This window comes from Populus trichocarpa, unplaced genomic scaffold (genome assembly GCF_000002775.5).
Source record: "Populus trichocarpa isolate Nisqually-1 unplaced genomic scaffold, P.trichocarpa_v4.1 scaffold_67, whole genome shotgun sequence".
Classification (NCBI taxonomy): domain Eukaryota; kingdom Viridiplantae; phylum Streptophyta; class Magnoliopsida; order Malpighiales; family Salicaceae; genus Populus; species Populus trichocarpa.
The window spans coordinates 52,582-298,400 of NW_026291141.1; the positions used below are offsets into that span (position 1 = coordinate 52,582).

Below are 245,819 nucleotides of genomic sequence, written 5' to 3' on the forward strand. Positions count from 1 at the left end.
CGGTGGAGCACGGATAACATAACTAGTAATAATTGTATCAAGTATCAAGTCCATGTTAGGTGGTTAACTTAGGTGAAGTTGTTAGGCTTTTTAATGATAAGATATTGTTTTGAAAAAAAAATTACAAATTAACAAAAACTAAAGCATGTAGAGAAAATATTATAATATTTTTTATTGTTCATCCTCTCATAGTTCAACATGGATTGAAATGGTACTTTTTAAAAAATTTTATTTTAATCTTTAAACTTTTTTTTGCATGATTGAGCTATTTTAAGCTCAGGTTTGAACCCAATTGCATGTTTTTTTTTGGAAGTAGATGTTGAATTAAAAAAAATGACTGAAGTGAAAAACACGGGTAACATAGCGGCGGCTTTGAAATTTGTTTGAAAAGCTTATTTTCATGTTCCATCTTTTTTAGCTATTAGGTGACCCGTCCCATAATTTTTTTTTTAAAAAAAAGAAGAATTTTGATACCAATATTCATTTCCCTTATTTTTAGTCCTTTTTTTTTTAGTGGAGGAGAGAGATAAATAAAGTTATTGTTTGCAATAGTTTCGGCTACCAAAATAGTTGATTTTTATGTCAAATGGTTTCATATGATGAGGGGGGCTATGATTAGGTGTTTTTTTTTATCTTGAAAACAACTAAAAAAACATATTTGAGCTAGGAAATACCCTTTCTCTGTGATATTTTATTTTTTGTTTTTTTAGCTTTTTTTAATAGAAATTATTTTTTTAATTATATTAGGCGTATTGAATTTTTTAGGAGGTTAGTATTATTCATCTATAATATTTTTATATATTTTATATAGATTAAATATTTATTTTTTTTATAATATTTTTAGTATGTGAAGTCTTGCATGGTATTTTATCTTTTTATTTTATTCAATAAGTTTTGTGTGTATCAATTTCTATTACAAATTAATTTTAATAAACAAATCAATTGAATGCAACCAAGTAAACAACACATGTTGCAATATTAAATATCTCGATCTATATTTGTGTCTTAATTATTCAAATTATGTTTTTATTTATAGTTAATGACTTTTTTTTCATTTACTTAAACAATAGTTTGTAATTTATTTAATTTTTTATGGTTTTTTATGTAAAAAAACACGTTGAAAAATTATATATGTTCAATTTTTTATCTTGTATTGGTGTTTTCAATTTAGATTTTATTCTTATGATTTTTTATTTTCAATTTCACTCTTTAATCTAAGTTGACGGTGTATTGTTTTTTTTTTCATTGTGGTTCTTTTCTTTCTTTCTTTTTAAAATTTTCATTTTTCTTATTAATATATTTTTTATATTTATTTTTTAAAATAATTTTTAAATTTATGTTTAATTAATACATCTTCTCTGTTATTTTTTTTTGGATAAAGCTAGCTTATTTAGTTGATCGGGACTATAACCCGAGTTATTAGATTTCTCTTTTTTTTTTCAAACTTGCTTGGGACACCTAAATATTTTACTGAAAAAATCATGTGGGCCAACAACATAGCATAAATATCAATATTGTAAAAACTAAAACAATATTATTTTGGAGAAAATTCTTTTTTAAAAATAAATATTACTCGGATTTTAATAAAATCATTAGTCGATTCATCAGGGAAACCATGTTTGATCAATTAACTTCCCTTGAAGTTCAAAAGCAAACTTGGCCAAGCTTGACCCTTGGTTAGTAGGTTATTGTATCAACATGTCATGTCGGGTCAACCAAGTTATACTGCTAACATTCAACTATAACACTAAAATAAAGAAAATATCATAATCAATGACATGCTGGGATGAGGTTTATAATTGGAGGGAAAAAAAAGTATGGATAAGCAAATCTATGAAATCATATTTTTAAGTTGAGGAGAAATTATGCATGTCATTTATATCCATTATTCATAGACTTGCGTTCATTACATGTTGAACATTCAGGTTCTTGGACAAGGCCATGATCATCGACAATTTGGATGCCTCAAGCAAGCCAAGAAACCCTTGGCGTTTATGCTCACTCAACCAGGTGGAAGAAGTGAAGCTTGTGCTGCGCCTCCTCCCCATTTGGTTAAGTTGCTTCATGTTCACTGCGGTATTAGTTCAAACACACACTCTTTTCATCAAGCAAGGCAGCACAATGATCAGATCAATAGGACCAAACTTCCAAGTTCCACCAGCATCATTCCAAAGCCTCGTAGGCCTCACGATCCTCTTTACCATTCCGATCTATGACCGCATCTTCGTTCCTGCGGCAAGAAAATTAACCGGACACCGCTCTGGTATAACTATGCTACAACGGATTGGCATTGGCCTGTTCCTCTCTATAGTTGAAATGGCAGTAGCAGCTCAAGTAGAGGCTAAAAGGGTTAGCATCGCAAGAGAGCACGGTCTAATGGACACCCCAAAAGCAACAATCCCGATGAGTGTCTGGTGGATACTCCCACAGTACATGATCAGCGGAATATCAGATGTGTTCACTGTCGTTGGATTGCAGGAACTGTTCTACGATCAAATGCCGGAATCGATGAGAAGCCTCGGAGCTGCAGCCCATATAAGTGTGATCGGAGTTGGGAGCTTTATCAACACTGCTATTATAACTGCGGTGCAGGCCATTACAGCAAGGTCCATTGGCATTTTACTTGGTGACAATCTAAACCGTGCCCATGTTGACTACTTCTACTGGGTGATGGCAGCATTGAGTGCTTTAAATTTTTGTGTTTACTTGTGGATTGCTAGTGGTTTTGTGTACAAAAAAGTTGAAGGTGAGGAGGAACCACGATAAAGCAGGGGATTGAGCTTGGACATTTAGACGCAAAAACACGAGGTTGTATTTGCAATATTTAAGTAGAAATTATTAGAGAAAGTAATTAAGTAAATCGCTCTTTTTTCATTATAAAATTTATATTTCAGTAGCATTTTTTAAGATAATAATTTAATGACAATCCGATAAATAGAGATGATAATGAGTTGAGTCGTAGCACAATGTAGGTTCAATAAAGTCACGTATTTATGTATAATAAAATCATCAATTGAAGTATTTAATTGTTTACTTATTATTAAAATGAGTTGATTATTAAAGTCATTATTAAATTTTGAATTATTTAATGACCTTAATAAAAAGCTTCAATAAATAATTTAAAAAATAATTTATCAATTTAATGACCTTAAAAAATTAAAATAAACAGTAATCAATGAAACAAAATGTAATGATTTAATATTTTATCTATGAGAATAAAAAGTTCACATGAAAGTATTTAATTATTTAGATTTGCCAAAACCCGTCCCGGCCCGCTCGTATTGGGCCAAATGGTCATACATTTTACTTGGGCTTTTCCACAAATTGAAGTCCATATTATTAACTCAGCATGGGATCGCGTTTGGACTTCATACCAAAAGGACCGTGGGAAAAGGGATAAAACTCAAAAAGGTCCCTAATTATTTAGGAGTTTTTGGTTGTGTCCCCAAACATTTTTTTGTCAGAAATCTCAATCAAGTCTCACCATGTATATCTAATACTATGAACTTGTACTTGCATTGAAGAAAAGAAACAACGCCGTTTCTTAATTGAATCAAAAATTTATTTTAAGGGTTAAATTGAAATTTGAGGTATGTTTTGAGGGCTAATGTTTTATGTGTTTAAAGTCATGTGAGATCAATGAATTTCTTTTTCTTGAGAGCACGTGAGATTTTTGCCTTTTTTATTGCAATAAGCTCATGGAGTGTTTATTGTTCACAAGATTTTTTTCTTGCTAGATGGTAGGTATGCTATCAAAATCATCTGGTTCATCATCGTTTTTATAAGGTTTATTTGTATGTAGATAATTATATAATAAATTTAATATTTTTATTTGTAAAAATCAAGTTCTTTGATGATTGGATTTAGAGTTTAAATTTTTTTTTGTCACCAAATCTATTTAAATCAATATATGCGAAAGTCTGATATAATCAATGGTATATAACCTTCAATAATGATTCATAATTATTACAAATAGATTGATAAAGTTTGGACCTTTAAGGGTGTCATTTTCGTGTTTTTTTGTGATTTTGCTTTTGTAGTAGTAATATTTTTTTTATGCTAACTCGGGTATTTTTACACTCTATTTAAAGAGTGAGACTAGTCTCGTTTGGGGTTCGTGGCTATCTTCAATAAATGTGTTTTTTAAAAATTAAACTTGTACGTTCTTATAGAAATATAGTGGTGATTTAAACGTTAAACCATACTTTATTGATTTTGTAGTAGTAATACTGGAGTATAGATCTACTGATTACTATTTATTTTTAATTTTTTAAAGAACATGAAGTTGACTTTAAATATTTTAAACTAAATAGAAGATAAGCAAAAGAGATATTTGATATTTTATCAGCTGCGGCGTCATCAACTAATAATTCCTAATTCTTATAACAGCTAAAAAAAATACATTTTTTTTAGAACATTGTTCAAGTACACATTAATCATCCTTGTCTTGTAGCAATTGTTGGAGCTAAGGAGTAATCTCAGTGTGTTGTTGGTGTTATAATAGTTTTTGGGTGACAATTTAAAAAAGAAAAACTATAAATTATAGTTTTTTAAACTAATATTTTTTTAAAAAAAGCTTTTAGTTGGATTAATATAAAATTATATTTTATCTTAATTAACCAAATATTTTAGAGTAAACATATGTTTAAAACAAAACACGTATCGCACCATAATATTCGTAGTCATGGGAGCCTTGGTATCTTACGATGCCATGGAAGGTTAGAGAGACAATGTTCGTAGTCATATTTTTTTATATTTTTCATCCATCATTGTTTTTTTACTAGAATTGAATTTTAGGAAATTAGTTTCTATGATTAATTGTAGTTATTAGTTTTAATTTGTGAAATTGTTCTAAAATTAGTTTTTACAGGAGGTTCTATTAATCAAAGTTGATATATAAAATTGGATAGAAAGGATTAATTAAAACCATTAGAAAATAAGAAGGATTAAATTTACAGAATTAATTAATTAATTAATTACATAATTCTTACCGCTGCAATAATTAAAGGATGCGTTTATACTTATTCCAAAAGGCATTTTTTCTTGGAAACCAGAGGGTAAATTATGATTAAATCCCTATTGTTTTCGTGATTTTGTATGTCTCTCCTACTTTTAATGTCATAAATTATACCATTGATCACTTGAGTTGATGATTAATTCTTTTTTAGATATATAAACCTTTCTTTAAATGCACTTTTGTTATTTGTAATGGATGATCATGAGATTACACAATTTAACTAGAAACGAAGGACAATTTACGAAAATTAATAAAATAATCTTAGAAAACCATAGATTAATGACTAAATTACAAAATAAAATATAGAAACACAAGGCTTCAATATCGAGGGTTTTAAACTAAATTAATTAGTTAATTATTTTGTTAAGAATATAGGGATTAAATGATAGCTTAGTCTAAATTAGTTCCGTCTTGACTTCTGACCTATAAATCATTTTTTTTATCACAACAATATTATTTCATTTTAAAAAATTAATTTTTTTATATTAATTCAATTTAATTTAAATTGTGTTTAGAGACTATATTAAATATCATGGTATTTTTTATTTTTTTTTCAATTATAAATAAAAAACAATTTAATTTTTCAAATAGCTTATACTTTTTCCACTAACTCTCATACATAATTACATTTCAAACTTTAATTATATAAAAGTTAAAATAATATCTTTTTATTTAATTTATATACAAAACTCCATCTCATAGTAGTTTTAATTATCAAATTTTTTTTAAAAAAAACCTGTTTTTTTACAATCATAACTAAAATTCTACTACCGACAACAACATCAAAAACATACTTAATTAGATTAACCCAGACATGTTTGTTTAATAATTATGAACCAAAATATCAAACAAGCAATTATTTAGCAGGAGGACACCATCACATGAATTATTAGTGCCTTACTGGCACCTGAAGACAACACATCCTGCATGGGATTTTGGAGCGCTCCGACCGCGTCGTTCCGAAGCCGGTGCCTCCCTTCGAAGCAACTGCATTTTTCTACTACTTTTGCTTTTTAAGAATATATTTTTCTTACAAATATATTAAAATATATTTAAACCCCCTCAAAATCCTTCCCATGCACGAGTCCCCTTCACCCCTTTATAGCAAGAAAAATGCAGGGAATCTCACATTGATCAAGAAAGGAGTAAACAAAATAGAAGATCAATATCCCGTACAAAGTGAAAGGTCCAGAAAATAAGCAAATAAAATCCCAAAAAAAAACAAGATCCTTGATACCATGAAGATACTTCGAATTTCTAAATAACAGTGACACAGGGATTCCATGGATACGAATAAGTTCATAGTTAATTAAACAAATCCCACAACGAGGAAGAAGATAAGAGCACATGATTTGGCACTGGAGAGTGATGGCACCAGATCTCCCATGGTGATTTGGTGGGTTCGTGCCCCCACCTCCCATCTCCTGGGTTTTATCTGCTAGCCATTTTGTGAATCTTAATGCTAGTTAATTAGAACTGGACATGCTCTGGTTCTTTGGAACTTCAAATAAAAAAAATTGTTGCAGCTGTCTACCAAGAATGCAATAATTTCTTTTCACTCAAGAAATAATGTATTGTTGTTTTTTCCTGGTTATTATTTTCATGATTTCATCCAATCCCATATTATCAGGATTTGATTTTCATGTTTCTTGGAAGGAATCTCATGAGTAATATCTAAAAGAAAAATATGATTTCAATTCGAAATTGATTTAGGTTTTAATTAGTTCGTTGCCATGGTGATTCTTAGCATCAAATCACTTTATTAATTGAACAATTCTCGCAATTTTCATTAACTATTTAATTAATTGACACCGGTTTTTAATGTAATTTGCGTGTTAATTAATTAAACTAGAATAAGTGGGGGGAAAACGTGTAAGAAAGAAAGATGGATCAACTTTAATGGTCATCATTTTGAGACAAAAAAAAAAAGCAATAATAATAAAAATAGAATAAATATGTCTGATTGTACCTTTTATTTTAAAAATACATTTTAAAATTATATTAGAAACAAATTTATTTCGAGACAAATATTTTTTTGTTTTTTTTATATATATATTTTTGTTATAAAACACTAACCAAAGCGTAATATTTTATATCTCTAATTAAGATGATTAGGTTTGGTGATAGGATCTAATTAGCATGTTTTCTTGTATTTCTTTTTAAGTTTGCCCATAGTTAGGTGGCCCCTCGTTGTCGATCTCTGCTTTGGTGGATTTCCATATTTTATCAGCAAAACAGTTTGGTATAAAAAAATATGTTATCTCATAGAAATACAAACACAACCTTAACAGATACTAAACAAGATAACAATCAGCCCATTATTCCGCGATCTCCTCGAAAGCAACCAAGATCTTAAGACGGCCCTGAGAAGCAAATCTGCCGTAGAATAATGAAAATATTCACGATGATTTTGACCTGAAACCTGGTATTCTAAATTTGGTGGACGGTCCAACAGGCTGCATGGTTAAAAGTCTCCTCTCATGCTGGGTTGTAATTGGATCGTAAGCACCACCATTTAAAATCATATTATATTCATTGAGATTTTATTATTTTTTTGGATCTGTAGTTAGGTTGAGATTTGTTTAGGCTTGATATAGAAGTATTCATGTCATCCTCGGAAATATATATATTTTAATGAATAATGCTAATTTCATGAACCACTCTAAGAAAATTCATGCAGTCCATTCATTCATTGAATAAAATTTATTAGGTAAAATTAGAGTCACTTTTTTGAATTAATAACAATGATATACTTTTTTTTATAGCAAGGAATTCATACCAGTTTTTTTTAAGGAATTGTCTAGCATTGCGGCTCAATCATGATTTTTTAAAAAATTAATTTTTTTAGTTTTAAATTAATGTTTTTAATGTTTTTATTATTATTTTAATGTGTTGATATTAAAAATAAAAAAATATTATCTTGATATATTATTTAAAAATAAAATATTTTAAAAAACAATATTTATTACACTTTTATCTATATTTTTAAATATAATATAGACATGTAAAAGTTATTGTCTGACTTGACTCTACTTTAATTATTATGTTAGAGCCTCCTAGGTCATTTAAGTTTTTTGAAAATTGTTAAAAGTGTAGATTTTTGTAAGGTCTTTATTTATACATTTATAATCAAGACTTCATAAGACATGTTAGGTGTAATATTTGTATTATTTAATTTGAAATGACCTATCAAAATTAAATAATATAAATATTATAAATGATAGTATGTTAAAAAATTTAATGAATCATAAATCAAATGCGGGTTGAGATTTTTAAAACCCACTCAATTCGACACCTAACTTGTATAATCCAGTATAAGTAATCTTAGTCTTTGGTATAGATAATATTTTTTTTTCTTTTTCTTATTTATTTCTCCTCTCTTGCTTTCATACTCGGAACCACCTCTCATTCCTTTAATCTATTTCACTTTAGTTATTTCCTTCAAACTTTATATACTAAATTACTTATCAATTTTTTTTATCTCTTACTTGTATAACTAGTGTTTTTATACAACTTGATATTTTTTTAGGATCGTCAAAGAATAATAAAATTAATATGTCAAACTCGTGAATATCTATAATATCCATAAATTTTTTAACTCAATCCGATATATCCAACTCGTTCATGTTTAAAAAAATAAATAGATTGGGTTTATACTTTATAAAATATAAAAAATTATATTATATATAATTATGGATAAAACCCCACCTGTTATATCCATGAAACCCCTACTTATCCATAGTCACTAATTAATTTGTACACCAAGCAACACACAACAAGACAAGATACAATGTCCCAACAAAAAAAAAAACAAAAAAAAACCCTATAAATTAATTAATTCCCATGGATCGGAATAACATGTGAAGTTTCAATTGCCAAATTCAATTTTTATTTTATTTTTTACCAAGTAATCCTCACATGTTATTGTTAATAGAATCAATTCAGACGATCCTATCCAAAAAGAAATCCAAGTTTTGAGGTTGCCCACTTTGAAAAAATGGCAAATTAGGGTCAAATGCTGCTATTGGCTAAAAAAATTATATTTAATAGCAGTAGCAGGTCATGCACGTCCATGGAACCCTCAAACCGTACCTTAGCTTGTGATTGAAAAGGTCAAGTAGGGGGACCTTCCTAATCACAATTATTAAACCTTATTCAAGCGGCCACTCGTTGTGAGTGTTGTGTTATGACTCGAATAGGTTAACCGACATAACTTGATAAATTAAAAAAAAAATTAAAGAACAAAAAGAAATCAATGGATTTTAAGTGTGTCATGAGTTGTTTGACTGAAAAAAATAAAGTGAAATTTAATTTAATTTACTAGACATAGCTCGGGTTAGAAAACAGATCAACGAGTTGATCTGGTTAACTCGTTATTTCTCATCGAGTAGATTAAATAGTTATCTTGAAAGCTCAACACAAAGGGTTAAAATTTGAAAAATTATTATAATGAGTATGGTTCAATTATTAAAATAGAAAAATGAACCACATAACACCGTCTTTGCTTGTTGTCTAATTCAAAAATCAACGTAGAAGATCCTTAAGATTCTCGAGGAAATCTGCCGGATCTTGCTTTCCAAACTGTCCAGATTTTCTACAGGATTTTCACCTCCTATGGCTTCCCATTTAAAAGTCCTCCACCTTCCCTCCCTTCTCTTCATCCGCTTGTGGCTGCTTTCTTGGTTTCAGTATTCTTTCTTCTTGTTTCTTTTCTTGGCTTGACGCATCACTAGCGGAACTCTGATGGCTACTTTGGCTACTCTGGCTACCGAGACTCAGTTTCATGTTCTGGCTGTTGATGATAGCCTTATTGACAGAAAGTTGATTGAAAGGCTCCTCAAAACCTCTTCTTATCAGGGTATATTGATGTCAAAACCTAAAGGGATTTACTGGATTGTATATTATTTTGAACTTTAGTTCTTGATTGCTGACATCTTTTTGGTTCTGGCTCGTTTTTACAGTCACAGCAGTGGATTCAGGAAGCAAGGCCTTGGAGTTTTTGGGTTTGCACGGGGATGATGAGCAGAGAGATTCAAACCCTTCCTCTGTTTCCCCTGACCATCATCATCAACACATTGAAATTAACATGATCATTACAGATTACTGTATGCCAGGAATGACAGGCTACGATCTCCTAAAAAAGATCAAGGTAATCAATTCTGATGGTTCTTCAAGATATCTAGCTGTTTTTGTCCATTTGATCAACGTTTTTGAGCAAGAATCTGACTACGTAGTTGCATTTTCCCCAGGAATCCAAGTATTTCAAGGATATCCCAGTTGTGATCATGTCCTCAGAGAATGTCCCCTCAAGAATCAATAGGTGAGAATGTCCTCAATTAAGACTGTTTAAAACTTTGTATACTTAATTAAATCCCAATCTGACCTGGCTTATTAATGATCTGTGTTGATCAGATGCTTGGAAGAAGGAGCAGAAGAGTTCTTCTTGAAGCCAGTTCAATTATCCGATGTCAACAAACTTAGACCCCATCTAATGAAGGGAAGATGCAAGGAAGAAGATCAACCTAACAACAAAAGGAAAGGCATGGAAGAAATTGTCAACTCTCCTGGCAGAACAAGATCAAGATACAACGAGGGCTTGGAAGTGGTCTTATCCCAATAGATTTCCCATCTCAATTTTACCTTTTTCAATAGATTTGACAACACAGGCTCAAAGAAAATTTAGATTCACTGAGAAAGATGGGAATCAAGCTATCAATTTTCCTCCGTTATTAGTTCAATTGTAAATTACCACAGGAAATATTCATTTTTGTTCTGTTAAATCTAATCAACAATCATGGAGCTCTTCCCGTATCTCTCTCTCTCTCTCTCTCTCTCTCTCCATTTTTTTTATAAAAAAAAAATTTATACTAGTCAAGTCTATATTCTTTCATTGAATCAATAGGGGTACGCATGCACGTTTTGTGGAAGAAATCATTAATATTGTTTTGCCATTTCCAAGTTCAATGATACATGTTTCCAAGGAGCAGGGTTCAATTCACGTCCAACCACTTTTATTTATTTTATATGAGAAAAAATCCATTTAAAATAAGACACAAGATGATACTTCATTGACTTTCTTCCCCTTCAAATTTCTTTATCCAACTTTTAATAATGAAGATCCTGTACACTTTGTATGAGATTTGTTTCAAATTTAAATTGGTAACTGAGGTTTTGTAGAATCAAAGTTTAAAAATACTTTTCTAATTAAAGAGATTTTATAAAAAAATAAATTTATTTCATATATTGTAAATAAAAATTTTCATTAATGTATACTGTCTTAAAAAATAGAGGTATTCAATATTGGTCCTGACATTGCAATCCAACTGTATTTTTAAATAATTTTGAATTTTTTTAGTTTCAAATTAATTTTTTGGTTTTTTTGGATTGTTTTAATGTGTTGATATTATAAATAAATTTTAAAAAATAAAAAATATTATTTTAATATATTTATAATAAAAAAATATTTTTAAAAAATAATATTAAAATAAAATTAGTTTCCAATTGACTTGCGAATTTTATATCCCCAAGTCATTAGGCAGCCGGGTTATAGATTTTAGGCTTAATGACTTGAAACAACTTTGGCTGACTGATAGTTTTAGGTTAGAATCTAGCCATGTGATATTACTTCTTATTTCTATTCATTAGCAAAAATTTATTATATTCGCATTTTGTATATTTGTAATGATGTTATTATAATTATTAAATTTGCTCAATTTATAATCTTGTTTGGATCTTGTTTTACATATATAAAAAATAAATTTAAAAAATCAATATATTATAATTAAGATAAAAACTCAAATTAATCCACAATTCGATTTAGTGGTGAAAGAACAAGGGTTGGGGCCTGGCACCTAAAAAAAAAAAAAACTTAATAATATTCTCGCATGAAACCAATAAGATTTAAATCTGGAGCTAAAAACTAGTAAAAATTAGATTTTGCCCCCTGGAATTAATTCTTAACTCCATTCTCAGCCTGGATGATTTCATCAAAATCCATCAACTTTATAAAATATATTTTTAAAACAATATTGTTTTAATTCTTTTTATAAAAAATATTATTAAGTGGCCTGACTCATGACCACGCCGTGCACCAAGTTGTTGATCTCCTATCAAGTTTGATAATTATTGATGTCGCAGTGTTAATGCGGTCACAATATCAAATCCATTATCCATGCTGGCAAATTTATACCTAGCTAAAAAAATATATATATTTTTTTTAAAATATTTTTTATGTGAATATTTTTCAGAAACAGATTATTTTATACCCACTATTTCCCATCAAAACGGTCATTGAACTACACAAATCTTCCTTTGATGATGCTCAATCTCCTCATTTTACAACAATACGGTGCCGTAAAAATATATTTTTTTTGCACTAAAAATCATGTGGTCCAAGTTCAGCTAAATAAAACCCACAAAAACAAAAACAAAATAATATATTATAAGCTTGTAAATATTTGATTCAAAAATACAATTTGAATCCAAGATCTTCCATGAGCCTATAACCAATTGATCACCGTCCAAAAAACAAATATCATACGGGGATATCATTGGATCGTGTGGTGCATTAACCATGCTGGTCTCTCGAATCAAGAAGGGCATATTTGAAGAGATTTATCATTGACAGGACCCATTTGTGTCTGCTGTCTTTGATCATGAAAACAAAATAATATTTCGGGGCCCAATATTACTTTATCTTTGTTTCCTAGCCGAGTGGCTGTGGGTCTTCATTTATAAGGTGGCCCGGCCTAGTTTTAATTTAACCCTGGAGGCTATTTCTAAATTGAATCAGCTTCTCCGGGCCCAGAAGGTCAGCTATATAAATTTCGATTTTTTTTTTGTGAGAATTAGTTGCTGTTTATCACCTTCATATGGTTGGATTTGGATTAAAAAACTAAATCGAATAGACTTTAATCAATGAATTTTTAGCTGGGTATTTTTTTTATATGCTTTAATAAATCAATTGGCTCAGTTTGTTCATTTTGGGTTATTTAAAAAAAAAATCTAAAATTTAACTAAACCAATTTTTTTAAAACTTTACAGCCAAAATTATACAATAATTTTGCAACATCATTAAATTCAGTTAATTTTTAATTTTAATATATAAATTTCAAATTAAAAAAATATAAATACCATTAAAAACTAAAAATACCAATAGCAGAGCCAATAATAAGAAAAATATTTCTAGCGGAACCACGGGAAGACAACACAGAACGGTACCGTAAAGCAACAAACAAAAAGTTCCTGCATGGGCCCCACTCTCACATGGCGAAATCTCTATGGTCATAGAACTAATTAACAGAGAGTCGGAGTCAACATCGTTGACTAAAATCAGTTCAATAAATAAACAAATAAATAAATTACCCCAAGGCACGTGCTTGAATCCCATGTGCTTCAAATTAGCAGAAGATATTTTTTTTAGTTTTCGAACATCATATTTTAAAATAATATATATATTTTTATTTTAAATAAGCTCTGAGTTACCTTAATTATATTTTATTTTAATTTTTCTCCATCACATCAAAATTATTCGTGGATTACTTTTCCACTATACTTTTAATTACTCGTAGATTACTTTTAAATACCCTCCCTCAAACTTTTCTTTATTAAATTTAACTTTATTAAATTTTAAAAGTTTAATAAAAGGAACAAAAAATAAAATATTTGTATTGTGATAGATTCTATTTTTTACTAGGTTATAGGAAAAAATTATTTGATTAATTAAATACTTTATATTTTTAGTATTTAGCTTTATATATAATTATTTGTGTTTTAAAATTTGATTTTATTTAAGTTAAAATAATTTATTTTTTATTCATGAAAACATGTTTTTTTATTTATTTTACAAGTAAAAATTCACTCCATAACAGTTTAACTAAATACATATATTTTTTTAAACTATAACTACAAAAACTACTTATATAATCTTATTAATATCTTACATAAAAAAAAATTCAACACTTTTTTTTCTTGTGTTTTAATAATAATAATTTTTGACACTATTTGTCAAAGATTACCATGGTTCATTTTTTTTTCTAAATTTATTAAACAATGTTTGATTATTATCTTCTAATAAAAAAGATTGAGATAATAGAAACAAAGATAAATATCTCATTGTATTTACTATTTTAAAAATATAAATATCTATTCTAAAACTATGCCAAAAAATAAAATTATTTCAAGTTTTTATCGTTGTTTTTTTAATCAAATATATTTTATATCTTTTATGTTTTAAAATATTAGCAAAAACTAATTTTATAATTTACATGTTAATATTATATATGTACAAATCTGTTCTTTAAAAAACAAGTTTTTCTTTATATATAAAATATCTATGAAATTTGTTTATTAACATCTAAATCATATTATAAGATTAGATAAACAACTAGTTTCTATAATATTATTATTGACCGAATTAGATCCATGAAATAATTAATGACATAATTAGTAAAATTCTATTTCCAGAAGAATTACCATATTTTTATTCCAGATTGACTGAGTTGGCAAAGAAAAACTTGAGTGATTTCTTGAAATTGTGCCTTCTAGGGCACAAAATTTAGAAAAGAAAAAAAAGGAAGAAGGAAAGAAATCAAAATCCGAATATCATTTAAAAAAAATAATCAAAATCAATAATTTTCAATAACCCTCTCTCACTCTCTACTTCACTCTCATTAAAACCAAACAGGCTTCACTTTCCCTAATATTTCCTTTTTCTCTCACTTTCTCTCCAACCAAACACCACAAAGCCCAATTCCTCGAATCCAAAGGCCGTCGCAGAATCTTCGTTTTCGACATATTCTCTCGTCGTTTTGTGAAAAGCTAATAATCCTTTCCTTTATTCGTCGATTCCGCCGGGTTTTTTTTTCGACGATTCGAGATTGAATCGATTGGTTTTGCGATTTTGTTAGCTGACCGAGGTTTTGTTTTTGGTAATGCGAGGGTTTGGAGGAGCTGAAAGTGAGTGATTTAGAGTTTAAATGAGGCAATGTGTGTGTTTGTAGGTGGATTTTGTTGCGGTGGTGGTGATGGTGAGATGTGTAGGGTTTTGTTAGAGTTTTGATTACGTCTAAAACGGAGGGAATGGCTGCTTTGGAGCCGACGTTGAGAGTTGGCCCCTTAGAGAGAGACATTGAATTGGTAATTATATATATATTTTTATATTTTGTTGTTGTTTATTGATATAATAAAGTGCTGATGATATTGATTGAGGTTTAGTGAATGTATTTTGATTTATATCTTGGTAATGACTGAGAAGGTTTAGTGTTATGTTTGTATGATTTTTTTTTTTTATGGTTGTGTTTTTGTGATTAGGGTGCAACGTGGTTGTGTTAAAAGCTCAAGCTTGTAAACAGAGATTGCCTATTAATTGCTATGGATTAATAAGTTGAACATTGATTTGAATGTTTAGGCTCATAAATTGTTTGAAATTAGTGAAATGGAATTTGAGTTTTTTTTTTTTTTTTTCAAAAAAGCGAAACCGGGTCAAATGTTGTGGAACTGTTGGTTACTGTTCAAGCTAATAAGAGCATTAAGAGTCTGGTAATATCTGTTATTTCAATGGGATCGAGTAGTATAACCTTTCCTTTTATTTGTTCATAAGTGTTTGCATTGCGAAATGTTAGTATAGGATGTGTGTGGGTCAACATGTTGTCATATGCGGGTTTTTTTTAGCAAGTCTTAATGGACTATTCTAGCTGGCTTTTTCGGGTAAGCTAATTGGTTTTTGTGCATTTTCTTAAGAGTACATAAATGAGTCTTACATGAGCATTAACACATGAGTGCTAGTGATGTTAGGATGCATGGCAAAGCATCGAGAATCAGTGTCAAGACATGCATGCTTTTCTGGATTTTTTCAAAGAATTGCGATAATATATAAATAAATAGTCAACCAAATGTTATTAGCGAGTGTTCATATCTCTCTGGCATCAATGAGTTGTAAATATTCACTCAAATGGAAACCATTTCACGGGCTTAATACAAAATACCTGTAATTGTTACCTCTGGGCTGGGCAGTGCACCATACCCATTTATTTCTATATTAGAAACCAAGTCTTATGTTGTTGTCTGGGATAAGTGAAAAAAGGATTTGAGTAAATCATGGATCATGAACTTAAAAATAACTGAAGAAAAAAGAGACAAGAACCTGCTTATTGTGAGATATAATCATGCGGCTGCACTATTAGATGTTTCTCCAGATGAGAAATATTTCTACATCTCCTGAAATCTGACTTATGCATAGCCTGCTTAGTTTATTTTCAATTGATTTTCTTGCTGCATTCTTTGCCACAGGCCATCACTGCTCTTAAAAGGGGCACTCAGTTGCTCAAGTATGGCCGTAGAGGGAAGCCCAAATTTTGCCCCTTCAGGCTGTCGAATGTAAGATTATATTTAAGGCATGCTTTTAAATGTAACCTTTTCTCTTTCTTATTTTGAGACAAATCAGTATGGGATCAAGAAATTTGTGGTTAGCTATTTGTGTTTGTTTATTTTCCCTCAATGGAAGCTAGCTATGGTACTGCCTCCTCTTCAAGTAGATCGATTCGTAAATTCATTTGCATCTGTTAATCTGTTTTTATGATGCGTGCTCTGATAATAGCATATTATTATGGATGTTCTGTAATTTTTGCTGCTCTTTACCAAGTTTAGATCACGATGCAGTGTTGAGAATTGGATGATTTAGAAAGTGCCTTTGTCTCTGAATGCATTGGTCTCATGGAAGGTTAAATGAATAAAATTAGGTCTACTGTTTCACAAAATCTTAGCAGAATATGCTTCCAGAACAGTTCTAAAATGGTGATGGTATTGTGAATGAATAAAATAAAGGCAGTAGTGGTGTTGTCATCAAGGTAGAAAAGCAAGTGTCCTAACCCTTATATCCATGGAAATAAGGGCCTCCAGGGCTCTATGAAGAAAATACCCTAGTGGCATCTACTTTTACATTGGACTTGAAAACTACTTGAAAGATCTTTAGCTGGTTATCCTGCACAGCACAGCGCCTCTCCTCTGTTTCTATGTAAACATGGGCTTGCTGGAGAAACTGAAGATCTATTAGATTGATTATTGAAGCTGAAAAATATGAGTTAGTGACGAGGCTTATGATGGTGCTGATCTTGCTGGCAGGCCACTTGGTTTTCCTAACCTTGGTCTGTGCTGCTTCCTAATCAAAAGATAAGAGAGCACCTTTCCCTGCAGTTTAAGGTTTCACTATCAATGTCTGAAGGCATGCATGCAATGTAGTAACTTTTTGATGTTTCACCCTATTATTTTTATGCCAAGCTCTATCATGTACTTTCATAGGCGCTGCATTTAATTGCTGCAAGGCAGTTGGTAATTTAATATTTTTTTGGCCATTTCTAAATGGTAAGCTTCTTGCATGCTGCTTCTGGTAATTTATCTAAATGTGTTGTTTTGGGTATATTCTGTTTGATGTTGTTGGATATTGACTATTGAGCTTTGCTGTAATTCACCTTTATTAAATTTATGTATGCTGTAATACGTATGCCTTTGCTTTTGGTTCATTCAGGATGAATCTGTTCTAATTTGGATATCTGGGAAAGAGGAGAAGCATCTTAAACTAAGCCATGTCTCCAGAATTATCCCTGGTCAGCGCACTGTAAGTTTATCCATATTGAGATCCTGGTCAACTTTTGTATGATGCTTAATGCAATAGCCCCATGCTTTTCATAGTTTTGCAGCAAATCATTTTTTTTTCAAGTTAATAATCATTTTAGTATTGTGAATAACTTGGGTTTCCAAAATGGTTGAGGTTCAGCAGCCTTTGCATATTGATGCTTTACTTTGCACTTCACCAGATCAGGGATGAATGTTCATAAATGCAAAGTTTTGATGAATGAATCTGTCTATTTTTATGTGACATAGTGGAAAGGAAATTGCAAGAATACTGGTTATGTTACTTTATCAAATACTATGACATTTGAAACTTCTATTTTAGAATTTACTTTGAAGCAATGTGTTTATGTGCATGTACTGTCTTCTAGCTTTCAAAAATCTGTAATATTCATTCCTAGGTGTTAGAGAATAATATAAATCATATCTTGAAGCCTCACCTAACAGCTTAAGCTATTGGGTTGAGATGGTTCTTTGACATGGTATCAGAGCCTTAATGACCAAGCGGTCATGAGTTCGAATCTTACCATCCCCATTTATTTGATAAAAATTAAGCACAAGGTAATGTGGGCCTGTGCAAGTTTCAAGCTCAAAAGGGCTTTCACTTGAGGGGGTGTGTTAGAGAATAATATAAATCATATCCTGGGACCTTACCTAACAGCTTAAGCTATTGGGTTGAGATGGTTCTTTGACACTAGGAAGAGTCGTGGTGGCATTTTTTGTTATATAGAAAAATGGTTTTTGATGGACACTTCATTTTTGTGATGTTTTCTACATTTACCTTGAATATTGGAGCTAGCAACAAAATCACGAGGGACAGTGAAGCTATGCTTGAAAATTATTTATTTTATTTGTGATTTTTTATTTTATGTGATTCATATATTTTGTCTGCTTCCAGTTTTTATGGCTTTTGTTTTGTTCTTTCTTTCCCCTTGAGAAAATATGGAAATTAAATCCTTTTGCTTGTAAGTTTCTGCTAGTTTTTCAATTATTTTTAATCATTTTATTGGAACCATGATCTACTAACTGATTATTCTCAATTCTGCTTTACTACAGCCAATTTTTCAGAGATATCCTCGTCCTGAGAAGGAATACCAGTCATTTTCTCTAATATACAGTGACAGGTCTTTAGATTTGGTAGGCATATTCTTTTTAAAGGCCAGCTCTTCATTCTTTGTCATCAAAGTCATGCCATGTTCAAAATTTTAGGGAGTCCACTTTCTGTATTTTCACAACACAGTTCCTTTTAAGTATTAGCTGAAAATTTTGATCATCTGCTTATCATGCTCTGTTTTGCCAGATATGCAAGGACAAAGAAGAAGCTGAAGTCTGGTTTACTGGTCTAAAGGCACTAATATCAAATCGCCAGATTTGGAAAAAGAGAGAAGAAACTACAAATGATGGACTTTTATCAGAGGCAAATAGTCCTAGGGCATACACCATTAGAAGTTCTCCTTTGAGCTTTGCATTTGGTAGTGATGATAGTTCACTGAAGGTACTGTTCTATGTTCCTTCGTTCTCAAAATTATGTTTCGCTGCTGTGTGCTTTAATGTAAATTCTCTTGGCACTGATATAGGATGGAATGGATCCTCTTCGTCTTCGTACGCCATATGACAGTCCTCCAAATACTGGTTTAGAGAAGGCATTGTCTGATGTAGTATACACTGCGCCTCCTAAGGTTTTATTTCCATTAGAATCTGCTTGTGCGCCAGCTCAGTCTCAGTTATTAGGAGGCTCAGATGAAACAACAGGGCGTGCAAAGGTTACGAACACAGATAATTTTAGGGTTAGTTTATCAAGTGCTGTTAGCTCATCAAGTCAAGGCTCTGGTCGTGATGAAAATGATGCATTAGGGGATGTTTATATTTGGGGGGAGGGCACTGGTGATGGCATTCTAGGTGGTGGAGTTCATAGAATTGGAGGTTCTGGTGTTCAGATGGATTCTTTTGTGCCAAAAGCTTTGGAATCTGCAGTTTTACTAGATGTTCAGGCTATAGCTTGTGGTCGGCAACATGCTGCTTTGGTAACAAAACAAGGGGAGGTTTTCTCTTGGGGAGAGGAACTAGGAGGCAGACTCGGACATGGTGTAGACTCTGATGTTTCACATCCAAAGTTTGTAGATGGACTAAAAAATTTCAATGTTGAACTTGTAGCATGTGGAGAATATCATTCTTGTGCGGTAACACTTTCTGGTGATTTGTACATATGGGGTGGTAATGCTTATAATTTTGGACTCTTGGGCTGTGGAAGTGAAGCTACTCAGTGGGTTCCAAGAAAGTTGGATGGACCACTTGAGGGAATACATGTCTCATCAGTTTCATGTGGACCATGGCACACAGCTGTTGTAACCTCTGCTGGCCAATTGTTTACTTTTGGAGATGGAACCTTTGGGGTTTTAGGACATGGGGACCGCATAAGCGTGTCAATACCAAGAGAGGTCGAGTCTCTTAAGGGCCTCCGCACCATGCGAGCAGCTTGTGGTGTGTGGCACACAGCTGCAGTTGTTGAAATCATGGTTGGGTCATCAAATTCCAGTAATTGTTCTTCAGGAAAGCTCTTCACATGGGGAGATGGAGATAAATGTCGTCTTGGGCATGGTGATAAGGAAGCTAGACTGGTGCCCACTTGTGTTGCTACTCTTGTTGAACCCAACTTCTGTCAAGTTGCCTGTGGTCACAGCCTCACTGCTGCACTTACAACCACAGGTCAGGTTTACACCATGGGAAGCCCTGTATATGGTCAATTGGGGAATCCCCAAGCTGATGGCATGCTCCCTACTCGTGTTGAGGGAAAGCTCATGAAAAATTTTGTTGAAGAATTAGCCTGTGGTGCTTATCATGTTGCAGTTTTGACCTCAAGAACTGAAGTTTACACATGGGGAAAGGGTGCAAATGGCAGGCTAGGTCATGGTGATGCAGATGATAGAAATTCCCCATCTGTAGTTGAAGCTTTGAAAGACAAACAGGTTAAAGGTATTGTCTGCGGCACTAGTTTTACTGCAGCTATCTGTCTTCATAAATGGGTATCCGGTATCGATCAATCAATGTGTTCAGGTTGCCACATCCCATTTAATTTCAAACGGAAACGGCACAATTGTTATAATTGTGGGCTTGTTTTCTGCCATTCATGTAGTAATAAAAAGTCTCTCAAGGCTTCAATGGCTCCAAATCCTAACAAACCTTATCGTGTCTGTGATAATTGTCTTAGCAAACTTAGAAGAAGCTCTGAAACTGACTCTTCAGTTCACTCTGCTCTTAGTAGAAGAGGAAGTGTCAATCAGGGACTAAATGAAGTCGCAGAAAAGACTGAAAATTCAAATTCAAAATCGCATGCTAAGCTTGGAAGAAACTTCTCTATGGAATCATCTAAAGAGGTGGAAAGTATATCTTCCAGAAGAAACAGGAAGTCAAACTCCAATAGCATTCAGGTTTCACCCTCTGGAAATGATGTTTCTCGGCGCAATACATTTAATAACTCTAAATCATTTGGATCCTCCAAGAAATTTTTCTCAGCTTCTCTTCCTGGATCAAGAATTGTGTCTCGAGCAACATCTCCAACATCAAGACGATCCAGTCCCCCTCGTGCTGCAACACCAACCCCAACTCTCTCAGCTAATGAGTTGCCGAAACTAGCTGTAGATGGTGCTGGGAGGTTAAATGACAGCCTGCGAGAAGAAATTGTAAAATTAAGAGCTCAGGTAGATATAAATTAACTCGTATGATTTCAGTAATCTGTTCCTAAATTTCTTGTTTTGAGCAATAATAGATGCACCCAGGCTGCCATGCATTAACCTAGAAATTTATTGTCCGTGGCTGAACATGTATTCTCTCAAACATTTTTGGTAAGATTGGAAGTGTGTATGTCATGCGGTATGATACTGCGTAAAATTGTAAAGTATATCAAGTCTCCTTATTAACAACTAGAGAAAAACGGTCTTGTCCTGTGGCACAAATCCTTTTGTTGTTGTATTGAGAGTCTCTATTTTATCCTTTGGTTATAGTTTGTTGTGAGTTTCTTTGCTTGCTTCTTTATGCTTTAATTTTCCCTGTTTGGACATGGACAAAGTGTTCTGCAATATTTTTTTTGTCACAATTAACATAAAGACGAAGGTCTGTGCTGGGGACAGGTCTAATTTTGAAACCTCTTATGGTCATTGTAACTATGGTTAATGATTTGGTTAGATTAAGATCCAGTTTAGAGATGCATGGCCATAATGAAACAACAGTATATGTCTTTAGAGACTTTCTACTGGCCATATCATTGTGCTTGAAAAGTACTTTGCTTAGGCCACTTCATTGGTTGATTATGGCTGACTGTTTGTGTAATGTAGGTTGAAGAGCTTACAAATAAAGCTCAGCTTCAGGATGTTGAGCTGGAAAGAACAACCAAGCAGTTGAAGGAGGCTATTGCAGTTGCGGAGGAGGAAACTACTAAATGCAAGGCAGCAAAGGAAGTAATTAAGTCACTCACGGCCCAAGTAAGTAAAAACTCGAGTTTATAACTTCCTAGTCCTACTGTAGATAACTAATTTTACATCACAAGTAACCTTAGGCAAGAAAGTTTAGAAATGTGCGCTAAATATATGCTATCTTGCATTGAATAGACTGGTCCTAGATTTGACACGAGCAAAGTTTGTCTCGAAAAGTAGGTTTAGAGGACAATATTTGCACAATGCTTTTGGTATTATATGATTGTATTTTGGAATCTCTAGGACTTGACCGTTAGATGTGCATCATCATGTCCACCTTAGAGATGTGCTGGCCTTAATGAGTTGCCTGATGAAAATAAATTAAATTGCCTGTGTCGTACTAAATACTAAGGTTGACATGAACTCGGGTTGGAAGTGTCCTTGCCGTATGAATGTTGATCGACAGCGAGCTCATGTGCATACTAAAATTTTGTAGGTTTTTTAATAGGTAAGCTGTCTTCTTAATTTATGTGTGATTAATCTTTTTATTATAGTTGAAAGAAGTGGCTGAAAGGGTACCTGTTGGAGCATCAAGAAACAGCAACTCGCCCTCTTTTTATTGCTCTAGCAACACAACTCCATGGGACGTTTCTCCTGGAATTCTTGAGCAGCTCAGTAGTCCCACGGCATGTCATGAACAAGATTCAAAAGGATCAAACAGCCTGGTAATTTCGAATGTGTCAGGGACTACTACTACTACTAATCAGACTCCACATCACTCCGAAGTGACACAGATAGAAACAACAGTGAGGAATAAGAACAGAATAGCAAAAGTTGAACCCACTAATGGCGATGAATGGGTTGAACAAGACGAACCAGGTGTATATATTACCCTTGTTTCCTTGCATGGAGGTGCGAAGGATCTCAAACGTGTCCGCTTCAGGTATTCTTAAGTCATCACACACTATTATCCTGTTCTCTTCCACTTCTCCCCCACCTGCCCCCCTTCTATGATTGCTTTGCTTCTCCCCTCTTTAACAACAAGGTAACTACTTGGCCCATGATATTTTCCAATAATGTAATGTGGCCCCGTGTCCTTAACTAAGGTGGTAGAGTTCCTGGCTGCTTTCAGGCCCACTTTTTGCAAATAGATGAGTTTGGACCAACAGGTTTCTGTACAGTTGGAAGCCTCCGAGTGGGGAACTAAATCATTGCAACTTAATAATTGCTCTGTCTTTATTGGAAATCTTATGCTATTGTATTTTGAACTCCCTTTGCTGCAGTCGGAAGCGGTTCAGCGAAAAACAAGCAGAACAATGGTGGGCAGCCAACAGAGCGAGAGTATACCAGCAATACAACGTTCCCATGGGTGACAGGTCTATTGTTAGTGTGGGAAGGGAAGGGTTAACTCAATGACCTGCGACGTCTAATATGCAACTTGACTCACATTTTGCCAATGCTATTCTTTGCGAGATCTGAAATTCGTTTTCAATTTCTGCCCGAGGAATATGGAGGAAGCCGATTTTTTTTTCTAGAGGGTGGAGGTGGGTGGAAATTTTTTCTCCCCACAATCTTTTGCTTTCGATTTCTTCCCACAGATGTATCCATATTTTCTCTCTTCCTATAATTTTTTTTTTTGAGGGAAGTGTGAAAACTCGCTAGGGGTATGTAAATTCTTTTTAAGTAGGTCGCTGACTTCAAAATCAAACACAGCTGCCTTGTAAATTCAGAAGCAAAATACTATACAGATTGTCTGCCATTCATAGACTGAATGCATCTTCCACAGTTTTTAAAATCTTAAAATCAAAAGAATATACAGAGTTGTGGGAAAAAAATATTTTAAAAAAATTATGAAGTTATAATTATAAAAATTTTATTGTATCAAAGTTTTTAAAATGTCTTTAGTTAATATTTTATTAAGATTGAATATTAATTAAAATTGCTTAGGTTAATATTATATTTTTTAATGAAAAAAAAGTAATTGTTTCCCTAAATTTATATTTTAAATTAACAATAAATTTTTTTTTTTTTTACACGTTTCGTGTCATATGATGTCTACATGTCCCATAGTTTCTGGGCATATATCAAATTAACAAGTCATCCTTCAAACCCTACAATCCTTAGTCAACACTTGCCAGCTCGTTCCATTCCACCAGTGGTCTAAACCTACACACGCATATATAAAATTTATTTTTATACCTTCATCTTTATTCTTGTTTTTTTAATCAAAGATATTTAATATTTCTATCCCTTTTTTCTAAGATGGGGCAGGGGAGAGAATTTTCCTGTCAATCACAGTAATTTTTTTATGTTTTTTTTTTTTTTTTGCCAATGTTAGAGACAAATAAAGATGCATCTTCCAATCTATCTTTATATCTTGAAAGGTCTGTCGTAGATGCATGTCGGGTGATACAAATCAAGGTTAAATAAATAGCAAACAGTTTCATCCATCTATCTTGTGGAAAAATAAATCAATTCAGAAGCTTTGAAGAACATGATTTTGTCGTTCATTCCTGTACATAACTGGGTATGATTGTTACAAACAATGAAAGGAGTTTCTTCAAGTTCTCTCCCACCTACCAAATATATATACATCCCCCAGGGGACAGAATGGACAAACAGGAGCCAAAAAAAAGCTCTTAGAAAATGAGGGTCAAGGTTTTGTTGCGGGGGTATCCTAAGAGATTAGTCAAGGAATAGATTGAGAAAAAAATTCAATTAGCACTTGTTCCCAGCTGTGAATGGCAAACTCTGCCATTTATACTTTGAGAAACAATGAATCAAAAATAATCTGCCCAGGTTTTTCAAACAAGAGGAGTGGAATTATTTGAATTCAACTGCCACATATATCACTTGATTGAAATCATCATCAGCACAAGATATGGTGGCTCGAGATCATCACAAGAACTGTACAGAGAAAGATAACAGGAGTTTTTGTTACACCAGCAGGATAAGCAAATGAGATTTGCAGTGATAAGAACATATAAGTAAGATAATTAGGTCTCCAGATAAGGAAAAAACATATCGTTACCTTTTACGCTCTTGAACCTGTATGCACAAAGCTAAGGTGGGCCAAGTAGTCGCTCTCAGCAAAATCATGTAGAGATCGGTGGAGCCGTGCCCCTGCATGGTCAGTTTTACTTGACTCTTCTTTCAAAACTCTTCTACAACCATCAGCATCCTAAAGGAAAAGCAAGTCAAAAATCAAACTGGGCCTTGAGTCCTAAATTAGATGAAAAGGGCATGTGATAAAAAAGCCAAAGCAGGGGAAGGGTTAAGTCAGGGATTTAGCAAAAGAAAAATAAAATCTTTTACTAATCCTTTAATGCTGCAGAAAAATACAGACATTAAAGTAATGGTTGCTAACAGGTTAAATAACAAAATAGTGACATAAAAGAAAAGGCAATCAGACCAAAATCAAAACAGTTTGGCTTATATATTCTCATTAAATAAAAAATAAAGGAGCTTCTACATCATCTACCTGTAGGAATTCTAGCATTTGCTCCTCAATTGTACCACGCATGGCTAAAGTCTCCACATTGATGGGGCGAGTAGCACCCATCCGATGAGCTCGACTTATCACTTGTTCTTCCATGCTGATAGCATTCAACAAAGAAGAATTTTTAATTAAAAAAAAAAAGTAAAAGAGGGAGAGACAGAGAGAGGTGTGTCAAGCATTCTATTCAACAAAAACCATTATTTTTCCATATAGCAGCGTGATATTGTGGCTAACAATACTGAAATCAGGATGCAAGATACCTATTAGTAAGAACAGAAAAGAGAAATAATGAACAGTTTAGGATTTGAAAAAAATACTACCTTCTGTCCCAGATTGGCTCCATTAAGAATACATGAGTTACAAAGCTCAAATCAAGGCCCAATGCAGCACTGCCATCCATTAACAGAGCCATACATGTGGCGTCATGCTGGAAGGTGGCCAGTGATTTCATCTGAACAGCCAAAGAATGTATCAAGAAAAAGGAAAAGGAACAAAAAAATAAAAAGAAGACAAACTAATTTCAATACCTTGTTGATTTGAGGCATTGGACTATACATTCCAGCAAATTTAATACCGGCAAATGCTAACTGGCCGAAGAAAAGAAGGCCCAGGATCATTACACTTTTGAGGAAAAGATAAAGCCACACTTGTTAAGAACTCATAATGCAATCATAAGTACCTGCTGTTCAATCACATGTATATGCTCAAGAAATTGAGAAAATATTATAACTTTCTCCATGGCTGCCCTGTTAACACTAAAGCAGTCCTGCTGAAGCACTAAACTAGAAACACTTATTTGAGTATCCTTGTCAATGGACCAGCTACTCTCTCTACTGGCCTCCTGCAATGCTTTCAGCTTCTGTACAAGGTACGCAACTTTACTGCTAGATGTTGACTGCCAATCTGGATCCCAGTCATCCTGTACAAATACCAGAAAAATACATGTGATAACGCTTCCTGCGAATCCTTTATACATAAAAAAAGTATTTCAAAATGAGAGCAAAATACTTGCCTGTTTATAGGAAGGTTGCAACTCAATAAGATCTTTGGGGACAGGCCATTTCGGGTTTGGATTTTCTGGTCGGGTCAATACTTCTGGACTTTGCATCTCATATGAGTAACCACAGCCAGGAAAAGTACACTTTTCACTATTCAAAGCAACACAATCAAGGCACAAAAGATGCCTGCATGGCGTGATGAAAGGTAGACGACACCATTCCTCGCATCTAAACAGCAAAGAGGAAAGAAGAAAAAAACAAATGTGCAAAATCAATGGTGGTAAACCCATGTGAGAAGATATCATTTAATATTCAGAGTGAAGCAAAAAAGAGCTCAAAAAGTTACCTGAGACAGTTACCACCATACTGAAGATAGTATTTTATCAAAGCATGCTCCTCTGAAATGGGATCAAGTCCTTTTTCAATCAGAATATCCATTGTTTCCTGAATATCTTCACCAACTTCTGCCACTTTAATATGCCCTGCCACACAACAAGATAGCCTGACATTTCTAATAAGGGTACTTCGAAACTTCCACTGCTTTGGGTTAAGCAAACTCTCAACATGAGAAGGATCATTCCAGTCAGCAGTTAGAATATTACGTCGCACAGTAACTACCAATTCATTATAGCTTCTTGCATGATCCTTGGTAAAATTGAGGAATGTCACCTTCTTGATGCATGGAGGGATAGTTTTCAAATCTGTCTTCCTAGAACTAATCAAGCATCTGTGGAGCAAATGCAACAAGCGTGTGCGGCCTTCTTCCATCTCGGCTTCAAATGGTCTAAGAACACCGGCTTCCCATGACTTTTGATTCAGCCCATACGCTTCCTCCTGTAGAAACTTAAGCATTGGCTGGAGATGAGACAGCTGGCTATTGGGTGTGTTAGGTGTTGGTGTTCCTGTTAGTAACCAGCGATTTGAAGCCATCAATGACATAGCCATTTGCAATTTGTTTGTCAAGCTCAGACTAGAGCCAAGGGTGTGTCCCTCATCTAACATGACCCGGAGAAAATGCACTTGCATCAGAGGACTTTTTTTCCTGGGACCCCACTCAGCACTTAATCGACTGAAGGTTGTTATAACAACATCATAATCCCATGCCAGACTGTGAGCAGAAGGCTTTTTATGATTAGTCCAGACACACAGCCGCAACTGGCCAGGTTTGACATGCTTTTCTATCTGGGTTTTCCAATGATCAACTAGATTTGCTGGGACAACAACTAGGGTTGCTCTTGATAAATATAACCTGACTGAATCCAACGGCTTGCAGATAGCAATTCTAAAAGCAGCCAAATCAAATGCTAAGTTTTCAAGTTTCTGCGGGTAACACCACTTACTGGCTCCCTTTTCTACTCTCCGTACAAGACCAAATGCTTCAAATATTTTATGAAACCCATGGGAATCTCCACCACCAGATACAGAACCAGTACCTACGACCGGACTTGCCAAACCAATTGTTTCCATTAAAGAAAGTCTTTCTGGAGAAAGTTTAGCCAGCCAAGTCAAAGCTTTCTTGGTTTTAGAGTTTATCATGGAATAGTGCTCCTTGAGAACACTAGTGAAAAATGACACATTTTGCTCCTCCCCCCCTGAAGTTCCTTTGGTGTGAAATCCCGGTACATGAGTTAAGGAACAGCTGTCATCCCAAGCTTCTTCAGCATCTCTACAACTCTGACGTTCAGGGTTTGTATTCATGCTACAAAACCATGCAGCATCAGTATCTGCTACACTGCTTGTAAGCTTCCTCCACTTTCTGCATGCATCGCATTGAACCCAAGTCTCATTAAAATCCCTAAAATGTCCAGTAATCAAATTCAACCTGCGTGCTCTATCATGCCGTTGTTCCTCTGAGACATATATAGGGGCATTAGAACGATGCTTCCTCTTTTTCTTGTTACTAAAAACAGGTGTTTCATCATATTCATGGAGAAGATTTCTCTTCACGCGACTCAATTGAATTACACGTGCTGTTTGATCTGAAGATGGAGCTGGTGACGATTCCATTCCATTAACTGGACAGGAATTGCTAAACCCCTCAATCTGTTGACCTGGATCATTCATCAGAGTGGATTTATCCAAAGATAATTGTCCCCTGCGTGCACTCTGGTTCATTACCCTTTTTGCCAGGGGTGTGTTATTAGGAGTGAAGTTTCTGCCATCAACCTCGTAATAGCCACATCTCTGTTCTCCATTATGTGTACACCAGGTTATTTGAACTCCATCTGGTGGGTCAGCTACTGTTCCTCTTGTCTTCAGAATAAGAGAAAGAGCAGTGATAGTCTTTCCTAAGCCAGGTTCATCACAGAACATTCCCCCATGAAAGTCTCTTACAGTTGGAGCTACTCCAGTAATTATTTCACCAGAAACAGTACTTACATGAAATGTAAACCCATCTTCTGTGGATAAATTAGTGTACAGAGGATGTGGCAAGACTTGAGCATTCCGCTCGCGCTGTAACATCCACTCAACTGCTGCCTGCTGATGAGGAAATAATTTAAGTTTCATACATGGCATAATTGAAACAGCCAGGGATCTCAAATGGTGACAGGTTGCAGCAACCCTGACAAGGTCCTTTGGACCAAGTGCAGAAAGAATGCTCATCAAGATATCACCAGTTAAATCCCAAATACCAGATTCCAAAGAGTTATCTGCTGGTTTTACTCTTGAAGAGTAATACTGTTCCTTATTTTCCGTGCTGGGTAAACCTTTAAAAATTTCATGAAGTTCAAAACGCTTTTTGCTTGAAGAATCAGGGACATCACAATGCAAATTGCATCCAAGAACATGACAACCAGAAAGATTCCAAATGCTCCTATGATCTCCAAGAGCATTTTTAAAATACTCTCCTCCATCAACAAGCATGGACCTCCTCTTCTCCCAATCGCAACTGCAAACTTCAACCATGTTACCAACATAGATAACTAATGAAAAATCAAGAAAGCACTAAATTAAAACATTGCAATTTAACCAAACATATAGTAGTTCAACTACACAACAAGATTCAAGAAAAGAGAAGATGCGTTGCTAAAGGACAACTAAACTATCAAGAACGTAATATATATATATATATATATATAGTGTCCAGATTCTAAAGCTAAAAATGTCAAACTAAGTTAGATCCTATGCATCCTCGAACCAAAAGTCTAAAACCAAGCAGCTAGAGAAATTTTGTTACTTAACGACCATCAGTAATTTCAACAGTCCATCCACTAAAGTACAAAAGGAAAATTAAAAAAAAAAAACCCTCCAGGTTAGCCGCATATTGCTACTTGAACACAAAATTACACTATATATACTCAGAAAAACCAATCTAAACTAAATTGTGAAACGCCTTCAACACTTAGCTAAATAGTGAACAGACAAGTGCAACAAAACTAGAGAAAAAATCCAGAAAAAAAAGAAAGGAAAAGGAAAACCCACATTGTAAAATAAATTCAAAATTGAGTGAAAAAACATTACTCCTTTCGTAAAGCTAGGAGCTTTATCCATCTCATTTACTTAAACACACACATGGAAGAAGACCAAATCATATATTACAGCTAAAATTAGCTAAAAATAAAACAAACCCACGTTATAATAAACGAAACTCAGAAAATAAAACCCAAAAACACAAACCTCAAGTGCCGAAAGAGAGATCCAGCAATTGGCCCAGACTTGGGAAACTGCCCACCGGACCAAACCGAAACCGGCAAATAAACATCAACAAGCACCACCACTCTCACTTCAACAACCTCACCCTCACTCTCAGCAACATGCAACACACGCGCTAAGATCTTAACACACTTGTGCATTACAAGCGCGCGAATTTGATGCACCACGCTCACACTACCATTCACCATCCCAATTACCCTCCTCCCTACTCTCTTCTTCTCCACCACTGAATTACCGCTTTTCTTCAAACAACTCCCCCTCTTCGCCATTCTCTTCTTCTTCGTCGTCTTCTTCCCAACCGCATTACTGTTCTCTTGAAGAGAAACCGCGCCGTTCTGGCCGTAAGGATTGGAAAGCGGAGACAGAACGACGTCGTTTAGGGATTTGAATCTGATTTGTTGGTGGCTTCCGTCTGTGATGAGATGGCAATGAGAAAGGAAAGGGAGTGGGTGTGGTGATGTGAGAACTGTACAGAGGTAACCGCAGAGTTTGTGGTATGGGTAAGGATCATCATCGTGATCGCCCATTGTCAAATTTAAATAAAATTAGGGCTTTTTGATTTGGGGATTTTTATTTTGTAACGTGGAATCGTGGTTTTTATCAGGAAGGGAGGGAGGGAGAAGCGGAAAGCTAAGGAACTGGAGGCGGGTCTTGTTTGGGATAAATTTTCCGTTGGTTTTGATGGTTTTTTTGGGTGAGGTGAGGGCGTGGCGGCGGGCGGTATTTTTAATTAAAAGTGTGAGGTCATTAATTAATATTTGTGTTAGCAGATGCATCTAATCCGTGTAGCTTTCGGAATATTTTGTTTTGCTCCTTGTAATTTAAAATTGATGGAAATTAATCCAAATAGAGAAATAGGCTTATAAAAAATATTATCATAAAAAATTTATTTTAATATTAATATGTTAAAACAATTAAAAAATACAAATTTCAAAAACTTTTAAAAATACGGTTGAACCATGGTGCTAAACATTATCTAAATAACATGAAATCTGATCAAAATAAAGCTTGCTTTTTACTTAGAAAATTAATTAAGTTAAACTATGATAATGCAGCAAATTAGCGTATGATCAAATTAACTCTCCCTAGTCAATTCCAATAATTCTTTTTAGTTTTGATCAAAATCATGCTGTTTTATTTTGATATTTTTTTCCCAACCATATTATTTTAGAATTAATTTAACCAATACACACAGACTTTGTTGGTGTAATAACTATTAAAAAAATATTTATTTACCATCCTTTTTATCCTTATTTTTATTTACTATTTAAGTGACCTAGTTGTCAGTCAAAATCATCTTTTTTAGTTCAGTTTTTATTTGATGGCCGAACTTCAAGAGTAGATTTTTCACATTTTAATTATTCAATAAAAAAATTATTGGGTATAAAATATTTTTTAAAAGTATTTTTCATTTAAAAATATATTAAAATAATTTTTTTGGGTTAACAATGTTAAATCTAATTGGATTAATTTCAAGAATATGTTTTCTTAAAAAATAAAATAATATTATTTTAATAAAAAATCCACTAATATTAACCCGAATAATCTTATTGATTCAAATATTTTTCCGAGTCTCAAACCTGTAAACCTTATCAACAACTGTTAAAAAAATCTGCAAATATTATAAACATTTATCAGCCAACTGGAAGCAAATCCACCAACAATATAATAATAAAAGAGCAATTTCCAGATAAATGAGAAATTATTAATTCATACACTTTAATATAATTCAAAAACAAGAGGCGCTCGTAGGTTTTGATGTGTTTCTACTTCCTACAAGTGCGTGTACATAAAAGATATTGGATGGAAAATATGAAAACATGAGAAGATGAAAGGAAAAAGGTCGGCACTTAGCTTTCGTCATTAGGGGCCAGATTGAATTTTTTTAAAAATTATAGGCTTAATACTGGGAATTTTTAATCTACAGGGTATGAAAATGGAACCGGATTAAAATACTGTTTATTATAATGTTATTTCGTTATTAATTATAAAACATGTATCGGTTTAGTGGGTTGATCCGATAACTGAACTTATTTGATGAAGAAAAAAACAAGAGTAACTCGGTTTGATCTAATAAAAAAATTCAAGTCAATTTTATTATTGATTATAAAACACATACCGGTTCAGTGGGTTGATCCGAGAGCTGGACTTATTCAATGAAGAAAAAAACAAAGCATAACTCGGCTTGTTCTAATAAAATGTATTAAATTGATATTTTTAATGATTTTAATATGTTAATTTTAAAAATAATAATAAAAAAATTATCTTAATATATTTTACAAGAAAAATAATTGTATAAAGTACCCTTCAATATTAAAAAAACATATTTTTTTGATAAAATTATAATTATAAAAACTTAACTTGATAGGCCAACTTAGTAATTATCTACCCAAAGTTTGATCATAATGGATTTTACTTTGACTTAGTTTTCTTTTAACAAAATTAATGGTGTTTTATTTTTTATTTTTAAAAATCATAATTTGAATTTATCCATTAATCCGCGAGGTAAGCTACCCAGAGCCGTGGGTTTTACTTTCGCACTACAAATATTTTAAATTTTTTTAAAGAAACATTTTAAACTATAAAAATAAATTAGAAATAATTACTATTTATTTTTTGGTATTTGAGCCATTAACGTGGGCCAACTTTAATCTTTGAGCCCAAACTATTTAACAAGGCAAAACAACAACAACTAAACCCCCAAGCCATCACCATCACCGCCGGCTCCAACACTCTCTCATCAATAACGATTACAAATGGCCAGGGACAGCTGCTTGGCTAGAGTCACCGCTGGCGTTGCCGTTGGAGGTGCTGTTGGCGGCGCAGTCGGTAAGTTCCTATAATATCTCTCATTATCTCTCTCAAGAAAGAAAAACCCTGAACCCCAGTATTCTATTTAGGTACTCAAAGGATCAAGTTTGCTATTCTTATGGGAATGAAATTTTTTCCTTTATCAAACTACTACTATTCTGTAATCTCTTTGTTTTTTTTAACAAATTAGTGATGGGTTTTTGATGATTGCTTGTGTTCTATGTGTAGGTGCTGTTTATGGGACTTATGAAGCTATTAGGAACAGGGTAATCTCTCCTTCTCGCTGTAGTATTTTCTTTCAAGGGTTTCTTTGATTTTCTTTGTTTTGCTTCTATATTCAAAGCAGACATCTTGAGTATTTGATAGCTTTTGTTACAGAAAAAGGTCATTACTTTGTTGTCATTGCGTCAAGGTTAGGCTATTTAGGAAGAGAATTTGGTATTCCATTTTTGTCATTGCAAATCCTAGACTTTTTACCGACACAATTAGCAAGAGATGTGGAATTTACTCGAGGAGGTCATGCAGATGTATAGTTGTACAATTGTAAGACAGAACATCGAGGATGTTTAGTGGAAATGGCTTGTATGGTATACATATGTTGTTTGGGACAATCTATTAATCTAGTAGCTTTGTATCTTCCAAGAGGAACGAATGTTTCCAGCAGTTTAATTTGTCAAGTCATACCTCCTTGTCCTTTCATTCAAGTGTTGCTAGTAGATACAAGCCTTGAGAAGTTCTCAATAGCTCATGTAATGCAATATTTGTGTGCTTTGTTTTTTCTGCTGTTAATTCTTGGTGCCTTTGCAATCCAGTGGGGCTCTCAAGCATGGGAGGCTTAGCTTTTTGTTAGTGCAGAGTCTTGCTTGTCAGGAGAGAATTTTCCTTGCAACAAATAGACAACCTTGAGTCCACTAGGTTATTTAGAACCCATTCGCTATATCCTTGAAATACACAAGGGGGTGCTTCTTGAATTCAAAAGAAACCAGGGCTCTTAGAAATTGTCATGAAAAGAAAAATTTCAGCACTCAAGCTGCAGAGTCTACTAGGCTCTCAAAACTAAGTCAGCTCTCTGTCGTTGTCCTATCTATCCCTCTATTGATTCTATATCACCTTTATCGTTCATCATTGGTTGAAGTCCTCTGTGCAGGTTAAGGATTTAAGGATAGACACATAATATCTTTTTCACTGTGCTGTGCTGCTAGTTGGGTGACTGGTATCCCTGATGATTCTAAGTTTTGCTTTTTGAACATACAGGTTCCTGGACTTTTGAAAGTAAGGTATATTGGGCAAACCACAGTTGGAAGTGCTGCAATTTTTGGTCTCTTCCTGGGTGCTGGGAGCTTGATTCATTGCGGAAAGTCTTACTGACTTACCATCCATTTTGTAACCATAAGATTGATTCTCAACTAGAGAGATTTTGTATTTAAAGCGAAATATTTTTTTGGTAGCAAATCTCAAACCATATAAGATCAAGCCTCTATTATGTCTGTTTATGTTTGTGGTTGGGACTTCTACCATCCAAAACTGCATTGCGAACTATTATAGGCCTCAAGGTTGGCTTTATATTACAAAGTACTGATCTATTTCATGAATCTGTACTTGACGTGATACATCATTAATCTCAAGTCTGCTTTCTAGACAAATTTAATCGCTGCTAATTTGTTGTTAATCGCACTTAAATGTTCAAATAGTTAACTGTGCTTCTACTCTGTATTAAATTATTTTCAGTTACTACATGCTTGTAAGTAGGATGGCAATGGTTGCTTATGAGTTGTATTCTTTTATATAAGTATAGGATTTCATTTTATCCATTATCCATTAGAGAAGGTAGATTACAAATAAATCACCTATCGTTTTCAACCAGATTTAGGTTAAATTTTCATTCCTATGACTTTAAGATCCACGAAAATATTTATTAGAATATTAAGAAGAGCACCGAGACTAACGGCATTTTTATTTTTACCTGTCAGCTTCATACCAATTGCGAGGATGAGTCGTGTGATTTAGGCCTAGCCCACTTGATAATTCCTTTCGCACGTTAGCCAAGACTGCTGCATTATTTATATGGTGATTGCTAGCAGTAACCATCTCACATTAATCGTCATAGGTAATGAACTTTGATGGAGTATTTTCTTGCTTCCATACTGGTCGTTGAAATGAATTTTAATGGCTTTGTCAGTTTAATCTGGTGCAGTGCTACGCCAGTTGGCAGTTGCAATATTTATAACTCGAAAAAGTCAACTCTTTCCATCTTCTCTGCGATTCCTTTCTCCATGGGCCTGGGCTTAATAACTTTGCTACGTGTGGCTGTGTGTTCTTCCCTTATTCGTGGAAGATGATGGAAGTAAATTACAACGTGGAGATATTATCGTACATACTGTCGTTTGTCAAAAGGGCAAGGCACGGCACCAAAAGGTAGAAGCCTCCAATTTTGAAACAAAATTTAGTCAAAAGTCAAGTTCACCTACATTCTCCTCTGCCGTTTCATTCTCCTCCTTCAATCACTCCTTAATAACAGAGATTACCTTTGCTTCCAGGTTCCAAGTCTTCATGCAATGTTGTTGAGGATTTTGTTCTTCTTTGTTTGTTGTTGATCATCAACTGAGAAACACCACATTAAGTGTGGGTTGAAGAGTTGTTCTAGCAAGCTAGCTAGCTAGCTATCATGGCAATGCAGCCAAGCTTGATCATACTGGTGGCATGTAGGGTTTGGAGGGTTTTGAGTGAGCTGATCTCTGTTTGCTTTATTGTTGCTGATGATGTTGCTGTCTCTCTGAGCCAACAACTAAATGTCGATTCTGATTGAGAGAAATCTTTGTCGTCGGTGGCCAATAGGGTTTGGAAGGTTTTTGATTCTTGAAGATTTGTACTTGTGGTTGCTTGATTATAGGGATTTAAATTCTTATTTCTGCTAATAATTCTGTAATCCCAGTTTTTTTTTTTTTTTTTTTGATAAACCCATAGATTGAAAAGAGTAATGATTTATACCCAAAAACACGAATAATAGATGATGACACAATTGCAACTTTGTGGAACTTTTATGGCTGTATTTTTTCTCTTAATTCATGGTTTTTTGTGATAAAAATTTGTGGTTTGTAGCATTACTCGTCTGAAAATTATATAGCAATAACATAAATCTTTGCAATGGCAAGATTTTCTCATCAGGCTGGGGTAGGTAGGATGAGCTAGGGTTTCTCACTCTGCAAAAACAGCGAAAAAGACAAGTTTTAATGCCAAAACTTTCTTACAAATTTGAATTGTTTTTGCAGCAACTCCTCGTCGAGCTTTGATGCAAAAATCAGTCACAGAAAACTCTTTACATGAGTGTGCATAAGGTTGATCACTCGATTGTGTTAAAGAAAAAGGCCATGAGTACATAATGTTGATATGGCTAAATTGTTGGTGTTTCTGCTGCATCTATCAAGAACCCTAACAATAATAATTTAGGGTTGCTAATGGGTATTCACAAATTAAATTTCAATTATATTTATACCCTATCCAAAAACCTTAAATATATCCACTATGTTTTAGACATTCATTTGACTATGTTATCCAAGTATTATTTATTATTTAACATAAAATATATATTATATGGGGCGCGCACAAAATTATCATTTCAGCATGATTTATAAACAAAATTCTTTATAGAAAAAGATTGTACAAAATGTTCTGCTCGATTAATTCCGTCTCAAAGTATACAAGTATATACGATTTCAATCATACATGGCTATTGAAAAAGGGGCAAAATGGAAAGCAATGAACATGACTACAAGTTAAAGTTGTTAGTATGAGCACAGGCAGCAAGACATTCTCTCTGCACAGGCTGCAGGCCTTTATGATGCGACAATGGTTCTACTGAGGTGTCTGGGAATGTGGTGGGAGACCAGGTGGTAGTGGTGGAGGCATACCAGATTGGTTTCCAGACTGCAATTACGATTAACATATGTTAGCTCTTCTTGAACAAGCATAAATGTTGCATACACACGCCTGCTCAGAAACTAGTAACATTTAGAATTCTGTACAGACTCTCATGTTCGTTACTTGTAAGAGACATGAACCATGATATATGCAACCCGGAAAAAAGAAAAGCATAACAGGAGCAGATAAAATTATGCATGCTTACATCAACAGTTTCCCTCGTCATATTTTAATTGAATTGCTGTGATCATAAGTCAATAAATTCTAGAAATTTTGCCTAATCCAACACACTGTAGACTTCAATAAGAGACAATTATCTCCATGACACAACTCTGCATCTCTCTATTCTTCCCATCATAGTGATCAAAATGGCATGTTTTAGAGGGTTTGGTTTTCAGTTTTGCGAACTGATACCCATTCGGCATGGAAGTCAGTGGACCTTTTTTAATTGATATATTAAACATTCCATGGGTTCCACAATGATCCGTGTTCAAGTACACTGTTTAAATTGTCTATGGGATCTGAAAATGACAGGGACAAAATACCATCACTTTACACTGGACATTTTTTGTGCAAATATGGGGATGGTACATGGTCCATAACAAAACAATGTGATGTCTATCTTACCTGGTAAGGATTAAACCCAGGCATCCTTGGCATCTGTCCACCTTGAGGATGGTTGAATGGACCGCCCTGTGGATACATTTGCCCCCCTGTGGCATTTGATTGGCCCTGCATATTGGGCAGGCCATTTGGAAAGCCCCCGCCGACTGGAGGGGCAGCACTTGTGGGCAAGGATCCTGAGTGCATTGGATTCATGCCCATAAAATGGCCCTGTGGCAACAGAGGTACCATCTGACTCATCGTCCCTTGCATCCCCTAAAAAGGAAAAAGAAAGAGTAAAATATAACATTCCAAATACGCTAAGGAAAGTGCTGAACAGATGTAACTTGAAACTAGAATTACAAAATCTATTTTAAACGAGACCATGTCCTTTCAATCACTAAGCATGTTTCTAAGCAGAAGCCTGCTTTGCATCGTCAACCATGCAGAGAAACTACTTGAGAATCTTTTTAAGATATGCACCAAATTGCAACAATTGGAATTAAAGTGAGAGGGATTAGATGAACTTGGGAAAGAAAAATAAAAGACTGGAGCGCTATATCATACCATTGGACCAGGCATTGATGAAGGCAAAGATCCGGGCATTGAAGATGGGATTGGTGAAGGCATGCCATGAGGAGGCATTTGAGGAGGGCGAGGTAGATGGGGATGAGAAAGCAGGGGTACATGGGATGGAGGCAGTAGCTGTTGCATGTTTGGAGGCGGCATAGGCAAAGGAGGCATGTGCTGAGGGAGTGGTTGCTGTTGCTGCTGCTGCTGAGGACTTTGCTGATATCCCTGCTGCTGATTGGCTGCACGAAATGACGGATGTGGACCAGGAGGAAGAGGAGGCCCTCCAAAGGGCATAGAAACAGGAAGAGGCTGCCTCTGCTCTCCCTGCGATGCATCAAGAGATGTAATTGATAGTGGCATTGCAGCTCCAACACCTGGAATAGTTCCTTCATTTCGAGTCAGTCCAGGAGCAAATGGTCCTGGAGTTATCGGTGGTTCAGGTACATGGAAATTGCCAGGGAAGCGGCCACCAAGGGCAGGATTTTGCTCACCATAACCTGGTAGAGATGGTAATGCTTAGAAAATTAATTAATAAAATATGCTTTTGTATACTAATCATGTAATCATTGAAAATATCATGGCTTCAAATTTTTGGAACATGTACAAGGAGATTTTCTGGCCAACACAACACATGATTGAATTTAATACAAAATATTGATCAAGCCATGTTCGGCTTCACCAGTTTGTAAAGCCTAACCTTGGTTTTGACCCACGTTAAATTTATCACGGGCAGTGTCTCCTGGCCTATTTTGACACCAAAACTTTGTTGTGTGATCATTGCTACCACTGCAGAAAAAATTATGCAGGTTTAGTAACTGGTGAGGTAGAAACACCTTAGAAAGGGTCATAGATTAAAGCAATTTAATCATGTCATTTTTTTTTTTAATTTTAGTCCACCAGCAGAACATTGAAATACAATTATTTGATATTCAAATCTTTCATGAAAACCAAATTCTCAAAGTTGCAACAGCCAAGTACTCATTTAGCACAGCCAAGAACTCTCCTTCCTTTCTTTTAAATAGAAGATCATCATAGATAGAGTGCAAAATTCAGCACAAAAACGAAAATAAGAATCTTACCAAATAAAAATATTGACAAAAGGGTTTCCAATAATATCAACTAATGGAACACCTCAAACATACCAGAAGCAGAAAAGCATAATAAGCCAAAAAATCTATTCCATGATACACTGTTTGCTTCAAAAAACTTCATTCCTTAGGATTTTCAAGTTTCCATGCTTCAAAGGCAGCCTGTACGACTGTTTCATATATTAACGATGCAATTAGAGAGTAACTTGTGAAGCAGTTTGGATAATCAAATCTTTTACAAGTTAGATGACATGCACATTACAATGGCATTGATATGTGCCACTCACATTGCTCTTTAACAAGTTTACAAACCAACTTACGATGCTATAGAACAACAAACAAGACACTGCAACTTCTATATAACTAGAAAAAAGTAAAGCTGCAGTAACTATATTAAACCACATTCAATATTCCAAGCAATGACCCATGTCACCATTTTAACTTTCTTTCTAATAAAATTCAAGAAAGGTAATTTATTTGAAAACCCGTTCAAAAGGGAAGGAAAACTAAAACCAGTTAACATCCCAGGATATTCAATTAACTTGAATTTAGCGCATTTACCTGCAAAGAAGATATCCAATAGGATGCCATGAAAGATCCCAAACACTATTATCATGAGCACTGGAAACTTCAACCTGGGGGGTTTCATGCCTATACATCACAGTCATAGGATACAGAAGCTATATGAGATTACTTCCATATGAGCAGCAAGCAGCACAAATAGCATCAAACAAGAAAATAGAGTCAACCGACACAACCGGAAAAAAAAGAGGAAATAAGATCAAAAGATTGGTTGTTTTCAGTAATCCACCATCCAAAACAAAAAAGGTTTGATTACCAACAAATTCTGAGAAGAAATCTTAAGATCTATTTTCTTGTTTTCTTATATTTTTCCTTGAATAATGAGCCCACAAAAAAATGATGGTTGGAGGACTCCATATACATCCCCTTCCACTGAATTACTTTAAATTACACACACACACACAAAAGAGGGTTCTCTTCAACCTCCGTATACTCATTTCCTTGGCATAGATTTTCAATGCCTTGTAAATATTTTAATGAAAACATATTAAAAACAAATAACATTCAATCACCTAATGTATACCATGATGAGAACTTCAGAAAGAAGTTGTAGAATAATTTAACAGTAAAAAAAATAGAGTTCTATTTGAGATATCAACATTACCCCACAAGCCAATGGAAAATGGATCCGTCATAACTCCCACTAACAAAGTACTCTTCATGGAATGGATGCCAAGCCAATGCTGGAAATAGTAGAGAACATTTTTACGATAAGTATATCCTTGTATACAAATCACACCACAGAAAAGTTACAGAATTAAAACAAACATGCTAGCAATTTTAATCCGAGCTCAGCCAACAGTAAGCATGGCATATAAAAGTGGAAAATTCCCATAACTTTATAATCAAGGGCAGACCATTATACAACTGAATTTTATCCTCATATGATGTGCATAGGTGAAAGGTGTTACTAACCAGTCACGTCCTTCCGATGTCCGCGGAAAGATTCAAGCTCCTTCATTGCCCTTAAATCATAAAGCTGAAAATGTGCAAAAATTACAAAAAGAGGGTCAAGGTAAAAGAGGGTCAACATTCAAGCCCCAACCCTTCATAAAAGAGACCTTTGATGTGAGAAAGAATTTGCAAACCTTGATGATTTGATCTTTTGAAGCAGTCAGCACCCAGTTACCATTTTGGTTCCATTTGACACAAAGAACGGTATTTTTGTGGCCATGACTGCAAAACCCATGCCGAACTTGTCAATTTTTTTATAAAAATCCTAAACCAAACCTTAGCCTAATCACCAAGAAAATATGCACTCACAATGAGCAAAGCTCTCTTCCAGATTTAGCATCCCAGAGTTTTACTAGGTTGTCTTTCCCACCTAAAAAAAAGTCAATTAGCAGCATCAACCACAACAATGCCAACTTAATAAAGAGATCATGAGGTTCCAAAAAGAAATGTATGGCTGACCTGAGACCAGAAGAGATTTTGAAGGGTGCCAATCAACACTCTTCACATCCCAACCATGGCCTGCCTGAGTTCAAAATGATGCAGATAAAACTCTTGAGGTTACTCAGTGCAAATATTATGAGCACAACACACAGACAGTAATCTAAGCCATCAGACTGTCACTTACACCAGAACTAGAAATACATGCAACAGTAAGTAGTCTGATCACATCATGGAAGCAAACCCATTAATATTCCTTGCATTAGTCTCTAAACTATCTCTCGCAGAAGAAAATGACTGAACAACATTCTTAGGCCCATTGCATATTTCAATATTCTTCTTTCAAGGTTAACTTTTCTGACTAAAAGCATGGCATTGTATCAAGCAATCTTAAAGAAACATCATTTGCAATAATTCAGGAGAATGGGAGAAAGAACATCCAATTAAGTACCATAAAAGAATCATCCCACACAAACTTAATATCATATGTTCATTGACCAAAAAACACATTACCCGTTAATGAACGCTCTTCATGGCACCGAGCAAAGTCCCAAACTTTAACAGTAGTATCATCGGAGCATGAACAGAACTTCAAATCTGTCCTGCAGAAACTGTTCGAGAGGTTTACAATACGAACTTCACTAACACCATGTATTAAGAAAAAAGAAGGAAAAGGAAGGGAGATATGAAGCAAATATCTACCTTAAGTCACGCACTGATTCTTTATGAGCAGATTTATTGACCTTAACATTATTCATGTTGCTCTGCCAATACCTAAAACAACATTAAAAAAATTATTAAATGAACAACATATAGGAACATAATAGCAACAAAGCTATAAGAACAATGAAGAACATATGAGAATTACTTAATTGAACCACCATCATCACCAGAGACCATCCAATTGTCATTGTGGCTCCATACCATAGACCTGATTGCTTGATCATGAGCCTGCACATAAAAGAATTCCACAAAAATCATCAATATGGCTTCTTTCCTGGTTAAAAATCAACATTAAATGATCATATCTACACACCTGAAGAATCATTTCAAAATTAAATGACTGTCCATTCCAAAGGGTGAATTCCCCACTTTGAGAACCTGTGATTAGACGTTTCCCATTTGGAGTCCACTACATATCAAGAAAAGGGTCAGAATATGTTTGATTACAAAGTTAAATGTGATGAATCCCAAAAGAAAGAATCAAAATGTTTTGCTGTATTTAAGAAGGGTAAAAATGGCAAGGAAGTTGTAAAGGCAAAATAAATTTAGATCAGGCAAATAATAAACAGCATTCAAACTCATTTCAAATTAGACAACATGCATGTGCACATCTTGCATGTATATGCAGGTGCGCAGGCAGATGCACACACTTTTTTTATTATTATTAAGCAAATGAAGTCATCTGCTCTGCCAAATAGGAATTGGAGACTACTGATTAGAACTCAACAACTTTCTACACTATCACACACGAACTGCAGACTAAGGCCTCAAAGAGCTAACTGGTAGATAATTTAAAGACTAGTAGGATGAGTTCAGTTTGTCGGAAACACCATGGATCACCAGTCTTCATCTAACTTGATTTGTTTCAACAGGCAATTTGCACATCTAGCAACAATTTCTTCTTTTTTTTTTCATTCATATCTACACAATGAAAGGATAAAACTTTATGCTATCAAAATGAAATTACGAAACAGCAAATAAGAATAATTGTGTTTAAGTCATTTTTCATAATGTCATACACAATTATATATTTGACACCTCAGACAAGTAAGAACTAAGTTTGAGGACCCATTAAATGAATTGCACTCTCATTTGACTCTGAGCCTGAAACATGTTTAACAGGGAAAGAAATATGGCAGATAAATTCAGCACATATTCCCTTTCATAAAAACCAAAGCAAATTGACTTTAAACTTCTAACTTCAAAAGAAACAGAATTTCACTTGATGATCCATCAGAGAACAGTATGAGCAGATCATGCTACTTCCTAAGAGAAATAAATGCTTGTCTATTCAAATATGTAACAAAGTCAAGAATTCTGTCACAATCAGACTTACCAAAACCCGATTTATCGAACAACGGTTTTTGTTTAGAGATGTATGAACAAACTTTGTGGCAAAGCTTGTTGATGGATTATCAGAATAGGCAACTGGAGGCAACACCTACAACAGAGATCAAAACATGAAGAAAATTCACATGATTGAAGCATAGAAAGATATTAGGCTAATAGCTACTTTGAGCATATCTCATAAAGAAAGAATATAGATAAACAATGTTCACTAACATCGATCGCAGCTGCTGGGGTATGTTGCAATACTGTCCTGTCCCTCAAGTCCCACTGCCACATACGAGTCTGCAGCAACACTGAAACAAGATTACAAGTGACTCAAATAACAAAAGATCTATTGATACAGGCACCAAGGGGGCACCAACCACTTGCAAAAGCAAAAGAAACTAGCAAGCAAATCATTGATGGTACATCATATAAACCACATAAGAGAATACGTGATCTCTGAAGTTCAATTGTTTAATTCTTCTTTGTTGGAATACTATAAGCGTAAAGTTTGAACCCACGAGTCCTTCAAAGAGTTGAGAGTAGAATCTTTCTCCCAAATACTCTTTGTTCCACTCCACTCTCTTCACGAAACCCAAAATATTAGTAGAGACATACAAAATCCTCTACTTCTCTTTTTTTCCCCTGTAAAAAACCACCACATCTCCAAGCAATTACAAAACCCTATACTTCTCTGTTTTTCCACTGTACAAAAACCACCACCTCTTCTCTTGGTCAAGATCAACTAATCCCACCATAACCCAAAGAAAACCACTAGTCCTGTACAACTATGAATTCAACACCAACACTGATAAGCTTTTATTCTTAAGCAAAACATAAAAGAAACCAACTACAGATTCAGATATTGGAATTAACACGGACAAATAGATGCCTCATCAATTATTCAATTACCATTACAAGAACACCAAATCCGGCCAGAAACACATCCACAACCAAAAAAAATAAAATTCCAAGACCTACATCGCTTCCAATTGAGATACATATCACAAAAATGACCAGCTATCACATATTTCAAGCATTACCTGAATATACCTAACAACCGTGCTTGTATAATCAACTGCTCTCCTCTGCGTAAGCTTCCTCATCCTTTTTCCACCGTAACCATCACCATGATCTACAACAACAACAACAACAACAAAAATCAATCAATCAATAAAATGACAAAATTCCAATCAAAACGCACAATTCATCATCATAACTTAGGTTAAAATTGAAACCTGGTCACTCTAATTAAACTAATCAAAGACAGAATTTCCAAACACTTAAAAAACAACAATGCACTTGTGTAACTAACTAACTAGCTTCGTATTTAGGAGGAGGAGGACCGGGGGCGGCCTGCGGATGGTGGTGGTAATCAAGCGGGTTAAGAGTGGTTGATGAAGCGGAGGGTTGTCGCATCATTGGCGGTGGCTGCCCTCTATGAAAATCACCACCAGGAGGCGGTTGCTGTTGCATATGTTGGTGGTGGTGGTGTTGTGGCTGCTGGTGCTGGTGCTGTGGCTGCTGGTGCTGGTGTTGTTGTAGTGGCTGCTGGTGCTGGTGCTGTGGCTGCTGTTGTTGAGGATCACCGTAATTCATTTTTAACGGATAAATTAAACGGTGATCGGAAGAGGTTGGAGGGAGGAGTGAAGGGGATAAGAAACAATAAAATCCTGAATTGGAGTGAGAAACTGTTTTTATCCAAATTTGTTAACAAAATATGCTAAACATCTACGTTGAAATTTCAAAAGATTAATTAATTTTTTTAATAAAAAAGTTAATTTAAACTAAGATTATGAAAAAAATAAATTCTATTGGATTAACCATGAGATTTAAAGTTTTTTAAAATAAAATTTAAAATATTTTTTTTAAATTAAAATGTTTGAATTGTTATTATTAATGATATTGGAGAGTATAATAGTTATTTTTTAAAATATTTTTTATTTAAAAATATATTTTATATTAATATATTAAAAAAAATTCAATTTTTATTTAACCTCGTGTAAAACGCAATATAAATGGAAGCTTAAACTGGTTAATAAACCGGGTTAAGTTTAATAATTAATTATAATTGAAAATATAAATAAATAAGAGAAAAATCTTCTTTCATTAACAACTGGTGTTCAAGTGTATATTTGTTCCGTACAAAAACAACGTAAGAAGTAGTGACCATAAAAAGGAACCAGCACACCTGGAACAGGTTGGTTACTCTCGATACCAATCCAAGAGAGGCGGCCGCCGCAGCTACCGGTGTATTGCAACCTTGCCCCTGCCTGTAAGTTTTCTCAGATCCCATCTACCAAAATCCTTTCTAACTTCTTAAAAAAAAAATTCTTTTTTACTTCACATATGCAAATATGCAATCTTTGTAAATTTGGAAGACTGAGGACTGGATGTTATGTTAACGTAGTGTTAATTAGAGGCCCTTTTGAAGAAGAATTTCTGTTATCTTGAGTTGTTTGATTATTCAGTTTTTCATGTTTAATTTCAGTTTTATTATGCTCAGTAATTTAAATTTTAGTTGGCCTTGGACCCTGTAAACTATCCAGCCTGTTTAATTATCCAATTTTCTTTAGTCAACATGCATTATAGAATATAGACTGCTGAATATGTGGTAGTAGTAGTGGTCAGAAACTGTGTAACCGTAAGCATAATTTTCTTGTATGCTAAAGATCGATGGTATAGCAATGGAGTAATAAGGGTGTTTTTGGTAATGCGTTTGGACTGCGTTTAAAAGTGCTTTTCAAAGTGCATTTTGATGCTTTTTCATGTGATTTTGGATTTTTGATATGCTTACGTTATAACCATCAAAAAGCACTTGAAAAAGCACCTACACCAAAATACCAAACACACAATGAAAGGAGCTTAAAACACTTCATGGTGGTGAGCCAAAGTGTCAGGCTTATGTGAGATTCGTGGAAATTATAGGGGCCTAATAGAGATAAGAATGTGAATTTTGTGTAATTATGCCGAATGGGGAACCTGCAAAATTGGTTTCTGATGATTTATAATTAGGGTAAAGAAAATTTCTTGTTAGATTCTAGTTAGGTTTTAGGGTTCTGAGATACTTGCATGATTTACGAGACCCTGCATCTCTCTTGAGCAGGAAAATGAAAGATTGTTTAGCGTGTTTCTCATGCTGATCTAAGGTGTGGAGATAATTGATTCACTTTGATGGAGTTTTTTATGAGTGGAGGAGTAAGATATTTGGCTACCTGAATCACTCTTTACTTCGACAAAGGATTTTGGCTAGTGTGAATGGGAAGTATTTGACTGCTTCCCATAATTCACATGCTTGCTCTGTAAATCAACTTATCATTTTGCCTCGGTTTCAGACTTACCTAAAGTGAGGCAGTGTTTGTTTGCAGAGGAGAAGAGAGAGTTACTGTTCTGTAATGACAGCTTCTGCAAAACTCCTTGCTCTTGACAAGCCCTCCCAAAATGAAAACTGGACAGTTGTAATGCCTCGTCGAGGCAAAAAGAGAATACATTCCCTAAGACATAATACTCCAGAAGCAGAACAGCAGCCATGGGTTCCTACTGAGCTTGAATCCGATCCAGAAAGAGAAGCAAAGTTAATACAAAAGATGGAATTTTGTATCAAGAAAGTTGAGAGCTCTCGATTCTATCAGAACTTTTCGGAGCAAGTAGAAAATCCTGAAATCCTGGATTCTTTTCACAGGGTGCTGGGCTTTGAACTGAAGATGCCGATGGTGATATATGGAATTGGCAGCATTGAATCATATGAAACCCCTCGATTCCAGCTTAGTCTTGCTATCTTGATGAAAAGGAAGTTTTGTTGGATTGGGGACGTAGAGGTTTTTGACCCAATTCTTTCTGCAACAGAGTCTCGGGTTCTGGAATCCCTTGGTTGTTCTGTCCTGTCTGTAAATGAGCAAGGTCGTAGACGTGCTACGAAGCCAATGCTTTTTTACATGCCACATTGTGAGGCAGGGCTATATAACAATCTCTTACAGGCAAACTGGGAATTGGAACTGCTTAATCATATTGTATTATTTGGAAATAGCTTTGAGATGTATGAGTTCTTTTCCGAGATCAAGAACTCCATTGTTGTGGAGTCAACAATGCATGTTTTGGCTGCTCGAAAATTTGCTGATGAGTATGTAATCAAGACAGCTTCAGACGATTATTTTGCTGCTTTTCATGATTCAAGCTGGCATTTTTTCAGCCCTGCTCTTGATACAGAGCTGCTGTTGGTTAAAAATTAATTCGTGTGCATGTAATGTGCCTCAGACACTGCATATAAATTGAAACTTGAGATTTTTCTCGATAGTTCAATGGAAATGATCAAATTGTGTGTTTTTGCTGCGTTTGGAGGGAGATGTTTTCTACTTTGCTTTGTACTTGACATGGCAAGGTTATGTCAGGATTCTCGATCTCAACAGAATTACTTCGACCCTTGTTTTTTGCTGCATTTGGAATGAGATGTTTGCTTTGCACTTGAACTATTCAAGTTAAGCTCAGGATTCTCAAAACTGTCTAAATTTAAAATATCATCATTATTTCTGTGGCATTGTTTATTAGCTCAACTTATGATTTTAGGCTGATCTTGGTTGGTTTGTTTCCGTTGGGTACAGCTTCTATCAAGATGATTGTATTCCTGCAGTCATAACTCGATTGCCCTTGTACCTCATTTTGTTCTGGAACTAAGTGTGCAGTGATCTTGACAGCTGTTGTCTCTGACCCGGCATGCAATTAATGATTTCAGTTTGATTTCTTGATTTCGAAATTGCCCATTTTCCATGTTGATAATTTGTCTTGTGTTCGAGATGTTTTGCCAAAACCCCGCATGGCTGCGAGGGATAACCCTTGCTGATTTCATGTGGTATTTACTTAAACATGTTGATGATTTGGACAAAAGTCCATCAATGGCTGTTTAGTTCATCTTGCCTGCCAAGAAAATCCAAAAAAAAAAAAATTCCAGCCATGAAATTAACGTATGAGATTGGAGAAGTGATTTGGAAATAATATGAGGTAAAATTAGCGTTACTCCTGTCATTATGCTTTTATGCTGTGACGACTTTAGAATATTGGGCAAAATCCCATCAAGATATAAACTGAAAATGACTCAGATTTTTCCTTTTCCTTCTATGAACAATGAATTGACTCAGATGGAAATAAAATGAAAGCCAGATTAGGTTCATACCTGATATATCTGCAAAACCAAATATGCTTATACAACATTCTCCACTTTCCTAAATTGGCTTTGAATTATTTGAATTACCGGATTATTAGACCGGCTTAGTAAGTCAATCTACAACCTACAAGTTAATGAAAAAACCCATGATATTTTTTTAAAAATATATTGTTTTGAAGGTATTTTTTTTAAAAAAAAACCTTAGATAGACTAACCTAGATTAATATGCTTAATCAATGATCCCGGCTTTTAGCAGGCCGACTACGGATCTTATGATCTTATAACTATGTTGAATTATCTATTGTACATTTATTGAGCTAACTAAAGTTGGGAATTTTAATCCCGACTATTAAGATTTAAAAGTTAAAACTCTTTTTCAGTAAGTTTAATAAATCATAAATGCAATGCATGCTGCTTTTACTGTGAAGGTATCACTTCACAAAAGAGTAACTTAAAAGAATAATTCTTTTCTCAATTAAAGAGCATTTGAATTAATGAAAATGAGGGGAAAAATACAGAGAAATACACTAAATTAATCTATAACTCTTGTGAAATTGTAAGCTTTATAGTTTATACAGTAAATTAACAGCTTTTGTTTCCTGTTCTGGATGCTTTAATTAGGTTTCAACAGCAAATAAAAATGACAAATTTATTTGGCAGGTAAAATATAAAAAATATTTATTTCTCTAATATTAATAATTAGAGTTCGAGCATCATAAAATCTCTCAATAAAATAGTTTGTAAATAAAAAGGATAGATCAACTGAAAGTTCAAAGTTTGAAATTAAATATTGTAATCTAAAACTGTTGTGAATTTATATATTATGTATTTGGGATTAAGATTCAGAGTATTTTTTAAAATAGTTTTTCGTTTAAAAATATATTAAAATAAATTTATTTATATTTTTTATTTTTAATACCAATATATCAAAACCATTAAAAAAACAATAAAAAAAACAATTTAATTTTTTTTTCAATCCAAAAACATTTTTTAAAAAATACTCAAACAGAAATAGAAGCTATCACAATAAATCTCTTGATGCTTTTCATATTACCTGATTTATTGATGATATTTTAGATGGTAATTTTCCTACAGAGCCCCTAGACATGAAAAAAATATATTATATATTAGTGCATCCATTCATTCCAGTTATGATGAAATCTTTGAAAGCGATGTTCCTATAGAGCCCGCAGACGTTAAAATTCAGCAAAATTAATTCACCCGCTTATGTGCTAGTTTCCGCCATGGTTATTGAACACTGACCCCAAGCCGGGTTAATCTCGGAAATTCCTAATACAAAGCCATAAATTGTATTTTAAGTAGAGCCATAAAAAAAATACCCGAGCCATAAATTCTGAATATTCAATCAGAATTTTAGTAATTTAGATAATTTTTAATAAAATATTTTTTTTGAAAATATATTAAAATAATATTTTTTTATTTTTTAAATTTAATTTTAATATTAACAAATCAAACATCAAAAAATCTAAAATAACAAAAAAAAAACTAATTCAAAAAAATTTAAATTTGTTTTTTAAAACACAAAAAAAAAAACTCCTGATACAATAATCTTCCGAAAGTAATTTTATAATTCACCCCGAAGAATTCTGAAAACTATGGTTTCAACCCAACTAACATCAAAAGTTAACATTCAAAAAAGGAAAAAAAAATCCAAAATTTAATATTGGGCATAAATTTAAAAAGCAGCCAGGAATCACAGATCGAATGAAAAAAGATTTTTCTTTTCACGTTCACACATGAAAATATTATATTTTTTGAAGAAATTGGAACCATCCAAAAGCAATTGTCATCATCACCCTTCTTCTTTTTTTATCATATGGTCCACGCTAGATATCTTTCCCAAAAATCCATGAGATATTTTAAAGTGATACACACACAAATCAGTTGACCCAATCACAATTAAAAAAAATAAGTAAGCAGAGATTATTTTTTTTAAAAAAAAGTAAGCAGAGATTATTCCTCTGGTATTGTTTTTTTTTTCCTTTCAAATTTTCAATTTCTTAGACAATAAAGCAAACACATGACATTCCAGCTTCAAACCCTCCAAAGAATTGAGGGGTCTGTACAGAAAATAGTATGTATTTAAATTTGAATACAATTTTGGTCATGATATATATTGTTTAATACTAGAATAACATTAAGTTACTATTTTGAAATAAAAATAAATAAAAATAGTGGGAATATAAGCCTGATTAGGGTTGGGATTTAAATCGAATGAAGATCTAAAAAAAAAAACTAATTAACCAAGCAAATTAATCTTACTTAAAACTCGAGTAAATCTGTTTTTTTTAATATAAAAAAACAACATTATTCTAAATTGATTAAGATATATTAACATGTATAATTCGTAAACCAAGCGTAGTTTTACAATGATACCCTTGAGTAGAATCATTTGTTACAGCACACACTAGGGAGGAGGAAGACAAGAAAACATTTGAAACATCCAACAAAATTCAAACGAGAAAAAAAAAAAAAAAAACAACCGCGTATGTTTCAAACTAGGCGGTGGTGGAGCTGTCGTATCGTATGTATCTGTCTGTAACTCTGACGTCATTATCACCCCCAACGAGTAGTCTCTGTTATGTAAAGCCCCTCTCTCTCCTCTGAAATTAATAGCATTATATATATATATATGTGTGTGTGTGTGTGTAACGCGGAGTTATGGTTTATTCTTTGCCTAGCTTGGTATCCAATTCAAGCCTCCAAAATCGTCTCCTCCACAATTCTCTCTAACAGCAACAAAAGCTGGCTAACCCGAAGCTAAAAACCATCTCTTTTTCTCTTTTTTGCTTCTTTGTTTTTCCACTTTTATCTCTCTCTATCTACCTGTCTATCCTCCTGTATACAAAGAAAGACAGGAAAGCAAGCCAGAAAGCAACGGAAAGCAAAAAAATAGAAAGCAACTTCAAGAAAACAAAAACTGAAAGCAAAAACCCCAAAATTATTTTCACCTGCCTTAATCAAAAAGCAAAGAGCAATCCTCCACCGTCAGTTTCTTTATCCCACGGTTAGAATTCTCTGATCATTTCATCTCCGTCACCATCGTCAGCACCGGATTTGAACGGGTTCGGATTGTTTTTTAAGGTAACGGAAAAGGTTATCTTTTTTGGTTTTTGGCATTTCTAGAGTTGAATTGTAGGGTCAAGGTTGTTTTAATCTTGATCTAATCAAGAGCCCCAGAGAGGAAATCGTTGAAATTCTTGATATTGAGTTGATTTTGTGATCTGGGTCGATGGCTGAATTTGAAAATAACCAGGAAATCACACCCAATTCGAAACCCACCACCAATAAAATGACCTCTAGTTCTATATTCAATAGGTCTCTTACAATTCATTCAACTTCAGTGACAAAGCCTTACCTTCAATCAACATCAGGATTCTACAATTCTTTTGAGTCCATGAAAGGAAAGGTCAAAAAGCTTCGGTCTTTGTTTGAGTCCCCGAAACCGAATCCCAATGAATTGCAAATTCAAGCAACTAAAAAGCTACAATCTGTGAAATCAATGGGGCCTGATTATAATAGGTTCCCTGTTAATGATAATAGAATTCGGTTGCCTGGTACTGAGGATAGGATTGTGGTGTATTTAACGAGCTTGCGAGGGATTCGGAGGACTTATGAGGATTGTTATGCGGTGAAGATGATATTTAGAGGGTTTAGAGTGTGGGTTGATGAGAGGGATATTTCGATGGATTCAGCTTATAAGAAGGAGCTGCAAAGTGTGTTGGGAGAGAAAAATGTGAGCTTGCCGCAGGTGTTTATAAGGGGGAATCATGTAGGTGGTGCTGAGGTGATTAAGCAAATGTTCGAGACGGGCGAAATGGCAAGGGTTCTTGATGGGTTTCCAAGACGGCTGGCTGGGTTTGTTTGTGCAGGTTGTGGGGATGTGAGGTTTGTGCCATGTGGGAATTGTAGCGGAAGTAGGAAGTTGTTTGATGAAGATGAAGGGGTGCTTAAGAGATGCTTGGAATGTAATGAGAATGGATTGATTCGGTGCTCGGATTGCTGCTCGTGATTGAACTCGGATGCACACACCTGACTTGGTGTGCTCTTTTAGTTGTCTCGTTGCTGTGTGTAATCATTGTGAGGGTTGGATTCAAAATGCTCTTTTGGATTCACGGGCTTTTTTTCATTTTTTTCGTTGTATTTACATCGGTCAAGGAGACTGGTGTTGGTTGTTTTATGAAGAGTGTCTTGAACAATAATAGTTACTATGTGTTATCAAAACTCCAAATTGGTCTTGGTAGTTTTGTTTGTATTTTATACAGGGGGGATTATTTCTCCTTTGTGGGAATGTAAATATGTAGTGCTAATGCATTGCAAAAGGATTTGCAAATGATGTATTGTAATGAAAATGGGTGCTTTTAAACCCTAACTTACTATACGTGAATACTGTGTCATTGAAAATGTGGATTTTTCTTTTTATTCATGTTGTTTAGATGAATACTGTCGACATGAATACAAGATTAAACTACAGGTTTATTTGCTTTTGTGGATTGTTTATATACTTGGAGATTTTGTTCTCTTTCTGAATAGCAGTACATGGCAGATTTGGCTCTGTATATTGTTTTCACTTTGCTGCTTTACAGAGAATTTCCTTTTCTTTTGGGAATGCAAAATTGTCTAGGAACATACGCCGAGGAAGCTATTGCAAAATTTGCTTGTGGATGTTGTGTTACCTTCATGATTGAGAGAATATTTTCTTCACCTGACAGCGTAAAAAATTTATATTTGTGATATACATATGAACCAGGTGATCGCTTTCTTTAAGAATCGGCAATGCAGTGCTGTGCCCTGATTATTGTTATGTGATTCCTTGAATTCTCTGCAACCTTTGTTGGATTTGGCTCATCCTTTCTGCATCAACAATCGAAAATATGGTGAGGTAAGTGTGGTTATATGCAAATTTTGCACTTTGTGGAATGCTAGATGTTTGTTTAGGTTGCTCGCAAGACTGAATTAGCCTGCAAGTGTGTTGTGCTCATAACTTCTAGTTTATGTATATTGCTTCTGTAATTAACTAGAACTGCCTTGATCCTTGCATCAACAGAAATTCATGTGTATTCCTGTAAAAAAAGAAAGTATTTCAAAATTTAAATCCTTGTATAATTATCTGAGCAAACCCCGGGTTGCTCATTATCTCTTCTTATTTAATTTTTACTTTCAACTTTGACTATATTTCTTTCAATTATCCAGTCATTCTGCTTTCCATTTGAATCCTGTTGTATGAAATGTTTCCTTTTTCCAAGGCAGTTGATCTTCAGTTCTTTTCAGGGGATTAATGTAAACCCTCGTCGGATGCCTCAGCACTGCCCAGTCCTGAGTACTGTGCTATGGCTTGTTTGTTTTCTTGCATCTACATCTTCCCTAAATACTAGAAACAAGACTGAACTGTCTGAGCTTGTATCATATCGATGGACATATCAGACCATTCTTATTATGTTTGCAAATTTCTGTCAAACAAACAAGGAGAATAGTGAGACCGAATGGATTAATGATCTTATAGCTGTCTGAGCTGGTGAGCTTCCCTGGGTCAAATCCACTTTGGTTAACTTATAGCTGTCTAGCTTCCATCATACTGATTGACATATCACACCAGTCTTGGTGAGAATTGATTGATGATCTTATGTAAAAACCTTTTTTTTCTTCAACATGAATCATAAGGATCTGTGTATCTTAATTTTTTTTGTTCAATTTCTTCAAGAGTGATAGGGATATATGCTCCAACTTGAAATGTTTCCTATTGAACAAGTTTCAGAATGACAACTCAAATGAATGGTTGGTGCTCACAGATAAGCTGGCGTTGTCTAGACAATCTCCTGTTATGGCTGCAACTAATCTGTCAAACTTGCAACTATCTGTCAAGCAAATAAATTGGAAGATGATAGGGCATTCATTTATGGATAAATATACCTGAAAGTCTCTATCCAGGGACAAAAACTTTAAAGAATGAAGCAAGAAGAGTCAAGAACAATAATGCCATTCCAAGAACTAGTTGAAATGAAAAGCAAATTTAACATGATAACATCAATAAGGAGATTTGATTCACTCATTGCTGTTTCAATATAATTGAAAATAACACATTCTTTTTCTCATCGGGGCAATTTCCCAGATCGAAAAACTGCAAACTTGTTGGCTTCCGAGTAGGAAAACTCAATCCCATTATCCTTCAACAATCCTTCAATCAACTTCTTATCCTTCTCAGGCTCTTTACTCTCACATTCAATCTCATAACTGGTTCCAAAATCATAAATTGTCTCATCAAGCTCTAGTTTCAGTCCTTTCCAGTCAAACACTTGCCTCACATTCCTAAACATACCCAAACAAACAAGAACCTCGTTTTCTCCAACCCCAAACTCCCTTCTGACTCTCTGTATTATCTTTGAACTCTCTAATAATCCCAGTAACTGACCGGGCTCAGCCACGCACATGCGGCCAATCTTGGGGTCAATGGGCTCTTCTTGCTCTTCAACGCGGCTAATGCCATCTGACATGATAGGTTTAGCTTTGAGAGAGAGGATGCAGTAAGAATCAAGATTGTAGAAACGAAGACGGAGAGCTGCGAAGTTTGAGGAGAGTTTGGAGTTGGTGGTGTCAAAGAAGATGTTTTCTTGGATTAAGGTTTTGGTGTGGAAAGAAGAGAGGATGATGGACAGTTTTTGGTGGGAGTCTGAGTCTGGAAGCCGAAGTTTTACCTCAACTTCCATTGTAATAATTATCGATTGATTGGTTTCTGAGAAAATGGAGGTAAACACTGATGGGTTTTATGATTGCCTCTCGTTTCTCATCAACCTAGGAGAGAGAGCTGTACTCTATCTTGACTACTGAAGTGGAACTTCCTCATTCGTTGGGTTGTTTATTTATTTTGATCGGCAGTGATGAGTGAAGTGAGGAGTTAACCTCAAAAGGAGAGGATAAGGGAACCACAAGAGTTCAATTTATTTATGCCTACATGGGCACAACTACACTGCCCTAGACAAACTACAAGACATTGTTGTATACATTATACTATGTTAACTTGTAATAGCATCTCCAATTTAAAAAGTTAAAATAGTTTTTTAAATAGTATAAATATAGTTTTTTTTATATATACATTCCAATGATAAAAAAATATATTTAAAAAAGCTAATTATATTTTAATATATTTTATAATAAACTAATTTTAATATAATTATATAACTAATTTAGTTATTTTTTATATAATATAATCATGATGTTATTAATACAAAATAAAAGAAAAATATGCTAGCCAAGGGATGCATTTCATTTTATTTACTTTTAACTTCTCTGTAAAGAAATGTAGAAATAACTTTTCAGAACAAGATATGCATTTTAGTTATTAATATAACTTACTCGTTGGAATGGTTAAAACTAAAAATAAAAAATAAATGTTTAGTTTTTTTTATTTTAATTTTTTTTTTAGTTGCTATGTTGAAGATGCTCTAAGTAAATTTTGTGACCTATCAATCCATGAGTTGCTATGAGCCGAATTTCAAATTAAAATAGTTGAAAATTGACTCGGTAAGATAATCGACTCTTAAGATTAACTCTCCACCTAGCAAATCAGTTAATAATAACCTTGTTTAACTTTTTAAAAAAAAATCTTAAGAAAAAAAAGCATATTGCAACCAATCATCATAAAATGTTTTAAGATATGATTGTTTCCCGAGATGATTTTTGAACAGGCACACCTTTTTGAAACAAATGTTGACATTCTCCGAAACAGATTCGTTGTATTTACTATCTGCATCCTGATCAGATATAATGTTCAGACAACCACGAGGACCAATATTTGTGTGTGTAAAATCACTATTAGACTCAACTTTTTCTTGGTTTGGCCAGTGGAATGCTCTCCCAGTGCACTTTGGTTGAGGCGTAGCTGTCTAAGCTTCCATCATGCTCATTGATAATATATTAGACCGATCTTGGTAGAATAACAAGAGTGAATGCATCGATGATCTTATCTTGAATTATTTCTGTCCCACTGTGAATTTATATGCTACAGCTTGAGATGTTTTCTGTTGGTGCTTGCATCGAATGGAAATCAGTTTCAGGGTGACAACTCGATTGAGTTAGTGCTTGCAGATAAACTGACATGGTCCATCCAAATCCTATCATGGTTGCAGCCATTTGTCAAACAAATAGGGTAGCTGTGGAGCATGCAGTTGTGGATAATCTAAAGACATACCAGATCGTCTCTATCCAGGGACAGGTTTAGCCATTGTTATAAGACTCAGCCCAACGCGATATGAGTAAGTGAAAAGATCAGATTTTTTTTCTTTAAAATGATGTCTTTTTATAAATAAATAATCCAGGTGAACCCGCAATTCAAGCTTTGGAACAAGTCTAACTCAAGTCTAAGTTTTATAGCTATGTTTTTAAAGAATTTAACAAGTATTGTCTCGGGATCATGGTGTTTTAGGACTTGAAATCCCACCTCACACTCCAACTAGCTATCTGATTTCTTGGCACTGATATGAGCTTTCAGGAAATTTCAGCGCAAAACAAGAACAGGAACTATTTCCAGAAAATAAAACTGAGAATAAATATGAAATAACATAGTTTCACTAACAAAGCACATCCAGATAAATGAAACCATTCAGCTCATTCGAGTTGTTCCATTTTCTTCTCTAGGTTTGAATTCCCTTCCTGGAGGCCTATGTTTCTGAAAAACCATGGAACCTGTTAGTTTCTTTACCTGTCATCTGATTTTCTGGCCTTCATATTTCTTCAGATTTTCCTGTTATTATACATTTCCTAAACAGCTAGTTTTGTTGAAAAGGATTTCTGTTCCCTCAGAAGAGTGATTGTTGCATAACAAAATGGCATTTGGTAAACACTACTCTATCATCAGGAAAGCTGCAGAAGACTATTTTTTAATCAACCAAACAAGGATTCGTTGGAACTACTAACCACTTGGTCATTAAAGTTTTGATTTGAACAACCATCTCAATTTAAAAACTTAAGTTGTTAGATAAAGCCCTATAAATGATTTTATATTACTATCTACCAGCAAATTTGGAATCAGAATAGAGGATACCCAGCCTGACTACTTTTTTTGAGCGCTCATTGATTAAAGCAAACAAACTATATACAATTCGTTAATGAAAATCCTAACAATCCCTGTATATTCGTAATGAAACAATGGCTAAAACAGCTTATTACAACAACAGCAGGCTAAAAGGTTTTTCCATTGCGAGTTCACCACTCAAAACCGGTTTAAAATATGGCATCACAATGTTTGAAGTTCCGTACTCTCTATGTAACTATTGAGTGAGAGGAACACATTCAAGCTCAATCTCCAGCACCCCTCTCTCAACGTTCTTTAGCTTGAGACTGATTTCTTGTTTTACCTTTCCGTCTGCTAGTGAGATAATGCCATCTTTAACAAGGGTGTTATCCTGGCCTGCTATCCATTTACCAAGCTGCATCGACTCGGTGATGGTTGAATTCTCATAAGCTTTGGCAGCAGAAACAAGTGGTTGAATGTCTATCTCAGCCTCACCCATGAAGTCATCAGTTGTGAATTTATCCTTGTCGTAAACAAGCTGCATACAGCCACCTGGAATTTTAAGCATCCAAAACCAAAGACCAAAAAGAAGACCTTGCTAATATGATTGATATATTTTGGTATAAAATTACAAATAGGAATAAAAAATTAAGAAAAGAAATGATTAATATTTCTATCAGAAGTGGCAAGTGTCATGAATCATGATCATCGAATTTATGATTTTCGAATTTGTGTTAATTCCACACCATAAAAATTTGAAACAAGTTACCACTTTTAGAGGAGGAATCTGTTCTGGAATTGACAACATTAGACTTTCATTCCAAATTGGATTCAAATTGTTCTTTATGACGCGAGTCCTCACTGACTGCAACAACAATTAACAAAAAAACAGCATTGTTAACAGGTTTGTTGCACCACAGACCATTGAAAATCAACAGAGTTGTAATGCCAATGAGGCCAAAATGAAAGGGAGGAGAGTCTCACTTGCTGGCCCAATGTAAGGACAACATATGGGTCACTAGTCAACACATCCCGGACAGCTAGGTTGGTTCCTTTGACTACATTAACCTTGATTAATCCAACAAATTCAACCATAGCTGCCTATAAACATAACATTTCAGCAATAGAATCAGCAAGTTTCACTGAAATTTCAAGATAGGATGCATCACATTTTTCCATCCACGGCAAACCATGCATAATGATGGCTTGTGATCAAGTTATTTCAGACTAGTATATTTGTAACAGATCTCATTCTAGTTTGCTTCAAAAAGAAAAGGTGAGCTCATAACCCTCAACATAATATAAATACATTAATGAAATTGGAATTCATTACCAGAGAGTTGCTCTTTTTATTGTTCTTGTACTCAGTGTCTTTTCTTCCCCAGCTGTTACGAAATGCATTCCCAATACGATGCCTGGTTGCTTGTTTTTCATACTGTTTCTTATCTTGGGGTGAACAATGACTTGAACAACTAGAGGATAATGTACTTCTAGGACCCGGAAATGGGCAGGACATTTGTCCATCACAGTTTGAAAATTGCTTCTGCTCATATTTTCTCCTGGGTATTCAGAAAGTAAATATCTGATTTAGAACACCCTGTGTTTTTTTTATAAAGATATGATCAGTGTGGTACTGACATTACCTAATAAAATCAGATCGCTCCTCTATTGAGGCATCTGATTTTGGTTTTTGATAATCATCAGGAATAAAAGCTTCATATTTCTTGTTTGCAGCAGTATTGCCACCCAAATCTATCAGAGTGTTCACTTGTTCATCTGTCCATTCATCTAATTTGATTGATAGAACCTGACGGAAATAGAAAAAACTATAGCATCAGCAAAACAAACCATTATGGGAGACACAGACAGCACCAAGTAGCTGTGTTGAAAATGTTAGTTTTTGTTAACATTGCATCGGAAAAGCTCATTATCGAAAAGCTGTGATTTCTCCTCAAATTAAATTTCACATGCCTGTGTGTACTAAATCACGAGAGTACAAGATCTAACAGTATAAAATTCTAAAATTTTGATTTTACAGACAAGGCCAACGAGTCAAGTTTCAAAACTGCACCTTCGTTAGATGCACCCCGAGGCTTCTATGAACGCCTGAACACTTGATACAAATAAAAACTCCAAAACTTATTGACCTGACAGCCAAAAATGATTCAGTCAAAAGGAAAATAGATAACCAAGCACAAGAAACACAGTTATCAGGAGTTGAGGAAAAGAAATTGCATCTGCTGCAGTTGTAAATGGGTGGCACAAAGTGTAGTTTTGGTACTAACCGAAAAGACAAATATCCCTTGCTTTTATGTGAAATTGTGACCAAAACAGTGATAAGAGTAGAAGCATATTTTGCTTTCGAGATAATGATTTCAAGTATATGTGTGTGCTAAATCTGCAATTTCCTTTGCATTATCCATTCATTTGCAGGAACAATATTTGACACTGATTCTAATGTTATAAGACTATGTTCTGATATTCAAGTATTTTTCACTAGGCATTCATACTCCAACTACTACGTTTTGATATACAGTTACAATTAACAGAGAGTGAATTGAAAGAGTATAATTCTGTGCTAATAAAAAGAAAATGGGGCATAACACAACACAGTTAAATGTGTGAAAAACAGTACCGCATTTATTATCATAAACTGTACATTAGGTGAATAAAAGTACATGGAAATGCATCAGGTTCAGTCTTAACAACTTACACCCATTTTGGATCTGGAGATCCACAATCAGCACAAATCTTGTTCCCTGATTGACTTAGCAATTGCTCCAGTCTTTTTTGTGGACCTGATTAATGAACAGAAAGATAAAATATATGACTTTCTTACATGAAATTCATAATTTCATTTCAATATAAGAGTATATCACTATTGCCTCTCTTTTATAAACCTAAATAGGAAACTAGTCCGCTTAGCACATCATATCCCTGCATGTAAAGCTAAATTGCATAACCCTGAGAACCAAATTTTGGTAGACATAAATCACATAGTGAAAGAATTTTGAGTCTGTTAATGACTTCGTAATATACTTCAACTAATATTTTTTAGAACGTTGAGCTATTGGAATCACAAAGAGTTTCAAACAAAAAGGTTCATAGATTAAAGCTCAAGATACCAGAAGATTTCTGTGGATCTCTACTGCTGCGGCAACTTCTTCTGCCAGAATTTAAGAGATCATCTAGACAAGGAGCCGATCCTATTAGTGCAATGCATTTAATCAATTATCAGATCATCATGGAATACTATAATGTCAGGAATGACCAGGATGCAATTATTTTGTGCGGGTCTTTATAAACATAAATAGGGGGGGGAAAGAGGATAATTGTAGAAAAATAGAAAACGAGTCCTCTTGATAGACATATCCCTGTATGTAAGGTCATTATATTGGCATGACCATGAGAACAGAATTTTGTAAGAGATAAATCATAGAAAATTTCAACTTATATTCTGCAAAGTGATGAGCAATTGGAATAACAAATAAACTCAAACAAAAAATTCAAAGATTAAAACTCAAGATACCAGAATGTTTCCGTTGATCTTTTTTGCTGCTGCAACTTTGTTCATCTGAATTTAAAAGATTATCAAGCCAAGAAGCCGATCCTAAAGAAAATGCAGTACATTTAATCAAATATCAGATCATCGAGAAAGACTATAACATTAGGAATGATGAGAATGCAATCATTTTGTGCAGGTCTTTATGAACCTAGGTGTGAAAAAAGAAGATAATAGTACAAAAATCAGAAAATGAGTCCTCTTAATGGATCATATCCCTGCATGAAAGGTCAATATATTGCAGAACCTTGAGAGCTGAATTTTGCAAGAGATAAATTATATAGTAAGAGAACTTCGAGTTTGTTTAAGCCTTTGCAATATATTTCAACTTCTATTCTGCAGAGTGGCAAGCTATTGGAATAACAAAGATTTTCAAATAAAAAGTTGAATGATTAAAGCTCCAGATACCAGAAGATTTGTGTCGATCTCTTCCACTGCTGTCACTTTGTTTGTTTGAATGTAAGAGATCATCTGGACAAGGAGGCGATCCTAAAATGCAATATGTTTAATCAAACATCAGATCATCATGGAAGATTATAATGTTGGGAACAACCAGAATGCAATAATTTTTATGAAGGTCTTTATAAACCTAAATAGGAAATACAGAAGACAACAGTAGAAAAATTAGAAAACAGATCCTCTTATTAGATCATATCCCTAAAGTAAAATTAGTGCATAACTTGAGAACAGAGTTTTGTTACAAATAAATCACTCATACTGGATATTGAGTTTGTTTATGCCTTCACTATACCTCAACTTCTATTTTGCAGAGTGATGAACCATTAGAATAAGGAAGATTTTCAATCAAAAAATTGAAAGATTAAGGCTCAAGATACCAGAAAATTTTTGTTCCTCTTTACTGCTGCTGCAACTCTGTTCGTCTGAATGTAAGTGATCGTGTAGGCAAGGAACCAAACCTAAAAATCCAAATAGCCAATCACTTATCGGACAATCATGGAAGATTATAGTGTTGGGAACTATCAGGACACAATCATTTCTGTAGGTCTTTTCATCATGGAATAGATCATACCAAATCCATATTAAAAATCAAAGCACAACATACACCAAGCTGAAAAGTATTAGCAAAGTCATTAACTGCATGAACATCGTAGCAAATATCACATTTCACAGTTCTCAAGTTCTGAGAACCAGAAAACTATTAAGAAAAGATCCATCGAAAAAGGACTTTTCCCGAGTACAGCCATGCTTGACTCTCAACACCATGCAAGTACAAATATAGAGATTTCGTCCCTTGAAAAAATTAGGGGATAAGACAACTTTCAAGAAGAGAGGTTATCATATATATCATGAGATCTAGAAGAAGACATAATATATGACTGATTGATCCATGCAACTTAGAGAGAAAAGATTTAAATCTGGTTGTTAAAGGGTTGGAGGCTGATAATAATGGGGAAGGTAACCTTAGAAAAGAAATAAACTTACAGTAGTCTGCACTGCAGATGAAAGCATGATACAAAATTGGAATCAAAGAGAAGTGAACGGAGACAATTAGTTAAGAACAACAACAAAAATCGTGAACAGACTTCGATAGAGCTTAAGAAAGATATCAGTTACTTTCTGGCAACCAAGAAAACATAAACTCAACACTCAAACTATAAATCGACTATGTCTATATCTATAAATCTTGTAAGTGGTACAGCATGCTTGTAATTTCTAACCCCAGTTGACCATGAGCTTGATTCTACCAGACGATCAAGGGAAAAGAGAGAGCCCATCTATGCAATTGGCAAAAAGTTGAATAAAAGCAAAGAAACATTGCATCTCTATCAAAATCTGAAGTCATTTACTTTCCTATGGCAAAAGAGTATTGATATCATATCTTGTTAGAATCATTTGACAGCAACTGAGATGATGTTCGGTCGTTTTTCATTAAGAAAATGAACCATAGAAAATGTTAACGAAAAGAAAGAAAAGGGGAAGGGTACAAAACATGTTCGCCATAAATTTATGCACAAGATTTTCACAGGACACGTAGATTACCTTCAGAATTCTTGTGACTGATAGGCATCTCCATCCTCCAAACAATGGAAACAGAAATTACATGAATCGCTGCTATAATCTCATCATAGCCAAAGAAAATCCCCTTTTCTGTGTCAAATAAGCAATCAACTGCTCATAAACATAAACTATTCTAAATCCAAGAAAGCTAAAATTCAAACAAGATTAGATCACAAGAATCAATAATTGAAAAAATCAACAGGAATCAAAAGGGTTCTTACATATTAAAGGAATCTCTACGAAAAAGAAAAGAAAAGGAGGGCCTTGATCAGCTTCTTCTCTGCATCAAACACGTTGGCATATGTTAATATGTAAAAAAGAATTTGAAATAATCAATAGAAAAACATCCTAAAAGCAAGAATTCAAAAAGGGTTCTTACGAAATCGACAAAGAAACCAGAAGGCAATGAAAATTTGGAAAAACAAGGCATCGCCTTGATAGAAGTGGTGGTTAATGGATTAGCTGGCCAAAACAATGCAAAAACAAATTTCCAAAAAAATGCAAGTTTTGGATAATGTAAGAAACAATTATTAAAAGGAAACACAACAAAGCAAAGATTCAGAGCATAAAGTTGAAATGAACTGGATATGATTAGAAGAATCTACCATATGATGATTGTATTTTATTCTGTCAGTCTTTTCATTTTTTTCTATTATTTGCAGCACACGGATATGAAGTCAACCAACCAGATTTATTTATGAGGATGTTGTAATTTCCGTTCATTGCTTAAACTTACCAGACAAAACTAAATCCTGGTCCCACGCGCTTTTACTTGCTCGTGTCGTGCACATCGTTCATCACTCGTGTCCGTAATTATTAAACGACTCAATAAATTAAGATTCAATGAAATAGTCTTAAAAATTTAAAATTCAGACCTTCGTTCAAACTAAAATTCCGTTTATTTTCGTGTATTTTTTTTAAGAAAAAAATTAATTTTTTTTTTTTTTTACTTGAAGAAATCGGGGAGGCTTATAATTTATTCAAGTGATCTCTCATCGTCATGAAAGAAATATTTATTGATATCCTCTTGGACAAGTGGTGCGTCGACTTGGATAATGCATCCACGTTGGCTCATTTTCCACATGCTCGGGACCCATTTTGAGCTGTCTTTTTTCGGTTTGATTTTTAAAATATTTTTTATTTAAAAATATATTAAAAAAATATTTTTATATTATCAAAATAAAATTATCTAAAATAAAAAAAATTAAATAAAAAATCAAATTTAAGAATAGAACACAGTGAGGTCGGGCAATGTCCCTTCTCCACACTCACACACACGCATACACGGTTTCCATCCCAGTCTCCAAGGATGGAAGAGGTCAAGGCTCTGAATTTTAAAGTTTTCATGCCTAACCTTTCTTTTATTATTAAATTAGTTTGATATTAGAATACTCTAAGACTAATTTTATCATATTAATATCTAAATCGATTTGGCTTAATGGTTAATTAAGTATGTTTTTTTTATTAAAAAAATAAAATTTCAAAATCATCATGTAGATGAATTTATTGAGTTTTTCTTGAATGCAACATGTAAATGTTGATGATGGCTTCTAAAATCATATGAATAAAAGATTTAATTTTGATTGAAAAGCAAACTGGATTGAAGATATACATAAACCTGTAATTTGATTTTATTAAGAAACAAATTTAAAATAAAATTATTTTAATTATTTAAAAAAAATCTTCAAACGGTATTATTTTAATTTAATTGACCTGTAAGCTGTTCATGATTTAATAACTTTCAAGGACCCTGGTGACTTAAATTTAGTTTCTATTGGGATACATTATAATTTATTCTTTTTAAGTAGTGTCATCCATTTATGCTTTAATGGTGGACCACTGATACAGAAGCGTTAATGGCGTAAAGTTTTTCCACTTTATGGAGACATCAGGCCATTATCTCCATCATAGCATGCTACAACATCCATCGCTATACTGTTTTTGCAGAATATAATTACATGGTGTGGAAGCCCATCAATTTATTCCAGCTGATTTCTCGAAACTGGTATTTGACCTCACTGTGTACTCTGCTACAAGTTGGGAGAATGACGATGACTTGTTCTCTAACAACCTTGTTGGAGAATCATATTCCTCAATGAGACCTGAGACATGGTTGCAAATACTTAGAGAAAATTGAGGATTCATATCATTTACAGGCAATGCTACATCAAGTTTCCATACTCACCATGACTTAGAAGCAAAACCATGTCACTGTCAAGAACAGAGGTTATTCGATGTGCAATGGTTATCACTGTACAGTCAGAGAAATGCTGCCTGAGCGTTTGCTGAATAAGATTATCAGTGGCTGTGTCAACTGAGGCAGTAGCTTCATCAAGGACCAGGACCTTACTTTTCTTGAGTAGCACACGCCCTAGACAGACTAGTTGCCTCTGGCCCATACTCCAGTTCTCCCCATTCTCGATAACTGCAGCACCATCCAGGATGACCATTTAAAAAGATGTGCACAAAAACGGGGTAGCGGTGATTGGTGAGAAAGACAAACCTGTGGAATCTAGCTTCCTTTCCTTTTTCCTAACTTCATCTCCAAGTTGGCACTTATCCAGAACCTGGGATCATAACAAATTTAAGTTAGCATTTGTGCTATGTTTCAATCATCAATCCTTGAAATACTGAACATCAATTCTATGAAAAAACACACAGGCACGTGTATAACAGCATTCACACGTCCCTCATTGAGCTAACATAATAGAGACAACACACCTCCCAGATCTGTTCATCTGTGTACTCTTCAAGTGGGTCCAAATTACTTCTAACAGTCCCTTCGAACATGGTTGGATCCTGGGGAATAATGCTCAGTCTTGACCTTAAATCATGCAGGCCAATCAGTGAGATATCAATGCTGTCAATCATAATCTGACCAGCTGCAGGTTCTACGGTTCGGAAAAGAGCCTGTATGAGAGTAGATTTACCACTGCCTGTTCTCCCAACAATACCAGTTTTCTTTCCTCCTGGGAAAGTGCATGAGAGACCACGCAGCACAAGTGGCATGTGTGGGGCATATCGGACCTGCATCGTATCCAACCATTAGTAACATAAAAATAATGCATGCCAATTGGAGCAACAAACAGAACAAAATTACCTGCAGATTATCGATGTCAATTTCGCCATGTGATGGCCATGAATGGCCAGGCCTGTTCGCTTCAATTACAAGAGGAGGCTCGGCAGGTATAGAAATGTACTGAAGAATTCTCTCTACTGATATGAGTTTGTTCTCGCAATTGCAGAAACACCATATCAACACATATTGTGCCATGTGTAGGCCAAGCGCATACGTAACAGCTAAGCCTGCAATGGCTATGGAAAAGAAAAAAAAACGTGTGTTTCAGGTTCACTCATTGGTTGACAATAGGAAGGGAAATAGAGAACAGGTGCAAGACAAGAACTGCCAACCTGGATTAATTTTTTCTGGAAAAGAGACTAAAAGAAACAGACAGAAAGCAAATGTAATAGAACTGAACATATCCATTCGGAAGCAAAGCCATTGCATTGCAGCAGAATTATGAAATTTGGGCCGAGAATATGCATCTGTTAGTTTCATATTTATTTCTTCGAATCTTGATTCTTGATCAAAGCTCCTGATCGTTGTTGCTCCTGAAATTGTTTCTGCAAAATTTTGGATAACTGGAGCGTTGCATACTCCAATCAACCGTGAAAGCTCTCTTGCTGAGGGAATGTAATATTGCTGCAGGCATCAATAAATATGTTAGAACTCCTCTCTTTCTAAATGCTAAATCATATTATATGCTACTTGTCATAATGAAACAGGGGCTGCATCTAATTGCATGCCATTGACACTATTTTTAAAATTTTCTTGCAAGCTCAGCATCTTGGGAAAAGAAACGCTAATAAGAGACATATGAAGAAATTATAAGAAACATCAGGAGATCTAATGATATTATTAGATTTTTTTCACTGAAGTAGAGCTCGGAAAACAAAATGAGATTTTAAGAAACCACAAGGAGTACCTGATACCAGATACAGGCAGCAATCACAGGGATGGAAACCATAAAAACTTGCCATGCCACCTGAGACATCACCGCAATAATTCCCAGAAGCGTGATTGCTTGGATGGCAAGTTCCCCAATTATATATGGAATTTCCATCTCTAATGCACTTTGATCTGTAGAAGCCTACGTGAGAGGAAATAGATCAATGAGGTAAAAATACTGAACATGGTACTCTCCCCTAATTAATTATAATCACTTATATAAAGAGCACAAGACACACTGAAATTGCTTACTCTGTTAATGATTCGTCCACTAGGGGTCGCGTCAAAAAAGGACATGGGAGCACGAAAAATGCACAGATGCAATCTGTTGAATAGTAGAGTTGCAGTTTTGTACCCTGCTGTTACAAGAAGCATGACTCGAGCCAGGATGCCAAAAGAACTTCCAATAACCAGAGATACATAGACGATTAACAGTCTAGATCCACTAACAACAGGTTTCACATCCTTTGACACAGGAGTTGCCCATGCCATCCAATAAGTGCTACCAATTTGAAGGATCTGAAAGAGAAGTTGTGCCAGTAATATAAAGGGCACCAGAGCTCCTCCGTATGCTGTTGTGATATATTTCCAATAGATTTGAAACCCAACTCTGCCTTTCTCTCTCTCTTCTTCTTGAATGAGTTGTGCTTGTGGCTCAGCTACCTCATCTGCTTTACCAATTTGTGAATCTTTATTTCCTTCGTTATGTACAATCCCATCAGTACTGTTCTCGCCTCCATTGTTGTCTCTGACACTTTCATTTTCGGAAACTGGTCCTGCCTGTCTGGAATCAAGAACTGATAAAGCTGCCTTATGTGCACCAACAAGAACCGTAAAATCAGATCCTGAATTGAGAATGTCATCATACTTTCCAGCCTGCGCGATCCTTCCATCTTTCATGACCTAACCAGAAGGTACAGTTGAAACAAATGAAATAATAGGAGACATGATAATCCCACAAGCAATGAAGAAAACAAAGCATATTACTCACCAAGATTAGATCAGCAGTGGATAAGAACTCAACCTGATGAGTAACATAAATAACAGTTTTTGAACTTAAAAGACCAAGCAAAACTTCCTGTCATGCAAAATCGAACAAGTATAATGTAAGAGAAATGCCATTTTTTTTTATTAGGCATGAAAAGAAGAATAAAAGAGGAAGCAACTAAAAGGAAAATTAAAACAAAGGGTGGTGCTTTTAGCTGGACTAGTGATTTTTTCTACAGAAATCGAAAGCAAAAGTTAGCATCCACTGCAAGCAATGGTTTCAAGGAAGAAGGGATAGTTTACTTTAAACAAATGAGATCCAGTATGAGCATCCACGGCACTGAAAGGGTCATCAAATAGATAGATTTGGGCATCTTGGTAGAGAGCACGTGCTATCTGTATTCTTTGCTTCTGTCCACCACTCAAGTTGATACCCCTCTCACCAATTACTGTTTGATCACCGAATGAGAGGATTTCCAGGTCCTTCTTCAGGGAACATGCTTCAAGTACCTTCTCGTACCTTTCTCTGTCCATCTCCTTACCAAACAATATGTTCTCTTCTATCTTACCACTCTGTATCCAAGGTGACTGAGCAACGTAGGCCTTTGTCCCGCACAGCTTAAGTGTCCCTGAGATCTTGGGTAATTCTCCTAAAATGGAGGAAAGCAAGCTCGACTTGCCTGATCCAACAGTACCACATACAGCTACCTTCATACCATTGAACACTTTGAAGTTTATATCTTTCAATGTTGCACAGGGTGAAGACAAATCCCAAGAGAAATTTCCATCAACAATCTCAATTGCTGTATCAGAACTGCCTACTGGAAGCTTCTCTATAGCATCAGGCTGCAAGTCATCGAGACAAAGAAAAGATGCAATTCTGTCGAGAGAAACCTTTGTTTGAATTAGCATAGAAACTGTATTGGGAAGGTTATAGATTGGGGATTGAAGAATCTCGAATGTTGCAAGTGCAGATAAGACCTTCCCTGAGTCAAGCGGGACTCCCATAAGCATGCAAGTACCAAAGGTGGCCACAGCCACAACAGTCGGAGTAACCCAGGCGACAACAGTGATCACTTCTGAAGTATATAAGTATTTTTTCAACCACCGTGTCTCTACTTTCCTGAGTTCAAGAATCTTAGACAAAAACTTCATTTCCCATCCCTGAAGCTTGAGAATTCTCATATTTCTCAAAATCTCCGTGGTTGCCTTCATTCGTTTATCTTTTGATTCCATTAACTTGTCTTGAAACTTCTCCTCCAGTCTCCCGAAAGGATAGTTTAACGACATGACAATTACTGTCGCAACAAAGCCAGCAACTGACCCGAGTCCCAAATTTCTGTACAGTATCAGCAAGGCCAAACAAACTTGCAAGATGACCAACCATGGATCGTGCATGTACCAACTAAAGATGCCAAGTCTATTAGCATCAATAGTCATAATATTGATTATTTGTCCACTCGAATGCCCTTGCTTCGAATGACTGGAAATGGTCAAGCTTTTGTTGTATATCATCGTGGCTGTTACTGCGCGGAGCCTTGTTCCAATTTGCTGCAACCTAAAGCGCAAATGCCTCTGTGCGAGGCACTCAGCGAGCTTTGCAACCACAAAGGCGGAAGCCAAAATGTAACCTTGATTCTTGAATTCTCCTCGCCCGTCAAGGCATTGAACAAAAACATCGATAAGGTAGGGACCAACATAAGAACTTAACGTGTGAATCAACGCCAATAAAGCTGTCCATAAAATTTCTTTCCAGACTAACAGGAACAAAGCTTTTGCGAACTTGAACCTTGTAACTCTACCACAATCCGACTCAAGCTTATTTTTAAAAACTGGAAAAGCTCCAACCACACTATCGACACCGTGAAGTTGAGGAACATCTTCAAGGTCTAAGGTTTTCTTGTTGCCAGCAGCAATTAAAGAATTCATCCAAGAAAAGGTTAGAATACTGAAAAGACCAGCGTTTCCAAAAGGAGTCACCGTATCTGCCCCCCTGTTCTCTAAATTATCAATCGAGCTAGAATCACCATTCAAAAGGGGTTCTTCAAGTACATCTTGAATATCACTTCTCAAAGACCCAACATAACAAAGAAACAATCCAGTAAACACAGAGACCACATCAGACACTAAATACCACTCTATCTCCAAAGACACATGTTTGTGATGAAGGAAAAGATCTACAAAAAAGCAATAACAAGAAATAGCCAAATAGAAACCCCACCAAACTCTCAATAACAAAGGGAACATCTTTTCACCTGAGTTAAAAAACTGGGTATGCAAGTAAACAACAAGTGCACCCCAAGAGAGTGTTCTGAGCCCAAAATCCAAAAGGGTCATTGCTTCACCATCAGACCAGACATTTCCATACAGATAAAAGTAGCTCAACAAACACAAGATGAAATTAAACACTGAGACACCCAAACAACAGACCATAGTCTGTTTATACCACATAAACCTCCTCTTTATCTTTAACGTCTCTTTAGAGCCCTCCCCATCACCCCTCCTGCTCAGTTTCTTGCACACATATGAGACAGATAAAGCGAGTAACAAAACCAAGTGCAATGATCCACAGAACCCACGTATGAAAATGGATTTAAGAAGAAAATCAATGTTAGAACCTGGCGCATGCATGATGGAAGATGAGCTTGAAACAATGGCTGCCACACCGCTCTGTTGACTCGAAAAGTTTTTCCTTGATCTGTGGGTCTTCGCAGGGATTATAATTTATAAGTCCACAGACAGGGAGAAAAAACAGAACACGAGACAAAGTCCCGCCTAATAAGCAAGTTTCTGTTGCAAAGGGGCTGTGAAGACTTAATCAAAATACATACTCATCCCTAGAATACCACATATTTGTAAATTTGATACCCAAACAAAAATATTTCTCTATTGGATCCCTATTAATTGGACATTTATGAAACCATCAACTCTCACCTTACAATTTTCCTTTCAATCTTAAGTTAATCATAAAACCTGAGAGCTTTTTCTTCTTAAAACAAAGTTTTTTTTGTTGTAGAATTTCGTGATGGGGTTAAATGAAACCAAATAAATTTTAGATACGGGAGGATGTTTTTATAGTATTTTTAAAGTTTTAATGATCTATTTAATTTCATAATACTTTTAAAAGGGTTATCATTCCATCTACATAGTTGTTGTTTAATCCAAGAACATTCTAAATAATTATTGATGAAGGATTTGATAAATAATTCATGCAGCCTTGGTATTATCGTGATAAATTCATCTGCACATGTAACAGTGGTTAAAGGTCTGTTTCTTCCTCGTGTTTTTTATCCTCAAATGGAAGAAGCTTGAGGCGTTTGCAAAGTTGTTTGCATGAGCATGCTCAGGCATTCTTTCAAGGTGCTACATCGTCATATACCGTCATCTCACTGTGTTGAACAGTCGTGATGGGGATGATTGGTTTTTAGGTGACCTAAACTCAGTTTCTATCTTGATGGGATGCCCGACTTGACTAGGACCATCCATTTCTACTTTAATGGTGGATCATTGATATTTTCTGCACTGATGGCATGGACACATCAGGCCATTGTCTCTATTATTATAGAATGCGATACTATGTTGTTTTTAAAGTGAAAAGAATTGGATTAGGGCAACAGTTTTTATTTTTTTTTATTATTAATATAGGTATTCGGATTAGCTTACGCATATCTCGATTAATTTTATGTACCTTAAAGTTAATAACTAGGTAACTCTTCAGTAATTTTAAAATTTATAAAACTCAAACCGGTAACTTTTAAAAATACAAATAAATTTTTTATTTTAATTTTATTTTAATTAAATTTTGATCAAAAGTTGCTCAAAGATAACCTAGATGTTGAAAGTTTTTAAATGATTGTTTTGTGGTTATAATACCTATCAATCCGATATAATAATCGGGTTATAAATTAAAATGATTAACTTGCAAGTTAATGAGTATTATTGGATTTTTTTAATAAAATAATATTGTTTTAAAAACATAAAATAAAATAAAATGCTAAAATAATATTTTTTAGATAAAAAAATTATTAATCAAATCATATCCAAGTTTTGATTTGGTCTAATCCACTAGATGACCTTTGGTTTGACTATTCTAATTTTCTAAATAAATAAAAAATAAATCCGATCTAGATTTCATATTAATAGATTATTAGATTGGATGGAGCCATAATTATATGTCCCTCATATTATTTATATACACTTATTTAAAACCCATCAAAAAATTACCTTTAACAATTACTACGATTCTAAAAGGAAAAGGAAAAAAAAACAAATATTGTGATAAACAATTACTCGTCATAAAAAAAAAAAAAACTCGTCATAAAAATATCCAATTAAGAAACAACCCAGGGAGCAACAAGTAAAAAGAAAAAAAGAAAAGGGACGACGATAACTTTCATTCCTTCCATAAACCCTTCCGTTTCCACTTAACAGTGACACTTGCTCTCTCTTTCCCTCGCTTCTCTCGGCGCAACTACTGTTATCGCCACCACCGCAAAATGTCCTCCATGGAATCCCTAATTCTCCAACTCCACGAGATCTCCGCAGTCAAATTTGGTTCCTTCAAACTCAAATCCGGTATAACCTCTCCAATCTACATCGACCTCCGCCTCATAATTTCATACCCCTCCCTCCTCCGCCACATTTCCCAAACCCTGATCACCTCCATCCCTGCCACTACCACTTTCGACCTCATATGCGGCGTCCCCTACACCGCTCTCCCAATCGCCACCACCGTATCAGTCTCGAACAACATCCCCATGGTAATGCGCAGGAAAGAAGTGAAAGATTACGGTACCTCTAAGTCTATCGAGGGTAATTTCCAAAAGGACCAGACTTGTTTGATAGTTGAAGATTTGGTTACGAGTGGGACTTCTGTTCTTGAAACGGCTTTGCCGTTGAGGGCGGCGGGGTTGAAGGTGACGGATGCAGTGGTTTTGATTGACAGGGAACAAGGAGGGAGGGAGAATTTGGAAGAGAATGGGATTAAGTTGCATGCGATTATTAAGTTGAGTGAGATGGTTAGGGTTTTGAGGGAGAAGGGGAAATTGGAGGAGGAAGTGGAGAAGGGGGTTTTGAAGTTCTTGGAGGAGAATAGGAAGGTTAGTGTTGTTAAAGGGGTGGATAAGAGTGTTAGGGTTAAGGTTTCAGGGTTTGAGGAAAGAGCGAAGTTAGCAAAGAATGAGATGGGGAAGAGGTTGTTTGAGGTTATGGTTAAAAAGGAGAGCAATCTGTGTGTTGCAGCTGATGTTGGTACTGCTAAGGAATTGCTTGAGCTTGCTGAAAAAGTGAGTGTTTTGGTATTGGGTTGGTTGGGGATGATTGGAGTGCTATGTTTGTTTGCTTTTGTTTGGCTGACATGGTTTTCTATATATTTTATTTTATTTTTTGAGTGTAGGTTGGACCTGAGATATGTTTGTTGAAAACCCATGTCGATATTTTGCCTGATTTCAATCCTGATTTTGGTGCAAAACTTCGTGCGGTATGTCTCTAAACTGTGGTATTTTGAAGTTTGCTGCTTTTATGAGGTTTTTGCGGTGTTATAATAAAAGTTATTTGCATGGAGGTTTTGTTCTTCAGATTCTCTGGAAGCATGAAAATTCTGCTACATTATGTTTTGCCAGGTGATGTTGAGGATGTGTCAATTCTAACCTTTGACCACCAATTATCATTTTGGATGGTGCAAAATGATAATTGTATGTTATGAAGCGGGGCTGTAAATTTCATTATGTTTTCAACTGATAACTTAGTTAGCCAAGGGGCAGTTTGAGTTGACTTGTTTGATGACTGTTCTTCATATGTTTGGTAATTATGAGAATGAATCTTTTGAAGTTGTTGATGATCTGTAAATACCAGAGTACAAAATTAGCATATACAAACGTTCTTAATTTTTTGAATGCTTGTGGAATTTGGTTTGGTTGGTAATTAGGTTGAAGAAGTATTGATAACATGACTATATTTTTGTTAGATGTCTTGGCAATCGAATGGTATTTTCCTCATCATTTTTCTACTATTCCCGTTTTCTTCTAGGTGCAAAGTAGTTGTTATTTCCTCGTAGCTCATTGTGCTTTTGCATCCTGTAGATTGCAGATAAGTACAATTTTTTAATTTTTGAAGATCGTAAGTTTGCTGACATCGGTAACACAGTGACCATGCAGTATGAAGGGTGAGCATCAGTGTTATGTGACTTTTCTGGTTTCCTTTCTGCTGGTATCTTTACAGTAGTCTGAGGTTTCTTTGCTCTGTTATTTGCAGGGGTATCTTCCATATATTGGATTGGGCTGATATAGTTAATTGTCACATTATTTCTGGTCCTGGAATTGTTGACGGGTTGAAATTGAAGGTATGCCTCACACACAACTTTTATCTGGAATCATATTACTGAATTAGTCCTGGCAGTATCTAACTTTTGCTTACTCTTGGACTCTATTTAGGGTTTGCCTCGTGGGAGGGGCCTCTTGCTGCTTGCAGAAATGAGTTCAGCCGGCAACTTTGCTAAGGGAGATTACACTGCTGCGGCAGTAAAAATTGCTGAAGAACATTCTGATTTTGTGATTGGCTTCATCTCGGTAAACCCAGCCTCATGGCCAGGTGCACCAGTAAATCCAGCATTTATTCAGGCAACACCTGGAGTTCAAATGGTCACTGGTGGCGATGCGCTTGGCCAGCAGTACAATACACCATATTCTGTACGTTCAAATGACTGTTTCACTGTTTTTTGTTTCCTTCATAAATTGCTGGATTGGTGCATTTTCATTATGTCTATTTCGTTGGCATGCATTAGTGAAGTATGTAATATGCTAGCTTTATTGAAACTTGCTATAAACTCTTACTGAAAGGGGAATTATTATAGCTCTGATAATTGTGGGATAAATGATGTTTCAGGTCATCTTCGATAGGGGCAGTGACATCATAATCGTGGGACGTGGGATTATAAAGGCAGCAGATCCTGCAGAGGCAGCTCGTGAATACCGTCTTCAAGGATGGGATGCATACCTGGAAAAATGCACATGAGATTGCATTTAGGTTGTTTTTATGTGGTTTTTGCTGATGAACAGATCAGCCCAAGTTTTGATTGAATTTTGCCAGTCTTTTATTACGAGTTTGGAATTGCAGTAATTGTTGGTTGTTTTTTAAAGTGTTTTTTTATTTAGAAATACATTAAAATAATATTTTTTTTATTTTTGAAAAATTATTTTTGATATTAATATATTAAAATAATTTAAAAATATATATAAAAAAATAAATTAAAACTAACAAAATTAAAATTTTATGGAATGTGGTTAACAGTCTTTCACAACTGTGTCGATATTTCCAATGAAAAAGATGAAAAGGTTTTAAGCCCTTTTTGGATTTTGTATACCAGTGGTTACAAGGTTCATGGTTGACTTGTCAGCACCTAATATCTTCCTAAACAAGTTAAATGTTATTCTGATTGAATTTCAAGTCTGACAAAACGTGGAAAGGCCAATATGAAGAAGCCAAGAAGCTTGGTCGTCTCCTCCTTGGTCTATGAACAACTGGGTCAACAAGTTCGACCTCCATTGACTGACCTTGGTCGCGTTTTCGGGACTTGCGTGGTTTACCAGGCAGGTTGACGCCCTCTTGGGCCAGGTAGGACCTTTCCCGCTTCCATGTACTTCAGAGGGATAAAAAAAGGTGATGCTATTAAGCTACCATCACGCAGGACATTGTTTTGAGCGAGATGCAGCTTTTGTACACTTGAATGCTTGCGCTGCCTCTATCCCAGCACCATATCCCCACTTGCTTCAGGTTGGCAAGTTCAGTTTAGGCTGATCTGACCATGGTACTAAAACAGTGTTCACAGCACCAAATGTTGAATAAGCTTCACAGATATTTATATTACAAAAAGAGACTGGAGACCACAGTATCCTACCATGCTCCCTCACGAGAGAGAACTTCAGCAAAACAGCTCCCAGCCATTCTGCAAGTATTGGGCATGCCTAGTCACTCTTTTCACATGGCCAATGACTAATATTGAGTTTCAAGAAGTCGGTGTTAATTAAAATGCCGCCAAAGTTCATGGATCTACTAGCAATGCAATCATTCATTAATTGTCCGTGCGAGCAATGTGGCACATCTAAATCTACATAGATAAATATTATAATTGCAGGGACAAGAGTCGTGCCTCCCACTCATGTATTGATGGCTAGACAAGCAAAGAGAGTTTGCCTCCTACAATTCAAAACAGTACATGAGCAGAAGATCATGGGACTACAAGAAGAAACCAGTCACTAGGTGTGAAGGTTAACTAAAATTGAAAGTTGTGACAGAAATTGGATATCCTGTCACTGTTCTTTCCAAATTCGACCAGTCACCCTAAGCTTCAATTCCTTCCTATCCCCACCAGAGAAGAAAAGGGCCATGTTGCGTTGAATGATCAGACCATCAAAACTGTCTCGAACCTTTCGGTGGCTGTCCCTTATGCTCCTTGGTACCCCTTGCCATATCATCTTCCTCCCACCACCACCCACTTCAAGACTGTAACTATAGTTCTTTGCCTCATTGTCATCCCCCATAAACCGTAGGAATGCTATGTAGACCGGGGCCATCCCAAGCTGGAATGCTTCAAAATGTAGACAAAAATACTGACCAAAGCAGCTAAAGACCTAAAAATCAGGGGAGAAAATAGTGAGCAATCTTTTATATGTCCAAAAGCAAGTTTCTGCAATAGAATCAAACAACAAAAGTTCGACCCAACAATAACCTAGAATGCCACGTCAAACTTTGATGACAGGTCCCTTTTAACTACTACAAAAAGAACATTTTTGTTCACAAGGATCGCTAATTGAAAGGTGTCCAATTTTCACAAATATGGTACTGTGCAGATGATTGTATCCACACACATTCTACATATAAATACGAAAACCCTTCTTTGCTAAGGATTAAGGAAAGGACAAAAAACAGAATAGAAACAAGGATAAAGCAAAACAATACCGTCAGCATCCATAATACATTTTCAACACGTGGACAAGGATTGTTAATTGAGAGATGTCCAATTTTCACAAATATGGCATTTAAAGGGAACTATGCAGATAATTGTATCCACACACATTCAACATATAAATAAGAAAACCCTTCTTTGCCAAGGATTAAGGAAAGGACAAAAACCAGAATAGAAACAAGGATAAAGCAAAACAATACCGTCAGCATCCATGTTGCATTCTCAACTTCGTGTGGATTTGATTTGACATATCTGTGATTGAAAGTACTGCCATTATGCATGTCAACTTTGTGATCATCTTTCAAATGGGCCACCAGATAAGGAATATCACCAATAACTGTGCATTCTGATCCAGCATATGGGCAGTTATATGGTCTAAAAACACATTGGGATTCATGTTTTAGCTTGCTGTAATAAGGGTATATGCCTATGCACCCAAAACTCTGATATTTACATGGAAGTTCAAGAGATGCAGCAACTTTCTCTAGTGCAAGACATCTAATGTTGCCGAGTTCGTGCCTGCAAGTGGGGCATCGGTTTTGAACCCTGGGCTTGCAACCAGAACATAATGTGTGGCCATTTGAACACTGCAACAAAAGAGAACACCAATGAGATGACCAACATGCAAGCTGGACTTCTTAACCGGAGGGGGGATATCAAAAGGTAGAAGCCTTATAAGAATTCCACAGGAATAGAATTTCATAAGGTTATCAAGAATGGGGGGAAAGGCATAAAACAAACCTGGTGAATTGGAGGATACATGGCATTTAAGCACACAGGACACTCCAGTAATTCACGAACACTGCTAGACACAGTCACGTTAGGTTTTAGAGCTGTCTGAGCAGGATCATTTACACTTTCACCAATATCTGTCAAGTCTTCATTTTGAGGAGGATCAATAACCTCAGGTTTATTTCGGATGTCATCAAAAAACAGATTGCTTGATGCCATGGTAGTATGGTCAACCTATGAGAAAAAACAAACAAGTCAGTTTCCAACTCCATAAATGCTAACATTATTAATTATACTCAAGCAAAAATGACATGTATGAAAAGAAGGAGACAAGTTTGACATATATGTTGTCAATAAATCAATCAAAGTCAAAATGGCAAATTCCACAAGGAGTGTTTTCTCTACAAAAAAGAGAAGAAAAAAAAATCTTCCCCCGACTCCCAAAGCAGACACGCCAGAAGAAAAACACAAAAATGAGGAACCTGATTACATCAGTATGTTAAACATATCAAAGTGGGAAAAAATCTATTATTTACGTGGATGCAACCACAGTTAGCTTTTGTATATCTATTTTAAAAGATATTCGATAAAAGATGCCAGAATTTGACAAAAACTTTCATTTATGAAAGATACTCAGGACTGTTATTAATTTACAGGCTTCTACTTACAGATCAACATATAACAATTTACTCAATTTCATGACAATAATGTCCTAGCAACAATACCATAGGTGGATAATTTAAAAGCATTTTCCTGGCAAAATTAAAAGCATTTTCATTTTCCCCGTGTCCAGTTTAGTTCATAACTTAAAAGGTGGATAGTTTAAGGAATATGGTAAAATTTATATTTCAATGAATCCCACGTTCAGATATGGAAGACACACAAAGTTAATTGTATTTAAAAACAAATCAAGAGTAGCAGCTTGTAGACCCTAAAAGGAAGGTTTGTTACTTTAATTATCCCAACTAAGAAGACCAATTCATGCATTAACTTTCTAAGACAAACAAGAGAAAGAACGAAAAGCAATTAAGAAAACAGCAAGGAAAAGAAATTGCCCGGCATTGGCAGAACCAACAAGTTTTATGAAGAAACAGACAGCTTAGTGTTATACCAGTTAGCAATCTCATATGCTATTATGATCAGTCATTTATTTTTGTTAAGTCTAGGTCAAATCTAAATACATATCAAGCACATATTAGAAGATATTCTAACAGCCATAACAACGTCAGTGTTCATGTTGAAGTAAATTAATGTCACTGAAAAAATAAATAAAAAAACAACTGGCTTTTAACAGGAACTAGCATACACTTCCACTGACAAGAAACTCTTAGTCTTACCACCAAATCTTGTTCTCTCCTTTATCTCCTTCACTTAATTCTTTCAGCGTATTGACAATTTATGGCTCCTCGATCTATCAAAAACATTAAATAAAAAGTTAGGAATAGAAGGCAACAATATGTACCACAATTAACACAGGAAAAACGAGCAATTCATGACAGGTGATGAGCAAGACAAATTATAAAGATCAATCAGTTCACTCACTCAAAGCAACCAAGTGGGACCCTTTATAAAGATCACAGAAATGGCAACATATCTCCCAAAAACAAGGCTCATAACCTAACCAGTCATCATATGATTCATCTACTCATGCGAATCTAAGGAAACGCCCTTATAGACCATAAAGAGCATGGAATTGAAGATGTACAACACAAATTACTTAGTTACTCTCACCTTCCCAAATTAAGGAATTTATTCCCCGTGACCTAACTAGTCATCATATATACAACACGAATGCATGCATTTGAAAAAAGCCACATCAGGTTTACACACCGGAATTACCACATTACAATCATTACCACAGTGTGACACCATAAGTTCCTAATCACGCTCCCAGCATTACACACCAGACAAAAAAAATCACCACAGCAAGACCATTTCCAGTAAAAACTTTGCCAAGTAGAGAACTATAAAAGGAGACTGGATAATAATATCCACTCAAGCAAAAACTGTACTTGACATGAGAGATATACAGTATACATTTCCTCAAGACTACATCATAACCACTAAGTAGATCAAATAAAACAAAAGGAAGAATCATCAAATGCCAAAAAAAAAAACGAAAAAAAAACACACACATGCAAATCTAAAGGAAAAAAATAGATCTAGAATATTCCAAAAGGAGCTTTGACATCAAAAAAGAAGCAGACTTTACGACTCCAAATACTAAAAAAACCAAATCAATCAACAAAAAATCAAAACCCAGATAGGATACTCGAATAACATGCTCAAAAACTAGATTAACTTACAAAAAAGATGTTACCTTGGCACAGTTTGGTTGCAATCGAAACCCCACTAAAGAGACCATTCAAGATCCGAGTAGCCCTTTAAAAGAGATCCAGAGATAAGGGGGGGGAAACCCTCTATTGAAAGATAAAAGGCAATAAATGCACGGAATGCGCCTAAATATACAGAGATGGAAATGAAGAGAGAATTTTCAAATTAAAGCCGGTGAGAGAGGGGAGCGTGTAGAGAGGGAGAGAGACAAGGGGTAAGGAGAGAGAAATTTCTCGAGAAAATACAAAAAGGAAAGGTTAAGTTTGTGGGTCCTTTACACCTGAGTGTTGTCTCTTTCTTGCGTTTTATGGTCGTGACTCTCTACAATTATAGAAAATTGTTGAACTTTAAAAGTGGAGCTTATATTATATTTTTATGAAAATATAGAATATAAATTAATATATTTTGAATTCAAATTGTGAAAAGACAATGCTATAAAATATTTTAAAAAAAAACACATAAATTATTAGATTAATATGATTTATTAATTTATTTTACAATAAAATCAAGATTTAATGACATAAAATCTTATTTTTAAGTTTGTTTATTGCAGGGTAGATTTTTTATAAGCTATTAATGCATGAAAAAACTGTTGGGGATTTATTTTAAAAAATACAGAATTTTTAAATCTAGTCCGAGTTCTAGGTTTATAAGTTAACTCGAATCAATCTAAAATAATATTTTTAAATTTAAAAAACAAAACCATTGTTAAAAAAAAAATTAAAAATTAAAATTCTAATCATGGTTGATCTATTGTATCAATCTAGTTATATTATATAAACTTGTCCTAAATTTCAAACCTAAACTAAGTTAAAAACAAGATTTGCCTGTCATCAGTTTAATCTATCATATAAATAAAGTTTAATAATAGTGATGTAAACATACATTGAAGTGGTATAACAAAATTATAGCATTTATAATAATAATAATAATAATAATAATAATAATAATTTACGACTTTAATTGGTCGATTAAATTAGAGCACGTGTTACACTACAGGAAGCATGGTATGGTCGAGTAATATTTGCAAACGAAACAGAAAATAAAAAAGCAATTTCTTTTAATGGATGTGACATTACTAGATTCGATTAATTAGGAGAGAATAGTAATCGTTGTGAACATTTTTAATAAAAGTTAAAAACTTAAAATTATGTAAGTTATTTTTTATTTTATAGTTTTATATTTCATAACATTTACCATGTATAACTGAAAAAGTTACAAAGGGAACTGAATAGGATCAGATGGTCTAGTTTGGATTTACAGTGTGTCTAGAAATATGATTGTGGTTATTTTTCAAAATATTTTTCATTCATAAATGTATTAAATAATATTTTTTTTGTTTTTTTTAATTATTTTCAATATCATCATATCAAAATGATTCAAAAATACTAAAAAATATTAATTTTAAATAAAAAATTAAATTTTTTAGGAATACGGGTTAGACAACGTTCCCAAATACTAAAAAAATATTAATTTTAAATAAATTTTTTTTTTTGAAAATACGGGTTAGACAGCGTTCCCAAACAGTTTTTAATCTTGGTTTAACATTGCGGTGTAATGCGATGAAGTTGTTTTTAAAATAATTATAACTTTAAAAGTTGTTTGATTGTCACTATTTAAATATGTTTTTCATCTCAAATTATAGTAAAAATTTAAATAACAAAAATTATTACAACACCAAACACATACTTAACTTTTAATAATTCAACCCCTAAAAATATCACTAGAAGCCAATCTATCTTAAATGTCTTTTTTTTTTTTTCTATTTTTTCTTTTTGTGTTTTGTTAAGATCTTTATTTTTTTCTTGAATAATTTGATATTGAGATTTAGATATGTTGTACACCAAGAGCTCGTTTGTTTTTATATTTCAAATAAAAAATTGTATTTTTTTTTGTTTTTTTCTCCTATTCAAATTATTATTTTTTGTGTATTTCCGGATCATTTTAATATGCTAATATTAAAAATAATTTTTAAAAAATAAAAATATTATTTTAATGTATTTTTAAGTAAAAAATATTTTAAAAAACAATAACAATCACAATATCAAACAAGTTGTAAACTTGGAAAAATGAACCTGCATAACACACAACATAGATCTCTAACTAATTTTAGTTTTTAATAAAATCAAGGAAGGATTTTAAAGACCTGGAATGTAATAGATATTTATAAATTAATTTTATAAAAAGAAACTAAAACCTATTAAAAAAAAATATTGCAGCTCTACACTAAAAAACACTGTTGAATTTCAAAATTATATATATATATATATATATATAGAGAGAGAGAGAGAGAGAGAGAGAGAGAGAGAGAAAGAGTTAGTTCTGGATTTGAATAAAGTTTAGATCCAGTTTTATTGATATTTATACCAGATATTATTACTTATCAGTAAATAACCATTTTTTTAAAAAATATCTAACCATGGAAAGTTTGAATTTCTCTTTCTTTTTTTGAAATTTTAAATTGGAAAGGCTTTGTGTAAACTGTAGAGAGATGGAGGCAAGGGGCCGGGAATACTGTGAACGGCAATAATAGTGTTTCGTGGCCCTGCTGTTCAGCTGACAACAAATCTCCAACGCCTGAGTCTGTGCGCGTAGCTTCACGCTCTTCCAATTGGAATGCTAGACAAGATTTAAATCCTGGTTTAACTACATTGACGTCTACATGTATTCGTTGATGCTCCAACTCTATATCTATAGTTTAAATTTTTTTAATATTACCCCTGTATTATCTAGGAAATAAAACATCATTTCTTTCTTATACTCTCTCTTATTCTTCGATAATCTATCATTTCTCGTCAAAGTAATTTGAAATATAGAAATTGAAAAACTTTAAAGGTGGACTCGTAATTAGGATTCGGTATGTATTTAATCATTAGGGGTAAAATTGAAACTTTTAGAAAACTATAAGGATTGTATTGATAGATTCTAAAAGGCTGTAAATCAAACAATGATGAAACTATAGAGATCAAACTGTAGTTTTTCCAAATTTATTTCCCTGGTCCAAACGATTGAACCACCCAATATCAAGGGTGATTTGCTTCCAGATGAGTTATAAGTGATGTTTTTTATTATTATTTTTGGATTATTTGATGTAATAATTAGAAAAAAAATTTAAAAAAAATTAATATATTTTTAAAAGTAACCATCACTACTATAAAATGTATTTTATCACTAGAATAAATTAAACTAGAGGGAGAGAATTACAATTTAAACAAATATTCATTGAAATGCTATAAACCAAGCAACGTACAATTTGCATGAACAGCGCGAATAAATGATGAGAAGGATTGACTTGCGTGAAAAAGTCACGAGACAAAGAAAGTCAATCATTATTAATTATCATCTTCAATGTTACACCAGATATCACCATCGTGAAAGGATGAAGTTATCATTATCATTACACTTCGTAACTTTTATATCCCATAAAAAAAAAAACAGTTCCTCACTTTTACCCTCTTGAAATCTTCTCTTTGCTCCCTTGACTCGTGCATGGCTGGAAAGTCGTAAGACATGAGTAAATAGGCCATGAGGTTCAACAGCATTAATTGTTTTGAATTATGATAGCATTTATAATTTAAAATATATTTTATTTATAAATTTATAAATGATATATTTTTATATTTTTAAAATTATGTTTTAAATCTGTATATCAAAACAATATAAAAATATATAACAAAATTTATTTTAAACAAAAATAATATTAAACACGGCTTTAATTTATACGGGATAACTCAAGTAATTTGTGATCCAAATATAATATATGTTGTTTTAAATTAAACTAAAAAATATTTTTATCTGATTGAAATCTTAATGACCCGTTGAGATTCGAATTGAAAGTAGTTAGGTAAACTCTAAGATTTTTTTAAAAATAAAATCATAGTTTTTTAAACCAGGATGATTGATGCAAGTTGACTTTGACTTATAAAATAAATGTGGTGGTTCAAGACTCATCCGTGAAAATAAAACCATGGTAGTTGTATGATGGTTAATGCGTGGATTGAGATTTTAGTAATTACATATATTTAAATAAAAAAATAAAGATACTTATAGTATAAAAATTAATATACCAGGTTATAAAAAATTTAATACACTCGCATCAAGTGTACATGTCTGCGTGCCATGTGTTGATTCAATAAATGTATCATTTTGTATTTATCAGAATATAAAAATATATTTTATCGCACGAAATTTGCAAACTTATATATATTAAAATGATTTATTAGGTTGCGTTGAATCATTTTATCAAAATATAATAAATCACAAGAACATGAGGACCTTGCTCTTGATATACGATAACGTTTGAAAAACCATGTTTTATAAAAAATTTAATTTTTTGTATTAACAATTTTTTTTTACATTTTAAATCGTTTTAATACGATAATCTTAAAAATAATTTTTAAAAAATAAAAAATATATTATTTTAATGTATTTTAGCATGAAAAACACTTTGAAAAGCAACCGCAACCACACTTCCAAACAGCCCCGCTAAAACTGTATGCTTTGGATCTTTTATTTTCACAATTTTATTGTTTAATGGTAACTATAACTTTCCGTAGCTAATTCAATTTGCTATAATGTTCTATACAATGCTGTTTTAATACCATGGTGGAAATAATTCTGGTAGAATAACTGGTGGTCCACGCGTCAAAGCACATGATTGTGATGAAACACTAAATGAATATATATAGTACAACTTAATTATTATAAAAATTATTTAAATACTTTTAACTGTTCATGCAAGCAAACTATTATTAAGTTCATGATAATCATCACCATCACCATGTTATGCACAGTTTCGAGATCATAATCATATGCACTCTATAATTCAAACCAACCAAAATGGGGCCATTTGAAGCTGCAGCTTCGTGATATTTTGCCTTCCACGGAGTATGCTCTCACACGAGGCAACATTTCCTCAGTCATTTTTTTTCTTTAATTATTTAAGATTCAATTTGAAATGTTGAAACTCAAGCCTTGTTTTAATATTAAACTCTTCACGCGTTTTTCAGTGGAAATTTCTTGGTAAAAAACAAATTCATAGTTGTAATTCTTGTGCTTTTCTGGGGTGTTTGTGTGTGTGTGTGTGTAAATTATAATGAGGGTAAATTTTTGTTATATGGTGGTACAAAAAAAAAAAAACATTGCTGAATAGAAGTTGTTTCCCTTAAATGGCGATGAAGGCCTGAAATCAAATACAAATTGATTCTCTGTAGAAGAGGAGATGCTATAATTAATTATATTCCTGGATAACACTTCGGTGATTGTCTTTTCTACATGGTAACGATGTTAATTTTTTGTTTGAATATTATTTTTTATTAACGTGGATGTCCAAGCTAATTTGTATATACCTCGACTAATTTCACGGGTCCTGAAGTTAATGACCATGTAAGCCTCCAGTAATCCTGAAATTTATGTAGCTCGAACTGGTGACCTCTAGAAAGTAAATTCAGGACCTCACCAGTTAAGTTATACCATGATTATTTTTTTCAATATTATTGCTTAATGAATTGACTCTATTTTTTTTTCTAGTTAACAGTTCTCGTCTTAAAGAAGTGACTTGATTTGGAGCGGTGATAGCATGACTCTTCGAAGGTATTTGTTTACACGGTAGCTTTGACTTTTAAAACCAACCGGGTAAACATTATGTTTAGTAACGAAAAAAAAACACTTGACCATTTGTGTGGGACCTGTGTATTTTGGGTTGAAACTGCCGGTTCGCACACAGCAGCAGAGAGTTGCTTCTCGCATCTGCCAAGTGAATAATTCACTTTCACGTAAATAGTGCCGTGATTCTAACTACATGGCACTGTTCACGTAAACATTGTCTCCATTATTCACTGGACAGTGTTAGACCCGATAAAAAAAATTTATTTTTTAAAATTGTATTTTACTCGAAAAACTGGTGTTTAATATTATCTAATAACATTACATAAATTAGAAGAACATCACATGATGATATAATATTTGTGGAATTTGATCGCAATTTCAATTTTGTTTCTGATGATATTTTACCTGATTTTGTTGCACGCTCAAAAAACCATGGAAATTATAGTCCTTATCAGATGAATTTTATACGTGATTGAATTGTATATAAGTTAATGGAATAATAAAAAATATTTGATATAAAGTATTATTTATTTAATAATGTAATAATGGTAGTTAAATTTACAACATTTAAATTAAAAACTATCAATATTAATATATATATATATATATATATTAATTATTTTACAACTTCAGTTTGAAAATCATATTTAATCAAACACATTAAATTATTTTTTATTTAATTTTAATTTTAATTATAATTTTATCCAAACATATATAAATATCGTTTGAGTTTCTAGCCTCTAATTCTTCATGCATTTGTTAATGGTGAATTTCCTGGTAAGAGACAATTTCATTTATGTAAATTCTTGTTCTATTTTGGTGTTTATATATTTTAAATATAAATATAACACAAATACTTTTTTTTTTGTTTGACACTAGTTTCTTAGTAGTTAATGGTGGTGATAAATATGTTTATGTCAACAAATAAAGCTGAATCTTGAAAAAAAAAAAATTAGTTTGCTCGGCGCTATAATTGAATTTAAGGTATAAATTAATCCCGATACCAAATAAATTTTTTTTAACAGCTGTTAGATAATTATTTATGTTGCTTCTTGTTTTTTTTTTTTTAATTATAGAACCATGTTTTCTATTTTTATTGCGTGTTTGAGATTAATGTGATGTATAGTGTTTTTAAAATATTTTTTTTTATTTAAAAGTGTATGAAATAATTTTTTAATATTGATATCATCACTTTAAAATCACTTAAATGCATTAAAAAAATATTAATATAATTTTTTTTATATATTAAATGTATTTTAAAAAAATTTAAGAACAATTTTAAACGCATTTCTAAATATTTTTTTAGTTGAGTTAATTGAACACTACGAGATAGCAATAATAAAAAAAAAAGCACCTTTTACCTAAAATCGTATAACATCATTGAACTAATCTACTAATGTAATTAATCACTAATAATAGAGATATTTGATCAATAAAGATAAACAACAAATAGCTGCGTCTACTAATGTAATTAATCACTAATAATAGAGAAATTTTATCAATAAAGATAAACAAAAAATAGCTGTGTATCATTAATTATCATCGCTGATATTATATATACTCAAATAAAAAAATAAAAATGTATACACCCAAGGAATACAAAAAAAAACACAAACATTAGAATTAAAAATAAAATGAAAGTTCATAAGCATTTGACATACATATTAGCATATCTTATATCAATTAATACCTATGTTAGTATTTATTTAACAAAATCTAACAAATCATTTTATTTTTTAAATATATATAAACTCATTTATTCAAATTTAAAAAAACAAAACTAAGTACATCTATTTAAAAAAATCATAGAAGAATTTGCAGTAATTAACACGTCAAAACAGTCATTAAGATAGAAAAAAAAAACAAACCCCACCCAGTCCAAATCGAGTTAAAAATATTACTCTCCCAATTAGATTCCTAAACTCTCAATAAATCTTCAATCAAGTATCGCCATCTATTTCCGTTAACGGATTCCATCCACCCTCACACACTTTCTCATAATTTGCAAAGAGCATAGATGGAGACTTGAATTTCTAATTTCGCAACACTTTAAGGACCCAATTGAATACAAAAACTCTTCAAGGACTCAGTCAAGACCACCCTTATACCTGGAGTACTCTTACAAGGCTTGCCTAAAAATAGTCCCCGTTGTCGCAACCCGTATTGCTATCCATTTCATCCATACCGGGTCGAAAAAAGAAACCATTTCCTTTCTCCGTTGTAAAAAAAAATGCTAAAAAAAAAGCTTCACTGTGAAGCTCTTAAAACTCTCGCTCGCTCGCATAAGCAAAAACCTCTTCTCTCCTCTCTCGTTCGCGTTCGCATGCTTCTTCGATCTCCGCTCTAGGTATCTCTATAGTCTCTCTCTCTCTGATTTATCTTTATCTCCTTATTTTTTCCTAATTTTATCTTAAATTTCATTTCAGGTGAAATTTGTTGATTTTTTAATCACTAGCAGTTTTTCTATTTATTTATTTTCTTTTTTACTCTGCTTGATTGCCTCGGAAACTGTAGAAATGCGAAGAAATATTAGCTTCTAAATTACTATCGCGTTTTTTCAATTTCGCAAAAAAATATTGAAAACCACAACATTTTTTTTTGCAGAGGAAAATCATGCCGGACGTGCAAGCTCTTGTCAATGATTTTCTTATCAAGCTTAAAAAACGGTGATTATTTTTATTATTGTTATACTACCGTGCATAGAGTGATTTTTGTTTGTTTGTAAAAATGAGATTATAGGCTTACTTTTGGTTTCGTTTGGTTATTTGGCAGTAAGATTGAGGGTTCGCAGGCGACGGCGAGGCAGGCTGCTGAACTGTTACGATCAGTTATTTCGCAACAGCGAGTGCCTTACACGAATCAGGCTGGAGCTTTAATTGATGCCGTGAGGGCTGTTGGGGAGCAGCTGATTGCTGCCAATCCTGTCGGTAAGCATTTCATTTACTTTAATAAATAGATACTATATTTGAGTGTTTATGTCCTGGATTGGCGTGTTTTGTGGTTTTCATTGATGTTTGTGTTGTTGGTTGGTTGTGTGTGCTGTTTGCAGAGTTAGCTGTGGGTAATATTGTGAGGCGCGTTTTGCATATTATTAGGGAGGAGGATCTTTCTCTGACGACTGCTGCTATTTCGGGTTTGAATTTATCAGCAGCAAGTGATGGGGATGATGATGATGATGATGGCGAGCGAGATGAGCATACAGTTCTATCAGCTGCTGCTGTTGCTGCTGCTGCGAGAAATGCTTTGCGTCCGCCTTCCTTGCAAACCCTACTGGAGGATATGCCTGAGTCAGTGGCTATTCCTCATACTTATTCATCGGGAGGTGATTCTGAAGGAAAAAGCAAATGTAAGTCTCTCATGGTTGTTCAGAGTTTTTATATCACTGCATCATATCATATGGCAGATTACCACATGCTTCGAAGTTGGATAGATTTTGATTTGGTTGAACGAGTATTTATTGCTGAAACTTGGCTGATTGTTGTGGCATGGCATGTGGGGTGCATGTGCGTGCGAGGAGTATCTTGACATGTAAAGATTTTTTCTATAACAGCTGCTGATAAAAGTTCAAGAACTCGAAGGTTGAAGCATGATGTCATTGAAGCAGTTAACGAGCTTATTCAGGATATTAACACTTGTCATGAACAGATTGCTGAACAAGCAGTGGAACATATTCATCAAAAGTAATTTTTTGCCATCAAGTTCATTTTTTTACCCTATTAGCTCCTTTTCTTTGCTTTGGGTTGCTGGCACTAAAGTTATGGTTAACATTCAAGAATCAATATGATGGTCTTTAGTTTATTATGGTTTTCACTCTAATTTCGCTATGCATACCATGTTTCATTCACGAGCATCCATGGACAAGCTTGTATTCCATAATTGGCTCTCATATTTCACCAGTTGTGTATCTAGTTTGATTCTGAATAGTGCTTTTTGTTTTCACCTAGCATTTAGCATTATGAAAATCATTTTGCTCGAATTAGTAGTATTTGAGTTGAGGTGATTGAGCGAAAGAATTAGAGACAATTGAGTCTATACTGTGGGTTATCATGGGATATTTGGATGTCTTCATTCACCAATTGAGTTCATCTGCTGGTTATTATGGCTAATGGGGTAGCCATTTTTAAATTGGGTGTCATTGCATCACTTTTACTGTCTAGTGAGCTCCTTTTTTGTGCCTTAAGTGTTGGAGTGTGATCTTTGAACTGAAAATTGGAGTTTCAAATGTGGGTGTGACACCATCTTTCAATTTTTGTTATCTTTCCAATATTTTCCAGTCCTAATGTTTTCTGTCAAAGAGAAAAAGTCCTAGGTTCAAGTAAAGTTTCAGATCAGTCATCTCAATTGCATGGATTCTTAATTGCTTATTATATTAATCCATTGCTTTTGACACTTTGTTTTACTGATTCGATTATTAAACATCTTTTCAGTGAGGTGATATTAACTTTAGGTAGTTCAAAGACAGTGTTAGAATTTCTTTATGCTGCAAAGGAGAAGAAAAGATCATTCCGGGTATTTGTTGCTGAGGGTGCTCCAAGGTTTGTACAAGTCACTTTATGTTAGTTACATTGCAAAATAACTTTTTTTAGCTGGTTGGATTTTAGTCTTCTCTTTGTTAAATACAAATTTTCTCATTGGCAATTGGTATTCAACTAGGTATCAAGGGCATCTTCTTGCAAAAGAACTGGTCACAAGAGGTTTACATACCACTTTGATTACTGACTCAGCAGTTTTTGCCATGATTTCCCGTGTGAACATGGTATGAGAGAGTTTAGTTTTTTTCTTTTCTTGTCTATTTTTTTGGTATTGGTCTGCTTACTATTTTGATCCATCTTAAATTTGTTATGGAAAGGTTATAGTTGGAGCTCATGCTGTAATGGCCAATGGTGGTGTGATAGTACCTGTTGGGCTGAATATGGTTGCACTTGCAGCTCAAAAGCATGCTGTACCTTTTGTCGTGCTTGCAGGCAGTCACAAGGTAATTTAGCACAATAATATCCCTTAGAGTTTTGGTAGTGAGCAAGTAAACAAACTGCCATATTTGAATTGCTTGTTCTGTTTTTGCTATTGAATGGCATGCTGCTGTCATACTGCTTAACTTGTGACGGAAAATAATGGCAACTATATAGCAATAAATGGAATGTCTCTTCTGTGGCCCAGAAGATGTTTGTCATTTCCTTCTCTGCATCTTTTTTCTGTTAGTGTTGGTGTTTGTTGCAGGGCCATGTGCCAGCTCATACTGACCTAATGAAACCCAAATAGGCTATAATTTGATTGAACTACAAGCATAAGAATTGCAAGTTATAAAAAATAAGTCCTGCCTTTGGTGCTCCTAAAATCTTAACATTTTGTCTTTTTCTAACTTGTTGCGTTCTTCTGAACTCAGATCATTGTTTATTATATTGATTTCTAGATTTTTTTTTCTAATGTTTAATTTATAGAAATCTAGTACACATAACAGGGATGAAAATGCCCAGGGAGGACAGAAATTTTTTATGAATCCAAACACGAAGACAAATGAAGAAAAACAAATATGGAATTTCTTTGTTTAATTGTAACTGGATGGTGTCAATAGTTAATCCTTGTGTGTTTTGTCTCTGATTTTGTGGCCTTGCTAATTATACAGTCAGTAAAACGACTTGGATAATGTTAATGACTTTTGTGATGGTAGACTTTGAATTTTAAATACTGTTCTGATTCTTGCTTTAATCCTTCGTACACTTGGCTGTTTTTCTTGGATGGCAGCTGTGTCCCTTGTACCCTCACAATCCTGAGGTCTTACTAAATGAATTGAGATCTCCATCCGAGCTTCTGGATTTTGGAGAATTCTCAGATTGCTTAGATTTTGGGAGCGGCACGGGCTCTCCTCTTCTTCATGTTGTCAATCCAGCATTTGATTATGTGCCACCAAAGCTTGTTAGTCTGTTTATCACTGACACGTAAGTTCTAGTACTTTTGAGGACATCTTTTAATGTTAACCACTGATGCAAATCATTGATTAGAATAATACTTATTCCACTAAACAGTGTTAGGTCTCTGGTGCCAAATCAGATGGATTTGATATAATTATGTCAAGTTCCAACTTCCAAATCTTAAATTATTTATATTTTCATCTCATGCAATTCTAACCGCTGTTAATTTCTAATTACTTCACAGTGGAGGGCACAATCCATCATACATGTACCGACTCATTGCAGATTATTACTCCGCCGATGATTTGGTGGTGCGAAGAAGGGTTGCTTTGGGAAATTGAGCTCAAGTCACTTTTGTTTACAATATTATCTGTAAGTTTCCTCATTCATGTTGCTTTGTTAATGGAAGAATAGAGTTTGCCAAGTACATACAGATTTTCACCATGAAGAAAGTTTGCTATCTGAAGCACAAATCATGCTATCTTTCTTGTAGTCTTTCACTGAACAAATGGAAATGGAATCTGTTAGTTGCTAGAATGACATTTCTCATCATCTCAATTCCCTCTCAGTTATTTCTTGTCTTTCTCTGTATGAATTTGCTGCCCCCTCCCCCTGCATTGTTGCTGAAGTTGTTTTCATTTCTCTCATCTACCGTGGCTGATCTCAATTCAGATTGCTTTTCACAAATTATGCATCGCAAAAGGATAAATGTTTGGGTAATGCCTGCCCTTATGTTGTATATACATTGCGATTCCATTATGGAACATAAGCTGTATCCATAGTGTCCACATGAGGGTATCTCATGACCACTTAAAACTCAACTTCTTTGTTTCTCTTTTGTTGCAATTATGGTAAATTATGATAGCTTATAATGCTTAGCAAGTGGTTGCAAATACCAATAACTTCAACTTTCTTGGGACATAATAGGGCCATTGCTCGTTGTCGCCTCTTTTCTGATATTTTCCTGTTTTCACCTTTCAGGTAGTTTAGGAGTTACCATGGTAAGAAGTGATGGATGAGGATAGAGTAATTTTGTCTCAGTGTATGGAAGCATTTAACCATTGTTTATGCTGGAAGAGAAGCAAACTTGTTGATAGGGGGCAATGCGAGGGGTAGACTAGCCAGGAAATGACCATTTTTTTTAAATTATTATTGAAGCAAAGGGCTAAGAGCTAAGAGCTACACTGAGAAGGAACGAATGCCATGATGGTTGTAGCAAGTTATAAACTGTGAAAAGGAAAGGAAAAAGGAGCAACAGGTTATATCGAGTTTAATCGAAAACTTGAGAACAATTTGCACGTGGAGAATGCGATGGTTAGTGGGCTGTGTCGTGTGAGCACATTTGAAAGTACTATGGTTTATTAGTTTTTGTTAGGAGGAGTTTTCGGTTTCCAATACCTGAAGTTTTTTGTTTTTTTTTTAAAAATCTTTGTATTTATATTTACTTCTCCTTTTATCTTTAATTTCTCATGAATATAAATAAAAGTACCAGATTAATTTGAAAAACTTGAGCTTGATTAGGGTTGGGTTTTAAGAGACTCTTTTCAAGTGTGTTTTTTAAAATATATTTTTATTTAGAAATGTATTAAAATATTTATTTTATTTTATTTTTGATATTAATATAATTAAAAAGTAAATTAAAAATTAAAAAAAATATTTTTTTAAAAAAACATGATATAATTGTAAAATAAAAAAAAATAACATTGATAAAGTCAAAACCTAGTTGATCAATAGGGTTGATTTATGTTCTAGTTGCCAAATAAACCCAGTTCAAACTTGTTGAATCAATATTAAGGAAATTGGAATTTTGAAGTTCAAATTTATTTGATCAACATGAAGTACTTTTTTTTAAATGAAAGATGTTTTAAAAAAATAATTAGCTTGATAATATGTGAGTTTATCCAATAACCTAATAATTTGGTTTTTTAGGAGCAGTTACAAACCACTCTGATAACATCCATGTTGAATAAGGAGAGAGACTATTGATCACTTGTAAATTCTTCGGAATGTTCAAACTGACAAAAAGAGAGTATAGAAGTTGATTTGATGAAATATTAAAATATAGGGACCAAACATGATTTTTATCAACATAGTAGTCACTCACATACACGTGCTTTCACCTAGCAAGCCGGCAACACAATTCCCAGTCCAACTTCCATCCTTGCCGGTGACGGAATATAGCCCCCACCAATCACATTCCTCCACCTCATCCTTTCCCTTCCGTTCCTCTCCCATCACTTGTCTCCTCTTCACCGTCACCGTTTCTTTCCCGTCAACCATAAAAAACCCCACACCTTGAAAAAAAAAAAAAAACCTGCTCTCTCTCATCAGAATCATCAAAATCAGATCTGATTGTTATTTCATCGACTGCCGATCATGGAAGACGACGATGAGATACAGTCACACTCAAACACCACCGAATATTCCTCACCGTCACCACCACCACCGAACGGAAGAATCACCGTATCTGCTCCCGCCGCCGTGCATCCACAGCCGGCACCACCGCCACCGCAACAGAACAACAAGAACCGCTTAGCACTTGTTTTGCCGACGAAGCCGAAAGTGAACGGAGGCGGAGGAGGAGGAGGAGGAAGAGAGGACTGCTGGAGCGAAGGAGCAACGGCGGTGTTGATCGACGCCTGGGGAGAAAGGTACTTAGAGCTAAGCAGAGGGAATTTGAAGCAGAAGCATTGGAAGGAGGTAGCGGAAATTGTAAGTAGTAGAGAGGATTATTCTAAGTCTTCGAAAACTGATATTCAATGTAAGAATAGAATTGATACCGTGAAGAAAAAGTATAAATTGGAAAAAGCTAAAATTGCTTCAGGTGGAGGGCCGAGTGGTTGGCCTTTTTTTGATCCTTTGGATAGATTAATTGGCTCCACAGCCAGGATTCCTGTTGTTGGAAATGGTAATGTGGGCAGTAAAATTCCTACTAGGGTTCGTAGTGGTAGTAGGAGGGGTGGTGTGAATCAGTATCATTTTCGGAATCAGAATGTGAAAATTCGGATTCTGAAACATGAGGATGATGAGGATGATGAGGAGGAGGGTGAGGAAGAGGAGGGGGGTGCGGAATCGGATGATAGTTTTCCGCCGATGAAGAAGAGGAGAGTGGTGGTGGAGAGGGAAGTGAGGGGGAAAGTGGGGAAGGAAAAAAGAGGAGGAGGGTGGGGGAATTCGATCAGGATGTTGACGCAAGCAATGGTGAAGTTTGGGGAAGCCTATGAGCAAGCTGAGAGTGCCAAGTTGCAGCAAGTGGTGGAGATGGAGAAGACGAGGATGGAGTTCGTGAAAGAGTTGGAGTTACAAAGGATGCAGTTTTTTATGCAGACACAGATGGGGATTTCGCAGTTGAAGAACGCGAGAAGGGGAGGGAATGCTACCAGTAATCATTACCATCATCAATACCATCGTCATCATACTGGTAACAATATTAATGCTAGCAATAATGTTAACAACAGTGATAGTGATAATTAAGTTAATGTAGAGTTGTTGGTTAGTGTTAAAATTTTAGAATCTTAGATTTTATTAGGTTTGTGTGTTTTGTAGTAGAAGAATGCCCCATTAAGGGTGGAGATTTATAATGTTAGCTGTGTTGCTTCTGGTGTTTAATTTGGAGTACAGTGATGTGATTTCATACTTATTTGTGTCAGCATGCATTTTGCAAAGGGCGCTAGCTTGATTAATAGTTTTTTAGAGAGTCTGTTAACGTAGCAGATGTGAAGTTTACATTTCAAGGGACGAGTTCTAGTTCTACAGTTACTGCTTTAATTTGTCAGCGGCATCTTTACTCAATTTCAGCAAGCGATTGTCTGATGTTCATCTATAATAGCAGCAGATAACTTATTGTAGCCGAAGAAAAGCTATTATAAAGAATGGTATGCGAGAGCGATTTCAGAGTGACCCATCAAACGAGAGAGAATTTCTGTCTCTTCTCAGCACTGTGTCCTCTCCTCTCTCCCCTCTCTTCTTGCTTCCTCCCCATGAACCCCCATCCTCCTTCCGTTCTTTTCTTTCAATCTATTGGAGCAGCTGTTGTATTGAACTTCATTGGTGAAACTGCTTGCCTACAATATTTGTGTTTTGACCTTCATTGGTGTTCTATGGCTTTGTTGCCACCTTCTAGCCTTTTGGTGTTGCACGGTGCCGCTGCTTTTTGGCTCTTGATTTCTTCATAGAAATGCTGTTCCCTCATCCCTGGTGTTACACAGGCAGCTGCTGGCTCCTCTTGTATCTTTTGGGTTTTGGCTTCGTTTGGTTCCTGCCATTGTCTATTCTCCGGTCTGTTCTCATAGTCAGATGCTTCCTCTGTTTTCTCCTGGCATTAAAATTACAGCTCACCGTCAAATCTTATTGATGATATATACCTTTGGTCATTTTCATGAATGGTGCTTGGTGATGTCTTCTAGTGTTCGCAGTATCGTAATTTGCTGGAGTTTTTGTAGTATTTGAATTGTGGGTGACTGAGCTGCAGAATTTGTGCAATTGAATTGAATCCGTGCTATGGGTTATCATGTCATATCATCATTCATCAACAATTAATTGAATGGGTTTCTACATGAAATATTTTTAGTTTCTTAATCAATAATTTGAAGTTTTTAATTGGAAGTCAAATTATTCTCAGAGAATGATATAATTAAACTAAATCTTGGTTAATTGATTGCTAGCAGAAGTGTAAATTTACATGGCTTGAAAATGAAGCTTATCTTCCACTTAGTTTTATCAAATAATATAATTTTTAAATAAATTATTTATAGAATAATTTTGAATGATATAAATCAATAGATGTCAAAACATTCAGTTTTGTTGTACCTAGGTCCCTTTATATTACTAACAGCAATATTACGTGTCATGTTTATAAATTCCAAACCTCTCATTTGAAACTAACGCTTTGTATGTTTTTTATAAAATAAAATAAATCCTAAACTTCTTATGGACTAAAATGTTTTTATAGAAAATATGAGGATTAAAAAACATTCATGAACATATAAGAAAAGCTATTTTTTTTCTCTGTGGGCTAGGTATGACGTATGCAGGTATGGATATGGGTCTGGGCTTAGAATGATAGATATGGGTCTAGTAGGAGCACAATATTTTTTTAATGGTAAGGAATGAGCTACGCCTACCAGGCTGGTTGCTCAGTCCATTCACCTCTCTACTTGAGGCTTGTATAGTTTATTGAAAAAAAAATAAACTTGTATTGTTTTTTTTTTTCTAGAATCATTTCTTTATAAAGCATGAAATTGTAACCAAATTTGCAATATCTATATAAAATAAAAGCAATAATCTTTTTTCAAAAATTCTACCATCTTCCTCGACCAAAATATTTTTTTATGTTTCTATACATATTATAATTAGTTACAAATATAATACCCAATTTAATAAAATCATATGAACAAAATTCCAAGACTTTCCATGGACAAAACCCAATTTAATATATATATATATATATATATATATATATATATATATTTAAATTTAATCACGTCAATTTATTTTCTCTTTACATTATAAATAAAAAATTCAATAAGAGATGAGAAATAAAATTAGAGGAAAAAAATAAAAATAAAAAAATCTTAAATGAAAAAAAATTAAAGGGAATGAAATTAATTATCGGTGTATTAGGCGCTGCTTTGCTATGTATTATTTATAGTGCCACTCTAAAAAATACTTTATTTGAAGATAATGATGGTGCAAATATACGAATTATTTGCTAATTTTTTTCATATATGGTATTAAATCAAGAAATATTTTTATAACTTTTTTAGATTGACACGAGATGAACTGAATTCATCCAAGTAACCTGATACTTAACCAGGCCAGAATGAATAAATATGCTTTTCATTTGTTCGTCTTGGTCGTTTTTTTTTATTCTAATAAGTAAGAGACTCAGACAGACAAGTCTTAAATAAAATGAGTCACTGACTCTTCGTGATATACAAACTCATTTATTAAATCCCTTACCAAATAACCTCTTCGTGACTCCAAAAGGCAGATAGCTAGATAGTTAGAAACAAAGCGAGCTCAATCGACCATGTCTCTCATGGTTAGGCCTCCAAACTGAGGCTGTAACGAGCCGAGTTAAAGCCTGGATCTACAAACACTGAAGAAATTTCATGGGAAATGGGTTGATGTCAGAGGGAGAAATTTCTGTGCTGATCCCAGCCATGTTGTTGACACTGGACAGCTTGAGAGACTTCTTCAACCACCAATCAAATTATTCTTATTTACTTTCTGTGCAGCTTGGCACGGTTTTGCTGTCAAAGTTCAGAAACCCTAGCTATTAGAATAGTCAAGTGTTTATCTTTATATTTTAAATTATTTTTTTAAATTGACTCCACAAGAGAGAGATGCCATCCACGCAATACAAAACTCTCGAAAAAATAATGATCGTGCCACCGCCGGTGGTTGTGCTGTTCTATCAAATCACAAGCCACACGAGTAGCTGATTAGAAAGATTTTTTATGGGACCCAGTCGTGACAGGGGCTGTTTTTGTGTTTTTTCTTTCAATCATGGCTAGATAGTAGGCATGGCATGATTGACGAATGATTGGGGAAGGGGCAATGGGAGCCACATGATCCTTTTCATGGTTGTTTCTTGCCTGTAGAAAGAAGATCATGCCATCACGGATCTTACGGGATAGGTATCTTGCTCGGTGTTGATTTACAATAATGGCTGCACATGAACCCGTCCAGCAGAACAAATCCCAACAAGTAATTTTCCTCACTGGTTCTATAATGTCTCTGGGTGGGTGCATCTGTGCAAGTGCCTTGTAAAATTGCCTTATTCAGTAGTATTTGTAATTTTGTGTAGAGCTGGTATCATTCTTTGAAATCATAGTTATTACGTCATTGAGTTAACTCGTGTGTTAATTATAGGATCAATCATTTTACTTTGTTTTTTTTCTTTAAAAAGAACAAAATTTCTTGTATTGACCTCAGTGTATTTAGATAAGATTTTATCAGTACAGTTGGGTAATTAAGAATCTAGTTGAGTCAAATGGTTTTTGATCATATTAATGTTTTTTCTAGTTGAATTTTAAACATGATCTAGATTAGACTCTAGATTATGAATTCCATGTATTAACTCACCATCAAATTTAACAGCTTTGCTATATTTTGGAATAACATATATATAAATAAAAAAATTAATATATTTTTAAAACATATTTAAAAAAACAAACAATATTTTACTCACAAACAGATTGCATCTTAAACTCCAAGTTTCCAACAACTAAACAATATCTACATTCAATTAGAACTTGTGGTATAATTACCTGACAACGAAATAAAAAAGAAGAAGTAGGAACCCCCCTGGATCTAGGAAATTTCTATTAGGCCTGCAACCTGAGGCTATAACGAGCTTTGGATCTACACACAGGGAAGCGTAATTTTAAAAGACCATGATCCAGATCAACGGCTGAAATCCAATAACTCAAGTAATGGTGACACGTTGCCAGAAGTGAAAGACAGCTGGTCTCCAGTACGAAGAGAGACAGCAGCGTTTTCTCGTTGTTTATTTTGGAGTGTTTGTCTTCATTGTTTCATGGGAAATGGGCTGATGACAGAGGGAGAAATTTCTGTGCCGATCCACTGGACAGAGAGACTTCAACCACCAATCAAATTATTCTTATTGACTTTCTGTGCAGTTTGGCACTTTCCTATGCTCATTCTCTCTTAGCACCACAAACACTTGGTATTTTAAAAAGAGAAACTAAGCACGGTTTCGCTCATTCTTGTCGTTGTTTTCGTATTTTAAAAGAGCTTTTAAGGATTTTAAATTTTTTTTATTTTCAATCAAATTTTTAATTGTCTCCATAATAGAAAGATACAAAACTCTCGAAAAAAACAATGATCGTTCAACCACCGGTGGTTGTGCTGTTTTATCGATATCACAAGCCACGCGAGTAGCGTGATTAGAATGATTTTGTATGGGACCCAGTTGTGACATCAGCTGTTTTTGTGTTTTTTCTTTCAATCATAGCATGATAGTAGGCATGGCATGATTGATGATTGATGGGGGAAGGGGAAATGGGAAATGGGAGCCCCATGATCCATTTCATGGTTGGTTTTTTTTTTATTAACGTGGTTTTACTGTCGGTTTGCTTCTATTTTAACTAATTTTACAAATCTAAAATATAACCAATTAACCTGCTCTTGTATTATTTTATTTCACGGTTGTTTCCTGCGTGTGGAAGATCATGCCATAACAGATCTTACGGGTTCGATATCTTACGGGTTTGATTTGCATTTATATGGATCACTGACCTGCTGGTGAGCATTACCAAGCATGTTCTGCAGCCGAAGCTGGACATACTACCTGCTGAGCAGAAGCAAAAACTGGTGGATAAGTATAAGATGAATAACATTATAAAAGGGGACATACTCTTGCTTTCAGCATCCTCGTGTGGATTTAACTAGCACTCGTCTCATTTCACAGTTACAGGCCTCCCTGTTCCCAGAAATTAGCTCAATGCTCCTTTTAGTTCCACAAGATTTAATTTTGGTGGAATCTAATTAATAACAGATAAAAGCAACATTCATAAGCAGATTGTTTCAGAGCTCTTAACTGCAAGTTCAGGGGAAATGCATTTAAGCCTGGAACGGTGCGGGGCCTGTATCTATGTTTATGCCTAAGAATAGTTTCTCTTAAGTTATGATTAGAAGTATAAATTTGAAGTCACAAGCTAGCAGTGATGGTGAATTGTGTTTGAACTCTTTGCATTTCATCATCCTCTACTGCCATGACACGTCCTAGATGACTGGATGCTGTGGATGTGACCTGGACCATAGCTTGATGTAAACAGGTCAGTTTCCTTTCCTACCCTTTTGTGCAGGTGCCTTGTTAAATTGCGTGAGTCATTATCGGTAATTTTGTGCAGAACTGTTATTATTCTTTGAAATCATTTTGGTCGATGAATTTGGATTATTTGGTCGATGAATCATTTTATTAAAATGATTTTTTTTTTTTTTTAAACAAATTCCTTAATATTTATTTAATCAAGTTTAAATCAGATTTTTATCAGGTCAAATAAATCATTAAAAATTCAATTGAGATAATAAGATTTTATCATATCACCATTTTTTCTAATTCAATTTTAAACCTGGTTTATATCAATATCTGGAGGATGTGCTTTCTATATGAAATCAGTATGCAGGAAAGAGTTTAAAAACTATATTATATATAGAAAAAAGATTTTGAAATAAAATGATCCATATATATATATATATATAAAACCCTCAAGGTCTAGTGTCCACAGGTGAAAGCATGAAGTGAAGGGTTCTTCTGCATTATTAGCACAAGTGAAAAGAAAGATTATCTTGGGCCTATAATAAAGTTATTCCAACCAAACCCTCTTTTTCGACCGATGGGGTCTCTTGGCAAATAAAACAAGGACAGACCGATGGGGTCTCTTGGCAAATAAATTATAATTAATTTTTTTTATAGATATTTTATCTTTTGATTCTGTAAAATTTAATCTTTCCTTTAGCTTCTACAACAATTTGATATTTGAATTTAGTTTTTATAATTTTTGTTATATTTTGAAGTAATCGTATAATTTCAAGAAGATATTTATTTATTTTTTACTATATCTATTCACTTTCTGCAATTTATTATTTTATTTTTTTGTTGCTTTTGCGTTCTGTTTTGTTATGAACAAGCTCCCATTGCTGTTTCTGATGACAAACATTGATAAATTTGTTATTGCCTCCTTGACTTTAGGTATATATTTAAAAATTATAAATCATTTACATATATAAATTTGAATACCAAAATTAATCAAGTTGGAGAATATCACTTCCACCTTCATTTTCAAACAAGGAAGGTTTTTTTTTATCCATTATTATGAAAACAAAAATCTCTCCTATTCACTTTTATTCAGGTAAATGGATGTGAGCGGGTTCAATTATCATTTCTAAAATTAATTGAGCTCAAGTTATCGATAAATGTACTAGGAAATCAAGTTTAGGTATCTTAAATTATTCATTCTGAGCGTTGTTGCCACCCACCTTCCCGTGGCTCCATGTTCCTGCTCCAAACCATTCATATAGGTATCTTAAATAGTGTAGCCTGAGCTTTACCGGTTATGCTTTTTAATATATTTTTAAATAAAATATATTTTTTAAAAATATTAAAAAAAACAAACATTACTATACTGTCAACATTGCATCTGACGCTTTAAATTCCAACAATGAGTACCCGATTAAACAATATCTACATTCAATTAAAACTTATGGTATAATTACTTGACAGCGAAATAAAGAAAAGTAGGAACCCTGTAATATCTAGGAAATTTCTCTGCTCTTTAAATTAGGCGTACAAACCGAGGCTGTAATGAGCCCTGAATCTACACAGAAGAAATTTCGTGGGAAATGGGTTGATGTCAGAGGCAGACAGGGTAAAGTAATTTCAGAAGACCATGACTCAAATCAGCGGCTGAAATCCAATCACTCAAGGGATAGCGGCACGTTGCCATGAGTGGGAGACAGCTGGTCTCCAGTACGAAGAGAAACAGCAGCGTTTTCATTGTTTTAAAAATGGAGTGTTTGTTTTTTTGAGTGTCTTTGTTCTCGTGATAGCTATTGTGGTGGTGGATGTTTAAAAATGATTGGGTATCTTATTAATTGTAAAAACAATTGATTGTTTTTTTTTTTTTGATGAAGTTGTCGGTGTGGATGAGAAAATACTGAGATGCTGTTTGGTAATGTGGTTGCGGGTGAGGTTCACCCGCAACCACATATTTGAGTGTTTGGTAACAGAGGAAAAATTGATTTTTGTTGGTGGACCCACCAATTTTAACTGTTGCACCACAGGTTTGGAGAAGCAGCAAAATGCTGCTTCTCGTTGTGATTTTCTCTTAACAGTGGAGCATGGCTCCACTGTTCAGTGAACAGTGGAGCCATGCTCCACTGTTGCACTGTTCACGTGAACAGTGCTTCATACTGTTCACGTGAACAGTTGTTATTTATTTTTTTTTTTTGAAAAACTAGTGTGGTTAATTTATTTCACCCGCACTGTTCACGTGAACATGAACTTCTAATTTTTTTTTTGTTTTTTAAAAAAATTAGTTTAAGGTGAATTAAATTTACTCGTACTGTAATTTCAATTTTATTCCTGATAATATATTACCTAATTTTATTGCACGCTCAAAAAATCATGAAAACTGTAGTTCTTGTCGAATAAATTTTGGACGTAATGAAATTATAATTTTTTTTAAAAAAAATTGAGTTTTACTTGAAAAACTAGTATTTAATATTATTTAATAATACTATATAAATTAGAAGGATATCGCATGATAACGTAACATTTGTGAATTTTGATCGCAATTCCAATTATGTTCTTGCCGGGTCCGACTCAGTTAAAAAAAATTCAGTTTTTATTTTTATTTTAATTGTGTTTTATTCATTAAATTAGAAGGATATCGCTTGATGACGTTACAAAAAAATTCAATTTTTGTTGTTGCGTGCTTAAGAAACCATGAAAAATATAGTCATTGTTGGATAGATTTCGTATGTGATGACATTGCATGTAGTTTAATGGAATAATAAATAAATTTTGATATCAATATTATTTATTTCATGATGTAATAATAATAGTTAAATCTACAATATTTAAATTAAAAATATTTTTAATTATTTTATAACCTCAATTTGAAAAGCATTTTTTTAACCAAACACATTAAACTACTTTTTCTTCAACCTCAATTTCAACCACAGTTTTAACCAAACACCTATTTTTTCAAACCAACCTCAACTAAAAGTACTTTTTTTAAAACAACTTTTTTTAAACCACAACCACAACAGCAACCGCAATACCAAACACACCCTGAGTTTGTAGCTTAGTAAAAACATGTTGATGTTACTTTTTATTAGCTCATGGTTGGCCCGTAAATTGTAATGGGTCCCACAATCACAAACCTATGATTCACATGTAATTTATGTTTTATATATTTTTTTTTAATTATTATTTTTATATTTTTATACCATTTTCATTTTAAAAATTTTAAAATTAAAAAATATTATTTTAATATATTTTTAAATAAAAAATACTTTAAAAAACAATAATATCAATGAATGTTTTATAAATTCTTTACAATCGCTTTTACATTTTTTTAGATCACATTTAAGAATGAGGGACACCACAATAAAGTCCGTTGTTGCTACATGATTAAAGGTAATTGTCTTGCATTTACCTTTAAAACTGCTATCAAGAATTAATTAATTGCGTCAATTCAATTCTTGCTATTGACATTGATACCAAACATGTTAATTCATGGTATAATTAAGCAATTCAATACAAATTTACTAATATAATTTATTTCGGCTTAAACCTTTGAATATAGCCAAACTCAGAGGTTATGCAAGTGAAATACCTTAATAATTAAATTAAAAAAAGAAAACAAAATATAATGTATAAAATATAATAATACAATGTATAATTTATAATTTATTTATTTGCTTTATCAATGAAAAGTGATGGAAGGAGGGAGAGAGAAGAAATAAAGTGAAGTCTTCTGTTGCCTGATCACATCACGTGAAGAGCTTGGCATTTAGTGAAGTTTTTCCGATCAAACCCACTTTTTTCAAAGATGGAATTTCTTGGAAAATAAATGAAAGACAAACCGAGTAAAATGGAGTCCACAGCATAGAAACAGGAGCCGAGATTGAAACAGGAAATGCAAGAAAAAGAAGATGGGCCCTTGTTTTCTCTTTTTATGGCCGGCGACCGGATATTTACAATTTTGCGGTCACTTATTGTGTCCATGTCATTTTGTGTAATCGCCCAGCTACCGGTACTATTTTAACACTGTTAAAAGTCTAAATAATCAACATTTCCCCAATTTATCTCTAAAAAAAATTCACTTCAATTAATAGCAACTTTTTTTTATTTCTTATGTCAATGTTTACCTCTTTTTGATAAACTCGTATGTTTTTGTACCAGAGGTCTAAAATTATTCTGTCCAGTTATTGCTTATTTAAATTCATTAAAATGTTTTAAATAACTTTTTTAAATTTTAATCCCAGAGTTTACATACATAATACATGAGTTATATACATTATGATTCAAAATATTGTTATAACTAAATTAAAAAAAAATACAAATGATCAAACCATTGATGCTGGTGATGCTCTCGTCTCCAGAATGGTCCGCTTGTACTTGGCTGATGGAGCTGAGGGAAAGCCATTGGCTGCAGAGTGCGCACTGTGATTTTCGCGAAATGAATTAGGGCAGGGAGCTTTTTAGAAGCAAATTTTGTTCTCCATCATTTTGTAAATTCTCGCAGCTGCTTGTTAGACGCCATAAATAGTCTAATTTTGTTGTTGAGATTTTTTATTTTCTGTATATGAATTTAGAGTTAATTTCTTGAATATTAAGTTTTCTGATTTTTCTATATGATTAATTTTTTAAGTTGATTTGATTAGTATTATTGTACTCTTCTCATTCTCAATAAAAAAAAAAAGAAAAAAAAACCAGAAGAGTATTTTCTTTCTATTGAAAACATTTGTGGTTAGAACAAAGTAATTTTCACTGGAGTGTCGTTTTGGGATGCAACATGAACTTTACCTGTCTAATTTGTACGGCATGAGAAGATGTTGCTTTCCATGGCTTCCCCCTTAAAAAAATTCCATCACATTTGAGAATTTTGATATAAAAAAGATATATCTCTTTTAAAGAAGAGAAGTGATACCTAAAATTTATAAATGATCTAAACTCTTAATTTTTAATCGATGTAAAATGTTAGAGTATCATGTTCCTGAAAAAATCTTTTTAAGTGTATAATATGTTGCATTGATAGGTTTGAATGTTTTTATTACTGAAATGCTTTTGAGAAGCGGCGTGCGTGCGGCTCCTTTGCAGGCCAAAAACCGCCCTCTACCTTGTTGTTTGGAGAGGAGCATTAAGAGCTGGGGGTGGTGGTGGGGGCACAAGTCAGTTTTTTTTTTGTTATTGTTGTATTTTTTAATTTATATTATTAAAATTATATAAATTTATTAAACTCATTCGAATAAATAAAATATGTGTCTGAATTGTTTTTTCTTTGAAAATGCTTATGTCTCCTTAACTTACTTTATTTTACAATAGAAAAATGTAGGCCGGCTCGCGGGACCTTATCTAGTAATACATAAGACCAGTATCATTTTTAGGCTTAAATTTTGATTAAAGAGAACATTAACATGTTTAGTAGTAGTGCATACTGTTTATTTTTGCGTTTCAAAAATATTCTTGAAAAAAATTAAAATATATTTTTTATTTTTTTGCTTTAAATTAATATTTTTTGTGTTTTCAAATCATTTTGATGTGATGATGTCAAAAATAATTTTTAAAAAATAAAAAAAATATTATTTTAATATATTTCCGAGTAAAAAATACTTTAAAAATTAACCACAATCATTAAAAAAAAAAAAAAAAAAGAAGAAGCAAGAGCAGCAAGTTGGAAGCGCTTATCTTGCTCCCAAATCTTCTACATAACCTTTCAATATAATGCTATTCCACCAAGGGAGTTTTTCAGAATCTCCAATCTTTTCAGGATAAAAACATCGATTACATCTATACAATCATTTATGGGCATCTTCCCCATCAAAGCTGGGAAAGTCACATATGGGTTTGTGCATCCTAAACTGAGAGTGTCACAGCCTTAGACGCAAAGGCACGTCAACAAGTCGCTGCTAGGCAATGGCAACACGTAGGTGAAGGGGCAGCATATGTAGGCAGTACAGATTTCGACAGCGAGTATAACAGGTGCATGCGAACAGCAGGTTCATACTTTGCACCATGCTGGACTTAGGCAATGGACTGTCTAAAACATCTTGAGTTGCACGTGAGGACTGACAGCTTGGGAAATCATTTTGGGCAGTTTGGTTTGTTGAATGGCAGACCAAGAAAGTTACTTGTTGGCAGTTACGAAACAGTTATGAGGAAGTTGGTTGTCTTTAAAATGTGCTGTCTAGAGTTAATGAATCTGTCAAAGAGCATTTTTATTTGTAACTTCCATTGTATGTAGGTGTATTACATAGGGCCTAAACATGTGTAACATGTAGATCGGATTGTGCATAACACACATACATTGTTATTGTGTATTCCCTTTGTTGATGGATAAATATAGGTTGGGTTGTTTCCTGTAAATTGCTTGTGTTGTGTTGATCATTGGCTTGTGTTCTTTGTCGCCGAAATTGGTAAGAGGTGTGGGGAAAACCTCTAGGTGTGTGAAACACTTAGACTCTAGACAAACACGAGTGGCTTAGGAGGAAGGTTGAGTCTAGTAACGGGACTAGACGCCCGCGCTGGGATTAAAATTGTGATGAAAATTTTATCGTGACAGAGAGTGCTCGCCTTCACTAGGTATTAGCCTCCCCTGTGGAAAGTTGTAGTGTTTGAAGAAGGGATGTTTGTTGATAAGCTATTCCCCTAATGAGACCCTGAGTTCATTAAACTGTAATATGTTGCATTTAATAGTTTGGGGCAAAATTATAGTAACCCTGATTATTTTTTAAGTGTATAATATGTTGCATTTGGGGCAAAATTAATAGTTTTGAATGCGTTTATTACTTAAATGCTATTGAGAAGCACTTACAGGGTCCTTTGCTGGCCAGAAACTGCCTTCCATTGTAGTGTTCACAGCAGAGCATCAAGGGCTGTCTGATGGTGGGGCACAAGTCCATTGACGATTTTCTTCTTCACCTTCTTTTTTTTTTTCTTCATCTTCTTTTCTTTCTCCTCTCCTCAGATACAAAAGTTTCCTTTTATTTTTTTAAACAATTTAATTCTTTTTTTATATTTTTTTTTATCTTTTTATATTTTTTTCTTTAATTTTATCTTTCATTATTTAATTTTATTTAATTTTTACATCAAATTTTATCTTTATTCTTTTAATTACTATTTTTTTTTCTAATTGAATTTTATTTTTAATTCCATACATCAACACCTGATTTCCATTTATTTTAATGTCAAATTCGATTAATTTTTTTTATTACTATTTATTTTATTTTATATCATTATTTAGTTGCAATTTTTTTTTTAATTTTATCCCTCATTATTTTGTGAAGAAGAATTTAACTTCATTATTTTTTAGGGTTTATCTTCTATGAAATTAGTCTTGACTCTTGAGTTTATAACTAAGGTCACGAGTTTCAAATATTAACACATATTGACTTTGATTGTTTTTTAGGTTTAAATTTAATTCTTTTTCTCATCTTATCATTCAATGTTTGATTTATAGAGAATTGGTCTTTATGTTTTTTTTTTTTATCTTCTATGGGGTCAACGCGTTAGCCCATTTTGACTTATATCATTTTTTCTCATTGTTTTTTTTAGAAAAAATAATTTTATTCTAATTTTTTTCCTTTAACATTGAGTTATTTGATAATTGAGGTTTATTAATTTATTTAATTTCTTTCGACAGGGTTGCTCCAATATCACGATCAAGTCTCAGATTTGACATGGTAACTTGGATGGACTTGAGTCGTGTGTTTTTACCTTTTTTTTTTTCTTTGTCATTTTCTTTGTTAGTGTTTTTCTTGTCCTTGTATTTTTTAATTTATTTTATTAAAATTACATGAAATTTCTAAACTCATTCAAGTAAATCAACCGAGTTTTTCTTCTTTGAAAATGCTTATCTAGTAATACATAAGACCGCAGGTTTGCTAAAACACACTTTATTGTTGGTGTGGGACCCATATAAAATGGGTTCGAATAGCAGGTTTGGGGAAAGCAGCCAAGAGCTGCTTCCCTGCATCCTGCAAACAGTGGAGAGTGAATTACATGAACAGTGGAGTCACTTTCTATTGTTCCGACCGGATCGGGTCCGGTTTAAATTTAAATGCATTGAACCGGATCCGACCCAGTTAAAAAAATCAATTTTTATTTGTGTTTTATTCAAAAAAATTAGAAGGAAATCGCTTGATGACGTAGTATTTGCAGAATTTGATCGCAATCTCAATTTTGTTCCTGATGTTGTTGCGTGTTTAAGAAATCAAGGAAACTGTAGTCCTTGTCGGATGTATTTCGTACGTGATGGAATTATAGATAATTTAAATAATCAATAAAAAATATTTTATATAAATATTATTTATTTCATGATGTAATAACAATAGTTAAATCTATAATATTTAAATTAAAAACCATCAATATATATATATATATAATTATTTTATAATCTTAATTTTAAAAGTATTATTTTTATTTAACAAAATAATTTTTTTCACCACATCACTAAAATTTCCCTTAATAACATAATCACTCTAAAATTTCACTTTCACTGCGTGTTGTGACAAGAATCAGACTCCTTTGTGCTCCGTACTTCAGGGGGGGGTAAGCAACGTGTCCCACTCAGAATATTCTAAAACACTGAGTTGGAGCTATTGGAGGAAGGAGAGAAAAGAAATAAAGTCTCCAGCTGAATGATCACATCACGTGAAAAGCTTAAAAAAATATATTTTTAATATATTTATAAAAAAGTATTTTAAAAATCAACAACTAATACACTATCAAACACCCCTAAATATTTTATAAATTCTTCATAGTAGCTTTTACATTTCTTTAGATCTCATTTGACAATGCTTTACACCGCAATAAAAAAAATAAATCATGTTTTATGTTTTTATTGGCAAAGTGTAACTGCAACCGAATTAAAGTTCGTTGTTGCTGCATGATTAAGATAGCGTTTGGGAACGCGGTGCAAACCGTATTTTTAAAAAATTCAAAATTTTTTTGTTAAAATTTAATATGATTTGTATGTTTTGGATCGTTTTGATGTGTTGATATCAAAAATAATTTTTAAAAAATAAAAAAAATCATTAGCATGCATTTCGGAACGAAACGTTATTTGAAAAGCACTCGCAACCACACTGTCAAACAAGCTTTAAAGGTAAATGTCTTGCATGGATTGACTAACAGTCATATTTGTTTTCCTTTTTTTTTTTGTAAGTTACTAAATTTATAATGGTATCATTTTAAGAGATTTTTTTTTAAAATAAAACTATGTTAAAAAAAATTATAATTATTTTTTATATCAGCATATCAAAATAATATAAAAACACTTAAAAATATTAATTTGAAGCAAAGAGAAAATAAAAAAATTTCAAAATTTTTCAAACGAGCTTTTGAAACGCAAAAATTTATGAAACTCAATTAAAAAAAGAAGGTAAAAACTGTTGCATAAAAAGTGCGTTTCAAACTCAATTTCTTGATGGCCCCGTAATATAAAACATATTTGGTTTGTTACCAAATATTCTGTTACGTTTGTTTCACCGTAAACATAAAAGCTAGCGAAAAACAGACACAGTTTTAAGCTCTGTTTGTTTTATGGAGAGTAGTTTTCTTTTGAAAAATAGTTTTCCTTGGAAAGTGGATTCCTAAAAAGTGAATTATTTTTTGTTTGGTAGCGTGATAGAAAATAAATTGAAAAACATCTAGTGTTTGATTATGTCATGAAAAATGAGGTGAAAAAGATTTTATTAATATTTTTTTTCAAGTTTATTAAAATAATGAAGAATAAATCTTACAAATTAAAAAGGTGAATGAGAATGAAATTGAAAAAAATCTAATTTCATAAATTATCTCAAATAAAATAAATAACAATTAAAATAATGGAGATCAAATTTAAAAGATAAAAAATTAAAAGATGATGAAATTAAAATAATAATAATTATAATTTTATAAATTATTTCAAATAAAATAAGTAATAACCAAAAGAATGAGGACCAAATTTGATAGATAAAAAATTTTAATTAAAAAAACAATAAGAGAAAAACAAATAACAATCATAAAAATAAACACTAAAGTTAATATAAAAATCAAATTTAATCAAATTCTAAGGAGTGAAATTGAAGAAAAAAAAATTCAAAACAAAATATATAGCAATCAAAAGTTTAAGAACCAAATTTGTTATAATTAGCAAATAAAATGATATTTTTAATTTTTTCACAACTTTTAGAAAGTATTTTCTGCCCGAAAAAAAAGTAAAACACTTTCCTGGAAACCAAACCAAATTGTTTTTTTGACCAAAAAATATTTTTTGTTGATTAATTTTTATAATGACATATAAATACAAAAAAGTTTGAAAAATAATTTTAAAAAAACCACTTTCCACCAAACAAACAAACAAAGCATTAATAATACTACTTTCTGCATCGTCTTAATAGTAGGAACCTCTTATTTGAACTCTAGGCGTTTGTTTCTTGGAAAGTGGTTTCCGAGAAATTATTTTCCAAATTTTTTTGTGTTTATTTGCCATTAGAAAAGTTAGTCAACGAAAAATACTTTACAGTCAAAGAAAAATTTGGCTTGATTTTCAGAAAAGTATTTTCCTTTTATTTTGAGTGGAAAACACTTTTCGGAAGTTGTGAAAAATTTAGAAATGTCATATTATTTGCTAATTATATCAAATTTAGTCCTCAAACTTGTGATTGCTATATATATTTTGTTTTGAATATTTATTTTTCAATTTCATCCCTTAGAATTTAATTTTTATATTAACTTTGGTTCTCATTTTTATAATTGTTATTTACTTTTTCCTTATCATTTTTTTATTGAAATTTTTTATCTATCAAATTTGATCTTCATTCTTTTGATTGTTACTTATTTTATTTGAAATAATTTATGAAATGGTAATTATTATCATTTTAATTTCTTCATCTTTTAATTTTTTTAGTTTTTAGATTTGATCTCTATTATTTTGATTATTATTTATTTTATTTGAGATAATTTATAAAATTATATTTTTTTTCAATTTCATTCTCATTTAACTTTTTAATTTGTAAGATTTTTTTTTATTATTTTAATAAACTTGAAAAAAATAAAACATTAATAAGTTATTTTCCAGCTCATTTGCTATGACATAACCAAACATTGGTAAGTTTTTTCCAACTTAATTTTTTATTATACTATTAAATATAAAAAAATAATTAACTTTTTTATTATTTATTTTTTTAAAATTTATCTTTAAAAATAAATTATATTTCAACAAATAAACGGACCTACGTCTCCCACTTTGATGCATCACCTGCTCTCTGTTTTTTATTTTAAGTTTGCATGTAAAGTGTTTTTAAAATTTATAAAAGAAGTTACTGTTTACATTGCTTCAGCCTTGACTATACAAAGTGGTATTCCTGGGACGTCGCTTTATGCCACATCCCTTGAATATCAAAGAATTCCTCGTAATCTTTGCATAAATTTTTTTATTAAAAATTATTTTTAATATCATATATTAAAATAATTTTAAAATATAAAAAAATTCAATTTTAAAAAAAAATCTAAATTCGAAACGCATAAAAATGCTTCATAAGAAAGAGCGAAGGTGACATTCATTATAATTTACTGCCCCACCTCTCTCGCCTACCTGCAGCAACCACTACTAGATGTTCATGGCGTCTTCTTCTTCTTCTTCGTCTAGACCTGGTTGGGTTTACGATGTATTTCTAAGTTTTAGAGGTGAAGATACTCGCAAAAATTTTACGGATCATCTTTTCACTGCTTTACAGAAAGCAGGAATCCGTACATTTCGAGATGACGACGAACTTCGTATAGGTGAAGAAATCTCCTTCCAACTCCCCAAAGCAATACAAGAATCCAAGATTTCTATAGTGGTTTTCTCCAAGGGCTATGCTTCCTCCACTTGGTGTCTTGATGAACTTGAAAAGATTCTTGATTGCAGACAACCAACTGGTCAGATTGTTCTACCTGTTTTCTATGATATCGATCCTTCTGATATTAGAAAACAGACGGGGAGTTTTGCTGAAGCCTTTGATAGACATGAAGAACGTTTTAAGGAAGAAATGGAGAAGGTCCAAAAGTGGAGAAAAGCTCTTGTGGAGGCTGCAAATATATCTGGGTTGGATCTTCGCAGTTTCGCAAATGGGTACTTTTTTTCTTTCCCTATATCGATAGCAAATGCTTATAACTTTTACTCTTATTACATTTTGTATTTTAAATTTGCTTTAAATTCAAAAGATTATCTTTCATCCATGAGTGATGACTTTCTTTTTCTATGCACAGGCATGAATCAAAATTAATTCAAAAGATTGTTGAAGAAGTTTCTAGTAAACTGAATCCCAGATTTTTGTTTGACGATATGCCGCTGAAGAGGTTGAAGACAACAATGATATCTGGCAGTGGGCTGCTTGACGATGCTGAGGAGAAGCAGATAACAAATAGAGCTGTGCGGGATTGGCTGGTCGAGTATAAAGACGCTGTCTATGAAGCCGACGACTTCTTGGATGAGATTGCTTATGAAGCTCTACGGCAGGAGTTGGAAGCTGAAGCTCAAACCTTCATTAAACCACTTGAAATAATGGGGTTGAGAGAGATAGAAGAAAAATCAAGAGGCCTCCAGGAGAGTCTAGATTACTTAGTAAAACAAAAGGATGCCCTTGGTTTGATCAACCGCACTGGAAAAGAACCATCATCGCCTAAAAGACGAACAACTTCTCTGGTGGATGAACGTGGTGTTTATGGTAGAGGTGATGACAGGGAAGCAATACTGAAGTTGCTTCTATCAGATGATGCAAATGGACAAAACCTAGGTGTCGTTCCCATAGTGGGAATGGGCGGGGTTGGTAAAACCACGCTCGCTCAGCTTGTATACAATCACAGCAGAGTACAAGAGCGGTTCGGTCTCAAAGCTTGGGTTTGTGTTTCAGAAGATTTCAGTGTTTCGAAGTTAACCAAGGTTATCCTTGAGGGGTTCGGTTCATACCCTGCTTTTGATAATCTGGATAAGCTCCAGCTTCAGTTGAAGGAGAGATTACAGGGAAATAAATTCTTGCTTGTTTTAGATGACGTTTGGAATGAAGATTATGATGAATGGGATAGGTTTCTTACCCCCCTGAAGTACGGAGCAAAAGGGAGTATGATTCTTGTCACAACACGCAATGAAAGTGTAGCATCTGTCACGAGAACTGTTCCAACTCATCATCTAAAAGAATTGACGGAAGACAACTGCTTGCTCGTGTTCACCAAACATGCATTTCGTGGTAAAAATCCCAATGATTATGAAGAGTTGCTACAGATTGGAAGAGAAATAGCGAAAAAGTGTAAAGGCCTTCCTCTAGCTGCAAAAACACTCGGAGGTCTGCTACGCACCAAAAGAGATGTTGAGGAGTGGGAGAAGATATTGGAAAGCAATCTATGGGATTTACCCAAAGGCAATATCCTCCCAGCCTTGAGATTAAGTTATCATTATCTCCCGCCACATCTGAAGCAGTGTTTTGCTTATTGTGCCATATTTCCAAAAGACTATTTATTTGAAAAGGATGAATTAGTGCTCCTGTGGATGGCAGAGGGCTTCTTAGTCCGCTCCGTAGATGATGAGATGGAAAGAGCAGGTGCTGAGTGCTTTGATGATCTCTTGTCAAGGTCGTTTTCCCAGCAATCAAGCTCATTATTTGTGATGCACGATCTCATGCATGACTTGGCTACCCATGTGTCCGGTCAATTTTGCTTCAGCTCCAGGTTGGGGGAAAATAATTCTTCCGAGGGCACCAGAAGGACTCGACATTTATCACTCGTAGTCGATACGGGAGGCGGTTTTTCAAGCACAAAATTAGAAAACATCCGTGAAGCCCAACATCTACGCACATTCCAAACTTTAACTTTTGTAAATGGTGGTCCTTCTCCTGATTTTTATATTGAGATCTTTCATATATTGTCAAAACTTGGGCGCCTACGTGTGCTATCCTTGTCTAACTTTGCCGGTGCAGATAAGCTGCTTTGGTCAACTAGCAAGTTGAAGCATTTGCGGTATTTGGATCTCTTTGGGTCAAATTTAGTAACGTTGCCTGAAGAAGTGAGTGCTCTTCTCAATTTGCAAACGTTGATCTTGCAAGAGTGCTCCGAACTTGCTAGTCTACCTTATCTTGGAAATTTGAAGCACTTACGACATCTGAATCTTGAAGGAACAGGAATCGAAAGGTTGCCTGCATCTCTGGAAAGGTTAACCAACTTGCGGTATCTTAACATCTCAGACACGCCTTTGAAAGAGATGCCACCACATATAGGTCAACTGGCAAAGCTCCGAACGTTGACTCACTTTCTCGTGGGAAGACAGAGTGAGACTAGCATTAAAGAATTGGGAAAGCTACGACATCTACGGGGAGAACTTCATATTGGGAACCTTCAAAATGTGGTGGATGCACGGGATGCAGCTGAGGCAAATTTGAAAGGTATAAAGCACCTTGATAAGCTGAGGTTTACATGGGATGGTGACACTCATGACCCGCAACACGTAACAAGCACACTTGAGAAATTAGAGCCAGATGGAAATGTGAAGTATCTTGAGATTGATGGTTATGGAGGTCTAAGGTTTCCGGAGTGGGTAGGAAAGTCCTCTTTCTCAAGAATAGTGTCCTTGGAGCTCAGTAGATGTACAAACTGCACCTCCTTACCACCGCTCGGGCAATTAGCTTCTTTAGTGCGTCTCTCCATTGAAGGATTCGATAAAGTTGAGACCGTGGACTCTAAGTTCTATGGGAATTGTACTGCTATGAAGAAGCCATTTAAATCCCTCAAAACATTATCTTTTAGAAGGATGCCAGAGTGGCGCGAGTGGATTTCAGACGAAGGCAGCCAGGAAGCCTTCCCTCTTCTTGAGTTTCTTTCAATCAAAGAATGCCCCAACCTTACAAAGGCCCTACCTGGTCACAACCTTCCACGTGTAACAGAACTTAGAATTGAAGGATGTAGGCAGCTCGCGACTCCACTTCCTAGGTTTCCTAGGTTGCACTCTCTCAAAGTTTTTGGATCCACCTCCCTAGAGTCCCTACCCGAGGAAATTGATCAAATGGGTTGTTCACCCTCTGATTTAGGGATTGAAATCAGCTTCTGCGCTTCTCTCAAATGCGTCGCCCTGGACTTGCTCCCCAAGTTAAAATCTCTTCGTATCTCTCACTGTCCAGATCTCGAATCACTATGTGCACATGAAAGACCTCTCATTGATCTCAACTCTCTCCATTCTTTGATAATCTGCGGGTGCCTTAAATTAGTTTCATTTCCCAAAGGAGGGTTACCTGCTCCAGTCTTGACACAACTTTACTTATATGATTGCAAAAACTTGAAGCAGTTGCCTGAGAGTATGCCTTCCCTCCTCCCATCCCTTAACCGTTTGGTAATACATGGTTGTTCAGAAGTTGAGTTGTGTCCAGAAGGGGGTTTTCCCTCCACATTACAATCACTTGATATCTGGAATTGCAACAAACTCATTGCTGGCCGCATGCAATGGGGCTTGCAAACGCTCCCTTCTCTTTCACACTTTACAATTGGTGAAGACGAAAATGTTGAATCCTTCCCTGAAGAGATGCTTCTGCCCTCAAGTCTTACATCTCTTAAAATCTATAACCTAAAACACCTGAAATCTCTTGACTATAAGGGGCTTCAACACCTCACCTCTCTTAGAGAATTGACTATAAGTAACTGCCCTCTGATTGAGTCAATGCCAGAAGAAGGGTTGCCCTCCTCCCTTTCTTCTCTTGTAATTAACGGTTGTCCTATGCTGGGTGAAAGTTGTGAAAGGGAGAAAGGTAAAGATTGGCCCTAGATTTCTCACATTCCTCATATTGAGGTACTTGCCTAAATAGTTTATTCTGTTTTCAGTAATCAAAGGCAATTTCAGTAATACAAATTTGGATGAATGAAATACAGATATTGTCCTAGAAAGTTGTATGTTTTTATTTGTTGTATGTTGAAATACAGATATTTTCTTCCTCTTGTAAATAATAATAATCATCATTCTATTTCAATATATTTTTTGCTATAATTAATGATACTATTGTTCCTCCATCAAATGCCGGCAAATAAACATCACATGCTTCAGATTTTGAACTGCCAGCGCCACCCTTAAAAGACAACGGGCCTAGCAGAGCTGAAAAGGACTAAAAAATATTTAAGTAATCTGCAACAGATTTTTCATTGTTGAAAAATTTAAGTTAATCAAAATTCTCTCCTTTTCTCTTTCTCTAATCTATTCCCCTTCTCCAAAAATTCAAAATTTAAGTAATCAAAATCAAAATTCAAGTAATCAAAAGGATTGAAATAAGTAATTCAGGCAAATTCAAAATTTAAGTAATCAAAAGGATTAAAATCTCCATTCTCTCCTTTTCTCTTTCTCTAATCTATTCCCCTTCTCCAAAAATTCAAAATCCAAAAACTTTTGATTTATCTATTTTGGAATAGATATAAAAAGAAGAGATAATATAAAATTCATCCAGAGAAAGTGGCCAATGTCACTCAAGAGAAAGGATTAAAGCACAGACAGTCATCAGCTTGAGAACTCACAGCAAAGAGTTCATTGTTTTGCAGTAGATACGTAGCTATATTAACTACACTACTTCCAGCATGCACAAATGCGACTTCTTGATGGTTACGCTGCTAAAGACATTTACAAATCCCCATCAATACTGGTGTTTATTCCTCGTGATGATCCAGTGAGCTGACAATAAAAGAAAACCTTGGCATTACTAGTAAATCGTCACTGCAAGCATAATGCAAGCATGGAAGAGATTCAGGTAGGAATTACCCTTGTCTTCATTGAGAGGCTTTAACCTCCCTAGCTCCTTCATCAGCAGGCCCATTGTTTGATGCATCCTCTGAAGCGTCTAAGCAAGGATTGCTTTTACACTGCCTGACAGGCTGAGCATTGGTCAAGAGACTAGAAAGTTGAGACCCCCTTTGCGAAAAGTTTGGTTTACCTTTCGGAGTCTCAGACAGGCTTCCCGTTGACAGCTTTGCTAGGCCCATTGTCTTGTGCTCACACGGGAGCTTAGTTGAAAAAGGTGATTCAGGTGTATCAGGATGCTTCCCAGGAATATCCATCGGTCTATGAAACAGCAAATGAGCCACAGTCCGGTCTACGGGATTGGTCTGTGTTTCCACCTCAGGCATCTTAACCACCCTGCAGTATACTCATAAAATCCATGAGGAAAATGACAGGAAAGTTTGAGATTGCCATACTCTAAACAAATTGATAAAGACTTGATTAATAATTTTGTGCAAACAAATTGAATAATTTGAAATGGGAAGGACGAGATGTAAAGGAACAAACCCATTGGAACAAGAAACAATCACATTGTCGCTTACAACAAAAAATCGAGTTTCAGATCAAAAGAGCTTATGGTTTTGGCTGGAAGTATCCCATTTAGACATAGATGAGCCGATTAGAAGATGATTTGAGTTCTTAAATTTTCTTGCTTAAAATGTAATGTAACATGAATCTGCAGATGATCATTAAATTTGAAGGGAAATTTAATATTTTTGCCCTGTTTATCTAAAGTTGTGCAAGTTCTCTGCATTGATGATTTCAGTGAATTTGTACAGATCTTGTTTTCCTTCTATTCGTCCTTGAATAAACTTATTGCACTTGTTTAACATTCTTTGTCTCTCTCTCTTAGTTAAATCTAGTAAAATTTATCATGTATGTTGTGCCACTCATTTAGACTTGGATGTGTGTGTTTAGCTCTCCTTTTCGGATTAAGGTGATTATGCACAAATTCACTGGAATCAACATTGCAGAAAACTTGCATAGATTTTGTTAATATTGGAAAAATTAAATTTATTTCTAGAATGAGAATGGAAAACAGAAAATGGTGATGGCATTAAAAGATCCTAATTTAACATTTCCATTGAGCAAAAATGTTAAAAAAAAAGAGAGAGGATAGATTAAATTTGAAAACAGAAGCATGAGAAATGCATTGCCTTAACCAACCTTCTTTGACTGCTGGTTTTCTCTTTTGCAGCAACTTGTTCGTCCCTGCTACTATTGTTTGTACTGCCAGTATCACTAGCATAATGCCTTTGCATTGCACTTTGAGCCAGCCGGAACAAGCTATCCCGAATACAAAGTCTAATTCTGACATCCAACTGTTGTAAAACATTGGTTTGGAATCGTAACCAAGCACAAATTATTTAGCAGGGAATGCAATAGTACGTGAAGCATACCTTTGAAATAATATCTTGAAGCCTGTAGAGTACTGTGTCCTCCATTGAATAATCATTAACCGCCAGAGAGACTGTATTGGAATCGTCTTGCTCAATAGGCGAGTTTGGGTCAAATGAAGCAAGTGTACTTAGATCCTCTACTTCAAGGTCAGCTCCTTCAACATGCTGAATTTGATTTTCTTGGGAACACTTTTGATGAACAAGCTGCTGCTGCTGTTTCTGAATGGCAAGCATCGCCTGAATTTGTTGCCGCCTCCTTAATTTTTCAATCTTTTCCTGAGGTGTCATTCTCTGGGGTTTCACTGGACAGTCAGCTAACTTGTTTATAGGATTTGCATTGCCTGAAGAAACTTCATAACCAGAAATTTTAGGTCGATGATTAAATGACTAGAAATTTTGTTGGAAAGTCAGAAAACTTTAACAGGATTCACATTACCTGAAGAAACTTCATAACCAGAAGCTAAAGGTTGATGCTTAAAATCCCCAGACTGAATGTGGGACAACCCAGGCATAGAATATGGATTTGTAATACTCCCGTATGCAGAAGGGGCCACAAATGGAATGGAAATCTGCTGGTACTGCAACTGCTCGGAACCCTGTAGCTGCTTCTGTTGGCTGAGAATTGAAGGGGGAGAAGATTGCATAATTTGGGGTGCTAAATGATCCTTAAGTTGACAGGCTGGGATTCCAGATGAAGTCCAGTTTCCATAAAAATCTTGGTATGATTTCAGTTCACCTTTTTCTTCCAGTTTTTCCCGACCTTTCAAGATCTTCTTTTGCCTGTAAGTCTGATCACAGAACTATAAACATATAAATAGACAAATTACTTAGAATAGATCATCGTTTTAACCATCTAGACCTGCAGGGGAGTGACTAAGGCACAGTTAGTATTTTAATTCAGTACATGGTTTGTAAGGATAAATTCAATGTTATTTTTTTTTTTTTAACTGTAACTTATGATCCAAAGGGCTTCTATTGTTCAGAATATATTGAGGTATTAGCTAATCTATGCCAAGCAAACAGAATTTGCATGTCCAGGATAACTTAACTGATGTCTCCTGAATTTTCACATGTTATTCCTTTCTCCTTCCTACAATGGATTTACTTCAGGCAATCGATATCATGGTTAAGTAATGGATTTGACATCCAGGATAACTTAATTGATGCATTATTGAAGTCATGACTAAATCATGTAAATCCATATTCACCCAACATCCAAGTTTATTCTCATTCCAAAAAATAAAACTAAAAATAATAGCAAGAAATATGAAGAGACGAAGAGGAATTTAAATAATATAATTTCTCTTTTCTGTCGCCATTTTCCATTCCAGAGAAGTACTCAGGAAGTTTTCACAAGTTCAAGTGTAAGGTAACTTTTACCCTTCCCAGCTCTAATTAGGTTTCGCTGTCCCTCCAGTCTAATTTAAGATCTAACATGTGGAAACCACACTGTATTAGTGAAAGGATTATAATATCAAGATTTTCCAATTTCAATTCACTGATATAACTTTTCTTGAATCCTGGACAAAAGAACTTAGAACATCAAAAGATCATAGCAGGATTCTAAGAAACAAAGATTGTATTTGGTGCTTATTGAGTCTAAAAGTTATCCTGGATGAAAAGGGTAAAAATCAGTAACATGTCTGGTTCAGTATCAAGATTTTGAAAATATCAAAAGGAAGAAAAAAAAAAGGTAACTTATTCGCTAATTCATTTGGAAAAGCACCATTTTCCTCTGTCAGTTGAGAGTTAGCCGCCGTGTTCTTTCCCACAACAGCCAAATCTGTCTGCAAAAGCACAAAAAAAAATTTAAAAAAAAATGCTAAGCTTCTCTCAGCTCCAGCACTTGAGCATGGGGCATTAATAAGTGAACTCATTACTGAAAATTGAGTCGCTATACCTGCTCCTTCAGTATAGGCTTGTTTTTACCTTCATCATATTGCACCGCATCAACTGACCCACAAATAAATTTGCATTTTTCCATCAGTTCCAAGCTACTTTGTAAGGAAAAGGGAGGGAAGTGCCTTCAAAGATACCTTCTTCATAGCTTCTTTAGATATGAATCCACACGACTTTCGTAATCACCAATCACTATGCGCAGCTTCTCTTATCATCACAAGTTCCCAAGAAAAATTATATTCTTCCCTCCTCCAGCCCTTTCCCTACATATTTCCACCAGCTTCATAGCAATGCGGCCCGTGAAAACGACTCCCAAATTAAAACACTTGAGAAGCTCTAATAGTTTTCCACAAAGACCTACTTTTCTTATTATTTCTTCCTCGTCACAACCACTCACTTTCCCCTAAATCCCATACCACAACCACTCCTTAATCTTCAACTAAATCGATATCTCTTATCACTTATGAAAACTCCATCTAATTTCCAAATGAATCACACCATTTGAACACTTTGCCAATTCCTAATTCCTTCAAAATTTTCATCCATTAAAAAAAAAACTGCAAGTCATACTTTTTCACTTTAACACAGTTGTCCTTATAATCAATCTTCCAATATAACCATACTCTTGCCTCTAAATCTGGCACGCAAAGCTTCTACATAACCTTCCAACGTTACTTCTTGCCTCCCAAACTCCTCAAAGTTCTGGTGCCAATATAATGCTATTCCATCAAGGGAGTTTTTCAGAATCTCCAATCTTTTCAAGATCAAAATGTTGATTGCATCTATACAACCACTTACGGGCATCTTCCCCATCAAAGCTGGGAAAGTCACATATGGGTTTGTGCATCCTAAACTGAGAGTGCTCACCTTCACTAGGTAGTCAAGTTATTGCAACTAAAGAGTTGTTTGTTTGTCTCGGGTAGTATTAGCCTCCCCTGTGGAAAGTTGTAGTGTTTGAAGAAGGGATGTTTGTTGATAAGCTATTCCACTAATGAGACCCTTGAGTTCATTAAACTTAGCTTCATGGTTGCTTTTTGCGGTCACCAGTTTGTGATTGTAACTCCAACATTTTCATCATTTGTTCATAATCTTATGCTTGATCCTTGCTGACAGCTTCAAGGGAGCTCTCCAGCTTTTTGATGTCTTGAGATCTAGTGTCAGGAGCCATATTCCAAAGCTACAATGGAGTCTACTAATCAGAGGAATCAATAAACTCGCAGTTGATGAATAACAGAAGAAGAGAGAGAAGGACATAAATTGGTTAAGCCGATATTTTTCATTCTTCTATTTTCACGCTGGCATTCTGTTACCAATACTAACTGAAAGAGCGGCTAATAACAACTTCCATTTATACCTTCGCAATGTTTGTTTACCGGAAATTCATTCCAAATTTTTTTATGTTTGTTTATTATTAAAAAAAGTTAATCAACAAAAAAATTCTGGTTGTTTATCGTTAGAAAATTTCAACAACTTCCAATTATCAAGCAATAGCCAACACGTGCCAGGAGTCTCAGCTAAATAATTGAAACACCAATCTGGCCTTTTGGTGTTGCACGGTGCTGCTGCTTCTTGGCTCTTGATTTCATAGAAATGCTGCTCCCTCATCCCTGGTGTTACACAGGCAGCTGCTGGCTCCTCTTGTATCTTTTGGGTTTTGGCTTAGTTTGGTTCCCGCCGTTGTTTGTTCTCCGGTCGTCGAAGCTTGCTGCAATCATCCGACTCTGTTCTCATAGTCAGATGCTTCCTCGGTTTTCTCCTGGCATTAAAATTACAGCTGACCCTCAAATCTTATTGCCTCTGGTCATTTTCTTGAATGGTGCTTGGTGTTGTCTTCTAGTGTTTGCAGTATCGTAATTTGCTGGAGTTTTTGTAGTATTTGAATTGTGGGTGATTGAGCTGCAGAATTAGAGGGAATTGAATCCGTGCTATGGGTTATCATGTGATATCATCATTCATCAACAATTAATTGAATGGGTTTCTACATTAAATATTTTTAGTTTCTTAATCAATAATTTGAAGTTTTTAATTGGACGTGAAATTATTCTTAGAGAATAATATAATTAAACTAAATCTTGGTTAATTGATTGCTAGCAAAGGTGTAAATTTACATGGCTTGAAAATGAAGCTTATCTTCTACTTAATTTTATCAAATAATATAATTTTGAAATAAATTATTTATAGAGTAGTTTTGAGTGATATAAATCAAATAGGAATTAAATCATGTTAAAACATTTAATTTTGTTGTCCCTTCATATATTACTAACAGCAACATTACGTATCCTAACGCTTTATAAATTCCAAACCACTCATTTGAAACTAACGCTTTGTATTATTTTTATAAAATAAAATAAATCCTAACACTGATGTGGACTAAAATGTTTTTCATATAAAATATGAGGATAAAAAAACTTTCATGAACATTTATGAAAACCTATTTTTATCTAAGTGGGCTAGGAATCCGTATGCATGTATGAAAATGAGTTCGGGCTTAGGGTGATAGATATGGGTCAGTAAAATGAATTATATTTTAATAAATTTTATCTATATATATTTTCTAATCCAAGTAAAATGAATTATATTATTTGTTTAAAATAAAGTTAATCTCAAATAAAAATTTTACTTTCTAAAATAAAATATGAATTATATTATTTTAAAAATTTGCTTGAGTTACTTTAGGTTTTATGGCAGCCCAATAACGATACTCTTAACAGAATACTGAGTTATTGGGCCTAAAAGGCTAAAAGGTCCTGCGTCAGGATTTAATTTTCATGGGTCCTTTGTTAAGATTTAGGACTATTGGATCTTGGGTTTCTAAATATAATAATTTCTCTAAAAGTATTAATATTAAATATATTATAATTTGTGTTCTAAATATTATTAGTTCAATTGTAATAAAAAAGATAATATTTATACTCCAAATAATAATATTGTTGATATTAGAACTTTGAATTATAATAAAAATCATAATATTCAAAACATAAATAATACTATTTTTCATATTAATACTTTCAATTATAACAATAAAAAAAATATTTATACCGCAAATAATAATAATATTTAAACCGCAAATAATATTGTTTTTAGTATTAATACTTTCAATGATAATAAAAATAATAATCTTTGTACTACAAATAATAATATTTTTGATATTAATGCTTTGAACTACGGTAAAAATAAATATTAATATTTTCAATTATAATTAAAATAAAAATATTTGTACTGCAAATAATAATATTTATACCACAAATAATAATATTTTTCATATTAAAGATTTAAACTATAATAGAAATATTAATATTTATAACACAAATAATACTATTTTTAATATTAATATCTTCAATTATGATAAAAATAATAATATTTAAGGCGAGGCTATTGCCCTCGCACTGGGTCAGGCCCGAGAACCACGTGGTGTTGGTGTTGGTGATGGCTTGCCCTTGTCCTGGGTGGGAGCCAGGCCCGCGCCCCCATGTGGGACACATGGCGCGTGGACTAGCTGCCCTTGTGCTAGGTCAGGCTAGCGCGCCACGTGGCGCTGCGGCCGGCTTGCCCTTCTCACAGGGCTAATGGGTCCTACATTTGGACCTAATTTTCTTAATTCTTTGTCAAGACCTGAGGCTATTGGGTTTTAGGTTTCTAAATATAATTATTTTCCTTATAAATATTATTATTTTTATTATAGTTGAAAGTATTAATATCAAACATATTATAATTTGTGTTCTAAATATTATTTGTTCAATTCTAATAAAAATGATAATATTTATACCCAAAATAATAATATTGTTGATATTAATACTATGAAGTATAATATAAATCATAATATTCAGAACACAAATAATACTATTTTTAATATTAATACTTTCAATTATAACAATAAAAAAAGATTTATACAGCAAATAATAATAATATTTAAACCGCAAATAATATTGTTTTTAGTATTAATACTTTCAATGATAATAAAAATAATAATATTTATAGCACAAATAATAATATTTTTTATATTAATACTTTGAACTACAATAAAAATAAATATCAATACTTTTGATTATAATAAAAATAAAAATATCTATACTGCACATAATAATATTTTTACTACAAAATAATAATATTTTTTATATTCATGCTTTAAAATATAGTAGAAATATTAAAATTTATAACACAAATAATAGTATTTTAATATTAACAAATAATAATATTTATGGTGCTTGGGTTTACCCTTGCACTGGGTCAGACCCTGAACTGAGAGACTTCAACCACCAATCAAATTAGAATAGTAGAAATATTCATGCTTTGAAATATAGTAGAAATGTTAGAATTTCTGTGCCGTTGCATTTCATGCCAGCTATGTTGTTGACACTGGACTGAGAGACTTCAACCACCAATCAAATTATTCTTATTGACTTTTTGTGCGGTTTTGCCGTCAAAGTTCAGAAACCTTGGCTATTAGAATAGTCAAAGTGTTTATTTTTGTATTTTAAACGTGTCGAGACCTGGCGTGTGAGCTGTTCTACTTGTGCGCCCGTGTCAGCACCCAATGACAATGGATCGGGTGTAAGGATTGAATGGCAATGGGTCTGCTTGTAGATCCAATTCGCTTTAATCCTTGCCGGATCTAAATAATTTATGTTTTAAATATTTTTTATTTTTTATTTTTAATATAATAATATATGTTATAAATATTATTATTTTTTTATAATTTAAAATATTAATATAAAAATGTTATTATTTATGTTATAAATAATATTATTTTTATTATAACTCAAATTATTAATATAAAAAATATTATTATTTCTGTTATAATCATCCTCAGAATTTTTAATATAATTAGATATGTTATACATATTATTATTTTGATTATAATTAATAAAAAATTAATAAATTAAAAAAATATTAAAAAATATTATTTTTTGTATTATAAATTTTTACAATATTTTTTATAAAAATAAAAAATAAACCCACCACCACGTAGCAGGCATCCACCTAGTTGGGTGCAACTGTGCAATTGCCTTGTAAAATTGCCTTATTCAGTAGTATTTGTAATTTGGTGTAGAGCTGGTATCATTCTTTGAAATCATAGTTATTACGTCATTGAGTTAACTCGTGTGTTAATTATAGGATCAATCATTTTACTTCATTTTTTTCTTTAAAAAGAACAAAATTTTCACAAACAGATAATCCTATTGCATCTTAAACTTCAAGTTTCCAGCAACTAAACAATATCTACATTCAATTAGAACTTGTGGTACAATTACCTGACAGCGAAATAAAAAAGGAGGAGGAGGAACCCCCCTGGATCTATTACCGGACATAATAATAATCATCATTCTATTTCAATATCTTTTTTTGCTATAATTAATTTTTAAAGTTGATTTGATTAGTATTGTACTTTTCTCATTCTAACATTCAAATCCTACTATTGTTCCTCTATCCTGTTCTGCTGCAAATAAACATCACAAGATCCTTGTCTTCGATCTAGGAATTGCTGGTTCTACTATCTTGTTCTGCTGGAGGATCATCACGTGCTTCAGATTTTGAATTTAGTAATAGAAAATCCATTGCTAAAAAGGATTAAAAAAATATTAAATTATTTAAGTGATCTGCAACGGATTTTTCATTGTTGACGCGGCAACATCAAATCTGCAACTGATTCAAAAAATAAATTAAACCCTTAATTATATAAAATCTCCATCCTCTCCTTTTCTCTTTTTCTGCATCTTCAAAAATTCAAATTTTTTTCTCCATCTCTTTCTCTAGTCTATTCACCGCCTTCAAAAATTCAAAATCCAAAAACTTTTTCATATTAAGTATGAATTTTTTATATCAAAATCTAACTCAATCAGGTTTCAAGTATTCATGAACGACTCCAAACAATTTTGATATCAAGAACAAACCAACATCAAATCAGAACAAATTGTTCATAACCGAGAAAAGTAAAGCCCAGAACAAAGAAGAAAATATAAAAAACCGTTGGTTCCCTGATGTGCTCCAGTTTCCGGCTTCCATCAACGGTTTTCTTGTGTTTCACAAAAGAGGTTACTATCTTGGGTAACGTCCAAATTCCATCTATGGAATGATGCAGCCAAAACTTGGCAAATTCTCGTAATCGTTGTTCTCTGTAATCTGTAAAGAAGCTATCAATAGCTATGGCCATAAACGGTGTAGGAGTTCTAAATCCTAGCACCCACCCAGCATTGTTTTGAAGAAGTATATCTTCTTTGCCTGTTCTTTACCCTTTTTTATGTATGTAATACGTATATACAAGCATTCAGATTGCTTTGATTTTTTTGTTAGGAAAGTATTATGTAAACTAGATTCATAATTTCTAATTTGTAAGAGAATATATGATCTTATTTAAATACATTAAAAAATTAATTTCTTCATTTCTCTTAATTTTTAAGAAAATCTTTCTTCTCTTATAATTATAGTTATTGTTTTTTTAAATCTAAAATCAATGTCATGGTTAAATAGAATGGTATGTTGTCCTTATTTTTATTAAATTAAATTAAAAAAAAAAACTAAATTTCTTAAAGAAATTGCTGTTTACCATGACCATGATAAAGTTGTTCTTTAACCATTAAACCTTTTAAACCTCTATGATTTTTTAATTTACAAATTGTTTTCAAATTAAGGAAATTCTTAAGAAAATCTATCATATTATATATTTTTTTAATTTCACCCCTATAATTTTTTTAATCTTTTAAATTTAATTTTTATTATTTTTAATTACTATTTGTTTTTACAGTTTCATCTTTCTTGGATTTTTTTTGCCTATGAAATTATATCCTTATTTTTTTATTGTTATATTTTTTGTTTTTGCAAGTCATCCGAGTTTACTTGATTTTTTTTCTTTTTTAAGCTGATGTTTTTTTTTTTTTAGTTTTGTTTTGTTATTTTTACTTTATAGAGTTAGCTCTAAGTTACCAGATTTAAAATTATTTTTTTATAGTTTCACCTTTAATATTGAATTATTTGATAATACAGGGGGTACAGTTCTAGGGTTTTTTTAATTTTTTTAATTCTCATTGTTTTAGTTAATTTATTGTAGTTGTATTTTTTATATATATTTTGAACCAATTAGTTGTATCTCAAATTTTTTATTATGTAATATTATTTTTTTAAGTTAAAAAAATACTTCCTCTCGCAGTGGAGCACGGACAAATGTTCCAGGGTACATTTTATAAGATATGATCCCAGGATACGATGTAGATCTTGTTAAGTAGGTTGTGGAACTTGCAGGTTCAAATGGTTTGAAGATTCTGAAGACATTATTTATCCAGATTTCAAAGAAGATAACATAATGGTTTTGGTGAATTGTGCTCGAACTCTTTGCATTTCAGGATCCTCTACTGGTCGATACAGGCCTTGACACGTCCTGGATGACTGGATGCTGCCGGATGTGACCTGAACCATAGCTTGATGCCACCGACCTTTCTGTGGCTCCTGGCTCCATGTTCCTTATTCAAACCATTCATAAAGGTATCTTAAATAGTGCAGCCTGAGCTTTACCGGTTACGCTTTTTTTTAGGAAGATTATTGTTAAATTATTATTTTTTTAAATATATTAAAATAATTTTATATTTTTTATAATTTTTAATATTAACACATTAAAATTATCAAAAATATTAAAAAATCAATAATTTAATATATTTTCAAATAAAATATATTTTAAAAAAACATACATTACCACTATTCTCTCAAACAAATAATCCTATTGCATCTTAAATTCCAACAATGAGTACCCCGATCAAACAATATTTACATTCAATTAAAACTTATGGTATAAAATTACCTGACAGCGAAATAAAGAAAAAGGAGGAACCCTGTATCTAGGAAATTTCTATTAGGCCTACAATCCGAGGCTGTAACTGGATCTACACTGAAGAAATTTCGTGGGAAATGGGTTGGGAGAAATTTCTGTGCTGATGCCAGCTATGTTGTTGACACTGGACAGAGAGACTTCTTCAACCACCAATCAAATTTGCTTGTAATGTGAGGGAGTGTGGGATACAATTGGTTGCAGGCAAACACAAGTAAATTTGTACAGATCTTGTTTTCTTTCTATTTGTCCTTGAATAAACTTATTGCACTTGTTATCCCACTTTTTCGACGATGGGATCTCTTGGCAAATAAAGCGAGGACAAACCGAGTAAAATGTGGGACCTAACTCCATTTTCCTGGAACACGCAACTCACGCATACACTAACTCCCGCCCTTTTCCTCGCTGGATCCTTGATATCTTCAAGGGGTGCAAGCGCCTTGTTCGAGGATTGAGCATAAAAGACTAAAAGAGTTAAAGAAATACTAAAAGACATAAAGTGAAGTTTTTTATAATATTCATAGCAATGTTCATCAGCTAATTTATAATTTATAATTTATAATTTATTTATCTGCTAATTATCAATGAATGAAAAGTGATAAAAGAAAAGGAGAAAAGGAGAGAAGAAATAAAGTGAAGTTTTCTTCCGCATTATTAGCACATCACGTGAAAAGAAAGATTGGCATCTACTAAAAGCAATCCCAATCAAACCCATTTTTTCGACGATGGGATCTCTTGGCAAATAAAGCAAAGGACAAACCGAGTCAAATGGAGTCCACAGCATAACAAGGGTCGAGAGAGAAAAGGCTTTTGCGAGTTCTGTGTTCTGTATACTTCTCAAGGGGAAAAAATAATGTTTTGTTAGGGATTTGTTTTTGATAGAATTGTTAGAGATCTTAGCCGATGCATCTGGATTATAATTTTTAGCATTTATACTATTTTATAGCGCTAATATCTTAAAAAACTTATTTTCTAGCTTTTTTTATGGTATGATGAAATATTAAAAAATATTTTTCAACTCATTATCCTTAATACAATTAAATTTCATAGAATAGTCTATTTTTTAGAAATATAGTTTACTATAAGATTTATTTGATAAAAGAAATTCACTTTGTAACAATGCACTAGAAACTAAAAAAAAAGAAGCTAATGATCATTTAAAAATATAGTATATTGGAATCATCTTGCTCAATAGGTGAGTTCGGGAGTTTGGTTGCTTAACAGGTGAGTGAAGGTTAAATGTACCCAATTAAATAATATCTATATTCAATTAAAACTTATGGTATAATTACTTGACAGCGAAATAAAGAAAAGTAGGAACCCTGTAATATCTAGGACATTTCTATGCTCTTTAAATTAGGCGTCCAAACTGAGGCTATAATGAGCCCTGAATCTACACGGAAGAAATTTCATGGGAAATGTAATTTCAGAAGACCATGACTCAAATCAGCGGCTGAAATCCAATCACTCAAGGGATGGTGACACGTTGCCTTATGTGGGAGACAGCTGGTCTCCAGTACGAAGAGAGACAACAATATTTTTTTTATTAAAAGCGAGTGTACGAACTTCCACGTATTTTAATTTATTTTATTAATTTTAAATTTAATAATTATATAAATTTTTAGTAATTCTAAAAAAATTTAAATTCATAACTATTAAAATACAAATATAAAACTTAATCAATTAGGTGACTCCACAATAGTATTTTCATTAAATAGAGTGTTTATTTTTCTCAGTGTCTTTGTTCTCGTGACAGCTCATGATGATGGGGGCTTAAAAAAAATTAAAGAGATTATTTTCACTTGTGATTTATTTGATTTAAATAAGTATTTAATTAAAATTATAATTAAAAATGTTGTTTAATAAAAAAATATTTTAAAAATATTTAATTAAAATTATAATTAAAGATATATTGTAACTAAAATTACTATAAAAAAAAAGATCCTAGTGAAGGTGGAGAGGATGAGAATAATGATTGGATATCTTAATAATTGTAAAAAGAAAGTATCTTTTTATGGTGAAGTTATCGGTAAATGAGAAAATACTGAGTTTTGTAGCTCAGAAAAAAAACGTCATTCAACTAATAAAATGATCCATCTACATAAAAAAAAAAAAACATCATTCCCAGGTGTGGAAGATAAAATTAATCAACATAATCTTATTGGATTGCATTTTATTATTCATATCAAACAATCAGTATCCTTAATAGTGATTTTTGGATATTTTTATTTTTGCAACTCAACTATACTTTTTAATATAATAATTTTTTTACCTAATTTTTTATTATTATTATTTCAGTATCATTTTGTTATTTCTAACCGTTTGCATTTATGAGGTTAGTCCTGAATTCATGAATTATCGATTTTTAAAATTAATGTAAGTTGATTTTTATTATTTTTTATTTTTTTATTTTTTTAAATTAATTTATTTAAATTTTATCATTTAATTTTTTTTTTCAAGATTTCTTTTTAAGAGACTAACCCTTCATTGACAAGCACTAATGTACTCTGAAAAACATAATCTCATTGCATCTGACGCTTTAAATTCCAACAAGGAGTACCTTCACAACGAAATAAAGAAAAGTAGGAACCCTGCATCTGGGAAATTTTTATGAGGCTCCAATCTGAGGCTCTAACGAGCCCTGAATCTACACACAAGAAATTTCGTGAGAAATGGGTTGATGTCAGAGGGAGATCAGGAAGCGTACTTTCAGAAGACCATGACACAAATCAACGGCTGAAATCCAATCACTCAAGGGATGGTGACATGTTGCCATGAGTGGGAAACAGCTGGTCTCCATCTGAATGTTTAAAGATGATTGGGTATCTTAGTAATTGTAAAAACAATTGATTTTTTTTTTTGATGAAGTTGTCGGTGTGGATGAGAAAATACTGAGTTTGTAGCTTAGTAAAAACATGTTGATGTTACTTTTTATTAGCTCATGGTTGGCCCGTAAATTGTAATGGGTCCCACAATCACAAACCTATGATTCACATGTAATTTATGTTTTATATATTTTTTTAAAATTATTATTTTTATATTTTTATACCATTTTCATTTTAAAAATTTTAAATTTAAAAAATATTATTTTAATATATTTTTAAATAAAAAATACTTTAAAAAACAATAATATCAATCAATGTTTTATAAATTCTTTACAATCGCTTTTACATTTTTTTAGATCACATCTAAGAATGAGGGACACCACAATAAAGTCCGTTGTTGCTACATGATTAAAGGTAATTGTCTTGCATTTACCTTTAAAACTGCTATCAAGAATTAATTAATTGCGTCAATTCAATTCTTTCTATTGACATTGATACCAAACATGTTAATTCATGATATAATTAAGCAATTCAATACAAATTTACTAATATAATTTATTTCGGCTTAAACCTTTGAATATAGCCAAACTCAGAGGTTATGCAAGTGAAATACCTTAATAATTAAATTAAAAAAAGAAAACAAAATATAATGTATAAAATATAATAATACAATGTATAATTTATAATTTATTTATTTGCTTTATCAATGAAAAGTGATGGTAGGAGGGAGAGAGAGAGAGGAAATAAAGTGAAGTCTTCTGCTGCCTGATCACATCACGTGAAGAGCTTGGCATTTAGTGAAGTTTTTCCGATCAAACCCACTTTTTTCAAAGATGGAATTTCTTGGAAAATAAATCAAACACAAACCGAGTAAAATGGAGTCCAGAGCATAACAAGAGCCGAGATTGAAACAGGAAATGCAGGAAAAAGAAGATGGGCCCTTGTTTTCTCTTTTTATGGCCGGCGACCGGATATATAAAAGGGAGGAGATGAAGCTTTCAAATTATTTACAATTTTGCGGTCACTTATTGTGTCCATGTCATTTTGTGTAATCGCCCAGCTACCGGTACTATTTTAACACTGTTAAAAGTCTAAATAATCAACATTTCCCCAATTTATCTCTAAAAAAAATTCACTTCAATTAATAGCAACTTTTTTTTATTTCTTATGTCAATGTTTACCTCTTTTTGATAAACTCGTATGTTTTTGTACCAGAGGTCTCAAATTATTCTGTCCAGTTATTGCTTATTTAAATTCATTAAAATGTTTTAAATAACTTTTTTAAATTTTAATCCCAGAGTTTACATACATAATACATGAGTTATATACATTATGATTCAAAATATTGTTATAACTAAATTTAAAAAAAATACAAATGATCAAACCATTGATGCTGGTGATGCTCTCGTCTCCAGAATGGTCCGCTTGTACTTGGCTGATGGAGCTGAGGGAAAGCCATTGGCTGCAGAGTGCGCACTGTGATTTTCGCGAAATGAATTAGGGCAGGGAGCTTTTTAGAAGCAAATTTTGTTCTCCGTCATTTTGTAAATTCTCGCAGCTGCTTGTTAGACGCCATAAATAGTCTAAGCTTGTTGTTGAGATTTTTTATTTTCTGTATATGAATTTAGAGTTAATTTCTTGAATATTAAGTTTTCTGATTTTTCTATATAATTAATTTTTTAAGTTGATTTGATTAGTATTATTGTACTCTTCTCATTCTCAATAAAAAAAAAAAGAAAAAAAAACCAGAAGAGTATTTTCTTTCTATTGAAAACATTTGTGGTTAGAACAAAGTAATTTTCACTGGAGTGTCGTTTTGGGATGCAACATGAACTTTACCTGTCTAATTTGTACGGCATGAGAAGATGTTGCTTTCCATGGCTTCCCCCTTAAAAAAATTCCATCACATTTGAGAATTTTGATATAAAAAAGATATATCTCTTTTAAAGAAGAGAAGTGATACCTAAAATTTATAAATGATCTAAACTCTTAATTTTTAATCGATGTAAAATGTTAGAGTATCATGTTCCTGAAAAAATCTTTTTAAGTGTATAATATGTTGCATTGATAGGTTTGAATGTTTTTATTACTGAAATGCTTTTGAGAAGCGGCGTGCGTGCGGCTCCTTTGCAGGCCAAAAACCGCCCTCTACCTTGTTGTTTGGAGAGGAGCATTAAGAGCTGGGGGTGGTGGTGGGGGCACAAGTCAGTTTTTTTTTTGTTATTGTTGTATTTTTTAATTTATATTATTAAAATTATATAAATTTATTAAACTCATTCGAATAAATAAAATATGTGTCTGAATTGTTTTTTCTTTGAAAATGCTTATGTCTCCTTAACTTACTTTATTTTACAATAGAAAAATGTAGGCCGGCTCGCGGGACCTTATCTAGTAATACATAAGACCAGTATCATTTTTAGGCTTAAATTTTGATTAAAGAGAACATTAACATGTTTAGTAGTAGTGCATACTGTTTATTTTTGCGTTTCAAAAATATTCTTGAAAAAAATTAAAATATATTTTTTATTTTTTTGCTTTAAATTAATATTTTTTGTGTTTTCAAATCATTTTGATGTGATGATGTCAAAAATAATTTTTAAAAAATAAAAAAAATATTATTTTAATATATTTCCGAGTAAAAAATACTTTAAAAATTAACCACAATCATTAAAAAAAAAAAAAAAAAAAGAAGAAGCAAGAGCAGCAAGTTGGAAGCGCTTATCTTGCTCCCAAATCTTCTACATAACCTTTCAATATAATGCTATTCCACCAAGGGAGTTTTTCAGAATCTCCAATCTTTTCAGGATAAAAACATCGATTACATCTATACAATCATTTATGGGCATCTTCCCCATCAAAGCTGGGAAAGTCACATATGGGTTTGTGCATCCTAAACTGAGAGTGTCACAGCCTTAGACGCAAAGGCACGTCAACAAGTCGCTGCTAGGCAATGGCAACACGTAGGTGCAGGGGCAGCATACGTAGGCAATACAGATTTCGACAGCGAGTATAACGGGTGCATGCGAACAGCAGGTTCATGCTTCGCACCATGCTGGACTTAGGCGATGGACTGTCTAAAACATCTTGAGTTGCACGTGAGGACTGACAGCTTGAGAAATCATTTTGGGCAGTTTGGTTTGTTGAATGGCAGACCAAGAAAGTTACTTGTGGGCAGTTACGAAGCAGTTACGAGGAAGTTGGTTTTCTTTAAAATGTGCTGTCTAGAGTTAATGAATCTGTCAAAGTGCATTTTTATTTGTAACTTCCATTGTATGTAGGTGTATTACATAGGGCCTAAACATGTGTAACATGTAGATCGGATTGTGCATAACACACATACATTGTTATTGTGTATTCCCTTTGTTGATGGATAAATATAGGTTGAGTTGTTTCCTGTAAATTGCTTGTGTTGTGTTGATCATTAGCTTGTGTTCTTTGTCGCCAAAATTGGTAAGAGGTGTGGGGAAAACCTCTAGGTGTGTGAAACACTTAGACTCTAGGCAAACACGAGTGGCTTAGAAAGATGGTTGAGTCTAGTAACGGGACTAGACGCCCGCGCTGGGATTAAAATTGTGATGAAAATTTTATCGTGACAGAGAGTGCTCACCTTCACTAGGTATTAGCCTCCCCTGTGGAAAGTTGTAGTGTTTGAAGAAGGGATGTTTGTTGATAAGCTATTCCCCTAATGAGACCCTGAGTTCATTAAACTGTAATATGTTGCATTTAATAGTTTGGGGCAAAATTATATTAACCCTGATTATTTTTTAAGTGTATAATATGTTGCATTTGGGGCAAAATTAATAGTTTTAAATGCGTTTATTACTTAAATGCTATTGAGAAGCACTTACAGGGTCCTTTGCTGGCCAGAAACTGCCTTCCATTGTGGTGTTCACGGCAGAGCATTAGGGGCTGTCTGATGGTGGGGCACAAGTCCATTGACGATTTTCTTCTTCACCTTTTTTTTTTTTTTTCTTCATCTTCTTTTCTTTCTCCTCTCCTCAAATACAAAAGTTTCCTTTTATTTTTTTAAACAATTTAATTTTTTTTTATTGTTATTTTTTTTATCTTTTATAAATTTTTTTCTTTAATTTTTTCTTTAATTATTTGATTTTATTTAATTTTTACATCAAAATTTATCCTTATTCTTTTAATTACTATTTTTTTCTAATTGAATTTTTTTTTTAAATTACATCCATCAACATTTGATTTCCATTTATTTTAATGTCAAATTCAATTAATTTTTTTTATTACTATTTGTTTTATTTTATATCATTTTTTAGTTGCCATTTTTTTTAAATTTTATCTCTCATTATTTTGTGAAGAAGAATTTAACTTCATTATTTTTTAGGGTTTATCTTCTATGAAATTTGTCTTAACTCTTGAGCTCATGACTAAGATCACGAGTTTCAAATATTAACACAGAATTACTCTCTATTGTTACTCTCTATTGTTCCGACCGGATCGGGTCCGATCCAAAGCTAAATGCATTGAACTGGGTCTGATCCAGTTAAAAAAAATTAATTTTTATTTTTATTTTTAATTGTGTTTTATTCAAAAAATTAGAAGGAGATCGCTTGATGACGTAACATTTGCAGAATTTGATCGCAATCTCAATTTTGTTCCTGATGTTGTTGCGCGCTTAAGAAATCAAGAAAACTGTAGTCCTTGTCGGATGTATTTCGTACGTGATGGAATTGTAGATATTTTAAGGAAACAATAAAAAATATTTTATATAAGTATTACTTATTTCATGATATAATATCAATAGTTAAACTTACAATATTTAAATTAAAAACCATCAATATATATATATATATAATTATTTTATAACCCTAATTTAAAAAATATTATTTTAACTAAACAAATTAAATTAATTTTTATTAACAAAATAATTTTTTTTCAAACTAAAAGTTACCGCAATAACATAATCACTCTAAACTATCACTTTCACCACTCAGAATATTTGTCATCTAAAACACTGAGCTGGAGCTATTGGAGGAAGGAGAGAAAAGAAATAAAGTCTCCAGCTGAATGATCACATCATCACGTGAAAAGCTTGGCATTTTAAAAAATGGAATCTCGAGGTAAATAAATCAAAGACAAACCGAGTAAAATGGAGTCCAGAGCTTAACATGTTACCAGTTACAGAGCCGAGAGAGAAACTTTTTGCGAGTTCTTTACACTAAACTTTTTTGCAATATTGTTTTAACGGGTTAGTATTAAAAATAATATTTTTTTTTTAAAAATATTATTTTAATATATTTATAAAAAAATATTTTAAAAATCAACCACTAATACACTATTAAACACCCCTAAATATTTTATAAATTCTTCATAGTAGCTTTTACATTTCTTTAGATCTCATTTGACAATGCTTTACACCACAATAAAAAAAAAATCATGTTTTATGTTTTTATTGGCAAAATGTAACTGCAACCGCATTAAAGTTCGCTGTTGCTGCATTATTAAAGGTAAATGTCTTGCATGGATTGACTACCAGTCATATTTTTTTTCCTTTGTTTTTTTGTAAGTTACTAAATTTATAATGGTATCATTTTAAGAGATTTTTTTTAAAATACAACTATATTAAAAAAATTTATAATTATTTTTTATTTCAGCATATCAAAATAATATAAAAACATCCAAAAATTATTATTTTAAAGCAAAAATAAAATTAAAAAATTTCAAAGTTTTTCAAAAGAGTTTCTGAAACGCAAAAATCCATAAAACTCAATTAACAAAAGAAGGTAAAAACTGATGCACAAAAACTACATTTCACACTCAATTTTTTAATGGCCCCGTAATATAAAACACATTTGGTTTGTTACCAAACATTCTGTTACGTTTGTTTCACCGTAAACGTAAAAGCCAGCGAGAAACAGACGCAACTTTAAGTCTTATTTGTTTGCTGAAAGTAGTTTCCTTTTGAAAAATGGTTTTCTTGGAAAGTGGATTTCTAAAAAGTGAATTATTTTTTGTTTGGTAGTGTAATGAAAAATAAATTGAAAAACATCTAGTGTTTGGTTATGTCATGGAAAATGAGGTAGAAAAGATCTTATTAATATTTTTTTTCAAGTTTATTAAAATAATAAAGAATAAATCTTACAAATTAAAAAGGTGAATGAGAATGAAATTGAAAAAAAATTCTAATTTCATAAATTATCTCAAATAAAATAAATAACAATTAAAATAATGGAGATCAAATTTAAAAGATAAAAAATTGAAAGATGATGAAATTAAAATAATAGTACTTACAATTTCATAAATTATTACAAATAAAATAAGTAACAACCAAAAAAATGAGGATCAAATTTGATAGATAAAAAATTTCAATTAAAAAAATAATAGGAGAAAAGCAAATAACAATCATAAAAATAAACACCAAAGTTAATATAAAAATCAAATTTAATCAAATTCTAAGGAGTGAAATTGAAGAAAAAAAATTCAAAACAAAATATATAGCAATCAAAAGTTTAAGGACCAAATTTGTTATAATTAGCAAATAATATGATGTTTTTAATTTTTTCACAACTTTTGAAAAGTGTTTTATGCCCGAAAAAAAGGAAAAAACTTTCCTGGAAACTAAACCAAATTTTTCTTTGACCAGAAAATATTTGTGGTTGATTAATTTTTCTAATAACATATAAATACAAAAAAGTTCAAAAAATAATTTTAAAAAAACCACTTTCCACCAAATAAACAAACAAAGCATTAATAATACTACTTTTTGTATAGTCTTAATAGTAGGAACCTCTTATTTGAACTCTAGGCGTTTATTTTTTGAAAAGTGATTTCCGGAAAATCACTTTTTCAAATTTTTTTGTGGTTGGTTGCCATTAGAAAAGTTGATCAACAGAAAAAACTTTACAGTCAAAAGAAAATTTGGCTTGATTTTCATAAAAGTGTTTTCCTTTTATTTTGAGCGGAAAACACTTTCCGGAAGTTGTGAAAAATTTAGAAATGTCATATTATTTGCTGATTATATCAAATCTGGTACTCAAACTTGTGATTGCTATATATATCTTGTTTTGAATATTTATTTTTCAGTTTCATCCCTTCCAATTTAATTTTTATTTTAACTTTGATCCTTATTTTTATAATTGTTATTTGCTTTTCCTTTATCATTTTTTAATTGAAAATTTTTATCTATCAAATTTGATCTTCATTCTTTTGATTGTTACTTATTTTATTTGAAATAATTTATGAAATGGTAATTATTATCATTTTAATTTCTTCATTTTTTTTTAAAGATTTGATCTCTATTATTTATTTTATTTGAGATAATTTATGAAATTATATTTTTTTTCAATTTCATTCTCATTTAACTTTTTAATTTGTAAGATTAGTTTCTCGTTATATTAATAAATTTTTAAAAATAAAACATTAATAAGTTCATTATCATTTTCTTTGACATAACTAAACACTGAAAAATATTTTCCAACTTTTTTTTTATTATATTACCAACATCAAAAAATAATTCACTTTATCAAAATTTATTTTTTACTTTTCATCAAATAAACTACATCTCCCACTTTTATGCATCACCTGCTGTCTGTTTTTTATTCTAAGTTTGCATGTAAAGTGTTTTTAAAATTTATAAAAGAAGTTACTGTTTACATTGCTGTAGCCCTCGAGTATACAAAGAGATATTCCTGGGAAGTAGCTTTATGCCACTTCCCTTGAATATCCAAGAAGATGCATAATTTTTTTAAAAAAAACATTAAAAAAAAACATAATAATTTACGATGGAAGTCCTCATAATCAATGCATAAAATGTTTTTTTTTTTGTTAAAAATAATTTTTAATATCATATATTAAAATAATTTTAAAATATAAAAAAATTCAATTTTTTATTGAAAAACTAAAAGTGCTTCATAAGAAAGAGCGAAGGCGATATTCATTATAACTTTACTTCCCCACCTCTCTCGCCTACGTGCAGCAACCACTACTAGATGTTCATGGCGTCTTCTTCTTCTTCGTCTAGACCTGGTTGGGATTACGATGTATTTCTAAGTTTTAGAGGTGAAGATACTCGCAAAAATTTTACGGATCATCTTTTCACTGCTTTACAGAAAGCAAAAGTCCGTACATTTCGAGATGACGACGAACTTCGTATAGGTGAAGAAATCTCCTTACAACTCCCCAAAGCAATACAAGAATCCAAGATTTCTATAGTGGTTTTCTCCAAGGGCTATGCTTCCTCCACTTGGTGTCTTGATGAACTTGAAAAGATTCTTGATTGCAAACACACAACTGGTCAGATTGTTATACCTGTTTTCTATGATATTGATCCTTCTGATATTAGAAAACAGACGGGGAGTTTTGCTGAAGCCTTTGATAAGCATGAAGAACGTTTTAAGGAAGAAATGGAGAAGGTCCATAAGTGGAGAAAAGCTCTCGTGGAGGCTGCAGATTTATCTGGGCTGGATCCTCACAGTATCGCAAATGGGTACTTCTTTTCTTTCCCTGTATCAATAGCAAATGCTTATAACTTTTACTCTTATTATGTTTTGTATTTTAAATTTGCATTAAATTCAAAAGATTTATCTTTCATCGATGAGTGATGACTTTTTTTTTCTATGCGCAGGCATGAATCAAAATTAATTCAAAAGATTGTCGAAGTAGTTTCAAGTAAATTGAATCCCAGATTTTTGTCTGACGATAGGCCGCTGAAGAGGTTGAAGACAACAATGATATCTGGTGGTGGGCTGCTTGACGATGCTGAGGAGAAGCAGATAACAAATACATTTGTGCGGGATTGGCTGGCCGAGTATAAAGACGCTGTCTATGAGGCCGAAGACTTCTTGGATGAGATTGCTTATGAAGCTGAAGCTCAAACCTTCATTAACCCACCTGGAATAATGGGGTTGAGAGAGATAGAAGAAAAATCAAGAGGCCTCCAGGAGAGTCTAGATTACTTAGTAAAACAAAAGGATGCCCTTGGTTTGATCAACCGCACTGGAAAAGAACCATCATCAACTAAAAGACCAACAACTTCTCTGGTGGATGAACGTCGTGTTTATGGTAGAGATTATGACAGGGAAGCAATACTGAAGTTGCTTGTATCAGATGATGCAAATGGAGAAAACCCAGGTGTTGTTCGCATAGTGGGCATGGGCGGGGTTGGTAAAACCACGCTTGCTCAGCTTGTGTACAATCACAGCGAAGTACAGAGGTGCTTCAATCTCAAAGCTTGGGTTTGTGTTTCAGAAGATTTCAGTGTTTCAAAGTTAACCAAGGTTATCCTTGAGGAGGTCGGCTCAAAGTCTGATTCTGGGAGTCTGAATCAGCTCCAGATTCAGTTGAAGGAGAGGTTTCGGGAAAATAAATTTTTGCTTGTTTTAGATGATGTATGGGAAGAAAATTATGCTGAATGGGACACGTTGCTTACACCCTTGAAATCTGGAGCACAAGGGAGTAAGATTCTTGTGACAACACGCAATGAAAGGGTAGCATCAGTCATGTCAACTGTTCAAACTCGTCACCTAAAAGAATTGACGGAAGACAGCTGCTGGTTCTTGTTTGCCAAACATGCATTCGGTGATGAAAATCCCATTGCGCAAGAAGAGTTAAAAAAAATTGGTAGAGCAATAACGAAAAAGTGTAAAGGCCTGCCTCTAGCTGCAAAATCACTCGGAGGTCTGCTATGCAACGAAAGAGAAGTCGAGGAGTGGCGGGATATTTTGGAAAGCAATCTATGGGATTTACCCAAAGACAATATCCTCCCAGCTTTGAGATTAAGTTATCTTTATCTCGTGCCACATCTGAAGCAATGTTTTGCTTATTGTGCCATATTTCCAAAAGACTATTCATTTCGAAAGGATGAATTAGTGCTCCTGTGGATGGCAGAGGGCTTCTTGGTCCGCTCTGCAGTAGATGATGAGATGGAAAAAGCAGGTGCTAAGTGCTTTGATGATCTCTTGTCAAGGTCGTTTTTCCAGCAATCAAGTGCCTCTCGCTCATCATTTGTGATGCACGATCTCATGCATGACTTGGCTACACATGTGTCCGGTCAATTTTGCTTCAGCTCCAGTTTGAGGGGAAATAATTCTTCCAAGGCCACCAGAAGGACTCGACATTTATCACTCGCAGTAGATACGGAAGACACGGATGGTGAAGATACCGAAGATGGAGATACGGAAGGTGTTTTTTCAAGCACAATATTAGAAAACATCCGTGAAGCCCAACATCTACGCACATTCCGAACTTCTCTAGACAATCAGATGTGTCCTCCCGAATTTGATAAGATCTTTCAGTCAACACATTGTCGCCTACGAGTGATATCGTTGTCTAATTGTGCCGGTGTAGCTAAGATGCTTTGTTCAATTAGCAAGTTGAAGCATTTGCGGTATTTGGATCTTTCCTGGTCAGATTTAGTAACGTTGCCTGAAGAAGTGAGTGCTCTTCTCAATTTGCAAACGTTGATCTTGAAAAGGTGCCAACAACTTGCTAGTCTACCTGATCTTGGAAATTTGAAGTATTTACGACATCTGAATCTTGAAGCAACAAGAATAGAAAGGTTGCCTGAATCTCTGGAAAGGTTAATCAACTTGCGGTATCTTAACATCAAATACACGCCTTTGAAAGAGATGCCACAATATATAGGTCAACTGGCAAAGCTCCAAACGTTGACTGACTTTCTCGTGGGAAGACAGAGTGAGACTAGCATTAAAGAATTGGGAAAGCTACGACATCTACGGGGAGAACTTCATATTGGGAACCTTCAAAATGTGGTGGATGCTCGGGATGCTGTTGAGGCAAATTTGAAAGGTAGAGAGCACCTTGATGAGCTGAGGTTTACATGGGATGGTGACACTCATGACCCGCAACACGTGACAAGCACACTTGAGAAATTAGAGCCAAATAGAAATGTGAAGGATCTTGAGATTGATGGCTATGGAGGTGTAAGGTTTCCGGAGTGGGTAGGAAAGTCCTCTTTCTCGAATATAGTGTCTTTGAGGCTCAGTAGATGTACAAACTGCACCTTCTTACCACCGCTCGGGCAATTAGCTTCTTTAGAGCGTCTCTCAATTGAAGCATTCGATAAAGTTGAGATTGTGGGGTCTGAGTTCTATGGGAATTGTACTGCTATGAAGAAGCCATTTGAATCCCTCAAAACATTACGGTTTGAAGGAATGCCAGAGTGGCGCGAGTGGATTTCAGACGAAGGCAGCCGGGAAGGCTTCCCTCTTCTAGAGGAGCTTTTAATCCAAGAATGCCCGAACCTTGCAAAGGCCCTACCATGTCACCACCTTCCACGTGTAACAAGTCTTACAATTCGTGGATGTAAGCAGCTCGCGACTCCACTTCCTAGGTTTCCGGAGTGGGTAGGAGAGTCCTATTTGTCAAATATAGTGTCCTTGAAGCTCATTAGATGTACAAACAGCACCTCCTTACCACCGCTCGGGCAATTAGCTTCTTTAGAGCGTCTCTCAATTGAAGCATTCGATAAAGTTGAGATTGTGGGCTCTGAGTTATATGGGAATTGTACTGCTTTGAAGAAGCCATTTGAATCCCTCAAAACATTATCTTTTAGAAGGATGTCAGAGTGGCGCGAGTGGATTTCAGACGAAGGCAGCCGGGAAGCCTTCCCTCTTCTAGAGGAGCTTTTAATCGAAGAATGCCCGAACCTTGCAAAGGCCCTACCTTGTCACCACCTTCCACGTGTAACAAGTCTTACAATCGGTGGATGTGAGCAGCTCGCGACTCCACTTCCTAGGTTTCCTGGGTTGCTCTCTCTCATTGTTTTTGATTTGCACTCCCTAGAGTCCCTACCCGAGGAAATTGATCAAATGGGTTGTTCACCCTCTGATTTAGGGAAAATTATAATCCACCGCTGCGCTTCTCTCAAAGGCGTCGCACTGGACTTGCTCCCCAAGTTAAATTTTCTTCGTATTCTTGACTGTCCAGATCTGGAATCACTATGTGCAAATGAAAGACCTCTCAATGATCTCACCTCTCTCCATTCTTTGGAAATCGAGGGGTGCCCTAAATTAGTTTCATTTCCCAAAGGAGGGTTACCTGCTCCAGTCTTGACACAACTTGATTTATATGATTGCAAAAACTTGAAGCAGTTGCCTGAGAGTATGCCTTCCCTCCTCCCATCCCTTAACCGTTTGGGAATATATGGTTGTTCAGAAGTTGAGTTGTGTCCAGAAGGGGTTTTCCCTCCACATTACAATTACTTTGGATTCGTAATTGCAACAAACTCATTGCAGGCCGCATGCAATGGGGCTTGCTAACGCTCCCTTCTCTTTCACACTTCGAAATTGGAATGGACGAAAATGTTGAATCCTTCCCTGAAGAGATGGTGCTGCCCTCAAATCTTACATCTCTTAGCATCTATGACCTCCAACACCTGAAATCTCTTGACTACAAGGGGCTTCAACACCTCACCTCCCTTACACGTTTGAGAATAAGTCGCTGCCCTCGGATTGAGTCAATGCCAGAAGAAGGGTTGCCCTCCTCCCTTTCTACTCTTGCAATTTACAGGTGTCCTATGCTGGGTGAAAGTTGTGAAAGGGAGAAAGGTAAAGATTGGCCCAAGATTTCTCACATTCCTTACATAAATATTTCCCAAGATTAAAAGAAGGTTTTCTTTCAATCGTCCAACATATTGAGGTATTGCTACTAAATAGTTTATTTTCCTTTCAGTAATCAAAGGCAATTTCAGTTAAAATTTGGATGAATGAAATACAGATATTGTCCATTTTGTCTGTTTTTATTTGTTAAATGTTGAAATACAGATATTTTCTTCCTATTGTCTCTCATTCATCTTCATATATAATAATCATTCTATTGCAATATCTTTTTTGCTATAATTAATGCTACTATCAAATGCGGCAAATGCGGCAAATAAACATCACATGCTTCAGATTTTGAACTGCCAGCGCCACCCTTAAAAGACAACAGATTTTTCACAAAAACTGACAATGGCAAGGGCAGTAATGGACTCGTTAATCCATCGATGCTTCTCGAGAAGATGACCAATCAGAATGCAAGCACAAAGGAGTGCCACAAACAAGGTAATTGAATGGATTGGGGCTTGATCAGGTTCCATACCATCCTCAAACCGAAATTCATCGTATCAGAATTGGACCCAACCCTATAACTATACAAGGAAAACGAAAACAAAAACAAAAACTGTCAAACAAACTGAAATCAATCAAATTCAAGGTGATCGATCACGCAATTAATACACAGAGTAACTAGGGTTCCAAATTACTTCTACAAAAGAAATTAATAAAAAAAATGAAGTGAGAACCTAGAAAGACTCCTTCTCTGATCTTTTTAGTTTTTACCTTGCAGTTGCAGCCTTGAGATTCTCTTCAGATAAAAAGGAAAAGGAAAGCGTTTGGAATAATATATATATATTTGGTTCGAAGAAAGAGGGAGAGAAAACTTAAAAGCCAAGCAAGAGAATATGTTGTCCTTTCTGAGAGAAAGCCAAGTGTGAGGAGTGGAATGGAGACGACGTCAACGTGTGTGGGCGTGTGTTCGCCTGGAGAGAACGATTTTAAGTATATATTCCCCCACTTCTGCTGCTGCTGCATCTGACTAAACGAGAGATAACCCGGATTTATTTGATTTTGACTTGGAGAGACAGTTTGGCCGTTTGGGGGATGGAGGGAATCTTAATGCAAGCAAAAACCGCGAAACTGCTTCCCTTCCTTTATTTATTTATTCCTTTATTCATATCACGTGATTTCGAGGGTTCCACACAGGATATCACGTGATTTCAAGGGTGCCGGAATGTCTTTAAAAAGATTGTTTTTTAAAAGTATTTTTAAAAAACAATATATTAAAAATAATTATTTTCAACATTGATAAATTAAAATGATAAAAAAAAACATCAAAAAATAATTTTAAATAAAAAAATAAACTTTTGTGAAACGTTTTTTTGTACCTTGTCCCTAAACCTCAATTTTCATTGCCTAGCAGAGCTGAAAAGGATTAAAAAATATTTAAGTAATCTGCAACAGATTTTTCATTGTTGACGCGGCAAAATCAAAATTCAAAATTTAAGTAATCAAAAGGATTAAAATCTCCATTCTCTCCTTTTCTCCTTTTCCGCATCTCCAAAAATTCAAAAAATTTTCCCCACCTCTTTCTCTACAAAAATTCAAAATCCAAAAACTTTTGATTTATCTATTTTATTATTACTTAACTTTGATTAAAAAACTTTTCTTGAAGTTTACTTTCACCAAAGATCTTTTATAGATATAAAAAGAAGAGATAATATAAAACAAGTAGATACGTAGCTATATTAACAACAATACTTCAAGCATGCACAAATGCGACTTCTTGATGGTTACGCTGCTAAAGACATTTACAAATCCCCATCAATACTGGTGTTTATTCCTCATGATGATCCAGTGAGCTGACAATAAAAGAAAACCTCGGCATTACAAGTAAATCGATCGTCACTGCAAGCATAATGCAAGCATGGAAGAGATTCGGGTAGGAATTACCCTTGTCTTCATTGAGAGGCTTTAACCTCCCTAGCTCCTTCATCAGCAGGCCCATTGTTTGATGCATCCTCTGAAGCGTCTAAGCAAGGATTGCTTTTACACTAACTTACAGTGTCACGACCCGAATCCCGGATCCATGACCGGCACATAGACAAGGTTCTCATCCAAGGTTCCATACCTATACGAACCCAAACTTACACACAAACTTATCCTAACTCAATCAGAGTTCAACGCAGCATTAATAACAAAATCAACTTCATAATATAATTGAATTGTCTTAATACAAGAGTTCATATAATTCATAGTTTTGGAGCACTAACTTGACAAAAAAAAAAGGTACAAATTACAACCAAAAAGCAGGTTTGGAAGGTTCAACAAAAGTAACCTGCTATCAAGCAATAAGCCTGAAAAGAATAATAATGAGAGGGTGAGTTCAACAACTCAGTGAGTAGATAGCGTTCAAAATACACACACGAGGTAATACAGTAATGAGAAATATATATACAAGTATGACTCTAGGTTCTTATAGAAATGTTTCTCAAATAGGCCATAACAAGAATATCATATGGTAAAACTCGTCAGAAAATCAAAATGCAATGAGCATGAGGCTCCGTACTGTGGGATGATCAGTCCACACAGGTTGGTGACTCCCCCGACCAACTAAGGTTCAGATACGATGTGCACAAAGACTAACACTACCCTGTTAGCATGGGTATTCTGACTGACATACCATAGGTTCATAATCATAATCAAACAGACATATTCATATCTCAAAGCTCAACTCATGACATCAATCAAATGAGGAGCTATCAATTCAGAAGTCAATTCAGAATATATATACTGGTTCATATCAATAATTCGGATTCAACAATTGATCATGCTTATCATAACAAGGATAATAATCAACATATATATTATCAAGAAGCATGATCCAATTCATATTAACAAATCAAATATTTATAATATTTCTCATGCATATGGAAAATTATCCACTCACCTGACTAGAAAGCAAACAGAAGTAAAAATAAGACACCGAAGAAAATCCTACTGACGTCCCGCCGATAGAATATCAGGATTATCTGAATACAAAGGAGGCATATTCAAGAACGACTCGAAAGAATATTTAACTTATTTAATACACTTAACTAGGTGTATTCCGTAATCCTATATGTTTTTGAACTAACTAGTCAATTTTCTCAAAAACCCAAAACTCTAACGGTTTTTCCGAAATCTAATCCATAACAAAACAAATAATAAAATTGGTAATAATTTACTAAATAACCCTCAATTATTCATCAAACCAATCTGAAAAAGGTAATATTACAGCTAGGGACTAATCTGTAATTTATCATATTTTTAAGGCCAAATTGTAATTTTCGTCTAATTAGAGGACCAAACTAAACATATCATAAATTCATGAATATAGTGGAATTATGTCCATAATTCATCCTCATTTCTGTCCAGATCATCTCATTATACTCCAGGGACCATTCTGGAATTTTACCAAATTTTTAGGGTCAAATTGTAATTTTTGTCAAATTGGAGGACCAAATTGAAAGTGTTAAATTCTCTTATCTATACAGTAATTCTGTCCATAATTCATATGTTATTCTGTTCAGAATACCGGAATATGCTCCAGGGACCAATTTGTAATTTTCCAAAGTTCAGGACTAAACTGTAATTTTCGCAAATTGAGGGACCAAATTGAATTTTCGTCATCTTCAACCTCCAATCCAGAATTTTAACAGAAACCTACTGTTCTCCCCTGATTTTTAACTCAAAATTCACCATTCAAACAAAATTATAACTCAAAATCATCACAATCTTCCATAATCAACTAAATCATCAATTAACCACAACAATCAACCCCTAACATTCAATTTAATTCATCAGTTAAACTCAAAACACAAATTTCATAACCCTAACATTTATCAAAACCGAAATTAAAGCTAAAGAAAACATATTATACACATTAAAGCATAATCTTACCCCTTTTTACTTATTTCCTCCAACTCCTTTTCTTTTTCCCTTATTTTCCTCTCTTTTCTCTTCTTCTTCTTTCTCACTTCACTCCTGTGGTTCTCTCTAAATTTCAGATTTCTCTCTTTCTTTTTTTTCGTTTTTTTACTTTGTATTTATATTTATCAAGTTTTATTGAATTACCACTATACCTCTCATTTATTTATTCTAACTTTTAAACCTTCAAAGGTTTTATTGTATTTTTCATCTCATTAATTCAAGACATTACATACAGGCTGAGCATTGGTCAAGAGACTAGAAAGTTGAGACCCCTTTTGCGAAAAGTTTGGTTTACCTTTCGGAGTCTCAGACAGGCTTCCCGTTGACAGCTTTGCTAGGCCCATTGTCTTGTGCTCACACGGGAGCTTGGTTGAAAAAGGTGATTCAGGTGTATTAGGATGCTTCCCAGGAATATCCATCGGTCTATGAAACAGCAAATGAGCCACAGTCCGGTCTACAGGATTGGTCTCTGTTTCCACCTCAGGCATCTTAACTACCCTGCAGAATACTCATAAAATCCATGAGGAAAATGACAGGAAAGTTTGAGATTGCCATACTCTAAACAAATTGATAAAGACTTGATTAATAATTTTGTGCAAACAAATTGAATAATTTGAAATGGGAAGGACGAGATGTAAATGAACAAACCCATTGGAACAAGAAACAATCACATTGTCGCTTACAACAAAAAATCGAGTTTCAGCTCAAAAGAGCTTATGGTTTTGGCTGGAAGTATCCCATTTAGATATAGATGAGCCCCAGTGGCGGAGCCACAGTGGGTCAAAAGAGAGCAATTGTCCCCTTATTTTTTTTAAATATTAATATATTAGTGAGAGTGAATTATTGCTACAGCCTACAGGTAAGGAAAGTTTTTAACTTTTATTATTGTTGACTAACTTGACTTATATATACATATATATATATATATATATATATATATATATATATATATATATATAATTACAGCTCCCCAACTTTTCCCCTTTTCCTTTTTGTTTCTCCTGTCTAACAAAACAAGGGTTTTTTTTCAGCTGCCGTTCTTGCCTCTCCTCGTCTCCTGAATGCAAATTTCTCATGGATTAATTTTTTTTTGCGTTTTACTTTATACTTTATTTTTTCTATTTATTTTATTGTTTAATTTTAGTTTTATTCTTTTATAATTAGTTATTAAAAATATTAGGGTTTATGATAATTTAGGGGTTTTGTTATAAATATGTTCAAAATAAATATTTAAATCTGCTAATTTAATTAATTAAATATTTATTTTCTTATTATAAATAAATAAATTAATATTCATGCAAAACCACTATTCTTGACATCTCTTGCATTGATAGAGTAGTTTATTGAAATTTAATATTTTTACATGATTTGTTTGTAAGTAAAATATCAAGTAGAAAACATGTTTTTCAAGCATTGTCCCTCTTATACATACACTAGGCATTGTTCCTTAATTAAATGTCTAGAAATGATTAAGTATAATTTAATCAACATACTTATTATATGCATATAAATATGAATTGAAATAGGTTTTGATTTTGATGAATTGACGTGTATTTTGCTATTAATTTTATATGAAAGATGTATAATTATTGTGTAACTCAACTGACTTTTGTTTAATAGTGAATTATTATGTAGTTGTGTTAATTATTATGTAGACACTAATGATAAAAAAATCCAGCAGGTTCATATTAAATTAACATGTTACTAGACAAATATTTCAAGCGTAAATCTATTGAGGATGAAGAGTCAATCAAAGCTTCAAGTCATGTAACTCAATCAAGTTCAAAGAAAAGTCATATTGAAATCAACCCCGACACTCTCCTTGTTGACCCTGGCTTAAGAAGACCAATTTATAAGTACCATATAAATGATAGGGATGCAATCCGAAGAGCTTATCTACAAAAAGATCCTTGTCAACCTTCACACTATGATTTTCCATATATGTTTGAATTGATTTCTAATGCATGTCTATATAATATAGTATTTGTTAATAATTTGCCTCCTCATTTAAAAAACTCTGGCTCCGCCACTGAATTGAGCCGATTAGAAGATGATTTGAGTTCTTAAATTTTCTTGCTTAAAATGTAATGTAACATGAATCTGCAGATGATCATTAAATTAGAAGGGAAATTTAATTTTGCCCTGTTTATCTAAAGTTGTGCAAGTTCTCTGCATTGATGATTTCAGTGAATCTGTACAGATCTTGTTTTCCTTCTATTTGTCCTTGAATAAACTTATTGCACTTGTTTAACATTCTTTGTCTCTCTCTCTTAGTTAAATCTAGCAAAATTTATGAGGTATGTTGTGCCACTCATTTAGACTTGGATGTGCGTGTTTAGCTCTCCTTTTTGGATTAAGGTGATTATGCACAAATTCAATGGAATCAACATTGCAGAAAACTTGCATAGATTTTGTTAATATTGGAAAAATTAAATTTCCTTTTCTAATTAAATGAAAATCTCTACTAAATAATATGCTATTTGAATTGTCACTGCACTCATGAATGCTGCACCAGGGTAAAGCTACAAATGTCAGTTTAATATCTGCCTCTACCTAGCTCGGCCTACAATACCAAAGCTTCTCTCCTACAAATGCCAGTTTAATATCTGCCTCTACCTAGGTTGGCCTACATACAATACCAAAGCTTCTCTCAACTAAACATGATGACCAGCACTCACAACCATAACAGAACCAGTGGAAGCCAACTACTACATATTTGATCAACAAGGTCAAATTCAGTCAAGTTTTTAAGGAAATCCAGTGAAAGAGGAACCTAAAATTTTCTGTTTAGATTTTCTTCTACTGCTAAGAACAAGCGCGGCCTTAAATTGAATTGTTTCAGTCACTACTCCTCCATTGTAAATAGAGGATACCGCTTTCAATATTTATTTCTAGAAGGAGAATGGAAAACAGAAAATGGCATTAAAAGATCCTAATTTAACATTTCCATAGAGCAAAAATGTTAAAAAAAGAGAGAGGATAGATTAAATTTGAAAACAGAGGCATGAGAAATGCATTGCCTTAACCAACCTTCTTTGACTGCTGGTTTCCTCTTTTGCAGCAACTTGTTCGTCCCTGCTACTATTGTTTGTACTGCCAGTATCACTAGCATAATGCCTTTGCATTGCACTTTGAGCCAGCCGGAACAAGCTATCCCGAATACAAAGTCTAATTCTGACATCCAACTGTTGTAAAACATTGGTTTGGAATCGTAACCAAGCACAAATTATTTAGCAGGGAAAGAATGCAATAGTACGTGAAGCATACCTTTGAAATAATATCTTGAAGCCTGTAGAGTACTGTGTCCTCCATTGAATAATCATTAACCGCCAGAGAGACTGTATTGGAATCGTCTTGCTCAATAGGTGAGTTTGGGTCAAATGAAGCAAGTGTACTTAGATCCTCTACTTCAAGGTCAGCTCCTTCAACATGCTGAATTTGATTTTCTTGGGAACACTTTTGATGAACAAGCTGCTGCTGCTGTTTCTGAATGGCAAGCATTGCCTGAATTTGTTGCCGCCTCAATTTTTCAATCTTTTCCTGAGGTGTCATTCTCTGGGGTTTCACTGGACAGTCAGCTAACTTGTTTATAGGATTTGCATTGCCTGAAACTTCATAACCAGAAATTTTAGGTCGATGATTAAATGACTAGAAATTTTGTTGGGAAGTCAGAAAACTTTAACAGGATTCGCATTACCTGAAGAAACTTCATAACCAGAAGCTAAAGGTTGATGCTTAAAATCCCCAGACTGAATGTGGGACAACCCAGGCATAGAATATGGATTTGTAGTACTCCCGTATGCAGAAGGGGCCACAAATGGATTGGATATCTGCTGGTACTGCAACTGCTGGTACATCTATAATCAAAGTAAAAGGCCAAGATTCAAAATATCCAAAAGAAATATTACCTACTTATATGCCAAAAATGGCCAAAACTCTGAATCCTGAATATGTGAATCAAAGGTATCTCTAACTGATGCACCATCAGCAGTCTCCTATTTTGACTTGTGATTAATGACCTAGCAGTTCACTTCAACAACATCATTGAAAGGTCCCTAGTGAACATAAGTTTGAATTTCAGACCCAGCAAGAAGAAGTTCATTTTCCAGTAGGCATGCATATCACCTTTTTATCAATATCCATGGAAGACAAAAACCAAGCAATATCAAGTTTTTTTCTGCTGGATATCCAATAAAAAATACCTCAAAGTGTGAACATCTTTAAGAAGGAGGATATCGCATTGCACCCCATCAACTGATCCACAAATAAATTGGCATTTTTCCATCAGTTCCAAGCTACTTTGTAAGGAAAAGGGAGGGAAGTGCCTTCAAAGATACCTTCTTCATAGCTTCTTTAGATATGAATCCACACGACTTTCGTAATCACCAATCACTATGCGCACCTTCTCTTATCATCACAAGTTCCCAAGAAAAATTATATTCTTCCCTCCTCCAGCCCTTTCCCTACATATTTCCACCAGCTTCATAGCAATGCGGCCCGTGAAAACGACTCCCAAATTAAAACACTTGAGAAGCTCTAATAGTTTTCCACAAAGACCTACTTTTCTTATTATTTCTTCACTCTATATATGTCAGTGTGCCATATTCAAATACTACTGATCGATTCTTCCTCCTCACAACCACTCACTTTCCCCTAAATCCCATACCACAACCACTCCTTAATCTTCAACTAAATCAATATCTCTCATCACTTATGAAAACTCCATCTAATTTCCAAATGAATCACACCATTTGAACACTTTGCCAATTCCTAATTCCTTCAAAATTTTCATCCATTAAAAAAAAAACTGCAAGTCATACTTTTTCACTTTAACACAGTTCTCCTTATAATCAATCTTCCAAAATAACCATACTATTGCCTCTAAATCTGGCACGCAAAGCTTCTACATAACCTTCCAACGTTACTTCTTGCCGCCCAACAAGGGCGGCGGCATGCATGGGCTAGGGTAGGCTCTAGTACAGGTCAAGATTTTATCAATATTTTTGTATTAGTTTTATGTAAAGAAAATATGATGCTTTAGTTTGGGTTAAAATTTCAGAATTTTTAAAGAAATTCAGAAATTTGATAAAAAAAATCATAATTTGACCAGTTTTACGTTATTGAGTGTAATTTTTAATCTGATTATCAGATTGAGCTAAAATTTTACGAGGGATCTTAAAATATATTGAATAAAATCTGGTTTAAATTTTAGAATGAACAGAGTTTGGTAGTGCTAACAAAAAAAAAACATCAAATAAAAGCAAAACGACTCATTAAAGGTAAAATTGTTATTTGCCATTAAAAAATAAAACAAATCAGTTCTTCCTTCCTTTATATGTTGCCGACTGGGCAGAAGCATAATAGAAAATGAAAGAAAAGAAAAGGCGAGAGAGAAAGAGAGAAAAATAAGGGAAAAACATAAAAAAAATCCTAGAAAAAAAGATAAGAAAAGTGAGAAAATAACCGTGTAAACTTACAAAGTCCAACTTATAAAATATTAATCTAAGTAAGAATCAAGTGAAGAAAAGAGGAATTGAGAGAGAAACAAAATTTAATTACTCTATTTTTAATTAATATAAAATTATTATTTTATCCCGATTAAGAGATTGCTACAAACTCCTCAAAGTACTCAAAGAGGGACATAAATTGGTTAAGCCAACATTTTTCATTCTTCTATTTTCACGCTGGCATTCTGTTACAAATACTAACTGAAAGAGCGGATAAAAGAACAACTTCCAATTATCAAGCAATAGCCAACACGTGGCAAGATTCTCAGCTAAATAAAAGAAACACCAACATTTAAACGATGTGTCTGGGTGGTAATTGAAACGGTGTGTTTTGTGACACAATACCCCTACAATCGTCTAACAGCCATGCGGTGCATTTAGTAGGATTCAAACATCTTGCAACGGTCACTAGATTCAAATGCTCTCCATCCTCGCCTCCTCCCCTTGATGATTCTTTTGACCCTGCAAGTTCTGTGACAATCTCTCTCTCTCAATTAAATCTAGCAAAATTTATTCTTTCCAACTTTATTTGTTTTGACTGAAAAATAATCTTTTATTTTTGTACTTCACAGGCATGTGGTGGCAAAAGTCGAGCACTATATATATATATATATATTCCTGAAGATACATATGGCTGGTGATTAGCGGATGATGGTGCCATTAAGACTCTTGGTGTGTACCCTCATCCTTTCTGCTTATAGTTGAGTCCATTTGCAGCTTCAATGGCTACTATCAGTTGCTTTGGAACCTGATATCACTAGTCTCATTATGGTACAGACAAGCTCAGGATGATCAATCCTTGAGAATCCACATCCAACCAGAAATAAACCGAATTTCGAGCATAAATGACTCGAACTCGCTGGAATGCTTTGGCACCTCCTTCAATCCTAGTTTGGGAAACAGAAACACTATCACCATTAGTTTTCACCGAGGAAGACAGCACCCCCATTCTCTCCTGCTGTGCTGATGATGGGGCATGAGAGATAGTCCAAAGGATTTGCCTCCCTCCTGCCGCAAGCAATTAGAATGGTTATCACCAGACCTATAAGGATCAGTTTTTCTTTTCGGACTGAAAAAAACATGAAGAGAGAAGTCACCATATGTGTACCTAGCCGCAGAGACAGCTGTTTCAGTGCTGGGGAAAACTCCAGGCTCTGATAAATCTTTGGCAGATCGTTCTGTGGCGAACGAGGGCGGTGGTATACTGCAAACTCAAAAGCAATTTGTGACACAGATTACTCAAAATTATGCCACAAGTGTCAAGGGTGTAAATCTATCATGAAATCATCACGTCGTTGTTTTCCACTCGGTATAAAAAAGAAGTCACACGCCTTAGAGGTTAAATAAATTTATGAAGTTCACCAGCATAATTCACACTAATTCCCCTCTCCAACTTGCACCTCATCAATTTTTATACCTTTACTCTCGAACGAAAATAATAATATCTAAGTTATTAAACCCAACTTGAATTATAATTCAAGCAGTGGGTTAACATAAATCAATACAAAGTGATGTGACTTTTAAGAGTTTTTTGAAAAAACAAATTAAAATGATGTGAATCTTTTTTAAATTAAACTGAGTTTTAATTGATTAAATAAGTTGGATTACACCAGTCAAATCCTATCCGATTTAATTTAAAATCCAATCCAATCTCTTAACTTACCTTGAGTTGGGTTAACACTATTATTGACAGACCAAATTCTCAATCTTTATTTATTATAATCACGATCCAACTCATTAATTTTAAATGGGCCTACAAAACCTTCAACTTGCCATAAAAAATAAAACTTCATACTCATACTCATTAGCGGTTCTGCATCCTATTTTATAAAAGACACTCCAACATAATTAAAGTAGTATTTAATATTTTGGTAGTAATTATTCTTTAAAGTATTTTTTATTTAGAAATATATATAAATAATTTTTATTTTTTATTTTTAAAAATTAATATTTAACATTATATATTAAAACAATCTAAAAACATAATTTTTTTAAAAAACTATTATTATTTTAAAAAAACTGTATCACCATACAAACAAATCCAAAAACACAATTATTTTAAAAAAATTATATCACCGTAAAAACAAATAATTTTTAAGAGTGACAGTGAGCAACAGAAATAAACCATGGCAGAAACTAAAAACACCTTTAATGAAAATTGCGCTTCGATTCACAACGTTTTCATCCTTGACCAATGCTCGACAAAGTAGACGATGGGTCAAAATAGGGCTAATATGCTGTGTATGTTTGATAATGCAGTGAATATAATTTTCTAAAAATATTTTTCGATTAATAAAATATTTCTTAAAGAAATTTTCAATAATTTTGTTAAGAAATTTGCGTGGACAGACATTTTAAAGAATGATGCTAAATTTGGTGTTACATAGGCAGCTGCTGGCTCCTCTTGTATCTTTTGGGGTTTGGCATCGTTTGTTTCCTGCCGTTGTCTATTCTCCGGTCGTCGAAGCTGACTGCAATCCTCTGACTCTGTTCTCATAGTCAGATGCTTCCTCTGTTTTCTCCTGGCATTAAAATTACAGCTGACCTTCAAATCTTATTGATGATATGCCTTTGGTCATTTTCATGAATGGTGCTTGGTGTTGTCTTCTAGTGTTTGCAGTACTGAATATGAAATGAGCTACGCCTGGTTACTCAATTCATTAACCTCCCTACTTTTAATTATATATATATATATATATATATATATATATATATATATATATTTTCTAATCCAAGTAAAATGAATTATATTATTTTTTAAAATAAATTTAATCTCAAATAAAAATTTTACTTTCTAAAATAAAATATGAATTATATTATTTTAAAAATTTGCTTGAGTTACATGAGGTTTTATGGCAGCCCAGTAACGGACTCTTAGCAGAATACCAGGCTGTTAGGCCTCCCTTTTCATCATTTTGAGCTTTACCGGTTACGCTTTTTTTGAGGATGAATATTCTTATTTATTTTATTTTTTCAACTTAAGGATGAACAGTATGTTTATTAAAGACTGCATTAACAGCCGGCTGCTATTTTGAGTTCTGCGGGGCTTTTTGGAAGTGCCTTCCGTTTAGGGAAAATTTGGATTTTTTATTTAATTTTTTTTTACATAATGTTTAAAATAATTTTAAAAAATAAAAAAATTATGGTAATGTATTTTTACTTACTTTAAAAATCATCCACTTGATTAATGGGCATTAGCTGTTTAACACCACATGGTAAAAACTTCGGGTTCCTTCCCTACGTACCCTTTTCCTCACTGGTTCTACAATGTCTCTGGGTGGGTCCATCTGTGCAAGTGCCTTGTAAAATTGCCTTATTCAGTAGTATTTGTAATTTTGTGTAGAGCTGGTATCATTCTTTGAAATCATAGTTATTACGTCATTGAGTTAACTCGTGTGTTAATTATAGGATCAATCATTTTACTTTGTTTTTTTTCTTTAAAAAGAACAAAATTTCTTGTATTGACCTCAGTGTATTTAGATAAGATTTTATCAGTACAGTTGGGTAATTAAGAATCTAGTTGAGTCAAATGGTTTTTGATCATATTAATGTTTTTTCTAGTTGAATTTTAAACATGATCTAGATTAGACTCTAGATTATGAATTCCATGTATTAACTCACCATCAAATTTAACAGCTTTGCTATATTTTGGAATAACATATATATAAATAAAAAAATTAATATATTTTGAAGTAAAATATATTTTTAAAACATATTTAAAAAAACAAACAATATTTTACTCACAAACAGATAATCCTATTGCATCTTAAACTCCAAGTTTCCAACAATGAGTACCCCCAACTAAACAATATCTACATTCAATTAGAACTTGTGGTATAGTTACCTGACAGCGAAATAAAAAAGAAGAAGTAGGAACCCCCCTGGATCTAGGAAATTTCTATTAGACCTGCAAACTGAGGCCGTAACGAGCTTTGGATCTACACACAGGGAAGAGTAATTTCAATAGACCATGATCCAAATCAACGGCTGAAATCTAATAACTCAAGGGATAGTGACACGTTGCCAGGAGTGGAAGACAGCTGGTCTCCAGTACGAAGAGAAACAGCAACGTTTTTGTTGTTTAAAATGGAGTGTTTGTCTTCATTGTTTCATGGGAAATGGGCTGATGTCAGATGGAGAAATTTCTGTGCCGATCCACTGGAGAGAGAGACTTCTTCAACCACCAATCAAATTATTCTTATTGACTTTCTGTGCAGTTTGGCACTTTCCTTCGCTCATTCTCTCTTTGCACCACAAACACTTGGTATTTTAAAAAGAGAAACTAAGCACGGTTTTGCTGTCAAAGTTGTTGTTTTCGTATTTTAAAAGAGTTTTTTTAAAAAATTAATTTGTTTTTTATTTTTTATCAATTTTTTAATTGTCTCCATAATAGAAAGATACCATCCCCACAATACAAAACTCTTAAAAAAAAAGATACCTGTCGTTGTGCTGTTTTATCGATATCACAAGCCACGCGAGTAGCGTGATTAGAGTGATTTTGTATGGGACCCAGTTGTGACATCAGCTGCTTTTGTGTTTTTTCTTTCAATCACAGCTTGATAGTAGGCATGGCATGATTGATGATTGATGGGGGGAGGGGAAATGGGAGCCACACGATCCATTTCATGGTTGGTTGGTTTTTTTATTAACGTGGTTTTACTGTCGGTTTGCTTCTATTTTAACTAATTTTACAAATCTAAAATATAACTAGTTAACCTGCTGTTGTATTATTTTATTTCACGGTTGTTTCTTGCTTGTGGAAGATCATGTCATAACGGATCTTACGGGATCGATACCTTGCTCGGTGTTGATTTACTACAATGGCTGCACGTGAACCCGTCCACCAGAACAAATCCCAACCAGTGTCCGTCTATCACACTCAAATTAATTTGAGATTTCTGTTCCAGTGCCTCCAGAGAAGAGTATAGTTGTTAATCATCTTTTATTTTTGTGTTTTATAATTTTTTTAGGGTAAATTCTCATATAACTTATCATAATATCTAATCTCTACAAACCGACTGCATCATTAAATTTAATTTTCTTGAAATATTTTTTATGAACAAGCTCCCATTGCTGTTTCTGATGACAAGCATTGCTTAATTTGTTATTGCCTCCTTGATTTTAAATATATATTTAAAAATTATAAATCATTTACATATATAAATTTGGATACCGAGGTTAATCATGTTGGATAATATCACTTCCACCTCCATATCCAAACAAGTAAGGTTTTTTTTATCCATCATTATGGAACAAAAATCCCTCCATATTCACTTTTATTCAGGTAAATGGATGTGAACGGGTTCAATTGTCATTTCTAAAATTAATTAAGCCCAAGTTATCGATAAATGTATTAGGAAATCAAGTTTTTATTATTTATTATGATTTTTAATATATTTATATAGTAAAATCCCTCGTATATATATTGAATGCTCTTTCTCCATCAAAGCTAATGGAAATGTGTATAAATTATCATTTTCTCCCCCATTTAAGTTTTTGACAATCAATCGATGGTTTGATAGCATTTAATATATAGATCACTGACCTGCTGGTGAGCATTACCAAGCATGTTCTGCAGCCGAAGCTAGAAAGACTACCTGCTGAGCAGAAGCAACAACTGGTGGATAAGTATAAGATGGAAGACAAACAGGTATTATATAGCTCTGAGGTGTGATGGCAAAGATTGAATAACATTATAAAGGGGACATACTCTTGCTTTCAGCATCCTCGTGTGGATTTAACTAGCACTCATCTCATTTCACATTCACAGGCCTCCCTGTTCCCAGAAATTAGCTCAATGCTCCTTTTAGTTCCTCAAGATTTAATTTTGGTGGAATCTAATTAATAACAGATAAAAGCAACATTCATAAGCAGATTGTTTCAGAGCTCTTAACTGCAAGTTCAGGGGAAATGCATTTAAGCCTGGAACGGTGCGGGGCCTGTATCTACGTTTATGCCTAAGAATAGTTTCTCTTAAGTTATGATTAGAAGTATAAATTTGAAGTCACAAGCTAGCAGTGATGGTGAATTGTGTTTGAACTCTTTGCATTTCATCATCCTCTACTGCCATGACACGTCCTAGATGACTGGATGCTGTGGATGTGACCTGGACCATAGCCATGACAGTCTCCTTTCCTACCCTTTTCCTCGCTGGTTCCTTGACATCTTCGGGTGGGTGCAGGTGCCTTGTTAAATTGTCTGAGTCATTATCGGTAATTTTGTGCAGAACTGTTATTATTCTTTGAAATCAGACCGGGTTCGAGGATCGAGTATAAAAGAATTTGGAATCATTTTATTAAAATGATTTTTTTAAAAACAAATTCCTTAGTATTTATTTAATCAAGTTTAAATCAGATTTTTATCTGGTCAAATAAATCATTAAAAATTCAATTGAGATAATAAGATTTTATCATATCACCATTTTTTCTAATTCAATTTTAAACTTGGTTTATATCAATATTTGGAGGATGTGCTCTCCATATGAAATCAGTATGCAGGAAAGAGTTTAAAAACTATACTATATATAGAAAAAATATTTTGAAATAAAATGATATATATATAAAACCCTCAAGGTCTAGGGTCCACCGGTGAAAGCATGAAGTGAAGGGTTCTTCTGCATTATTAGCACAAGTGAAAAGAAAGATTATATTGGGCATATAATAAAGTTATTCCAACCAAACCCTCTTTTTCGACCGATGGGGTCTCTTGGCAAATAAATCAAGGACAGACCGATGGGGTCTCTTGGCAAATAAATTATAATTAATTTTTTTTTGGAGTGATTTTTTATCTTTTGATTATGTAAAATTTAGTATTTTGTTTTTCCTTTAGCTTCTGCAATTTGATATTTACGTTCAATTTCTATAATTTGTGTTGTGTTTTGGAGTAATCATATAATTTCGAGAATATATTTATTTAGTTTCTGCGATATCTATTCACTTTCTGTAATTTGATACTTTATTTTTCGTTGCTTTTGCTTTCTGTTTTTTTATTTGTTAATTATGGCTACCGAAATAGATGATTCGTTTCAGTCTGTGAGAGGTTGGATGAAAATAATTATTCGTACTAGTAATGAGAAATTTCTTTAAGGGTAAGAAGATGTGGGTGTATGTTAGTGGAACTTATATGATACCCAAGAATACCGAGAAAAGTGATGTTATTTTGATAGATATATGGGAAGCAAATAATACAAAGATTATTATTTGAATCAACAATTCTGCCGAGCATTCTATAGGTATATAGTTGGCGAAGTATGAGACAACAAAGAAGATTTAAAATCATCTGCAAAGATTATTCATGCAATCAAATTTTATAAAGCAATATAATACCCCCAAAAGTCATGGTAGTAATGAATATTTGATTTTTTTTTAATGAAAACTAGAGAACTATATTAGAAGAAAAAAACCTGCTATTTAGGATTAATTAATTGCTTTAATTCAATTCTTTCTATTGACATTGATACCAAACATGTTAATTCATAATATAATCAAGTAATTCAATTCAAATTTACTAATACAATTCAACTCCACTTAAGCCTTTGAATATAGCCAAATGCAAAGGTTATTAAAGTGAAGGATCTTAATAATTTTTATGCTTTGCAACCCTAGGAGCCACACAAAATATAATGTGTTTAGACCATATTTATTTGCTGAAAAGTAATTTCTTTTTATAAAGAGATTTTATCATAAGTGAATTATTTTTTTATATTTGATAATACCATGAAAAATAAGTTGGAAAATATCTTTTAATATTTAATTATGTCATGAAAGATGAGGTGAAAAATAATTTTTTTATTTTTTATTTTTTTTCAAGTTTATTAAAAGAATGAGAAACAAGTCTTACATATAAAAATATTAAAGGAGGATGAAATTGGAAAAAAAATTTATTTTCATAAACTATTTCAAATAAAATAAATAACAATAAAAAGAATTAGGACCAAATCTGATAAATAAAAAAATTTAATTAAAAAAAGATAAGATAAAAGAAAATAAAAATAAAAATAAAAAGAATGAGAATCAAAGTTGATATAAAAATAAGATTAAATCAAATTATACGGGATAGAATTGAAAAAAAAACATTCAAAACAAAATGTATAGCAATCAAAAGATTAAGGACTAAATTGGATACAATCAATAAATAACAAGATATTTTTAAATTTTTTACAATTTCTAGAAAAATTTTTCAGTCCAAAATAAATATAAAATAATTTTCTAGAAATCAAATCAAATTTAATATTTTTTATTTTTAAAAAATGATTTTTAATATAAAATATCAAAATAATTATATGTAAAGTAATATAAATAATGTTTTTTTCATTTTAAAATATTAATATATTAAAATAATATGATAACATAAAAAAAATATTAAATTAAAATAAAAAAAATAATTTTAATATTTTTAAAATACGTTCAAAAAGAAATTCCAAACACTAGCAATATGGGTGCTTCATAAGAAAGATCGAAGGTGACATTCATTATAACTCTACTGCCCCACATCTCTCTCCTACCTGCAGCAACCACTAATAGAATGTTCATGGCGTCTTCTTCTTCTTCTTTGCCTAGACCTGGTTGGGTTTACGATGTATTTCTAAGTTTTAGAGGTGAAGATACTCGCAAAAATTTTACGGATCATCTTTACACTGCTTTACTCCAAGCAGGAATCCATACATTTCGAGACGACGAAAAACTTCGTAGAGGTGAAGAAATCTCCTTCCAACTCTCCAAAGCAATACAAGAATCCAAGATTTCTATAGTGGTTTTCTCTGAGGGCTATGCTTCCTCCACTTGGTGTCTTGGTGAACTTCAAAAGATTCTTGATTGCAGACACACAACTGGGCAGATTGTTCTACCTGTTTTCTATGATATCGATCCTTCTGATATTAGAAAGCAGACGGGGAGTCTTGCTGAAGCCTTTGGTAAACATGAAGAAAGTTTTAAGGAAGAAATGGAGAAGGTCCAAAAGTGGAGAAAAGCTCTTTTGGAGGCTGCAAATTTATCTGGGTTGGATCGTCGCAGTATCGCAAATGGGTGCTTCTTTTCTTTCCCTATATCGATAGCAAATGCTTATAACTTTTACTCTTATTACATTTTGCATTTTAAATTTGCATTAAATTCAAAATATTATCTTTCATCGATGAGTGATGACTTTCTTTTTCTATGCACAGGCATGAGTCAAAATTAATTCAAAAGATTGTCGAAGACGTTTCAAGTATTTTGAATCCCAGAAACATAAACGATAGGTTGCTGAAGAGGTTGAAGACAACAATGATATCTGGCAATGGGCTGCTTGACGATGCTGAGGAGAAGCAGATAACAAATAAAGCTGTGCGGGATTGGCTGGCCGAGTATAAAGACGCTGTCTATGAAGCCGACGACTTCTTGGATGAGATTGCTTATGAAGCTCTACGGCAGGAGTTGGAAGCTGAAGCACAAACCTTCAGAGATCAGACGCAGAAGCTTCTTTCTTTCATTAACCCACTTGAAATAATGGGGTTGAGGGAGATAGAAGAAAAATCAAGAGGCCTCCAGGAGAGTCTAGATGACTTAGTAAAACAAAAGGATGCCCTTGGTTTGATCAACCGCACTGGTAAAGAACCATCATCGCATAGAACACCAACAACTTCTCACGTGGATGAATCTGGTGTTTATGGTAGAGATGATGACAGGGAAGCAATACTGAAGTTGCTTCTATCAGAGGATGCAAATAGAGAAAGCCCGGGTGTCGTCTCCATAAGGGGAATGGGCGGGGTTGGTAAAACCACGCTTGCTCAGCATGTATACAATCGCAGCGAATTACAAGAGTGGTTCGGTCTCAAAGCCTGGGTTTATGTTTCAGAAGATTTTAGTGTTTTGAAGTTAACCAAGATGATCCTTGAGGAGGTCGGTTCAAAGCCTGATTCTGATAGTCTGAATATTCTCCAGCTTCAGTTGAAGAAGAGATTGCAGGGAAAGAGATTTTTGCTTGTTCTAGATGACGTTTGGAATGAAGATTATGCTGAGTGGGACAAGTTGCTTACCCCCCTGAAGTACGGAGCACAAGGGAGTAAGATTCTTGTCACAACACGCAATGAAAGTGTAGCATCAGTCATGCAAACTGTCCCAACTCATCATCTAAAAGAATTGACGGAAGACAGCTGCTGGTCCTTGTTTGCCAAACATGCATTTCGTGGTGAAAATCCCACTGCTCATGAAGAGTTGCTAGAAATTGGTAGAGCAATAGCGAGAAAGTGTAAAGGCCTTCCTCTAGCTGCAGTAACACTCGGAGGTCTGCTACGCACCAAAAGAGATGTAGAGGAGTGGGAGAAGATATTGGAAAGCAATCTATGGGATTTACCCAAAGACAATATCCTCCCAGCTTTGAGATTAAGTTATCTTTATCTCCTGCCACATCTGAAGCAATGTTTTGCTTATTGTGCTATATTTTCAAAAGACTATTCATTTCGAAAGGATGAATTAGTGCTCCTGTGGATGGCAGAGGGCTTCTTAGTCCACTCTGTAGACGATGAGATGGAAAGAGCAGGTGCTGAGTGCTTTGATGATCTCTTGTCAAGGTCGTTTTTCCAGCAATCAAGCTCATCATTTGTGATGCACGATCTCATGCATGACTTGGCTACCCATGTGTCCGGTCAATTTTGCTTCAGCTCCAGGTTGGGGGAAAATAATTCTTCCAAGGCCACCAGAAGGACTCGACATTTATCACTCGTAGATACGAGAGGCGGTTTTTCAAGTACAAAATTAGAAAACATCCGTCAAGCCCAACTTCTACGCACATTCCAAACTTTTGTACGCTATTGGGGTCGTTCTCCTGATTTTTATAATGAGATCTTTCATATATTGTCAACACTTGGGCGCCTACGTGTGCTATCCTTGTCTAACTGTGCCGGTGCAGCTAAGATGCTTTGTTCAACTAGCAAGTTGAAGCATTTGCGGTATTTGGATCTCTCTCAGTCAGATTTAGTAATGTTGCCTGAAGAAGTGAGTGCTCTTCTCAATTTGCAAACGTTGATCTTGGAAGATTGCCTCCAACTTGCTAGTCTACCTGATCTTGGAAATTTGAAGCACTTACGACATCTGAATCTTGAAGGAACAGGAATCGAAAGGTTGCCTGAATCTCTGGAAAGGTTAATCAACTTGCGGTATCTTAACATCTCAGGCACGCCTTTGAAAGAGATGCTACCACATGTGGGTCAACTGACAAAGCTCCAAACGTTGACTTTCTTTCTCGTGGGAGGACAGAGTGAGACTAGCATTAAAGAATTGGGAAAGCTACAACATCTACGGGGACAACTTCATATTAGGAACCTTCAAAACGTGGTGGATGCTCGGGATGCTGCTGAGGCAAATTTGAAAGGTAAAAAGCACCTTGATAAGCTGAGGTTTACATGGGATGGTGACACTCATGACCCGCAACACGTAACAAGCACACTTGAGAAATTAGAGCCAAATAGAAATGTGAAGGATCTTCAGATTGATGGTTATGGAGGTGTAAGATTTCCGGAGTGGGTAGGAGAGTCCTCTTTCTCAAATATAGTGTCCTTGGTGCTCATTAGCTGTAGAAACTGCACCTCCTTACCACCGCTCGGGCAATTAGCTTCTTTAGAGAAACTCTTAATTGAAGCATTCGATAAAGTTGTAACTGTGGGCTCTGAGTTTTATGGGAATTGTACTGCTATGAAGAAGCCATTTGAATCCCTCAAAAGATTATTTTTTTTAGATATGCGAGAGTGGTGCGAGTGGATTTCAGACGAAGGCAGCCGGGAAGCCTTCCCTCTTCTTGATGAGCTTTACATAGGAAATTGCCCCAACCTTACAAAAGCCCTACCCAGTCACCACCTTCCACGTGTAACAAGACTTACAATTAGTGGATGTGAGCAGCTTCCTAGGTTTCCTAGGTTGCAGTCTCTCTCTGTTTCTGGATTCCACTCCCTAGAGTCGCTCCCCGAGGAAATTGAGCAAATGGGTTGGTCACCCTCTGATTTAGGGGAAATTACAATCAAGGGCTGGGCTGCTCTCAAATGCGTCGCACTGGACTTGTTCCCCAAGTTAAATTCTCTTTCTATCTATAACTGTCCAGATCTCGAATTACTATGTGCACATGAAAGACCTCTCAATGATCTCACCTCTCTACATTCTTTGATAATCCGGGAGTGCCCTAAATTAGTTTCATTTCCCAAAGGAGGATTACCTGCTCCAGTCTTGACACGACTTAAGTTACGGTATTGCAGAAAGTTAAAGCAGTTGCCTGAGTGCATGCATTCCCTCCTCCCATCCCTTTCGCATTTGGAAATAAGAGATTGTTTAGAACTTGAGTTGTGTCCAGAAGGGGGTTTTCCTTCCAAATTACAATCACTTGAGATTTGGAAATGTAACAAACTCATTGCAGGCCTCATGCAATGGGGCTTGCAAACGCTCCCTTCTCTCTCACGTTTTACAATTGGTGGCCACGAAAATGTTGAATCCTTCCCTGAAGAGATGCTTCTGCCCTCAAGTCTTACATCTCTTCACATCTATGACCTAGAACACGTGAAATCTCTTGACTACAAGGGGCTTCAACACCTCACCTCTCTTACAGAATTGGTGATTTCTAGCTGCCCTCTGATTGAGTCAATGCCAGAAGAAGGGTTGCCCTCCTCCCTTTTTTCTCTTGAAATTAAATATTGTCCCATGCTGAGTGAAAGTTGTGAAAGGGAGAAAGGTAAAGATTGGCCCAAGATTTCTCACATTCCTCGCATAGTTATTTTCCCAACATCAGCGGAGCAAAAAAGTAGCAGTTAAAAGGAGCTTTTCTTTCAATCGTCCAACATATTGAGGTATTGCTACTAAAGAGTTTATTTTCTTTTCAGTAATCAAAGGCAATTTCAGTTAAAATTTGTCATGTTCCACTATTAATTCTATGCTTATTTTTGGCAGGATCCAAATCCATCTTTCTACTTACAGTTCATGAAGGCTCTGTCACCCTTCCTTCTTGCCAGAACGATATGCACAGGATAAAATTGATCTGCTTGCTCCCTCAGCTATGACTCATTGTGAGCTTTTCCATTTGATGTTCTTTCTCAGTTACTCTGTATTTCTCCACCATTATTAATTCTTTGCATTTTCATGTCAGTATTACCAATTGCCCATTTTCACTAAACAAGATTGTTTTTCAAATATCATTACGTAGCTATTTGTGTATTTTACATATCCTTTTCATGCTCTTGGTCTAAATCCTCTATTGTTTCTTTGCAGCATTCTGATCCAAATTTTCCTCTACAAGCATGGGCGGCTCATAAGTTTGGATGAATGAAATACAGATACTGTCCATGTTGTATGTTTTTATTTGTTGGATGTTGATATACAAATTTTCTTCCCATTGTCTCTCATACATCTTCTTTCTCATTTTAAAATGTTTAATGAGTTCTTTAAAATAACTAATTTATAATTTTATTATTGACCATGCTTTATTGTAGGTCAAGTTAAGTTTTTCTTAAAAATAAAAAATTATTTAAATTGTGAATGTTTTAATTTTTTCTGGTAAAAAAAATTTAAATCGTGTGGTGATATATTTGGTGTGAGTTGATTCAATTTGCAGTTTAAAAAACAACCTAGATAACCAATAAAAATATAATTTAACTTATAAAAAATTTCAAGATTACATATATTTTTTTAATATTAAGATAACAACAAATTAAATTGATTTGGGTCAACTCAAGTTAACTTGTTAAATTCATAACTTGAATTATGAGACTATGATAACTATGTAGAAAATAAATTATTAAGTCTAATTTTCAACCAACCAAATATTAAAAGATAAAATTAAAATAAATAAATAAGCCATTTGGAGATTGACCTGATGCGACTTAATTGATTTAGCTTGTTTGAAAGCAACCCTGACAACCAGTAAAAATATAGTCTGACTTAGAAAAAATTTCAAAATGACACTTTTTTTTAATATGAAGATAACAAAGTAATAGATTGAATTGGGTTAACCAAAGTTAACTTGTTAAAATTTTTATCCAGGTATGAGACTATGAAGTCTAATTCCTAATCAACCAAATATTGAATGATATAATTGAAAAAATAATCAATTAAAAAAATAATCTAAAAATATGAATTGAGTTAACTTGTCAAGTCCATAGCCTTGGTTATAATAGAGATATAATCTTATAGAAAAAAAATAAAAATAAATTATGAAGTTCAATCTTAATTAGCCAAATGTTGAAGGATAAAATTAAAAAAAAAGAAATCAATTTTAAAAAGAACATAAAAATAACTCAAGTCAATCCACCAAACCCATAACTAGCTCGTCATGAGATCGAAATAATCTTATAAAAAAATTACATGATTTAACTCATTAAATATGTGACTTTGGTTACAAGACCGAGACAACCTCTTAAAGAGTGAATAAAAATAAATTAAAAAGTGCAATCCCTAATTGACCATGTCAAACCCGATGTGAATGATGCAATTTCTAGAAATTTGAATTAAAAAATAACATAAAAATGATTTAGGTCAATTAGGGTTAATCGGTTAAGCATCATTTTTAGACAATGAGGCTAGGATAACATAATAAAAACAAAATCAAAACAAACCATGAAGCTTAATTCCTAATAAAACATAATATTAAATAATAAAATTGAAGAAAAAAGATCAATAAAAAAATTGAGTCAATCGGGTTAACTTGCTAAGCTTGCGAGTTAGGTTATGAAACATAAATAATCCAATAAAAAGCAAATTCACTATTGAAGGACTCGTGACCCAGATCATGAAATCAAGATAACCTCTTATAAACAAAATTAAAAAACAACTCAATTTAATTTGGATTAAAATGCCAAAACCCCCGTCTCTAATCATGAGACTAGGATAACCCTGTAGAAAATAATTTGAAATAGATTATGAAGCTTTATTCCCAACTGACTTGATATCGAATGATAAAATTGAAAAAAAAATTCAATTAAAAAACATAAAATACAACTCGAGTCAACTTAGGTTAACTTTTTAAGTATTATTTCTGGGTTACGAGGTTAAAATAATCTAATATAAAACAAACAAAACAAAACATGAAACTTAATTTTTAATTAATCTAATATTAAAAGATAAAATTATAAAAATTAAAAAGTTAGCTAAAAAAATCAAGTTAACCGAATTAATCCATCAAATCCACAATTTTTATTATAAAAGTGAGACACCTTAATAAAAAAACATTCATTAAAAAAAGCACTCATTCAAATAATTGTATAAAATATAATAATATAAAGTATAATTTATGATTTATTTATTTAATTTATCAATGAAAAGTGATAGAAGGAAGAAGAGAAAAGAAATAAAGTGAAGTCTTCTGCTGCATTATCATATCATGTGAAAAGCTTCGCATTTTGTGAAGTTTTTCCAATCAAACCCCTTTTTTTAAAAGATGTAATTTCTAGGAAAATAAATCAAAGACAAACCGAGTAAAATTCCAAAAGAAGAGAAAGATGGAATAGCGTTTCAGTTGCGGCTTGTATACGTGTTTCAAAAATAATTTTTTTATTTTAAATTAATATTTTTTTTAATGTTTTTAGATTTTTTAATTTGTTAATATTAAAAATAATTTATAAAAAATAAAATAATTTATTTTAATATATTTTTAAATAAAAAACAATAGAAACCCGTGACCCCTTAAATGTACTCCTAAGCATAACAATTTAAGAGTTAAAGAGCCGAGAGAGAAAAAGCTTTTGCCAGTTCTTTACACAAATTCTTTCCCCTTCTGTCAGCTGAACAAAATCCCCTCTTCTTCTTCTTCTTGTTTGTTTACTCTTCCTTCGTTACTTTGCAAAGAGGAGAAACCATGGCCGGGGCTTTAGTAGGAGGAGCTTTTCTTTCTTCTTTCCTTAATGTTTTGTTCGACAGGATGGCCTCTCCCCAGGTGGTTGCCTTCTTCAGAGGCCAAAAAGTCAACAATTGGCTGCTAACGAGGTTGGAGACAGCAATGACATCTCTCAGGGTGGTGCTTGACGATGCCGAGGAGAAGCAGATAACAAACCAATCTTTCCTGGGAACTTGCTTAGTTAAAGGATTATCCATACGATACTATTTTTATATATATAGCAGTTTGTAATGAAACGGTTGAAGACTAGCAAGACGACGACACAAGAGAACAGTTGGGTTCCGTATGATCAAGGATCTGATGGAGTGGTGATTTCTTCAAAGAAGTTAGATTCGGTGACTGTAATTTCTCGAGGGAGAATTGATGAAGACCCTGATAATGGAAGAGAAATACAGCAAGGGGATAAAGATTGACACCCTATTTTGACTTGGATAGGTGTTGTGACATGATGAGTTGCTGTCAAACATAAGCAAGGAATGGGGAGAAATTTGGAGAACAGAAATTGCACGAGGGCACATGGAGATTGTGTAGGAGTACCCGTGATCCAACGAGGTACTGTAATGAGACAACAGATGCAAGGAGAAGAAGTGTTCCCGGATGAAGCTCAAAGTAAAGATTGTGAAAAGGATGTACAACAGGAAGTCTCTTGTGCTCTTGATGAAGACAACAGGCGAGGACCTTTCCAATACATGCAAGGATAGAAAGAGAGCTATTGCAGAGGCACCTAATTGAGGGGGTGCGAACGCCTATGATAAAAGACGACCGCCTATGATGAAAGGCGAAGACACCAAAAAGAGTTGGTGTAGGTGGAGCTGTCAAGCAGAAAGGCGCAAAAGCTCCAAACATAGAAAATGAGATGGAAGATTGCGAGGAGTGTACCACAACTCTCTCTTTCTATGTGTTCAATGGAAGTGATCTCTCCCATAGTCCACATGGTGGTAGAGAATCTTAGAGCCACATTGAAGCATCTCCGATGAAGGAGGATGAGAACGCATCATGACGAGCGGAGACACCTCAGACAGAAAGTGTGCGGGCCACGATATGAGCCTAGTTCAGACCGCCTTATGATAACAGGCGAAGACACCTTAAAAAAGGTGTGAGAGCCACGATAGGAGCCCCAGTTCAGAATGCTCCAAAGCCAATGTAATGGTTGGATATGAGTGGACAAGTGTATGGATAGCCAATGAAGTGGCTATGATGAGTATGGAGACAAATGCCAGATTGACTTTCATTGCCTCTAGGTTAAAGATCAATGAGCTAGATAACATATGCCTTGGACAATAAGTGGATGACTTATGGAGCATTAAGACGCGACTGATAAGAATGAGCAGAGTACATGCGCAAGTTCCGGGAATAAGTTGACTCTTGTCAAGGTGGTGAGCTCGGTAATGGCATTGTAATACTCAGAGTATGAAGAAAGATATGGATCAACCTTTAATGGGCTGCCCCCATGGTTAAAGGTGGAGAACTACCTGGACTCTTAGAACTAAAAGCGAGAGACTCATGGAAAAGTAAGGTGTGGTTCCTAGAGTGGAACAGAGGGCAGACACAACTTCGGGATGAGTAGAATCTTGGAAGAGTGGTGAGCTCGTGATCACATTGAAATACTCAGATAATGAATGTCGCACTCGGAAATAGATAATTCCATTTGAGGGGGTGTTGTAAGCCTTGATGTGAGGCTTGATAAATCATTTCGGATTGAGCATGGTTAATACGCTCGAAGGGGAATTTTATCCCAGAGACAAGCGTTAACACTCTTCAGATGTAATGTGACAGACCATCTGGTTGTAGTGATCCTTTTGTGTAAGAAAAGGTGTGCTTTGGTGACTCTGGTGATTGAAAGGTTTGGCGAGTACCTGTAAACTTGGCCAAAGATGCTCTCAGAATGGTAAGCTTGGAAGAGTTGCAAGATGCAAGCATGTGCTGAAGAAGCAAGAGGACAATTACCCACATAAATGGCAAAGGGGGTGATTGTTAGAATATTACCAATTATGTGGCTGCCATTGTCAAAGAAGATGGCTGCCATTGTCAAAGAAAAAAGGCCAACTTGTGAGAGTCAAAGAGAGTTGTTGATGCAGCATTTGCAGCCTTTTAACATTGTCAAAGAAGGAGGCTATAATGGTGGGTTGTTGGTGGCAGCTGCTAATGTCAAAAGAAGCTGCAACAACCATTAACAAAGAGTAGCCACCATTGTTGACAAAGGAGCAAGAGGAGTTGTTATTGAAGCCTATAAATAGACACCAAGAGTGCAACACAAAGTGAGAGAGAGAGTCTTGTAGTAGAGCTACAAAAGAGAGAAGAAGAGAGAAAAAAAGAGAAGGGCTGCAACCAGCAGCCCTGCTGCCTTATGCAGCTACTGCCCTATGTAGCAATGTGAGATGGGAGTTGAGTGGATGTGATCCTCCTCCGTGTGTTGTATTCTTTCTCTATCTCTAATAATATCGATCTCTCCAGTGGATGTAGGCGATTTGCCGAACCACGTTAAATATTGTGTTAGTGTGCTTAGTCTCCTTTAAGCAATGATCATGAACACCACCGTTCCGCAAGGGGGAGCAGAAATCCCCAACAATACAGAAGTTGCTTCTACCAGACGATGCCAATGGAGAAAACCCAGGTGTGGTTCCTGTTACAGGGTTAAATTCGTCAGGCTGTAGGTTGACGAAAGTATTGCTGGACAGTAGCTATGAGGTGGCAGCCCGCATGACGGTAGTGAAAATCGGCAGCATGCAACAGCAACGCAGCAGTGTGCTGACAAGAGCTGGAGACTTGGACTATGGATTGTCCAAGGCTCGATGAAACAGTGCTGGAATGACGTGATGGGACAGTGTCGAATTCGGCAGCATTGATGAGATCAACAGCGTCGACAAAATTGGCAGCAGGGGCTGACGATAGGTCTAGGCGATGGACAGTCCATGACTGGACATAATACACTACTGGCATGAATGGCAGCACGCATAGGTAGTGGCAACGTGCATGGGCAGATTCAGCAACAGTGTGCGTCAACGATTCGACAGGACATGGGTTGATGTTCGACAGGAATCCTAACTTAGACCATGGACAGTCCAAGGCATACAAACACCTACTCTGGCAGCGTGGAAGTTGGCAAAAGGGACAACTGGCTTGTTGGGTGGCAGGCTATGGAAGAAGCAGCAATTGCAGGCAATTTTCGACAGTTATCAGCAGTTTTCCAGGAGGCCAAACTGACCAGAACGTGGCCCATGTCTTGGGAGGCAGTTATGTTGTATTATTCCATGTAATAGGTTGTACATAGGGTGTAGCATGCAATGTTCTGGTAGGCAGCAGAACACTTGTGCATGGCACACACGCTAATAAACTTGTGTATCCTTTGTTGACGAGACTAATGAAGGTTGGGAATGTTTTCCTGTAATATCTTGTGTGCTTGGTTCTGTACAGCTTTGCTTGTGTATTCCGCTTGTCTATGTAATGGGAGTGAGTGTGGGAAACCTCTTGGTGAGGGAAACACGAGTGAGGTGAGGGAAAGGCTGAGTCTAGCTAGTCATCAACCTCCTGTCACGACCCGATCCCCGGATCCATGACTGGCACATAGGCAAGGTTCCCCTCCAAGGTTCCATACCTATGCGAACCCAAACTTACACACAAACTTATCCTAACTCAATTAGAGTTCAACGCAGCATTAATAACAAAATCAACTTCATAATATAATTGAATTGTCTTAATACAAGAGTTTATATAAGTTCAGAGTTTTGGAGCACTAACTAGACATAAAGGAAAGGTACCAAGTACAACCAAAAAGCAGGTTCTGAAGGTCCAACAAAATGACCTGTTATTAAGCTATAAGCCTGAAAAGGATAAATAATGAGATGGTGAGTTCAACAACTCAGTGAGTAGATAACGTTCAATACACACACACAAGGTAATACAGCAATGAGAAATATATATACAATTGGCTTTAGGTTCTTATGGAAGTTTTCTCAAATTGGCCATAACAAGAAGATCATATGGTAAAACTCGTCAGAAAATCAAAATGCAATGAGCATGAGGCTCCGTACTGTGGGATGATCAGTCCACACAGGTTGGTGACTCCCCCGACCAACTAGGGTTCAGATACGATGTGCACAAAGACTAACACTACCCTGTTAGCATGGGTATTCTGACTGACATACCATAGGTTTATAATCATAATCAAACAGACATATTCATATCTCAAGGCTCAACTCATGACATCAATCAAATGAGGAGCTATCAATTCAGAAGTCAATTCATAATATATATACTGGTTCATATCAATAATTCGGATTCAACAATTGATCATGCTTATCATAACAAGGATAATAATCAACATATATATTATCAAGAAGCATGATCCAATTCATATTAACAAATCAAATATTTATAATATTTCTCATGCATATGGAAAATTATCCACTCACCTGACTCAAAAGCAAACAGAAGCCAAAAGCAGACACCGAAGAAAATCCTACTGACGTCCCGCCGGTAGAATATCAGGATTATCTGAATATAAAGGAGACATATTTAAGAACGACTCGAAAGAACATTTAACCTATTTAATAAACTTAACTAATAATGTATTCCGTAACCCTATATGTTTTTGAACTAACTAGTCAATTTTCTCAAAAACCCAAAATTTAACGGTTTTTTCCGAAATCTAATCCATAATAAAACAACTAATAAAATTGGCAATAATTCACTAAATAACCCTTAATTATTCATCAAACTAATCTGCAAAAGCTAATATTACAGATAGGGAATAATCTGTAATTTATCCTATTTTTAAGGGTCAAATTGCAACTTTTGTCTAATTGAAGGACCAAACTGAAATTTATCATAAATCCATGAATATACTGAAATTCTGACCATAATTAGTCCTCATTTCTGTCCAGATCATCTCATTATACTCCAAGGACCATTCTGGAATTTTACCAAATTTTTAGGGTCAAATTGTATTTTTTGCCAAATTGGAGGACTAAATTGAAAGTGTTAAATTCTCTTATCTATACAGTAATTCTGTCCATAATTCATATGTTATTCTGTTCAGAATCTCGGAATAGGCTCCAGGGACCAATCTGCAAATTTTCCAAAGTTTGGGGACTAAACTGTAATTTTCCAAAATTGAGAGACCAAACCGAAATTTTGTCATCTTCAACCTCCAACCCAGAATTCCAACAGAAAACCCACTGTTCTTTCCTTATTTCTAACACAAATTCACCATTCAAACAAAATCATAACTCAAAATCATCATCTTTCAATTCAATCTCTCAAATTCAACCAAATAATCAAATACCCACAACAATTAACCCTACAACATCCAAATTAACTCATAAATCAAACTCAAAACACAAATTTCATAACCCTAACATTTATCAAAATCAAAATTAAAGCTTAATTAACACATATTTATACATAATCTTACCTTTTTACTTATTTCCTTCAATTCCTTTCTATTTCCCTTCTAATTTCCCTCTTTTCTCTTCTTCTTCTTTCTCCCTTTCTCTCCTGCCGGTTCTCTCTCAAAATTCAGATCCCTCTTTCCTCTTTTTTTTTTACTTCCTATTTATATATATTATCTCTTTATACAATTATTATTATACCCCTCATTTAATTTATTCCTACATCTAAGCATTCAAGGGCCTTGTTGCCATTTCCTATCTTTTAATACAAAACATTACACCTCCGAGGACAGATTTCTCTCTAAGGTCTGTTTTTGGGATAAAAAATTGACCCTGTGACAGTTCCCATAGTGGGAATGGGCGGGGTTGGTAAAACCACGCTTGCTCAGCTTGTATACAATCACAGCAGAGTACAAGAGTGGTTCGGTCTCAAAGCTTGGGTTTGTGTTTCAGAAGATTTCAGTGTTTCGAAGTTAACTAAGGTTATCCTTGAGGGGTTCGGTTCAAAGCCTGCTTTTGATAATCTGGATCAGCTCCAGCTTCAGTTGAAGGAGAGATTGCAGGGAAAGAAATTCTTGCTTGTTTTAGATGACGTTTGGAATGAAGATTATGATGAATGGGATAGGTTTCTTACCCCCCCTGAAGTACGGAGCACAAGGGAGTAAGATTCTTGTCACAACACGCAATGCAAGAGTAGCATCAGCCATGAGCACTGGTCCAACTCATCATCTAAAAGAATTGACGGAAGACAGCTGCTGGTTTGTGTTCGCCAAACATGCATTTCGTGGTAAAAATCCCAATGTTTATGAAGAGTTGCTAGAGATTGGAAGAGAAATAGGGAGAAAATGTAAAGGCCTTCCTCTAGCTGCAAAAACACTCGGAGGTCTGCTATGCACCAAGAGAGATGTCGAGGAGTGGGAGAAGATATTGGAAAGCAATCTATGGGATTTACCCAAAGGCAATATCCTCCCAGCCTTGAGATTAAGTTATCATTATCTCCTGCCACATCTGAAGCAGTGTTTTGCTTATTGTGCCATATTTCCAAAAGACTATTCATTTCGAAAGGATGAATTAGTGCTCCTGTGGATGGCAGAGGGCTTCTTAGTCCACTTTGTAGATGATGAGATGGAAAGAGCAGGTGCTGAGTGCTTTGATGATCTCTTGTCAAGGTCGTTTTTCCAGCAATCAAGCTTATCATTTGTGATGCACGATCTCATGCATGACTTGGCTACCCATGTGTCCGGTCAATTTTGCTTCAGCTCCAGGTTGGGGGTAAATAATTCTTCCAAGGCCACAAGAAGGGCTCGACATTTTTCACTCGTAGTAGATACGGAAGACACGGATGGTGAAGATACCGAAGATGGAGATACGGAAGGTGTTTTTTCAAGCACAAAATTAGAAAACATTAGTGCAGCCCAGTTTCTACGCACATTCCAAACTTATCCACACTATTTGAGGTGTCCTCCCGAATTTTATAATGAGATCTTTCAGTCAACACTTGGGCGCCTACGAGTGCTATTCATGACTGGTTGTAGAGATGCAACTTTGAAGTTTTGTTCAACTAACAAGTTGAAGCATTTGCGGTATTTGGATCTTTCCTTTTCACAGTTCTTAGTAACGTTGCCTGAAGAAGTGAGTGCTCTTCTCAATTTGCAAACGTTGATCTTGCAAGATTGCTCCAAACTTGCTAGTCTACCTTATTTTGGAAATTTGAAGAATCTTGAAGGAACAAGAATCGAAAGGTTGCCTGAATCTCTAGAAAGGTTTATCAACTTGCGGTATCTTAACATCCAATATACGCCTTTGAAAGAGATGCCACCACATATAGGTCAACTGACAAAGCTCCAAACGTTGACTGACTTTATTGTGGGAAGACAGAGTGAGTCTATCATTAATGAATTGGAAAAGCTACGACATCTACGGGGAAAACTGTATATTCGGGTCCTTCAAAATTTGGTGGATGCTCGGGATGATGTTGGAGCAAATTTGAAAGGTTTAAAGCACCTTGATCAGCTGTTTCTCATTTGGGATGGTGACACTCATAACGTGGAACACGTAACAAGCACGCTTGAGAAATTAGAGCCAGATGGAAATGTGAAGTATCTTGAGATTGATGGTTATGGAGGTATAAGGTTTCCGGAGTGGGTAGGAAACTCCTCTTTCTCAAAAATAGTGTCCTTGAAGCTCAGTAGATGTAAAAACTGCACCACCTTACCACCGCTCGGGCAATTAACTTCTTTAGAGGATCTCTCAATTGAAGAATTCGATAAAGTTGTGACTGTGGGCTCTGAGTTCTATGGGAATTGTACACAAGAAGCCATTTGAATCCCTCAAATGTCTATTTTTTAAAAGGATGCCAGAGTGGCGCGAGTGGATTTCAGACGAAGGCAGCCGGGAAGCCTTCCCTCTTCTTGAGAAGCTTTACATCCAACAATGCCCCAACCTTGCAAAGGCCCTTCCTAGTCACCACCTTCCACGTGTAACAAGACTTGTAATTAAAGAATGTAAGCAGCTCGCGACTCCACTTCCTAGGTTTCCGAGGTTGCAGTCTCTCTCTGTTTCTGGATCCCACTCCCTAGAGTCCCTACCCGAGGAACTTGAGCAAATGGGTTGTTCACCCTCTGATTTAGGGCGAATTACAATCCAGGGCGAATTACAATCCAGGGCTGCGCTTCTCTCAAATGCGTCGCACTGGACTTGCTCCCCAAGTTAAATTATCTTTCTATCTGTGACTGTTCAGATCTTGAATCACTATGTGCACATGAAAGACCTCTCAATGATCTCAATTCTCTCCATTATTTGTTTATCGAGAAGTGCCCTAAATTAGTTTCATTTCCCAAAGGAGGATTACCTGCTCCAGTCTTAACACGACTTGAGTTAGAAGATTGCAGGAACTTGAAGCTGTTGCCTGAGAGTATGCATTCCCTCCTCCCATCCCTTTCGCATTTGGAAATAAAAGATTGTTTAGAAGTTGAGTTGTGTCCAGAAGGGGGTTTTCCCTCCATATTACAATCACTTGTCATTTGTAGATGCGACAAACTCATTGCTGGCCGCATGCAATGGGGCTTGCAAACGCTCCCTTCTCTTTCACACTTTACAATCGGTGGCCTTGAAAATATTGAATCCTTCCCTGAAGAGATGCTTCTGCCCTCAAGTCTTACATCTCTTAAAATCCATTCCCTAAAACACCTGAAATCTCTTGACTACAAGGGGCTTCAACACCTCACCTCTCTTAGAAAATTGCATATAAATTACTGCCCTAGGCTTGAGTCCATGCCAGAAGAAGGGTTGCCCTCCTCCCTTTCTACTCCTCTTTATATTTACTTTTGTCCTATGGTTGAGTCAATGCCAAAAGTAGGGTTGCCCTCCTCCCTTTCTACTCTTAGAATTAACGATTGTCCTATGCTGGGTGAACGTTGTGAAAGGGAGAAAGGTAAAGATTGGCCCAAGATTTCTCACATTCCTCACATAAAAATTATGTATTGATGGCTATTGATTTTTCCAACATCAGCGGAGCCAAAAAGGAGGTATTGCCACTAAATAGTTTATTTTCTTTTCAGTAATCAAAGGCAATTTCAGTAAAAATTTGTCCTTTTCCACTATTAATTCTATGCTTATTTTTGGCAGGATCCAAATCCAACTTTGCACTTACAGTTCATGAAGGGTTTGTCACCCCTTCCTTCTTGCCAGAACAATATGCACAGGATAAAATTGATCTGTTTGCTCCCTCAGGTATGACTCATTGTGAACTTTTCCATTCGATGTTCTTTCTCAGTTACTCTGTATTTCTCCACCATTATTAATTCTTTGCAATTTCATGTCAGATTACCACTTGCCCATTGCAGAGTGGAGCACCATGGTTTCACAAAACAAGATTGCTTTGCATTGTTTAGCTATTTGTGTATTATACGTATCATTTTCATGCTCTTGGTCTAAATCCTCCATTGTTTCTTTGCAGGATTCTGATCCAAATTTTCTTCTACAAGCATGGGCGGCCCATAAGTTTGGATGAATGAAATACAGATATTTTCTTCATATTGTCTGTCATTCATCATTCTATTTCAATATATTTTTTGCTATAATTAATTTTTAAAGTTGATTTGATTAGTATTGTACTTTTCTCATTCTAACATTTGTGGTTAGAACAAGGTAATTTTCACTGGAGTGTCATTTTGGGATGAGATGATTTTGGTTCAAATTCCATAAATTGTTTCTTAAAAAAAAATAACAATTTAAACAAGACAAGGAGAATGATCTATAGGAGCGGTGAACCTTTGGCTTCTTTCCTTTGAATCCAAATTCAAATCCTGTTCTGCTGCAAATAAACATCACATGCTTCAGATTTTGAATTTAGTAATAGAAAATCCATTGCTAGAAAGGATTAAAAAAATATTGAATTATTTAAGTGATCTGCAACTGATTTTTCATTGTTGACGCGGCAAGATCAAATCTGCAACTGATTCAAAAAATAAATTAAACCCTTAATTATATAAAATCTCCCTTCTCTCCTTCTCTCCTTTTCTGCATCTTCAAAAATTCAAATTTTTTTCTCCATCTCTTTCTCTAGTCCATTCGCCTTCTTCAAAAATTCAAAATCCAAAAAATTTTGATTTATCTTTTTTTATTATTATTTAACTTTGATTAAAAAAAATTTATTCCATATAAAGCTGAAGTTAAAAAATAATTTTGGAGCGTAGGAAAGGCCCTTTCTAATAAAATTTATTTCATGGTGTTCAGGAATAATTAATAATATTTTATTAGTTATTTTTAAAATTTATTTTCATAAAACAAATAAATACAAAAAGAAAAAATAATATAAAATTCACCCGCGTTTTGGAATCACAATTCAGAAGCAAGTGAAAGTGGCCAATGTCACTCAAGAGAGCAGGCACTTGCAAATCTACTAATGATTTGTTTGGCATGGTGTTGGTAAATTGTTTTTGAAAAAATTTAAATTTATTTTTATTTTAAATTAATATATTTTTTTATGTTTCTATATTAAAATATTATTTTAATATATTTTAAAATAAATAATACTTTGAAAAATAATCAAATAAATATGGGAGCATCACCCTTTCGCACAATCAACAGAAAGGATTAAAGCACAGAAAGTCATCATCTCGAGAACTCACAGCAAAGAGTTCAATGTTGTAGTAGATATGTAGCTATATTAAAAACATTAATACTTCCAGCATGCACAAATGCGACTTCTTAATAGTTAATATTGGAAAAATTAAATTTCCTTTTCTAATTAAATGAAAATCTCTACTAAATATTATGCTATTTGAATTTTCACCTCATGACTACAAGCTGCACTGCACTCATGGATGCTTCACCAGGATAAAGCTACAAATGTCAGTTTAATATCTGCCTCTACCTAGGTCGGCCGACAATATTACCAAAGCTTCTCTCCTACAAATGTCAGTTTTTAAAATCTGCCTCCACCTAGGTCGGCCTGCAATAGAATACCAAAGCTTCTCTCAACTAAATCAAGACATGATGACTAGCACTCGCAACCATAACAGAACCAATGGAAGCGAACTACTACATATTTGATCAACAAGGTCAAATTCAGTCGAGTTTTTAAGGAAATCCAGTGAAAGAGGAACCTAAAATACTACATGATTGTGGAATAGAAAGTTTAACGGCCTTAATTGAATTGTTTCAGTCACTATTTTTTCAGTCACAAAGTAACAATTTCTGTATCAACTCTTCTCTTCTTCTTCTTCTTCTATCACATCTCAATGGATTGCAACAGATTGTAACAGCCCCTGTAGTTTCTCTGTTTTGAATTATTCAAATAAGTTGCACAGATTGCAACAGCCCTTAAAGATAGGAAGCAGTTTTGAACTGCTCTATAGTTTAGGATTTCAAAACAAATGTTCGTTATCATGTATGTGTATTTAACTGCTGCAAAATGTAAATGAAAAATATGATTGATTTCATCATTCCTTTATGGTATCAGAGCACTAAACCGATCCACTTTATTTTTATCTTTTCTTTTCTTTTTCCTTCCCTTGTTCATTACCACTCATGGCTACAGAGTCTAATCCTGCAACCATTCTCAACACCAATGAATCACACCAAACTCTCATCAGCATCAATGTTGCTGCTCAAGCCCCTCTCAAACTCAACTCTACCAATTACCTCTCTTGGAAACTTCAATTCCAAACCTTATTCATTGGATATGATCTTCTTGGCTATATTGATGGCTCCAAACCATGCCCGCCAGCTACCTTGACTCAAGCCAATACCACCATTTCCAATCCCAATTACACTCTATGGATCCGCCAGGATTAATTGATTCTCAACGCTGTTATTGGCTCCATTTCACCTACTATTATACCTTTCATTGCTCAAGCCACCACCTCTAGCCAAGCCTGGACAATTCTAGCAAATACCTATGCTAAACCCTCTCGTGGTCGTATTAAACAAATCAAAAACCAACTCAAAAACACCACCAAAGGCTCCCTTGGCATCACTGAATTTATGCAAACTATCAAAACGCGAGCAGATGATCTTGCTCTTCTTGGTGCCTCCCTTGATGCAGAAGAAATCACGGACAAAATACTTGATGGTCTCGGTGATGATTACAAGGAATTAGTTCGTGCTGTCCAGGCCAGAGATACCTCCATCACATTTGTAGAACTTCACGAAAAACTTCTCAATTTTGAGGCCTCCCTTCAACATCTCCCATCTGAGCCACACCATTTTCCAGCTACAGCCAATCCCACATATCGAACCAACACCAAAAATTGGCGTCCTTCTCCACCTCGTAACAATACCACAAACTATTGGCGCCCATCCTACAACTTTTCCAACCGCTCACCTATTGTACCCATTACAAGACCCATTTCAGCACCGGCCTCTCGTCCTCACCACAAACCATACCTTGGTCACTGTCAAATTTGCAGGATTCAGGGTCACACTGCCAATCGGTGCCCTTCCTATCGCCTTGTACCCATTCATCCTTTACCCACTTCCAGCACTCCCCAACAAGGAACACCCTGGCAACCACAAGCTCACCTTGCCACCCATCCCTCCACCACGCCATCCTGGCTTTTAGACAGTGGTGCTTCACACCATGTCACCTCAGATCTAAACAACCTCTCCCTGCATGCTCCATATAGCGGTACTGATGACATCATGATCGGAGATGGATCCACTCTTCCCATCACTCATACTGGTTCCACCTCTCTCACCACTCCTCTCCATACATTTCAATTACACAATGTTCTTTGTGTTCCCTCTATGGAAAAGAACCTCATCTCTATTTCACAATTCTGCACTTCTAACAATGTTTCCATAGAATTCTTACCATCAACTTTTCTTGTTAAGGAACTTCATACCGGGACAACACTGCTACAGGGACAGACTAAAGATGGTGTCTATGAGTGGCCCTCTTCCTCTCCTTTCATTGCTTTCTCAACAATAAAGCCCACGTCCTTCGACTGGCATCATCGCCTAGGCCATCCAGCTTTTTCAATTCTCAGACATATTGTCTCTAGCAATCATTTAGGCTTGTCTTCCTCCTTATCTTCCAATTACTCATGTAATGCGTGTCTTTGCAATAAAAGCCACAGGCTGCCCTTCTCCAACTCTACAATTGTCTCCACCAAACCGCTTGAAATTATATTCTCTGATGTGTGGACCTCGCCAATTTTCTCTCATAATGGCTTTAAATATTATGTAATATTTATTGATCATTTCACTAAATATATCTGGTTTTACCCACTCAAAAACAGATCTGATGTCAAAGAAGTTTTCATTCGATTCAGAGCCATTGTCGAAAAACACTTTAATTCCACCATTAAAACACTCTACTCTGACAATGGTGGTGAGTATATCTCTCTAGCTAATTTTCTTTCCACCAATGGTATCTCTCATCTCACAACTCCCCCTCACACGCCTGAACATAATGGTTACTCTGAAAGACGACATCTTCACATCGTTGAAACTGGTCTAGCCCTACTCACGCATGCTTCTTTACCCCATTCCTACTGGACTTATGCATTTTCCACAGCTGTCTATCTCATTAATAGATTGCCGACTCCCACTTTAAACTTGTCCTCACCCTACCACAAAATATTTCAAACAGCCCCAAACTACTCCAAGTTACGCATCTTCGGCTGCCTATGCTACCCTTGGCTCCGCCCTTACACCTCCCATAAACTTGAATCATGGTCCAAGCCATGTGTTTTCCTTGGGTATTCTCTTACTCAAAGTGCATACTATTGCCTTGATCCTTCCACCTCCAGAATCTACGTCTCAAGACATGTCAAATTTATTGAGTCACAGTTTACCTTCTCTTCACTATCTGGTTCATCCTCTACTTCCCTTTCCAATCCCATCACTACTTGGATTCCTGCACCAATTACAGTTCTTTCACCCGCTTCAGAACCACCACTCCCTATGCCATCTGCAGTTTTCAATACTCAGCAACCCCAAAGTGCAGCTCCCCCATCCAACCCCATTCAGCTTCCAACCACCATCGCCACCCATACAACCTCCCCTTCCATAACATCTTCAACAGGTACAACCTCAACCCTCCATTCCCCACCTAAAACTCCTACCCTTCCCACTCATTCTATGACCACTCGCGCTAAAAACAACATTCACAAACCCATCACTAAGCTGAATCTTCATACCCGACTATCCACTTCCAGTGATCTAGAACCAACCACCGTGACTAAAGCCCTTCTTGATCCCAGGTGGCGTCAAGCTATGTCTGCTGAATGTGATGCCTTAGTCAGAAATGGAACATGGGAACTTGTTCCACCAGATTCTTCACAGAATATAGTTGGATGTAAGTGGATATTTCGGATTAAACGTAACACTGATGGTTCTATTGATAGGTTCAAAGCACGTTTAGTCGCAAAGGGGTTTCACCAAAGACCTGGTGTTGACTATCTTGACACATTCAGCCCTGTAGTAAAACCAACAACAGTGCGTGTGGTCCTCAGCCTTGCAGTTTCTCGGGGATGGACTTTACGCCAACTTGATATCAACAACGCTTTCCTTCAAGGCCATCTCTCTGAGACTGTACACATGCAACAACCACAAGGTTTTGTTGATCAAGATCATCCATCCTATGTCTGCAAACTTCGAAAGGCAATCTATGGCCTCAAACAAGCACCTAGAGCATGGTATCATGAACTTCGCACTTTTCTACTTCACTCAGGTTTCAAAAATTCTCATACGGATACATCATTATTTGTTCTCAATACTGCTGGAAAGAAAATGTATATCCTGGTTTATGTGGATGGCTTAATAATTACTGGTGACCACACTACCATGATCGACTCCTTTGTGGTTGTTCTTGCTCATCGGTTTTCCATTAAAGATCTTGGACAGTTATCGTGTTTTTTAGGCGTGGAGGTAGTTCACAATCAGCATGGAATTTTGTTATCTCAAAGGCGTTATATTTTGGATATTCTAGCTCGAACTCATATGGCAGATGCAAAACCTGTGTTCACTCCTATTCCAACTAGTCCACCTTTGTTAAAATCAGGCACTGCGTTGCCTGATCCCTCTGAGTACAGAACGATTGTTGGCAGCCTTCAATATCTCTTGATTACCAGACCAGATCTTGCATTTGCAGTTAACAAGCTCTCTCAGTACATGCACACTCCAACAACTGATCATTGGAGCTTTGTTAAACGCCTCTTACGCTATCTATGTGGCACTATTAATGATGGCCTCCAAATACATCGCAGGTCTCCATTAAATCTACATGCCTATTCAAACGCAGATTGGGCGGGTAACAAAGATGATTTCTCATCTACCAGTGCCTATGTCATATATCTTGGTCGCAATCCCATTTCATGGAGTTCTAAGAAACAGAAAACTATTGCAAGATCTTCAACTGAAGCGGAATACAGGTCAGTAGCAAATGCAGCAGCTGAGCTCAACTGGCTTTGCTATCTTCTGTCTGATCTAGATGTTCAACTTCCGTGTTGTCCGGTCTTATACTGTGACAATGTTGGAGCTACCCAACTCTGCTCCAATCCTGTTTTTCACTCCAAAACGAAACATGTTGCCATCGATTATCACTTCATCAGGGACCAAGTACAAAATGGTGTCCTTCGTGTTGCCCATGTATCCTCAGCAAATCAACTTGCTGATGCACTGACCAAGCCTCTTCATCGTATCCGTTTTCTAGATCTCAAATCCAAGATTGGACTTCTATCTCGAGCTCCATCTTGAGGGGGCATATCACATCTCAATGGATTGCAACAGATTGTAACAGCCCCTGTAGTTTCTCTGTTTTGAATTATTCAAATAAGTTGCACAGATTGCAACAACCCTTAAAGATAGGAAGCAGTTTTGAACTGCTCTATAGTTTAGGATTTCAAAACAAATGTTCGTTATCATGTATGTGTATTTAACTGCTGCAAAATGTAAATGAAAGATATGATTGATTTCATCATTCCTTTATCTTCTACTTCTTCTCTCTTATTCCTTTCTAAAGACAGAAAGACAGAAGATAAGGCTGGATTAGGGTTAAACACAAAAAATTCTAAAACCGTATTTTATTTTTTAATTACTATTATGTTCAAGTCGGCCTCTTGAAAAGGTTTACGCTAAAAAAATTGACCTACACTAGAGAACAAAATTAGAATCCCTAAACATAAAGAAAATTAGCATAAAATCCGAAATAAACAATAAATCTAAAAATATCAGATGATGCTGGTCCGTGTTTGCCAAACATGCATTTGGTTATGAAAATCCCATTGCTCATGAAGAGTTACGGGAAATTGGTAGAGCAATAGTGAGGATTGTCTGATGTTCACCTATAATTGTAGCTGAAGAAAAGCTAGAAATGAAACTGCCTGTATTGGAAGTGAAACTGCTTGCCTACAATATATGTGAACATTCTATGGCTTTGTTGCCGCCTTCTAGCCTTTCGGTGTTGCACGGTGCTGCTGCTTTTTGGCTTTTGATTTCATACACTATCAGAAAATTGATAAATACAAACGGAAATATCAAGGAAATATTTCTGTCGGTAAATTTTTGAGGGATTTTACCGACAGAAATATTCCCCGGTATATACCGAGGGAATTACCGTGGGAAAAAAATTAAAACAAAGCAAAAAAAATGATGACGTGTCATTTTTACCAACAGAATTACCGACGGATTTTTCAATTCCGTCAGTATTTTCCAAAGAGCTCCAAAATTATTCACTTTCCAATTGCACTGTTAATTGTTATTCTTTACGGACAAAATCACCGACGGATTGAAAAGTCGTCGATATTATTTGGCGGTTTTCTGAAAAAATTCAATTAATTTAAAATTTTCATTTAAATATTACAGACGGAATCACCGACGAATTGAAAAATTATCGGTAATTGTTGGCGATTTCTGAAAAAATTTTACAAAATTGAAAATTTAAATTAAATATTACCGATAAAATTGCCGATGAAATAATTAAAAAATATTAATATTCAATTATTTGTCGCTAACGCGCCTCAATAAAAAGCCTGAATCCCTTTATTTCAGACTTATTTCTTATTATTCTTCTACTTCTACTTCACTATATGTAAAAAACATCAATATCTATTTCTTTCTCTTCTTTTCTCTCCTCACCTCCTTATCTTTTTCTCCATACTTGGGTATGTCTTCTTCTTCTTTCTTCTTTTATCCTCTTAGTTTTTTTTTTTTAATTAATATGCTTTACGAAATTTTTTCTCTCTCCTTAGCTTCACTTGCAACTACATTAAGGTAAGATTTTTCTTTTTTCTTCTTTTTTCATGATTTTTTTCACTATATTTGTTTTTTATTTTATTTTTAATTGTTTTTGTTCTTAATAATTATATAAATGTTGTTGTGAGATTTTTTTTTCATATGAGATCAAGTTTTAGTTGATTTATTTATAGGATTTTTAAATTTTTAGCAATTGCAACTTCATTTTTTTCATATGAATTTTTTTAGTTGAATTTATTTTTTCATTTTATTTATTTTTTGCAAATTTGTTTGAGTTGATTTTCTTATTCTTTTTTTCCAAGCATTTTGAGTATATATTATAGAGTGTTGATTTATGTTAATTTAATTATTTTATAATTTTTTAAAATGAATATTTTAAAAATATTTTTAAATTATTACCGACGGATTTATTGACGGAATAGACGTGTCGGTAATAATATTTTTTTATTACCAACGGATTTACCGACGGACAAAAAATTACCGATGAAAGATGCACAGACAGAGCATTTCTGTCGGTGATTTTGTTGGTAAATTAATTACCAACGGAATATGTATCTTACGCCGATAGAAAAATTCCATCGATAAAATTGTTAAATGTTGTAGTGATAGAAATGTTGTTCCCTCTCATCCCTGGTGTTACATAGGCAGCTGCTGGCTCCTCTTGTATCTTTTGGGTTCTGGCTTCGTTTGGTTCATGCCATTGTCTGCTCTCCGGTTGTCGAAGCTGACAGCAATCCTCCAACTCTGTTCTCATAGTCAGATGCTTCCTCTGTTTTCTCCTGGCATTGAAATTACAGCTCTCCCTCAAATTTTATTGATGATGTGCCTTTGGTCATCTTAATAGCTCTTTTTTTCTTGGGATATTTCATTTGATTCCTTTTTTCTCTTTTATTTTAATTATTATCTTCATAGTTTTAACATTAAGTCTCTTTGAAAATAGAAGCAGCCTATCTTTTATATTTGTAAATCTTGTTCCAAGAGAGAGAGTAGAAGTTTATTAAAGAAAAATGTACATTCTCATTCGTCACATTCCTTGTTCGTTTATATATGAAATGTTTTTTGTTTTTCAATAAGCGAATCTTCAATCGGAAGGGAAATTATTTTAGTGAATAGTGTAATGGAACTAAATTTTGGTTAATTTATAATAAATTTAAATAGCTTGAAAGTGAAGCTCATCTTCTATTTAGTTTTCTCAAATATATAATTTTAAAATAAATTACTTTTAAAATAATTTTGAGTAAATTTGACATTAACTTTGTTGGATGAATTCCAAACCTATAATTTGAAACCAAATGTTTGTATATTTTTTTTGTAAAAGACTAATTTGAAAAAAAAAATTCTAAAAAAAATGACAAAGAGTTTTTAAAAATTCAAGAACTAATGAAAAATTACTTTTTTGTCGACAAGGGTGCCTCCTTTTAAGTTGCCACCCACCTTGATGTGGCTCCATGTTCCACTCCAAACCATTCATATAGGTATCTTAAATAGTGTAGCCTGAGCTTCACCGGTTATGTTTTTAATATATTTTTAAATAAAATATATTTTTAAAAAATATTAAAAAAAAAACTAACATTATTATACTGTCAAACAGATAATCTCATTGCATCTAACGCTTTAAATTCCAACAATGAGTACCCGATTAAACAATATCTACATTCAATTAAAACTTATGGTATCATTCCTTGACAGCGAAATAAAGAAAAGGAGACAGAGAACCGTACTTTCAGAAGACCATGACACAAATCGACGGTTGAAATCCAATCACTCAAGGGATGGTGACACGTTGTCATGAGTGGGAGACAGCTGGTCTCTAGTACGAAGAGAAACAACAGCGTTTTTATTGTTTAAATTTAGAGTGTTTGTTTTTCGGAGTGTCTTTGTTCTCGTGATAGCTCCTGTGATGATGGGTATCTTAGTAATTGTAAAAACAATTGATTTTTTTTTTGATGAAGTTGTCCGTGTGGATGAGAAAATACTGAGTTTGTAGCTTAGTAAAAACATGTTGATGTTACTTTTTATTAGCCCATGGTTGGCCCGTAAATTGTAATGGGTCCCACAATCACAAACCTATGATTCACATGTAACTAAATATCTTGTTTTTGTTATCTGCATTAAAAATGCAAGAGCTGCTAAAAAAACAAACATATTTGATCGTTGAACATGTTTTTAAATTGTTTTCTTAATTATTTTTTATTTAAAAAAACATTAATAGATGAAGTTTAATAATTATTTTATAAAGAAGTTTTGGAATAAAATGATCTATCTGCATGAAAAACAAGGTCATTTTTACAGGTGGAAGATAAAACCAATAAGACCTAATCCTATTGAACTGCATCTTGTTATTCAAAGCAAACAATCAGTATCTTTAATACTGATTAAGGATATTTTTATTTTTGCAATTCAACTGTAATTTCTAATATAATGATTTTTTTATTATAACTTGCTCCACAATTAATCTTTTAGAGTTAAACAAATACTACGCAACATTCTAGAATGTGTAATGAAGTTTTTATAATATTCATAGCAATGGTCATCAGCTAATTTATAATTTATTTATCTACTTTATCAATTAATAAAAGTGATAAAAGAAAAGGAGAGAAGAAATAAAGTGAAGTCTTCTTCTGCATTATTAGCACATCACGTGAAAAGAAAGATTGGCATTTAATAAAAGTTATTCCAATCAAATAAAGCAAGGACAAACCAAGTTACTCCATTTTCCTCTCACTTTTTCAACCGATGGGGTGTCTTGGCAAATAAAGCAAGGACAGACCGAGTTGACGCGCTCCCTAACTCCATTTTCCTGGCCCGCGCAATTCACGCATACACAAACACATCCGGAACAATATTCATAAAATTAATTAACATCCCGTAAAAATATACTTTAATACAGTATAAGGCTTCCCGTCTACCTCTGTCTTTTCATAATTTCGATCCTCTAATCATGTATTTTCAGTCTAAAATATAGTATAAAACTTTTCTATACCCAAGATCCTCTAATACTAATAAGACTGAAAATTTGAGATTTGGATAACGAGAAAAGGAGAGACTGGGGAGTGGGAACTATGTAGTGGAATGTCAGGGGACTCGGATAAGGAGACAGTAAATTTTTTAACTTTTGCAAGTTAAAACTCAAAATCAATTAACGAGAACAAAAACGTACAAAATAACATCAATTTAATCTCATGTCACCTCACCTTCCACCTTTTTTTATGTTAGTAACAAGTTCTAGAAATAATATCCTAATATCCCACCAAGCAAGACATGCATTTCAAGTTCTCTTTGAGTCTTTGTCGTCTCTCTTTGTAGTTAACAAATAGTTAGTCTAAAACACAATATTTCTCTCTCTATATAAGTATTCCTATCTTTTATTTTGCTCATTTGATTCCTCGCCATCTACCTCTGTCTTTCCATGGTTTTGATTTTCCGATCATGCCTTCTCGCCCTAAAATACAGTATAAGAATTTCTCATACCCAAGATCCTCTAATGCTGGTGTTAGTCTACTAAGATTGAAAATTTGAGATTTGGGCAACCGGGAAAGGGGAGACTGGGGAGTGGGGACTATGTAGTGGAGTGTCAGGGGACTCGGACAGGGAGACAGTAAATTTTTAACTTTTGCGGGTTAAAACTCGAAATCGGTCAAACTCGGTCAAACTCGTAAAATCAGTTCGATTTTACCGATTTTAACCGATTTTGATCGATTTCGAGTTTTAACCCGATTTGACACGTTATATACATGTTGACTCGTAAAATCATAAGATTTTAAGAGTCAACTCGTGATTTTAATAACCTTAGAAACAACAACGTTTCCATTGTTTAATTTGTTTTTCTGAGTATCTTTGTTTTTGTGATAGCTCTTGTGGTGATAAAGATTAAAAAAGATAGTTTAGATAAATTATTTTTACTCGTGATTTGTTTGATTTAAATAAGTATTTAATTAAAATTATAATTAAAAATGTTTAGGTAAAATTATGATTAAAATGGATGTTTTAACTTAAATTACCACAAAAATACTGCTGAAGGTGGAGAGGATGTGAGATGCGATTGGGTATCTTATTTAATTGTCAAAACATCAACTGTTGTGGTCAATAAAGCAAGGACAACCCGAGTAAAATGTGGGACCTAACTCAATTTTCCTGGCACACGCAACTCACGCATACACCCAAACACGCTATAACACTAATGTGAGATGTTTTTTGAACTTCGGAGTTTACAGGCAAATAAAGTGATGGAAGAAGGTCTTCTTCTGCATCATCACATCACGTGAAAAGCTTGGCATTTAATGAAGTTTTTCCAATCAAACCCATTCCTTTCAAAGATGGAATTTCTAGTAAAATGGAGTCCAGAGCATAACAAGGGCCGAGAGAGAAAAGGCTTTTGCGAGTTCTGTGTTCTGTATATTTCTCAAGGGGAAAAAAGGAAGACGAAGAAAGGAATATCATATTTCTTGTAGGAGTATGGTTAGCACGAACTATAAGAGATGTACATGAGAGAAAAGAAAAGGGAAGGCCTATCGACTCTCTTTTTTTCTATATTCACAGGTAGTACGGATCGCTTACCATGACTAATCCAACATCAAGCCTTATCGTTCATGAACTGTGCCTAGACTTCTTTAATCATTTACATATATAAATTTGGTTAATCAAGTTGGAGAAGATCGTGTCAAGAACCATGCTGTGTATGTTTGATAATGCAGTGAATATAATTTTACAAGAATATTTTTCAATTAATAAAATATTTCTTAAAGAAATTTTCAATAATCTTGTTAAGAAATTTGGGTGGCCAGACATTTTAAAGAATGATGCTAGTTTCTGGCCACAAGAGGTCATGCTAGTCACTTTTTGATCATGTCTGTGATCTTTTTGAATGCTCTGTTCTCCATCAAAGCTAATGGAAATGTGTATAAATTATCATTTTATCTTTATGAAGCATATTGTCAGATCACTGACCTGCTGGTGAACATTACCATGCATGTTCTGCAGCCGAAGATTTCAAAGAAGAAAACATAATGATTTTGGTGAATTGTGTTCGAACTCTTTGCATTTCACCATCCTCTACCTTTTATCATTTTGAGCGTAGTTGCCACCCACCTTTCTGTGGCTCCATCATGTTCCCGCTCCAAACCATTCATATAGGTTATCTTAAATAGTTTAGCCTGAGCTTTACCGGTTATGCTTTTTAATATATTTTAATTTAAGTAAAATATATTTTTTAAAAATATTAAAAAAAAACATACCATTAATGTACTCTCAAAAACATAATCCAATTGCATCTCACGCTTTAAATTCCAACGATGAGTACCCAATTAAACAATATCTACATTGAATTAAAACTTATAGTATAATTACCTGACAGCGAAATAAAGAAAAGTAGGAACCCTGCATTTGGGAAATTTCTATAAGGCCTCCAATCTGAGGCTGTAACGAGCCCTGGATCCACACAGAAGAAATTTCGAGGGAAATGGGTTGATGTCAGAGGGAGACAAGGAAGCGTACTTTCAGGAGACCATGACACAAATCAACGGCTGAAATCCAATCACTCAAGGGATGGTGACACGTTGCCATAAGTGGGAGGCAGCTGGTCTCCAGCACGAAGAGAAACAGCAGCGTTTTCATCGTTTAAAATGAAGTGTTTGTTTTTCTGAGTGTCTTTGTTCTCGTGATAGCTCGTGGTGGTAGTGGATATTTAAAGATGATTGAGTATCTTAATAATTGCAAAAACAATTGATTTTTTTTTTTTATGATTGACACACAAAACCCTATTTTCATAGTTATGTTAATTGAAGGATAATAAATGGAAGAATGACAAATTGCCAGGTGGAAAGTTATAGCTCATCACAACAAATACTTTCCAGCAAATTGATTAATGGCTGTTACAACTAATTACAACGAATACTCTTCATTTCTTCTCTATAGTTATGTTAATGGTAAAAAAAAGTTGGAAATTATAATTTTGAAAAATAAATTAAAAGATAAGTGATGATCAAATTAGAACTTGATATTTGATATAAAATATAATTTTTTTTAATTAAATCCTAACAACAAATCACAAATCAGTTTCAAATTAGTGAATGTTGCCGAAGAGAATGGCAAAAAAGAAGAAAATTATATTTTAAGAAAGTCATGGAGCCGTATATTTTTATTAGAAAAGAAAAAACATTAGAATTGATTGTTATATTTCTTGAAACAAATAAAAAGAAACAAAAAACAAAATATAAATCATGGATGAATTAAATCCTCTTGAAGACCTGCTTCAAATAAGAAAGAGGTAAATACTATTGGAATTTAATTGATATACGTTTCTTGCATGTTGTTTCAAGTTGCATAAATACAAGCAAAATACATTTATACATATTATATTACAATTGATATATTTTTGGTGCAGAACTGATATTATCTTTTGAAATTAAATCCGGTTCAAGGATGGAGCATAAAAAAATTTGAATTATTGAGTCATTTAATTAATCAGCAAGGATTAGGGGATGATAAAAAAATCAAAACACCGATTAAACTGAGAAAACTGGAAAAAAAATAATTCAAAAAACTAAACCTTAAAAAAACCCGATTAGAATATTTAAAAAACTGGCCAATTCGGTTTGGTTTTGGTTTTATAAGCCTGAAACTGAAAAACAAAACCGAACCAAAATTAATAACCGAGCCAAACCCGAAAAAACCAAGCTAAACAGAAAAAAACGAGCCAAACAGCAAAAAAACGAGCCAATCGGTTAGGTTTTGGTTTTTACTCTAAAATAACCAAACCGAACCGAAACCGGTCGGTTTGAACCGATTTTGATTTTTTTGTTTGTTTTGATTTTTAAATTTGGTTTGGTTATTATTTTAAGGAAAAACCAAACTGAATAAAAAATAATCATCTCTAGTAGGGATCATCGATGAATCATTTTATTAAAATAATATTTTTTTAAAAAAATATTTGATATTATTTTAACTAAATTTGTATCAAGTTTTATTAAATAAAATAAATTATTAAAAAACCAATCGAGATAATAAAATTCATATCAACATTTTTTCTAATTCAATTTTAAAATTGTCTATGTCAAGATCTGGAGGATGTGCTTTCTACATCAAATCAGTATGCAGGATGGAGTTTCAAAACTATATTATATATAAAAAAAGATTTTGAAATAAAATGATCCATTTATATATATAAAAACAAAAACCTCGAGGTCTCGGGTCCACCGGTGGAAGCATGAATGGCGGTCTTCTTCTGCATTATTAGCACATGTGAAAAGAAAGATTATATTTTCCTGTGCATATAATAATGTTATACCAATCAAACCCTCCTTTTCCTGTGCATATTTTCCTGTGCACATAAGTGTGCTTGTAACGTTTTTTTATTAAGAAATGTATTAAAATATTATTTTTTTATTTTTTAAAAATTATTTCCATATTAACATATGAAAATACATAAAAAAAAATTAATTTAAAATAAAATTTTTTAATACATTTCTTAATAAAATAATATTTTAAAAACTGAGTTCACATTGCAGAAAGCCTTGGCAGTTGGCACAAGTGGAAGGCAACCTAGAAACAGGTTTATTTCAACAATCCATGTACTGACATCTGTGTTTGTGGAAACAAAGTTGAAAAGGGCTACATTTTCCTGTGATGTGATATTGATTCAGAGATTTGTAGAATAAGACGTGGTGCAGAACTGTAGAAGATAAGGTACAAGACTATGAAAGTCCTCAGGAAAACTGTAGAATTGCACAGTTTGAGTGAGAAGTATTAGACACCGCACTAGCCGCTGCTGTTTTTGGTATTGTAATACATTCCGTAATCTGAAAAAAATTATTTTATAAAAAATATTTTTAGTTGAAATTTATTTAAAAAAAATATATATTTAATTAAAATTATGATTAAAATTAAAGTTGAATGAAAAATAGCTTAATATATTTAGTTAAATTTTTTTTTAAATTAAAGTTATATATATAGTTTTAAATTTAAATATTATAGATTTAAGTATTGTTATTACATCATGAAATAAATAATATTGATATCAAATATTTTTTATTATTTTATTAAACTATGTGCAATTTCATCACGTTCGAAATCTATCCGGCAAGGACTACATTTTCCATTGTTTATTAAGCGCGCAACAACATCAGGTAAAAATATTATTAAGAACAAAATTTGAATTGCAATCAAATTCTGCAAATATTATGTCATCAAACGATCTCCTTCTAATTTTTTAAATAAAACACAAATAAAAATAAAAATAAAAACTGAATTTTTTAATCTGGGTCGGACCCGGCAATAACAAAATTGGAATTGCGATCAAATTCTGCAAATACTACGTCATCAAGCAATCTCCTTCTAATTTTTTTAATAAAACACAATTAAAAAATAAAAATTAAATATTTTTTTAACCGAATCCAACCCGGTTCAATATATTTAGCTTTGGACCGAACCTGGTCGATCCGAAACAATAACAGTAATAGTGGAGAGTGAACTCCAGTGGAGTTCACTCTCCACTGCGTAGAGAAGCAGCTTTTGATCAACCTGCGGTGCAACCTTAATAAAATGATGGGTCCTATCAAAAGAAGTTGTGTTTTTTACTTAACCAAACAAGAAAAATTGTGGTTGCAGGTGAACTTTACCTGCGACCACAATACCAAACAACTATAAAAAAAAATTATTTGATATTATAGTTGAAAATGTGTTTTGTTCCAACCACAAAAAAAAAATAATGGTTCGGTAACCATTTGAAACGTAAATTTTGAAGATGGGTCTCACTAAAAATTAAGTTTACACAACCGGTTTTGTGAAGCAGAAAATTACTGCTTTTCAATTTACTTTTGCCCGCTGCTGCCAAGGGAAAGGAAAAAGGGCCCACCCAATTTCTTATTTGCTTCTTTTCTTCTCAGCTCAAGTAAGAGTATTTCTTTTACTATCATCATTTGTGCACTGCCAAGTGGATTTATCCGGCACTGTTCACGTAAACAGTACCCCTACTATGAACAGTGTTTATTGAACTGCGTCCAACTCAAAAAAATTTAATTTTTTTAAAATTATATTTATTTAAAAAATTAATGTTTAATATTATTTAATAACACTATATAAATTAGAAAGAGATTCTATAATAATATAGCATTTGTGAAATTTGATCGCAATTCTAATATTATAATCTTAATTTGAAAAGTATCTTTAATCAAACACATTAAACTACTTTTTATTCGATCTTAATTTCAACCACAGTTTTAACCAAACATATATAAATATGAAACCAATCTAAACAGTTAAATAAATACTAAAAGACATAAATTGAAGTTTTTATAATATTCATAGCAATGTTCATCAGCTCATTTATAATTCATAATTTATTTATCAATGAATGAAAAGTAATAAAAGAAAAAGGAGAGAAGAAATAAAGTGAAGTCTTCTTCTGCATTATTAGCACATCACGTGAAAAGAAAGATTGGCATTTAATAAAAGTTATTCCAATCAAATAAAGCAAGGACAAACCAAGTTACTCCATTTTCCTCTCACTTTTTCAACCGATGGGGTGTCTTGGCAAATAAAGCAAGGACAGACCGAGTTGACGCGCTCCCTAACTCCATTTTCCTGGCCCGCGCAATTCACGCATACACAAACACATCCGAACAATATTCATAAAATTAATTAACATCCCGTAAAAATATACTTTAATTTAGAAAAGATTTTAAAATGTTATTTTTTTAATTTAATAATAACAAAGTTTTATATTAAATTGTTTCAACTAAGTTAACAGGTTAGATTTATAATTCGGGTTATGAAATTATAATACCTAGTTCCCAAATAAACAAATATGGTGAAGTTTTTCCAATCAAACCCCCTTTTTTTTTAGATGTAATTTCTAGAAAAATAAATCAAAGATAAACAGACTAAAATTTCAAAATAAAAGAGAAAGATGGAATATCCCACCAATATTTAACCCACTTAAATTGAGCATATAAAAGAGTGTTAAATGAAAAGTTAAAAATTAAAAAATATTATTTTGACTCTTTCAACTTTATTTTATACACCTCAAAAAAATATTAAATAAAATGTCAAAATATCTTTTCTTTCTTATAAATACTATTTCTACATGTCTATTAAAAAAACCAATACTAAAAAAGTGGAGCCATCAAAAAAATAAATCAATTAAATATAATCATTAAAAAAATAACATCAAACTCATTAAAAAAAATAAAACACTTATTTCTCTCACTCCAATACAATTAGCTTTTCAAATAGTTTTTTCCATTAAAATATATATAATAAAAAAAATTATATTTATATTATTCAAAATACTATTTTATCAATTTAGCTATTCAAAACATTGTTATTAAACCCAGACCGGCCCGACAAATCGACCGGGTGGCTAGACCGGTTCGGGTTTGTCAAAAGACCGGTCAGTGCAACAACCCGGCAAAACTCAGTTGACCCGATGAGTTGACCCATGACCTGGGCGAACCCGGACGAGACCAGTTTTTGTTTTTTAAATGTGGTTTTTCTCCTATACCCTTCTTTTTTCATTTTTTTTTTAGTTGGTTATTAACACTTTTTAAAGTTTACTATATAAATATTATAAAAATATTTTATTTTTTCAATGTAGGATTTGAAACCCTTTAGTATATATACTATATTTTTTCAAGAAAAAAATTATTTTTTCAATGTGAGATTTGAAACCTTTTGTAGATATATTTTATGTTCACAAGAAAAAAATTATTTTTTTTCAAAGTGTGATTTGAAACCTTTCAGTTTATATACTGTATGTTTCAAAGAAAAAAATTATTTTTTCAAGATGAGATTTGAAATCCTTTAGTATATATACTATGTGTTTTTAGATTATTTAGATGTGCTGATATCAAAAATAATTCTTAAAAAATAAAAAAATATTATTCAACCAACTTGGGTTAACCCATTAAGCATTATTCTCGTATCATGGTTCAGAATAACCTAATAGAAAATAAATAAAACAAATCATGAAGTGTGAACCCCGGTTGAAAATTAGGCAGAAAAGTAATCTAAATGTTTATACAATAAATTTAACAGAAGTACCAAATAAGCATTAGAACAAACCAAATACAGACAAAAGAAAATATATACGTAAATATGAATAAAATATTGTTGGGAGTGAGTTACCTGGAAATAAAATTATCAATATGTAACTAAATAAAATTCAAATTCACCCAGGTAAAATTTTTATATAGACAAATGCCGGGAATTAGGAATTTTATCCCGGGAACATGAAATTTAATATTTGGGATATAAAGGGAATTTGGTAAAATTTAAGAGTGCGTGTGCGCGCACTCTCGGGTAAAAAGAAAAATGGAGAGAAAAAAAGGAGAGGGGAAACTACCATTTACATGTGAGAGAGATAGAATTGTAACAAAAACATAAAATCTTAAAGGAAGATCTTGAGGGAACATTACCCAAGCCTAGTGAGCATTAATTGGAAGGAATAAAAATCAAGTGAAGGTGAGTATAAAAGGAGAGAGGAAGTTCAACCAAGATTAAAGAAGAGGAGTTGAAAGCTTGATTTAGGAAGTGTTTAGAGTTTAATTACTTGCTTGGTAATGCATTCTAAGGACTTTTGATCTGAATTTTAATGGCTTAAAGTTCTTAATTGATTGAATTTTTAAAATTAAAAAGTTAGGGTTCTTGAATAAATTAAAAGGAAATAAAAATTTATTGTAATTTGTCATGGGGAATAATGTGAAAATTAGAGTAAAGTGATTAAATTATTGTAATTGAAGTAAAGATTTTGATAATTAAATAGAGCTAGTGGCCAACCAAATGACGAGAGATTTTATGGGATTTAATTGTTAATAAATGTTGTGAATTGATGAATAATGTAGTAAGTAGAACTGTTTTTTGAATATCTCTTTATAACTTTTTAAATTTCATGGAACATTTGTGTTGATTATTGAGATGGTGTTAAATATTACTATCATGAAAATCAAAAAAGGAATTGATGTCTAGATGAGGAATATCATTGAATTGTTGGTTCTTATTAGATTTTGGTATGTAATGGAGTCATGAGACGTTAAAAATTCTTGAGAAATGTTAAATTAATAGCTAAAATTCATAGAATGGTATATTTTTTAGAAATATAGTTAACTATGAAATTTATTTGATAAAAGAAAAGCAGGAACTTATGGTATATTTCCTTGACAGTGAGTACCCGATTAAACAATATCTATATTCAATTAAAACTTATGGTATATTTCCTTGACAGCGAAACAAAGAAAAGTAGGAACCCTGTAATATCTAGGTAATTTCTATACCCTTTTAGGTTATGTTTGTTTTTGAGAATTCACTTTCTGGAAAATCACTTTTCACATTTTTCTGTATTTATTTGCCATTAGAAAAGTTGGTTAACGGAAAACACTTTCCACTCAAAGAAAAATTTGGCTTGGTTTTTAGAAAAGTGTTTTCCTAAAAAATTTGGGCGGAAAACACTTTTCGGAAGTTGTGAAAAATTAGAAATGTCATATTATTTGCTGTTTATATCAAAGTTGATCCTCAAACTTTTAATTGCTATATATATTTTGTTTTGGATATTTATTTTTCAATTTCATCTCTTAAAATTTAATTTTTATATTAATTTTGGTCCTCATTTTTATAATTGTTATTTGCTTTTCCCTTATCATTTTTTTATTGAATTTTTTTATATATCAAATTTGGTGCTCATTCTTTTGATTGTTACTTATTTTATTTGAAATAATTTATGAAATGTTAATTATTATTATTTTAATTTCTTCATCTTTTATTTTTTTTATTTTTTAGATTTGATCTCTATTATTTTGATTATTATTTATTTTATTTGAGATAATTTATGAAATTATATTTTTTTTCAATTTCATTCTCATTCAACTTTTTAATTTGTAAGATTTGTTCCTCATTATTTTAATAAACTTGAGAAAAATAAAATATTAATAAGTTATTTTTCAGTTCATTTTCCATGACATAACCAAACACCGAAAAATGTTTTCCAACTTATTTTCCATTACACTGTCAAATATAAAAAAATAATTCACTTTTCTGAAATTTATTTTTCTAAAATTTATATTTTTTAAAAAATTATTTTTCAATAAACAAACAGTTCTTAATAACTACTACAAGCTGAGGCTGTAATGAGCTCATGACAGAGGGAGATCTGAAAGCGTAATTTCAGAAGACCATGACACAAATCAACGGCTGAAATCCAATCACTCATGGGATGGTGACATGTCGCATGAGTGGAGACAGCTGGACTTCAATACGAAAAGAAACATAGCGTTTTCATTGTTTAATTTGTTTTTTTGGAGTATCTTTGTTCTCATGATAGTTCTTGTGGTGATGGAGACTTAAAAAAGATAGTTTATAAAAATTATTTTCACTCGTGATTTGTTTGTTTAAATAAATGTTTAACTAAAATTATGATTAAAAATGTTTAACTAAAATTATGATTAAAATGGATGTTTTAACTTAAATTACCACAAAAGATACTGGTGAAGGTGGAGAGGATGTGAGAGACGATTGGGTATCTTAAACATCAACTGTTGTTGGTGGACTAAAAGCCATCCGCTTGATTAATGGTAAACACTTCAGGCTCCTTTCCCGCCCTTTTCCTGGCTGGATCCTTGATATCTTCAAGGGGTGCCAGCGCCTTGTTCGAGGATTGAGCATAAAAGACTAAAAAGAGTTAAATAAATACTAAAAGACATAAAGTGAAGTTTTTTATAATATTCATAGCAATGGTCATCACCTCATTTATAATTTATCAATTAATGAAAAGTGATAAAAGAAGAAGAGAGAAGAAATAAAGTGAAGTCTTCTTCCGCATTATTAGCACATCACGTGAAAAGAAAGATTGGCATATGATAAAAGTTAATCCAATCAAACCCACTTTTTCGACGATGGGATCTCTTGGCAAATAAAGCAAAGGACAAACCGAGTAAAATGTGGGACATAACTCCATTTTCCTGGCACACGCAACTCACGCGTACACTAACACTAATTTGCGATATTTTTTTACTTGGGAGTTTACAGGCAAATAAGGGCTTCTTCTGCATCATCACATCATTTAATGAAGTTTTCCAGTCAAACCCACTTTTTTCAAAGATGGAATTTCTAGTAAAATGGAGTCCAGAGCATAACAAGTGCGGAGAGAGAGAAGGCTTTTGCGAGTTCTGTTTTCTGTATATTTCTCAAGGGGATAAAATAATGTCTTGTTACAGATTTGTTTTTGGTAGAATTGTTAGAGATCTTAGCCGATGCATCTGAATTATAATTTTTAGCAATTATACTATTTTATAGCCCTAATATCTTAAAAAAAACTTATTTTCTAGCTTTTTTTTATGGTATGATCAAACATTGCATGCTTACTCTCTGGTCTATATGACCATTAACAACAATCACTCGAAACCCACAGTCATTGCCATACATATTTAACTTGATGTTTGAGAATGTGATAATGATTGTTTTTTAAAGTGTTTTTTATTTTAAAATATATTAAAATAATATTTTTTATTTTTTAAAAAATTATTTTTGACATCAACACATTAAAATAATATGAAAACATCAAAAATATATTAATTTAAAATGAAAAAAATAAAAAAAATTTAAATTTTAGTCAAAAATATATTAGTCAATATCTGAATGCATGATTAATTATGCACTTTGTAACCATAAATCTTCCTTTAATCATTCCAAATAAGAAAAAAAATAGAAAAGATTTTCTCTAATCTGTATGGTGAGTCCCAATTATCACTGGCTTCCAATTTCCATCCCGTGCTTTCTAGCTGGATTGGGTGTTTTTTCTCTTCTTTTCTCTTTGTTGGAATACAATAATGCATCACAACGGTTAATTCCTTATCGGTTCGTGTTGCAGTAATTATGAACGATGAGTCCATTTGACCTTAAAAGTAAAAGTATCTGCTGTTCATAACGACTCACTTAAGTTTGCAATTGAGCTAATTGTTCTATAATTACTGTAGCTATGAAAGGTGAAGCACAATTTCATCCAAAACAAAACTCGTTATTTTCAAAAAGAAAAATTACCCCAATTTTTTTCTTATATTTTAGTATTTCTTATATTTAAAGGCAGTATAGTTGTAATATTTTCAAGTAATCGAAACAACCACCTATATATCAATTATATGATATACTGACTTGACTTTCCAAGTGTTTTGACTTTTGAGTACTAGAAGAAGAAAATATACTTCTCTCTAAAAAATAAGGAAATTTCGGATGTATTTTCTTTTAACTGGCGAAAAAACAGGAAGACGAAGAAAGGAATATCATATTTCTTGTAGGAGTATGGTTAGCACGAGCTATAAGAGTTGTACACGAGAGAAAAGAAAATGGAAGGCCTATCGACTCTCTTTTTTTCTATGTTCACAGGTAGTACGGATCGCTTACCATGAACATCAAACCTATCGTTCATAAACTGTGCCTAGACTTCTTTAATCATTTACATATATAAATTTGGTTAATCAAGCTGGAGAAGATCGTGTCAAGAACCATGCTGTATTGTTTGATAATGCAGGGAATATAATTTTACAAGAATATTTTTCAATTAATAAAATATTTCTTAAAGAAATTTTCAATAATCTTGTTAAATTCCAACAATGAGTACCCGATTAAATAATATCTACATTCAATTAAAACTTATGGTATAATTATCTGACAGCGAAATAAAGAAAAGTAGGAACCTTGCATTTGAGAAATTTCTATTAGGCCTCCAATCCAAGACTGTAACGAGCCCTGGATCTACACAGAAGAAATTTCGTGGGAAATGGGTTGATGTCAGAGGGAGACAAGGAAGCGTCTTTCAGAAGAACATGACACAAATCAACGGCTGAAATCCAATCACTTAAGGGATGGTGACACGTTACCATGAGTAAAGATGGAGACACTCACGTTTGGGAACGCTGCTACGGCTGCGTTCTCAAAAAATTTGATTTTTTTTTTTTTACTAAAATTTAATATGATTTGTATCGTTTTGATGTGATGATATCAAAAATGATTTTTAAAAAATGAAAAAATATCATTAACATTCATTTTGACACGAAAAGTAATTTAAAAAACATCCACAACTACACTGACAAACATGACAAGGGAGACAGCTGGTCTCTGGTACGAAGAGAAACAGCAGCGTTTTCATCGTTTAAAATGGAGTGTTTGTTTTTCTGAGTGTCTTTGTCCTCGTGATAGCTCGTGGTGGTGGATGTTTAAAGATGATTGCGTATCTTAATAATTGCAAAAACAATTGATTTTTTTTTTTTTTTTGATGATTGACACACAAAACCCTATTTTCATAGTTATGTTAATTGAAGGATAATAAATGGTAGAATGACAAATTGCCAGGTGGAAAGTTATACCTCATCACAACAAATACTTTCCAGCAAATTGATTAATGGCTGTTACAACTAATTACAACGAATACTCTTCATTTCTTCTCTATAGTTATGTTAATGGTAAAAAAAAAGTTGGAAATTATAATTTTGAAAAATAAATTAAAAGATAAGTGATGATCAAATTAGAACTTGATATTTGATATAAAATATAATTTTTTTTAATTAAATCCTAACAACAAATCACAAATCAGTTTCAAATTAGTGAATGTTGCCGAAGAGAATGGCAAAAAAGAAGAAAATTATATTTTAAGAAAGTCATGGAGCCGTATATTTTTATTATAAAAGAATCAATAGAGAAAAGAAAAAACATTAGAATTGATTGTTATATTTCTTGAAACAAATAAAAAGAAACAAAAAACAAAATATAAATCATGGATGAATTAAATCCTCTTGAAGACCTGCTTCAAAGTAAGAAAGAGGTAAATACTATTGGAATTTAATTGATATACGTTTCTTGCATGTTGTTTCAAGTTGCATAAATACAAGCAAAATACATTTATACATATTATATTACAATTGATATATTTTTTTGGTGCAGAACTGATATTATCTTTTGAAATTAAATCCGGTTCAAGGATGGAGCATAAAAAAATTTGAATTATTGAGTCATTTAATTAATCAGCAAGGATTAGGGGATGATAAAAAAACCAAAACACCGATTAAACTGAGAAAACTGGAAAAAAAATAATTCAAAAAACTAAACCTTAAAAAACCCCGATTAGAATATTTAAAAAACTGGTCAGTTTGGTTTAGTTTTGGTTTTATAAGCCTGAAACTGAAAAACAAAACCGAACCAAAATTAATAACCGAGCCAAACCCGAAAAACCAAGCTAAACAGAAAAAACGAGCCAAACAGCAAAAAAACCGAGCCAATCGGTTAGGTTTTGGTTTTTGCTCTAAAATAACCAAACTGAATCGAAACCGGTCGGTTTGAACCGATTTTGATTTTTTTGTTTGTTTTGATTTTTAAATTTGGTTTGGTTATTTTTTTAAAGAAAAACCAAACTGAATAAAAAATAATCATCTCTAGTAGGGATCACCGATGAATTATTTTATTAAAATAATTTTTTTTGAAAAATATTTGATATTATTTTAACTAAATTTGTATCAAGTTTTATTAAATAAAATAAATTATTAAAAAACCAATCGAGATAATAAAATTTTATCATATCAACATTTTTTCTAATTCAATTTTAAAATTGTCTATGTCAAGATCTGGAGGATGTGCTTTCTACATCAAATCAGTATGCAGGATGGAGTTTCAAAACTATATTATATATAAAAAAAGATTTTGAAATAAAATGATCCATTTATATATATAAAAACAAAAACCTCGAGGTCTAGGGTCCACCGGTGGAGGCATGAATGGCGGTCTTCTTCTGCATTATTAGCACATGTGAAAAGAAAGATTATATTTTCCTGGGCATATAATAAAGTTATTCCAATCAAACCCTCTTTTTCAACCGATGGGGTCTCTTGGCAAATAAAGCAAGGACAGACTGAGAAAGATATCCAGAACAATATTCATAACAATATTTATAAAATAATATATATAATCTTTCTCAACCGATCGGCAACTCACGCATACATAAACATATCCAGAACAATATTCATAAAATTAATTAATATCCCATAAAAATATAATTTAATTAAAAAAAAAAATTAAAATGATACTTTTAATATAAAAATAACAAAGTATTAGATTAAAATGACTTGTTATCAAGTAATCAAATATTAACATGATCATAAGATTGAGATAACTTCATATAAAATAAAATAAAAATAAATTATAAAGTTCAATTTATAATTAATTTAATATTAAAGGATGAGATTAAAAAAATTAATTTAAAAAAAACATAAAAATAATCCAAGTCAATCTGTTAAACCCATAATTCGTCATGAAACAAATATAACCTCATAGAAAAAAATAAAAAAATAACTTGATTTAATTCGCTAAATCCGCAATTCTGATAACGAGAACGAGAAAATCTCATAAAGAGCAAGTCAAAATATATTATAAAGTTTAATTCTCAGTCGATCAAATATTGAATGATAAAGATGGAAAAAAATTCAATTATAAAAACACAAAAAAACAACCTGAATTAACTCAGGTTAACCCATTAAGTATTATTCTCAGGTCATGTGGTCAGAATAACCTAATAGAAAATAAACAAAATAAAATTTATAACTTAATTTTCAATTAACCTAATATTAAAAGATGAAATTATAAAAAAAAAATTAAAAAAATCAAGCCAACTAAATTAACCTATCAAAACTATAATAATAATTATTATAAAAGTGAGATAACATACAAAAGACAAATTTAATAATAAAAAAAAACACATTGATTAAAAGAAAAGGCAAAGCACTTATTCAAATAACTGTATAAAATATAGTAATATAATGTATAATGTATAATTTATTTTTTTAATTTATAACTGAAAGTGAGAAAAGGAAGAAGAGAAAAGAAATAAAGTGAAGTCTTGTGCTGCAAGATCACCTCACCTGAAAAGTTTGGCATTTAGTGAAGTTTTTCCAAATCAAACCCACTTTTTCAAAGATGGAATTTCCAAGTAAATAAATCGAAGACAAACCTAGTAAAATGGAGTCTAGAGCATAACAAGTAGTTACAAAGCCGAGAAAGAAAAAGCTTTTGCGAGTTCTTTACACAAACTCTTACTTCTTATGTAACCTGAACAAAAATCCCTCTTCTTCTTCTTCTTCTTCTTCTTCTTTGTTTACTCTTCCTTCGTTACTTTGCAAAGAGGATAAACCATGGCTGAGGCTTTAGTAGGAGGAGCTTTTCTTTCTGCTTTCCTTAATGTTTTGCTTGACAGGATGGCTTCTCGCCAGGTGGTGAACTTCTTCAGTGGCCAAAAAATCAACAATAGCCTGCTGGAGAGGTTGGAGACAGCAATGAGATCTGCCAGTCGGGTGCTTGACGATGCCGAGGAGAAGCAGATAACAAGTACAGATGTGTGGGATTGGCTGGCCGAGATTAAAGACGCTGTCTATAAAGCCGACGACTTCTTGGATGCGATTGCTTATAAAGCTCTACGACAGGAGTTGAAAGCTGAAGATCAAACCTTCACATGTCATATGCAGAGATTTCTTTCTTTCTTTAACCTATGTAAAAATGGGCTGGGAGAGATCGAAGAAGAATTAAAAGTCCTCTTGCAGGATCTAGATCGCTTAGTTGATCGAACGGTTGCCCTTGGTTTGATCACCCGCACTGGAAAAGAACCATCATCGCCTAAAACACCCGGAGAAACTTCTCTGGTGGATGAACGTGGTGTTTATGGTAGAGATAATGACGAGAAAGCAATACTGAAGTTACTTCTATCAGACGATGCAAATGGACAAAGCCTAGGTGTTGTTCGCATAGTGGGCATGGGCGGGGTTGGTAAAACCACGCTTGCTCAGATTGTATACAATAACAGCGAAGTACAGAGGTGCTTCAATCTCAAAGCTTGGGTTTGTGTTTCAGAAGATTTCAGTGTTTCAAAGCTAACCAAGGTTATCCTTGAGGAGGTCGGTTCAAAGCCTGATTTTGAGAGTCTGAATCTGCTCCAGATTCAGTTGAAGGAGAGGTTGCTGGAAAAGAAATTTTTGCTTGTTTTAGATGATGTATGGGAAGAAAATTATGCTAAATGGGTCAGTTTGCTTGAACCCTTGAAGTCTGGAGCACAAGGGAGTAAGATTCTTGTTACAACACGCCATGAAAGGGTAGCATCAGTCATGCCAACTGTTCCAACTCATCATCTAAAAGAATTGACGGAAGACTTCTGTTGGTCCTTGTTTGCCAAACATGCATTCGGTGATGAAAATTCCATTGCGGATGAAGAGTTGCAAAAAATTGGTAGAGCAATAGCGAAAAAGTGTAAAGGCCTGCCTCTAGCTGCAAAATCACTCGGAGGTCTGCTATGCAACGAAAGAGATGTCGAGGAGTGGCGGGATATTTTGGAAAGCAATCTATGGGATTTACCCAAAGACAATATCCTCCCAGCTTTGAGATTAAGTTATCATCATCTCCCGTCGCATCTGAAGCAATGTTTTGCTTATTGTGCCATATTTCCAAAAGACTATTCATTTGGAAAGGATGAATTAGTGCTCCTTTGGATGGCAGAGGGCTTCTTGGTCCACTCTGCAGTAGAGATGGAAAAAGCAGGAGCTAAGTGCTTTGATGATCTCTTGTCAAGGTCGTTTTTCCAGCAATCAAGTGCCTCTCGCCCCTCATTTCTGATGCACGATCTCATGCATGACTTGGCTACCCATGTGTCCGGTCAATTTTGCTTCAGCTCCAGGTTGGGGGAAAATAATTCTTCCAAGGCCACCAGAAGGACTCGACATTTATCACTCGTAGTAGATACGGAAGACGGAGATACTGAAGGTGTTTTTTCAAGCACAAAATTAGAAAACATCCGTAAAGCCCAACATCTACGCACATTCCGAACTTTTCCACACAATCGGATGTGTCCTCCTGAATTTTATAAGGAGATCTTTCGGTCAACACATTGTCGCCTACGAGTGCTATTCATGACTAATTGTCAAGATGCATCTATGTTGTCATGTTCAACTAGCAAGTTGAAGCATTTGCGGTATTTGGATCTTTCCGGGTCAGATTTAGTAACGTTGCCTGAAGAAGTGAGTGCTCTTCTCAATTTGCAAACGTTGATCTTGGAAAGTTGCCACCTACTTGCTAGTCTACCTGATCTTGGAAATTTGAAGCATTTACGACATCTGAATCTTCAACGTACAAGAATCGAAAGGTTGCCTGCATCTCTGGAAAGGTTAATCAACTTGCGGTATCTTAACATCTCAGACACACCTTTGAAAGAGATGCCACCACATATAGGTCAACTGACAAAGCTCCAAACGTTAACTGCCTTTATCGTTGGAAGACAGAGTGAGTCTAGCTTTAAAGAATTGGGAAAGCTAAGACATCTACGGGGAGAACTTCATATTCGGAACCTTCAAAATGTGGTGGATGCTCGGGATGCTGTTGGAGCAAATTTGAAAGGTAGAAAACACCTTGTAAGCTTGAGGTTTACATGGGATGGTGACACTCATGACCCGCAACACGTAACAAGCACACTTGAGAAATTAGAGCCAAATAGAAATGTGAAGGATCTTCAGATTGATGGTTATGGAGGTTTAAGGTTTCCGGAGTGGGTAGGAGAGTCCTCTTTCTCAAATATAGTGTCCTTGAAGCTCAGTAGATGTAAAAACTGCACCTCCTTACCACCGCTCGGGCAATTAACTTCTTTAAAGGATCTCACAATTGAAGCATTCGATAAAGTTGAGACTGTGGACTCTGAGTTCTATGGGAATTGTACTGCTATGAAGAAGCCATTTGAATCCCTCAAAACATTACGGTTTGAAGGGATGCCAGAATGGCGCGAGTGGATTTCAGACGAAGGCAGCCGGGAAGCCTTCCCTCTTCTTGAGTTTCTTTCAATCAAAGAATGCCCCAACCTTACAAAGGCCCTACCTGGTCACAACCTTCCACGTGTAACAAGACTTAAAATTAAAGGATGTGAGCAGCTCGCGACTCCACTTCCTAGGATTCCTAGGCTGCACTCTCTCTCTGTTTCTGGATTCCACTCCCTAGCGTCCCTACCCGAGGAAATTGAGCAAATGGGTTGGTCACCCTCTGATTTAGGAAAAATTAATATCAAGGGCTGGGCTTCTCTCAAATGCATCTCACTGGACTTGTTCCCCAAGCTAACTACTCTTTCTATCTCTGACTGTCCAGATCTCGAATCACTATGTGCACATGAAAGACCCCTCAATGATCTCACCTCTCTCCATTCTTTGGAAATCGAGCAGTGCCCTAAATTAGTTTCATTTCCCAAAGGAGGGTTACCTGCTCCAGTCTTAACAGAACTTACGTTACGACATTGCAGAAATTTGAAGCAGTTGCCTGAGAGGATGCCTTCCCTCCTTCCATCCCTTGACTTTTTGGGAATATTTGGTTGTTCAGAAGTTGAGTTGTGTCCAGAAGGCGGTTTTCCCTCCACATTACACTTTCTTTGGATTCGTAATTGCAACAAACTCATTGCAGGCCGCATGCAATGGGGCTTGCAAACGCTCACTTCTCTTTCAGTGTTTTTTATTGGTGAAGACGAAAATGTTGAATCCTTCCCTGAAGAGATGCTGCTGCCCTCAAGTCTTACATATCTTAACATCTCTGACCTACAACACCTGAAATCTCTTGACTACAAGGGGCTTCAACACCTCACCTCCCTTAAACAATTGAATATACATGACTGCCCTCTGCTTGAGTCAATGCCAGAAGAAGGGTTGCCCTCCTCCCTTTCTGCTCTTTTTATTGTAGATTGTCCTATGCTGGGTGAAAGTTGTGAAAGAAAAGGTAAATATTGGCCCAAGATTTCTCACATTCCTATCCTAAGTATTAACCGAGCAAAAAGTAGCTTTTCTTTCAATCGTCCAACATATTTTTTGAGGTATTGCTCCTAGAAAGCTGTATGTTTTTATTTGTTGTATGTTGAAATACAGATAATTTCTTCCATAATTATTGTCTCTCATTCATCTCCATAAATAATAATCATCATTCTATTTCAATAATAATCATCAAATGCGGCAAATAAACATCACATGCTTCAGATTTTGAACTGCCAGCGCCGTCCTTAAAAAACAAGTGTCCATCTTAAAAGATTAAAAAATATTTAAGTAATCTGCAACAGATTTTTCATTGTTGACGCGGCAAAATCAAAATTCAAAATTTAAGTAATCAAAATTCAAAAATCTCCGTTCTCTCCTTTTCTCCTTTTCCGCATCTCCAAAAATTCAAAATCCAAAAACTTTTGATTTATCTATTTTATTATTACTTAACTTTTCTTGAAGTTTACTTTCATAAAAGATCTTTTATAGATATAAAAAGAAGAGATAATATAAAATTCATCCGTATTGGAATCACAATTCAGAATCAAGTGAAAGTGGCCAATGTCACTGAAGAGAAAGGATTAAAGCACAGAAAGTCATCATCTTGAGAACTCACAGCAAAGAGTTCATTGTTTTGCAGTAGATACGTAGCTATATTAACAACAATACTTCCAGCATGCACAAATGCGACTTCTTGATGGTTACGCTGCTAAAGACATTTACAAATCCCCATCAATACTGGTGTTTATTCCTCATGATGATCCAGTGAGCTCACAATAAAAGAAAACCTCGGCATTACTAGTAAATCGTCACTGCAAGCATGGAAGAGATTCAGGTAGGAATTACCCTTGTCTTCATTGAGAGGCTTTAACCTCCCTAGCTCCTTCATCAGCAGGCCCATTGTTTGATGCATCCTCTGAAGCGTCTAAGCAAGGATTGCTTTTACACTGACTTACAGGCTGAGCATTGGTCAAGAGACTAGAAAGTTGAGACCCCTTTTGCGAAAAGTTTGGTTTACCTTTCGGAGTCTCAGACAGGCTTCCCGTTGACAGCTTTACTAGGCCATTGTCTTGTGCTCACACGGGAGCTTAATTGAAAAAGGTGATTCAGGTGTCTCAGGATGCTTCCCAGGAATATCCATCGGTCTATGAAACAGCAAATGAGCCACAGTCCGGTCTACGGGATTTGTCTCTGTTTCCACCTCAGGCATCTTAACCACCCTGCAGTATACTCATAAAATCCATGAGGAAAATGACAGGCAAGTTTGAGATTGCCATACTCTAAACAAATTGATAAACAAATTGATAAACACTTGATTAATAATTTTGTGCATACAAATTGAATAATTTGAAATGGGAAGGACGAGATGTAAAGGAACAAACCCATTGGAACAAGGAACAATCACATTGTCGCTTACAACAAAAAATCGAGTTTCAGATCAAAAGAGCGTATGGTTTTGGCTGGAAGTGTCCCATTGAGACATAGATGAGCCGATTAGAAGATGATTTGAGTTCTTAAATTTTCTTGCTTAAAATGTAATGTAACATGAATCTGCAGATGATCATTATATTAGAAGGGAAATTTAATTTTGCCCTATTTATCTAAAGTTGTGCAAGTTCTCTGCATTGATGATTTCAGTGAATCTGTACAGATCTTGTTTTCCTTCTATTTGTCCTTGAATAAACTTATTGCACTTGCTTAACATTCTTTGTCTCTCTCTCTTAGTTAAATCTAGCAAAATTTATCAGGTATGTTGTGCCACTCATTTAGACTTGGATGTGCGTGTTTAGCTCTCCTTTTCGGATTAAGGTGATTATGCACAAATTCACTGGAATCAACATTGCAGAAAACTTGCATAGATTTTGTTAATATTGGAAAAATTAAATTTCCTTTTCTAATTAAATGAAAATCTCTACTAAATATTATGCTATTTGAATTGTCACCTCATGACTACTTGCTGCACTGCACTCATGAATGCTGCACCAGGGTAAAGCTACAAATGTCAGTTTTTAATATCTGCCTCTACCTAGCTCGGCCTACAATACCAAAGTTTCTCTCCTACAAATGCCAGTTTAATATCTGCCTCTACCATAACAGAACCAGTGGAAGCGAACTACTACATATTTGATCAACAAGGTCAAATTCAGTCAAGTTTTTAAGGAAATCCAGTGAAAGAGGAACCTAAAATTTTCTGTTTAGATTTTCTTCTACTTCTAAGAACAAGCGCGGCCTTAATTGAATTGTTTCAGTCACTATTCCTCCATTGTAAATAGAGGATACCGCTTTCAATATTTATTTCTAGAATTAGAATGGAAAACAGAAAATGGTGATGGCATTAAAAGATCCTAATCTAACATTTCTATAGAGCAAAAATGTTTAAAAAAAGAGAGGATAGATTAAATTTGAAAACAGAAGCATGAGAAATGCATTGCCTTAACCAACCTTCTTTGACTGCTGGTTTCCTCTTTTGCAGCAACTTGTTCGTCCCTGCTACTATTGTTTGTACTGCCAGTATCACTAGCATAATGCCTTTGCATTGCACTTTGAGCCAGCCGGAACAAGCTATCCCGAATACAAAGTCTAATTCTGACATCCAACTGTTGTAAAACATTGGTTTGGAATCGTAACCAATTCTTGAAGCATGTAGAGTACTGTGTCCTCCATTGAATAATCATTAACCGCCAGAGAGACTGTATTGGAATCGTCTTGCTCAATAGGCGAGTTTGGGTCAAATGAAGCAAGTGTACTTAGATCCTCTACTTCAGGGCCAGCTCCTTCAACATGCTGAATTTGATTTTCTTGGGAACACTTTTGATGAACAAGCTGCTGCTGCTGTTTCTGAATGGCAAGCATTGCCTGCATTTGTTGCCGCCTCCTTAATTTTTCAATCTTTTCCTGAGGTGTCATTCTCTGGGGTTTCACTGGACAGTCAGCTAACTTGTTTATAGGATTTGCATTGCCTGAAACTTCATAACCAGAAATTTTAGGTCGATGATTAAATGACTAGAAATTTTGTTGGAAAGTCAGAAAACTTTAACAGGATTCGCATTACCTGAAGAAACTTCATAACCAGAAGCTAAAGGTTGATGCTTAAAATCCCCAGACTGAATGTGGGACAACCCAGGCATAGAATATGGATTTGTAATACTCGTATGCAGAAGGGGCCACAAATGGATTGGATATCTGCTGGTACTGCAACTGCTCGGAACCCTGTAGCTGCTTCTGTTGGCTGAGAATTGAAGGGGGAGAAGATTGCTTAATTTGGGGTGCTAAATGATCCTTAAGTTGACAGGCTGGGATTCCAGATGAAGTCCATTTTCCATAAAAATCTTGGTATGATTTCAGTTCACCTTTTTCTTCCAGTTTTTCCCGACCTTTCAAGATCTTCTTTTGCCTGTGAGTCTGATCACAGAACTATAAACATATGAATAGACAAATTACTTAGAATAGATCAACGTTTTAACCATCTAGACCTGCAGGGGAGAGTGACTAAGGCACAGTTAGTATTTTAATTAAGTACATGGTTTGTAAGGATAAATTCAATGTTATTTTTTTTTTTTAACTGTAACTTATGATCCAAAGGGCTTCTATTGTTCAGAATATATTGAGGTATTAGCTAAACTAGGCAAAGCAAACAGAATTTGCATGTCCCTGGGAAGAGTGGATGTCATGCTAGAAATATAAATAACTGATGCCTCCTGAATTTTCACATGTTATTCCTTTCTCCTTCCTACTCACAGAAAACCACACAATGGCTTTACTTTAGGCAATCGATATCATGGTTAAGTCATGGGAAGCTGAAATGACATCTCTGTCAGGCATTTCAGCTTCCCATGACTTAACCATGATATCGATTCCCATCTTGATAATTATAGAAGTGATGACTAAATCATGTAAATCCATATTCACCCAACATCCAAGTTTATTCTCATTCCAAAAAATAAAACTAAAAATAATAGCAAGAAATATGAAGAGACGAAGAGGAATTTAAATAATATAATTTCTCTTTTCTGTCGCCATTTTCCATTCCAGAGAAGTACTCGGGAAGTCTTAATAAGTTCAAGTGTAAGGTAACTTTTACCCTTCCCAGCTCTAATTAGGTTTCGCTGTCCCTCCAATCTAATTTAAGATCTAATATGAGGAAACCACACTGTATTAGTGAAAGGATCACAATATCAAGATTTTCCAACTTCAATTCACTGATATAACTTTTCTTGAATCCTGGACAAAAGAACTTAGAACATCAAAAGATCATAGCAGGATTCTAAAAAACAAAGATTGTATTTGGTGCTTATTGAGTCTAAAAGTTATCCTGGATGAAAAGGGTAAAAATCAGTAACATGTCTGGTTCAGTATCAAGATTTTGAAAATATCAAAAGGAAGAAAAAAAAAAGGTACCTTGTTTGCTAATTCATTTGGAAAAGCACCATTTTCCTCTGTCAGTTGAGAGTTAGCCGCCGTGTTCTTTCCCACAACAGCCAAATCTGTCTGCAAAAGCACAATAAATAAATAAAAATAAATGCTAAGCTTCTCTCAGCTCCTGCACTTGAGCATGGGGCATTAATAAGTGAACTCATTACTGAAAATTGAGTTGCTATACCTGCTCCTTCAGTATAGGCTTGTTTTTACCTTCATCATATTCTACATGATCAAGGCTTGCCTGAGTATTCTGCAGACCATGAGATGCAGGATCGTTCATTTTTCCATAGCCAAGGGTAAACAGCCGGTCCTCTTCTTGTGCATACTCTTCTCTCGAAGCCACAGATATTGGAAAGGGCTTTACCGGGCTTTTAGTTATATCTTTAGAAGAAGACTGTTAGAGGTCTAGGCGCGGGGCGCGCCAACGAAGGCACATTGCCTAGAATTCGGCAGCGATGGACTGCGGCAGAAACGAATTCGGCAGGCAGCGTGCATGGTCTGTGCAAGTCTTTGAGCTGGCGACTTGGCATGGACGTGGGGCTTAGACAATGGACCTTCTAAGTCAGCAGCTGATGCAGCAGAAATTGGCAATTGGGGGCTGCCAAGTAGACAGCCAGGAAATGGGGGAAGTGGCAGCTTCATGGGAAGCAAAACGTGGGAGCATAAAATGGGGTGTTCTCCATGCCACTAAGTCCTGGAAACATGGGATCATGGATGAGAGGTAGTGCTCCACTATATCCTGAAAACATGGGATCATGGGTTCGAGAAAGTGCTCCACTAGGTCCCGAAAATAGGGGTTAATGGGGGGGAGCTTGCTGCTCATATTTGTCTATAAATAGGCTGCCAAGCCTCTGTTGTGGAGCTTGCGATTTGTGCATAGCACACACCATATTTGTGTATTCCTTTGTTGATGAGATAAATAAAGGTTGAGAGGGATTCTTGTAAAACTCTTGTGTGCTTGTGTTGCTTGTGTTTACTTGTTGTCTACGACGAGGCGAGTGTGAGAACCTCCTTGGGTGAGCGAAACACATAGTCGTAGGAAAACACGAGTGAAAGGGTGAGGCAAGGCTGAGTCTAGTTGGGACTAGACTGCCGCATTGGGTTAAGTTTCGTTGCGAAAAATTAACCCCGTGACAATTGGTATCAGAGCACGGTTGATTCTAAAAACGTGCAGCGAAAGTCATGGAAGCTATTCGGGAACGGTTGACGCGTCTTGAGACCTTGATAGGGTCGGAGGAAGAAGACGAAGAACGTTCTATTGTTGATCGCTTGAAGGAAGCTGTGGAAAGCGCTGAAAGGGCTGAGAGCTTGTACATTTCTCTTGCGGCAGAATCGAGTGAACGATTGGCTACTATCGAAGAGACAATTGCCATTCTGAAGAAGGCAGTGACAAGCGCTCCTATTGGGGTAAGTACTTCTAAACCTAAAGTGCCTGAACCAAAGTGTTTTGGTGGGGCAAGAAGTTCCAAAGAGCTTGAGAATTTCTTGTGGGACATGGAGCAATACTTTAGCGTTGCGAAGATTAGCGTGGCTGAACAAGTGGATCTTACCGTGATGTATCTCACGGGTGATGCAAAGCTTTGGTGGCGGACGAGAACCAAAGAGGACTTAAGTGCTGGACGTCCAAAGATTGAGACATGGGATTGTCTCAAGAAGGAGCTAAAGGAGCAGTTCCTTCCGAACAATACATCCTGGATAGCGCGGGAGGAATTGAAAAGGCTCAAACACGATAGATCAATTCGTGAGTATGTTAAAGCTTTCAGTTCCTTGATTCTCGACATTGAGAATATGTCCGAGGAGGACAGGTTGTTCAACTTCATGTCCGGATTGCAAACTTGGGCGCAAGCGGAACTAAGGCGACAGAACGTAAAGGATCTGTCCTCCGCTATTGCTGCTGCGGACAGCTTGATTGATTTTAAATCAACTACAAGAGAGGGCTATACATCAACCTCCTTCAAGTCTAAGGGAAGAAACAAGGAGGAAAGAACGAGGAAGAAGTTCGGTGGGGGTGCATCGAGGGCTACTGCCGCGGAGAAGGGCAAGGCCAAGTTTATGGGTGCACAAGGTAAGAGTACTAAACCGAACTTTACTTGCTTCATTTGTGATGGTCCTCACTTTGCGAGGGAATGTCCGAAGAGGGAGAAGTTGAATGCTATTCGGGCTGGGGATAGCGATGAAGGGGAAGGGGTAGTTACGCACGTCAATCCTATGCGTGTGATAAACTGCCTGGTAGCTAAATCAGAGGATGGGGCTGCCGAAACCCGCCCTGTCGATAAAGACTTGGCGAGGATTGATGCACTGCGGAAAGGGAAGTCAGGGGCTACGGACAATCTAATGTATGTGAAGATTGGGATAAATGGCAAAGACGTGAATGCTATGCTGGATTCAGGCGCAACCCACACGTTTGTGGCAGATCGGCTGGTGAAAGAACTTGGCCTGCGGCTGAGTGACAGCCACACATCAATGAAGGCAGTAAACTCGAAGGCACAGAGGATTGCTGGGATGTCTTATGATGTGCCGATAATGCTGGATCAGTGGAGAGGCAAGCAGGATGTGCTGGTCGTAAGTCTTGATGATTACGATATTATTCTTGGCCTTGATTTCTTACGAAAAGCCAAGGTTGTTTTGATGCCATATCTCAATGGAATGATGATTGCGAGTGAGGGATGCCCTTGTTTTGTCCCATGTTGTAATATCGCAGCTGTGAATGTTGTGAAAAGGGGAAAAAGCGTGGTCTCGGCAATTGCTATTGATAAAGCATTGCGGAAAGGAGGGGAAGTGTTTCTAGCGACAATAGTCGACGAGAAGGCAGACTGTTGTGGTGAGGTGCCGAAAGAAATTGCTAGCGTGCTGCAGCAATTCGAAGATGTGATGCCGCCTCAGCTACCGAAGAAACTCCCGCCCAGGAGGGCCATCGACCATCGAATTGAGCTGGTGCCGGGGGCAAAGCCACCATCTCAAGCCCCTTATCGAATGTCGCCAAGGGAATTGGCAGAATTGAGGAAACAATTGGAAGAGCTGATTGACTCAGGGTTTGTCCGGCCTTCCAAGGCTCCGTATGGTGCTCCGGTTTTGTTTCAAAAGAAGGCGGATGGAAGCCTTCGCATGTGTGTGGACTACCGAGCGCTAAACAAGGTAACAATCAAAAACAAATATCCTGTTCCTTTAATTCAGGATTTGATGGACAGATTGTGTGGAGCCTCAATCTTTACGAAATTGGACTTGCGATCGGGGTATTGGCAAGTGCGGGTTGCTGACGGTGATGAGCATAAAACTACTTGTGTGACAAGGTATGGCTCCTATGAGTTTCTAGTTATGCCATTTGGCCTAACAAATGCTCCAGCAACATTTTGTAATCTAATGAATGACGTGTTATATGATTTCTTAGACAATTTTGTGGTAGTCTACTTAGATGACATTGTAATCTATAGTAGAGGCATTGAAGATCATGTAACTCATCTCTCTAAAGTCCTAAGTAGGTTGAAAGAATATGAATTGTATGTAAAGAGAGAAAAGTGTGAGTTTGCAAAAGCTGAAATTATGTTCTTAGGCCACTTGATTGGAGAAGGACAGGTGAAGATGGATCCACGGAAGATTCAAGCCATCGTTGAATGGTCAGCACCAAAATCAGTCCCGGAATTGAGGTCATTTTTGGGGCTTGCAAACTACTACAGACGATTCATTGAGGGTTATAGCAAGAAGACAACTCCTCTCTCGGATCTCCTCAAGAAGAGTCGGAGATGGGAATGGACGGTTGACTGCCAGCAAGCTTTTGAGAAGCTGAAGACAGCGGTAGCGTCAGCTCCCGTTTTGGGGCTGCCTGATTTTGAGAAGCCTTTCGAAGTGCATACTGATGCTTCAGATAGGGCTATTGGTGGAGTGCTGGTGCAAGAGGGACATCCGGTTGCTTTCGAGAGTCGGAAGCTAAATGACGCGGAACAGAATTACTCGACGCATGAGAAAGAAATGACGGCAGTAGTGCACTGCCTTGGCATATGGAGAGTATATCTGTTGGGGCCGAAATTCGTTGTCAAGACTGACAATGTTGCCAACACATTCTTCTGGACGCAGAAGAAATTGTCGCAGCGACAAGCTCGGTGGCAGGAATTCTTGGCCGAATATGATTTTGTATGGAAGCACAAACCGGGAAGCCACAATCAGGTTGCGGATGCTCTTAGCAGACGCGAGGTAATTGCTACTGTTCTTGCTATTGCTCAGGTGGAGTCGGACATGCTGTGTCGACTTCGTCAAGCTGCGGGGGAAGACGCAGCGTACAAGAAACTGGTTGAGCTTGTACAAGAAGGGACAATACGGAGGTATTGGCTGGAACAAGACCTACTCTATGCAAAGGGGGGTCGAATCTTCGTGCCAAAGGGAGAGCTGCGGAAACATTTATTGATGGAGACTCATGATCCGCAGTGGGCTGGACATCCAGGTAGAGAAAGGATGGTTGCTCTCCTATCACAGACTTATTATTGGCCGAAGATGGAGGAGGACGTAGAACTCTATGTCAGGACTTGTCTAGTGTGCCAACAAGACAAGACTTTGCGGCAGCGTGAGGCAGGCTTGTTACAGCCGCTGCCGATTCCAGAAAGACCGTGGGTGTCGGTCTCAATGGATTTCATTGTTGGTTTTCCAAAGGTGGATGGCATGAACACAATCATGGTTGTTGTGGACAGATTCACTAAGTATGCGGTGTTTGTTGCTGCCCCGACGGTGTGTACAGCCGAAGTGGCCGCTGAATTATTCTACCGCAACGTGGTGAAGTACTTTGGAGTACCTTCTGACATTGTAAGTGATCGTGATGTGCGATTCACGGGCAGATTCTGGACAGCATTGTTCAACATGATGGGAACAAGGCTGAAGTTTTCCACTGCCAATCACCCGCAAACTGATGGGCAGACGGAAAGGATAAATGCTTTGTTGGAGGAATATTTGAGACACTACGTGACAGCGACGCAGCGAAACTGGCTGGAGTTGCTGGATAGTGCGCAGTTTTGCTATAATCTTCAAAAATCCTCGGCAACGGAAGCAAGTCCGTTTGAGCTGGTTTTGGGAGCCCAACCCCAAACTCCTGCGGAGATTGCAGTGCAGGTATCGGGTGGGAAGAGTCCAGCGGCATACAGGTTTGCGATGGAGCGGCAGGAGCTATTCGAGCAAGCGCAAGATAGCTTGCGCAAGGCAAGGAAAAGAATGCTCAAATATGCCAATCAAAAGCGGAGATTGCTAGAATTCAGTGTGGGTGACAAGGTGTTGCTCAAGCTAACTCCGCAGATTTGGAAGAAAATTCTGGGGACGAAGCACCGAGGGCTGGTGCCAAGGTACGATGGACCTTTCGAAGTCATCGAAAAGGTAGGCGCTGTTGCCTATAGGCTGAAGCTGCCCGAACGGCTGAAACTTCATCCTACGTTTCACGTAAGTTACTTGCGGCCTTTCTATGAAGATCACGAGGATCCGAAAAGAAGTAAGTCGCAACGAGCTCCTCCTACGATTCATAAACAATTTGACGATGGGATTGTCAAGATTATGGATCATCGTAGACTCGGCCAACATCGAAAGAATCGGCGGACAGAATTCTTGATAAAATGGAAGAAAAATGAGGAGGTTTCATGGGAGAAAGACACTGACTTGTGGCAATTTGAGGATCAAATACAAGACTACCTCACATCTATTCCGACGAGGACGTCGGACTCTTCTAGTGGGGGTGGTTTGTTAGAGGTCTAGGCGCGGGGCGCGCCAACGAAGGCACATTGCCTAGAATTCGGCAGCGATGGACTGCGGCAGAAACGAATTCGGCAGGCAGCGTGCATGGTCTGTGCAAGTCTTTGAGCTGGCGACTTGGCATGGACGTGGGGCTTAGACAATGGACCTTCTAAGTCAGCAGCTGATGCAGCAGAAATTGGCAATTGGGGGCTGCCAAGTAGACAGCCAGGAAATGGGGGAAGTGGCAGCTTCATGGGAAGCAAAACGTGGGAGCATAAAATGGGGTGTTCTCCATGCCACTAAGTCCTGGAAACATGGGATCATGGATGAGAGGTAGTGCTCCACTATATCCTGAAAACATGGGATCATGGGTTCGAGAAAGTGCTCCACTAGGTCCCGAAAATAGGGGTTAATGGGGGGGAGCTTGCTGCTCATATTTGTCTATAAATAGGCTGCCAAGCCTCTGTTGTGGAGCTTGCGATTTGTGCATAGCACACACCATATTTGTGTATTCCTTTGTTGATGAGATAAATAAAGGTTGAGAGGGATTCTTGTAAAACTCTTGTGTGCTTGTGTTGCTTGTGTTTACTTGTTGTCTACGACGAGGCGAGTGTGAGAACCTCCTTGGGTGAGCGAAACACATAGTCGTAGGAAAACACGAGTGAAAGGGTGAGGCAAGGCTGAGTCTAGTTGGGACTAGACTGCCGCATTGGGTTAAGTTTCGTTGCGAAAAATTAACCCCGTGACAAAGACCATAGCTCATCAGCATTACCAAGATTTACATTGCCAAATATTGGGTCATCATTGCTGCAAAATCACCACTTGTGAGGATATTGAGTCAGATGGTTATCACTGTTCTCCAACAAAATCAAGATAAAATATAAGAACATTAGTGAAGAACAGAAATGCAGGAAAGCCCTTCCACAATTGAACACGCTCACCAATTCCTTGCAAATCCTCAAGTCATATTTTAGATTTTTTTTTTTAATTAACTTGAATATCTTGATGAGTTTGTGTCCATCTCAACTAAATCTCACAAATTTTAAAATTAATAATTATATAAACCTTCAATAATTTTAAAAGTACTCAAACTTGAAATTATTAAAGAATAAACTAAATGTATAATAAATTAAACTACTTTTCATAATTCTTTTTAAGTGTATAATATGTTGCAGTTGGGGCAAAATTAATAATTTTTAATGTTTCCATTACTGAAATGCTTTGGAGAAGCGCGTGCGGCTTCTTTGCTGGCCAAAAACTAACTTCTACTTTGTTGTTTGGAGAAGAGCATCAAGGGCTGGGTGGTGGTGGGCCACATGTAAGTGGATTTCTTTTTCTGCATTTTTTTCCCCTCTCTTATGGTAAATTACAAAAGTTTTCTTTTATTTTTTTTTATAAAGAATTTGATTTTTATTATTTGATTTTTATTTATTTTATTTTTATTTTTTATAAATTTATTTTTTTTTAATTTTATCCCTTATCATTTGATTTTATTTAATTTTTATACCAAGTTTGGCCCTTATTCTTTTAAGTGCTATTTATTTATTATCTTTTTTCTAATTAAATTTTCTTTTCAAATTCATTTCTTAATATTTGATTTCAATTTATTTTAATGTCAAATTTGATTAATTTTCTTTTTATTACTATATGTTTTGTTTTAAATCCTTTTTAAATTATATTTTTCTCTAGTTTTATCTCTTATTATCTTGTGATAAAAAATTTAACTTCATTATTTTTTAGGGCTTGTCTTTTGTAGAGTTAGTGTTAAGCTCATAATTAAAGTTACAAGTTTTAAATATTAATACAGATTAACTTCGGGTTTTTTTTAGTTTTGTTTTATTAAATTTGTTTTTTTTTTCAAATTTTATCCTTTAATATTTGATTTATAAAAAATTTATCTCCATATTTTTTTTATATTTTTTTTATATTGTTTTTTACAAGCTATCTTAATCTTATATCCATAATTATTAGGATAAAAAAATTAACCTATGTTAACTTAAATATTTATTAAACTTATTCAATAAAATGAACGGAGTCTTTGAAAATGCTTATGTCCGATTAACTAATTATTTTCTACAATAAAAAAATCTAGGACGGCTAAAATCTTGATTAAAGAGAACATTAACAAGTCTAGTAGTGTCGTTTAGAAAGAAAGCAAGAGCAGCGGATTGCGAGCGTTTATCGGGTCTTTCTGGCCTCTACATAACCTTCCAATGTTACTTCTAGGCCTCCCAAACTCCTCAAAGTTCTGGTGACAATATAATGCTATTCCGTCAAGGTAGTATGATGCTAACTTAAGTTTTTTAGAATCTCTAATCTTCTTAAGATCAAAATATTGATTGCGTCTATACAAACCATTTATGGGCATCTTCCCCATCAAAGCTGAGAAAGTCACATATGGGTTTGTGCGTCCTAAACCGAGAGTGCTCACCTTCACTAGGTAATCAAGTTATTGCAACTTATGAGTTGTTTGTTTGTCTCGGGTAGGTATTAGCCTCCCCTGTGGAAAGTTTTAGTGATCGAAGAAGGGATGTTTGTTGATAAGCTATTCCACTAATGAGACCCTTGAGTTCGTTAAACTTAGCTTCATGGTTGCTTTCAGCTTCATGGTTGCTTTCTGTGGTACCCAGTTTGTGATTGCAAGACTCCAACATTTTCATCATTTGTTCATAATCTTATGCTTGATCCTTGCTGACAGCTTCAAGGGAGCTCTCCAACTTTTTGATGTCTTGAGATCCAGTGTCAGGAGCGATCGATATTCGATCATTTGTTCACATTCCGAGGATCGATCGCTCTAATACCACTTGTAGCAAGTATGATAGAAAGATATCATATAAATATTTTTTTTTTGTGACATAATACCCCTACGATCTTCTAATGGCCATACGGTGCGTTTAGTAGGATTCAAACTTCTTCCAACGGTCACTAGATTCAAATTTGGAGCAAAGATATCATATTAATATATATTTTTTTTCTTTTATGAAAATCTTAAAAACATATCTTTCTCACTAGCACATATATAGTCATCACAACTAAAATATACATTTTTAATAACGTGATTATATAATGAGAAGGATTAATTTGTGTGATAAAGCCATCACAAATATCTGATGTAAGAACAGAGGAAGTTACAGCTTCCTATCATAATTATCATGGCCAATTAAATTTGCATCATCATGATGCATTATCCAAAATCCGAAACGTACATATTTATCTTGCGCTGCTAATTCATTTTATTCTTTCCAACTTTATTTTTTTAACTGAAAAATAATCTTTTATTCTTGTACTGCACAGGCATGTGTTGGCAAAAGTCGTGCGCGATATATATTTCTGAAGATACATATGGCTGGTGATTAGCGGATGATGGTGTCATTAAGCCTCTTGGTGTGTCCCCTCATCCTTTCTGCTTATCGTCTAGTCCATTTGCAGCTTCAATGGCTACTATCAGTTGCTTTGGAACCTGATATCACTAGTCTCATTATGGTACAGACAAGCTCAGGATGATCAATCCTTGAGAATCCACATCCAACCAGAAATAAACAGAATTTCGAGCATAAATGACTCGAGGAAACACTATCGCCATTAGTTTGGGAATCAGAAACACTATCATAAATGCTAGGTCCCCACTTGCCAGGACTGCTTTGGCACCTCCTTCAATCCTAGTTTGGGAAACAGAAGCACTCTATCACCATTAGTTTTCACCGAGGAAGACAGCACCCCCATTCCCTCCTCCTGTGCTGATGAGAGAGAGATACAAAGGATTTGCCCAACATTGAAGTATGCAACTGTCTATGGTTAGCCTTCCACTTTCGTGATGCAAGCAGCAACCAAGCCCTTCCTCACTGTCAGGTTTGCTATTTTGCAAGTAGACAAGAACTCCAGGGCACTGCATAAAGAAATGATTGATTCACGAAGCCTGACTCCTTCGAATTTGAAAGGTTAGAATCATTGGAAGAGAAAGAAGAAAGGGTGTAAATGACAGCGGAATGCTATTATACCATCTGCCAAGGTAATGCCAAGTCTAGTTGCGAGGTATTTATATCATAATTGTTAAATATTAGATTGTTGCCGCATACCAAGCAAAGAGGTTTGTTTCTTTGAATATTAGAGGCAAGATGCCTCCCTCCTGCTGCAAGCAATTAGAATTGTATCACCAGGCCTATAAGGAACAGTAACCAAGATCAGTTTTTCTTTTCCGACTGAAAAATACATGAAGAGAGAAGTCACCATATGTACCTAGCCGCAGAGACAGCTGTTTCAGTGCTGGGGAAAACTCCAGGCTCTGATAAATCTTTGGCAGATCGTTCATCTCGGAGCCACATGCGAGGATGACATGCCAAGTAACGGTTGGAGTTCTTTAACATCTTGAAAACCACAGAGCCAAATGTAGTGTCACCTAATATAATCATTGGAAACCTATGCAACCACTGCCAATCCAGTTCTTTAACTTAAGTCTCTCATTGAAAATCTATCAAATCTTCCTCAGTTTTCGAACCTTAAGTAAGCAATGCGAAAGTTAAATAAATTTATCAAGGTCACTGCCATAATTCACACCAATTCCGCTCTCCAAATCTTGTTGGAGTGGGTTAACTTAAATCAACTAAATTGATGTAACTTTAAGATTATTTTAAAAAAATTAAACTGATTTTTTATAAAATTAACTAAGTTTTATTATATCAAATTAAATTATATCTAATTTAATTTAAAATTCAATCCAAGATAACAAATTATTATATTAACCTACATTAAACATTAAACGTACATAACTTTATTACTTTAGATGGGTAGGGCATGTCTTAGACAGAGTCAAATCAAATTGTTAATCTTTTTTCATCAAGGATGATCATATCCAGCCCATTAATCTTAAATATGGCTATAAAACCTTTCACTGGCCATAAAAAATAAAATCATAGAGGCCCATCAATGATTTTAGGTTCAATTTTATAAAAGACACTCCAACACAACACTGTCTAATCTTTATTTTTTAAAATATTTTTTATTTAAGATATATTAAAATTATTTAATATATATATATATATATATATATATATATATTTTTTTTTTTTAAAAAAAAAACTTTGTTTCACCCCAAAAACGAAGTAACAGTGAATAATAAAAGTAAACCATGGCGGAAAGTATGGACACCTTTAACGGCAACCGCGCTTCGATTCACGGTGTTTTCAGCCGTGCGATCGATGCCTGGCGGAGTTGGTAGACGACAGGTCGACACAGAGCTACAGGTACTACATTTCTTGAAGGACAGTTTTGGAAATGCACAAAGACCGTGGCTATGATGTGGCTGACACAGAACTCACTCGCTCACTCATGGAGTTCCGTTCCATTTTTGGAAATTGCCCTGATCTTGATAGCCTCTGCTTCTCTATTTCTCTCCGCTCCAATCCGTACAAGAAGGTACGCTCATTTCGATTATTTTGTTGAATATTTTAACCACGTTTATGATATGGATTCTTATAATAATATTTTAATGTTTTTTTTTTTAATTTAATTTGTTTATTTTCATGGGGGGGGGGTATATGTAGAGAACATAGGAAGTGTAAAGGTGGCAACTTTTTTGCTTTATTTTATACTGTATTTAAAGCCAGTGCCTTTTGATTTGGTTTGGAAGTATACTGTTTAAAATTAATGTGTTTTGGTTTTGTTTTGATTAATTTAAAGAACCCTTTTTGAAGAGAAAAAAGGCAAAGGAATTAGCTTTTTGAGTTTTGGTTTGTTGAAAATGGGTTGGTGCATATGCAAACAAAAGGGTGTTCTATGATTTTTGTTTTTTAAGATTTATTATGGGTTTTGTTTGTTTAATTTAATAAAGAAACATTTTTGAACTTTGAAGAGAGAAATTCAATCGTGCTCTTTTTTTATTGCTTATTTCTTGCAGTTTTATGACTTATTCTAGGGGTAAGCATCCTATTTTTTTTACAAGTTTTGCTCTTTGTAGGAAACATTGCTTGATGAATTGTTAAGAAATTTTGGGATCAGTTTTTTTTTTTTCTTTTTTACTCATTTGAAGTTTTCTTAAAAATCTCATGCTTGTAGGAACTTGTAAAGGTTGGAATTCTGATACAAGAACAGCTCTTGTTTAAGTAATTTCTGCAAGCAAAATTTGTATGGAAATCCTAGTCATAATTTTTTTTTTAATCTGTTCTGCAGAACCTGGTCATCTTCATGGGAACTGATGAAATTAGAACAGCAAATATCAGGGCTGTATATGGTCAAATTCTTAGCAAAGAGAGTATACAAGGGCTGATACTGATCTTGCAAAGCAAAATGAACCACTTTGCCAAGAAAGAGCCGGAGAAGTTTCCATTCAAAGTGAAGGTTTTTCAAGTACATCCCCCTGTTGTCTAAATAAATTTTCATACTGCAGATTTGTTGTAAGACAATTAGAAAGAACTTTGGGTGGCCAGACATTTTAAAGAACGATGCTAATTTCTAGCCACAAGGAGGTCATGCTACAACCGATTAGTTGTCTAAATGCTAATTTTCATACTGCAGTTTTTTTTTTTTTTTGGTGAAGTTGTCGGTGGATGAGAAAATACTGAGTTTGGACCGTAAATTGTAATGGGTCTCACAACCACAAATCTATGATTCATATGTAACCAAATATCTTGTTTTTGTTATCTGTGTTAAAAGCAAAAGCCGCTAAAAACCAAAAACACTTGCTTGTTGAACATGTTTTTAAATTGTTTTCTTAACTATTTTTTTTATTTAAAAAAACATTAATAGATGAATTTTAATAATTATATTTATAAAGAAGTTTTGGAATAAAATGATAAGAGAAGAGGAGAGAAGACATGAAGTGAAGTGTTCTTCTGCATTATGAGCACATCACGTGAAAAGAAAGATTGGCATATATATATAATAAAAGTTATTCCAATCAAACCCACTTTTTCGACGATGGGATCTCTTGGCAAATAAAGCGAGGACAAACCGAGTAAAATGTGGGACCTAACTCCAATTTCCTAGCACCCGCAAGTCCGCAACCCACGCATACACAAGCCCGTACTTTATCAATGAATGAAAAGTGATAAAAGAAGAGGAAGATAGAAGAAATTATGGCCCTGTTTGTTTGCTGGAAAGTAGTTTCTTTTTGGAAAGTAAATTCCAGGAAAGTGAATTCCGGGAAAGTATTTTCCGATGTTTGGTAGTGTAATGGAAAATAAGTTGGAAAACACTTTCCAGTGTTTGGTTATGTCATGGAAAATGAGCTGGAAAATAACTTATTAATGTTTTATTTTTCTCAAGTTTATTAAAATAATGAGGAACAAATCTTACAAATTAAAAAGTTGAATGAGAATGAAATTAAAAAAAATATAATTTCATAAATTATCTCAAATAAAATAAATAATAATCAAAATAATAGAGATCAAATCTAAAAAATTAAAAAAAAATAAAAGGTGAAGAAATTAAAATAATAATAATTAACATTTTCATAAATTATTTCAAATAAAATAAGTAACAATCAAAAGAATGAAGACCAAATTTGATAGATAAAAAATTTCAATAAAAAATGATAAGGAAAAAGCAAATAGCAATTATAAAAATAAGGACCAAAATTAATATAAAAATTAAATTTTAAGAGATGGAATTGAAAAATAAATATTCAAAACAAATTATATATAGCAATCAAAAGTTTGAGGATCAAATTTGATATAATCAGCAAATAATGACATTTCTAAATTTTTCACAACTTCTGGAAAGTGTTTTCCACCCAAATTTTTCAGAAAAACACTTTCCTGAAAACCAAGCCAAATTTTCCTTTGACTGGAAAGTGTTTTTCGTTGACCAACTTTTCTAATGGCAAACAAACACAAGAAAGTTTGGAAAGTGGTTTCCCGGAAATCACTTTCCGGAAAACAAACACAGCCAAAAGGGAAAACACTTTCCTGAAAACCAAACCAAATTCGAAAAGTATTTTCGTTGACTAGAAAATGTTTTCCGTTGACCGAAAAGTGTTTCCGTTGACCGGAAAGTGTTTTCCGTTGACCAACTTTCCTAATGGCAAACAAACACAGGAAAGTTTGGAAAGTGGTTTCCCGGAAAGTGAATTCCGGAAAACAAACATGGCCAAAGTGAAGTCTTCTTCTGCATTATTAGCACATCACGTGAAAAGAAAGATTATATTGCGTATATAATAAAATGTGGGACCTAACTCCATTTTCCTAGCACCCGCAGCCCACGCATACAAAAGCTCATACACACACATTTTTTTTTTATTCGAGAAAACCTCACCTTCCGGAAAGTGTATTTTGTGGGTCCAGGTGAGTGAGTAAAACCCCGGTTATCCCAGGCTCTTACAAGAGGTGCACGCCCTGACTCGAACTCGAGACCTCCTGTGCAGATCTCAAACCCTTTGCCATCACGCTACGCCCCTTGGGGACTCATATACACACATCCAAAACAATATTCATAAAATTAATTAACATAGATTATGATATAAAAAAATTACATTTGTTAGCAAAATACACGTATTATATATACATATACACACACACATGCCCACACTCCGCCATGATATTTTTCTTCTATTATTGTATTGGTTGTCAAACCCAAGTCATTTGGGTCCGACTTGATTCCAGACCCATGACACTTGGATCTGACATGCATAATTGCGAGACCCAAGTCGCTTGAATCTGACCTAATTGCTAGACTTAAGCCACTTGGGTCTGGCGTGGTTACCAGACTCAAGCTGTTTGGGCCTTTATTTTTTTTCTTTTGATAATTGTGCGGATGACATGTCGTTCGCCACAGTTGAATTAAAAAAAAAGACATGTTGCTCATCATACCCAAATTCTGGCCACCATAGTTGCCGAAAACTCAGGGTAGCTAGTTTTTTTCTTTTAGAAATCTATTCTCAACCCAAAACACCTAAAAATCACATTAATAACCTTTTTAAACCAATTCTTAACTCCATAAGTGCAAAAAACTGGTCACAAACCCAAAATCAACCAAAAAACCAATTTCTTCTAGATATCATATCCAATTGTTTTAGGCACTTTAAAAGTAAAAAACACTAAAGCCAAACTTCCATCGTTATATGCAACCATTTGAAACAAAACTCTAACATTTTGGTAGTCGGAATCAAAGAAATGATGTTTTTCTCCTTTTAGACCATCCCCTCTCTCTCTCCTCTCACCCATCAGTACTTAGATCTGGAAAACCCTGACAGCCCAAGGCCCTTGGGCCTGGTGTGGGTGTTAGACCAATAGCGCTTGGGCCTGACGCCTAAGATTTGCATAATTTTCATGAGCCAGATAAATGTAATGGTTTTGTTAAGGACCAAAATAGTCATGAAAAGTGCTGAATGGCCTGAGGATAACTGATAATTCCTTGTGAACCTCTGATGTATTGTTAAGAAAAAAAATAAATACCTCTGCCAAACACCTTGGGTCTGACAAGATTTGGACTTGACATAGTTGCCAAACTCGTAACGCTTGGGTCTAGCATGGTTGCAGACCCATGGTATTTAGGACATGTTAGAAGTTTAGGGAAAGTTACACTATGGTTCTCTAATTTTTAAATAAACATAAATTATATAATTTTTGTATATAAACAATTGTCGAATTTATTATAGCAAAAATATCTGGGCAAGTATTTTGACTTGTGAGACATCAACACATGCCTCTTGTTTGTTGAACATAACATGGTTTGAACTTAAAGATTTTTTAAAAATTATTGTGAAAGCGTAGGTAAGGCATTTAGTTTGAAATCATGAAAAAAAAACAACAATATATGAAAGAATAAAATAATGAGAAAAATTTGAAAATACAGGTAAGAAACAAACCTAGAACGCAAGAGTAGAAAAGTTTGGAGCTAAAAAGAAAAGAAAACCACGGGTAAATAAAATCACATATAAATATATTTTCATAACAAAAAAATAAAATACTTGTTGATGTGTGTATCAATGAGCTAAACCCAGATGGCTAATTAATCAAAATATGGAATATGTAATGTTATGTTGGTTGTTGCATGGTTATCATGCAAAAGAAATGGGCCACACATATTAAAAAAAAAAAAACAACATAAAATGAACCAATCAAATCCAAGAGAAAAGGTCTAGAAATTTATAGAGCAAACAAATTTATGAGTCATAATATAGTTGATTAATATATTAAAGAAACCAAATAATCGTAACCGAACAATTTTAAAGCTATTTGAAGTGTCGAAAAATGTTGTTTTTAAATAAAAAAAAAATTGTCATAGCAGCAAATTCTAATCTAATCAATGAGCAGAAACCAAACCTAACAAGCCATTTAAGAGGAAAATAAGATGATGATATTTTCTAAAAAAATAAAAAATTTAATTTAATTTTAATCAGGTTAATTTATTCTTGGATTTACGTACTATATTATAGATCAATAAATCATCAGCAGTTTAATTCATTCATTGAAGCGAGCCGGGTTTAATGGTAGTGCTTTCTTTACGGTGTCTTTGTTCTTGTGCCTCAGGGTTCTATCTGAGCTCTACATCTCCTGCTTTCATGCATCACCTGCACTCTTTGTTTTTGCTCTTGTTTTTTTCTATTTTATCGCAACTTTGTAAAGTTTGGATATAAAGTGTTTTTAAGATTTATTTATCGAAGAAGATACTGTTTACAAGTGTATGAAAGGTACGTAGTAATGAATATTTGATTTCTTTTTTATGAAAACTAGAGAACTATATTAAAAGAAGAAAAACTGCTATTTATCAAGAATTAATTAATTTCATCGATTAATCAATTCTTTCTATTGACATTGATCGATACCAAACATGTTAATTCATAATTAATACAACCAAGTAATTCTATACAAAATTTACTGATATAATTCATTTCGGCTTAAACCTTTGAATTAATATAGCCAAATGCAGAGAGGTTATGAAAGTGAAAGGACCTTAACAATTTTGATCCCATTTAATTTTATGAAAACTAGAGATTAACTATATATATTAAAAGAGATGTGCTAGGTTTTTTTATTTAAAAATATGGTAGCGTTTTTTATTTAAAAATATAGTAGCTTTTTTAAAATACTTTTTATTTAAAAATATATTAAAATAATATTTTTTATTTTAAAAAAATTATTTTTAACATATAAATATTAAAATAATTTAAAAACATAATTTTTTAATTTTTTTTTACCGAACTTCCATATGTAAAGCCATACTTAAATGGGCGCTTCAAAAGAAAGAGGGAAGGTGACATTTTACTGCCCCTCGATCCTCTCTCTCCTACCTGCAGCAGTCAGCAACCCTTACTAGATATTCATGGCGTCTTCTTCTTCTTCTTCTTCTTCTTTGTCTAGACCTGGTTGGGGTTACGATGTATTTCTAAGTTTTAGAGGTGAAGATACTCGCAAAAATTTTACGGATCATCTTTACACTGCTTTACACCATGCAAGAATCCATGCATTTCGAGATGACGACGAACTTCGTAGAGGTGAAGAAATCTCCTTGCAACTCCTCAAAGCAATTCAAGAATCCAAGATTTCTATAGTGGTTTTCTCTAAGGGCTATGCTTCCTCCACTTGGTGTCTTGCTGAACTTGAAAAGATTCTTGATTGCAGACACACAACTGGCCAGATTGTTCTACCTGTTTTCTATGATATCGATCCTTCTGATATTAGAAAACAGACGGGGAGTTTTGCTGAAGCCTTTGATAGACATGAAGAACGTTTTAAGGAAGAAATGGAGAAGGTCCAAAAGTGGAGAAAAGCTCTTATGGAGGCTGCAAATTTATCTGGGTTGGATCTTCGCAGTTTCGCAAATGGGTACTTTTTTTCTTTCCCTATATCCATAGCAAATGCTTATAACTTTTACTCTCATTACATTTTGTATTTTAAATTTGCATTAAATTCAAAAGATTATCTTTCATCCATGAGTGATGACTTTCTTTTTCTATGCACAGGCATGAATCAAAATTAATTCAAAAGATTGTTGAAGAAGTTTCTAGTAAACTGAATCCCAGATTTTTGTTTGACGATATGCCGCTGAAGAGGTTGAAGACAACAATGATATCTGGCGGTGGGCTGCTTGACGATGCTGAGGAGAAGCAGATAACAAATAGAGCTGTGCGGGATTGGCTGGCCGAGTATAAAGACGCTGTCTATGAAGCCGACGACTTCTTGGATGAGATTGCTTATGAAGCTCTACGGCAGGAGTTGGAAGCTGAAGCTCAAACCTTCATTAAACCACTTGAAATAATGGGGTTGAGAGAGATAGAAGAAAAATCAAGAGGCCTCCAGGAGAGTCTAGATTACTTAGTAAAACAAAAGGATGCCCTTGGTTTGATCAACCGCACTGGAAAAGAACCATCATCGCCTAAAAGACGAACAACTTCTCTGGTGGATGAACGTGGTGTTTATGGTAGAGATGATGACAGGGAAGCAATACTGAAGTTGCTTCTATCAGATGATGCAAATGGACAAAACCTAGGTGTCGTTCCCATAGTGGGAATGGGCGGGGCTGGTAAAACCACGCTCGCTCAGCTTGTATACAATCACAGCAGAGTACAAGAGCGGTTCGGTCTCAAAGCTTGGGTTTGTGTTTCAGAAGATTTCAGTGTTTCGAAGTTAACCAAGGTTATCCTTGAGGGGTTCGGTTCAAAGCCTGATTTTGATAATCTGGATCCCCTCCAGCTTCAGTTGAAGGAGAGATTGCGGGGAAAGAAATTCTTGCTTGTTTTAGATGACGTTTGGGAGGAAGATTATGCTGAGTGGGACAATTTGCTTACCCCCCTGAAGTGCGGAGCACAAGGGAGTAAGATTCTTGTCACAACACGGAATGAAAGTGTAGCAACAGTCATGAGAACTGTTCCAACTCATTATCTAAAAGAATTAACGGAAGACAGCTGCTGGGCCGTGTTTGCGACTCATGCATTTCGAGGTGAAAATCCCAATGCTTATGAAGAGTTACAAGAAATTGGTAGAGCAATAGCGAGAAAGTGTGAAGGCCTTCCTCTAGCTGCAATAACACTCGGAGGTCTGCTACGCACCAAAAGAGATGTCGAGGAGTGGGAGAAGATATTGAAAAGCAATCTATGGGATTTACCCAATGACGATATCCTCCCAGCTTTGAGATTAAGTTATCTTTATCTCCTGCCACATATGAAGCAATGTTTTGCTTATTGTGCCATATTTCCGAAAGACTATTCATTTCAAAAGGATGAGTTAGTGCTCCTGTGGATGGCAGAGGGCTTCTTAGTCCACTCTGTAGATGATGAGATGGAAAAGGCAGGTGCTGAGTGCTTTGATGATCTCTTGTCAAGGTCGTTTTTCCAGCAATCAAGTGCCTCTCCCTCATCATTTGTGATGCACGATATCATGCATGACTTGGCTACACATGTGTCCGGTCAATTTTGCTTCGGCCCGAATAATTCTTCCAAGGCGACTAGAAGGACCCGACATTTATCACTCGTAGCAGGTACGCCACATACTGAAGATTGTTCTTTCAGCAAGAAATTAGAAAACATCCGTGAAGCTCAGCTTCTACGCACATTCCAAACTTATCCACACAATTGGATCTGTCCTCCCGAATTTTATAATGAGATCTTTCAGTCAACACATTGTCGCCTACGAGTGCTATTCATGACTAATTGTAGAGATGCATCTGTGTTGTCATGTTCAATTAGCAAGTTGAAGCATTTGCGGTATTTGGATCTTTCCTGGTCAGATTTAGTAACGTTGCCTGAAGAAGCGAGTACTCTTCTCAATTTGCAAACGTTGATCTTGGAATATTGCAAACAACTTGCTAGTCTACCTGATCTTGGAAATTTGAAGTATTTACGACATCTGAATCTTCAAAGAACAGGAATCGAAAGGTTGCCTGCATCTCTGGAAAGGTTAATCAACTTGCGGTATCTTAACATCAAATACACGCCTTTGAAAGAGATGCCACCACATATAGGTCAACTGGCAAAGCTCCAAAAGTTGACTGACTTTCTCGTGGGAAGACAGAGTGAGACTAGCATTAAAGAATTGGGAAAGCTACGACATCTACGGGGAGAACTTCATATTGGGAACCTTCAAAATGTGGTGGATGCTCGGGATGCTGTTGAGGCAAATTTGAAAGGTAGAGAGCACCTTGATGAGCTGAGGTTTACATGGGATGGTGACACTCATGACCCGCAACACATAACAAGCACACTTGAGAAATTAGAGCCAAATAGAAATGTGAAGGATCTTCAGATTGATGGTTATGGAGGTTTAAGGTTTCCGGAGTGGGTAGGAGAGTCCTCTTTCTCAAATATAGTGTCCTTGAAGCTCAGTAGATGTACAAACTGCACCTCCTTACCACCGCTCGGGCAATTAGCTTCTTTAGAGTATCTCTCAATTCAAGCATTCGATAAAGTTGTGACTGTGGGCTCTGAGTTCTATGGGAATTGTACTGCTATGAAGAAGCCATTTGAATCCCTCAAAACATTATTTTTTGAAAGGATGCCAGAGTGGCGGGAGTGGATTTCAGACGAAGGCAGCCGGGAAGCCTACCCTCTTCTTCGGGATCTTTTCATCAGTAATTGCCCCAACCTTACAAAGGCGCTACCTGGTCACCACCTTCCAAGTTTAACAACACTTTCAATTGGAGGATGTGAGCAGCTCGCGACTCCACTTCCTAGGTGTCCAATCATCAATTCAATTTACTTGCGCGATGCTTCTCGTACTCTGGGCTGGAGGGAATTAGATTTACTTTCAGGGTTGCACTCTCTCTATGTTTCTCGATTCAACTTCCAAGACTCCCTACTCAAGGAAATCGAGCAAATGGTATTTTCACCCACTGATATAGGAGATATTGCAATCGACGGCGTTGCTTCTCTCAAATGCATCCCACTGGACTTTTTCCCCAAGCTAAATTCTCTTTCTATCTTTAACTGTCCAGATCTCGGATCACTCTGTGCACATGAAAGACCTCTCAATGAGCTCAAATCTCTTCATTCTTTGGAAATCGAGCAGTGCCCTAAATTAGTTTCATTTCCCAAAGGAGGATTACCTGCTCCAGTCTTAACACAACTTACGTTACGACATTGCAGAAACTTGAAGCGGTTGCCTGAGAGCATGCATTCCCTCCTCCCATCCCTTAACCATTTGCTAATAAGTGATTGTTTAGAACTTGAGTTGTGTCCAGAAGGGGGTTTTCCCTCCAAATTACAATCACTTGAGATTTGGAAATGCAACAAACTCATTGCAGGCCGCATGCAATGGGGCTTGCAAACGCTCCCTTCGCTTTCACACTTTACAATTGGTGGCCACGAAAATATTGAATCCTTCCCTGAAGAGATGCTTCTGCCCTCAAGTCTTACATCTCTTACAATCCATTCCCTAGAACACCTGAAATATCTTGACTACAAGGGACTTCAACACCTCACCTCTCTTACAGAATTAGTGATATTTCGCTGCCCTATGCTTGAGTCCATGCCAGAAGAAGGGTTGCCCTCCTCCCTTTCTTCTCTTGTAATTAACAATTGTCCTATGCTGGGTGAAAGTTGTGAAAGGGAGAAAGGTAAAGATTGGCCCAAGATTTCTCACATTCCTCGCATAGTTATTTTCCCAACATCAGCGGAGCAAAAGAGTAGCAGTTAAAAGGAGCTACTAAATAGTTTATTTTCTACTAAATATATTGAGGTATTGCTACTAAATAGTTTATTTTCTTTTCAGTAATCAAAGGCAATTTCAGTTAAAATTTGTCATGTTCCACTATTAATTCTATGCTTTTTTTTAGGCAGGATCCAAATCCAACTTTCCACTTACAGTTCATGAAGGGTTTGTCACCCTTCCTTCTTGCCAGAACAATATGCACAGGATAAAATTGATCTGCTTGCTCCCTCAGGTATGACTCATTGTGAAAATTGAACTTTTCCATTCGATGTTCTTTCTCAGTTACTCTGTATTTCTCCACCATTATTAATTCTTTGCATTTTCATGTCAGTATCACCAATTGCCCATTGCAGAGTGGAGCACCATAGTTTCACAAAACAAGATTGCTTTGCCTGCAAACCAACAGGTTTTTCAAATATCATTACGTAGCTATTTGTGTATTTTACGTATCCTTTCCATGCTCTTGGTCTAAATCCTCCATTGTTTCTTTGCAGGATTCTGATCCAAATTTTCTTCTACAAGCGTGAGCGGCTCATAAGTTTGGATGAATGAAATACAGATATTTTCTTCCTATTGTCTCTCATTCCTCTTCATATACAACATAAATAATCATCATTCTATTTCAATATCTTTTTTGCTATAATTAATTTTTAAAGTTGATTTGATTAGTATTGTACTTTTCTCATTCTAACATTTGTGGTTAGAACAAAGTAATTTTCACTGGATTTTGGTTCAAATTCGTTACATAAATTGCTTCTTAAAAAAAATTAACAATTTAAACAAGACAGGGAGAATGATCAATAGGAGCTGCTGCTGCTGTTTCTGAATGGCAAGCATTGCCTGAATTTGTTGCCGCCTCCTTAATTTTTCAATCATTTCCTGAGGTGTCATTCTCTGGGGTTTCACTGGACAATTTAAACAATTTAAAGGTCATTTCAATACCTTTGGCTTCTTTCCTTTGAATCCAAATTCAAATCCTACTATTGTTCCTCTATCCTGTAATTCTGCTGCGAATAAAGACATGCTTAGTGAAATATTAAATTCAATACCTTTGGATCATCACATGCTTCAGATTTTGAATTTAGTAATAGCAAATCCATTGCTAAAAAGGATTAAAAAAATATTAAATTATTTAAGTAATCTGCAACGGATTTTTCATTGTTGACGCGGCAAAATCAAATCTGCAACTGATTCAAAATATAAATTAAAGCCTTAATTATATAAAATCTCCATTCTCTCCTTTTCTGCATCTTCAAAAATTCAAATTTTTTTCTCCATCTCTTTCTCTAATCCATTCGCCTTCTTCAAAAATTCAAAATCCAAAAACTTTTGATTTATCTTTTTTTATTATTATTTAACTTTGATTAAAAAACATTTATTCCATATAAAGCTGAAGTTAAAAAACAATTTTGGAGTGCAGGCAAGGCTTTTTCCAGTCAAATTTATTTTATGGTGCACAGGGTTATTCTTGAAGTTAACTTTCATAAAAGAAGCAGATACAAAAGGAGGAGATAATATAAAATTCGTCCGTATTGGAATCACAATTCAGAATCAAGTGAAAGTGGCCAATGTCACTCAAGAGAGCAGGCACTTGCAAATCTACTAATAATTATTGGAGCATCACCCTTTCGCACAATCAACAGAAAGGATTAAAGCACAGAAAGTCATCATCTCGAGAACTCACAGCAAAGAGTTCAATGTTGTAGTAGATATGTAGCTATATTAACAACATTAATACTTCCAGAATGCACAAATGCGACTTCTTGATAGTTACGCTGCTAAAGACATTTACAAATCCCCATCAATACTGGTGTTTATTCCTCATGACCCTCATTTGGTGATGATCCAGTGAGCTGACAATAAAAGAAAACCTCGGCATTACCAGTAAATCGATATAATCGCCATTGCAAGCATAATGCATGCATGGAAGAGATTCAGGTAGGAATTACCCTTGTCTTCATTGAGAGGCTTTAACCTCCCTAGCTCCTTCATCTGCAGGCCCATTGTTTGATGCATCCTCTGAAGCGTTTAAGCAAGGATTGCTTTTACACTGACTGACAGCCTGAGCATTGGTCAAGAGACTAGAAAGTTGAGACCCCTTTTGCGAAAAGTTTGGTTTACTTTTTGGAGTCTCAGGCAGGCTTGCCGTTGACAGCTTTGCTAGGCCCATTGTCTTGTGCTCACACGGGAGCTTAGTTGAAAAAGGTGATTCAGGTGTATCAGGATGCTTCCCAGGAATATCCATCGGTCTATGAAACAGTAAATGAGCCACAGTCCGGTCTACGGGATTGGTCTCTGTTTCCACCTCAGGCATCTTAACCACCCTGCAGTATACTCATAAAATCCATGAGGAAAATGACAGGCAAGTTTGAGATTGCCATACTCTAAACAAATTGATAAACAAATTGATAAACACTTGATTAATTTTGTGCAAGCAAATTGAGTAATTTGAATTGGGAAGGACGAGGTGTAAAGGAACAAACCCGTTGGAATAAGAAACAATCACATTGTCGTAGACAACAAAAAATCGAGTTTCAGATCAAAACAATTTAGAAATGCATTAAAATAATATTTTTTATTTTTTTAAAATTATTTTTAACACCATCATATCAAAACGATATGAAAACATAAAAAAATTTATTTTATGCAAAAAAAAATTGAATTTTGAGGGAACCAAACATGCTCTAGCTACAAATGTCAGTTTAATATCTGCCTCTACCTAGGTCGGCCTACAATACCAAAGCTTCTCTCCTACAAATGTCAGTTTAGTATCTGCTTCTACCTAGGTTGGCCTACATACAATACCAAAGCTTCTCTCAACTAAATCAAGAAATGATGACCAGCACTCACAATCATAACAGAACCAATGGAAGCGAACTACTACATAGTTGATCAACAAGGTCAAATTCAGTCAAGTTTTTAAGGAAATCCAGTGAAAGAGGAACCTAAAATTTTCTGTTCAGATTTTCTTCAACTTCTAAGAACAAGCACGGCCTTAATTGAATTGTTTCAGTCACTATTCCTCCATTGTAAATAGAAGATACCACTTTCAATATTCATTTCTAGAACGAGAAAGGAAAACAGAAGATGGTGATGGCATTAAAAGATCCTAATTTAACATTTCCATAGAGAAAAAATGTTAAGAAAAAAGAGAGGATAGATTAAATTTGAAAACAGAAGCATGAGAAATGCATTGCCTTAACCAACCTTCTTTGACTGCTGGTTTCCTCTTTTGCAGCAACTTGTTCGTCCCTGCTACTATTGTTTGTGCTGCCAGTATCACTAGCATAATGCCTTTGCATTGCACTTTGAGCCAGCCGGAACAAGCTATCCCGAATACAAAGTCTAATTCTGACATCCAACTGTTGTAAAACATTGGTTTGGAATTGTAACCAAGTACAAATTATTTAGCAGGGAAAGAATGCACTAGTACGTGAAGCATACCTTTGAAATAATATCTTGAAGCCTGTAGAGTACCGTGTCCTCCATTGAATAATCATTAACCGCCAGAGAGATTGTATTGGAATCATCTTGCTCAATAGGTGAGTTTGGGTCAAATGAAGCAAGTGTACTTAGATCCTCTACTTCAAGGTCAGCTCCTTCAACATGCTGAATTTGATTTTCTTGGGAACACTTTTGATGAACAAGCTGCTGCTGCTGTTTCTGAATGGCAAGCATTGCCTGAATTTGTTGCCGCCTCCTTAATTTTTCAATCTTTTCCTGAGGTGTCATTCTCTGGGGTTTCACTGGACAGTCAGCTAACTTGTTTATAGGATTTGCATTGCCTGAAGAAACTTCATAACCAGAAAGTTTAGGTCGATGATTAAATGACTAGAAATTTTGTTGGAAAGTCAGAAAACTTTAGCAGGATTCGCATTACCTGAAGAAACTTCATAACCAGAAGCTAAAGGTTGATGCTTAAAATCCCCAGACTGAATGTGGGACAACACAGGCATAGAATATGGAATTGTAATACTTCCGTATGCAGAAGGGGCCACAAATGGATTGGATATCTGCTGGTACTGCAACTGCTCGGAACCCTGTAGCTGCTTCTGTTGGCTGAGAATTGAAGGGGGAGAAGATTGCATAATTTGGGGTGCAAAATGATTCTTAAGCTGACAGGCTGGGATTCCAGATGAAGTCCAGTTTCCATAAAAATCTTGGGATGATTTCAGTTCACCTTTTTCTTCCAGTTTTTCCCGACCTTTCAAGATCTTCTTTTGCCTGTAAGTCTGGTCACAGAACTATAATAAATAGACAAATTACTTATAGAATAGATCAACGTTTTAACCATCTAGACCTGCAGCGGAGAGTGACTAAGGCACAGTTAGTATTTTAATTCAGTACATGGTTTGTAAGGATATATTCAATGTTATTTTTTTTTTTTAACTGTAACTTACGATCCAAAGGGCTTCTATTGTTCAGAATATATTGAGGTATTAGCTAAACTATGCCAAGGAAACAGAATTTGCATGTCCCTGGGAAGAGTGGATGTCATGCTAGAAATATAAGTAACTGATGCCTCCTGAATTTTCACATGTTATTCCTTTCTCCTTCCTACTAACAGAAAACCACACAATGGCTTTACTTTAGGCAATCGATATCATGGTTAAGTCATGGATTTGACATCCAGGATAACTTAATTGATGCATTATTGAAGTCATGACTAAATCATGTAAATCCATATTCACCCAACATCCAAGTTTATTCTCATTCCAAAAAATAAAACTAAAAATAATAGCAAGAAATATGGAGAGACGAAGAGGAATTTAAATAATATAATTTCTCTTTTCTGTCGCCATTTGCCATTCCAGATTAATATGTGGAAACCACACTGTATTAGTGAAAGGATCACAATATCAAGATTTTCCAACTTCAATTCACTGATCTAACTTTTCTTGAATCCTGGACAAAAGAACTTAGAGCGTCAAAAGATCATAGCAGGATTCTAAAAAACAAAAATTGTATTTGGTGCTTATTGAGTCTAAAAGTTATCCTGAATGAAAAGGGGGGAAATCAGTAACATGTCTGGTTCAGTATCAAGATTTTGAAAATACCAAAAGGAAGAAAAAAAAAAGGTACCTTGTTTGCCAATTCATTTGGCAAAGCACCATTTTCTTCCGTCAGTTGAGAGTTAGCCGCCGTGTTCTTTCCCACAACAGCCAAATCTGTCTGCAAAAGCACAAAAAAATAAAATAAAAAATGCTAAGCTTCTCTCAGCTCCTGCACTTGAGCATGAGGCATTAATAAGTAAACTCATCACTGAAAATTGAGTAACTATACCTGCTCCTTCAGTATAGGCTTGTTTTCAGCTTCATCATATTCTACATGATCAAGGCTTGCCTGAGTATTCTGCAGACCATGAGATGCAGGATCGTTCATTTTTCCATACCCAAGGGTAAACAGCCGGTCCTCTTCTTGTGCATACTCTTCTCTCGAAGCCACAGATATTGGAAAGGGCTTTACCGGGCTGTTAGTTATATCTTTAGAAGAAGACCATAGCTCATCCGCATTACCAAGATTTACATTGCCAAATATTGGGTCATCATTGCTGCAAAATCACCACTTGTGAGGATATTGAGTCAGATGGTTATCACTGTTCTCCAACAAAATCAAGATAAAATATAAAACATAAGAACACAGTGAAGAACAGAAATGCAGGAAAGCCCTTCCACTATTGAACAAGCTCACCAATTCCTTACAAATCCAGTGCTGCTATATTACATTCTTTCTGCCATTTATACTTGTAATTGAGGATATTGTGCTGCTAAAAACTGGCTTCCTTCAGGTTCTTTTCCCAATTAACCAAATCAAGCCAAGGATCAAAAACCACAAATTTTCAAACAACTAGTCATTTTTTGTTAGTGTTGCTTTTAGCAGACAGCACTTATTTGGAAAAGGATATAGATCCAAAACAGAAGAAACTACATTTATTAAAAGAGTCTGGTTGTTTTTCCATCACAACAACACTCCTGTACTACATGATTCTTTTCTTCTGAAATGAAAATAGACAGTGAGCAAAATTATTTTGTTCGCGAAACTTTCAATTCACTTTCAGTAATAAGAAATTGTTCAAATTATCAGAATAATGAGATGTACAAGCTTCCATATCAGGGTGCTGCTGACCATCTTTCATTTAGGTGCAGAAAGTAAGAAATGGTAACTGTGCTTTACCTAAAAATTCGATCAAGATCATCAAAGCTTCCAATGCTAGCCCAGCCATAATCAACAAAATCACCTTGCTCTTTACCTTCATGGGAATTTTGAAAAATCTCAGTGTCCTTATCAAGATGATCTGTCTCCACATTAAAAAAAAAAAAGGAATTAGAATGACAGCAGCATGTACTATGCTATGAAAACATCACCAACTCATCACCCTATCTACATTTTTTCCTTGTAATTGAAATCTCATCACCTGCTGATGAATCAAGTTTGGTAATGTCAGTTAAATTGTTAGAGATTGAAGTTTCCAAGGAATCCTGCTCAGTTTTGGCAGCATTAGATGAGGACAAGTTAGGCCATCGGTCCATGTCAAGTCCTAAGGAAGAAGTTCCTTCACTTGTGTCAACATTCGAAATGCTCTCCAGCTTTCTGCCATCAGTATCAACTTTAGCCCCAGGTGCCTTCTGCTCACTAGATTTAATGGTGCTAGCTTCTTCATTCGATTCCTTTTTCTTGCAATAATCTTCACTTGCCTCTGGATATGGCACGATATGGTCATCACTATCATCAGCCTCACCCCATATTATGTTCGTAAGCTGAAAGGATAGTGAGTAAGCATCATCACTAAATGTGGGATACATGAGAAGAATGAAACAGTCACAAGTTAATCTCTGGGTAACTTAGCAAGACTATTTTTCCCAACATAATATTCTGAATAATGCACTAATTAATCAGTTCAGTTCCTTGTAAGGTGTGCGTGGGCACATATGAGCACACATGTGTGTACGAGAGAGAGTTGCTAGTGTCAATGAGTTGGGAACAAAATATTTAATTGAGTCATGCAGAAAATACTAAAATGTTCTCAATTGTGTTAAAAATAAAATAGAAAGTAGAAGCCGTTGGCATGATTCATTTAAAATTTGCAACAAAATTAAAAAGAGAAAAGAAAATAAAAGGAGGAGATGGCCCAAAGCATGCTCTCAATAAGATGAAGTACGACCTAAAGCTTCATTGCATGTACAGAGCACTTTGGAAACTTCAGTCTGGACAAATAAACCAAGGCAAAGTATCTTCTTTTTGGAACTAATTTCTTCACAGTAAGATATAACATCTAACGCTACCTGCATCACTTTCTCAAGGTCCTCTCTGACTCGAATGATCATAAACCTTCTCAAATCCAATTTAAAGAAGATTCCCTTTCTCACTATTCGTTGGTATTATTTGACACCAAGTTCACAACCAAACTTCACCAATAAGTGTCACCGGAGAAAGAAACTTAGGTGCCCTAATACCATAAATAAAACCTATTCAATAAAAATTAGACAATATTTTATAGCTGTACATCTATAACCAAAGTAAAAGGCCAAAATTCAAAATATCCAAAAGAAATATTACCTACTTATATGCCAAAAATGGCTAAAACTCTGAATCCTGAAAATGTGAATCAAAGGTATCTCTAACTGATGCACCATCAGCAGTCTCCTATTTTGACTTGTGATTAATGACCTAGCAGTTCACTTCAACAACATCATTGAAAGGTCCCTAGTGAACATAAGTTTGAATTTCAGACCCAGCAAGAAGAAGTACATTTTCCAGTAGGCATGCATATCACCTTTTTATCAATATCCATGGAAGACAAACCAAGCAATATCAAGTTTTTTTCTGCTGGATATCCAATAAAAAATACCTCAAAGTGTGAGCATCTTTAAGGAGGATATCACATTGCACCCCATCAACTGATCCACAAAAAAATTTGCATCTTTCCATCAGTTCCAAGCTACTTTGTAAGGAAAAGGGAGGGAAGTGCCTTCAAAGATACCTTCTTCATAGCTTCTTTAGATATGAATCCACACGACTTTCGTAATCACTATGCGCAGCTTCTCTTATCATCACAAGCTCCATCTCTTTACGCATCCTAACTTCAATCGCCGAATTCTTCCCTCAGTTCCCAAGAAAAAATATATTCTTCCCTCCTCCAGCCCTTTCCCTACATGTTTCCACCAGCTTCGTAGCAATACGGCCCGTGAAAACAACTCCCAAATTAAAACACTTGAGAAGCTCTAATAATTTTCCACAAAGACCTACTTTTCTTATTATTTCTTCACTCTATGTCAGTGTGCCACATTCAAATACTACTGATCGATTCTTCCTCGTCACAACCACTCACTTTCCCCTAAATCCCATACCACAACCACTCCTTAATCTTCAACTAAATCAATATCTCTCATCACTTATGAAAACTCCATCTAATTTACAAATGAATCACACCATTTGAACACTTTGCCAATTCCTAATTCCTTCAAAATTTTAATCCATTAAAAAAAAAAAACTGCAAGTCATGCTTTTTCACTTCAACACAGTTCTCCTTATAACCAATCTTCCAATATAACCATACTCTAAAACTAACCCATAATCCTAAAAAAAAAAACATTTCTTCTTCAAATTAGTCCTAAAAAACTTCAAAATACAAGTAACTATCCATTTTAAACAAGATCAGTGAAATCTAAAAGCAACCCACAAATCCAATTCACAAATCAACTGCATATTCCAAAATAGATAATGGAAAAAAAATGATTTAGTTACCTCTTCGTCGTTCCAATCAAACATAGCTAAAGAAACCAGAACAGATCACAAAACGAAAACCCAATTCACATATTATATCTTGAATTATCTCACACATCGCCAATCCTTCAAAACCTTCACCAAAAAAAGAAAAAAAGAAAACATTAACTTACGTTAAAACAAAAACATCAAAACCCCTTAACCCTAAAAACCAAACCAAGACAAAAACTTTACATGCAAAACAAGAAAACAAGAACCTTAACAGTTGTTAAAGAAGCAACCAAAAGAGTTTTCCAGAGACTGAAACAAGAGCATAAAAGAAAGGGAAAAGCCAAAGGGTTGTAGAGCACGTGAGAATCACGTGAGTTTGATTGGCTATTTGACTGACACGTGTGTTGACGACAGTATCTTAGTGTGTGGTTAGAATTTAAGGATAGATCTAATACTTGAACGTGATTGGTTAATTCGTGAGGAGTTTGATTTGAGTTTGATTTGGGTTGAATGTCATGTGAATTTGGAGAAATTTGGTAGGCAGGTCTAAGTTGTGGCTGTGGTTGCTTCGAGGGTTGGTTTCGCGCGTCGGTTTCTTGGGCCCATGTTGACCAAGTGGTGTTTTTTGGGATAGCCACGTTTTTGGATTTAAAAAAAAAACAGGAGAAGGATTATGAGAGTGGATTAATTATTAATTAGGTAATGATTGAGGATTAGGGTTTAAAGTAGGGGGTTAGGCCTTTTCACTCTTGACATAGGCCCTACGCATGTGATTTGTTGTTATTGTGCCATTTCATTAAATTCGTTCAAAATGTTTACAGACAAAAGATACCTATAAAATTTAAAAACGTTAGCTCTTTTTTCTTATTTTTTGAAAAAATTAAAATCTCACAACTAACCTATCCAAACATTGTTATAAAATCTAGGTTGCTCAATGGGTCAATTTGGATCCTATTATTGTCTTCAAAGTTGCACTAGTTTAAGTTTAAAAAATTAAAAACAAATTAATTCATTTAAAAACCTGGTTTTGATCTATAACCTTGTCAACTTGATTTAAACTAAATTCTAATTTTTTTATATTTTAATATATTTTTTATAAAAAAAATATATTTAAATTTGACGATTTTCATCAGTATTTCAACTTTACTTCATGTTAGATTTTATAACTACTTATCAAAATATTTTAAAAATCAATATAGGAATACTTCCTAAAAATTAAAAAAAAAATAAGATTTAATTTTAAATAACATATGAAGTACTTGGATATATCTCATAAATTTAAAAACAAATAAAAAACATTTTCACATCTCCCAAAAGAAAGAGAGTTCAAACCATAGTTTTTAGACTCGGCTTGATGGGCGGTCCAGTCCAAGGCTTGGGTTCTAGATTTTGACCAGGTCATTCGGGTCAATTTTTTTTAAAAAAAATCAAAACGACGTCATTTTAGTAAAGAAAACAAAAAACAAAAGTCAACGGGTTGCAATCGGGTTTTGTTGAGTCAACCGGGTCGCCGAGTCAACCCATCAGGTCACACTGGGTTTTTCTTTCCCCTAGTTTTTTCTTCAACTCGACCTGGTTCCAACCCCGGGTTCCGGGTTAGCCTGCCGGCCGGACCGGATTTCAAAATTATAGTTCAAATACCCCTACTCATGAACGCAAGAAAGCAAGAAAATGACACTTGAGGATCGAGCTCAGTGGTCAACTGTGTGACTTGTTCCGCCCCCGTCCCGAGTTCGATCCTCTATGTGCACGCCTGTCACCCCCGCGGTGCCTTACCTGCTCATTGGGCTTGCAGGATGCTCAGTGGGCCGTGGGGAATAGTCGTGGTGCCCGCAAGCTGGCCCGGACACCCCACGATAATTAAAAAAAAAAAGCAAGAAAAGGACTAAAAATACCCTCATGGGGATTGTTAAGAATATAGAAATATAACTCAAAATCATGATTAATATATCACCTCGTTTATCTTCATATCAAATATATCCTAACGTGTGTAGACGGGCGTGAAGAATTAAGCTATATTCTAACATCCAAATTATCTTCTTTTTTTTTTTTTATCTTTTTGATTTGTACAAAATTCAATAATTTACGTGTCAATCACTTAAAACCCAATAAAAAATCCTTTAAAATACAAAAAATATATAATTTTGAAAAGAAAAAGGGAATTTCAATTATTCCTTGAAGCATAATTTAGACTATTATATATCATTGTAATCACAGTTATAAAATTTAGCCTGGAAATTTAATTTAAAAATCTGTCAATTTAAAAATAAAATAATTTAATTTAAATTTGGTTAACTTAGGAGGTTAATATGTAAACAGTTGACCCGACCAAAATTAAGTTGATTTTTAAAATAAGTAATGGAAAACAATATCATTTTGGCTTTATTTTAAGAAAAGGTTAATCCACCTGACCTAATCTGGTTCTAGAACAAGTTTAATTACATTGACTCCAATAATTAGCCTTGAACCCAGTTGTAGAAAAACGAAGAAGGGAAGTATAACAAAACTGGGCTGAGAGGCCTATGGACATTAAATTGATTCTAGTCTTTATTAATGGGCTTGAGGCCTCAGCATGAACACCGGAAAAACAGTAAAAAAAAATTTTTAAAAAAAAAAGAAAAGAAAAGGAGGAGTAAAAATCAACCACGACTCCACTGGGGATCGAACCCAGAATCTCTGGTTCCGTAG

At 34.4% G+C, this 245,819-nt stretch overlaps 19 protein-coding genes and 1 long non-coding RNA gene across 54 annotated transcripts in view; 12 read left to right on the forward strand and 8 right to left on the reverse strand.

Moving 5' to 3' along the window:
• LOC18097184 (protein NRT1/ PTR FAMILY 5.4) overlaps nucleotides 1–2,860 on the forward strand; it is a 6,764-nt gene extending 3,904 nt beyond the window's left edge. The window contains exon 5 of the mRNA XM_006385928.3: nucleotides 1,926–2,860. Coding sequence (XP_006385990.3) covers nucleotides 1,926–2,766 — 841 coding nt within the window. The 3' untranslated portion in view covers nucleotides 2,767–2,860. The remainder of the gene's footprint in view (nucleotides 1–1,925) is intronic.
• A 6,674-nt stretch (nucleotides 2,861–9,534) lies between these two features.
• LOC127904845 (two-component response regulator ORR9-like) lies at nucleotides 9,535–10,828 on the forward strand. The gene is made up of 4 exons (XM_052449807.1): nucleotides 9,535–9,875; nucleotides 9,979–10,166; nucleotides 10,267–10,337; nucleotides 10,430–10,828. Exons 1-4 carry the CDS (start codon nucleotides 9,761–9,763, stop codon nucleotides 10,635–10,637), a joined length of 582 nt encoding a protein of 193 aa, XP_052305767.1. The 5' UTR covers nucleotides 9,535–9,760; the 3' UTR covers nucleotides 10,638–10,828.
• Nucleotides 10,829–14,581: 3,753 nt separating this feature from the next.
• LOC7460236 (PH, RCC1 and FYVE domains-containing protein 1) lies at nucleotides 14,582–23,825 on the forward strand. 2 transcript variants are annotated; one of them, XM_002304757.4, is made up of 9 exons: nucleotides 14,583–15,154; nucleotides 16,307–16,393; nucleotides 17,541–17,630; nucleotides 18,701–18,781; nucleotides 18,945–19,139; nucleotides 19,222–21,342; nucleotides 21,976–22,122; nucleotides 22,608–22,996; nucleotides 23,337–23,825. In XM_002304757.4, exons 1-9 carry the CDS (start codon nucleotides 15,098–15,100, stop codon nucleotides 23,467–23,469), a joined length of 3,300 nt encoding a protein of 1,099 aa, XP_002304793.3. In that variant the 5' UTR covers nucleotides 14,583–15,097; the 3' UTR covers nucleotides 23,470–23,825. The 2 variants fall into 2 exon arrangements, with proteins under 2 accessions (XP_024453562.2, XP_002304793.3); XM_024597794.2 differs by lacking the exon at nucleotides 16,307–16,393 and having other exon boundaries at nucleotides 14,582–15,154.
• A 684-nt stretch (nucleotides 23,826–24,509) lies between these two features.
• LOC127904849 (F-box protein At3g54460-like) lies at nucleotides 24,510–30,914 on the reverse strand. Its single transcript, XM_052449841.1, has 9 exons — nucleotides 30,169–30,914; nucleotides 26,897–29,440; nucleotides 26,565–26,778; nucleotides 26,232–26,471; nucleotides 26,080–26,139; nucleotides 25,873–26,003; nucleotides 25,535–25,649; nucleotides 25,085–25,234; nucleotides 24,510–24,960 (listed from the first exon to the last, which is right to left on the reverse strand). Exons 1-8 carry the CDS (start codon nucleotides 30,729–30,731, stop codon nucleotides 25,088–25,090), a joined length of 4,014 nt encoding a protein of 1,337 aa, XP_052305801.1. The 5' UTR covers nucleotides 30,732–30,914; the 3' UTR covers nucleotides 24,510–24,960; nucleotides 25,085–25,087.
• Nucleotides 30,915–32,868: 1,954 nt separating this feature from the next.
• Nucleotides 32,869–34,607, forward strand: LOC127904844 (uncharacterized). Its single transcript, XM_052449806.1, has 3 exons — nucleotides 32,869–33,033; nucleotides 33,244–33,281; nucleotides 34,270–34,607. The coding sequence occupies exons 1-3, from the start codon at nucleotides 32,961–32,963 to the stop codon at nucleotides 34,381–34,383; spliced, it is 225 nt and encodes a 74-aa protein (XP_052305766.1). The 5' UTR covers nucleotides 32,869–32,960; the 3' UTR covers nucleotides 34,384–34,607.
• Nucleotides 34,608–36,640: 2,033 nt separating this feature from the next.
• LOC127903891 (flowering time control protein FY-like) lies at nucleotides 36,641–44,917 on the reverse strand. 4 transcript variants are annotated; one of them, XM_052449803.1, is made up of 18 exons: nucleotides 44,573–44,917; nucleotides 44,270–44,361; nucleotides 43,458–43,526; nucleotides 43,231–43,335; nucleotides 42,208–42,303; nucleotides 42,040–42,122; nucleotides 41,874–41,945; nucleotides 41,685–41,782; nucleotides 41,193–41,252; nucleotides 41,043–41,103; nucleotides 40,868–40,955; nucleotides 40,695–40,758; nucleotides 40,384–40,462; nucleotides 39,759–39,848; nucleotides 38,807–38,895; nucleotides 38,104–38,606; nucleotides 37,561–37,812; nucleotides 36,641–36,939 (listed from the first exon to the last, which is right to left on the reverse strand). In XM_052449803.1, the coding sequence occupies exons 1-18, from the start codon at nucleotides 44,823–44,825 to the stop codon at nucleotides 36,868–36,870; spliced, it is 2,226 nt and encodes a 741-aa protein (XP_052305763.1). In that variant the 5' UTR covers nucleotides 44,826–44,917; the 3' UTR covers nucleotides 36,641–36,867. The 4 variants fall into 4 exon arrangements, with proteins under 4 accessions (XP_052305763.1, XP_052305762.1, XP_052305764.1 ...); XM_052449802.1 differs by having other exon boundaries at nucleotides 44,546–44,917; XM_052449804.1 differs by having other exon boundaries at nucleotides 44,542–44,688.
• Nucleotides 44,918–45,353: 436 nt separating this feature from the next.
• On the forward strand, nucleotides 45,354–47,548 carry LOC7462785 (protein SENSITIVITY TO RED LIGHT REDUCED 1). Of its 3 annotated transcripts, none has more exons than XM_002304755.4 (2): nucleotides 45,354–45,501; nucleotides 46,333–47,548. In XM_002304755.4, the coding sequence occupies exon 2, from the start codon at nucleotides 46,622–46,624 to the stop codon at nucleotides 47,453–47,455; it is 834 nt and encodes a 277-aa protein (XP_002304791.4). In that variant the 5' UTR covers nucleotides 45,354–45,501; nucleotides 46,333–46,621; the 3' UTR covers nucleotides 47,456–47,548. The 3 variants fall into 3 exon arrangements, with proteins under 3 accessions (XP_002304791.4, XP_024452785.2, XP_024452786.2); XM_024597017.2 differs by having other exon boundaries at nucleotides 46,582–47,548; XM_024597018.2 differs by having other exon boundaries at nucleotides 46,595–47,548.
• A 3,490-nt stretch (nucleotides 47,549–51,038) lies between these two features.
• On the forward strand, nucleotides 51,039–52,809 carry LOC7460233 (uncharacterized protein At5g39865). The gene has a single exon (XM_002304754.4). The coding sequence runs from the start codon at nucleotides 51,638–51,640 to the stop codon at nucleotides 52,415–52,417; it is 780 nt and encodes a 259-aa protein (XP_002304790.1). The 5' UTR covers nucleotides 51,039–51,637; the 3' UTR covers nucleotides 52,418–52,809.
• A 1,555-nt stretch (nucleotides 52,810–54,364) lies between these two features.
• Nucleotides 54,365–55,373, reverse strand: LOC7460232 (triphosphate tunnel metalloenzyme 3). Its single transcript, XM_002303885.4, has one exon. It carries the CDS (start codon nucleotides 55,107–55,109, stop codon nucleotides 54,495–54,497), a length of 615 nt encoding a protein of 204 aa, XP_002303921.2. The 5' UTR covers nucleotides 55,110–55,373; the 3' UTR covers nucleotides 54,365–54,494.
• A 2,046-nt stretch (nucleotides 55,374–57,419) lies between these two features.
• On the reverse strand, nucleotides 57,420–63,700 carry LOC18097185 (probable ADP-ribosylation factor GTPase-activating protein AGD11). 6 transcript variants are annotated; one of them, XM_006385931.3, is made up of 14 exons: nucleotides 63,599–63,700; nucleotides 63,215–63,273; nucleotides 62,976–63,083; nucleotides 61,811–61,891; nucleotides 61,383–61,463; nucleotides 60,942–61,022; nucleotides 60,538–60,618; nucleotides 60,126–60,210; nucleotides 59,484–59,559; nucleotides 59,056–59,219; nucleotides 58,746–58,971; nucleotides 58,397–58,513; nucleotides 58,182–58,277; nucleotides 57,420–57,950 (listed from the first exon to the last, which is right to left on the reverse strand). In XM_006385931.3, the coding sequence occupies exons 3-14, from the start codon at nucleotides 63,007–63,009 to the stop codon at nucleotides 57,669–57,671; spliced, it is 1,404 nt and encodes a 467-aa protein (XP_006385993.3). In that variant the 5' UTR covers nucleotides 63,010–63,083; nucleotides 63,215–63,273; nucleotides 63,599–63,700; the 3' UTR covers nucleotides 57,420–57,668. The 6 variants fall into 6 exon arrangements, with proteins under 6 accessions (XP_006385993.3, XP_024452775.2, XP_006385992.3 ...); XM_024597007.2 differs by lacking the exon at nucleotides 63,599–63,700 and adding an exon at nucleotides 63,373–63,592 and having other exon boundaries at nucleotides 62,976–63,078; XM_006385930.3 differs by lacking the exon at nucleotides 63,599–63,700 and adding an exon at nucleotides 63,373–63,592 and having other exon boundaries at nucleotides 60,538–60,600.
• A 1,047-nt stretch (nucleotides 63,701–64,747) lies between these two features.
• Nucleotides 64,748–70,730, reverse strand: LOC127904851 (ABC transporter C family member 3-like). The gene is made up of 10 exons (XM_052449842.1): nucleotides 68,293–70,730; nucleotides 67,994–68,080; nucleotides 67,255–67,905; nucleotides 66,980–67,144; nucleotides 66,405–66,696; nucleotides 66,094–66,308; nucleotides 65,715–66,020; nucleotides 65,497–65,560; nucleotides 65,179–65,418; nucleotides 64,748–65,095 (listed from the first exon to the last, which is right to left on the reverse strand). Exons 1-10 carry the CDS (start codon nucleotides 70,618–70,620, stop codon nucleotides 64,968–64,970), a joined length of 4,476 nt encoding a protein of 1,491 aa, XP_052305802.1. The 5' UTR covers nucleotides 70,621–70,730; the 3' UTR covers nucleotides 64,748–64,967.
• Nucleotides 70,731–72,385: 1,655 nt separating this feature from the next.
• On the forward strand, nucleotides 72,386–75,105 carry LOC7460230 (uridine 5'-monophosphate synthase). The gene is made up of 6 exons (XM_052449839.1): nucleotides 72,386–73,274; nucleotides 73,385–73,468; nucleotides 74,070–74,152; nucleotides 74,242–74,329; nucleotides 74,421–74,675; nucleotides 74,872–75,105. Exons 1-6 carry the CDS (start codon nucleotides 72,486–72,488, stop codon nucleotides 74,998–75,000), a joined length of 1,428 nt encoding a protein of 475 aa, XP_052305799.1. The 5' UTR covers nucleotides 72,386–72,485; the 3' UTR covers nucleotides 75,001–75,105.
• A 931-nt stretch (nucleotides 75,106–76,036) lies between these two features.
• LOC7462783 (E3 ubiquitin-protein ligase DIS1) lies at nucleotides 76,037–80,306 on the reverse strand. Of its 2 annotated transcripts, none has more exons than XM_024597015.2 (5): nucleotides 80,004–80,306; nucleotides 78,990–79,094; nucleotides 77,693–77,917; nucleotides 77,152–77,538; nucleotides 76,037–76,616 (listed from the first exon to the last, which is right to left on the reverse strand). In XM_024597015.2, exons 3-5 carry the CDS (start codon nucleotides 77,900–77,902, stop codon nucleotides 76,296–76,298), a joined length of 918 nt encoding a protein of 305 aa, XP_024452783.1. In that variant the 5' UTR covers nucleotides 77,903–77,917; nucleotides 78,990–79,094; nucleotides 80,004–80,306; the 3' UTR covers nucleotides 76,037–76,295. The 2 variants fall into 2 exon arrangements, with proteins under 2 accessions (XP_024452783.1, XP_002303919.1); XM_002303883.3 differs by having other exon boundaries at nucleotides 79,021–79,094; nucleotides 80,004–80,305.
• Nucleotides 80,307–87,803: 7,497 nt separating this feature from the next.
• Nucleotides 87,804–93,039, forward strand: LOC7462782 (uncharacterized). Its single transcript, XM_002304752.4, has 11 exons — nucleotides 87,804–87,971; nucleotides 88,229–88,290; nucleotides 88,397–88,551; nucleotides 88,674–88,970; nucleotides 89,175–89,304; nucleotides 90,052–90,159; nucleotides 90,278–90,380; nucleotides 90,474–90,599; nucleotides 91,367–91,560; nucleotides 91,778–91,905; nucleotides 92,515–93,039. The coding sequence occupies exons 2-10, from the start codon at nucleotides 88,238–88,240 to the stop codon at nucleotides 91,872–91,874; spliced, it is 1,263 nt and encodes a 420-aa protein (XP_002304788.1). The 5' UTR covers nucleotides 87,804–87,971; nucleotides 88,229–88,237; the 3' UTR covers nucleotides 91,875–91,905; nucleotides 92,515–93,039.
• A 519-nt stretch (nucleotides 93,040–93,558) lies between these two features.
• LOC7462781 (trihelix transcription factor ASIL2) lies at nucleotides 93,559–95,169 on the forward strand. Its single transcript, XM_024597013.2, has one exon. It carries the CDS (start codon nucleotides 93,910–93,912, stop codon nucleotides 95,005–95,007), a length of 1,098 nt encoding a protein of 365 aa, XP_024452781.1. The 5' UTR covers nucleotides 93,559–93,909; the 3' UTR covers nucleotides 95,008–95,169.
• A 16,655-nt stretch (nucleotides 95,170–111,824) lies between these two features.
• On the forward strand, nucleotides 111,825–208,846 carry LOC18097187 (putative disease resistance RPP13-like protein 1). Of its 8 annotated transcripts, none has more exons than XR_008058278.1 (5): nucleotides 111,825–112,388; nucleotides 112,526–114,715; nucleotides 141,792–143,617; nucleotides 165,899–166,014; nucleotides 166,217–166,352. XR_008058278.1 is itself a non-coding variant. In XM_052449821.1 (5 exons), exons 1-5 carry the CDS (start codon nucleotides 111,889–111,891, stop codon nucleotides 208,789–208,791), a joined length of 4,113 nt encoding a protein of 1,370 aa, XP_052305781.1. In that variant the 5' UTR covers nucleotides 111,829–111,888; the 3' UTR covers nucleotides 208,792–208,846. The 8 variants fall into 8 exon arrangements, 5 of the variants coding, with proteins under 5 accessions (XP_052305779.1, XP_052305782.1, XP_024452773.2 ...); XR_008058280.1 differs by having other exon boundaries at nucleotides 111,827–112,388; nucleotides 112,526–115,452; nucleotides 142,937–143,617; XR_008058279.1 differs by lacking the exon at nucleotides 141,792–143,617 and adding an exon at nucleotides 165,684–165,798 and having other exon boundaries at nucleotides 111,828–112,388; nucleotides 112,526–116,043.
• LOC18097188 (protein LNK2) lies at nucleotides 117,029–243,561 on the reverse strand. Of its 16 annotated transcripts, XM_052449833.1 has the most exons (12): nucleotides 243,398–243,555; nucleotides 243,162–243,275; nucleotides 240,832–241,174; nucleotides 240,591–240,711; nucleotides 239,700–239,967; nucleotides 239,499–239,588; nucleotides 238,297–238,648; nucleotides 237,861–238,210; nucleotides 237,624–237,778; nucleotides 147,782–147,984; nucleotides 146,465–146,546; nucleotides 145,706–145,871 (listed from the first exon to the last, which is right to left on the reverse strand). In XM_052449833.1, exons 2-11 carry the CDS (start codon nucleotides 243,183–243,185, stop codon nucleotides 146,512–146,514), a joined length of 1,941 nt encoding a protein of 646 aa, XP_052305793.1. In that variant the 5' UTR covers nucleotides 243,186–243,275; nucleotides 243,398–243,555; the 3' UTR covers nucleotides 145,706–145,871; nucleotides 146,465–146,511. The 16 variants fall into 16 exon arrangements, 15 of the variants coding, with proteins under 15 accessions (XP_052305796.1, XP_052305792.1, XP_052305789.1 ...); XM_052449836.1 differs by lacking the exons at nucleotides 145,706–145,871; nucleotides 146,465–146,546; nucleotides 147,782–147,984; ... (3 more) ...; nucleotides 239,499–239,588; nucleotides 243,398–243,555 and adding exons at nucleotides 117,029–117,413; nucleotides 118,224–118,378; nucleotides 118,457–118,806; ... (2 more) ...; nucleotides 242,266–242,314; nucleotides 242,398–242,582 and having other exon boundaries at nucleotides 243,162–243,281; XM_052449832.1 differs by lacking the exons at nucleotides 145,706–145,871; nucleotides 146,465–146,546; nucleotides 147,782–147,984; ... (2 more) ...; nucleotides 238,297–238,648; nucleotides 239,499–239,588 and adding exons at nucleotides 117,032–117,413; nucleotides 118,224–118,378; nucleotides 118,457–118,797; ... (1 more) ...; nucleotides 212,067–212,130; nucleotides 213,115–213,204 and having other exon boundaries at nucleotides 243,398–243,561.
• On the forward strand, nucleotides 138,888–235,475 carry LOC18097194 (putative disease resistance RPP13-like protein 1). Its single transcript, XM_052449818.1, has 8 exons — nucleotides 138,888–139,371; nucleotides 161,943–162,016; nucleotides 162,154–163,635; nucleotides 206,616–207,463; nucleotides 233,029–234,443; nucleotides 234,541–234,648; nucleotides 234,748–234,822; nucleotides 234,911–235,475. The coding sequence occupies exons 1-5, from the start codon at nucleotides 138,949–138,951 to the stop codon at nucleotides 234,399–234,401; spliced, it is 4,200 nt and encodes a 1,399-aa protein (XP_052305778.1). The 5' UTR covers nucleotides 138,888–138,948; the 3' UTR covers nucleotides 234,402–234,443; nucleotides 234,541–234,648; nucleotides 234,748–234,822; nucleotides 234,911–235,475.
• On the reverse strand, nucleotides 172,492–174,356 carry LOC127904848 (uncharacterized). Its single transcript, XR_008058283.1, has 3 exons — nucleotides 174,250–174,356; nucleotides 173,249–173,330; nucleotides 172,492–172,657 (listed from the first exon to the last, which is right to left on the reverse strand). It is a non-coding gene; the product is annotated as an uncharacterized LOC127904848 (long non-coding RNA).
• LOC127904847 (DNA-directed RNA polymerase V subunit 5C-like) lies at nucleotides 223,944–225,361 on the forward strand. The gene is made up of 2 exons (XM_052449838.1): nucleotides 223,944–224,250; nucleotides 225,004–225,361. Exons 1-2 carry the CDS (start codon nucleotides 224,110–224,112, stop codon nucleotides 225,199–225,201), a joined length of 339 nt encoding a protein of 112 aa, XP_052305798.1. The 5' UTR covers nucleotides 223,944–224,109; the 3' UTR covers nucleotides 225,202–225,361.
• Nucleotides 243,562–245,819: the final 2,258 nt, after the last annotated feature.

Bases quoted from the DNA above. Each gene is read 5' to 3' on its own strand.
- LOC18097194 (XM_052449818.1), top strand. From the start codon at position 138,949: ATGTTCATGGCGTCTTCTTCTTCTTCGTCTAGACCTGGTTGGGATTAC. The intron at 139,372-161,942 runs GTCCATAAGTGG...GAAATGGAGAAG, and splicing joins TTAAGGAAGAAATGGAGAAG to GTCCAAAAGTGGAGAAAAGC. The intron at 207,464-233,028 runs GTTTAAGGTTTC...ATGGTTATGGAG, and splicing joins TCAGATTGATGGTTATGGAG to GTTTAAGGTTTCCGGAGTGG.
- LOC18097187 (XM_052449819.1), top strand. From the start codon at position 111,889: ATGTTCATGGCGTCTTCTTCTTCTTCTTCGTCTAGACCTGGTTGGGTT. The intron at 112,389-112,525 runs GTACTTTTTTTC...TTCTATGCACAG, and splicing joins CTTCGCAGTTTCGCAAATGG to GCATGAATCAAAATTAATTC. The intron at 114,716-141,791 runs GTTTACATGGGA...TGATGAGCTGAG, and splicing joins AAGCACCTTGATAAGCTGAG to GTTTACATGGGATGGTGACA.
- LOC127904849 (XM_052449841.1), bottom strand. From the start codon at position 30,731: ATGGGCGATCACGATGATGATCCTTACCCATACCACAAACTCTGCGGT. The intron at 29,441-30,168 runs GTTTGTGTTTTT...TGAAGTTTGCAG, and splicing joins TCTCTCTTTCGGCACTTGAG to TTGCGATTGGGAGAAGAGGA. The intron at 26,779-26,896 runs GTAACTTTTTGA...TTTGCTGTTTAG, and splicing joins TATGGTGGTAACTGTCTCAG to ATGCGAGGAATGGTGTCGTC.
- LOC127904851 (XM_052449842.1), bottom strand. From the start codon at position 70,620: ATGCATGCGCCAGGTTCTAACATTGATTTTCTTCTTAAATCCATTTTC. The intron at 65,419-65,496 runs GTTTGTCTTTCT...ATGGTGCTGCAG, and splicing joins AAGGAAGCTAGATTCCACAG to TTATCGAGAATGGGGAGAAC. The intron at 65,096-65,178 runs GTGAGTATGGAA...ACCATGTCTCAG, and splicing joins GGTTTTGCTTCTAAGTCATG to GTCTCATTGAGGAATATGAT.
- LOC127904845 (XM_052449807.1), top strand. From the start codon at position 9,761: ATGGCTACTTTGGCTACTCTGGCTACCGAGACTCAGTTTCATGTTCTG. The intron at 9,876-9,978 runs GTATATTGATGT...TCGTTTTTACAG, and splicing joins CAAAACCTCTTCTTATCAGG to TCACAGCAGTGGATTCAGGA. The intron at 10,167-10,266 runs GTAATCAATTCT...CATTTTCCCCAG, and splicing joins ATCTCCTAAAAAAGATCAAG to GAATCCAAGTATTTCAAGGA.
- LOC7460236 (XM_002304757.4), top strand. From the start codon at position 15,098: ATGGCTGCTTTGGAGCCGACGTTGAGAGTTGGCCCCTTAGAGAGAGAC. The intron at 16,394-17,540 runs GTAAGATTATAT...TGGTTCATTCAG, and splicing joins GCCCCTTCAGGCTGTCGAAT to GATGAATCTGTTCTAATTTG. The intron at 22,997-23,336 runs GTATTCTTAAGT...CCTTTGCTGCAG, and splicing joins CTCAAACGTGTCCGCTTCAG to TCGGAAGCGGTTCAGCGAAA.
- LOC18097185 (XM_006385931.3), bottom strand. From the start codon at position 63,009: ATGGAGATGCCTATCAGTCACAAGAATTCTGAAG. The intron at 60,619-60,941 runs GTATCTTGAGTT...TTGCACTAATAG, and splicing joins AGATCAACGGAAACATTCTG to GATCGGCTCCTTGTCTAGAT. The intron at 59,560-60,125 runs GTAAGTTGTTAA...TTTGGCTGTCAG, and splicing joins TCTCCAGATCCAAAATGGGT to GTCAATAAGTTTTGGAGTTT.
- LOC7462781 (XM_024597013.2), top strand. From the start codon at position 93,910: ATGGAAGACGACGATGAGATACAGTCACACTCAAACACCACCGAATAT.
- LOC7462783 (XM_024597015.2), bottom strand. From the start codon at position 77,902: ATGGCATCAAGCAATCTGTTTTTTGATGACATCCGAAATAAACCTGAG. The intron at 77,539-77,692 runs GTTTGTTTTATG...CTTTTGTTGCAG, and splicing joins TGTATCCTCCAATTCACCAG to TGTTCAAATGGCCACACATT. The intron at 76,617-77,151 runs GTATTGTTTTGC...CCTGATTTTTAG, and splicing joins ATGCAACATGGATGCTGACG to GTCTTTAGCTGCTTTGGTCA.
- LOC127904844 (XM_052449806.1), top strand. From the start codon at position 32,961: ATGGCCAGGGACAGCTGCTTGGCTAGAGTCACCGCTGGCGTTGCCGTT. The intron at 33,034-33,243 runs GTAAGTTCCTAT...TTCTATGTGTAG, and splicing joins TGCTGTTGGCGGCGCAGTCG to GTGCTGTTTATGGGACTTAT. The intron at 33,282-34,269 runs GTAATCTCTCCT...TTGAACATACAG, and splicing joins ATGAAGCTATTAGGAACAGG to GTTCCTGGACTTTTGAAAGT.
- LOC7462782 (XM_002304752.4), top strand. From the start codon at position 88,238: ATGCCGGACGTGCAAGCTCTTGTCAATGATTTTCTTATCAAGCTTAAA. The intron at 88,291-88,396 runs GTGATTATTTTT...GTTATTTGGCAG, and splicing joins CTTATCAAGCTTAAAAAACG to TAAGATTGAGGGTTCGCAGG. The intron at 88,552-88,673 runs GTAAGCATTTCA...TGCTGTTTGCAG, and splicing joins GATTGCTGCCAATCCTGTCG to AGTTAGCTGTGGGTAATATT.
- LOC7460232 (XM_002303885.4), bottom strand. From the start codon at position 55,109: ATGGAAGTTGAGGTAAAACTTCGGCTTCCAGACTCAGACTCCCACCAA.
- LOC7460230 (XM_052449839.1), top strand. From the start codon at position 72,486: ATGTCCTCCATGGAATCCCTAATTCTCCAACTCCACGAGATCTCCGCA. The intron at 73,469-74,069 runs GTATGTCTCTAA...TGCATCCTGTAG, and splicing joins TTGGTGCAAAACTTCGTGCG to ATTGCAGATAAGTACAATTT. The intron at 74,153-74,241 runs GTGAGCATCAGT...TGTTATTTGCAG, and splicing joins GTGACCATGCAGTATGAAGG to GGGTATCTTCCATATATTGG.
- LOC127904847 (XM_052449838.1), top strand. From the start codon at position 224,110: ATGCACAAAGACCGTGGCTATGATGTGGCTGACACAGAACTCACTCGC. The intron at 224,251-225,003 runs GTACGCTCATTT...TCTGTTCTGCAG, and splicing joins GCTCCAATCCGTACAAGAAG to AACCTGGTCATCTTCATGGG.
- LOC7462785 (XM_002304755.4), top strand. From the start codon at position 46,622: ATGACAGCTTCTGCAAAACTCCTTGCTCTTGACAAGCCCTCCCAAAAT.
- LOC127903891 (XM_052449802.1), bottom strand. From the start codon at position 44,825: ATGAATTACGGTGATCCTCAACAACAGCAGCCACAGCACCAGCACCAG. The intron at 43,527-44,269 runs GTAATGCTTGAA...GTGTTGCTGCAG, and splicing joins CGGTTGTTAGGTATATTCAG to ACTCGTATGTGGCAGTGGGA. The intron at 41,783-41,873 runs GTAGATATTTGC...CCTCTCGAACAG, and splicing joins GAATCAGTGCGTGACTTAAG to TTTCTGCAGGACAGATTTGA.
- LOC18097188 (XM_052449823.1), bottom strand. From the start codon at position 243,185: ATGTTTGATTGGAACGACGAAGAG. The intron at 240,712-240,831 runs GTGATGAGATTT...ATGTGGAGACAG, and splicing joins CAAACTTGATTCATCAGCAG to ATCATCTTGATAAGGACACT. The intron at 213,205-239,699 runs GTATAGTTACTC...GTGCTTTTGCAG, and splicing joins AGCCTATACTGAAGGAGCAG to ACAGATTTGGCTGTTGTGGG.
- LOC7460233 (XM_002304754.4), top strand. From the start codon at position 51,638: ATGGCTGAATTTGAAAATAACCAGGAAATCACACCCAATTCGAAACCC.